Source organism: Rhinoraja longicauda, chromosome 35, assembly GCF_053455715.1.
Source record: "Rhinoraja longicauda isolate Sanriku21f chromosome 35, sRhiLon1.1, whole genome shotgun sequence".
Classification (NCBI taxonomy): Eukaryota; Metazoa; Chordata; class Chondrichthyes; order Rajiformes; family Arhynchobatidae; genus Rhinoraja; species Rhinoraja longicauda.
This window is the reverse complement of record NC_135987.1, coordinates 6,339,807-6,628,164: the sequence shown is the minus strand read 5'-3', so window position 1 is coordinate 6,628,164 and position 288,358 is coordinate 6,339,807. Positions and strand designations below refer to the sequence as shown.

The following is a 288,358-nucleotide window of genomic DNA, read 5'->3' as shown; positions in this document are numbered from 1 at the left end:
CTGGCTCGAAGGGCCGAATGGCCTACTCCTGCACCTATTGTCTATTGTCTACTTCCTTTTTGGATAAGTATATGCTGCAGCAAGGGCACATTTATCAGTAGAAATTGTTTCAGCTTGCTCCATATTAGTACTTGGGTGAGATTCTTTTGTAGTGGTTGCAGCAGGATACACATTGGATGAGCCATAAGCATCTGAATTTCTCTGAGCCAAGTCTAATGAGTAAGCTTGATTGTAAGCTGACTGTAAATCCAAGGTTTTGTTTTCTAATAGTCTCTGTCGTATTAAAGGCGATGCCAGACCATTGATAAACGAGTCTCGAATAAGTTCCTGTCGATATTATTCAGCTGTAACTGCTTTGAAGGCACAGTCTTTACTAAGTCTTTGAAGTTCTTGTAAAAAACTCATCAAGTGACTCACCAGGTTTTTGTTTATGAGTAGCAAGGCGGCGTCGAGCAAATATTAACGTCTTAACGAAGGTGTCTTAACGAAGAGTCTGCTTAGAACATCAATAGCAGCATCATAAGTTGTACATTCCTCTATGTAATCATATACATCATAAGAGACAGAGCTTATTAATGTCCTGAATTTGTCTGATGCATTGTCACCACACTCGTCAAAGAAGTTATTTAGTGTACGAAGCCAGTGCTTCCATACCTTTGCTGCAGCAGGTGAGTTGGGATCCAGATCCAAGCGTTGTGGTTTCAATAGTTTCTCCATCTCGATGTCACACTGCTTAACTTCTGAGATTGAGTTGCTTAAATTGTTGTGAGGCAAATGAAAATTCCAATTTACTTAAACTTTATTTAAGCTTTAAGCAATTCATTTCTGTAATACACATCCTCAAAGCGTCTGGAAATGATCGCTGATTCCGCAGGCCTCGCCCGCCCGAGAGTCCCGCACACGCGCGCACTTCAGCTGGATTAAAATCGAAGGTAGACACAAAATGCTGGAGTAACTCAGCGGGTCAGGCAGCATCTCGGGAGAGAAGGAATGGGTGACGTTTCGGGTCGAGACCCTTCTTCAGACTGAATCCATCACTTATCTACCCGCACAAAACCCATATCCCTCCATTCCATGCACATCAATGTGCCAATGCAAAAGTCTTTTAAATGTCACTAACATATATACTTCAACCACTATCCCGAGTAGTGCCTTATCATATCATATCATATCATATATCTACAGCCGGAAACAGGCCTTTTCGGCCCTCCAAGTCCGTGCCGCCCAGTGATCCCCGTACATTAACACTATCCTACACCCACTAGGGACAATTTTTACATTTACCCATCCAATTAACCTACATACCTGTACATCATTGGAGTGTGGGAGGAAACCGAAGATCTCGGAGAAAACCCACGCAGGTCACGGGGAGAACGTACAAACTCCTTACAGTGCAGCACCCGTAGTCAGGATCGAACCTGAGTCTCCGGCGCTGCATTCGCTGTAAAGCAGCAACTCTACCGCTGCGCTACCGTGCCGCCCTTAGTAGATTTTTAGATTTAGATTTAGAGATACAGCACAGAAACAGGCCCTTCGGCCCACCGAGTCCGCGCCGCCCAGCGATCCCCACACATTAACACTATCCTACACACACTAGGGACAGTTTTTACATTTACCCAGTCAATTAACCTACAAACCTGTACATCTTTGGAGTGTGGGAGAAACCGAAGATCTCGGAGAAAACCCACGCAGGTCACGGGGAGAACGTACAAACTCCGTACAGACGGCACCCATAGTCAGGATCGAACCTGAGTCTCCGGCGCTGCATTCGCAGTAAGGCAGCAACTCTACCGCTGCGCCACCGTGCCACCCAGTACATCCACTTTAAACGTTGGCCCTCTCACCTTAAATCCATGCCCTCTAATATATGATTTTTTCCATCATGGAAAAAAGATTCTGACTGTCTACTCTGTGTATGCCTCTCATCATTTTACATATTTTTATCAGGTCTCCCAGCAACCTCTGGCATTCCAGAGAAAATAATAGAGTCTGCCCAGCCTCTCCCTAGAGCTAATATCTCCTAATCCAAGCAACATTCTGGTAAACCTCCTCTGCGCCCTTTCCAAACCCTCCACATTCTTCCGGTGGATGGGTTGTCACTACCTGGAGGGGAAGACAAGTAGTGCAGGAGTTCTCTGTGATTGAAGATAGACACAAAATGCTGGAGTAACTCAGCGGGACAGGCAGCATCTCTGGAGAGAAGGAATGGGTGACGTTTCGGGTCGAGACTCCTCTTCAGACAGACAGTCAAGGGAGAGGGGAACTATCCTATATTTCCATTTCCTTAAATCTAAATGAAATTAACTTTCACTATCACAATGTTTAAGATACATTTAGACATGGTACATGGATGGGACAGAGTTAGAGGTTTATGGGCCAAATGCAGGCAGGTGGGACTAGTGTAGATGGGACATGTTGGCTGGTGTGGACAAGTTGGGCCGAAGGGCATTTTTTCACTCCATAAAACACTATGACTTTATAACTTAAAATCCAAGCAATACTAAGAAACAACAACAGTAGATATCTTCCCACCTCCGATAAATGATAGAGCACAATCTATTTTACCCAAGGCATGGTGAAGCAATAGGATTATTTAGGTTGCAACTCAGGTATTTGCAAACTGTGATCTTTACCAATTTCCCAATGAACATCGATCTCTCAATTTTTTTTCTTTGAATTCCTTAATCATCTTTAAAACCTCAACTGGATTACCTCTTAAATCTTCTTTACAATAAAAGATTAATAGGAAACCTATTAGAAGTATTTAAGCCAATTAAAAGATTTGAGAGACTGGAGACAAGGAAACATTTTATTCTGCTATGGGAGCCCAGTACCGGATGATGTATAGTTAATATCGTCTGGGGGGAGTTGTTGGGAATATGGGGAGAATGAATGGGATTAATGTAAATGAGTGCGGATTTGCTGGGCTAAAGGGCCTCTTTCTATGCTGTCTGATTCTAAGGTGATATGTGGTTAAAATTGGAGAGGAAGTGCTCAGGGTTGATGTCGGTTAGATTTTTTTTTTCACAGAGTGGACATTTATAGCTTAGGGCAGCTCTTAAGGCAAGAGAGGTGAATGGAAAGGTTAATTAAAATACTAAAACTTATCTTGCTTTTCCAAATTTGCCATCTATCCTGATACTACAGCCAGGATTCTGTTTGTGGACTTCAGCTCTGTATTTAACACCATTGTGCCAGAGCTACTACACTCCAGACTCTCCCAGCTGACTGTGCCTGAACCCCTCTGTCAGTGGATCATCAACTTCCTGACAGACAGGAAGCAGCATGTGAGGCTGGGAAAGCACATCTCAGACCCGCAGACCCTCAGCATAGGAGCACCGCAAGGCTGCGTACTCTCCCCTCTCCTTTACTCTCTCTACACCAACGACTGCACCTCCACAGACTCCTCTGTCAAGCTCTTCAAGTTTGCGGATGACATAACCCTGATTGGACTGATCCAGGATGGGGAGGAATCTGCCTACAGACAGGAAGTGACACAGCTGGCGTCCTGGTGCCATCGCAACAACCTGGAGCTCAATGCTCTTAAGACAATGGAACTGATTGTAGACTTTTGAAGAGATCCCCCTCCCCTCCCCCCACTCACCATCAACAACACCACAGTCACATCTGTGGAGTCATTTAAGTTCCTTGGAACCATCATCTCCAGGGACCTTAACAGAGGATGTACTTCCTGTGGTAACTGAGGAAACACAATCTGCCACAGGCAATGATGGTCCAATTCTATACTGCTATCATTGAGTCCGTCCTCACCTTCTCCATCATGGTCTGGTTTGGCTCAGCCACCAAGCACGACATCCGGAGGCTGCAACGGATCGTTCGCACAGCTGAGAAGGTTGTTGGCTGCAACCTTCCCCACATTGACGAACTGTACATTGCAAGGGCCAGGAAACGAGCGGGCAAGATCATCTCTGGCCCCTCTCACCCTGGCCACAAACTCTTTGAAGCACTTCCCTCTGGAAGGCGACTCCGGACTGTCAAAGCAGCCACAGCCAGACATAAAAACAGCTTTTTTTTCCACGAGTGATAGTTCTACTCAATAACCAAAGTCTGTAGTCTCTTTTTTGCTCTGGTTTATTTTCACCTACATGTTTCGGACATGGTTACCTCCCCCCTCAACTCCATCCAAGGACCCAAACAGTCTTTCCAGGTGAGACAGAGGTTCACCTGCACCTCCTCCAACCTCATCTATTGCATCCGCTGCTCTGGATGTCAACTTATTTACATCGGCGAAACCAAGCGCAGGCTCGGCGATCGCTTCACTGAACACCTGCGCTCGGTCCGCATTAACCAAACTGATCTCCCGGTGGCCGAGCACTTCAACTCCCCCTCCCATTCCCAGTCTGACCTTTCTGTCATGGGCCTCCTCCAGTGCCATAGTGAGGCCCACCGGAAATTGGAGGAACAGCACCTCATATTTCGCCTGGGCAGTTTGCAGCCCAGTGGTATGAACATCGACTTCTCCAACTTTAGATCGTTCCTCTGTCCCTCCCTTCCCCTCCTCCTTCCCAGATCTCCCTCTATCTTCCTGTCTCCACCTATAACCTTCCTATGTCCCGTCCCCCTGACATCAGTCTGAGGAAGGGTCTCAACCCAAAACGTCACCCATTCCTTCTCTCCCGAGATGCTGCCTGACCTGCTGAGTTACTCCAGCATTTTGTGAATAAATCGATTTGTACAAGCATCTGCAGTTATTTTCTTATACTGGTTAGGACATAATGTTGTATCCTTATTGTTTTGATGTGTTTATGCTTTATTCTTAGTTGTTAACTGTATGTTTGTGTTGTCATTTGTGAGCGGAGCACATACTTGCACATACTTGGCCAATAAACTTATTCATTCATTCATTCATTCATTCATTCCTTTTACTTTTTCAACTGAGTTCTTCCAACTACATTGGAAGTTTCTCCCAACTACATTGCCACACTTGCGCATATGATCCAATTTCCAAATGAAATGGGGCAGCACGGTGGCGCCACAGTAGAGTTGTTGCCTTACAGCACCAGAGATCCAGGTTCGATCCTGACCACGGCTGCTCTCTGTACAAAGTTTGTTCGTTCTCCCTGTAATCTGCGTGGATTTTCTCTCGTTGCTCTGGATTCCTCACACAACCCAAAGAAGTGCAGGTCTGTACGTTAATTGGCTTCGGTGAAATTGTAAGTTGCCCCTAGTGTGTGTAGGACAGTGTTAGTGTGCGGGGATCGCTGGTCGGCGCGGACTCAGTGTACCGAAAGGCATGTTTCTGCACTGTATCTCTAAAACGAAAAATTAAATAGGGATCACAATGATCTTGTTTCTACAATAACATCCTGGGAGCAGTTGTCATTGGCCTCCATGGGACCAATGGCACTTTGTTGATGAGCACGGGTGTCAGGGGTTACGGGAAGAAGGCAGGAGAATGGGGTTAGGATGGAGAGATGGATCAGCCATGATTGAATGGCAGAGTAGACTTGATGGGCCGAATGGCCTAATTCTGCTCCTATCACTTATGATCTTATGACAAACAGAGCTTCCTGAATTCGGACCTCGCCAAATCTCATAATTATCTTTTATCCTTCAGTAACTCCAATAGTATTGATCCATATCCAACCCACCTGTATAATCCGCCACCTCTCTCACCATCTGGGATCTAGCCCCTGGCCGATCCACTAACCTCGATCGATTCAAGCCACAAGCCTTACCCCACCAACCACTTATATCTCCTGCTTAAGGTAGCAATCATTCAATCGTACTACCATCCTCTAAGAGCACGCCCCCACTCCTCCAATAAAGTCCCTGTCCTTCACTCCTCCCTGGACAACTTATCGCCAACCTATCCCCAGGACATCAGTCTTTGGGCAATTTTAAAGTTTCCAACAGAAGACTACAGACAAAATAGTCTTGGGCGCACCATGCATTGACCACACTGCACACACACCATAGCACTGCCGTATTTCTAGGTTGGGGACTGTTCCGAGTCTTGAAATGTGAAGTTGCTATATCTGTTTCATCTTTTTCCAGTGGCTGTGACCAAAATGGCTGACAGCTACAAACTCGTGACATCAAACAAACCCTAATGTCAACATAGAAACGTAGAAACATATAATGTTAGTAGAGACACAAGTTCAGTTTAGAGAAACATAGAAACATAGAAAATAGGTGCAGGCATAGGTCATTCGGCCCTTCGATCCAGCACCACCATTCAATATGATCATAGCTAATCATCTATAATCAGTAACCCGTGCCTGCCTTCTCCCCACATTCCTTGATTCCGCTAGCCCCTAGAGCTCTATCTAACTCTCTTTTAAATTCATCCAGTGAATTGGCCTCCACTGCCTTCTGTGGCAGAGAATTCCACAAATTCACAACTCTCTGGGTGAAAAAGTTTTTTCCCATCTCAGTTTTAAATGACCTCCCCTTTATTCTTCGACTGTGGCCCCTGGTTCTGGACTCCCCCAAAATTGGGAACATTTTTCCTGCATCGAGTTTGTCCAATCCTTTTATAATTTTATATGTTTCTATAAGATCTCCTCTCATCCTTCTAATTTCCAGTGAATACAACCCCAGTCTTTCCAATCGTTCCTCATATGACAGTCCCGCCATCCCGGGGATTAACCCAGTGAACCTATGCTGCACTGCCTCAATAGCAAGGATGTCCTTCCTCAAATTAGGAGACCAAAACTGCACACAATACTCCAGATATGGTCTCACCAGGGCCCTATACAACTGCAGAAGAACCTCTTTACTCCAATACTCAAATCCTCTCGTTATGAAGACCAACTTGCCATTAGCTTTCTTCACTGCCTGCTTATCTGCATTTTACTTTCAGTGACTGGTGTACAAGGACACCCAGGTCTTGTTGCACTTCCCTTTTCCCTATTCTGATATCATTGAGATAATAATCTGCCTCCTTGTTCTTGCCGCCAAAGTGGATAACCTCACATTTATCTACATTATACTGCATCTGCCATGCATCTGCCCACTCACTCAATCTGTCCAGGTCACCCTGTAACCTCCTAGCATCCTCTTCACAGTTCACACTGCCACCCAGCTTTGTGTCACCTGCAAATTTGCTAATGTACTTTTAATTCCATCATCTAAATCATTAATATATTGTAATTAGTTGCGGCCCCAACACCGAGCCTTGTGGCACTCCACTCGCCACTGCCTGCCATTCTGGCAGGGACCCATTTATTCCTACTCTTTGTTTCCTGTCTGCCAACCAATTCTTTATCCATGTCAATACCCTACCCCCCAATACCATGTGCTCTAATTTTGCCCACTAATCTCCTATGTGGGACCTTATCAAAGGCTTTCTGAAAGTCCAGATACACTACATCCACTGGTGAATGGAAACCGGGTCAGTGGCCATGTGACTTTGGGGCTTTAGTCAGCTCACTGTTTGGTCAAGGTCAGAAAAGTGGGGTGATATTGAGGAAGAACACCATCTGGTACGTACCAATATTAGTCAAAGAACAATGATCACAGCTTTGCCCAATTTCAAAAGAACCCTAAACACAGTCTCGTCATGAAATAAGTGCTTGAAAAGGATTGATATTTCAGAAATAATCTCAAATTGCTTTGTTTTCTGCAAATCCAATCAATAAATTAGATGCATAATGCATTTTGCGTAACATCTAATGGAACAAATCTCCATTTTTACAAACCACGACACCAATTATTGAATGTAATTAATCAGATAATCCATTCAAGTTTTGTGCTGAAGTTCAAACTTTGTTTAGTTTTATTAGTTATCATAATTCTGGTTCTGAAGATAAATATTAGATTTATTAATGAATTACTTTTTACCCGGCACGGTGGCGCACTGGTAGAGTTGCTGCCTTGCAGCACTTGCAGCGCCAGAGACCCGGGTTCGATCCCGACTACGGGTGCTGTCTGTACGGAGTTTGTACATTCTCCCCGTGACCACATGGGTTTGCTCCGAGATCTTCGGTTTCCTCCCACTCTCCAAAGACGTACAGGTTTGTAGGTAAATTGTAGCTTGATATAAGTGTAAATTGTCCCAAGTGTGCGTAGGGTAGTGTTAATGGGCAGGGCTTGCCTGTCGGTGCGGACTCGGTGGGCCGAAGGGCCTGTTTCCACACTGTATCTCTAAACTAAACTAAACCCCTAGACTGCATCAACATTCAAGGGATAGTAATTACTACTGCAGTCCTCCTTAGCAAGTCATTTGACTGGATGGATGTGGAGAAGATACAATACAATACAATACAATATATCTTTATTGTCATTGTACAGGGGTACAACGAGATTGGGAATGCGGCTCCCATATGATGCAATAAATTAATTAGCTAGTCAGTATTAATTTAAACACCCCAATGATACAAATTGGAACAGTTTTAAAACAGAATAAAGTGCAAGTAGATCTGTGCCGGTTCACTGTGCGATGTGACCATCCGGCTCAGCAGGACCGGTTCATAGCAGCTATGGCCCTGGGGATGAAGCTGTTCCTGAGTCTGGAGGTGCGGGCGTAGTGCATTGTGTGTGATGGTGTGTCTTTAATATTGTCCCACAAAACACAGATGCAAAACAAATGATTCTTTCAAATACTTAATTATTGAGATATTACCTAAAAGTATAATCAGGTTGAGATTAGATTATTTCATACCGAGAAATAACTTTAATGAATTATTAATAAAACCTTTGCTATATTATGCCTTGGGCATTGCAAACAGTTCTGATCCCTTGTTCGAAAGAAGTAGTAATGCAGAAGGCAGAAGATGAAAGATTTATTAGAATAACATGTTAAAACAAAGAGATTATATCTATTAAGAAAATTGAACAGGCTAGGGGTTCCTTTTTCGACATAAAAGAGGTCATCTGATAGTGATAACTAAAATTTAAAAAGTTAAATGAAGATAGGGTTTCAAGTGACCACAGCTATGGAATATAATATAAGAAAATAACTGCAGATGCTGGTACAAATCGAAGTTATTTATTCACAAAATGCTGGAATAACTCAGCAGGTCAGGCAGCATCTCGGGGGAGAAGGAATGGGTGACGTTTTGGGTCGAGACCCTTCTTCAGACTGATGTCAGGGGGGCGGGACAAAGGAAGGATATAGGTGGAGACAGGAAGATAGAAGGAGATCTGGGAAGGAGGAGGGGAAGAGAGGGATAGAGGAACTATCTAAAGTTGGAGAAGTCGATGTTCGTACCATTGGGCTGCAAGCTGCCCAGGCAAAATATGAGGTGCTGTTCCTCCAATTTCCGGTGGGCCTCACTATGGCACTGGAGGAGGCCTATGACAGAAAGGTCAGACTGGGAATGGGAGGGAGAGTTGAAGTACTCGGCCACCGGGAGATCAGTTTGGTCAATGCGGAACGAGCGCAGGTGTTGAGCGAAGCAATCGCCGAGCTTGCGCTTGGTTTCGCCGATGTAAATAAGTTGATATCTAGAGCAGCGGATGCAATAGATGAGGTTGGAGGAGGTGCAGGTGAACCTGGAAAAACTGTTTGGGTCCTTGGATGTAGTTGAGGGGGGAGGTAAAGGGACAAGTGTTGCATCTCGTGCGGTTGCAGGGGAAAGTGCCCGGGGATGGGGTGGTTTGGGTGGGAAGGGACGAGTGGACCAGGGAGTTACGGAGGGAACGGTCTCTGCGGAACGCAGAGAGGGGAGGGGATGGGAAGATGTGGCCAGTGGTGGGGTCCCGTTGTAGGTGACGGAAATGTTGGTGGATGATATGTTGGATCCGCTGGCTGGTGGGGTGGAAGGTGAGAACGAGGGGGATTCTGTCCTTGTTGCGAGTGGGGGGAGGGGGAGCAAGAGCGGAGCTGCGGGATGTAGAAGAGACCCTAGTGAGAGCCTCATCTAAAATGGAGGAGGGGAAGCCCCGTTTCCTGAAGAATGAGGACATCTCTGACGCCCTAGTGTGAAACACCTCATCCCGGCGTAGACGGAGGAATTGGGAGTAGGGGATGGACTTTTTGCAGGGGACCGGGTGGGAAGAAGCGTAGCTATGGAATAAGTCCATTAAACAATGAGTAAATGTTTCCAGAGAATTATTAGAATGTGGACCTTGTTAGTGTAAGGAGTAATGATGTGAACACTGTGGCATAAATCTATTTAAATAGAAGCTGGATAAACACAGAAGAGAGAAATCAACAGAATCGCAAGCTGTCAAAGTTAGATAAAACAAGGGTTGTCAAAGTTAGATAAAACAAGGGATAAAGAATGCATGTAAGCAGCATAAATACTGATCAATCTGTGAGGATGAATGGTCTCTTTCTATGCTTCAAATACCAAGTAATTCTACTTAATGTGATATTGGCAGTGAATGATTTTAGTAGCAAACAACATGGTAGAGGAACAGTCAGCTGGGAGGCTACAGTGTGTGATTTGAATCACAAAAATCTCACATGAGGATCTGTGGAATTCTCTGCCTCAGAAGGCAGTGGAGGCCAATTCTCTGAATGCATTCAAGAGAGAGCTAGATAGAGCTCTTAAGGATAGCGGAGTCAGGGGGTATGGGGAGAAGGCAGGAACGGGGTACTGATTGAGAATGATCACATTGAATGGCGGTGCTGGCTCGAAGGGCCGAAAGGCCTCCTCCTGCACCTATTGTCTATTGCCTATTGTCTATGACACACATGCTAAAGCGTGAAATATGTACAATTTTTCAACCACTTTTGAAAATGATATTCACCTTCAAAATAAATTTGACTGGGTTTGATTAACTTGTGTAACTTGAGACGCTAACCTCTGCTTACTTGTTTAATCATCAATGACTAATTCAAATGAATGGAGCCGCACGAGTTGCAGCAGCCGCGACCTTTGTACAACTGAGGGATCAGATCTAATGGGCAACTGGCCCATTGTCCCAACCAGTTACAAAATGTTGTTTTGAAACTAAATGCAGATGCTGGAAATCTGAAATAAAACCACCAGAAAAATTTGGAAATACCCCAGAGAACAATGAGAACACTATGTAGAAACAAAGAACTTCAGGTGCTGGTTTATACCAAAAATAGACGCAAAGTGCTGGAGTAACTCAGCGGGCCAGGCAGCATCTCTGGAGAAAAGGGATGGCTGATATTTCATTAGGCTGTACTTCATCGACTACAGCTTAGCATTCAACACCATCATCCCCTCCAAACTTAGAATCAAACACTGAATGCTAAGTCTCTGCTCACCAATATGGAACTGGTTCCTAGACTTCCTCATCGGCAGACCACAATTGATATGACTCGACAATGCCACTTCCTTCTCAAAAGCCAGCAGCAAAGATTACATCAAGGCTGTGTGCTCAGTTCCCTACTCTATGCTCTCTCTATTAGGGGTAATAACTATCTCACTCCCAAATACGGGACAAGGTGACGTCACCGCCCCGCGCCCCACGTGACCTCACCCAGCCAGCGGCCACATGCTCCCGCTCCACCAATGGCGGTCGCCCGGGCCGGGAGGCGAGTTGCTATGCAACCTCCGTTAGGCGGCGCCCAGGGCTCCAGGCCTAGACTGTCTGGAGCTAAAATGTCGGAAACTAAGAGTGGCGGAAACCTAGAGTGTCGGGACCTAAATTGTCGGGGTCTACAGCGTCGGGGCCTAAAATGTCGGGGCCTACAGCGTCCAGGCCTACAGCGCCCCCCGGGCCTAATACGGGACAAGGGCAGTCCCGTACGGGACAAACCAATTTAGCCCAAAATATGAGATGTCCCGGGCTAATAGGGGACGGTTGGCAACCCTACTCAGTGTCCATGACTGTGTTTCCAGACACAACCCCAATGCCACCTATAAATATGTTTACGATACCTCTGTTGTTGGACGAATAATGGGTAATGATAACTCAGAACATAGGAGGGAGGTTGATAATCTGATTGCATGGTGCCAGAACTACAATCTTGCTCTCAACATCAGCAAGGCCAAGGAGCTGATTGTTGACTTCAGGAGGGGAAAGCCAAGGTTCCACCTGCCGTCATTGAAGAGACGGTGGCGAAGTCAACAGCTTCAAGTTCCTGCGTGTGCATACGGCTAAAGATCTGTCCTAGGCCCAGTACACTGATGCACTCACAAATCAACACATCGACTTCCTTAGATGATTGAGGAGAATTGATATGTCGATAAATGCTTTATTGAACCTCTACAGGTATACGGTAGAGAACGTCTTGACTGCTTGCATCACGGCCTTGTTTGGCATCTGGAACAGCTAGGAGTGATGGGGATTACAGAGAGTGGTGGACACTGCGCAGTCCATCACAGGTACTGACCTCCCTACCAACCGAAGTGAACAGTAGGAGGCACTGCCTGAAAAAGGCAGCCAATATTATCAGAGACCTACACCGCCCTGGCCATAGCTTCTTCCCAACAATCTTCAGCTCTGAACACTGCCATGCTACCCTTAGCAACCTTGAACTTCCAACGATTGTCTTTGGTTGCACTCAAGTCTTTAATTTTTGCACTTGTATTCGTTTGTGAAATTTAAAAAATATTATTATATACTAACTGCGCGTATTGCATTTACAGGCCTGTTAAGCTGCTGTAAGGAAGAATTTTTGTGTAGGAAGGAACCGCAGATGCTGGACTGAAGAAAGGGTTCGATCCAAAACGTCACCCATTCCCTCCCTCCAGAGATGCTGCCTGTCCCGCTGACTCACTCCATCATTTTGTGTCTAACTTCACAAGGGAGAATCTCATTGTTTCATTGCCGGTGCATTTGACAATGAAACACTCTTGAACTATGGACCTCTATTGAAGCATGTGAACACAGCTGCAGAACCAGTAAAAACCAACCCAATTTTTACTTTGGAACAAAAATGTAAAGGTAATATTTCAGTGGCACCTCCCTGCCTGGGGCATGTTCTGCACTAGCACAGACACACGCTGCTATTTTATGTTCTGTTTGCTCCAATATTGCTTTCCTTTTACTGTTGTCTGATTAAGGCACATTGAGCAATCTCCATAATTGCTTATTTTTGTGAATCCAAATTTTCAAGGACAACTTGTTGGTGACAAAGTAATTGTTAATTGGGCCAATAGCCTCGCTCTTAAAGGACCTTCAACAGCTGTGGTCACCAGGAAGTTGTTCGACTTCACTGTGTTAAAGGTCAGATAAGAATTTATTCATCTTCTATTTGACATCAGTGCAAAAATAACGATCTGAACTGTTACTTTCAAAGCAAGATTTTTTTTCCCATAATTTCCTGCAGAAAGATGTATTCACATTACTCAGTGTCGTAGAGTCATGCAGTATAGAAGTAGGCCCTTCAGCCCATTTTGTCCATGCCGACCAGGAAACCCCATCTACCCTAGTCCCACATGCCTGTGTTTGTCCCATATTCCCTCTAAACCTTTCCTATCGAATACATGTCCAAATGTTGTTAGAGTACCTGCCTCTACCTCCTCTGGCAGCTCGTTCCACCTACCCACCCCCTCTGTGTGAAAAGGTTGCCCTTCAAGTTCTTATTGAATCTTTCCTCTCTCACCTCAAACCTATATTCTTTGGTTCTTGATTCCCCTAGTCTGGGTAAAAGACTCTGTGCATCTACCTTACATATTTCCCTTATGATCTCATACATCTCTGTCAGATCAACACTCCTAAACCTGCACTCAAAGGAATAAGGTCCTAGCCTACCCAACCGCTCCTTATAGCTCAGACCCTCAAGCCCTGGCAAGATTTTCTCTGCACTCTTCCCAGCTCAATAACATCTCTATACTAAAACTCTTGTTTGTTTGTTTGTTTGTTCCTGAACTACAGCCAAAGACGGCACTCGATAGCACAACAATTTTAGGCCCACCTTGCTCACCGTCGTCCCTTTGGTGCTAATGGAAGAAGTTTCATTGAAATCGGTGTTATATTTTAAAGTTTAAATCTGTCTCCTCGGGAGGAAGGGAGGAGGGAGGGAGAGGTGTGGAGGAGGAGAGGGAGGGAGGGGGGGGGGAGGGAGGAAAAGGGGGGGATGGAGTGGGGGGAGGGGAGGGGGAGGGGGAGGGGGAGGGGGAGGAGGGAGGGGAGGAGGGGAGGAGGGAGAGGGGGAGGGGGGGAGGAGAGGGTGCTGCACCAATGCAGGAGAGGCTTGGGCCCAACGGGTCCATTTGGTCAAGTCTTTCATACAAGCACGGTGACCAAAACTGAACACAATACTGTGTCCACCAATGTAATTTTATTTAGAAATTCAGGTGCTTTCTTTCCAGAAAAAAAGTGCTGTTGAAAACATTCCCCTGACCCTACCCCACCCCCAGAGTTAAACTCCATTTCCACGTCATTTTTCATTACTCCAGAGGTTCAGCTGGCTCATAACCCATCACCCAGAGGATTACTGCATCTGGGTCATGAGATGAAGTCATTCCCTAGTCTCTCAGGGGACAGCCAAGTGTCTCTAGTGCAACTTCTGATTGGTACCCTGATCGGGCAAGTCTCCTGAACCTCCACATTACCAGCCTTCAATATCACCGCCAAGGTGATGAACACCCATGCTCCAAAACACCGAAACATAAATCAACTGATACGCTGGAGTAACTCAGCAGGTCAGGCAGCATCTCAGGAGAGAAGAAATGGGCGACGTCTCGGGTCGAGACCCTGGAGGCACAGGCAAGTCCCAAGGAAGCAGATGTGGCTGTGGTAGCGAGTCTGGGTCAAAATGTGGTCGTAGAGCAGGAGGGCAGGAGAAATCACAGAGGGGGAGCAACGAGAGAGCATGTTGCTCAACTCTCATCGAAGAGAGGAGGAGAACTTCTTCAAAGTAGACATACCTTGAGGAGAAATCGCAGTGGAGCGACAGGTAGTGTAAGAAAATAACTGCAGATGCTGGTACAAATCGAAGGTATTTATTCACAAAATGCTGGAGTAACTCAGCAGGTCAGGCAGCATCTCAGGAGATTCTCTCCTGAGATGCTGCCTGACCTGCTGAGTTGCACCAGCATTTTGTGAATAAATACCTTTGATTTGTACCAGCAACTGATACGCAATCCACTTTGGCTCTATAAACCACCACAAATGATGCTGTTCCCTATTCATGGTGAAGCAGGTCTACGCTACTATAGTAGAAACAAGGAACGGCATATGCTGGTTAATACACAAAAGGCACAAAGTCCTGGAGTACCTGAGCAGATCGGCCACCATTTCCGGCGAACATGGATTGGTGACATTTTGGGTAGAGACCCTTCTTCAGACTGCTTGCTGTGCTGTACCTCTAATCTAAACTAACCCATACTTGTGCATATGACAATCAACTCGACTGACTACTTTTCTAGTGAAAACAAAGCATTCAGATATAGAATCATAGAGATAAGGCCAAAGAGAGAAGTCCATCTGCACATTCGAACCAAAAGTCTGTAGCCTCCTTTTGCTCTGGTATTTTATTTCTTTCACATGTTTAAACTATAATGTTCTATTCTTAATGTTTTAATGTTTTATCCTTTATTCGTAATTGTTTACTGTATGTTCGTGTTGTTACTTGCGAGTGGAGCACCAAGGCACATTCCTTGTATGTGTACATACTTGGCCAATAAACTTATTCAATTCAATTCAATTCCATTCACCTGATGACCATTTTAAAGAGGTATTCCAGTAATCCCAATCCCCACCATTTCCCTGTGGCCTTGCAAATGTAATCCTCCTCCCACGTGCATTTACTTCTACTTTCAATCTTGTTATTGTACCTGCTTCCAACACCCTTTCAAGCGACCTGAATCCTTACAACTCAAACAAAATTCTCATCTCATCAAACCTATTAAAAGACCATCCTCCCCATCTTCCATCTTCCTCAAACTTGTACAGTTTAGTTTAGATTGGCTTTCTACATGCTTCCGACCAACGTCGTCACTTTATGATGCTTGGTGTTCAATGACAGCAGCATTGTTGTATCCCATTTCACCATGTAGCTTCTCGCTCCCTGAAGGCTACCACCAAGTACAATGCAGACAACACCTTAGTATTTCCTCGTGTCTTCAAAATGAAAAGCCAGGTGCAGATTCATTGCCACGTTTCAAAGAGAGCTCCTATGAACCATCGGAGACCTCACTGTGTATTTCTTGAAATGTGAAACACTAACTGTACCTCACTGCCCTCTGCTTTTGGCTTCTCACCCAGTTCTGTACCCGGTCTGCTCTTTTGGGGCAATTGAAACTCTCCTCTGTGACATCTTGGGTAAAAAAAATGTCAAATGTCTGTCCTTATCAGCATGTAGATATTCACAGAGTTATAGAGCACAGAAACAGGCCCTTCAGCCCAACTTGCCCATGCCAACCAAGATGGGCCATCTACACAAGACCCTTGTTTGTCCCAAATCCCTCTAAACCTGTCCTGTCCATTGAACTGTCCAAATGTCTTTTAAATGTTGTTATTGTACCTGCTTCAACTATGTCCTCTGGCAGCTCATTCCATACACCCTCCACTTTCTGTGTGAAAAAGTTGTCCCCCATGTTCCCATAAGTATTTCGCTCTCTCACCTTAAACTTATCGAAACGTATAAGATTATTAAGGGGTTGGACACGTTAGAGGCAGGAAACATGTTCCCAATGTTGGGGAGTCCAGAACCAGGGGCCACAGTTTAAGAATAAGGGGTAGGCCATTTAGAACAGAGATGAGGAAAAACTTTTTTAGTCAGAGAGTTGTGAATCTGTGGAATTCTCTGCCTCAGAGGGCAGTGGAGGCCAATTCTCTGAATACATTCAAGAGAGAGCTAGATAGAGCTCTTAAGGATAGCGGAGTCAGGGGGTATGGGGAGAAAGCAGGAACGGGGTACTGATTGAGAATGATCAGCCATGATCACATTGAATGGCGATGCTGGCTCGAAGGGCCAAATGGCCTACTCCTGCACCTATTGTCTATTGTCTATTGTCTATTATGTCCTCTGGTTCTTGATTCCCCTACTCTGGTACCGACTAAGGTAAAAGGCTCTGTACATTTACCCATTGTATTCCCCTCATGATCTTATACACCCTCTATAAGATCACCCCTCATCCTCCTGCGCTCCAAAGAATAAAATCATGGCTTGCTCACTATCTGATACGAGCAACAATGAATCAAAAACATTATCGCCAAGTCACACCGTATCCTGATTTGGGCCGTTTCTTAGACACAACTGGGACAAAACTTTAGACTCCCGTATCACAATATTCTGTGAAACTCAAACTCACTGAAAAGTCTCAAAGAAAAAGCTCATCACTACCTTCTAGTAACGAGTAATGCTGCCTTGTAAGTGCCGGCCACATCTACAAAACTAACAAAATGAACCAGCATTATATATAAATATCTAAAGAGCTGCTTAGATAATTATATAACGAAGAATCATGTAGTTTACAATTTCTGCTGCAGCCTGAAATGCCAATAAGTAAAGGGGAGTGGGCACTCATGACAAGCCAGGAAGGTGGCCATATATTATTTAGTAAGAATAACCTAAAATATATAATTACCTCCATTAAGGAAGATTGATTATTATGTTCCATCCCCATCCATAATTATGTGCGATCACAAAGATAGTACAAGAGCAATTTAAGATAAATATAGATACTGACCTCTTTGGAGATGCATCACTAAGAATAAATATTTAAGAATAATCTACACTGGGACAAGCAACTTCAACAGCTACCTGGAAATGTTGGCAGTCCAAAGCCTCAAAGGTTCTAGCTCTGACCTTCTCCATATTTTTCTAGTCTAGGGGGGAGTCCAGTAACAGGGGTCACAGCTTAAGAATAAGGGGTAGGCCATTTAGGACTGAGATGAGGAAGAACTTCTTCACCCAGAGAGTTGTGAATCTGTGGAATTCTCAACCACAAAAGGAAGTGGAGGCCAATTCACTGGAGGTTTTCAAGAGAGAGTTAGATTTAGCTTTTAGGGCTAAAGGAATCGAGGGATGTGGGGGAAAAAGCAGGAACAGGGTATTGATTTTAGATGATCAGCCATGATCGTATTGAATGGCGGTGCTGGCTCGGTGCTGGCTGTTTTTCTATGTTTCTATGTTTCCAACTGTGCTGGCTCCAGTCATTTCAAGTGCACTTTATTGAGATTTGTACTTTAAATTATTCAAACAACATTTTAAGAAGGTTTTCCACAAAAACTGATCAAACAAACTCCATCTCTTCAAGTTCAAAGGCATACAGAGATACATAGCAACGCAAACTATCATTTGAAAAGCATTTCAGTTGCTACATCTTAGGCAGCACATTCATATAACGACCTGAGAAGATGTGTTTATTTTCTTGGCTACACCTGCATTATTCCCTGTGAGAAACTTTATTCTCACATTGTTTCCCCTGCCAGTGGACCTCTTCTTACGTGGTCAGTCAGGAGACTTTTAGTTTGGAGTGGGAGAGAAGATCGTTCTAATTTGAGGATCTGTAGATGGCCAAGGATCTCATTAGGTGATGAGGAAGGGTTGATGATTGATTCCCCACCAATTGAAATGGCCTTCACATCGATCAGAGGACTCCTATTAACACATTAACCAGTTTTCCTCCTGAGATCGCGTTCTCCAGACACTCATCTCAGTAGTTTAGTTTAATTCAGTTTATTGTCATGTGTACAGTGAAAAGCTTTTTTGTTGCATGCTACCCAGTCAGCAGCAAAGACTACATGTGATTACAATCAAGCTGTCCACAGTATACATTGACCCAAGATTTATCCAAGATGACCACATCTGGACTGCCAGTAATTTTCCAGGGCAAGGTAGCTAACGTCAACTGTTGCTCAGGCCAGGAGACAACCAGTTGGTAACAGATCACATATCAACGAGAATCTGTTTGAAATATCATTGGATTTACAGATATTACTGAAGGTGCCTAATTGCCAATGGCGATGAGACGGCGTCAGTATCAAGGAGCCAGTCAACATGGATTGAAGAAGGGTCCCAACCCCAAATATCACCTATCCATATTCTCCAGAGATGCTGCTTGACCTGCTGAATTACTCCAGCACCTTGTGTCACTAGACAATAGACAATAGACAATAGGTGCAGGAGAAGGCCATTTGGCCCTTCGAGCCAGCAACGCCATTCAATGTGATCATGGCTGATCATTCTCAATCAGTACCCCATTCCTGCCTTCTCCCCATACCCCCTGACTCCGCTATCCTTAAGAGCTCTATCTAGCTCTCTTTTGAATGCATTCAGAGAATTGACCTCCACAGAGAATTCCACAGATTCACAACTCTCTGACTGAAAAAGTTTTTCCTCATCTCAGTTCTAAATGGCCTACCCCTTATTCTAAAACTGTGGCCCCTTGTTCTGGACTCCCCCAACATTGGGAACATGTTTCCTGCCTCTAACGTGTCCAACCCCTTAGGGCGGCACGGTAGCGCAGTGGTAGAGTTGCTGCTTTACAGCGAATGCAGCGCCGGAGACTCAGGTTCGATCCTGACTACGGGTGCTGTACTGTAAGGAGTTTGTACGTTCTCCCCGTGACCTGCGTGGGTTTTCTCCGAGATCTTCGGTTTCCTCCCACACTCCAAAGACGTACAGGTATGTAGGTTAATTGGCTGGGTAAATGTAAAAATTGTCCCTAGTGGGTGTAGGATAGTGTTAATGTACGGGGATCGCTGGGCGGCACGGACTTGGTGGGCCGAAAAGGCCTGTTTCCGGCTGTATATATATGATATGATATGATATGAATCTTATACGTTTCGATAAGATCCCCTCTCATCCTTCTAAATTCCAGTGTATACAAGCCTAGTCGCTCCAGTCTTTCAACATATGACAGTTCCGCCATTCCGGGAATTAACCTAGTAAACCTACACTGCACGCCCTCAATAGCAAGAATATCATTCCTCAAATTTGGAGACCAAAGCTGCACACAGTACTCCAGGTGCGGTCTCACTAGGGCCCTGTACAACTAGTGTCCTTTTCTGTCAACCAACATCTGCAGTTCCTTGTTTTTACAGCCAGTGAGCAAGGCCAGTTTCAGGCCCAGAGAGCAAGCTGAACGTCCAACTGGTGCTCTATGGATTGTCCGCGTTCAATCAGCATTTGAGCTGCTGCACATTGAAGCAAGATTGCTGTGTTTTGCAATGGGTTCTTACTCCTTTTGAAATGACTCAAAGAGTCGTAGAGTCATACAGCAAGGAAACAGGCCCCTCAGCCCCACTGGCCCATCCCAACGAAGATGCCCCATCTACACTAGTCCCACCTGACCTCGTTTGGCCCATATCCCTCTAAACCCTTCCTGTCCAAACTCTTCCAGGAGTCCACACAGAAGAATAGGTTGCCTTATTTCTTGACATACTACCTCATGAAGTGAAAGGCCTGGAAAAAGTTCAATAATTCGCAATTCTATAATTAGCAAAAATATCATTCCAGATAATTCTGAGGAACGCGACAATAGATATTGATAGAATTGATTGAAAGATGCAGCTTGGAAACAGGCCACCCGGCCCAAGCCCATGCTGGCCATTAATCACCTGCTCTCACTCATTCGATTATCCCACTTTTGCCTCCATTGGCCTGCACACAAGAGGCCAATTAAACTGCAAGCCCGCACGTCTTTGGGACGGGGGGGCGGAAACTGGTGCTCTCAGAGGAAACCTTCGTTGTCGCAGGGAGAACGTGCAAACTCCACACAGACAGCAACGGAGGTCAGGATCAAACCCGGGTGTCTGGCGCTGTGAGATAGCAACTCTCCCAGCCGTGCCACACCTTATTACGTGGAATATAATGCCAACCTTATCATTATCAGAAAGCAGTGAATGTAAATAAACAATCCCATGGAAGATCTATCTGTGTGCTGATTCCCAGGTGGTGCCATGCGTTTCCAGCATTGAGTATATCTAATTTATGCTGAAGGGTCTCGACCCGAAACGTCACCCATTCCTGACCCGCTGAGTTACTCCAGCATTTTGTGTCCGTCCCTGATTTAGCCAATGTCTCTTTGCTTGGAGTTGAGTCTGCCAGGCCTTCTGACTTTGCAAAATCTTTTCACAGAAAGTTGAGTGGGCATGGAACCATTTTCTTATCGAGGCATATCAGCTGGTATTGATGCCAGCTCATTGTTGCACTTTGGACATGAACCAAAAACGTTTTGCTTTGGAGCACCGTAGGCAAAACAACTGAGTAGCTCCGATTAGTGTTATCTCACTGATCGAGTTATTTATGATGTTTTTATTTTATTGCACAATATGGATCCAAAGAACGGGAAAATATGTGCACGAGAATAATGAATCATTGGCTAAAATAAATCATCCTCAGCAGTTTTGCTGATAGGCATATGCTGAGTCAGGCATTTAACCTGATATAACTGGTTGAGATTAATACTCTGACACAGATAACACACAATCTCAGTCAATTACAGCACCTGATCACACTCGTGTAAGAAAATAACTGCAGATGCTGGTACAAATTGAAGGTATTTATTCACAACATGCTGGAGTAACTCAGCAGGCCAGGCCAGGCCAGGCCAGGCCAGGCCAGGCCAGGCCAGGCCAGGCCAGGCCAGGCCGCGCCAGGCCGCGCCGCGCCGCGCCGCGCCGCGCCGCGCCGCGCCGCGCCGCGCCGCGCCGCGCCGCATCTCTGGAGAAAAGGAGTAGGTGACGTTTCAGTTCGAGACCCTTCTTCAGACTGAGAATCAGGGGTGAGGGAATTTGACTAAATCAGGGATTGACCTAATGTAGCATACTATAGTAGTTGTAGTTCATTCCGTGACAGTTGGGGTGGTGAATTTGTGGAATTCATTGGCACAGAAGGCTGTGGAGACCGAGTCACTGGATGATTATAAGGCAAAGATTGATAGATTCTTGATTAGTACGGGTGTCAAGTGCTATGGAAAGAAGGCAGGATAATGGGGTGGAGAGCAAACGGTAGATCAGCCATGATTAAATGGCGGAATAGACTTGATGGGCTGAATGGCCCAATTCTGCTCCTATAACTTATGAACTTATGAACACATGGACCATTCATCCTCAAGAACAGAAGTAAACTATTTAGTCTTTCAGGCACACACCACTATAATACTGGGAACACACAGTACCTGGCAGCATAACTCCATCCATCGGCCTTGGTTCCGTGCAGTTCTCTACAGTAGATTTGCTCCTTATGTAGTTCAGTGTCAAAAGTTGCCTGGAAATGCTCCTCTGAAGTGACCTTTCAATATATTTTGCCATATTAAAGGCGCTGTATGATTGTAAAAAGTTATCAACAGCATCCACCTACTTCTATCCATCTATACACTAAAACTCTCGTTTGTTTAGTTGTTTGTTCCTGAACTACAGCCAAAACGGTCCATGATAGCGCAACAATTGTAGGCCCACCTTACTCACCGGTGACCCTTTGGTGCTAATGGAAGTAGTTTTGTTGAAATCAGTTATATTTTAAAAGTTATTCACATTTTAAAGTTTAAATCTATCTCCTAGGGAGGGAGGGGGGAGGGGGGAGGAGGGAGGATAAGGGGGGTTGAGGGGGATGGAATGGGGGGGAGGGGAAGGGGGAGGGGGAGGGGGAGGGGGAGGGGGAGGGGAGGGGAGGGGGAGGGAGGGAGGGAGGAGGGGGAGGAGAGGGTGCTGCACCAATGCAGGAGAGGTTTGAGCCCAACGGGTCCAATTGGTCTAGTTTTCTATTAAAAATCTGTTGCTAGACGTGTCCGGACTCTGAATGTTAATAAACCTGCTTACTTGCGTACGTTTCTGTATAAATATCCACGTATTACAATGATCGTTGGAGTTGGGACCTCAGCCCTTGATTGAGGAGCCCTCCCATTGCGGCAAGTAAAAGGAAGCATGTTGTTGGTGGTTAATGTAGCTCGCCTTTGAGTCTCACTTCGGGTCGAGATTTCGACACATACCCATAGCTGGATGTTCCCAACCGAATGCCAGAACACATCCTTTCACTCAGCTTGACACAACCAGCTGGACTAACTCAGCAGATCAGGCCGCATCATAAGATCATAAGATCATAAGCAATAGGAGCAGAATAAGGCCATTCAATAGACAATAGACAATAGGTGCAGGAGGAGGCCATTCGGCCCTTCGAGCCAGCACTGCCATTCAATGTGATCATGGCTGATCATTCTCAATCAGTACCCCGTTCCTGCCTTCTCCCCATACCCCCTGACTGCTATCCTTAAGAGCTCTATCCAGCTCTCTCTTGAATGCATTCAGAGAATTGGCCTCCACTGCCTTCTGAGGCAGAGAATTCCACAGATGCACAACTCTCTGACTGAAAAAGTTTTTCCTCATCTCAGTTCTAAATGGCCTACTCCTTATTCTTAAACTGTGGCCCCTTATTCTGGACTCCCCCAACATTGGGAACATGTTTCCTGCCTCTAACGTGTCCAACCCCTTAATAATCTTATACGTTTCGATAAGATCTCCTCTCATCCTTCTAAATTCCAGTGTATACAAGCCTAGTCGCTCCAGTCTTTCAACATATGAAAGTCCCGCCATTCCGGGAATTAACCTAGTAAACCTACGCTGCACACCCTCAATAGCAAGAATATCCTTCCTCAAATTTGGAGATAAAAACTGCACACAGTACTCCAGGTGCGGTCTCACTAGGTCCATTCGGTCCATCAGGTGCCACTCTGCAATTCAATCATGGCTGATCTTATCTCTCTCTCGAGAAGATCTGGAGAGGATTTCCCGAGAAGGTCAGCATCTCTGGAGAACATGGGTTGGTGACATTTCGGGTCGAGAACCTTCTTCATGCAGCGTTAGTCCTGAAGTGTTGGATATCCACTGGCATATCTGCAGGTTTCAGCTCCTTAGCTGGAAAAGCCACCAGGTGAGCTGGCACTTGATGCCAGTACAATAGGACCACCAAAATGCATGGGAGAACCTGCCTACAGCAAAAAAAGGCAAGTGAAGCTTTTTCTTTGATTGAATTAAATGAGATTAAAGCTTTTTAATTGCTTTTATTTGTGCATTTAACATTTTGCCGTCTGATATTTTTTATAATTTTATAAGAATATCTCGATTTTTTTTACAGCACTGGGACATGCAATTTAAATGGAGCCAGTGGAGGTGGGGACAGGGCTTTTCCCTCCCCACAGTTGCCCACTAGTGGAGACCCTACATTGCACTGCACTGGGACCTACTTTCCCATGGCAGACTGCCACAGAACCATGCTGGAAGAAACTAGTGCGTCTTAGTTTTGAGAGTTTAGTTCAGAACACAGCATGGAAACTCTGCCCTTCGGCCCACCGAGTCCGCGCAAACCATCAGTCACCCATTCGCACTAGTTCCGTGTTATCCCATCCACTCCGGCGAACTAAGGGCAATTAACAATTGGCCAATTCATCTACAAACCCGCACGTCTTTGGGATGGTGGGGGGAAACAGAAGCACCCAGACAAAACCCACACTGTCACAGGGAGAACGTGCAAACTTCACACAGATAGTACCCAAGGTCAGGATCGTAACCTGGGTCTCTGGCGCTGTGAGGCAGCAGCTCTACCAGCTGCGCCACTGTACCGCCCAGGTCCTGACTAGAAATGTCCTGCAGTAAATGCAATACAATACAATACAATATATCTTTATTGCCATTGTACAGGGGTACAACGAGATTGGGAATGCACCTCCCATACGATGCAATAAATTAATTAGCTAATCAGTATAAATTTATACAACCCAGTGAAACAAAATTAGAAACAGATTTAAAACACTACTAGACCAAGTGGACCCGTTGGGCCCAAACCTCTCCTGCATTGGTGCAACACCCTGTCCTCCCCCCTTCCACTCTCTCCTCAACCCCCCCTCCCTCCCCTCTCTCCCACTCTCCCCTTCCCCCCACCCTCCCTCCTCCCCTCCCCTCCCCCTCCCCTCCTTTTAAACTTTAAAATGTGAATAACTTTAAAAATATAACACCGATTTCAATAAAACTACTTGCATTATCACTGAAGTGACAATGATGGGTAAGGTGGGCCTAAAATTGTCGCGCTATCGTGTACTGTTTTGGTTGAAGTTCAGTCACAAACAAGATAACAAATGAGAGTTTTAGTATATAGATAAAGTTCAAGTAGTATATAGATAAAGTTCAAGACCTACTTGAACTTTATCTATATACTAAAACTCTCATTTTTCACTGTGCGATGTGACCATCCGGCTCAGCAGGACCGGTTCATGGCAGCTATGGCCCTGGGGATGAAGCTGTTCCTGAGTCTGGAGGTGCGGGCGTAGAAGGCCTTGTAGCGTCTGCCCGATGGTAGAATTTCGAGAATTGCAGGGGTGTGAAGAGTCTTTGTGGATGCTGGTGGCATTTCTGAGGCATCGTGTGTTGTAGATGTCCTCCAAGGCTGGTAGCTGTGTTCCGATAGCCTTCTGAGCTCTATGGGCTACCCGCTGAAGAGCTTTCCTCTCTGCCTCCGTGCAGCTGAGGTACCACACAGGGATGCCATGTGTTAGGATGCTCTCTATGGTGCAGCGGTAGAATGTCGTCAGCAGCTGTTGGGGCAGACCAGACTTTTTCAGTGTTCTCAGGTAGAACAGTCGTTGCTGTGCCTTCTTGACCAGCGCAGCAGTGTTAGTGGACCATGTGAGATCCTCCGAAATGTGAGTGCCCAGAAACTTGAAGCTGGACACTCTCTCCACACTGTCCCCGTTGATAAAGATCGGGGGGTATTCCCTGTTGTCTGACCTACAGAAGTTGATGATCAGCTCCTTGGTCTTGGTGGTATTTAGGGACAGGTTGTTAACTGAGCACCAGTCCGCCAGGTTCTGCACCTCCGCTCTGTAGTTTGTTTCATCACCGTTGGTGATCAGCACCATCACCGTTGTGTCGTCTGCAAACTTGACAATGGCGTTGGTGTCGAATGCAGGAACACAGTCGTGTGTGAATAGGAATATTTGCAAAGCAGATGAATAATGTATATGTTTGGGGGGGCAAAATAACATCTTCTGGGTGCGAGCAATCTGCTGGGCAGCACGAGATCATTTGGAGAGATGATCAAGGCATTGGACAAAGAATTATGATTTAAGGGGTATCTTAACAGGTGGGAATAAGGTTTAAAAAAGTAGAGAACGTCTCAAGAAATGAATTCTAAAGCTGAAGCAATTAAAATTGGGAATGATTGATAGACCAGAATTGGTGGAGCACAGAAAACATGAGAAAGTTGGTGGAGTTTACTCAGGGAGACATGGAAGCTAGTTATTAAACTGCCAATGTTGTGTCCAAACTAAAAATGCCAATGGGTTTTTCTATCAGAATAATTGAGAATGCTTAACCTATCTTACGCTTTAAACAAATGCTGGAAGAAACAGTGTGGCTTGGTTCAGAGAGTTCAGTTTAGAATTCAGCATGGATTTAGAATACCGCGTAGAGTGGCACGGTGGCGCAGCGGTAGAGTTGCTACCTTGCAGCCAGAGACACGGGTTCAATCCCGACTACGGATGCTGCCTATAGTTTGTACCTTCTCCCCGTGACCGCGTGGGTTTTTTCTGACATCTTCGGTTTCCTCCCACACCCCAAAGATTTACAGGTTTGTAGGTGAATTGTCTCAGCATAATTGTAAATTGTCCCTAGTGTGTGTAGGCTAGTGCACATGTGCGGGGATCGCTGGTTAGCACAGACTCAGTGGGCCGAAGGGCCTGTTTCCACGCTGTGTCTCTAAACTAAACGCTTTTGAAAACTTTATTTGTCCAAAATTCAAAAACACAAAAGATGGAAAGGTAATGTAGAATCAAGGAACCGCAGATGCTGATTTACCAAGTAAAGACATGAAATACTGGAGTAACTCAGCAGCTCAGGCAGCATCCCAGGAGAACATGGATAGGTGACATTTCGTGATGGGTCCCTTCTTCAGACTTGACGTTTTGGGTTGGGGCCCGAAACATCACCGATCCATATCCTCCAGGGATGCAATGCCTGATTTGTTGAGTTACTCCAGCACTTTGTGTCTTTCCTTTAGAAAGGTAATGTGTTTGTTTCAAGAGAGACACAAAAAGCTGGAGTAACATCGGCAGCATCTCTGGAAGAGAAGGAATGTGTGACGTTTCGGGTCGAGGCCCTTCTTCAGACTGAAGAAGGGTCTCCACCCGAAACTTCACCCATTCCTTCACTCCAGAGATGTTGCCTCGTCCCATCGAGTAAGTCCAGCTTTTTGGCGTTTATCTTCGGCTTAAACCAGCATCTGCAGTTCTTTCCTACAAACGTGTTTGTCTCAACCTGGAGTGCACCAATATCAAATTAACCATCTACTATTTTTGTTTGCAGTAACTCAGGCCTAGAAAATACTTTGAAGCAGTGTCTTGGCATTAATGTTAGTGTTGTTTATAAAACTCCCCAGGGCTGAAGGTAAAGTTGATGGAGTCTCCCCTTGAGTTTGAAGTGTGGGTGAGTCAACAGCAGCTCCTGGAATAATCCTGAGGCTGGGACTCTGAGAGTGGCTGTTATTATGGCCCCAAAGATAAGGTGGGGCAGTGGTAGACTTGCTGCCTTACAGCGCCAGAGACCCAGGTTTGATCCCGACTACGCCGTCCGTCCTGTCTGTACGAACTTGTGCGTTCTCCCTGTGACGGCGTGGGTTTTCTCCGAGAGCTCCGATTTCCTCCTACGTTCCAAAGATGGCAGGTTTGTAGATTAATTGGCTTCTGTAAATAGTTCCTAGTGTGCGGGATAAAACTAGTACACAGGTGGTCGCTGGTCGGCACGGACTCGATGGGCCGAAGGGAGTGTTTCCACGCTGTATCACTAATCTAAACTAAACTAAATAAAAGTGTGTGGATACGTGTGGGGGCGGCACGGTGGCGCAACGGTAGAGTTGCTGCTTTACAGCGAATGCAGCGCCGGAGACTCAGGTTCGATCCTGACTACGGGTGCTGTACTGTAAGGAGTTTGTACGTTCTCCCCGTGACCTGCGTGGGTTTTCTCCGAGATCTTCGGTTTCCTCCCACAGGTTTGTAGGTTAATTGACTGGGTAAATGTAAAAATTGTCCCTAGTGTGTGTAGGATAGTGTTAATGTGCGGGGATCGCTGGGCGGCACGGACTTGGTGGGCCGAAAAGGCCTGTTTCCGCGATGTATCTGAAATATGAAAAAAATAATATGAAAATAAAAAATATGATACATTTGAGGTTGCAAGAGATCGCAGATCTCAGTGAAGGCAAAGACGTCAGTCGAAGAGCTGGAGAAGAACTGTAGTTCACACACCACTATTGATATTATTCGGAGGGGCTACATGCCTGAGAAACGTGCTATAATAAATAAAAATTCCCTTTGAAAAGTCAGGAAAATAATTTCCCGACTGGCACTAAGACATGCAGAAATAAGTGCAATATTGCCGTACTCTGTAATCGTGTCATTTAGTCACACAGCTTGGAAACAAACCCTTCGGCCCCACTGTCCCACTCCAACCAATGTCCGTAGCAGTACCCATCTCCACTAGTCCCACTTGCCTGTGTTTGGCCCATATCCCTCGAAACTTATCCTATCCATGTACCTATAAGAAAATAACTGCAGATGCTGGTACAAATCGATTTATTCACAAAATGCTGGAGTAACTCAGCAGGTCAGGCAGCATCTTGGGAGAGAAGGTACTATCCATGTACCTGTCTAATTGTTTCTTAAACGTTGTGTTAGTACCTGCCTCAACTACCTCCTCCGGCAGTTCATTCCATATACCCACCATCCTGTCTGTAAAAACGTTGCCCCTCAGGTTCCTATTAACTCTTTCCCCCCCCTCCTCTTAAACCTATGTCCTCTGTTTCTTGATTCCCCTACTCAGGACAAGAGACTCTGTGCATTCACGCTATCTACTCTTGACATGATCTTATACACCTCGAGAAGATCAGCCCTCATCCTCCTGCGCTCTAAGGAATAAAATCCTAGCTTGTTTTAACCTCTGGATTAAGACAATATTCCACCCTGCTGCAGCTTGTTTTAACCTCTGGATTAAGACAATATTCCACCCTGCTGCAGCTTGTTTTTAGGCCTCTCCAGTTTATGTTAGCAGGTATCTCATTAAAAATATCCTCGTTATAGAATGGAAAAAGCTTGTTTGGATATGACAGTGGCGGTCACGTGAGCACTTCACCAACTGTATTTTGCCTTTAGGCCTGGGAGTCTGTAATGTAAACAACAAACCTTTGTACTCCGTACGTTGCTGGACTGCAAAGAAGACTGAAACGAGAAAAATTCCCTTCGTGAAATGGCAGGGAGAGAGAGAGAAATCCACTCAGTCACCCGTGCCTGGGCTGCTGTTGGAAATAACGATCCAATGGTCCCATGCCTGACCTTCTCCGAGGGATTGCTCGGTTTATTTCACAATCCTCAGAGCCATCAACAAATCTCTAAGCACTGGCCAGAAGCACCTGTGTGCACGGTGGGAGTACTTGAGAACATGTTGGGGGAGTCCAGAACAAGGGGCCACAGTTTAAGAATAAGGGGTAGGCCATTTAGAACGGAGATGAGGAAGAACTTTTTCAGTCAGAGAGTGGTGAAGGTGTGGAATTCTCTGCCTCAGAAGGCAGTGGAGGCCAGTTCGTTGGATGCTTTCAAGAGAGAGCTGGATAGAGCTCTTAAGGATAGCAGAGTGAGGGGGTATGGGGAGAAGGCAGGAACGGGGTACTGATTGAGAGTGATCAGCCATGATCGCATTGAATGGCGGTGCTGGCTCGAAGGGCTGAATGGCCTACTCCTGCACCTATTGTCTATTGTCTATTGTCTATAACATACAACAGTACAGCTACAAGAAACATAGAAAGATAGAAAATATGTGCAGGAGTAGGCCATTCGGCCCTTCGAGCCTGCACCGCCATTCAATATGATCATGGCTGATCATCCAGCTCAGTAACCTGTACCTGCCTTCTCTCCATACCCCCTGATCCTTTTAGCCACAAGGGCCACATCTAACTCCCTCTTAAATATAGCCAATGAACTGGCCCTTCGGCCCACAATGGCTGTGCCAGACATGATGCCAATCCCATCACTTACCTACCTGCACATAACCCATATCCCTCCATTTCCTGCATATCCATGTGCCTATCCAAAAGTCTTATAAATGCCACTAAGTGCTTGAAGCAAGACTTCCCCAGCTGCATGTCCCAGACACTGACAACCTCTGTGTAAAAAAACACTTGCCCCTCACATCTCCTTTAAACCTTTGCCCCGCTCACCTTGAAGCGATACCTCTAGTACTTGATTTCTCCATCCTGGGGAAAAAAAGATTTTGACTGTCTACCTTATAGACAATAGACAATAGGTGCAGGAGGAGGCCATTCAGTCCTTCGAGCCAGCACCGCCATTCAATGTGATCATGGCTGATCAATCTCAATCAGTACCCCGTTCCTGCCTTCTCCCCATACCCCCTGACTCCGCTATCCTTAAGAGCTCTATCTAGCTCTCTCTTGAATGCATTCAGAGAATTGGCCTCCACTGCCTTCTGAGGCAGAGAAGCCTCATAGATTCTGAGGCATTTATGCCTCTTGTAATTTTTAAATATTTCTATCAGAACTTATCGCAATCTTCGTCGTTCTAGAGAACGCATTCTGAGCGTAGGCCTTGGTTCCTTGTGTGCCAGCTGATCACAGGCCCTGGCGCTCTGAACTACCAGCATGCTCTCTGGCCTCCCTGGCCTGCAGTCCTTTCCCTGCCACCTAGCAATCTCCCAAGTGATTGCCGTCCTTCCAACAAGTGATGAAGCAGGTAAACAGTATTCTGGCCTTTGCTGCAAAGGGATTGGAGATTAAAAATAGGGAGGTGTTGTTGCAATTGTGCAGAGTGTAGCTGAGGCCTCGCCTGGAATATTGCGTACGACTTAGCTCCCCTTACCTAAAAATAGATATACTGTAGTAATATTGGAGACAAAACGAAGGACATTCACCAGGGTAAGTCCAGGGAAGTTATCCCACCAAGAGAGACTTCGTGATTTGAACGTGTGTACTTCTTGTGTTCAGAAGAAAATGAGGGGGGGAGACCTTATTCAAACAGATAACATGCTAAGCAGAAGAAAGACACAAAATGCTGGAGTAATTCAGTGGGACAGGCAGCATCTCTGGAGAAAAGGAATGGGTGACGTTTCAGGTCGACACCCTTCTTCAGACTGGAAGAAGGGTCTCTCGACCCGAAGCGTCACCCATTCCTTCTCTCCAGAGATGCTGCCTGTCCCGCTGAGTTACTCCAGCATTTTGTGTCTTTCTTTGGTTTAAACCAGCATCTGCAGTTCCTTCCTGCACAAGATGCTAAGCAGGCTTTGACAGGGTAGATGATGGGATGTTTCACTTAAGGGTAGAGTCAGGAACAATTGGACGTAGCTACAAGGCCATTTAAAACTGAAGTACGGTGCGTGGAGATTACCTCACAGAGGGTAGTGAATCTCTGCAATACCCTGCCCTGATGGGGGGGGGGGGGGGGGGGAATTGGATCACGAGAACTATTTAAAGTGGAGGTGGACAAGTATTTGATAGTGATAAGTGGAAAAGTGGCACAGAAGAGATTGAAGCCAGATTGGAGATTGGAGCCTAGCAAAGATAAACAATGAAGATATTAAATGGCGGTACAGGGTTGAAGGGCCTGATGGCCTGCTCCTACTACTTTCTTGTATCCTTCCCCTCTCCCCCTCCCCCCCCCCCAACCCCCACCCCCTCCCAAAGACTTGAAGGAAACAAACGTTCTTCAACCCCTTTCCCGAACGCAGAGTTCCAGCTTCCCCACCCGCCCTGTCATCTCTAGTGTATAATGCCGTTCTCCACCGGCACCATGCCGACCCCTCTAACCTCCTCACAGATCCTGTTGTGGGTCGCTCCCTGCTCCCACCTCCTAAGTATGGACTGTAAAGTCCATGCTCTTCCAGCCAGTCTCTGACCAACCTTGTGACCCGAACACTGGGAGGGGAAGATGAGATGACACATTTTTGAATGCAAACAGTTTGCAAAACCTCGACGTTTGCATAGCTAATGTTGACAGAGTGGAATAATGACCAACACTGTTGCTGCCCCATGACAATGACTTAGTTTAGACTCGCAGCGCGGAAACAGCCCCTTCGGCCCACCAAAACTGCAGGGGGTGGGGGGGGGGGTAGGGGGAGAGGGGAAGGATACAAGAAAGTAGTAGGGGCAGGCCATCAGGCCCTTCCACCCTGTACCGCCATTTAATATCTTCATTGTTTATCTTTGCTAGGCTCCAATCTCCGATCTGGCTTCTATGTAAATGACTTTGAACTAAAGTGCTAGGCAAATCTAGAATAACTTCATCTTTCTTCATAAGGAACCCTGAAACCACAACCTGAACTATTTTTGAGTCGCAACTAAAAATATAATAAATAACTGCAGGTCTTGTGCAAAAACCATCTGTGAGCTGAACTTATGGTACATTTAAGTATGTAAACTGCTTTGGATCAAGTCTGACTACTCAGTGAACAGCGATCACCACAGCTCCTATTTAATCTTGAGGCACCACATCTCCAAACACCGTGTCATACACAAAATCACCTCGCGGATTAAAGTTCCTATTTACTTAATAAAAAGGCTGGGGTTGGCAAAATATGGGGTCTGTGCCAAGTAAAGAACGTGCTTTAATTTAAAGTAAAGAAATTAAATTTGTGCATCTAGAAATTATTTTTTTGTTTGCAATAGTATTTTTGTGATTTTGCCAGGTGCAAGATACAAAGAAATTGTTTTCAAAGCTCCAGCACATTTTACTGATAATACTGAAAAGTCCAGAACCACTGACATAAACAAAGCCAGTATTTGATGAGCCTGTGTCTGTGCAGTTATCCTATCTCTTCCACTCATGATCTTATACACCTCTATGAGATTACCCCTCGTCCTCCTGTACTGCAAGGAATAAAGTCCTAGCCTGCTCAACCTCTCCCGTGCAGGCAGGCCCGGGAGTGCTGGCAACATTTTCATTATTCATTTCCGCGCCCTTTCCAGCTTAACATCTTTCCTATGAGGAGTTGAGTATAGGAGCAAAGAGGTCCTTCTACAGTTGTACCGGGCCCTGGTGAGACCGCACCTGGAGTACTGTGTGCAGTTTTGGTCTCCAAATTTGAGGAAGGATATTCTTGCTATGGAGGGCGTGCAGCGTAGGTTCACTAGGTTAATTCCCGGAATGGCGGGACTGTCGTATGTTGAAAGGCTGGAGCGATTGGGCTTGTATACACTGGAATTTAGAAGGATGAGGGGGGATCTTATTGAAACATATAAGATAATTAGGGGATTGGACACATTAGAGGCAGGAAACATGTTCCCAATGTTGGGGGAGTCCAGAACAAGGGGCCACAGTTTAAGAATAAGGGGTAGGCCATTTAGAACGGAGATGAGGAAGAACTTTTTCAGTCAGAGAGTGGTGAAGGTGTGGAATTCTCTGCCTCAGAAGGCAGTGGCGGCCAGTTCGTTGGATGCTTTCAAGAGAGAGCTGGATAGAGCTCTTAAGGAGGTATGGGGAGAAGGCAGGAACGGGATACTGATTGAGAGTGATCAGCCATGATCGCATTGAATGGCGGTGCTGGCTCGAAGGGCTGAATGGCCTACTCCTGCACCTATTGTCTATTGTCTATTGTCTATTGACAGGGTGACCAAAACTGAACACAATATTCTAAATGTGGCCTCACCAATGTCTTGTAACATGACCTCCCAACTTCTACACTCAATATTTAATGTAGGTGGAGCATTGGTAAAGTTGCTGTCTTACAGTGCTTGCAGCATTCGATCCCAACTACGGGTGCTGTCTGTACAGATTTTGTACGTTCTCCCCATGACCGCGTGGGTTTTCTCCGAGATCTTCGGTTTCCTCCCACACTCCAAAGACGCACACGTTTGTAGGTTAATTGCCTCGGTATAAATGTAAAATTGTCCCCGGTGTGTGTAGGATAGTGTTAATGTGCGGGGATCGCTGGTCGGTGCAGTTTTGGTGGGCCAAAGGGGCTGTTTCCGTGCTGCGTCTCTAAACTAAACTAAACTAAACTAAACTAAACTAAACTACTCTGATTGATGAAGGCCAATGTGCCAAAGGCCTTCTTGACCACTCTATCTACTTGTGACACCACCTTGAAGGAACTATGTACCTATACTCCTAGATCCCTCTGCTCCACAACACTCCAGTGACCTGCCATTTACTGTGGAATTCTCTGCCTCAGAGGGCAGTGGAGGCCAATTCTCTGAATGCATTCAAGAGAGAGCTAGATAGAGCTCTTAAGGATAGCGGAGTCAGGGGGTATGGGGAGAAGGCAGGAACGGGGTACTGATTGAGAATGATCAGCCATGATCACATTGAATGGCGGTGCTGGCTCGAAGGACCGACTGGCCTTCTCCTGCACCTATTGTCTATTGTCTATTGTTTACTGTGTAGATCTTGCCCGAATTAGACTTTCCAAAATACAACACTTCGCTGTTCTCTGTGTTAAACTCCATCAACCATTCCTCAGCACAACTGCCCAAGTGATCAAGATCCTGCTGCAGAGTTTTGACAACATCTTCGCTGTCTACAGTGCCACCCACTTTTGTGTCATGTGCAAAGTTACTAATCATGCCCTGCACATTCTTATCCAAATCATTCATACAGCAATGGGCCCAGCCCTGAACCCTGAGGCACACTGTTAGTCACAGGTAACACATAATTGTTCACACCAGCGGACTGACATAAAACATGCACGGATATACAATTTAACGCTCCACACTGCATGGGTGGGAATAGTGTTTACCGTCAAAGCTGCCGGAGGTTTCTTATTCAATTATATTTCCAGGACTGATCGGCCACCTCCAACAAATAGGTTGGATTGTGGAGGTGCCCGCAGCTCCATGGCACATGAAACTGCTGCCCTCGGTCAGAACGCTACAACTCGTGGTCTCGGCACTGCCACCTTTCCTGGCAGCCTCACCGAGTGTAGGAGCAATCCCAAATCGGCCCACCTGACCATCCGCGTTCTCTTTCACGGAAGGCCAGCGACTCTCCATTGTCTCATTTCAGCCACTCTGAAGGCCATTGTGCAAAAGCATCCTGACCAGCAAAAAGGGAACAGATCCAATTGAATTGAATTGGAATGAATTGAAATAAATTGAGAGTTGCAGCTTGGAATCAGGTCCTATGGCCCACCGAGTCCACGTCGACCAGTTCGCACTAGTTCTATGTTACCACACAAAGATAATATGTTGAAATTTAAATGATATTTGGAAACGTCTTTTAGCTTTTACTTTTGCATTTTCCGTGTATTTTTTCAGAAATATACTTTATTCATAATATGCAATTTGGGACGTGACTTTCTCTCTGTTCACTGTACCATCAATTCAGTGTGTTGTCTTAGAATGAGTCAACACCACTAATGGCTCCTCCTTAAGCCATGCATCTGTGAAGGGCTTGAGAGGCGTTTACACAGAGTCCCACTCCCCAGTGCCCAGTGGAACGAGACGGAGGGCTTTCCCCACACTGCCCTGGTAGTGGCTGCATTAAGGGTCAGTGTAGGACGGAACTGCAGATGCCGGTTTTGAACCGAAGATAGACACAAAAAGCTGGAGTAACTCAGCGGGACAGGCAGCATCTCAGGAGAGAAGGAATGGGTGATGTTTCGGGCCGAGACCCTTCTTCAGACTGTGTGAATGGGTGACAAGACAATAGACAATAGACAATAGGTGCAGGTGGAGGCCATTCGGCCCTTCGAGCTAGCACCGCCATTCAATGTGATCATGGCTGATCATTCTCAATCAGTACCCCGTTCCTGCCTTCTCCCCATACCCCCTGACTCCGCTATCCTTAAGAGCTCTATCTAGCTCTCTTGAATGCATTCAGAGAATTGGCCTCCACTGCCTTCTGAGGCAGAGAATTCCACAGATTCACAACTCTCTGACTGAAAAAGTTTTTCCTCATCTCAGTTCTCCAAAGACGTACAGGTATGTAGGTTAATTGGGTAAAAATTGTCCCTAGTGGGTGTAGGATAGTGTTAATGTACGGGGATCACTGGGCGGCACGGACATGGAGGGCCGAAAAGGCCTGTTTCCGGCTGTATATATATGATGATATGATGATAAATGGCCTACCCCTTATTCTTAAACTGTAGCCCCTTGTTCTGGACTCCCCCAACATTGGGAACATGTTTCCTGCCTCTAACGTGTCCAACCCCTTAATAATCTTATATGTTTCGATAAGATCTCCTCTCATCCTTCTAAATTCCAGTGTATACAAGCCTAGTCGCTCCAGTCTTTCAACATATGACAGTCCGGGAATTAACCTAGTAAACCTACGCTGCATGCCCTCAATAGCAAGAATTTGCGACGTTTTGGGTCGAGATGCTTCTTCAGACTGTCTCGAGCTGGAAACGTCACCCGTTCCTTCTCTCCAGAAAAGCTGCCTGTCCCGCCGAGTTACTCCAACTTTTTGTGTCTATCTTAAGGCTCAGTGTGTTCCCTCGCACAATTACGCCTGCCCTTGGAACATGCCAGTCAACCACATTCACTTGTAGGCGTCTCTTGCAGCTGAATGTTTAAAAACCCCACCCACTTTAAGGGAGAGCAGGCTAAAATAAAACCTGAAGAAGGGTCTCCACCCAAAACGTCACCCGTTCCTTCTCTCCAGAAATGCTGCCTGACCCGCTGAGTTACTCCAGCATTTTGTCACTACCTTCAGGCTAAAATAATATTGTGTTCTCTAATCTTACTGAACCGACTTCTTCACTTCCAAATTGTGCAACCTTGTTGCTCCAGGGCGATTTATCCACATTAATTTTCTAAATTCATTTAAATTCAAATTTCTGTTCCAGCCAGGACCTATCTAACTCTTCGCTGTCCTGAGAGGCAGGTTTCTGGCTGTTCAGTTCTGGGCGGAGAAGGAGATTAACAACCCAGTCTCTTGACTCGAGAAACAACAGAAGGTGGCCCCATGATCTAAGCACCCAAAACAAGGCGGTGCAGCGGTAGAGTTACTACCTTACAGAGCCAGAGAACCGGGTTCGATCCTGACTATGGGTGCTTATCCGTATGGAGTTTGTACGTTCTCCCTCTGACCATGTAGGTTTCTCCGGGTGCTCCAGTTTCCTCCCACATTCCAAAGACGTGCAGGTTTGTAAGTTAATTGGTCTCTGTAAATTGTCCCTAGTGTGCATGAGGTGATAGACAATAGACAATAGAAAATAGGTGCAGGAGAAGGCCATTCGGCCCTTCGAGCCAGCACCGCCATTCAATGTGATCATGGCTGATCATTCTCAATCAGTACCCCGTCCTTGCCTTCTCCCCATACCCCCTGACTCCGCTATCCTTAAGAGCTCTATCTAGCTCTCTCTTGAATGTATTCAGAGAATTGGCCTCCACTGCCCTCTGAGGCAGAGAATTCCACAGATTCACAACTCTCTGACTAAAAAAGTTTTTCCTCATCTCTGTTCTAAATGGCCTACCCCTTATTCTTAAACTGTGGTCCCTGGTTCTGGACTCCCCCAACATTGGGAACATGTTTCCTGCCTCTAACGTGTCCAACCCCTTAATAAAACTTACTTCTCCACCCCCCCTTGCTTTATCTCTAAAGACTGAAGTCTAAGGCACCATGCATTGAATCACTATGAACAAGTTACCTGCCACGCTTAGTCCTGCCTCTCCTCTTTTCCCAAACTTTCTTCTCCACCCCCCTGCAATCAGTCTGAAGGAGGTTCTCGATCTGAGATGCCGCCTGACCTGCTGAGTTACTCCAGCATGTTGTGTCCTTTTGTGCATTAACCACCACCTGCAGTTCTTTGGTTCTCCACTATGCAGGACGAATAATTCCGATGCAGGTTGGCTTGCTTGCTTCTGCGCAGAGGCAAACTACATAAGGTAAAATACGCACTGTTCTGGCATAAAGGCAGTCAGGATCTTAGCGTACTTCAAGGTGGCAGCACTGGCAGCTAACATGGTTAGGAAGGTACTAGACCAAGTGGACCCGTTGGGTCCAAACCTCTCCTGCATTGGTGCAGCACCCTCTCCTGCACAGTGTTTCTTTTTGATGTTGTTATTGTACCTATCTGACCTACCTCTTCTGGCAGCACATAACTTCATGATTAATGAAATATTCAGATAAGAACTTGAATTGCTTAGTGTTTAGTTTTTTAGTTTTGGAGATAGAGCGCAGAAACAGGCCCTTCGATCCGCTGAGTCCACACCGACCAGCGATCCCCGCACATTAACACTATCCTACATACACTTGTCCTAGGGACAATTTACACTTATACCAAGCCACTTAACTTTCAAATCTGTACATCTTTGGAGTGTGGGAAGAAACCGAAGATCTCAGAGAAAACATAAGTGGTCACGGGGAGAACGTACAAACTCTGTACAGACAGCACCCATAGCCAGGATCGAACCAATAGGCATTGAAGGTTGTGGGCCAAATACCGGAAGATGTGATTAATGGGGATGGGTACTCACTAGTCGGCATGGACGTGCTGGGATGAATGGCGTGTTTCCATGCTGTATAACACAATGATTCCAATTTTTTTAGTGCGAGAAAACTGGCTCAGCCTATCTGGAAAGAACCAACAACGATTGCGAAGGGCATTAGTGAGACCGCACCTGGAGTACTGTGTGCAGTTTTGGTCTCCAAATTTGAGGAAGGATATTCTTGCTATTGAGGGCGTGCAGCGTAGGTTTACTAGGTTAATTCCCGGAATGGCGGGACTGTCATATGTTGAAAGACTGGAGCGACTAGGCTTGTATACACTGGAATTTAGAAGGATGAGAGGGGATCTTATCGAAACATATAAGATTATTAAGGGGTTGGACACGTTAGAGGCAGGAAACATGTTCCCAATGTTGGGGGAGTCCAGAACCAGGGGCCACAGTTTAAGAATAAGGGGTAGGCCATTTAGAACGGAGATGAGGAAAAACTTTTTCAGTCAGAGAGTTGTGAATCTGTGGAATTCTCTGCCTCAGAAGGCAGTGGAGGCCAATTCTCTGAATGCATTCAAGAGAGAGCTAGATAGAGCTCTTAAGGATAGCGGAGTCAGGCGGTATGGGGAGAAGGCAGGAACGGGGTACTGATTGAGAATGATCAGCCATGATCACATTGAATGGTGGTGCTGGCTCGAAGGGCCGAATGGCCTCCTCATGCACCTATTGTCTATTGTCTATTGTTGTCGAGCTGAGTTTAATCAAAGGAATCTGGATTTTCATCGAACTTATGGTTGCAAATATTTTCAATCAAAGTGCCTTTGACTCCACTCCCTGCAGCCCTGTTCATTTTAATGTTGGGGAGAAAACATAAAGCATTAAGAATTTGCCCACATTAGCAGTGATTGCAATCTGCACGAAGGTATGAACAAGGTGTACCAGCATCTTGGGATCAAGTCTGTGGTGTAGAGGTTCAACTGGTAGGGACAAGAATGAGTACATTTGCAATGGGCATCTTTTAATATCCTTTTGGATTTTGCAGAAAATTGAGTCAAGCAATGTTCATAAGGTCATAAGGAATAGGAGAAGAATTATGCCATTCGGCCTATCAAGTCTATGCCATTCAATCATGGCTGATCTGTCTCTCCCTCCTAACCCCATTCACCTGCCTTCTCCCCATAACCCCTGACACCTGTACTGATCAAGAATCTATCTACCTCTGCCTAAATATATCCACCGACTTGGCCTCCACCGCCTTCTGTGGCAAAGAATTCCACAGATTCACCACCCTCTGACTAAAGAAATTTCTCCGCATCTCCTTCCTAAAAGAACGTCCTTTAATTCTGAGGCTATGACCTCTAGTCCCAGCCTCTCCCACTAGTGGAAACATCCTCTCCGCATCCACTCTATCCAAGCCTTTCATAATTTTGTATGTTTCAATGAGGTCCCAGTGCCGACAAACGCTCATTATCGGTTAACCTACTCATTCCTCGGATGATTCTTACAACCCTCTTCTGGACTCTTTCCAGAGCCAGCAATATTGGACAGCCAACACAAAGCCACCAACTTTTCTTTCCCACTGAATAGAGATGATTACTTTGCTTTTATGTAGACAAGTTTCATGAAATGGGCTTTTTGTATTGTTGTGGAACATGTACTTTCTTTGTAATTAACACCATAACACTGTAACGCTATATTCTGCACTCTAGTCTATATGCCTCTGCTCTTCCTGTTGTAATTGTGCATGGTTGCATAAGTACTTGATTATATGAATTGATTGCACTCGTGCGCAGTATGACTTGACTCATTATTACGTAAACAATGTTTTTCAGTGCAACCTGGTACAGGAGACTATAATAAAGTAAGATCAATATCAATTTTATGGCCCCTATCATGACTTCAGGCCATTCCAAAGCATACAGGTCAATTAAATACTTTTGAAGCCTGTTATCATGCAAGAAATGCAAATGACAATTTCACACACAGCAAGGTACTAAAAATGGTAACACCAACAAAAATACAGCAAACTGGAGTTAATTGTCACTATCTCACCTAACAAGAATGGAGATTTATCCTTTAATATTTTAACTTTTATCCATTGAAATTATGTTGCCCGATATTTTAATTTCTCACTGCATTTCTATGGCTGAAATATCACACACGGCACAAGCTTCCAGAGCAAGCAGTTGAGACAGGTAAAACAACAACATTTAAAAGATATTTGGACAGGTACATGGATAGGAAAGATTTAGAGGGATAGAAACATAGAAACATAGAAAATAGGTGCAGGAGTAGGCCATTCGGCCCTTCGAGCCTGCACCGCCATTCAATATGATCATGGCTGATCATCCAGCTCAGTAGCCTGTACCTGCCTTCTCTCCATACCCCCTGATCCCTTTAGCAAAAAGGGCCACATCAAACTCCCTCTTAAATATAGCCAATGAACTGGCCTCAACTACCTTCTGTGGCAGAGAATTCCACAGACTCACAACTCTCTGTGTGAAGAAATGTTTTCTCATCTCGGTCCTAAAAGACTTCCCCCTTATCCTTAAGCTGTGACCCCATGTTCTGGACTCCCCCAACATTGGGAACAATCTTCCCGCATCTAGCCTCTCCAACCCCTTAAGAATTTTATATGTTTCTATAAGATCCCACCTCAGTCTTCTAAATTCCAGCGAGTACAAGCCCAGTCTATCCAGTCTTTCCTCATATGAAAGTCCCGCCATCCCAGGGATCAATCTGGTGAACCTTCTCTGTACTCCCTCTAAGGCAAGAACGTCTTTCCTCAGGTTAGGAGACCAAAACTGCACACAATACTCCAGGTGCGGTCTCACCAAGGCTCAGCGCAGATAAATGAGACTAGCTTAGATGGAGCATCTTGGTCGGTATGGACACTTTGGGCCAAGGGCCAGTTTGTGTGTTGCATGATTATATGACACTTTAACACAACTGCACTTTAATGGATACTGAATGTATGCTATATGCTAAAACTAAGAGTCAAATTAATTTACATCGTGCAAATGCAGATAAAAAGAAACTAGCAAAACAATATTTCACCATAAACTTGGAGTGCAGGAGGATGAGGGGTGATCTTATAAATATATACAAAATCATGAAAGGAATAGTCGGGTAAATGCAGTCTTTTGCCCAGAGTAGGGGAATTGCAAGCTGGAATAACTCAGCGGGCCAGACATCATTATTAGAGAAAGGGAATAGGTGACTTTTCGGGTCAAGACACTGAAATAGCTTGGTTTCACTTATAATCAATGCATTCCATGCTATTATTCCCATGCTTCCTCAATATAACAAAGTCAATCTTCTCCACCTATCTACTTCTTTATTTCCAGCATCTCGAGATTGGAATTTCATAAATGCCTTTCTACATTTGTTTTTAAAAATATAATAATAATATATTTCTTTATTCGTCCCACACCGGGGAAATTTACAGTGTTACAGCAGCAAAGTGGATAGCAAGAGAGCAAGAGATCATTCATTATAAATAAATAAAAGATACATAAATTGTCATCAGTTTTCTGTGTGTTCTTAGCTGTTGTTGTTGACTCGTCTGTTGGGAGCAGTGCTGGTTGTGCAGTCTCACAGCAGCGGGAAGGAAGGACCTCCTATATCTCTCCTTCACGCACTTGGGGTGAAGAAGTCTGTCACTGAAGGTGCTAATCAGTGCAGTGACAGTTCCTGCATGGGGTGGGAGTCATTGTCCAGCAGCGATGTTAGCTTTGCCATCATCCTCCTCTCTCCAACCTCCTGCACTGAGTCGAGGGAGCAACCCAGGACAGAGCTGGCCTTCCTGACCAGCTTGTCGAGTCTCTTCCCCTCCGCCACTGAGATGCTGCTGCTCCAGCAGACCACTCCATAGAAAATGGCCGACGCAACCACCGTGTTGTAGAAGGTCCTTAGGAGTGCCCCCTGCACTCCAAAGGACTTGAGTCTCCTTAGCAGATAAAGTCTGCTCTTGTCCTTTCTGTATAGCGCATCGGTGTTTTCAGTCCAGTCCAGTTTATTGTTGAGGTAGACACCCAGGTACTTATAAGAATCCACCCTCTCGATGTCCATTCCCTGGATGTTCACCGGTGTCGGGGGGACCTGGCTGCGCCTGCGGAAATCTACCACCATCTCCCTGGTTTTCCCCGCGTTGATCCGGAGGCGGTTCCGCTGGCACCAATCCACAAACTCCTTGATCAGCTCTCTGTACGCCCTGTCCTCGTCGCCTGTGATGAGGCCGACGATGGCAGGGTCGTCAGAGAACTTCTGTAGATAGGAGTCTGCAGAGCTGTGCCTGAAGTCCACAGTGTACAGGGTGAACAAGAATGGAGCTAGCACTGTTCCCTGCGGAACCCCAGTTCTGCAGACCACCCTGTCCGAGACCAGGTCCTTTGTCCTCACATACTATGGTCGGTTGGTGAGGTAGTCCAGAATCCAGGATGTGAGGTGGTGATCCACTCCTGTGCGCTCCAGCTTGCCCCCCAGAGGCCCCGGCTGGATGGTGTTGAATGCACTGGAGAAATCAAAGAACATAATTCTCACAGTGCTATCCGGCCTCTCCAGGTTTTGAGAGAGCTCTGTGTCGTAGGTAGATGATGGCGTCCTCCACCCCGATGCGAGTCTGGTAGGCGAACTGCAGCGGATCCATTGTTGGTCTCACCAGGGGGCGGAGATGGGCGAGGACCAGACGCTCCAGTGTCTTCATCAGGTGTGATGTCAGTGCCACCGGCCTGTAGCTGTTGAGTTCCTTCGGGTGCGGCGTCTTTGGTACCGGTACCACGCAGGATGTTTTCCACAGATGTGGAACTATCCGCAGTTTCAGGCTCAGATTGAAGTCATGCTCCACTATTCTGCACAGCTGGTCTGCGCAGGACTTGAGGAGCCTCGGGCTGATGCCATCCAGACCAGCCGCCTTCCTCGTATTGATCTTCCTGAGCTCATTTCTCACCTGGTCTGTGGAGAAAGACAGATTGGAGCACAGGGGCTGGGTGCTCGAGGGTGTGAGAGGAGGAGGGGGCGTGGGGGGTGGGGGGTGGTGTGGGGGTGGTGGGGTTGGGGCAGGAGAAGCAGAATCAGTGGGTGGTGACAGTGACCCAAGTGCTGTGGGAGGGGGGGTGGGGCAGCGTACTGGACGTGCAGACAAGGGGGGCTGCAGCAGGGGTGACTGGACCGGGGGAGGGGTAGGTGACTGATCGAACCTGTTGAAGAAAAGGTTCAGATGGCAAAATATGGCAATCATCTGATCACTGTATCTTTGTTTTTCAGTGAAATCTTTCGGTTTTGTTATCAGCCAGAATTATTAGTCTGAACCAGAATTACCAATGCCAACCCTTCGCCTAGGTTTGCAGACAAAACTAATCTTACTAATGACGAATTACAAGCTAATCTGACAATTTGTCACTCCTACGTATTCTCCGTATCTTCTCTCCTGCTATTCATCTCTCTGACATTATCTGAGTCACTATCTTTCTCATTATGTCAGCTATTGCAAAACTAGAGTTAAAACCAGGTCAACAATGAACAGCATGAAGTGCCGTGAGGGTTCACAGGGGTTGTTTCTTGTCTTCTGGCTAGAACGATTTGTGTTTTCTCCTTAGCCTGTACTAAGTTTCAAAAGCAACAGATTGTTGGTATGGAAAATCTTGGTCTTTGCTCGTTCACACCCCACAGATGCACAGTTCTCAGGTCACTGATCAAATCATATCCGATTAGTTACTGCCATGTACACCAGAGTGCTTGTAGCTCCCACAGTGTACATACCGTAATAACACATACAACAATAAACTTACTTGATCGACACTAAATGCTGGAGTAATTCAGTGGGACTGGCAGCATCTCTGGAGAGAAGGAATAAGTGATGATTTGATCTGTCCTTTCCACACCTTACATGCTCTTTGTACTAGTCCCCTCTCCCCCGACTCTCAGTCTGGAGAAGGGTCTCGACCCGAAACGCCACCCAGTCCTTCTCTCCAGAGCTGCTGCCTGTCCCGCTGAGTTACTCCAGCATTTTGTATCTATCTTCAGTGTAAACCAACATCTGCAGTTCCTTCCTGCACAACAATAAACCCACTTGGACAGGTACGTACTGTAAATAGGAAGAGATTAGAGGGATATGGGCCAAATGTGGGCAAATGGGATTTTAAGACCACTCAAAGAAGACCACTTATTCACAAAAAGTGCTGGAGTAACTCAGCAGGTCAGGCAGCATCTCGGGAGAGAAGGAATGGGTGACGTTTCGGGTCGAGACCCTTCTTCAGACCACTTCTTGGTCGGCCTGGACGAGTTGGGCCAAAGGGCCTGAGGCCATCCCGTACGACTCTATAATAAATAGAATGATGAGTGCAAAAGAGCAGAAGGTGCAAAATTGTAATACAAATCCAAGTAATGCAAAAAAAAACACTTTCTTTGCACGATTTGGATTTGCATTACAATTTAAAAATATAACAACAGAATAACAGAATGAAGTAGCATTGAGAGTACATGTACTTGGCAGGTGATGTGGGATGCACCTCAGTGGAACTTTGTCAGCTCAAAGCGAGTGTAAAAGGAGTTGAGCTCATCTGGTGGATAGGAAAATAACTACAGATGCTGGTTCAAATCGAAGGTAGGCACAAAATGCTGGAGTAACTCAGCGGGTCAGGCAGCATCTCAGGAGAGAAGGAATGGGTGACGTTTCGGGTCGAGACCCTTCTTCAGCTGGAGATGAGTTGTTACCAGAGATCTGATTTTGGCTTGTAGCCCATGATGGTAGCATCAACTAGGAAGCAGTCCTGAGCTACTATCTACCTCATCAGAGACCCTCGGACTATCTTTGATTGGACTTTACTGACTTTACCTTGCACTAAACGTACACTGTGAATTGCTCGATTGCAATCATCTGTTGTCTTTCGCCTGACTGTTTAACACGCAACAAAAGCTTTCCACCGTAACCCAGTACACGTGATAATAAACTTTTTTTTTTTTTTAATTGCCATAGTTGTTGAGGCTCATTGCTTGATTCCCCTCAGTCTTCACTATGTTATGGAATTGTCTCTTGGTATCCCCGATAACCTTACAGAGATCATATTTAACCACCTGCCATTTAGAACTGAGATGAGGAAAAACGTTTTCAGTCAGAGAGTTGTGAATCTGTGGAATTCTCTGCCTCAGTAGGCAGTGGAGGCCAATTCTCTGAATGCATTCAAGAGAGAGCTAGATAGAGCTCTTAAGGATAGCGGAGTCAGGGGATATGGGGAGAAGGCAGGAACGGGGTACTGATTGAGAATGATCAGCCATGATCACATTGAATGGCGGTGCTGGCTCGAAGGACTGAATGGCCTCCTCCTGCACCTATTGTCTATTGTCTATTGAGATCATATTTAACCACCTGAAGAAGGGCCTCGACCCGAAACGTCACCCATTCCTTCTCCAGAGATGCTACCTGTCCCGCTGAGTTACTCCAGCATTTTGTGTCTATCTTCGGTTAAAAACCAGCATCTGCAGTTCCTTCATACACATATTTAACCACCTTGTACAGCACAAGATCATCCTGCTTGAGAACCTTGGAGCTTGACATTAACAGAGAGTGAATCTCCCTGTTCATCCAAGGCTTCACGTTAGGATAGACTCTGATAGTCTTTGTAGGAATGTAGTCACCAAGGTGTTTTTTAGGCCGGGTGAAAAGGAGTCAATGAGAGATGGGTGGGTTGGGGTTGGGGAGAGAAGGTTCAGCTGCAGACAAACACTCTCAGGTCATGTCTGCATTTGACTAGTGCAGATGTCAAGCAGATGTAGGTGAAAGTTTAGTTGCAATGTTAAAATTGTGAAACTGGCCTGCTGATATTCATCAACAGAGCCCCAGCAACAGGATGTAGGCACAGAATTCACAACAGAGAAACAGGCTATTCCACCCAAGTAATCAATGTCAGAAATAAATACAAAAAGTGCTGGAGTTACTCAGCACAGGTAGAGTAAGAAGATAACTGCTGATGCTGGTACAAAACAAAGGTATTTATTTCACAAAATGCTGGAGTAACTCAGCAGGTCAGGCAGCATCTCAGGAGGGAAGGAAAGAAACACAGTGACCCTTCAGATCTGGAGACTCCGTTGCTCTCTCTCTCTCCACATTTACTGCCTGACCAGATGAACATTTCCAGCAGTTTCTGTTTCTATTCCAGATTTACAGCATCTGCATTTGTTTTGAATCATAGATTCATACAGCGCAGAATGGGGCTCTTTGGCCCACAGTGTCTGTGCTCTTCATCATACCATCTACGCTATTCCCATTCTCCAACCCACAGCCTTCTACGGCATTTTCAAGTGTTCAACTGAATGCTCTGTAAACTTTGTGTGAGGATCTGGCTCCACCACCAACCAGCGACTGTACCCCAGGGTCTCAACCCGAAACGTCACCCATTCCTTCTCTCCCGAGATGCTGCCTGACCTGCTGAGTTACTCCATCATCTTGTGAATAAATACCCCAGATTTCAATCCTTCACTCGGTGAAATAATTCTTCCACAAATCCCTTCCACACCTCCTACCCTTATGTTAAGACGAGACTAGACCCTCCACTTGCATGCATTACTGCAGTGGAGATATATCTCTTACTGTTTACACTTTCCATACCCCTCTTAACTTTGCACATCTCAATCAGGTCTACCCTCAGCCTTCTCATTTCACAGGAACGCCAACAATGCAAAAAACAAATTGCCAGATGAACTCAGCGGGTCAGGCAATATCTGTGGAGGGAAATGGTCAAGCAACTTTTCAGGACGGGACCTTTCTTCAGACACGTGGTTCTTCAGTCTGATTCTGAAGAGGAGTCCCAATCTGAAACATCATCTATCCATTTAATAAAAGTTACACTGCCGTTAGAGAGAGTCCAAAAGAGATTTATTAGGCTCATTCTTAGCAAGTGTAACGTATCCTACCATAAGATAACCAAAGAACCCCAAGGAAATTGAATCCAAATTAGTTTAGTTTAGAGATACAGCACGATCCACAATCTGTGGAATTCTCTGCCGCAGAAGGTGGCAGTGGAGGACAATTCACTGGATGTTTTCAAGAGTTAGATTTAGCTCTTAGGGCTAAAGGAATCAAGGGATATGGGGAAAAAGTAGGAACGGGGTACTGATTTTAGATGATCAGCCATGATCATATTGAATGGTGGTGCAGGCTCGAAGGGCCGAATGGCCTAATCCTGCACTTATTTTTCTATGTTTCTATGCTTCTAACAAGCCCTACGGCCCACCAAATCTGCGCCGACCAGCGATCCCCGTACATTGGCACTATCCTACACACTAAGGACAATTTACCATTTTTAACAAAGCCAATTAACCTTTAAGTCCTTGGAATGTGGGAAGAAACCGGAGCACCTGGGGAAAACCCATGTTGTCATGGGGAGAACGTACAAACTACGTACAGACAGCATCCCGTAGTCAGGATCAAACTCGTTTCTCTGGTGCAAGAAGGCAGCAACTCCACCACTGTGTCACCCTAATTCTTTGAGCTGGAAGCACGAGATCATATTGAAATATACAGGAGCCTTATCAGCATGACAGGGTTGGCATTGCACGAATGGGGGAATCATGAACAAGAGGACATTGTTACAGTGCCTTGGAACATCTTCTCACAGCGGTTCTCTGTGAGAATTCTCTACTTAAAAGCGTCAGGAATTCTCTAGGAATTCTCTACCTAAAAGCGTCAGAGCATTGGAGGGGAAGTAGATATGTTTTGGAAGTTCAGAGAATTGAGCGCTAAGGGAAAATGGCAGAGAGGAGCAGAGGCCCAGGGGCAGATCAGGCTTGATCTCAATGATTGGCTTGAGAGGCCAGGTGGCCTACTGCTGCTCCTATTTTCTGACATAATTTCCGTAGTGAATACAGATGAGAAATACTCACTCTCAACCTCAAGCTCCATGTGTAAATTCCTACACATTTCGATGTGAATTATCATCCTCCTCCTTCCCTTGTTACCCCATTACCCTTAATATAGCATTAAAATGGTTTGAGATTTTCCTTAATCTTCCCGGACAGTGCTTTTCCATGCCCCCTTTTCACCCTCAGTGGTCTGTGTCAGTGTTTATGATCCATTTCCTCCCACTTTATTTCATCCAGTCACATCTGTCCTAGTCAGCATTTAATTAAACCTGGTTTGGTTTAGTTTATTGTCACGTGTACTGAGGTACAGTGAAAAGCTATTGTTGCGTGCTAACCGGTCAGCGAAAAGACAATGCACGATTACAGTCGAGCCATTCACAGTGTACAGATACATATGGTAACAAAGGTAAGTGCAAGATAAAGTCAGTAAAGTCCGATCAAAGACAGTTTAAGGGTCTCCAATGAGGATGTTTGTCGACCAGGACTCATCTCTGGTTGTGGTAAGATGTGTAGGAAAATAACTGCAGATGCTAGTCCAAATCGAAGGTAGACACAAAATGCTGGAGTAACTCAGCGGGTCAGGCAGAATCTCAGGAAAGAAGGAATGGGTGACTTTTCAGGTCGAAACCCTTCTTCAGACTGAAGAAGGGTCTCGACCCGAAACGTCACCCATTCCTTCTCTCCTGAGATGCTGCCTGACCCGCTGAGTTACTCCAGCATTTTGTGTCTATCTCTGGTTGTGGTAAGATGATATCAGATTGCATTCAGTCTCTGGTGTAGCACCTTGGGCAGTTTTTTTTAGTTTGAATCTTTTTTTAAAATCTTTTAAACCTCTTAAAGATAGTGGAGTCAAGGGGTATGGGGAGAAGGCAGGAACGGGGTACTAATTGTGAATTATCAGCCATGATCACATTGAATGTCTATTGTAAGAAAGGAGGGAGAGAGAAAACGGGTAATTATAGACCAGTTAGTCTGACATCAGTGGTAAGGAAGATGCTGGAGTCAATTATAAAAGACGAAATTACTGAGCATTTGGATAGCAGTAACAGGATCATTCCGAGTCAGCATGGATTTACGAAGGGGAAATCATGCTTGACAAATCTACTGGAATTTTTTGAGGATGTAACTAGGAAAATTGACAGGGGAGAGTCAGTGGATGTGGTGTACCTCGACTTTCAGAAAGCCTTCGACAAGGTCCCACATAGGAGATTAGTGGGCAAAATTAGGGCACATGGTATTGGGGGTAGGGTACTGACATGGATAGAAAATTGGTTGACAGACAGAAAGCAAAGAGTGGGGATAAATGGGTCCCCCTTCGGAATGGCAGGCAGTGACCAGTGGGGTACCGCAAGGTTCGGTGCTGGGACCCCAGCTATTTACGATATACATTAATGACTTAGACGAAGGGATTAAAAGTACCATTAGCAAATTTGCAGATGATACTAAACTGGGGGGTAGTGTGAATTGTGAGGAAGATGCAATAAGGCTGCAGGGTGACTTGGACAGGTTGTGTGAGTGGGCGGATACATGGCAGATGCAGTTTAATGTAGATAAGTGTGAGGTTATTCACTTTGGAAGTAAGAATAGAAAGGCAGATTATTATCTGAATGGTGTCAAGTTAGGAGGAGGGGGAGTTCAACGAGATCTGGGTGTCCTAGTGCATCAGTCAATGAAAGGAAGCATGCAGGTACAGCAGGCAGTGAAGAAAGCCAATGGAATGTTGGCCTTCATAACAAGAGGAGTTGAGTATAGGAGCAAAGAGGTCCTTCTACAGTTGTACCGGGCCCTGGTGAGACCGCACCTGGAGTACTGTGTGCAGTTTTGGTCTCCAAATTTGAGGAAGGATATTCTTGCTATGGAGGGCGTGCAGCGTAGGTTCACTAGATTAATTCCCGGAATGGCGGGACTGTCGTATGTTGAAAGGCTGGAGCGATTGGGCTTGTATACACTGGAATTTAGAAGGATGAGGGGGGATCTTATTGAAACATATAAGATAATTAGGGGATTGGACACATTAGAGGCAGGAAACATGTTCCCAATGTTGGGGGAGTCCAGAACAAGGGGCCACAGTTTAAGAGTAAGGGGTAGGCCATTTAGAACGGAGATGAGGAAGAACTTTTTCAGTCAGAGAGTGGTGAAGGTGTGGAATTCTCTGCCTCAGAAGGCAGTGGAGGCCAGTTCGTTGGATGCTTTCAAGAGAGAGCTGGATAGAGCTCTTAAGGATAGCGGAGTGAGGGGGAATGGGGAGAAGGCAGGAACGGGGTACTGATTGAGAGTGATCAGCCATGATCGCATTGAATGGCGGTGCTGGCTCGAAGGGCTGAATGGCCTACTCCTGCACCTATTGTCTATTGTCTATTGTCTATAAACCAATTATTTGTATTCCGAGCACAGCATTTACTGGGAATGATATACATTTAAAAGTATTGGTTTCAAAATGCAACTTGCTACCGATACTCCTATAAGATTAGATTACCAGAAATTTCCAAGTATTGGCGAGAATTATCAATAATGGAGAAAGACTGGGACTGAGGTATGTTGTCATTGATAGGACAGTGCCAGGTTTTATGTTGCAAGTTACTGGGCTTTTTCGCGACAAACCACAAACCTGAGACGTGGGGGTGTATCCAAATTTGGTCTCTCGCTGTTAGTTAGAGGGTCCGCCCAGATGATCACATGATGGACGAGGAGGTTACTATCGGATAAAGTGGAGTCAGGCGGCGAGCCAAATAAGAACATGCAGGAACCAGTGACTACAATATGCCTTTGATTGTAAATATCAAAGCGAACAGCAGCGTTTTCTTCAGCCCCCCACCATTCGCCTCACCACATGATGTTGACACATGTATTTAAATCCGTGCTTCATGCAATGCAATTATAAGGCTTTTGGGAGAAGTGGAAGAAATGTAAAAACATATAGTAACTACCATGTGTATAAAGTCACAACCCCATTTTGTGCTTCTCTTGAAAAACAAATATCTCCGCATTATTTAGTCTTTATCGTCAGCACTGATTGTTGTTGACACTTTGCAACCTCTCTGGATTAAAAGCAACTTAGTTTGTATTCTTCCTCTCCTCGGGTCTCTCTGTGGATACATTTATTTGACACAGAGTCATGTGGCTCCAAGTTAAAAACACCACGAAACACACACACTTAGTTTTCTTTAATTGTTTAGTGAATTATAATAGGCTAGAATTAACAGCATCCCAACAAAAGATTATGACTGTGTTATAATAAAAAATTGGGTTTCGAAATTGCTATTTAATGTCGTCGTACATGCATGCTCACGCGGTTTGTAAAGGGGCAACATTTACAATTGTGAATTTTCTAAACGTTTTGTTTTTTAAAGAATAATTAAAAAGGCACAGAGTTTAAAATGACCACGGATTGAAACGTTGAATTGGTGGACACTAGGACCTGCGGGAAATCCTGGCACAATGACCCACATTTTCCTGGGGGTTACTGTAGGCCATTGACTCGCCCGCTCGGGTGATATTTACTTGCCTCCAACCAGAAAGGCGCGTTGTCTTACAAGAAGCAATGTGGAGAGAATTTTTTTTTTTTTTAAATAACGAGGGGCGACGTGAAATTTCTAAAAAAAACCTTTAATTTAAAATGCATTTGTGGCTGCAAATAGCAACGTGAATTGGAAAGGGGGAAAAGTCACTCCACCCTCGTTGAGTGCAGATTTGAGTATTGCGTTGCGCATATATTAGGTATGTAATTGTGTGCGAGTGTTGCAAGCATAACAGGCCACCAATGCATGGCCAATCAGCTCTGGGGTGTGGTGGTGCCAAAGCGGGCTGAACCAATGGATGCCATGTGATCCCGTCTTCCGAAAAGTATCAGCCGGCTGCTTTATTGATCAGCTTCATCCCCCAAACAACACCCACTTACTTGTCCATCAGCATCTCGGAGGCTGCACAGACGAGCACCAGTAACAAACAGCACATCGCATCGCCTCGCCTCGCCGCGCAGCGCCACAGCCCGGTGTTGCTATCAGGAGCCGCGCCTGCAGCCTGCACAGTGACACACACAGTCAGAGCAGTCGCCATGAGCACCGCGACCGGCCGCATCCGCAGCCACAGCCCGGCCGCCGACCCCGACCCCGGCTCCCAGCTCGCCCCCTGCCCCGACTACGTGGACGACCGCCCGCCGGTCGACGACTCCTTCGACACCACCTATGTGGAGAAGAATGCCAAGCCGCCCATGAGGCTGGTGTGGCGGAACATCATCCTAATGGGCGTCCTGCATCTCACCGCCGTCTACGCCCTAACCCTGGTACCGTCGGCCAAGCCTCTGACCTGGCTGTGGGGTAAAGACTAACTCTTATTTTTATTTTTATTTATATTGATATATATATATCTCGCATGCATCATTTCATTTTTTTTCCCCCGCAACCCACGGCGCATGAATATTTGCAACAGTTTGAGGCTAAATAAACATGCGTCACGTCGATTAAACCGGTGCAGTTCGATGCAGTAATGTTAAAAATGAACGTGTTGTGGGTAATCTCAATGGCGCTCGGTTTCGGTATGAAATGCTCGCTGCGTATTAAAGTATTTTGCACTAGTCTTTGTTCTCTCCCTTTGCCCTCAGTGGTGGAAACAAGGTTGCAGTTGTTTTTGTCGAGGCTTTCACTGGCTGCTTCAACTGCGTATTTTTCTCTCTCTCTCTCTCTCCCCCTGCAGCCACCTTATGTTTCCTGCTGAGTGCTCTAGGGGTGACGGCAGGCGCTCACAGGCTCTGGAGTCACCGCACCTACACGGCCGCCACGCCGCTCAGGGTCTTCCTGGCCATTGCCAATTCCATGGCCTTCCAGGTAACAAAAAAAAAAAAAAAAAAAAAAAAAAGTCTTTCAGCTTGTGGACTGTTTGCTTCAATAACCGCAATTGTGAGTTGCAGAGGAGGCGAATATAAATTACGTGCTCTCTCTCTCTCTCTCTCTCTCTCCACCCCTCCTCCTCTCCCTCTCCACACACGAGAGGGGAAACAGACGACAACAGTACATGTGGAACAGTACAACACAGGAAAAGGCCCTTTGGCCCAAAATATCAACACTGAACGTAGGCACAACATTCTGGAGTAACTCAACGGGTCAAGTTAAACTAAACCAGTCTGAAGAAGGGTCTCGACCCGAAACGTCACCCATTCCTTCTCTCCCGGGATGCTGCCTGACCTGCTGAGTTACTCCAACATTTTGTGAATAAGTTAAACTAAACTCTGCCTGCACGTGATCCATGTGCCCAACTAAAAAAAAAACTAAATCCCACTATCTTATCTACATTCACCACCACCCCTGACAGTGTGTTCCAAACACTGTGTATGTGTGTAAAAACTAATAAAACTCTTGCCCTCTATAGCTCCTTTAAATTTCCACCTTCACTCCTTTTACCCCAGGCCTTTATTTCCGCCCTGGGGGAAAAGGTTCTGACTGTCTACCCTATCTATATAAGCCTCTAAAGCGTTATCAAACTCAAACACTCCAGAGAAATGAAGTCAATAAGTACTGGAAACACTCGGGTCGGGCAGCATCTGCAGAAAGAGAAACGGTTGGCCAACAATACATGCCTTTCCACAGGTACTGCTTAATCTGGGTGTTTACAGCATTTTCTGTTTCATTTCAGACTTCCGTTAGTTGCTGAAATTAAAGTTTCAATAATTGGAATCATGTCTGCCTGTCTCGATCATTTGGTTGGTTAATTACTTATAAATTCAATTAAATCTTACAAATTCCACAACATTTTTTTCAACACCAGAATCATAGTGATGAGGGATTTTATTCTGTGTAGGGATGTTTCAATAACTCTTAATTCCTGTTGTTGAGCAGAATCATTTACCCAAGTGAAGTGGCATTAAGCAGGGGTAAAATTAAATTATGATCATCGAGGGTGGTACAGAGACTGCCTCACAGCTCGACTAACCCTACTCCAATCTGTTGTTTTTAGTGGGGAGTTTGTTAATAGACCCTGTAAATGTGTGGGTTTCCTCCAGGTGCTCCAATGTTCACCCACCTCTCAAGGATGGTCTGGCTGGTAGATTAATTATTTATAGTATAGGTGGTTGTTAAGAAGATGGTGGGGGTGGGGGGTGGAATAAGGTGATGAGAACTCTGGAATTTATTGCCACAGAAGGCTGTAGAGGTCAAGTCAATGGATATTTTTAAGATGGAGATTTCATAGATTCTTGATTAGTCCGGGTGTTATCATCATCGGTGGTCACTCGAAGCGAGTATGACTGTCCTCTTCATTAGAAGATGCCTGTGCGTGACTTTGGTTAACGTGGGGAGACTGGTGCACAGACAGCCACCACACGGTCCTTGACAGATCTGAGTCAGGATCCAGTGGCATGGAGTCCAAGACGACCGGGGACCCTTTTCTGCTGCAGCCTTCATCCGCCTTCCCAGCCGTTGTGACGTTCCACTGTCGGGTATCAGGGGTTATGGGGAGAACACTGGAGAATGGGGTTGAGAGAGGAAAATAGATCAGCAATGGCGAAGTAGACTTGATGGGCCGAATGGCCTAGTTCTGCTCCTACAACTTATGAACTGTATGGGCCAAAGTGTGGGATATTGCTAAGAACTGGAGTAGACATGATGGGCAGAATAGCAGCCTTGTGTGTCATGACGAAGGAAGCAATTAGCAGCTAGAGTTCTGAAGCACTGATCCAGCATTGAGTTCAAACCCCACCATTGGCAGCTGAGGGATTTAAATTCAAGTAATTACATTTGTTTTGTTGAGTTGTCTCAGTTATAGTAATCATAAAACTAATGGATTGTGATTTTAAAGCACTATCTGGTTCGCCAAAGTGCTTCAGGGAAAGAAATCTGATTGCCCGGTTTTGGTCTTTTAAGTTTCCGGACCCATGAATGTGGTTGATTCTTGCGGAGGCTGGGGAATGGAGGATACGTGTCTGTCTTGCTAACGATGTCTATGTTCAGTGAATGAATTTTAAAATCTTAAAGCAGTCATTTTATTTTTGCTGTTGTGCTGTTGGATACCATTTGAGCTACATCGTATTTAGAGAAGAGATGAAGTTAGTTTAGTTTGGAGATTACATGTGGAAATGGGCCCTTTGGCCCACCTAGCCCACACCAACCAGCAACCCCCACATATTAACACTATCCCACACACACACCAAGGACAATTTACATTTATACCAAGCCAATTAACCTGTACGTCTTTGGAGTGTGGGAGGAAACAGAAGATCTTGGCGAAAAGCCCACGTGGGTTGTGGGGAGAAACCGTACAGACAGCACCCATAGTCAGAATCAAAAACAATCTCTGGAGCTGTAAGGCAGCAAGTCCACCACTGTTCTGCCCTATGATCCATTTTGTAGTCAACCACATGGGTCGGGGGAAAAAAAAGATGAAATCTTTTCACCAGAGTATTAAGGAGTTTGGAAAGGGTTTAACTAGTATGACATTCAGAGGTTGCGATTTCTCAATGACTCCAGTACCAGTGGATGTGGAAATCGGTTGGAAGAGCAGATAGATGCAGAGGGGAAAGGGCTTCAATTCCTGTGGACTTGGGACATTATGCACTGTCTAGATGGGTTGTAGCTCAACAGGGTTGTGGCTGGGGTTTGTAATGCCATTTAGGAGGTTTAAACTGGGTTGGCAGGGAGGCGAGTCTTGTGTTTTGGAGTCTTCGGGGAAGAGTGGTGAGGCATATTTTAATCCAAGTTTACAAAGCAGAGGAAGCAAAACTTTGTAAATGAACAAGGAAAAAGAATTCTAGCTGCCTGAATGCAAGGAGCATCGTAAAATATGGCACTTTAATTGAGGGTGGATATAGGGAGAGTTTTTTTTAAGCTATGGTTCAGTAATGGCTAAAATAAGGATAGGAAGCTTTGGTCAGATGAGATGGAGGTGTGGCAATATTGACTAAAGAAATGATCACTGACATTATACGGGCATTGTGAAAATAATTGTGTTGAAGAGCAGAAGAACAGTTGTACTGTTGAAGGTAGACACAAAATGCTGGTGTAACTCAGTGGGTCAGGCAGCGTGTCTGGAGAGAAGGAATGGGTGACGTTTTGGGTCGAGACCCTTCTTCAGACGCACTGTTTGTACTGTTGAAGTGTACAATACAATTGTACTGTTGAAGTGCACTGCACAGCCCCAAACAGTATGAGGGGGGAAATGGTGACCAGTGCAAAAGTGCCAGGGCAGTACTAGTGAGAACATTTCAGTTATCCTAATTAACTGGGATGCAGTCAGTGGGGAGGGCAAAGAGAGCACAAAATACATAGATACCACTTGGAATTAATTTTACATCTAGCATGTTTTAAGCCCAACAAAATGGTGGTCTCACCTGATTTATTTTTGTGGAATGTAGCTGGGCAGAAGGATAGACTATTTGTGCATTGGCTTTTTGTGTAGTAATCAAAATGCCATTAGATTTAGCATGGTTATGGAAAAGGACAAATATAGAACGGGAACAAAGACTGGAGGAAGGGTAGTTTTATTAGACCGAAGTGATGTGGTAAAGTTGAACTAGGAACAGCAACTTGAAAGCAAGAGGGTGGTTTTAAGAAGGGGGTTTGAGAGATTGTGGGGGAAACACAGGGGATGTGGGTACAGTTCTTTGAGTATTTTGTGGCAAAAGAGGACAATGGATATCTTGCCATTAAGGCAAAATGATTTCAAAAGATTGGATGCACAAACATGAAAGATGAAATATTAAAGAGTTGGCATTTTAGAAGGTGGACAAATCACAGGCTTGCTTGAAATGTATTCCAGATTGTTTCTTTAAAAGCACAGAAGAAAATTATGGGGCCTTGTCTTTTTTTTCAATCCTCCTTGGCTGCATGTGAGGTGCCAGAGGAGTGTGGGAATGCTCACACTCCCACAGACAAAATGGATAAATAGACAAAATGGATAAATAAGAATTGCATGGCAGTTTCGATTAACTTCACCAATGTTATAGTAGGGAAAAAGAACTGCAGATGCTGGTTTAAATCGAAGGTAGACACAAAATGCTGGAGTAACTCAGCGGGACAGGCAGCATCTCTGGAGAGAAGGAATGGGTGACGTTTCGGGTCGAGACCCTTCTTCAGACTCAGCATCTCTAGAGAAAAGGAATGGGTGAATTTTTGGATCGAGACCCTTCAGAAGAAGGGTCGAGACCTGAACTGTCACCTATTCCTTTTCTCTAGAGATGCTGCCCTACCCACTGAGTTGCTCCAGCATTTTGTGCCTATCTTCTTTATTTAGGAACGCTCAGCTAAATTGGCAATACTCTCTATGGATTTGGGGGGGGGGGGGGGGGGGGTTTATGTCAGACTGGCTGTCTTTTTGAGCAGATAATGGAAAGGACGTTGTGTTCTCTGATTCGCGAATGTTATATTTTCTAATTTTTGGCAAGGCTCCACAGCAGACTGGTTAAATGTTGTAGAATTCCATGGGATGCTGGAGGAGCAACAAAGCAATGTAGAATAATTGGCTTGGGGGAGTAAAAATGACCTTGGAGGCTACAACCACTCTATAAGTTGACTAAATTCACACACAATAAAAGGACATACCTTTAGAAAGGAGATAAGAAGGAATTTATTTAGTCAGAGGTTGATGAATCCGCGGAATTCATTGCCGCAGATGGCTGTGGAGGTCAATGGATTTTTTTTGTCGGCAGATTCTTGCTTAGAAAGGGTGTTATGGGGCGAAGGCAGGAGAATGGGGTTGAGAGGGTAAGATAGATCAGCCATAATTGAATGGCGTAGTAGACTTGATGGGCCGAATGGCATAATTCTGCTCCTAGAACTTATGAACTAAATTCAATATGTTTATGGGATGGTTTACTTTTGTTAACTGAGACGCAGTGCGATGGCAAGGCTTGGTTTCAAGACTGATTAGATCCCAGCTTGAATATCACATATAACTCTGGTCACCACATTATGGGATAGGTGTGACTTTAGGAAACAGTTCAGGAAGGTAGGAAATGAGAAGGCAGAGGAAATTCACCATGATGTCATGGTTCATTGGTGCCATGGGGACACAGCTGATGGGAACTTGAGGTGCATAAAATGGAGGGGAGTCCTAGATACGTCCCTCCCATTGACAACTCTTTCCTTCAGCAAAAAGGATCAAAATCTAGGCAAAGTACATTTTGAAATAATTGAGAGGTTTAGAGGAGGCATAAGGAAAATGTATTTTCTAGCAAAGTGTGGTGGACACTCCCGGTACTGATCTGCAGGGCTGTGGAACTACTGCTGTAAATGAGATCGGGCTATCAACCAGCAGTGTCACGATGGGCCGAATGGCATCCTCCCGTGTCATACTTCCATTCTAATTATTTTTCTGGTTGCTGTGGGGAATTGCACACCTGTAATGTCAACAAAGAAAGCATGTACATACCACAATTCATTATATACCCCTGCTATTCTGCAAAAATACAATCCTGGCTACTAGTAGACACAAAGTGCTGGAGTAACCCTGACATCAGTCTGAAGAAGGGTCTCGACCCGAAATGTCACCCATTCCTTCGCTCCTGAGATGCTGCCTGACCCGCTGAGTTACTCCAGCATTTTAGAAACATAGAAAATAGGTGCAGGAGGAGGCCATTCGGCCCTTTGAGCCAGCACCGCCATTCATTGTGATCATGGCTGATCGTCCACAATCAATAACCCGTGCCTGCCTTCTCTCCATATCCCTTGATTCCCCTAGCCCCTAGAGCTGTATTTAACTCTCTTAAATCTATCCAGTGATTTGGCTTCCACTGTGCAGAGAATTCCACAAATTCACAACTCCCTGGGTGAAAAAGGGGGGGTTTTCTCACCTTTTGTGTCTACCTTTGATTTAAACCAGCATCTGCAGGTTTTTTTTCCCCCTACTAATCCTGGCTACTCTTTGTTTTAAACTTCATTTGGCCTGAAGATGCAACTCCTTTTTGTATTTTCCCTCCAGATCAGGCTCCATTGTCTATGTCTGGAATTTCTCCCCTCGTCCATTTTCCCTCGCTCCTCTCTGTTTACGATGGTGCATAAAACCTAGCTCTGATTTGCACTTTTAGTCACCCATCCTTCTGGGGCACGGTTTTCTTTTGTATATAACATATAACATATAACAACTACAGCATGGAAACAGGCCTGTCCGGCCCTACCAGTCCACGCCGACCATTCTCCCTGACCTAGTCTCATCTACCTGCACTCAGACCATAACCCTCCAATCCCCTCCTATCCATATACCTATCCAATTTACTCTTAAATAATAAAATCGAGCCAGCCTCCACCACTTCCACCGGAAGCCCATTCCATACAGCCACAACCCTCTGAGTAAAGAAGTTCCCCCTCATGTTACCCCTAAACCTTTGTCCCTCAATTCTGAAGCTATGTCCCCTTGTTGGAATCTTCCCCACTCTCAATGGGAAAAGCCTACCCACGTCAACTCTGTCCGTCCCTCTCAAAATTTTAAAAACCTCTATCAAGTCCCCCCTCAACCTTCTACGCTCCAAAGAATAAAGACCCAACCTATTCAACCTCTCTCTGTAGCCTAAGTGCTGAAACCCAGGCAACATTCTAGTAAATCTCCTCTGTACCCTCTCCATTTTGTCGACATCCTTCCTATAATTTGGCGACCAGAACTGCACACCATACTCCAGATTCGGCCTCACCAATGCCCTGTACAATTTCAACATTACATCCCAACTTCTATACTCGATGCTCTGATTTATAAAGGCAAGCATACCAAACGCCTTCTTCACCACCCTATCCACATGAGATTCCACCTTCAGGGAACAATGCACAGTTATTCCCAGATCCCTCTGTTCCACTGCATTCCTCAATTCCCTACCATTTACCCTGTACGTCCTATTTTGATTTGTCCTACCAAAATGCAGCACCTCACACTTATCAGCATTAAACTCCATCTGCCATCTTTCAGCCCACCCTTCCAAAAGGCCCAAGTCTCTCTGTAGACTTTGAAAATCTACCTCACTATCAACTACTCCACCTATCTTAGTATCATCTGCATATTTACTAATCCAATTTGCCACACCATCATCCAGATCATTAATGTAAATGACAAACAACAGTGGACCCAACACAGATCCTTGGGGCACTCCACTAGACACTGGCCTCCAACCTGACATACAATTGTCAACCATTACCCTCTGGTATCTCCCATTCAGCCATTGTTGAATCCATCTTGCAACCTCACTATTAATACCCAACGATTTAACCTTCTTAATCAACCTTCCATGTGGAACCTTGTCAAATGCCTTACTGAAGTCCATATAGACAACATCCACAGCCTTGCCCTTATCAATTTCCCTGGTAACCTCTTCAAAAAATTCAAGAAGATTAGTCAAACATGACCTTCCAGGCACAAATCCATGTTGCAACTTTTTTTTGTTATGTGCCTTGGGGAATTTGAATAGGTTAAAGATGTTGCATAATTTCCAGTTGCTGCTTTGTTTTGTGTGAACAACCAAGTTGAGGTCATTGTCTTTGCACCACGCCACACTTGTGCACATGACAATGAAAATGTTGTGCCCTGGGAATTGTAGTTTAGTTTAGAGATGCAGCGCAGAAGCAGGCCCTTTGGTTCACCGAGTCCGCGAGGACCAGCAATCCCTGCACATTAACACTCCCCTACCCACACACACACACACACGCCAGGGACAATTGATAATTTTACCAAGCCAATTGCCCCACAAACCTGTTTGTCGTTGGAGTGGAAACCGGAACACCCGGCGAAAACCAAACCAACGCAGGTCACGGAGACAGTGCCCATAGTCAGGATCCAACCCGAATCTCTGGCGCTGTGAGGCAGCAATTCTGCTACTGTGTCTCCCTGTGCTTTGTGGGAACTGCACGATATGTTGAGAAAATCCTAAAAGCAGGAAAAATCCACATTTGTTGGAAACCTGAATTAACAGGCAACACCCATCAGGTCAGGAAGCAACTGTGGAGAGAGAGAGAGAGAGAGAGAGAGAGAAGCAGAGGTCGTCATGGGTCATTCTTTCATCGGAGGTTATTCCTGTGATAAGGTGCAGACCCAGATTCTCCTGCTTTCAGAGCTGCCACATTAATGAGCGAATAAGTTGATGCGTGAATGTAGTGTAGAAATCAGCTGTTCGAGAACTAAAACCGAATACTGGAAATAGATGCAAGGAACTGGATTTTGGAAAAGAAAATGGTGTCTGAGTTGGTTTTGGAAAACCTGACTGGTTTTTAGACAATAGACAATAGGTGCAGGAGGAGGCCATTCGGCCCTTCTAGCCAGCACCGCCATTCAATGTGATCATGGCTGATCACTCTCAATCAGTACCCCGTTCCTGCCTTCTCCCCATACCCCCTGACTCCGCTCTCCTTAAGAGCTCTATCTAGCTCTCTCTTGAATGCATTCAGAGAATTGGCCTCCACTGCCTTCTTTTTGGAAAAGAAAATGGTGCCCGAGTAATTTGGTGCACCAGGCAGCATCTCTGAAAGACATGGACAGGTGACCTTTCAGGTCAGGACTCTTCAGGCTGGGGTAGGGTGGAGGAGAAGAGTCCTAACCTGAAGCATTATCTATTTCACTCCACATTTACTGCCTGACTTGCTGAGTTCCTCCAACACTTTTTTTTTTGCTCAAGATTTCTGCACCTGCGGTCTCATGTCTCCAACCCAGTTTATTTTATTATTGTCGTGTCTACTGGGGTACAGTGAAAAAGGCTTTTATTTGCTTGCAATCCAGTCAAGTAAAATACTATACACAATTACAGTCAAGCCGGCCAAAGTCCACAGATAAAAGATAAGGGGTGCAACATTTAGTGCAAGATAAAGTCTAATTAAAGGTCTCCAGCGAGGTGAATGGGAGGCCGGGACTGCAGTCCAGCTGGTGAGAGACTGTTCAGTTGCCTGGTAACAGCTGGGAATAAACTGTCTGACATTTTGTGACTTTTCCCTCTTTAGAACCATATTTATGAATGGGCAAGGGATCACCGCGTTCATCACAAGTTCTCCGAGACGGATGCCGACCCTCACAACGCCACCCGTGGCTTTTTCTTTTCGCATGTGGGTTGGCTCATGGTTCGCAAGCATCCGGATGTGATTGAGAAGGGGAAGAAGCTGGACCTGGCCGACCTGAGGGCAGACCCTGTTGTCATGTTTCAAAAAAAGTTAGTAGCGCATCCTGTTTCTCCACCTAGCTCTAAACGTTCGGTGCTCAGAAACCCGTGTTCCCCACCGAGTCCTGCCTGTGGAATGGCGGTCCCTTCTGTTTGAGTCTCAACCCAGCTTCAAGTGGTCCTAAGGTCCTGGATCAAAGTTTCCGTGAGTTTTGAAAGATGTGGGAATGGGTTTTGGATGAAGACACGAGGACTAGGAGCTTAGACCATGTTAGAGCCAGATAGACAATAGGTGCAGGAGGAGGCCATTCGGCCCTTCGAGCCAGCACTGCCATTCAATGTGATCATGGCTGATCATTCTCAATCAGTACCCCGTTCTTGCCTTCTCCCCATACCCCCTGACTCCGCTATCCTTAAGAGCTCTATCCAGCTCTCTCTTGAATGCATTCAGAGAATTGTCCTCCACTGCCTTCTGAGGCAGAGAATTCCACAGATTCACAACTCTCTGACTGAAAAGGTTTTTCCTCATCTCAGTTCTAGGGGGTGCTTTCTGCTGCAGCTTGTCATAAGATCACAAGTTATAGGGATAGAATTAGGCCATTCGGCCCATCGAGTCTACTCCGCCGTTTAATCACGGCTGATCTCAGTCTCTTAATCCCACTTTCGTGCATTCTCCACATAAACCTTGACATCTGTCCTAATCAAGTCAATCTCTGCCTTAAAAATATCCACTGACTTGGCCTCCACAGCCCACTATGGCATTGAGTTCCACAGATTAACTGCCCTCCGACTAAAGAGGCTCCTCCTCTCCTTTCTAAAAGAGTGCCCTTTAATTCTAAGGCTGAGAACTCTGGTCCTAGACTCTCCCACCCGTGGAAGCATCCTTTCTACTTCCACCCTATCTATGCCTTTCATTATTCTGCAAGTTTCAATGAGATGCACCCCCCATCCCCCTTAACCATCTAAACTCTGGCGAGTGGAGGCCCAGTGCTGTCCAGCCCTCATTGTTTGTTAACCCACTCTTTCCTGGAGCCATTCTCGTAAACCTCTTCTAGACGCTCTCCAGAGCCAGCACATCCTTCCTCAGATATGGCCCTGGTCTAGGATGCCAGGCCTCTGCCACACAATCCTTCTCTCCCGAGATGCTGCCTGACCCGCTGAGTTACTCCAGCATTTTGTGTCTACCTTCGATTTTAAACCAGCATCTGCAGTTGTTGGGTTTTTTTTTTCCTACACACTCTGCCACAGTATTACTGGAATTCCAGTTGTGTGGCAACATTAATTAAATATACGTCACAGTTGGCTAATGTCTAATAACTTGGTCTGGTGAGATGTGAATTGGATGCAGAATATGCCTGAAGAGATGCTGCCTGTCCCACTGAGTTACTCCAGCAGTTTCTGTCGGCCTGACTCAGTGCTGCATTGTTAACCATTCCCAACCCATGTCGCAGGGGGATGATTCTGTTCGTACCCGCAGAGCAGAGTTATTTTAGACTGCTTTTTTTAAAAATCTGTCTTATTTTCCCACTGTGTGAAAAATGCCATTGCAGAACAAAACCAAATGCTATCTAGAACAAAAAAAAGCACAAAATGCAACAGCCACTTCAGGGTTGAATTCAGGCCATTAATAGACATAAAACACGCATTAAAAAGACCAAGCGCTGGAGTAACTCTGCAGGTCAGGCAGCATCACTGGAGAACATGGATAGGTGTCGTTTTGGGTTAGGACTCTTCTATCTTAAACAAAATAGTTTCAATGTTCCTAGTGAGAGCTGCAGTAGACAGGATAGACAATAGGTGCAGGAGTAGGCCATTCGGCCCTTTGAGCCAGCACCGCCATACAATGTGACCATGGCTGATCATCCACAATCAGTACCCCGTTCCTGGTTAAGTTAGATTTTAAACTACATTGTCGAATTGTGAAAGCGGAATTGACGAAACCATTCCAGACAAGGCAGAAAATCTGGATTTATTGCCCGTTTTGGACTTTAGCACCCGTAATGCACTTTGGATCCTTGGAACGGTGAAAACTGGTGAGCAGGAGGAAGCCAGAAAAAAATGTGTGACCCAGTGTTAACTTTATGGTGACTAGAAGGAGCAAGAGCACTCCTTAGCTCCTCTGTACTGAGCCTCTTACTCGCACTGCACCAACTAGTTTTTCTGTTGTGCTACCTTGGAGTGCAGTGAGCTGGGCACCTCCTTGATCCCGAGACCCAGCCCCAAAAGTAGCATAGGCCTTTGTTAGAATTTTATGTACCTTGGCAAGCCAGTTTTTCTAACTCTGCAGCTGTCTGTTGAGGAATACTGAGACTAATTTGAAGCTGTTTAAATTTTGACAATTACAACCATCTTCGGTATATCCATAATGTTTGGGCCAAAGACCACTCATTTATTTATTTGCCTCTGTACTCCACAATTTGAGATTTGTAATAGAAAAATCACGTGTGGTTAAAATGCACATTGTCAGATTTTATTAAAGGGTATTATACATTTTGGTTTCACCATGTAGAAATTACAGCTGTGTTTATACATAGTCCCCCCCATTTCCGGGCACCATAATGTTTGGGACACATGGCTTCACAGGTGTTTGTAATTTCTCCAGGTGTGTTTAATTGCCTCCTTAATGCAGGTATAAGAGAGATCTCAGCACCTAGTCTGTCCTCCAGTCTTTCCATCACCTTTGGAAACTTTTATTGCTGTTTATCAACATGAGGATCAAAGTTGTGCCTATGAAAGTCAAAGAAGCCATTATGAGACTGAGAAACAAGAATAGAACTGTTAGAGACATCAGCCGAACTGTTAGAGACATCAGCCACACCTTAGGGTTACCAAAATCAACTATTTGGAACATTATTAAGAAGAAAGAGAGCACTGGTCAGCTTACTAATCGCAAAGGGACTGGCAGGCCAAGGAAGGCCTCCATAGCTAATGACAGGAGAATTCTCTCTATAACAAAGAAAAATCCCCAAACACCTGTCCGACAGATCAGAAACACCCTTCAGGAGTCAGGTGTGGATTTGTCAATGACCACTGTTCACAGACGACTTCGTGGACAGAAACACGGAGGCTACACTGCAAGATGCAAACCACTGGTTAGCTGCAAAAATAGGATGGCCAGATTACAATTTGCCAAGAAGTACTTAAACGAGCAACCACAGTTCTGGAAAAGGGTCTTATGGACACTTGAGATGAAGATTAACTTGTATCAGAGTGATGGCAAGAGCAAAGTATGGAGGAGAGAAGGAACTGCCCAAGATCCAAAGCATACCACCTCATCTGTGAAACACGGTGGTGGGGGTATTATGGCCTGGGCATGTATGGCTGCTGAAGGTACTGGCTCACTTATCTTCAATGATGATACAACTGCTGATGGCAATAGCATAATGAATTCTGAAGTGTATAGACACATCCTATCTGCTCAAGTTCAAACAAATGCCTCAAAAATCATTGCCCGGTGGTTCATTCTACAGCAAGACAATAATCCCAAACATACTGCTAAAGCAACAAAGGAGTTTTTCAAAGCTAAAAAAATGGTAAATTCTTGAGTGGCCAAGTCAATCGCCTGATCTGAACCCAATTGAGCATGCCTTTTATATTCTGAAGAGAAAACTGAAGGGGACTAGCCCCCAAAACAAGCATAAGCTAAAGATGGCTGCAATACAGGCCTGGCAGAGCATCACCAGAGAAGACACCCAGCAACTGGTGATGTCCATGAATCGCAGACTTCAAGCAGTCATTGCATGCAAAGGATATGCAACAAATACTAAACATGACTACTTTCATTTACATTGCATTGCTGTGTCCCAAACATTATGGTGCCCTGAAATGGGGGAGACTATCTATAAACACTGCTGTAATTTCTACATGGTGAAACCAAAATGTATAAAAATGGCTTTTGTCAGATTTTAATGATGTGCACTTTAACCACATGTGATTTATTATTTTTTTCTATTCCAAATCTAAAATTGTGGGTTACGGAGGCAAATAAATAATTGATGTGTCTTTGTCCCAAACATTATGGAGGGCACTGTACAGAAGGAGAGGAGGCCCTTCGGCCCACAATGTCTGTGCAGAGCATGATGCCAAGATAAACTAATCTCATCTGCCTGCATGTGATGCATATTCTTCCATTCTCTGAATATCCATGTGCCCATCTAAAAAGCCTCTTAAATATCACTGTTGTATCGTCAATGTACCATAAGCACAATTCAGTTTGTTTTTCTGCGTTATATTCTTAATTTGAGTCCACGAGGGAAGTATTTACTGTCCCACCTTAGTTAATCTTCGAAGATGCTGGCAAATATCTTGTAGCTGCCAATAAAGTTTCATTTGAATGCAATTCAATTCAGTATATCCCAGATCATGCAGCTTATGTTGCGGCCAACTTATGCATTGCAAGAGAGTACATGTAGCAAAGTGGATCCAATTATTGGTATCTATTGGGTTTACTCCCTAACCTATCATCGGAGATGAAACCCCATGTTTTTTTGGATCCTTGCATCTTGTTTAGAGATACAGCGCGATCCTACACACACTTGAAACAATTTACAACTATACCAGGTCAATTAAGCTGCAAACCTATAAGCATTTGAAGTGTGGGTGGAAACTGGAGATCCTGGGGAAAACCCAAGCAGGTCAAGGGAAGAAGGTACAAACTCCATACAGACAGCACCCATAGTCAGGATCAAACTCGGCTGTATGGCACCAACTCTGCCTCGCCACCAAGCCGTGCTGTTGAAAGGGTTTGAGTCATAATATTTTGTCCAAATATCAACCTTCAACAATGCAGTGCTCTGTTTAACTGTTGCCTAGGTTTGGATCTTGGACCATTTTGAGTGGGGTTTGAACAACTTCCTCCCTCTAGCTTCTAAATGAGCCTGGCAACGTTGAGTTAACCGAGAGTCTGACTGGAAGTCATTGTAAACCACGACTAAATGTGTCTTTGAAACAATCCAACAGCTCCACTCTTGCTTGTGCTTAAGCCGAGTCTTTAGTTTGGAGCTTAGTTGAGTGATGCAGCATGGAAATGGGTCCTTTGGCCCACTGAGTCCATGCTGACCAGTGATTACCTGTTAGACAATAGACAATGTTCTAATTGTTCACATTGGTTCTGTTGCCACTCTTTTGCATCCATTCTCTACACAGCAGGGGGACTATAGGTGCCAATTAACCTGTGGGGAAAACCCACAGGGTCACATGGAGGATGTGGAAACTCCACACAGACAGCTCCCGAGGTCGGGATCGAACCTGGGTCCCTAGCGCTGTGAGGCAGAGGTCTATCAGTCTGTGATGACCCTAATGAAATAAAAAAAACTTGGCTTGCTATTATAACTGCTACATTTTATCAGCTTCCAACTCAGTGGGTATAAAGTGGAGCAACTTGTTAGCAGATGTTACAATTGACGAACCAAACAATTACTTAAATATCAGATTTAGATCGGGACATGTGAAATGTCTTCATACATAGGGGTGTGAGATTGATATGCCAGAGACCCAGGATCGAGCCTGACTACGGGTGTACACGTTCTTCCCCGTGACTGCCTGGGTTTTCTCTGGGTGCTCTGGTTTTCTCTCACAGCCAAAGATATGTATGTTTGTAGGTTAATTGGCTTCTGTAAAATTGTGCCCAGTGTGTGGGGTAGAACTAGCATATGGGTCGGTGTGGAATCGGTGGGCCAAACGGCCTCTTTCCGCACTGTGTCTCTAAACTAAAATTCACAAGTGGCCGCGAGTCCAAGGTTTAATGAAAATGGTTCCTGGGACTGTAATTTAAAACACTCGTAATGTGTTTCTCTGCCCTTGTAACAAACGCCTTCCTCTTTTCCAGGTACTATAAACCCTCTGTAGTGCTACTGTGTTTCGTGCTGCCGACATTTGTGCCCTGGTATTTCTGGGGCGAGTTGTTTTGGACTTCCTACTTCCTGGCTGCCATCCTGAGATACACGTTGGTGCTGAATGCCACCTGGCTGGTAAACAGCGCAGCCCACATGTTCGGTAACAAGCCCTACGACATAACAATTAACCCTCGGGAGAACAGATTTGTCGCATTTGGAGCAATAGGTAAGAAGCCCGACTCTGCATTGATCGGGCAACCCTGCCTCCATTTCCAGTTTAATCCAGCTTATCTTTTAGATCTTTGCAATTTCAGTTGCTGCCCAAATCTGCTTGGCTTGGAATTTATTGTCAACGACAAAGTGTTTATTTAGCATCTTTAATACTTGACAATCTAATGGACTGGTGCATTATAATCCGGCATTGTTTTTAACTTTGCAACCCAAGCTTTTGTCTTTTTGCCCAGCTTTCATTAATTTGTTCTATGTACCTTTTCATTATCTCTTGGTTCCCTCTCTCCTGACGCTCAGTCTGAAGAAGGGTCTCGACCCGAAACGTCACCCATTTCTCTTCTCCATAGATGCTGCCTGACATGCTGAGTTACTACAGCTTTTTGTGTCTTATCTTTGGTGTAAATCAGCATTTGCAGTTCCTTCCTTCACATGTGTTGGTAGATGTGACCAGAGGTTGGTTTTGAAGATGAATCATGAAGGATGGTGGGGGAGTGTACAGCAGAAATTGTGCAGGGCTGAACATTGGAAGTTGGAAACAATAAAAGGGGATTGTAGGGCAAATACGAATGCATGAGCTGCCAGAAATGGAGGTCTGGGCATTGGAGGTACCAGGATTGGTATGCATGAGGACGTGGAGGGACAATTTTAAAATGTGACATTACCTGAGAACAGACCCCTGGTCGACTGGTGAGAAGGATTGATGGGTGAACAGGCCGTTCGTTGTGTGTAACTAAGCTGCAGTGTTTTGGATGAGCTCCAGTTTGGAGATGTTTATGTTGGGAGTGTGTTGGAATAATTGCAGTGCAAGGCCGTTGTGCAATGAACCTAGACCTCTGTGGTCAGGTTGCTAACAGGACAATGAGTACTGTCTGCAGTCTCCTTGAGAATCAAGCCTTGTGCTTTCCTTTATCACATTGTAGCTGGATTCAAAACCTTTGCCTTGAGTTATTGGGTGAAAGGTGAACATGCCTGTAGCTGTGGGGGAACAAAAGTAATGAGATGTCACTATATATCCTGTTTGAAGGTTGTTTGACCGATACAATGGAGTACTGAACAGTTATTTTGTTGTTCTCGTTCTTTCCACTATTTGTATTCCCTACTGAGGAAAGATCTGCATAAATATTCCCTCGGCCCCTAACGTAACACAGCAAATCTATGGAAGATTCAGCTCTTTGCATCTGAAATTGTTTGTTTGACTTTGGTCTCTTGATCAATTTAACAGGCACATGTTTCTCCTCCAGGGAACCGTACCCATGGCCAGAAACGATACAAATCTTTTGTTTTGGGTTTATATGGGAGAATATTTCTTTTAAGTCGGCTCAATTGAACTCTGCTAATTGGGGAAACTGTCAATAACAGTTCAACCTTGCCCCACCCCAGCCTAACACTGAAAAACCGCCACGATTTGTTGACTATCTTTCCCTTGGCTTCATGCTTCATAAGGCCCTTCACGCAGGTGCAGTTGGGCCAGATTTAATGCTCACCCACGTTAGAAAGCGTCAAGTTACAGGAAGCTTCAAACTTGGCAGAGCTAGATTTTTGAAGGCTTAAGTTTTGGTGATGCATTCGAAGTTTAGGGATAATTGTCGTGCTACCAATAATGACAACGCAATAATTGTCGTCGTGCCAGATTTATTTGTAATGAGGGAATGAAAGGTAGCATTGGTTGATGGGGCTTGACAACGGAAGAGCACTATCCGCCCATCTTGTGGATCAGTCTCAATATTTGTGCTGAGAAATTATTAACCTTCAGCCATTTAACTGGCTCTGAACTGTATACGTATCCGAGCAGCCTCAAGGCCACTTTGGTTATCACTTAGCTGCACTGTTATTGCAGCTGACAGTTGTTGCTGACAAAATCAACTCCATTTCATACAAATGCAAAGAACTTTACATAATAAAGAGGCACAATGCTGGGGTAACTCGGCATGTCAGGGAGTATCTCTGGAGAACTGGAATGGGTGATGTTTTGAGTCGGAACCCTTCATTTCTTTCATAATGTGTGTTGTAAAGCATGTGGGTAGTGGTTTAGGTTGTGTTTTCAAATATAAAAGATGGTGTGTGTGTGTGTGTCCCCCAAGGAAAACACCTAGTTCGTGAGCTTTAGTCTATGCTGTGAGAAACAAATCTTGTTTGGGATTGCAGGGAATACATTGTGGGTAGGCAGTTGACAAAGCACTGTCATCTGGTTAAGGGTGGGTTAGGTTAGGTCATGGTCATGTGTGTGCTGCTGAACACGGTAGAGTAATGGATACAAGGCTGTTACCAGTGGTTTCACTGGTCTTGACTCCCAATGTTACATGGGGCATGAGAGCGGGCCTGTTATAAGCAATAATACAATTCAAAATGTTGGAAATGGTTCATAAGAGATAGGAGCAGAATTAGGCCATTCGGCCCATCAAGTCTACTCCGCCATTCAATCGTGGCTGATCTATCTTTCCCTCCTAACCCCATTCTCCTGCCTCCTCCCCATAACCTTTGACACCCACACCCTGACTTTGCCCCCACAGCTTTCTGTGGCAAAGAATTCCACAGATTCACCACCCTTACAAATACTTGCATTGGGCAGCATCTGGGAAGTGAAATTGAGCTTAGGTTGTGGCGACATGGCTAGTAGGGCTTGTGCTGGGGAAGCGATGTTCGGATCATAGTTCTGATGTCTGACACATTAGCTGTTTCTCTCTCCACAAATGCAACCTGATATGTCGAGTATTTTCAACTTCCACGATATTTTGTTGTTAAAAGCAACATTTATCAATTGGAAAGTCGCACCGTGCTCGAGCAGCTAACTCAGTGGCTTGCGCAATATCCCTGGAGAACATGGTTACGTGGTCACGTTTCGAGTAGGAACCTTTATTCAGGCTAAAATAACTCCTGACCTGAAATGTCTCTTATCCATGTTCTCCAAGGTAGCTGCCTGACTCGCTGAGTTACTCCAACCTTTTTTCTTTCCTTGACAAACCAGCATCTGCAGTTCCTTGCTTCTACATTCTTAATTGAAATTGAAAATTCTACTTTTGTAGGAGTATCGTAACTATACTGCATGGTAACTGGGGCCCATCAGCCTGCCACATCCATTTTGACCCACCTACAGAGGTACAGTCCCACATTGTCCTTCAGTGGGACTGTACCCTTTCGTGGCTTGCCTATAACAAATGGTTTGTGTCTGATTCAACCACCTCTGTTCTGCCACTGTTGTTCCAGACATCAACAGCTTGGAGTAAATAAAAGTTCTTGCCCCTTCTACCATCTTTTGAAGTCTCCGTTCTCCCCTTCCACCAATGCTCTTGTGTTTTATACCACTACCATGCGAAAAGGCTTTAACTCTGTCCTATCTCAACTCTGTTGTATAATTTTATGCACCGCTATCAGCACCCTTGGCCTCTGTCTCCCGAAGGAAAACAAACCCAGCCTGTCCACTCTCCCACTAAGCTCCACTAAACCAGGCAGCATTCTCGTGATCTTCTGCATAAATCAGCAACTTTTAAAAAATGGGTTAACTGCATCTTATCTGACCACAGAACTGCCTTTTGTTGACCAATGCCCTACTCAAAATAGGTTTTATGGTACATCTTACAGGAAGGAGGAATGGGTGTTTGGGTGATAGTGGAACCAGAAGCTAACTTTGGAGTCAAATTATGGATGAAATAGTGTGTGATATCCCACAAATTCAGTTGAAAGTGGAGTAATTGTGAGGAAGCCGGGTGTTTAAATGGTCCATGAAGGGTGTTTTGAATGAGGTTTAGTCTTGGGGTGGCACCTGCATCAATCTTGTACAGCGTCAATTAACAAAGAGGAAATAGTGCATGCCAGAGTGCACGCTTCAGGGGAGGTTCAACTTCATGCAGAGGTTAATGCGTGAATTGAGGCTGGAACTGCCGCCATGAGAACAAGGAGCAGTGCTTACAGTCGCAATCGGCACTTGTCAATGGATCAATCTACAAACTTCAGTTTAGTTTAGAGATACAGCATGGAAACGGGCCATTTGGCCCAGGGAGTCCATGCCGACCAGCGATCCCTGTGCACTAGCACCATCCTACACACTGGGGACAATTAACAATTATTTTTTACCGAAGCCAAAATAACCGACAAGCCTGTACGTCTTTGGAGTATGGGAGGAAATCATAGCACCCGGGGAAACCCCACGCTGGTCACTGGGAGAACGTACAAACTCTGTACGGACAGCACCCGTAGTCAGGATTGAACCCGGGTCTCTGGCGCTGTAAGGCAGCAACTCTACCACTGCACCACCCTTTACTTTGCATTCAGAAAGTAGCTAGCTAGCGTTCTGCTCAGGGGTTATGTTGGTGGATTTGCTTTTCTGATGGCTCTGGGCCCAGTGCTGGGTGTGGACAATAGACTGCCAGCACTGCAGCTGAAAAGTGGCAATGTCTCCATTTGGTGAAAAATGGAGATATTAAATAGCAGTTTAGTGAGGTTACACAAGATGGGGGGTTTTTTTACGATAGTATTTCAATTAATTTATTTTATTTGTACATTGTTTCAGGTATGTTACACTGTTGTAAGTAAGAATGTAATTGTTCCATTGTTGGTACATGTGACAATTAAACACTTGACTGGAGGTGTAGCAGATATTGATTTATACCAAAGATAGACACAAAATGCTGGAGTAACTCAGTGTCTCTGCATCTCTGGAGAAAAAGGGTGACTTTTCAGGTCTGAAGTAGGGTCGGTCATAAGGAATAGGAGTGGGGAATTAGGCCATTCGGCCCAACAAGTCCACTCTGCCAGTCAATCATGGCTGATCTATCTCTCCCTCTTAACCTCATTATCCTGCCTTCTCCCCATTACCTCTAACACCTGTACTAATCAAGAATCTATCTCTGCCTTAAAAATATCCACTGACTTGGTCTCAACAGCCTTCTGTGGCACAGAATTCGCCAACTTCTCACTGAAGATCTCGATGCAAAACGTCACCCATCCTTTTTTTCCCTCCAGAGATGCTGCCTGACCTGCTGAGTTACTCCAGTACTTTGTGTCCACTCTTGCCTGGAGGGCTGGGTATTCTGTTGATGACGGGGTTGCTGTTATTTTGGTTAAATATCTGGGTTCCCCCTTGTTGCTGGTAAATGGATGCTGAGAATTTCTCCCCTCGTGCTTTTTCAGGTGAAGGATTCCACAACTACCATCACACGTTCCCGTACGACTACTCGACCAGCGAGTACGGCTGGAGAGGAAACATCACCACCTGTTTCATCGACTTGGCGTGTTGGCTCGGGCTGGCCAGTAACTGTAAGGTAGCCTCGCATGAGGTAATCATGGCCCGCAGGAGGAGAACTGGAGACGGCAGCATCAGAAGTGGCTGAGTGCTCCTGAGTGAGCCGACTGTCAACGTACACTGTTGCTCCCCAAAATAGCCAAAGACTCCACCAGTCACGAAGGCAGTTTTGTCAGCAGTTTTGATTTTTAAGGTGGAATCCTTTTTAAGAAGTCTCCTCTGTCCACATTACCAGTAAACTGATGAAAGATTTGAGAATAGCAGGCAGCTTTAAATATAACAATTGTGCTTCATTGTTGATAGTAGACAGCAGGTTCTTGCTGAATTTTGGAATTGACACCTTACTGAATGGTAATCTTTGGGGCATCAGGTACATTGCTTGCCTCTCCAGACCTGTTTAGTAGCAGTGTTAGCTCCCTGCACCCATCCATTCTTACCTCTGCTTCAAAGATTCCCTGCAGGGGTAAAGATTTTGCATTAAAGGATTCCACCTTAACACTCAGCGCAGCCAGGTGCAAGAGATACAAAAATTAAAGAGAAAAAAATACTGGATCAGAGGGAAGTGCTTTTTGTAAATATTTGGCAGAGTAAGCCAACGTCAATGATACGGAAATGATTTTGATTGAGATGACCATGCCTCTCAAATTCTGGCGACTCCCAGTCCTTTCAAAGGTTGATGGCATGCCATTCATTGCCATCTATTATGCATTTCAAGTATGTGATCTCCAGAACCGTGCAGTATATCACTTTTGCCCATTGCCTTTTGTAATAAGTTGGATTTTAAGTTTGTATTTGTTAACTGTGTTCATTAGCTGTAGATCATTAGCCACACTCCTATTTATTTTGTCTGCATTTGAGTTGCGTATTGGCCTTGAGACCACTCAACAGTTCCAACACCTCACACTCTAACCCTGATCCATCCCAAGCTCGCCAGTACTATTTTTTTTCTCGCCCGATGAAAGCAAATGCCGAGTGACTAACTATTGACCATCAAGCATTTGACACTACTGCATTTCCCCCATTCTCCCCTCCACTTCAATTTCTTGTTAACCTACGTAACAGTTCTAACATAAACTGAAATCCAGGGTCTAGCCTCCTTTAAGGGGGAGGGGAAGAATTGAGCTTTGGCACACATTGTGCTCTGTACACTATTGGACATTGAATGATAGACAGTTTGCACCAAATGTTTGTAAGCGTGAGAATCTACCTGCACCAAACACAATCTTTGTTTCTAATACTCAGTGTATCAATGTACAGGTTTGCCTGTGGAATTTTTCTGGAGGTGGAACTTTAGATGGTCAGGAATGTACTGTATATGAATTTTCCTTTGGAAGATGCTTTGTTCTGATATTTTTTTTCCCAGTCTTTGAATTTCCTTTGGTGTAAGGTGTACTTTGTATTTTGTGTGACTGAATGTTGTGCTTCAATAACCATGCTGAAAGTAAATAGTAATATAATTAAACACTATATTAAAACAAAAATCTCTCGCTGTTGAAGTTGTCCCGGGTCGCCAGGGCTGATTAAAGTTCCCCAAAGCAGCTGGGAAGTTCAGGAGTCTGGGAACCCAAAACGTCATGCATCCCATGTCCTCCAGAGATGCTGCCTGACCCGCTGAGTTACTCCAGCACTTTGTGCCCTTTGCTCCTGGAACCAGCTTGTTGCACAGCCTTGCTCCAGAAACAGCAGCTCCTGCATAACTTCCCACAGTACAAATTGATCTCCAGCGAATACAAACCAGGCTGGATATGGCCCGGAAAATGCTTTTTTTCTCCTTCTCTCTCTCCATGGTCTCGGGTGTCTCATAAATTGGCAATTGAGATGTCTGTTTGCCCTCCATGGGGAGCGGCAACAGCATTTGGGTGATTTGATTCTAATCTTGGTCATGAGTTGACCCCAAATGGGTTTAATTGATGGCTCGGAGGATTAAAGCAAATTGAACCGCTGCTGAAAGGGACCTGACTCTTGCAATGGTCAATGCCACAGATATTCCATTACTGTTTTGAAATTTATTGCAAATTGAACTTTTATTTCAAACTGACCTCACCTGCTAGGGGTGAGACCTCTGCCCTTTATCCACCTGCCCCTCAGGCAGCTGCGGACGTGCTTAGTTTTACGCAGATCAGATAACTTGCCCGAGTCGGGACCTGCGTTGTACCGCTGATGTTTGCTGTTATCCCCCCCCTAATGTGAATGCCACCCACCCGATCACATAACAATCAAAACATTCCTTTCACCTACAACCTTAATGATTCAGCTGGGGAGGAATGAGATGAGAAGGTTTGACACCAAGTCACAGATGAGTGGGAGGTGCCAGTCTAATTTATTTGATGAAATCCCTGCATCCCACCAGAATATCGGCCGTGGGTTTGCAGGTGTCCAAGTCTATTAAACCATGGGACAGAACCCCAACTTGCCTTTTGCTTGATGTATGTACTTAACAAGAACTTGAAGAACAGCTAACCATCTCGCTGATCCGCAAGTCTGAGCAGACTAGTCTGCTTTATTAAAGTCAATGTCCCAATAGTGTGGCAATCTCCTGTTCACCAACACTGTAGTCTGGAACCTGCTGTGAATCATGTTATTGTGTAGATCTTTATGCACTTGTACCAGTGCCACTTGTTCCTATTTTAACAGAGGCAATATTTAAAATAAACAATTTAACTTCCTTTCTGTATATTTTATATTTTCATTCGTACTTTTGGGAAGGAGTCCAAGGATTAGTTGTGCTTGTGACAAAGCATGGTGTGGAAACAGTGCAATAACTCACTTCTCAAACAATGGTGTCGTTGGTAGAGCTGCTAGCTCACTGTGCTGGAGACCTGGGTTCAGTTTTGTGTGGAGTTTGCATGTTCTGTGTGGAGTTTGCACGTTCTGTTTGTGACCAGGTGGGTTTCCTCCGGGTGCTCTGGTTTCCTCGCGCGTCTTTGGGGTGTGGGTGTTTGTAGTCTAATTGACCTCCGTAAATTGCCCCGTGTGTGTCAGGAGTGGATTGGAAAGTGGGACTAGTGAGATTGATGGTCAGCATGGATTCGGTGGACCGAAGGGCCAGTGAAGTGTATCAATCAGAATGATGTTTCTATGTGACACATGCTCCAGCATAACAAATTTCCATTGTCTCTTGCAGAAATGCTGTCATTATTCAGCAGCTTTGTAGGCTTTCTCACCTGCACTGAACCTTTGCTGTCATTTTAAGAGTACAACGACCAATCTAACCAAAAACAACGTTAACCGATGACATCGATTCTGCATGGGGCTGATCCCAGTGGCGATCTTGCCCGTACAGTTTCAGAAATAGAAAATATTCTGCTTTGTTTAATTGTGAAACTGTTGAACTAATGGAGGAGCTATCATGTGTAAACATGTTGGACATCCATCAAGAGGTAACCCCAATTTTAATAGATGGCAAGTTGTTTTTCTCATGAGCAACATAGCCAGACACTCTAAGATATAAGATGTACCTGACTTGCTTTAGGAAGGAGTTAACCTTGTTAACCAGAGGTCTAATGTTGCGGCCGTCCCTTCCATTTGAATGGGTGAGAGTTTGTTCTGAACTTTCACCATCTGCTCTGTGTTGTGTCCTGCTCACCTGTGTTCAAGGAGTGGTGTCTTTTCCATTTTTGGTAAACCACTTTGTAGGCAGCAAAGTAGGCTGGTAGGGCCACTGCCGCACAGTGCCAGAGACCCAGGTCCGATGCTGACCTGACCACATTTGCCGTCTGTGCAGAGTTTGCACGTGCTCACTGTGACCATGTGGGTTTCTTCTGGGCGCCCTGGTTTCCTCCCACATTCAACCATGTGTGGGTTTGTAGGTTGATCGGCCCCCTCTGTAAACTGCCCCTAGTGTGTAGAAAGTAGGATAATATAGAACTAGAATGAGCAGGACAGTGGGCCGAATGGCCTGTTTCCATGCCATATCTCTAAACTAAAAACAAAAATAACTCGAGCCTGGTAAAACTGGCAGGAAACCAAGTCAAGTTCTCCATTCTCCATGGTTTTCTGGATTCTTGGGCACTACTTTAGCTTGCATTCCAATGTATTCTTCAATGCATTTCAAGAACTTGGGTGGCATGGTGGCGCAGCGGTAGAGTTGCTGCCTTACAGCAGAGGAGACCTGGGTTTGATCCCTACTACGGGTGCTGTCTGTACAGAGTTTTGCGTTCTCCTCGTGACCGTCTGGGTTTTCTCTGATGTCTTCGCTTTTCTCCCACACTCCAAAGACGTGCAGGTACGTACGTTAATTAGCTTGGTGTATGTGTGAATTGTCTCTTGTATGTGTAGGATAGTGTTAATGTGCTGGTTGGCATGAACTCAGAGGGCCAAAGGGCCTGTTTCTGTGCTGCATTTTTAAACTGAACTTGGTTTTTTCCTATTCCCTTTTTCCTCTGATACTCTCCCAGTGATTATTCCCAACTACTGCTACCTTGGCAGGAGATGGATCCCAGACCTGTTGAGCAACACCATGGCTGGCTACAGGTTCCACCTTCCCTGGGAATGGTCCCAGTGTGTCAAGAATTTAAGGCTCGATCTCTTTGGCTTTGCATGAACAGACGTAATCTCCACGTCCTGAAATAGCTACCTCTTGAGGTCCTGCACTCAAGATTCTGAGATTCTGTTTTCATGTGTCTGAAGAAGGGTCTCGTCCAGAAACGTCACCCATTCTCTCCAGGGATGCTGCCTGACCCGCTGAATTGCTCCAGCGTTTTGTCTATCCTTGGCGCCAATTTGACTTTGGGCCATCCATGCCCCTCAGAACATCCTACACCCTGCTCAATTATATCCCTGATCTTGCAATTGGATCCATTTCAGGCATACAACCCCAGGAAACATCAGGCTTTTAATGTTCCTGATGCTTCCCGATTTCACTGTATGTTAGGCCAACTCTAATTTTAACTTGGTGATAGTCTTTTTTTTGTTTTGAATGCCCCCATTGGGGAAAAATCAATTTGCTGTGTAGGCTGCTCCTTGGTGCAAATATCCGTCTTGCAAGGAGGCCTACATGCAAACAACCTCCCATCATGTTATTAATTTAAAAAGTCTGAAACCTAGGCTGATATCCATAACTACAAAGGGTGCATACCTCAGTCAACCATTCCTTCTCTCCAGAGATGCTGCCTGTCCCGCTGAGTTACTCCAGCATTTTGTGTCCATCTTCGGTGTAAACCAAAGATACTAGAGGAACAAGATGGACCACTCCGTCGCAATCACCTATACTGAAGTGTAGTACGCAAAGGAGCCATTTTAGCAGGCAAAACCTGCCGTCCGTTATGCTTCTCGGAGTGTAATCAGTGTTTTGGGGGAACAGTGTGTGATGATACCATTAAAATGCAGAATATATCTCATCTATCCACAGATTTTTGTTATTTTCCTTTTTAAATGTTTCTGCCTACTAAAATGGCGCCATGATCTACTATGGTTTTTAGGGTCGAGTGGTCTATCTTGCTCTGCTCTGTTATCTTTGGTGTAAACCAGCATCTGCACTTCCTTCCTACGCACACACATCTTAAGCCCGCCATGATGTTGAGTTAAGTCACCCCTCTGAGGTTTTGCAATGTTTCCAGTTCTTCATTGACTTTGTAATACAGGGATCAGATATGTGCACAGTTTCACCATATTGTACCTGGCAGAAGCACCCCCCAAGTTATTTGGTAGACTAATGAGAGATGGAAGCCAATGGAGTGTGCAATTCAATCATTGTCTGTAACTGGATATGAGAGCCATTGTTGTTGATGCTTTGAAAACAGGTTCGTCTTGAGTTTCCACATCTTGTGTTGGTACACCACTCACTTGAAATTCTGCACGTCAGCTCAAGATGTGCAGTGGTCTCTTGAGGTTACCTCATATTTAATAACACAACTGTACACCAGCCCCCAGCTCAAATTAATTGCCGTTATATATCAGAGGGGCTCTGAAAAATATCCCCAAATAACTTTTTGGTTCAACGATCCTAATAAGTAACTCTCAAAGGCTCTAGTTTATTAAAATACAGCCAATGGTCAAAGGTGACCACTGTTTTGCAATTAAATGAGGAAATAAATTGTTCAATTATCCGCGTAGAAAACCCACACAGTCACAGAGAAAACGTGCAAACTCCGCTCAAATAGTCGGGATCGAACCTGCATCACTGGCTTATAAGGCAGTCAATATGCCACTGTGCAGATGGTGGATTTTCCTAGAATAAATCATGGGAGTTCAAGTTGAGTTTATTATCACATGCACAGGTGTGGTGTGGTAAAGGTACAATGAAAATCTTCCTTTGAACAGCATCATACACACTATAGGGTTGCCAACTGTCCCGTATTAGCCGGGACATCCCGTATTTTGGGCTAAATTGGTTTGTCCCGTACGGGACCGCCCTTGCCCCGCTCCCAAATAAGGGACAAAGGGTGACATCACCGCCCCGCGCCCCACGTGACCTCACCCAGCGGCCACGTGCTCCCGCGGCTGCCATTGGTGGAGCGGGAGCACGTGGCCGCTGGCTGGGTGAGGTCATGTGGGGCGCGGGGCAATGACGTCACTTTGTCCCGTATTTGGGAGTGAGGAAGTTGGCAACCCCACAACTCATAGACTCGGATAACATGCAAAATCATAAATTGCACATAAATTCTGCAAGATGATAAAAGAAAAAAAACTTCAGAAATAGAAAACGTTTGTGCAAAATGCAATTGAAAAACAACTCCACAGTGGTGTAGCGGTAGAGTTGCTGCTTTGCAGAGCCGGAGATCTGGGTTCGATCCCGCCTCCGGGTGCTGTTTGCACATTCTCCCCGTGACCTGCGAGGGTTTTCTCCGAGATCTTCAGTTTCCTCCCACACTCCAAAGGCATACAGGTATGTAGGTAAATTGGCATGGTAAAATATGTTTTTTTAATTGTCCCTATTGTGTGTGTGTAGAATGATGTTAATATGTGGGGATCGCTGGTTGGCGCGGACTCGGTGGGCTGAAGGGCCAGTTTCCGCGCTGTATCTCTAAAACCAATGCAAGAAATGGTCTATAAAGTTCCGTTGGGGGGAGTCCAGAACAAGGGGCCACAGTTTAAGAATAAGGGGTAGGCCATTTAGAACTGAGATGAGGAAAAACTTTTTCAGTCAGCGAGTTGTGAATCTGTGGAATTCTCTGCCTCAGAAGACAGTGGAGGCCAATTCTCTGAATGCATTCAAGAGAGAGCTAGATGGAGCTCTTAAGGATAGCGGAGTCAGGGGGTATGGGGAGAAGGCAGGGCCGGGGTACTGATTGAGAATGATCAGCCATGATCACATTGAATGTCGGTGCTGGCTCGAAAGGCCGAATGGCCTCCTCCTACACCTATTGTCTATTGTTGACTTAACCGGTCAGGCGGCATCTCAGGAGAACATGGATAGGTGATGTTTCGGGTTGGGAATGAGCCTGAAGAACGGTCTCGACCCGAAACATCACCTATGCTTGTGGCCGAGAGATGCTGCCTGACCCGCTGAGTTACCCCAGCTTTTTGTGTCTAATGCGAAGCAGAAAGCTACATTAGGGGGGAAATTGCAACACGTGCAACTGTACGGAAAATACAGCACGAGAAATCCACAGTTTAAATAAATACAGAGCAGTGGTACCAACGTTACAACGGATTTACATGTGCAATACATTCTCATTAAGCAGAGTCTCGGTCACACAATGCGTTGCAGGCAGTGGAGGCCAGTTCGTTGGATGCTTTCAAGAGAGAGCTGGATAGAGCTCTTAAGGATAGCGGAGTGAGGGGGTATGGGGAGAAGGCAGGAACGGGGTACTGATTGAGAGTGATCAGCCATGATCGCATTGAATGGCGGTGCTGGCTCGAAGGGCTGAATGGCCTCCTCCTGCACCTATTGTCTATTGTTGCCAAGGTCAGGTTAGGACTGGGCAGGTTGGTTCAACATACTGATGGATTGTAGGAAAGCAGCTGTTTTTAAACCTGTTTCTCTGTGCAACTTCAGGCATTTCCCTCTCCAGGTGTGAAGAAGCTCTCGTGTGTGAACATGATAAACGTAAACATCGTTTGAGCTGTTTGCTGCAGTTCTGCTCACTGGCGGTGATCTGCTGTAGGAGGTGCTCTGGAGTACGCATCTCCCACCAGCTGCCTTGTAGCTGGCATTACTAAAGAGATTTCCGCTCGTCCCCTCCTGGTAAGTACAGACTTGGAGGGTAGGTGAAGGTGAACCTTTGCTGTTGCTACCCTACTCGTTCGATTCTGACCCCGGGTGCTGTCTGTACGGAGCTTGTACGTTCTCCCCGTGACCGCGTGGGTTGTCTCCAGGTTATCCGGTTTCCTCCCACACTCCAAAGAAGTACAGGTTTGTAGATTAATTGGCTTCGGTAAAATTGTAAATTGTCCCTAGTGTTTGGAGGATAGTGTTAGTGTGCGGGGATCACTGGTCGGCGCGGACTCGGTGGGCTGAAAGGCCCCTTTCCACACTATCTCCAAACTAAAGGCACAAAAATTCTCAGATTAAAAATACTTATTTTTGTGTTGAACATGTAGTCTGTTCCAAGTTTCCATCTTAAATACGTTGTTTAAAGGCAATAACATTGAAGAAAAAAAATCTAATATCCTCTATGATTTAATTGCTTCACAGAGACTTTATATTTAATTTTAGCAAGGAGTGCAATTTTTGGACACTGAATTACTGGATTGTTGACTGTGGCCACAGCAAACACTCTAAAATTCCACAGATACACAAATGATGCATTCACATTGAATGTCCAGAGCCTAGGTTCAAAAGCAAGCAAGTTTTGGTCTCCAAATTTGAGGAAGGATATTCTTGCTATTGAGGGCGTGCAGCGTAGGTTTACTAGGTTAATTCCCGGAATGGCGGGACTGTCATATGTTGAAAGACTGGAGCGACTAGGCTTGTATACACTGGAATTTAGAAGGATGAGAGGAGATCTTATCGAAACGTATAAGATTATTAAGGGGTTGGACACGTTAGAGGCAGGAAACATGATCCCAATGTTGGGGGAGTCCAGGACCAGGGGCCACAGTTTAAGAATAAGGGGTAGGCCATTTAGAACTGAGATGAGGAAAAACGTTTTCAGTCAGAGTTGTGAATCTGTGGAATTCTCTGCCTCAGAAGGCAGTGGAGGCCAATTCTCTGAATGCATTCAAGATAGAGTTAGATAGAGCTCTTAAGGATAGCGGAGTCAGGAGGTATGGGGAGAAGGCAGGAACGGGGTACTGATTGAGAATGATCAGCCATGATCGCATTGAATGGCGGTGCTGGCTCGAAGGGCCGAATGGCGACCTCCTGCACCAATTGTCTATTGTCTAATATAGTCACAGCATACGGTCATGAGTGGCCGGCCAACATCTACAGGAGTTGCCCAATTACCGCATTTCCACACTTTCCCCTTCCCGTAGGCCTTCAGGTATCTCTTCTTCAAAAACAAAGAACCAAACCTCTTTCAAACGTTTCTCTTGAATGCTTCGTCTATGCGTTTAGCTCCTGTGATCAGGCCTTGAGCAGAGAACCATGAGGAAGGGATAAGGGTTTTAGTTTAGAGATACAGCATGGAAACAGACCCTTCACCCCACCGAGCCCATGACGGCCATCAATCACCCGTTCACATTAGTTCTATGTTATCCCACTTTCACATCCACTCACTGCACGTTACGGGCGATTTAAAACGCCAATTAAAGAGGAGGAAGGCGGGCGAGAAGGAAGAGGGGCCAACGGGTCTTGACCCAAAACGTCACACATTCCCTCTCTCCAGAGATGCCCGTCTCGCTGAGTTATTCCAGTATTTTATGTTTATCTTCGGGACTGTATTGAATACTTTTGTAACTTTGTCTGTGCCTCACTCACTACTTGGTGACTCTTTGCAAACTTGCTTTGCGTTTTGGAGATACAGCGCAGAAACAGGCTCTTCGGCCCACCGAGTCCGCACCGACCAGCAAGCCCTGCATATTAACACACACACACACACACACACACACACACACTTGGGACAATTTAAGGCTATACCAAGCCAATTAACCTTCAAACCTGTACGTCTTTGGTTTGTGGAAGGAAACCGAAGATCTCTGAGAAAACCCACGTGGTCACAGGGAGAACGTACAAACGTCACCCGTAGTCGGGATCGAACCCGGGACTCCGCCACTGTAAATCAGCAATTCTACCGCTGTGCCACCGTGCCAGGTATTCGGTGTGTATTGTATAGAATTTCACTGTAGCATGTACATGTGACACTAATGAAGCTATCAATATTTGGAATTGGCTGGGAGAGGCAGAATTCCTAATCGATGGGCTGATTTGAGCCGGTTGTCAGAAGCATGGACGTACAACACATCGAGGAGGGTGTGAGGCAGTGTTGACGAGTTTGAAATCCTGCTTCTCTGTGAATAAATCCCTAAGTTAAAGTGCTAAGCAATTAGAGATTGGTTGCTATGCTACTGAGTCCAGAGGTGATGTCAGATTGTCCCCTCGGGCAGGCTTGTTGTGTTATTCCCGCAGCAGCTGAGCTCAGCGAATGTAAAACCTTTCCATCCTAGGTGGCCCAACTCGGTAAAACTCATTGAACAGTACCCTTGCCTGCAGCTATAAAGAAAATGGCCCCGACTACAGATCAGCCCAGTAGTCTTGCATCCCATCCCATCCCAAAACATCACTGATTCCTTTTCTCCCGAGATGCTGCCTGACCCGCTGAGTTATTCCAGCATTCTGTATCTATCTAGCTTGGGATTTTAGTTGGCTTTTGTAAATAGTCCCCTGTATGGAGGTAAACGATTGAAATTGGGGCAGATTGATGAGTATGTAGGGTCCCTGTGGCCATACCTTGGACTGGAGCACTGACTGCCAACTGATCGTGGAGATCCCATCCAGACATCGCCCAACACTGGAAACACTTGCATGCCTCCCAGTGGGGGTCATGTGAGCAGAGCTCGAACTCTCGAGACCTACTATTAATAATGTAGTTGGATATGATAACAGTGTTCTTTCAAAGCATGCGATGGTGCCTTCTTGAACCATCATAGGAGGCTGTCAGCTGCACCAATAAGACTGAAAGAGCGATCTCTGAATTTGGACCAGACTGGATTTGGGTGGCACAGTGGTGGAGCTGGTAGAGTCACTGTCTCACAGCACCAGATACCACGGTTCCATCCTGCCCTCTTTTTGTGTGGAGTTTGGATGTTCTCCCTGTGAGAGCGTTGGTTTTTCCCTTGGTGCTCTGATTTCCTCCCACGTGCCAAAAACATGCAGATTGAGAAGTTGACTACAGACCAGGCCAGTGCCCTTGCATCCCAACCCATCCCAAAACATCACCGATTCCTTTTCTCCCGAGATGCTGCCTGACCCGCTGAGTTACTCCAGCATTCTGTGTCTAACTAGCTTGGGACGTTAGTTGGCTTTTGTAAATAGTCCCCTGAATGTAGGTAAACGATTGAAATTGGGGCGGATTGATGAGTATGTAGGGTGATTAAAAATTGAGGTTAGAGTATGATTAGTATGAAATCCTTTGGTTGCTGGTCAGGGAGGACTTGATGGGCCGTTTGGCCTGTTTTCCTGCTGTATCACTCTCTCTAACCTCCCACAAAGAACAAAACACAAGACAATGTTATCCTTATTTTTGGAATATGGGCAACATTGTTCCTGCCTCCCACAGGCTAGAGTTGCTGCTTACAAAGACAAATAATGGAGATTGATTCATCCACAGAGCTGCCGTTGCAACATAGGACAAAGTGCAAAGTATTAAAGTCACCCACACAATTACACTCCACTCCAATAAATATCTCCTTACACCATCTTACACCTCTCCTTACATATCTCCTTACACCTCTCTGCTTTCTCTTTAAAAAGGCAAAAGGAAACCGATAGACACAAATCAACTCCATCCAAGGACCCAAACAGTCTTTCCAGGTGAGACAGAGGTTCACCTGCACCTCCTCCAACCTCATCTATTGTATCCGCTGCTCTAGATGTCAACTTATTTACATCGGCGAAACCAAACGCAGGCTCGGCGATCGTTTCGCTCAACACCTTCGCTCAGTCCGCCTCAACTAACCTGATCTCCCAGTGGCTGAGCACTTCAACTCCCCCTCCCATTCCCAGTCTGACCTTACTGTTATGGGCCTCCTCCAGTGCCCTAGTGAGGCCCACCGAAAATTGGAGGAACAGCACCTCATATTTCGCTTGGGCAGCTTGCAGCCCAGCGGTATGAACATTGACTTCTCCAACTTTAGATAGTTCCTCTGTCCCTCTCTTGCCCCCCCCCTCCCCCTTTCCAGTTCTCCCTCTATCTTCCTGTCTCCACCTATATCCTTCCTTTGTCCCGCCCCCCTGACATCAGTCTGAAGAAGGTTCTCGACCCGAAACGTCACCCATTCCTTCTCTCCTGAGATGCTGCCTGACCCGCTGAGTTACTCCAGCATTTTGTGAATAGATACAAATTAAACATGTGACTTTTGACAAGTGTGTGCAGCAACAAGTTGAGGGGCGGCGGTAGAGCTGCTGCCTCACAGCGCCAAAGACCGGGGTTCAATCCTGACTACAGGGGCTGTCTGTACGGGGTCTGTACGTTCTGCCCGTGACTGCATGGGTTTTCTTCAGGTGTTCCGGTTTCCTCCCACACTCCAATGACATACAGGTTTGTAGGTTAGTTGGCTTTGGTACAAACTGTAAATTGTCCCTAGTGTGCAGGATAGTGCTAAAGTATGGGTTGAACACTGGTTGGTGCGGGCTGGCTGGGCCGAAAGGCCTGTTCTGCGCTCTATCTCTAAACTAAATAAACTAAACTATAACCTTAATCAATATACTATTTTTAATCTCTCAGATCTCCTCAACTTAACGATGCATTTGTTGTACCTGAGATGTCCACTTCACTTGCCCTCTTTTTCTACGGACCGCATCCTTGTGTGGGCTGTGTCATCCTCTCGGTGAACCCTGACCAATGATGGCTACAAAATATATCGGGTCAGTCAGTCATATCCAGGCTCATCCTACACATCACACTCGAGTCAATGGATATTTTTACGGTGGTGATTGATAGATTCTTGATTAGTACAGGCGTCAGGGGTTGTGGGAAGAAGGCAGGAGAATGGGGTTGAAAGATAGATCAGCCACGGATGAATGATGGAGTAGACCTGAATGGTCTCATTCTGCTTCCACAACGTATGAACCCTCGATTGCCATTTTCATGGGCATCATGTGCATGTACCGATTGAACTACCTGAGCTTTTGACTTCCAACGCCCATCTTCACAGGGTAGCCCCTGACTCCCTGTATGTCAACAATATCCCATGGTGCATTGTCAATAGCCACCATGACCCCATGGTTGGGCAATCTCCAAGCATCTCCCACCTGAGATCATCTCTCCTGAGCTTCGATACTCGCCCTGTCCTGACCCTCCAGCTCCCCGTCCAAGTAAAGCTATGCCCTGTTGCTAAACACTTTCATTCTCCTTCCCATTTCCACACAGACCTTTATGTCCTAGGTCTCCTCCATTGTCAGAGTGTGGCTAAACGCAAGTTGGAAGACCAACATCTCATATTTCGCTTGGGCAGCTTACAGCCCAGTGGTATGAATATTGATTTATCTAACTTAAAGTTACCCTGACATTCCCTCTCTCTCTCTCTATCCTTCCCCACCCAAGTCACACCTGCTTCTCGTTTTCACCCAACAAATGGCCTGTTTCCTTTATCATCGTTACTTTTTTTGCATATCTTTCATTCATTGTTCTACATCTTTCTATATCTCTCTGCATCATCGTCTAAATCTCTCATTTCCCTTATCCATAACTAGTCTGAAGAAGGGTCTTGATCTGAAACGTCACCCGTTCCTTCTCTCCAGAGATGCTGCCCGTCCCGCTGAGTTACTCCAGCTTTTTGTGTCTATCTAAAGTTATACCAAGCTCTGCCCATGAACATTAACCCATCTGCACGCCTCCAGGGACTGCTTCTGGAGTAAGTAGAATAGTGCCTTAAGAACCATTTGGATCCCTTGCCTACTGGCTGCCGTTTCATATGCACTGTTAATGGCTCGATTGTAATCATGTATTGTCGTTCTGTTGACTGGATCGCACGCAGCAAAAGCTTTTCACTGTATCCCAGCGCACATTGTCAATAAACTAAAGTGACTGAACTGACCTCCTATACTTCACCAATCGTTCAGCCTCCCCATTTGACGCTGAATGTTATGTAGATGCTAGATATATAAGTATAAGAAAATAACTGCAGATGCTGGTACAAATCGATTTATTCACAAAATACTGGAGTAACTCAGCAGGTCAGGCAGCATCTCGGGAGAGAAGGAATGGGTGACGTTTCGGGTCGAGACCCGTCTTCAGTCTGAAGAAGGGTCTCGACCAGAAACGTCACCCATGTAGATGTTAGACCTGCTCTTGTCTTAACTGGGTGTAGACATGCAACACTTGTGCATGTAAATAGTCGGGTAACTGACAACCATGCCAAGCGTGGAACAGGTCCACCTTGCGAAACAATTGTCCACTCTACAAAGGTCAGCAGGGCAAACACTGTATCCTGGTCAATATTTACCTCTTTTACTCAATGTATCTGACAGTCTCTGAATGTAAACCAGCATCTGCAGTTCCTACCTACACATTATTTGTACCTCATTGTATTCGGATTGCGCTATCCCGCTGTGCCAAGAATGGCTTCTCCTTTTCCGAGGGTTACTACAGTGACTCGAATTCAGCATCACTGAATTGACTGTAAACAACCGTGCCGTTGTGACGCTCAGCTGCCTACAAGTGCAAGTCGACCCTTCTTTACGCTGGTATTTCTAAACCAAGGAAGCCACAGCCTTGATCTTTCGGAACAGCTCTCTGTTGCCTCGGCTGTTCCATGATGGCATTGAACCCACAAGCCAGGTTTTGACTATGTCAAGCTAGCTTGTACGTCAATCCTCTCCTGGTTTCTCCTTCCCTTGCTCCTGCACAGACACGTCCCAGCCTCCCGCAACCGTTCCTGTGTCAGTGCAATGACTTTCAGTAACCTCTGGAGGAAGCAGTGGCCTTGCGAAGTGTGAATGGATTATACCAACCATTTACCCTATGCAGAGTTATGGCTGCAGAGAGAGAGCTATAACAATAGACGATAGGTGCAGGAGGAGGCCGTTCGGCCCTTCGAGCCAGCACCGCCGTTCAATGTGAGGCTGATCATTCTCAATCAGTACCCCGTTCCTGCCTTCTCCCCATACCCCCTGACTCCGCTATCCTTAAGAGCTCTATCTAGCTCTCTCTTGAATGCATTCAGAGAATTGGCCTCCACTGCCTTCTGAGGCAGAGAATTCCACAGATTCACAACTCTCTGACTGAAAACGTTTTTCCTCATCTCCGTTCTAAATGGCATGCTACCAGACGAAACCCCGGCAATGAACCGCACAAAGACTCATGGATATGTAGGAAATAAAGAGGTATGGATCATTTTAGGTTTATTATTGTCACATGTACCGAGGTACAATGAGAAGATATGTTTTGCATGCGATCCAAACAGATGAGATATACTTTGCATTAGATACAATCGGTTCAAATTTAAGTACAGTAGATAGAGCAATGGGGAAGTGCAGAGTATAGTTCTTAGCATTCTAGTGCATCAGTTCCATAGACAAAGTCCAATGTCCGCAATTGGTGAATCTGATGGTATTCTAGCTTATGGAAGGGCCGTTCAGAAGCCTGATAACAGCTTTCTGAGTCTGGTGGTGTGCGCGTTCAAGCTTCTGTACCTGCTGCCAGACAGAGAAAGGAAGAAGAATGAATGACCAGGGTGGGACGAGTCTTTGATTACATTGGCTACTTTTCCGAGGCTACGTGAAGCGCAGATGGAATCAATGGTGGGGTGTCTGGTGTGTGTGTGATGGACTGGGCGACATCTACAATGGTGGGGTGTGTGGTGGACTGGGCGACATCTACAATGGTGGGGTGTGTGGTGGACTGGACTACATCTACAATAATGGGATGTCTGGTGTGTGTGGTGGACTGGGTGACATCTACAATGGTGGGGTGTGTGGTGGACTGGGCGACATCTACAATGGTGGGGTGTGTGGTGTGTGTGAGATGGACTGGGCGACATCTACAATGGTGGGGTGTCTGGTGTGTGTGGTGGACTGGGTGACATCCACAACTCTCTGCGATTTCTTGCGATCTTGGGCAGAGCCTTCTGTCCAAGATGGCTGCACCGCCATGCGGCTTCTGCTCGCCGGCAGTCTGTTTGTCTTTTTCTTTTTTTGTCTATTTGATGTGTGTAGTAGTCTATTTTTAGCTGTGTACATGTGGGGGGTGGGGAGGGGTGTGAGGGAAACCTTTCTTTTTTTTAAATCTCTTCCTCGACGGAGATGCGACCCTGTTCCGAGTCGTGTCTCCGTGGCGCTGCGGCCTAACACCGTGGAGTGGGCGGCCTCCAGCTGGGATAGATCCTGAGGGCTCCCAGTCGCAGGGCCAGGACTTGCCCTCTCGGAGCTGGCCGACTTTCGGAGGCTGCAGCTTTACCTCCGGAGGCTCGGCCACGGGGCCCTGTGGACTGCAACATCGGGAGCTCGCAGGTCCCTGGCTGGCGACTGGCTTCCACCACCCCGTCGGAGGGCTTGATCGACCCGCTTGCAGGACCGTGGCCCGGCGCGGCTCGGCCGCGGTGCCTTCCATCGCCCGGCGTGGCTCGGCCCCGGGGGCCTTCCATCTCCTTGGAGTCCGCGCGATTCACACTGCGCAAGTCGGGAGCCTCGGTCACCTCGGCAGAAGTCGAACTATCTGTCCGTGGGAGAAGCATGGGGGAAGAGAGAAGAAATTTTCTTGCCTTCCATCACAGTGAGGGGGTTTCTGGAGGAGTCACTGTGATGGATGTTTGTGTTAAAATTGTGTGTCTTGTGTCTTTTACTCTGTACTGTTGTGGGTGCGTGGCAAATAATTTCCATTCAATTCATTTTGAATGACAATAAAGGTAATTCAAATTCAGATTCAGCTGTTCCAAAACCAAGCTGTGCTGCAACCTGACAGTTTGCTTTCCATGGTGCATCTGTAGAGGTTTGTAAGAGTCATTGGAGGCACGCCAAATTTCCTCAGTCTCCTCAGAAAGTAGAGGCATTGATGTGCCTTCCTGCCTGTCAAATCAATGTGGTTGGTCCACCACAGATCATTGGTAATGATCTCTACCATTTGGGTTTCCAGTGAGGCCAAACACAAATTGGAGGAACAGCACCTCATATTTTGCTTGGGCAGCTTACAACCCAGCAGTCAGAATACTGATGTCTCTAACTTCAAGTTACCCTTGCATCCCTTCTCTCTCCGTCCCTCTCCCACCAAAGTTGTTGTCATAGCTTCAAAGTCGTCTTGTTGAGCCTCATTGTCCGTACCTCTTTTTTATTTGCCCCACAGCTAACAATGGCTTGTTTCCTGCACATTCGTTACTTTTTTTGCATATCTTTCATTCATTTGTTCTGTCTCTCTATATCACTGTCTATATCTCTCGTTTCCCTCTCCCCTGACTCAGTCTGAAGAAGGGTCTTGATCCAAAACATCACCTGTTCCTTTTCTCTGGAGATGCTGTCTGAGCCGCTGAGTTACTCCAGCTTTTGGTGTCCACCATTGATGCTGACTGAGGCATGTACTCCACCAGGCTTCCTGAAGTCAATACTAGCTCCTTCGTCTCGCTGACATTGAGGGAGAGGTTATTGTCCTGATACCATGGCACTAAGTTCGCTGTCATCTTCCCGTATGCTGTCTTATCATTGTTCATGATCTGGCCCACTGCAGTGGTGTCATCTGCAAACTTGTAGATTCGAAATAGAGCTGCGTTTGGCCGTACAGTCGTAAGTATATACGGAGTAGAGTAGGGGACTGAGAACGCATTCGTGCAGGACACCGGCATTGAAATTATTGTGGAGGAGGTGTGGCCTCAATATGTGGCTACTGATTGTGGTCAGTTTGGTTGGAAAAGTCAAGGATCCAGTAGCAGAGGGTTGGGGGGGGGCTGATTCCTGAGTTTGGAGATGAGTTTGGAGGGGATTATGGTGTTGAAGGCAGAGCTACAATCAATAAATGGGAGTCTAACATAAGAGTCCTTGTTGTCTAGGTGTTCCAGAAATGAGTTTAGGGCCAAGGAGACGGCATCTGCTGTGGGTGTGTTGCAACAGTACGCCACTGTGGCGCAGCAGTAGAGTTGCTGCCTTGCGGCACCAGTGCCCAGGGTCCCGGGTTCGATCCTGACCACGGGCGCTTGTCTGTACGGAGTTTGTACGTTCTCCCCGTGACCCGCGCGGGTTTTCACTGAGGTCTTCGGTTTCCTCCCACACTCCAAAGACGCGCAGGTTTGTAGGTTAATTGGCTGGGCAAATGTAAATTGTTCCTCGTGTGTGTATAGATGCCGTTAATGTGCGGGGATCGCTGGTCGGTGTGGACTCGGTGGGCCGAAGGGCCTGTTTCCCCACTCTTTCTCGAAACTAAATTAAACTAAACGGAAAGCAAACTGCATTGATTTTTTTTTAGATTTAGAGATACAGCCCAGCGATCCCCGCACACTAACACTATCCTACACACCCTAGGGACAATTTTTATTATTTTTTAATTCACATTTGCCCAGCCAATTAACCTGTACGTCTTTGGAGTGTGGGAGGAAACCGAAGATCTCGGAGAAAACCCACGCAGGTCATGGGGGTGTCTCCATACAGACAGCACCCGTAGTCAGGATCGAACCCGAGTCTCCGGCGCTGCATTCGCTGTAAGGCAGCAACTCTACCGCTGCGCCACCGTGTATCAAATCTGGCTGGGAGGGTGGAGTTAAATGTGTTAACATTCACCAGTCTCTCGAAGCACTTTGTAATGGTGGATGTCAGAACCATTGCATGGTAGTCATGAAGGCATAGCTCCCTTACTTTTCTTCGGCACCGGGATGATAGAGGTCTTTTTGAAGCAAGTGGGGCCGCAGAATAGAGTGCGGAGAGGTCAAAGATGTCTGAATACGTCAGCCAGCTGATCTGCACAGCTCCTGTGGACGCGACCAGGGACTCCATCCAGTGCAGTTGCTGCCCTGGGATTCACTCAGGAAGGCAGATCCCACATCTGCCACAATAACCATTGGTGCAGGCACACCTGAGACTGAGGGGGCAAGTAGGGTTCCTCCCCTGACCTTCTGTTAAAGGCCGGAGTAGAATGCATTGAGTTCATAAGGAGGGACCCATTGTTGATGGCAATCCTACTGCTTTTCGCTCTGTGGTCTGTTACAGTGTGTAAGCCTTGCCACAATCTACCGACAAACGCATAGAGATTAGTTTAACTTGGTTTCCTGTTTGGCATGACATTGGGTTTTTCATCAAAAAATGTACTCAATTATTAAAAATAATATTTATAATACAATAAAATGAAACAGAACTCACCACCGTTCGGTGGCACGGTGGCGCAGCGGTAGAGTTGCTGCCCTACTGCGAATGCAGCGCCGGAGACTCAGGTTCGATCCCGACTACGGGCGCCGTCTGTACGGAGTTTGTATGTTCTCCCCGTGACCTGCGTAGGTTTTCTCCGAGATATCCTAGTGGGTGTAGGATAGTGTTAGTGTGCGGGGATCGCTGGGCGGCGCGGGCCGAAGGGCCTGTTTCTGCGCATAACCTCTAAATCTAAAAAAACAAACATAATACAAGACAAACAAATATACTACATGAACTACATACAACTACGTTAGAATCCTTGTCCAGGATGCATTCAACCCCTCCCCATGTGCCCAGCGGTCCCGGATATCCCCCAGGGTGCCCGTGGACAGCGCGCGGCCCCTCTCCAACACCACCCGGGCGCAGAGCCCTCTTCCGCCTGGCGCCATGACTCGCGGATGGCCAGCTTGGCCAGGCCTAAGTTCAACCCAACCAGGACATCTTTGGCCCTACCTCTCCCCCACGCACAGCGTGACCAAAGATGGGGATGGTGGGTGAGAAGTGCAGCCAGAAGGCAAGGAGCAGCCCCTTTAGATATTGGAACCGGGGCTGCAACCTCACACACTCCATGCACACGTGGTACACAGACTCACACACTCCATGTACACGTGGTACACAGACTCACACACTCCATGTACACGTGGTACAGACTCACACACTCCATGTACACGTACACAGACTCACACACTCCATGTACACATGGTACACAGACTCACACACTCCATGTACACATGGTACACAGACTCACACACTCCATGTACACATGGTACACAGACTCTTCCAGTCCGCAACAGAGACAGGTGGCTGGTGAGTCTGTGAACCGCGAGAGAAACAGGTTGCAGGGGACTCTTCGGTGCAGTGCCCTCCATCCCAGGTCCCCGATGCTTGGTACGACGTTATGGGCTGAAGGACCAGTTCCTGAGCCGTACATATCTATGTTCTTTCGGACACACTGAGACAAATGGCCAAAGGCTTCATGTAAAGGGTTACTTTAGAGTTGAAATAGCAGAACAATCCTGCCAGCTGAGAGGACTACATTGGAGCTGGAGAGACGTGCAGGGATGAAGAAGGATAAAGAATGAGTGGGTGGAGGGAGCTTGGGGATTAGGATGTGATGGAGGTTTCAGGGATAGACTGGGTGAACACACAGAGGCACGTGAAGCAGGGATGAGAGACGGCTGCAGTCTCCACTTGTCTCCGCACAGTTACATTGGGCAGTGAAACTTGAAATTAGAAATAAAGGCCCCTAGAAAAGAGTAAAAATAAGAAACTGCAGATGCTGGTTTACAAAAAAAGATACAAAATGCTGGAGTTACTCAGCGGGTCAGGCAGCATCTGTGGAGAACATAGACAATTTCCACCGGGTGGCGTCACCAGCACTTACTGCCTCACCACAGTCTGTCCGTCCTTTCTACTGTTTTTATTATTTTAAGTATGTGTTAAATGTATGTTTTAGTGTTGTTTGGTTTGTTTTATGTGGGGGGTGGGGGGGGGGGAATTGGGGGAAAGTTTTTTTCAATCTCTTTCTTCGCCGGAGATGCGATTTTTCTCCGTGTTGTATCTCCGTCCGCACTGCGGCCTAACGTCGAGGAGTTGGCGGCCTTTCCTGAAGACTGGCCCGGTGCTTCAAGCCGCGGGCACGCCGCGGACTTTAACATCGCAGAGCTTGCGATCCTTTGCCGAGGATTGACTGTGGAGAGCTCCAACCGCGGGGCCTGTGGACTTTCAGCTCGTGAAGCCCGCAGTCTCTGGTAAGAAGAGGCCCACTCGGGAGCTCCACGCCGCGGAGCGTGTTTCAACCGTACCGACGCCGGAGTTTCGATCATCCCGACGCGAGGGCCTCGGACAGACGGCAGCGGCGACCGCGGACGGTTCAACAGCCCCGACCGCGGGTGAACAAAGAGGAAGATGGTTGAACTTTATTACCTTCCATCACAGTGAGGAATGTGGAATCTGCTGGGGTGGATGTTTATGTTAAATTTTATTTACTTAGTATGGCTGTATGGCTTGTTGCTTTTTACTTAGTATGGCTGTATGGTAACTCAAATTTCACTGTACCTTAATTGGTACACGTGACAATTATCTTGAATCTTGACAGGTGACGTTCTCCAGAGATGCTGCCTGACCAACTGAGTTACTTCAGAGGACAGACACAAAATGCTGGAGTAACTCAGCGGGACAGGCTGCATCTCTGGATAGAAGGAATGGGTGACGTTTTGGGCTGAGACCCTTCTTCAGACTGATAATCAGGGGAGAGGGAGGCACAGAGATAAGCAAGTGCAAGGTGTGGAAACGAGACATCAAAGGGGATGCGGCTCAAGGAAAATGTAGAATAGATCAGGATGAATCACAGAGGGGGAGCAGTGAGAGAGGATGTTGCAGAATTCTCGTCGGAGAGAGGAGGAGAACTTCTTCACAGTAGGTATACCTTGAGGAGATTTTGCAGTGGAGCGGACTGAAAGTGTAGGAAAGTGCAGATGCTGGTTTACACTGAAGATAGACCCAAACAGCTGGAGTAATTCAATGGGACAGGCAGCATCTCTGTATAGAAGGAATGGGTGACGTTTTGGGTCGAGACCCTTCTTCAGACTGAGAGTCAGAGGAGAGTCAACCCTCCCCCCTCCCACTCTGTCTTTTTTTCCACCTAGAAATGAGGATTTTTTTGGCCACAATACAACTTTCCAAAGAAGGGTCTTGACCCAAAACTGTACCTGTTCATGTTCCCCAGAGATGCTGCCTGACCCGCTGAGTTACTCCAACACTGTGTCATTTTGCGTACAACTGCAAAGGTCGTGTGGAAGAAGCCAGCTGCGTTCCAAGAACTGGGTGAGACTAAACTACAAGGGGAGCCATATCGGGCCAAGACCTGGGGAATCGGCTTTTATTTGTCTAATTCCACGTGAGCCTTGTGGCCAGGATTAACGCAGGTCACTCGCTGCCAATTAGTGGTGTGATTTATTCTGTCTTCGTGTTTCACCCTGTACAGTGACAATGGACGGCTTCAGTGGAAGTAACCGGAGCCCGTGGCTGAAGCCTCCCACAGCACAGAGGAGGAACACATTACAGTTGTTTACTGCTGCTGTCTGGCTTCTCCACTCCCAGGGGTTACTGAGAGTCAGAGCCGCCGGCTGGGGCATGTCAGGGCAGGCGTTGGGAGAGGATTAGGTGAGTCAGGGGCACATCACAACAGCAGAGCGGCCCATTACATTTGCAATCAGCGAAGTGCAAATTCCAGGGCAGCCTCTATTGCCACTGCAAGCAGGAATGTTTGGGAGGTGGAGAAAGGTGCACCAGGTGGGTGTGAAGCAACACGACAGCGGGTGGTTCAAGACCCTGGAGGCCAGGAGCCCAAGCGGCAGAATGCAACTGCAAAGCACTCTCCATTCCAACGGCCAGAGGCAAGTTCACCCCTGGAAGCTGTGGGTGGGTCTATCTGTCAAGGACAAGCCTTGTCAAGCACAACATTCCCTTCTGCAAACAGGACAACATCAAAGCCACACCACATCTCCCACGGATGCCAACTATAACTCTCCTGTATCTACAGGCATTGACATCCTCCACAGTATTCACAGCACAGAAACAGGCCATTCAGCCCAGCAGCTCCATGCTTGCCAACCCTCTTCATCTCACCACTAACCATTGTTCGCCATCTCTTGCACATCTAGCTTTATCTCTGTCACGTCAGTCACACTTTGTGCTTTGTTTTTTATCTACTGATTGCATTTATTGCCTTTCTAACTTTATGCTTCCTAGCTCCGACCTCTGGCCGAGAGTTTACATAATCATCTTCAATCAGTGATAGTTACTATAGAGACACAGAAATCCTGGGAAAGTTGAAGATGTGAGCTAGGATGGTCAGATGGTATGGAATCATATTCTCAGTGCATTTAAGCAGCCGGGAAGTTTAGTTTAGAATTTAGTGATACAGCATGAAAACAGGCCCTTCAGCTGGCTAAGCTAACTATCGATCACCCATTCCCACTAGTTTAGAGATACAGCGTGGAAACAGGCCCACCGAGTCCACATCGACCAGCGATCCCCGCACATTAACACTATCCTACACACTAGGGACAATTTAAATGTTTACCGAGCCAATTAATAGACAATAGGTGCAGGAGGAGGCCATTCAGCTCTTCGAGCCAGCACCGCCATTCAATGTGATCATGGCTGATCATTCTCAATCAGTACCCCGGCCCTGCCTTCTCCCCATACCCCCTGACTCCGTTATCCTTAAGAGCTCTATCTAGCTCTCTCTTGAATGCATTCACAGAATTGGCCTCCACTGCCTTCTGAGGCAGAGATTTCCACAGATTCACAACTCTCTGACTGAAAACGTTTTTCCTCATCTCAGTTCTAAATGGCCTACCCCTTATTCTTAAACTGTGGCCCCTGGTTCTGGACTCCCCCAACATTGGGAACATGTTTCCTGCCTCTAACGTGTCCAACCCCTTAATAATCTTATATGTTTCGATAAGATCTCCTCTCATCCTTCTAAATTCCAGTGTATACAAGCCTAATTAATCTACAAACCTGTACATCTTTGGAGTGTGGAAGGTAACGGAAGATCTCTGAGAAAACCCATGCGGTCACGGGAAGAACGTGCAGACAGCACCCATTGTCGGGATGGAACCCGGGTCTCTGGCGCTGAAAGTGCCGTAAGGCAGCAACTCTACTGCTGTGGCATCGTGCTGCCCTAGTTCTATGTTATCCCACTTTCCCATCCGCTCCCGACACACTCGGGACAGTTTTACAGAGGCCAATTAACCTGCAGGTCTTTGGGATGTGGGAGGAAACCGGAGCGCCTGGAGGAGACCCACACAATCACAGGGAGAACGTGCAAACTCTACGCAGACAGTAGCCGAGGTCTGGAACTGAACCCAGGTCTATGGTGCCGGGAGGCAGCAACTCTGCCAGCTCTGGACATCGATACACCATTAGAGCTGCTGCTTCACAACTCCAGCGACCCGGGTTCAGTCCTGACCTTGGGTGCTCCGACATACTCCCACGTTCCAAAGACATGTAGTTGGTAGATTGTAGAAACAAGGAACTGTGGGTGCTGTTTTAATTTTTAAAAAGACCCAAATTGCCAGGGTAACGCAACGAGTCAAGCACCATTCCTGGAAAACATTGGCACTTTGTGTCTATTTTGGTTGGCAGGTTAATTGGCCACTGCAAATTGACTGTAATGAGTGATGAAACTGAGAGAACTGATGGGAGCGTGGGCAGAATAAACTAGGATCAGCGTAGGATTAAGGTAAATTGGTGGTTAATGCTTGGCACAGACTAGATGGGCTGATGTTCCTGTTCTGCATGATCTATGACATAATATAAATGGGCAATGACTGTGTTGAATTTATTGGAAGCCCTATAATGTCTGTGTGGGGCCAGCAATCTCCCGGTTGCTAAACATTTTAACTCCCCTTCCCGTTCCAACACAGGCCTTTCTGTCCTGGGCCTCCTCCATTGCTAGAATGGAGGTACGTACAAACTGGAACAACAGCACCTCCGATTCCACTTAGATAGCTGACAACCCAGTGGTATGAAAACTGAAGTCCCCAGTTTCAGGTAACCCTCTCGACAACTAAAAAAAATAAGTTTAAAAAAAAAGAAAAATGAAAAAAAAATAGAAAGCAAAAGGCAAAAAAAGAGAAAGAGAAAGAAAAAAAATGATTGTGGATGATCAGCCATGATCACAATGAATGGCGGTGCTGGCTCGAAGGGCCAAATGGCCTCCTCCTGCACCTATTTTCTATGTTTCGATGTAACTACATCCTACAACTCCTCCCCCTTCTGTCATGGGGTAGACTGACTGACCCCCCCCACCCCCTCAATCCTTGCACATCCCCAAGTCTTTCCACTAGTCACTTTAATTTCATGTTTCATGTATGTTTTAATGACTGTTGGCAGATTAATTTCCCTCCTGGAATAAATGTTCTATCGTATCGTAACCCCCCACCCACCCTCTGATTTTGCTCATGTACTGGGATTTTTTCACAACGTCAGCAAATGAGACCAGGCAGAGCATTATGCAAACCTAATTAGAGGAAGATTTATGGATTTGTAGATCAGGTTTTACATATAACAGGGATTATCTGACAAACGTAAAGATTCACTCTCCAATATCCCCACTAGGGTTGCCAACTGTCCCATATTAGCCGGGACATCCCATATTTTGGGCTAAATTGGTTTGTCCCGTACGGGACCCCCCGTGTCCCGTATTAGGCCCGGGGGGGGCGCTGTAGGCCCGGACACTGTAGGCCCAGGAGCCGCTGTAGGCCCAGGAGCCGCTGTAGGCCCGGACACTATAGGCCAGGGAGCCGCTGTAGGCCCGGACACTGTAGGCCCAGGAGCCGCTGTAGGCCTGGTCACTGTAGGCCCGGACACTGTAGGCCCAGGAGCCGCTGTAGGCCTGGTCACTGTAGGCCTGGGAGCCGCTGTAGGCCCGGGGTTCGCTGTAGGCCCGGACAGTGTAGGCTAACAGAGTGTGTTCGGAGAGTAGGGCCAAGTGTGTTTGCCGAACGGAGGTTGCATAGCAACCCGCCTCCTGGCCCGGGCGGCCGCCATTGGTGGAGCGGGAGCACATGGCCGCTGGCTGGATGAGGTCAGCTGGGGCGTGGGCGGTGACGTCACCTTTTGTCCCTTATTTGGGAGTTAGAAAGTTGGCAACCCTAATCCCCACCCTCTGATATCCACACACGTGGACAACCAGATAGACACCATGTTGGAGTAACTCAGCGGGTCAGTTCACTTCACTTCGCTTTATTGTCACGTGTCCCGAGGTAGAGTGAAAAGCTTTTGTCGCGTGCTAACCTGTCAGTGGAAAGACAAATACATAATGACAATCGAGCCATCTCCGGTGAATAGATATAGGGAATTCAGATGGTGTCTGAAGAAGGGTCTCGACCCGAAACATCACCTATTTCTTTTCGCCAGTGATGCTGTCTGTCCCGCTGAGTTACTCCAGCATTTTGTGTCTCATCGGTGTAAACGAGCATCTGCAGTTCCTTCCTACACATGTGGACAGGCAGATCGGCCTATAACAAGGGCCCCATATACTCCAAGCACAAACCCATACACGGGGTGTGTTTGAGGCTGAGTCACAGTAACAGACAAAAACCAAACCCCAGCGTTCAAGCTAATTGCAGAACATGGATAGGTGATGTCTCAGGTTGGGACAATTCTTCAGACAGTCTGAAGAAGGGTCCATACAGAAACATCACATCTGAAATGCCGCCTATCCATGTGCTCCAGAGATGCTGCTTGACCCACTGAGTCACTCCAGCACTTTATTTCTCTCTTTTTTTTCTGACCCAAAAACGTCACCTGTCCTTTCTCTCCCCTGATGCTGCCTGAATTGCTGAGTTACCTCCAGTACTTGAGGAAAAACCTCAGGCAGGTCAGGCAGCATTTGTGGAGCCAATGGACAGGTAGAAACACAGGTGGTCGCAGTGGCAAGTGGTGGGAGGGTAGTAACAGAGGGACTGGCTGAGTTACTCCAGCACTTAGTGCTTTACTGATGATCCTAGCATCTGCAGTTCTTTGCGTGTCCTCCTGCACGTTGTATAAGAAAATAGCTGCAGATGCTGGTACAAATCGAAGGTATTTATTCACAAAATGCTGGAGCACAAAATGCTGGAGGACTGAAGTCTGAAGAAGGGTCTCGACCCGAAACGTCACCCATTCCTTCTCTCCTGAGATGCTGCCTGACCTGCTGAGTTACTCCAGCATTTTGTGAATAAATACCTCCTGCACGTTGTGTTTTGTTGAAGCTAATTGCAACTTTTCCTCTCACTGAGATCCGCCCTGAAAGTAGAAAACGGTGGTGCGATTATTAATAGGCAATTATTGAATGAGTGCGGCCAAGATGACACATTGCTCACCCCACCAGCCTCGCCTGCTGATGTTATTTCCCCTACATGATGTGTGTGGGTTGTGTAGAGGTGAGCTGTGAGCTGGGGAGCTGTGACTGTGAGCTGGGGAGCTGGGGAGCTGGGGAGCTGTGAGCTGGGGAGCTGTGAGCTGGGGAGCTGTGAGCTGGGGAGCTGTGACTGTGAGCTGGGGAGCTGTGACTGTGAGCTGGGGAGCTGTGACTGTGAGCTGGGGAGCTGTGACTGTGAGCTGGGGAGCTGTGACTGTGAGCTGGGGAGCTGTGACTGTGAGCTGGGGAGCTGTGACTGTGAGCTGGGGAGCTGTGACTGTGAGCTGGGGAGCTGTGAGCTGGAGTACGTGCACTCTTGCTGTCCGGCCCCTGTCACAGAGTTGCATCAGCTACCCTGGCCGGGGTTACTGCCGGTCACTGCGGTCACTGCTCTCCCCCCTCTCCTTCTCTCTCTCTCTCTCCATTCACACAGAGGCCGGGGGGGAGGGAAGGCGCCATGGCTCCTGGTGGCTGCCCGGCCAATCGCAAGCACACAGCGGCTTGTCTGATGCGGCTCAGCGAATAGGAGCGAGCTTGGCTCAAGCCCAGGGCAAGTCATTCATATCTTCCTGGAACGGGGGCGGTCAGGTGTTGCTGGCGTGATGTGGCCACTGGCTGACTGCTGCTGGGGTGATGTGATTAGTGACTGCTGGGCTAATGTGCCCAGTGAAATGTGCCTAGTGAAATGTGGCTAGTGAAATGACCAGACCAGTGACTGCTGGTGTGAACTAACTAGTGACTGCTGGTATGAACTAACTAGTGACTGCTGGTGTGAACTAACTAGTGACTGCTGGTGTGTACTAACTAGTCACTGCTGGGCTAATGTGCCCAGTGAAATGTGCCTAGTGAAATGTGGCTAGTGAAATGACCAGTGATGGGACCAGTGACTGGTGGTGTGAACTAACTAGTGACTGCTGATGTGAACTAACTAGTGACTGCTGCTGTGAACTAACTAGTGATTGCTGGTGTGTACTAACTAGTGACTGCTGGTGTGAACTAACTAGTGACTGCTGGTGTGTACTGACTAGTGACTGCTGGTGTGTACTAACTAGTGACAGCTGGTGTGTACTAACTAGTGACTGCTGGTGTGTACTAACTAGTGACTGCTGGTGTGAACTAACTAGTGACTGCTAGTGTGAACTAACTAGTGACTGGTGGTGTGAACTAACTAGTGACTGCTGGTGTGTACTAACTAGTGACTGCTGGTGTGAACTAAAGGTGACTGCTGATGTGAACTAACTAGTGACTACTGGTGTGAACTAACTAGTGACTGCTGGTGTGTACTAACTAGTGACTGCTGGTGTGCACTAACTAGTGACTGCTTGTGTGTACTAACTAGTGACTGCTGGTGTGTACTAACTATTGACTGCTGGTGTGAACTAACTAGTGACTGCTGGTGTGAACTAACTAGTGACTGCTGGTGTGAGCTAACTAGTGACTGCTGGTGTGAACTAACTAGTGACTGCTGGGCTAATGTGCCCAGTGAAATGACCAATGACTTTGTGTCTGACCAGTGATGGGACCAGTGACTGTTGGTGTGAACTAACTAGTGACTGCTGGTGTGTACTAACTAGTGACTGGTGGTGTGAACTAACTAGTGACTGGTGGTGTGAACTAACTAGTGACTGGTGGTGTGAACTAACTAGTGACTGGTGGTGTGAACTAACTAGTGACTGCTGGTGTGTACTAACTAGTGACTACTGGTGTGAACTAACTAGTGACTGGTGGTGTGAACTAACTAGTGACTACTGGTGTGAACTAACTAGTGACTGCTGGTGTGAACTAACTAGTGACTGCTGGTGTGAACTAAAGGTGACTGCTGGTGTGAACTAACTAGTGACTGCTGGTGTGAACTAAAGGTGACTGCTGGTGTGAACTAACTGGTGACTACTGGTGTGAACTAACTAGTGACTGCTGGTGTGAAGTAACTAGTGACTGCTGGTGTGAACTAACTAGTGACTGCTGGTGTGTACTAACTAGTGACTGCTGGTGTGAACTAACTAGTGACTGCTGGTGTGAACTAACTAGTGACTGCTGGTGTGAACTAACTAGTGACTGCTGGTGTGAACTAACTAGTGACTGCTGGTGTGAACTAAAGGTGACTGCTGGTGTCAACTAACTTGTGACTGTTGTGTAAAGTGACCACTGATACAACACATACAATACGATACAATATATCTTTATTGTCATTGTACAGGGTAGAACGAGATTGGGAATGCGCCTCCCATACGATGCAATAAATAAATTAGCTAATCAGTATAAATCGATACAACCCAGTGAAACAAAATTAGAAACAGATTTAAAACAGTATAAAGTTCAAGTAGATCTGTGCCGGTTCACTGTGCGATGTGACCATCCGGCTCAGCAGGACCGGTTCATAGCAGCTATGGCCCTGGGGATGAAGCTGTTCCTGAGTCTGGAGGTGCGGGCATAGAAGGCCTTGTATCGTCTGCCCGATGGTGGAAGTTCGAACAGACTGTTGCAGGGGTGTGAAGAGTCTTTGTGGATGCTGGTGGCTTTTCTGAGGCATCGTGTGTTGTAGATGTCCTCCGATAGTCTGAGCTCTATGGACTACCCGCTGAAGAGCTCTCCTCTCTGCCTCCGTGCAGCTGAGGTACCACACAGGGATGCCATGTGTTAGGATGCTCTCTATGGTGCAGCGGTAGAATGTCGTCAGCAGCTGTTGGGGTAGACCAGACTTTTTCAGTGTTCTCAGGTAGAACAGTCGTTGCTGTGCCTTCTTGACCAGCGCAGCAGTGTTAGTGGACCATGTTAGGTCCTCCGAAATGTGAGTGCCCAGAAACTTGAAGCTGGACACACTCTCCACACTGTCCCCGTTGATAAAGATCGAAGCGTATTCCCTAGTGACTGGTGGAGTGAACTAACTTGTGACTGCTGGTGTGAACTGACTAGTGACTGCTGGTGTGAACTAACTTGTGACTGCTGTTGTGAACTGACTAGTGACTGCTGGTGTGAATTGACTAGTGACTGCTGGTGTGGACTAACTTGTGACTGTTGTGTAAAGTGACCACTGATGTGGTTAGTGACTGCTAATGTATTGTGACTAGTGATTGCTGGTGTGAATTGATTAGTTCAGTTGAGTACAGAGTCACAGCGTGGAAACAGGCCCTTCTGCCCACCGAGTCCACGCCAACCCATAATCACCCATACACTAGTTATATTCTATACACCAGAGACACTTTACACAAGCCAATTAACCTACAAACCCGCTGGCCTTTGGAATGTGGGAGGAAACCAGAGCATCCGGAGAAAACCCACATGGTCCCGGGGAGAATGTACAAACTCCGCACAGACAGCACCCATAGTCAGGATCAAACTCAGGTGTGGGGCGCTGTAAGGCAGCAACTTGCTGTGCCGCTCCACTAATGATGTTCACAAGTTCACAAGTTATAGGAGTAGAATTAGGCTGTTCGGCCCATCGAGTCCATTCAATCATGGCTGATCTCTGCCTCCTAATCCCATTTTCCTGCCTTCTCCCCATAACCCTTGACACTTGTCCTAATCAAGAATTTATCTATCTTTGCCTTAAAAATATCCACTGACTTGGCCTCCACAGACCTCTGTGGCAATGAGTTCCTCAGATTAACTACCCTCTGACCAAAGAAGTTCCTCCTCACCTCCTTTCCAAAAGAGCGCCCTTTAATTCTGAGATTAAGACCTCTGGTCCTAGACTCTCCCACCAGTGGAAACATCCTTTCCACATCCAGTCTATTTCCTTTCTATGTTGCTAGTGATGTTGCCAGTGGCTGCTGGTGTGAAGTGGCCAGTGATGTGGTTAGTGACTGCTTGTAGCCAGTGACTGCAAGGGGGTAGTGATTGCTGGTGTGTGATGTGACCACACATCAGGTAGAGGTGCTGCCTCACAGCATCAGAGACCCGGGTCCAATCACAGCCTCGGGTTCTATCTGTCTACAGTTTGCACGTTCTCCCTCTGACCACGGGGATTTCTCCCGGTGCTCCAGTTTCTTTCCACATCTCAAATAAGTGCAGGTTTTTAGGTTAAACTAGACCAAGTTGGGCCCAATCCTCTCCTGCATTGGTGCAGCACCCTCTCGCCCCCTCTGCCCTCCCCCTTCCCTCCCTCTCTCCTCCCCTTCCCTCCACCCCTTCTCCCCCTCCCCCCACTCCATCCCCCTCAACCCCCTTATCCACCCTCTCCCTCCCTCCACCCCCTCCCTCCCAACCCCCCTCCCTAGGAGATAGATTTAAACTTTAAAATGTGAATGACTTAAAAAATATAACACCAATTCTAATGAAACACAAAAAGGGACGACGGTGAGCAAGGTGGGCCTAAAATTGTCACGCTATCGTGTACCGTTTTGGCTGTAGTTCAGGAACAAACAAACAAACAAACGATAGTTTTAGTATATAGATGCCCTCTGTAAATTGGGTAGGGAGTGGATGAGGAAGTGGGTGGGCCGAAGGTCCTGTTACAATGCTGCATCTCTAAAACTAAAACTGCTGGTGTGATTTGGCCAGTAATGTCTGGTTGGTAACAGATCCCTGCATTTGAAATAATTCGATTTCTCGCTTGAGCTAAATGTATTCCTAAGCTTCTGTGGTCAGACTGATTGCAATTTCCCTTAAACTCCTCTATACAATTTAGAAGTCTGAAGGAGCACTTAGGGGGCTGCAGAAGAGTCCCGACCTAAAACACCACCCATCCTTTCCCTCCAGAGATGCTGCCTGACCCGCTGAGTTACACCAGCACTTTGTGTCTAGGGATAAACCAGCACCTGCACTTCCTTTCCACACATTGCAATTTAGAACTTTACATCCACGCTTCACTTGTTGCATTGAGTGAATCATGCACAACGGCTGCCTGTGTTTCAACATATTTTGTCATTTGCTTTCTATTGATGACAGAACTGTTTGTGTATGGGCGACTCCTGTTCCTGCCACCCCATCTCTCGTGTAATCCTTCCCCGAGCACTAAGATATGTCTTTTAGATTTTAGATTTAGAGATACAGCGCGGAAACAGGCCCTTCGGCCCACCGAGTCCGCGCCGCCCAGCGATCCCCGCACATTAACACTATCCTACACACACTAGGGACAATTTTTACATTTACCCAGTCAATTAACCTACATTACCTGTACGTCTTTGGAGTGTGGGAGGAAACCGAAGATCTCGGGGAAAACCCACGCATTGCCTCAGACACTGATGTATATCGACACTTCCCGGAAACACATCTTCCTGCTCCTAATATATAGGACACACTTCCTTAATCCGGGGAGCAGAAAAGAAAATCACAGATAACCAATTGACCCACGCGCAGGAGATGCCAAAACATCCCAGACAAAACACAGCACAAGCACAAAATGGGGCCTGGAGACAAAAGCCCGGGAATAAGGTGCCAGAACAAAAAGGTCCCGACACCAGAGGTCCAGAGATCAAGAGATCCCAGGCAAAGTTCCAGCCAAAGGACTGCTTCAATCTGCCATTGTTTTCATTTGGGGAATAGTTCCAGTTAGTGAAGTGGTTCAGTCAGAGTGCAGAACTGCAGATGCTGGTTAATACACAAAAGGACACAAAGTGTTGGAGTAACTCAGTCTGAAGAAGGGTCTCGTCCTGAAACATCACCGATTCCTTCTCTCCAGAGATGCTGCCTGACCCACTGAGTGGCTCCAGCATTTACTGTCTATCTTTGATTCTTGCAATGAGTTTAAATTATACGAACGCTCCAGGGCAGGCAGATTACAGCCTGTCACATTCCTATTTACAGGCTGCCCCTGGATTAAAAGTGCCCAATTTATGGACACCCATACTTATGAGAGAGCTCCCATGATAATGTTATATTCATAAGACAGACATCTGTATGTACATTGATTCCTGCAAAGGTCAGAGCTATTAGTCTTGATCAGTCCTTGGTCTTTCAGCCGATTTGTATATTTTCACAAACCACGACTTTAAGGGCCTTCTCTGGGGAGTTTCTAGAATTCTCATTTCCCTCCCTGCTGTGTTGTCCAGTCATTCAAATTTGCCTTCTAGACCATGAGTCAACCTGTGAACAGGAAGCCTAACTCTTAGAAACATAGAAACATAGGTGCAGGAGGAGGCCATTTGGCCCTTCAAGCCTGCACCGCCATTCAATGTGATCATGGCTGATCATCCACAATCAGTAACCAGTGCCTGCCTTCTTCCCATATCCCATGATTCTGCTAGCCCCTAGAGCTCTATCTAACTCTCTTTTAAATTCATCCAGTGAATTGGCCTCCACTGCCTTCTGTGGCAGAGAATTCCACAAATTCGCAACTCTCTGGGTGAAAAAGTTCTTTCTCGTCTCAGTTTTAAATGGCCTCCCCTTTATTCTTGTTACATGTCTCTAATTACTTTGTATGTAAATGAAGCACTACTAAAGGCAACAGCAATGTGTCTGCCTTTGACCTCAGTCACATGAGTTTGCTTCAATGTCATCTCTGGAACATCTTCACATTCACTGAGTGTACACAGTACCTCGGTTTTTCAGAGCATCGCTGGTATTAAATTCAATACCATGTATTCAAGGAAGAGCTAGATATAGCTCTTAGGGTTAACGGAATCAAGGGACATGGGGAGAAAGCAGGAATGGGCTACTGATTTTGGATGATCACAATGAATGGCGGCGCTGGCTCGAAGGGGCAAATGGCCTCCTCCTGCACCTATTTTCTATGTTTCAATGTTCACACCATTGGGTTGTAAGCTTCCTAAACCTAATATACGGTGCTGTTATTCTACTTTGCTTCGGGGTCACTGGCTGGAGTGAGTCTTCACTCAAACTAGAGGAACACCACCCCATATTCTGTTTGGGTGGCTCTCAACTCAATGGTATGAACATTGAATTCTCCAATGTTAAGTAATAGTTCCCTTCCCCCTTCTCTCGTTCCTGTGCTCCCAACTGGTGCGCACACATTTTCCCCACTATCTCGTCCCTCTTCCCCCCCCCCCCCCCCCCCATCCTCTTCCACCAATATCCCTCCCTCTGCCTTGCCACTTCACTCCTCTCATGGCTTATCTAATGCTTTTTTTGTCTCCTTTTCACCTCCAGCCATTGTCCACCCTCTGCCGGTCAAAGCCTCCCTCACCTTTATCCACCTGTCACTTGCCAGGCTTTGTCCTGCCCCCTTCTCCAGCTTTCTGCCCCCTGCTACAATCAGAATGAAGGATCCCGACCTGAAACATCGCCTGCCCATTCTTTCCGCAGATGCTGTCTGAGCCACTGAGTTACTCCAGCACTTTGTGTTTTGGTCAAGATTCCAGCATCCAGTGTGTCCACAATTCCTCGTGTCTACAGTTCATCTTTCCATTTTCTTCCACAGGTGCTGTCTGGCCCGCTAAGTTCACCAACAGTGTGGAGGATGGAACTGCAGATGCTGGTTTAAACCAAAGATAGACACAAAAAGCTGGAGGAACTCAGCGGGACAGGCAGCATCTCTGGAGAGAAGGTCCCGAAACGTCACCCATTCCTTCACTCCAGAGATGCTGCATGTCCCGTTGAGTTACTCAGCTTTTTGTGTCTATCTTGAATTTATTAGCATTTCCTTTTATTCCCTTAAATGTTCCATCTCTGGCCACTTGCTGTCACCCATGTGATCCAGCGAGAAGAGCTAAAGACCAATCTCCATCTAGTGGACGTAACAATAAATGCCTTGCCCTCAAAACCAAACAGTTGGCGCGTACAGAGGGAAACAGCACCACCATGTGGAGACATGTGGGATTTATGTGCCCCTGGGCTCATCCATTTCCATTGGTGAAATGTAGCTAGTAAATAGATCCAGAGAGGGTGGAAGGCCGGCAATGGTCCATGAGGTCGGTGACGGGAGATGGGGCCGTGACTGGACTGCAAAAGAGTCTTAACCAGCAAAAAATGCCCGTAGACAGAGGGGGCAGAGGTCATAGAGTCATAGAGTCCTACAGCACAGAAAGAGGCCCTTCGGCCCATCGTGTCCGCGCCGCCCGTTACCAAACACAGTCTAATTTTAATCCCATTTTCCCGCATTTGGACCGTAGCCCTGAATGTTGTAGCATTTCAAGTGCCCATCCAAATGCCTCTTAAACGTTGTGAGTGTTCCCGCCTCCACCACCACCCCAGGCAGTGAGTTCCAGACTCCAACCACCCTCTGGGTGAAAAAGTTCTTTCTCACATCCCCCTGAAACCTCCCTCCCCTTACCCTGTATCTATGTCCCCTCATTGTTGAACCTTCCACCAGTGGAAGAAGTTCCCCGCCATCTACCTTATCTATGCCCCTCATAATAATAATAATAATAATAATATAATATTCATTTATTGTCATTGCAACGAGTACAACGAAATTAAAAAATAGCCAATCCTGACGGTGCGTAAAAACATATATGCAATAAATGCAAAAACAAATAAATACAATTATATTAAGTACAAAATACACCTCGATCATGTCCCCTCTCAGCCTTCTCTGCTCCAGGGAAAACAACCCCAGTCTGCTCAGTCTCTCCTCATAGCCGAGGCCCTTCATCCCTGGCAGCATCCTGGTGAATCTCCTCTGCACCCTCTCCAAAGCTATCACATCCTTTCTATAATGTGGTGACCAGAACTGTACACAATACTCCAGCTGCGGCCTCACCAGTGTTCTGTACAATTCCATCATTACCCCCCTACTTTTATATTCGATGCCCCGGCTAATGAAGGCCAGTAACCCATATGCCTTTTTGACCACCCTGTCCACCTGTCCTGCTGCCTTCAAGGACTTGTGTACCTGTACTCCAAGGTCCCTCTGTACCCCTGTCTTCCCTAGGGTCCTTCCATTAATGGTGTACTCCCTCTCCAAGTTATTTCTGCCAAAGTGCATCACCTCGCACTTTTCAGGATTAAATTCCATCTGCCACTGCTCCGCCCATCTGACCATCTCATCTATATCTTCCTGCAGCTTGCAGATCCCTTCCTCGCTATTCACCACCCCCCTAACTTTGTGTCATCTGCAAACTTGCTGATCATGCCCTGTACGTTGACATCCAGATCATTAATGTAGGTAGATGCTGGTGCAGACAAGCACCTTCCCACACAACCACCATTTATACCAACCTCACATATTTCTAAATTATCACATGTTCTCCTCAAATTCCACCAGTCATCTGCACGCTGCGAACAATTTGCAGGGGCCAAACAACCTACCGATCCATAGGTCTTTGGGAAATTGGAGCATCCAACAGTGCGATCCTCACATCGCACAGTGAACCGGCACAGACCTACTTGAACTTTACACTGTTTTAAACTGTTTCTAATTTGTTTCACTGGGTTGTATAAATTTATATTGATCAGCTAATTAATTTATTGCATCGTATGGGAGGCGCATTCCCAAACTCGTTGTACCCCTGTACAATGACAATAAAGATATATTGTATTATATTGTATTGTATTGTATTGTATACAGATGCAGATAGTACAGAGCAGCTTTCCAAAGTCAACTGATTTTGAAATAGAGATACCCTGCACAGAAACAGGCCCTTCAGCCCACTGAGTCTGCAAAAACCATCAAGCGCCATTCGTCTGAAGTCTGAAGAAGGGTCTCGGCCTAAAACGCCACCCCATTCCTTCTCTCCAGAGATGCTGCCTGTCCCGCTGAGTTACTCCAGCTTTTTGTGTCTATCTTCGGTTTAAACCAGCATCTGCAGTTCCTTCCCACACAAGCACCATTTACACCAACCTCACATATTTCTAAATGATCACATGTTCTCCTCAATTTCCACCAGTCATCTGCACGCTGCGAACAATTTGCAGGGGCCAAACAACCTACTGATCCACGGGTCTTTGGGAAATTGGAGCATCCAACAAAAAGCTCATGCAGTGACACAAAGAATGGACACATTCCTCACAGACATCAGCGGCAGCTCTACCAGCTGTGCCACTGTAGCATGAGATGTTATCTTTGTTTTTATTAATCGATGCTTACTGCCTGCTGAGTACTTCCAACATTTCCAATCTTCATTCGAAGTTTCCAGTGCCCATTGTGCAGAGGGTAGACACAAAATGCTGGAGTAACTCAGCGAGTCAGGCAGCATCTCAGGAGAGAGGAATGGGTGACGTTTCGGGTCAAGACTGATGTCTGGGGAGGGGGCAGGACAAAGATAGGATGTAGTGGGAGACAGGAAGACAGTGGGAGAACTGGGAAGGGTGAGGGGAAAGAGAGGGACAGAGGAACTATCGGAAGTTAAGAGAAGTCAATGTTCATACCGCTGGGCTGTAAGCTGTTTCTCTCTCCGCACCACAACCTCCCACCACTTTCCACCTTTGTTTAAAAGTTGTTGCAACAGGAATATGTTGTAACTCTGATGAACGCTTCTAGCATGAAACAATAACTCTGTTGAGCAATTACAGATTTTAAGACAAAACATCGAACATAGAACAACACAGCACAGGAACATGTCCTTCTGCCCACAACGTGTGTGCTGAACATAGTGCCAAGTTAAACTAATCTCATCTACCTGCACACAATCCACATCCCTCCATTCCATGCATATCCATGTGCCTATTTAAAAGCCTCATAAATGTCTCTATTGGTTCTACCTCCACCACCACTCCTGGCAACATTCCAGGTACCCACCACTCTCTGTGTCGAAGATACTGCTCCACACTTCTTTAAACTTTACCTCTCTCACCTTAACGTTATGCCTTCTAACCCTTCGATGCGATACGATAGAACTTTATTCATCTCCGAGGGGAAATTGATCTGCCCACAGTCCTAACCCACAACAAGGTACACGAAAACCTGAAATTAAAGTTAAATTAAAAGTGAATAAAAAAGAAAAAGACAAGCGTCTGGTGGCTGGCTGCCGTGTGCACAGCGCCTTAACCGGAACAAACAAACAAACAAACAAACACAGGCTTATCCCCGGGGCAGAGGATTCTAAAACTAGAGTCTCCCCCCCCCCCCCCCCCCCCACACTGGGTCCCCCTTTGTTCCCCCTCCGTCCCTCACATCGGTCCCCCCAATACGGGTCCTCCATTGTCTTCACGGTCGTCCCCCCCCATGCCGGGTAAACGTTCTGATGGTCTACGCTATCTTTTCTGATTTTATTTCACACCTCCTGTAGTACGTTCTTTTAGGTGGATTCTGGTGTCCTTTTGCTGGCCAATGCACCTCAACCCATAATAATAAAGCCTGATAATAATAATAAAGTCTGAAGAAGGGTCTCGACCCGAAAAGTCACCCATTCCTTCTCTCCCGAGATGCTGCCTGACCTGCTGAGTTACTCCAGCATTTTGTGAATAAAATAATAAAGCCCTTGTCCCATCCTCCACACATTCCAATTCCTGATCCCAAAATGTTGACAAATAAACATCTAGGAATGCTGTGAATTTGTCCATCTCCCCCGAGGAAAGTTAACGATGATTCAGGTGGACGTTGACTGGAAAAACAGGGAAAAGCAGGAACGGGGTACTGATTTTAGATGATCAGCCATGATCATATTGAATGGCGGTGCTGGCTCGAAGGGCCGAATGGAATTTGGAGAGGAAAGAGATGGTTGAGATTAAATTATATCCTAGAGGGCAGAAGGGGCCAGTTTAGGATGGAAGGGGGGTGGAAGATTCAAGGTCAAGCAGAAGAGGTTTGAAGTGGTAAAAAACTGTGGGGAGCAATACCAAGGCTTAGAGTTTCAACTGCAAGGGAAAGGGTAGTTAAGCTTAGAGCTGGAGCATGGAAACAGGCCCTTCAGCCCCTCGAGTCCATGCCGACCTGTGATCACCCATTCACTAGTTCTATCCTACACAATAGACAATAGACAATAGGTGCAGGAGTAGGCCATTCAGCCCTTCGAGCCAGCACCGCCATTCAATGCGATCATGGCTGATCACTCTCAATCAGTACCCCGTTCCTGCCTTCTCCCCATACCCCCTCACTCCGCTATCCTTAAGAGCTCTATCCAGCTCTCTCTTGAAAGCATCCAACGAACTGGCCTCCACTGCCTTCTGAGGCAGAGAATTCCACACCTTCACCACTCTCTGACTGAAAAAGTTCTTCCTCATCTCCGTTCTAAATGGCCTACCCCTTATTCTTAAACTGTGGCCCCTTGTTCTGGACTCCCCCAGCTGCGGCTTGCCTGCAGTCCGTCTGTCTTTTGTGTTTTTTGTTGTTTTTGTCTGAATTGTAGTTTTAATATGATGTAGTGTTGTATGTTATGTTTTGGGGTGGGAGTGAACGGGAACTGTAACTGTAACATTCTCTCTCCAGAATGGAGACGCGACCTTTGTTCTGTGCCGTGTCTCCGTTCCCTTTGCGGCCTACCACCGGCCATGCACCTGGGACCACCTGGGTCTCTGGTTCGCAGAGCCCGCGGTCCGGACTCACCACCTGCGGCGCTGGCTGCCTGTGAATGCTGCGGGAGCGGCTGCGACTCGTCTCCGGAGGCTCCGGCGCGGGCCGCGTGGACGTCGGAAGCCCGCAGGCCCCTGGATGGGGGCTGACATCGGGAGCTCCGGCAGAGGCAACGTGTTCGCCCGCCCCGAATCGCGGGGCTTGGGTCGGCCCCCCCGCGGACCTTTCACCACCGGCGCGGCCTGAAATAGGCCGTGGGATTTTTTTTCACCGCCCAGCGGGGGCTTCAATATCGGGAGCCCCGACCGCCCCGACGTGGCAACTCCAACAGCCTGACCGCGGGACAAGACGGCAGGGAAGAGAAAAAGACATTCTGGCCTTCCATCACAGTGAGGAGGGACTGGAGGAGACTCACTGTGATGGATGTTTCTTTTTGTTTGGTGTTAGTTGTGATTGTATGTGTTATTGCATTTTTATTGATTAATCTTATTGGTCTTATTGTTCAACTGCGGGTAATGTTTCATTTTACTACACATTTATGTGTATGTGACAAATAAACGACTATTGACTATTGACTATTGACATTGGGAACATGTTTCCTGCCTCTAATGTGTCCAATCCCCTAATTATCTTATATGTTTCAATAAGATCCCCCCTCATCCTTCTAAATTCCAGTGTATACAAGCCTAATGAACGTACAAGCCACTAGGGACAATTTTACAGAAGCCAATGAACGTACAAACCTGGAATGCAGGAGGAAATCGGAGCACCAGAGGAAGCTCATATGATTACAGGAAGACCGTGCAAACTCTGCATAGACAACCCCCGTAGTCGGGATCTAACCTGGGTCTCTGGTGCTGTAAGGAAGCAAGGCAACAGTGCCACCCACTGGATTCTCCTAAAATAAATCGTGGGAGTTCAAGTTGGTGAGTTAATTGTCCGATGCACAGGTCCGGTGAGCTACAGGTACAATGAAAATCTTCGAACAGTTTCACACACACAAATCATAATCACAAAGTGCTGGAGTAACCCAGCGGGTTAGGCAGCATCCCAAGAGAAAAGGAATAGGTGACGTTTCAGGTCGGAACCCTTCTTCGGACTTTTAATTAGTCTATCTCCTGTGATGGAGATGGTGAGATCGAGATAGTGTTGGGAAGTGTCTGAGATAGTCCAGGTGAATTTGAGGGCAGGGTGGAAGTTGGTGGTGACGTTAATAAAGTCCTTGAGTTCTGCATGGGTGCAGGAGGCAGCCCTGGTGGAGAGGATGGAGAGCAAGAGGAGACTGAACGATACAGATACCTCCTGAGGCAAGAAGGCAGTGAGACCGTGGCAATGCGGATTGTGGGTCTGCATGGAACAGGTGCTCATGACGGGCCGAATGGTCACTTCTGTCTGGTAGCCATTATGTGACACCAGTACAATACAATGCACATGAATCACATTTCGCTTGGACAGCTTGCACATAGCATCATAGAAAAATAGGTGCAGGAGTAGGCCATTCAGCCCTTCAAACCAGCACCGCCATTCAATATGATCATGGCTGATCATCTAAAATCAGTACCCCGTTCCTGTTTTTTCTCCATATCCCTTGATTCCTTTAGCCCTGAGAGCTAAGTCTAACTCTCTCTTGAAAACATACACTGAATTGCCCTCCACTGCCTTCGGTAGCAGAGAATTCCACAGTTTCACAACTCTCTGGGTGAATACATTTTTCCTCATCACAGTCTTAAATGGCCTACTCCTTATTCTTAAACTGTGACCCCTGGTTCTGGACTCCCCCAACATTGGGAACATGTTTCCTGCATCTAGTCTGTCCAATCCTTTAAGAATGTTATATGTTTCGAAAAGATCCCCTCTCATCCTTCTAAATTCCAGTGAATACAAGCCCAGTCGACCCATTCTTTCATCATATGTCAGTCCCGCCATCCCGGGAATTAACCTGGTGAACCTACGCTGCACTCCCTCAATAGCAATAATGTCATTCCTCAAATTAGGAGACCAAAATTACACATGGTACTCCAGGTACGGTCTCACCAAGGCCCTGAACAACTGCAGAAGGACCTCATTGTTCCTAAACTCAAATCCTCTTGCAATGAAGGTCAACATGCCATTAGCTGCCTTCACTGCCTGCTGTACCTGCATGCTTACTTTCAGTGACTGATGTACAAGCACACCCAGGTCTTGTTGCACCTCCCCTTTTCCTAATCTGACACCATTCAGATAATAATCTGCCTTCCTGTTCTTGCCACCAAAGTGGATAACCTCACATTTATCCACATTATACTGCATCTGCCATGTATCTGCCCACTCACCCAACCTATCCAAGTCACCCTGCAGCCTCATAGCATCCTCCTCACAGCTCACACTGCCACCCAGCTTTGTGCCATCCGCAAACTTGGTGATGTTACATTTAACTCCCTCGTCTAAATCGTTAATATATAATGTAAATAACTGGGTTCCCAGCACCGAGCTTTGTGGCACCCCACTAGTCACTGCCAGCCATTCTGAAAAGGACCCGTTAATTCCTACTCTTTGCTTCCTGTCTGCCAACCAGTTCTCTACCCATGTCAATACCCTACCCCCAATACCGTGCTCTAATTTTGCGCACTAATCTCTTGTGTGGGACCTTGTCAAAGGCTTTTTCAAAGTCTAGATACACCACATCCACTGGCTCTCCCTTATCTATTCTACTTGTTATATCCTCAAACAAATTCCAGAAGATTAGTCAAGCATTGTGATGTATACATGCAACAATATGGTAAAGCTGCTATGTGATGTATACATGCAACAATATGGTAAAGCTGCCCTGCGCATTGCGAAAATACACACAGAGAGTTAAAATGGCGATCTTGTGTCCAGACGTGTCCTGTTTTGGTCTCCAACGTAATGCGTGCTTTTGAGAATGATACTGAGTAGAACGTATCATTAATTGGTGACGAGGATAAACTTGTTTTGACGTTTCGCCTGGTAACTTGCTGTTGTGGCTACCATGGCTACTTTTGGCTCAATATGGGAATTTGATGTTGCACATGGCGACTGGGTGCAGTACGCCGAGCGCATTGAACATTACTTCCTAGCCAACGACATTACAGATGCGGGAAATAAGTGGGCCATCTTGCTTTCCGTGTGTGGAGGACCAACGTACAGACTCATCTCGAGTTTACTTGCTCCACAGAAAGTCAAATATTCGGAGATTGTGTCAACAGTCACGAATCACAAAGTCCCGAAACCGCCGGTCATCGTCCAGCGTTACAAATTCAACTCTCGTCATCGTCAACCGGGTGAGTCAGTCGCTGATTATGTGGGCGAGTTACGTCACCTCGCTGAACATTGTGCTTATGGTTCGAATCTCAATGAAATGTTACGTGATCGTTTGGTGTGTGGGATTGATGATGACCGCATTCAGCGTCGATTATTGTCGGAAGCCACGCTGGATTTCGACAAGGCACTCGGTATCGCCACCGCTATGGAGACGGCAGACCGCAACACGGCTGATCTCCGTGACGGGAAACAAAAGCTCAGCGAAGCATTAAATAAAATCGCAAAATCAAGGGGGCCTCACAGTGGTCATCCCAAGCGGGGAACCATAAGAGGATCTTCGTGTTATCGCTGTGATGGCTCTCCCCACGCTGACCTGAACGACTGTCCAACGAAACAGGTGGATTGTTTCAACTGCGGTAAAAAAAAAGGCATTTCTCACGGGTGTGCAAGTTGAGTGGGAAAAATGCTCAGAGTGGAAGGAAAAAAGAGCAGAAAAAGCAGTCAGCCGGAAAAACGGCAAAAAGCCACCAACTGACCGAGGAAGGTGAAGTGTATGGTCTTTATCATACTAAAAGTGAGAAGAAGAAAGTTACTCCTTTCACTGTGGACATGTGTGTGGGGGGAAAGACTATCCCCATGCAAATCGACACCGGAGCTGGAGTTACGCTTATTAGTGAAGGGACTTGGAAGGACCAGTGGCAAAAAGGTGAAAGGTTACGCCTTCGTGATAGCACCGTGGTTCTCCGTACTTACACTGGAGAGAAAGTGGAATTGTTGGGAGAATGTTCGGTGCCCGTCTCTCACAACCAGCAAACAGCGACGCTCAAGCTGCTGGTAATGAAGGGGGGTCGGGACCAAGCCTACTTGGCCGTGAGTGGATGGAAGTTCTGCGACTCAACTGGCAGGAGGTGAACCAGGTCAACGTGAACGACCGCCTGCAGAGCCTCCTCTCCAAATACGGTGACCTCTTCAAAGCGCAACTCGGGACGCTCAAGGGCGTCGAAGCCCGTCGCGATTGTTGTACTTCGTGGTCCGGTACTTGTTGTACCTTTGTTGTGACTCTGGAAGGACCACGAGTTATCATGGTGGAGCTTAACTCCAGGCTGTTTATTCCAAGGCCGCCTGGATCCTGAGTGACCGCCTAATCACACCAATCACTTATATACACAGGCATACAAAGTAGTCCTTGGATACACAAAGTAGTCCCAGCAATATCACAACATCCCCCTTGTCTTATATATTACAACATCCCCCTTGTCTTATATAAAATTGTTTTCTTTACCATTCGAGGGCTAAAATATATTTAACAAACAAAACCAAAACACCATTGCTTTTTGCAAAAAAAAACAATAACACAACTAAACACAATTAAACACAATTGCTTTTTTTTCGCCATCATGGTGGTCACTCCTCTGCGGAATTTCACTCATTGCCGGGTGGTCACTCATCTCCGGGTGGTCACTCACTCCGGGTGGTCACTCCACAGATATATACATTTATACAAAAGCATCAAATATAATACATTAAGCTTTCATTACACAGATCACTACACAGGTCATTAAACACAAAATATTCATTTTGTTCCATATCTTCCCCTCAAGAAGACGTGCTGTGTAGATCAAAAGTAGTGTAGGCTCTAGATGCTCCACCACCATGATTTGCCTCCCACTGCTGGGCTCCCACTGCTGGGTTGGCACTGCTGGGCTCCCACTGCTGGGCTCCCACTGCTGGGTTGGCACTGCTGGGTTGGCACTGCTGGGCTCCCACTGCTGGGCTGGCACTGCTGGGTTGGCACTGCTGGGCTGGCACTGCTGGGTTGGCACTGCTGGGCTGGCACTGCTGGGTTGGCACTGCTGGGCTGGCACTGCTGGGCTGGCACTGCTGTAATCGCGGTGCGATCGCGCCTCCGCTGCAGTGCGCTCTGGCCCCGCCCACAGGTGCTCCCCGGCCCCGCCCACAGGTACTCCCCGGCCCCGCCCACAGGTGCTCCTGGCAGCTGCCGCGCAATTCGAACGCGCTGCCGCTGCCTCGGGCCCAGGGCCGTCCCGACTCTACGGTCGACGCGCCTGGGTGAGTATTTAGTGCCTCGGCCTTACCGGCCGCCACACCTCCGCGGGTGGTCGGTCCCTCCGGTCGCCGACCCCCTCCGGTCGCCGCACACCTCCGTGGGTGTCGGGTCTCCCGGTCTTTCCGGTCACCGCACATCTCCGTGTGTGTCGGTCTCTCCCCCGCGAAGCAGTCGCAGGCTCCCAATCTCGGGCCTACACAGGTGCTAGGGCGCGACGTGGGCCTACACGCACCTCCCCCAGCAGCTTGCAGCGTCACGTCGGCAACTCGGCGCCGACTACTGAGCAGGTAAGTATACCAACTCACACTGGCCCTGTCGGGATGCACTCCAAACGTCCCGTACCGAGCTGGAAACTTTTCTTTTGTTTTGTTTCCCTTCAGGGCTTTTTTTTCTTCTTTTTTTTTCTTCTTTTTAACCTTTTCTGCTCGGGCATGCTTCATTCCCTCCCTAGGCGAAACACCAAGCCGCTGCCACCATGTTGTACTTCGTGGTCTGGTACTTGTTGTAAGGACCACGAGTACACATGTTTAAGATGTTATCATGGTGGAGCTTAACTCCAGGCTGTTTATTCCAAGGCCGCCTGGATCCAGAGTGACCGCCTAATCACACCAATCACTTATATACACAGGCATACAAAGTAGTCCTTGGATACACAAAGTAGTCCCAGCAATATCACAACAGCGATCACGTTCATCGCGAATTAGATCGCCTACAGGAAGAGAAAATCATAGAACCCGTTCAACACTAGAAATGGGCGGCGCCGATTGTCTCCATTGACAAGGCAGACGGTAGCATGAGAATCTGCGGAGACTACAGGTTAACGGTGAATAAAGCAGCTCGATCTGATACGTATCCGATACCTTGGATTGATGAGCTGTTTACGAAACTGGTGAAGGGAAAGCAGTTCATCAAACTTGACCTGTCGCACACTTACCAGCAGTTGGTTTTGTCGTCCAGATGCCGTGAACTGGTGACGATAAATACCCATCGCGGTTTATTCCAATACACCAGAATGCCGTTTGGCATTTCAACAGCACCGGCTGTATTTCAGTGTACGATGGACAATCTTCTGGCGGGGATTTCTGGAGTTGCTGTGTATCTGGGCGATCTGCTCGTCACAGGTAGTTCCGAGGAAAAACACCTCGACAACCTCGAACAAGTCCTCCGCAGGCTCCAAGATGCAGGCCTACGAATGAAATGGGAAAAATGCACCTTTCTCATTAATGAAGTCCAATACCTGGGCCATAAGGTGAGCACTGAAGGGCTGCAGCCAGTGGATGAACAAGTCAAAGCCATCGATGAGCTGGCTCAACCGAAGAACGTCAGGGAACTGAAGGTGTTCCTTGGGATGCTGAACCATTACGGCAAATTTCTGCCTAATCTCTCAACTATGCTCGAACCACTTCATCAACTGCTGCACAAAACGGTTCGATGGCACTGGGGACCAGCTCAGCGGAAGGCGTTCGCACAAGCTTAGCAGAGCCTGAAATCGTCAAAAGTTCTGACGCGCTACGACAGCAACAAGCCGCTCGTTCTCTCCTGCGACACCAGCCCTTAGGGAGTAGGGGCAGTGCTGTCACACGTCATGGAAGATGGCACAGAAATACCAATAGGCTACGCTTCACGCAGTCTGAATAACGCCGAACGCAACTACTCGTAGCTGGATAAGGAGGGTCTAGCCATAGTCTTCGGCATCAAGAAGTTCCACACATACTTCTACGGACGACGATTCGAAATCAACACCGACCACAAGCCACTTCTTTTTTTTTTTAAGCAAAAATATTTATTCAAATATTAAAATAATATATACAATACAATAAAACCAAAACAGAACCCACCACCAGAATACTATACAAACAAATATACCAATTGAAACTATTACACAATTATATTACAATCCCCATCCAGGATACATCCAATCCCCGCGGTGCCCAGCGGTCCCGGAAACCCCCCAGGGTGCCCATGGACAGCGCGTAGTCCCTCGCCAACACCACCCGGGCACGGATGTAACCCCGGAAAAGGGGCAGGCAGCCGGCTCGGGCAGAGCCCTCTTCCGCCTGGCGCCGTGAGTCGTGGATGGCCAGCTTGGCCAGGCCCAGGAGCAACCCACCCAGGGCATCTTCGGCCCCGCCCTCTCCCCGACGCACAGGGTGTCCAAAGATGAGGATGGTGGGTGAAAAGTGCAGCCAAAAAGCAAGGAGCAGCCCCTTTAGATATTGGAACAGGGGCTGCAACCTCACACACTCCATGTACACGTGGAACACAGACTCTTCCAACCCGCAGCAGTGGCAGGCGGTTGGCGAGTCTGTGAACCGCGCGAGGAACAGGTTGCAGCGGACTCCTCGGTGTAATACCCTCCACCCCAGGTCCCCGATGGAGAGGGGCAGAATCCCTGCGTAGAGGGACCCCCACCGCGGGGCCCCCTCGTGACCGGAAGGCAACATCGACCGCCACTTAGTGTCTGGACGGTGGACCAGGGCGAGGAAGTGCAAGGTGTGGAGGAGGAGCCCAGGCCACTTCTTGGGTTGTTCAGTAACGACAAGGCCATTCCGCTGATGGCTTCGCCGCGAGAGATTCGCTGGTCACTAACACTGGCAGCGTACGATTACGACATCGCGTACGAACCGGGCTCAGCCAATGCCAATGCAGACATGCTTAGCCGACTCCCACGACGAGCGACGGTATCGCAAGCGCCAATACCAGGAGAAATCGTCCTTCTGATGAGCGAGTTGGAGAAATCGCCCATCATTCCGTCGCGGCTTCGCACCATGACACAGAGGGATCCGATTCTGTCTCCTGTTCGCGAATACATCATGAGCGGGTGGCGAGCCAAACCACCAAATGATGATTTCAAGCATTACTTCAGTCACAAAGTGGAGCTGAGCGTCCACGAGGGTTGTCTTCTCTGGGGTAGTCGTGTTGTACTACCACCCCAATGTCGCTCACAAATGATCGAGGAAGTGTATGATGCCCATCCGGGTATTGTGAAGATGAAAGCGATCGCTAGAGGTTGTGTGTGTTGGCCTGGAATCGATAAGGACTTAGAGCACAAAGTCCGAGCGTGTTCAGAATGCCAAATGTGTCAGCGGGATTCGCCCAAAGCACCATTGGATTCATGGGAGCATCCTAGTCAACCATGGTCGCGAGTTCATGTTGATTATGCCAGCCCGGTACAGGGAAAGATGTTGCTTGTTCTCATCGACGCATATTGAAAGTGGATTGAAGTGCATATCACAAGTGAATCAACCAGTGACGTCACTATGGACAAGCTTCGCTTCGTGTTCGCGACACATGACCTTCCGCATACACTGGTTTCTGATAACAGCCCATGTTTCGCTAGCGAAAAGTTCGCAAAGTTCATGAAAGCGAATGGCATTTGTCATGCCAAAAGTGCGCCATACCATCCAGCAACCAATGGTCTCGCAGAGCGCGCCGTGCAGACGGTGAAGGCAGCGCTCCGCAAGATGTCGGGACCGCTGCAAACGCGTGTGGCTCGATTCCTCATCTCGTATCGTTCAACACCGCAAACTTCTACAATGCAAACGCCGGCTGAAATGTTGATGAAAAGGAAAATTCACACGCGTTTCAACATCGCGGTGCCAGATGAAAGAGCGACCATTGGTGACAAACAATTCTCGCAACCGTTGCACCACGATTCGCGCCCAGCTCGAGAATTTGAGGAGGGAGAGAGCGTGCTAGTGCGCAACTACGCGAGAGGGGAGAAATGGGTACCAGGACACATCGCAAAGAAGCTAGGTCCTGTCTCGTACCAGGTCGAGGTTCACGTCAATGGGGTAGAAATCTGGAAACGTCACGCAGACCGGATTCTGAAACGCGAAATCGACTCTCCCACAACCAACGAAACGGGAGATTCGATAGATTTCGACATGGGTACGCCCACAGTGCGCGATGAAGACGTCAACGAAAGAAGCGTTGCACATGAAAACTTCAACGAAAGCAAACACGATGAGACCGTCGAGGACGCGACATCAGAGCGCAACGAAGAAAGCAATTCAGGGCGTAAGCAGTACCCAAAGCGAAATAGAAAGTGACCGGATTACTACGGATTCTGAAAACGGACGATTTTGACAACGGACTTGACTGTACGGACTCGGTTATATGGACAATGTAAACGCAATGAAAATTTGGTTATCATTAATGGAAAAGATTGTAGCATGAATACTCCTATTCGGCATTTTGGGGTGATTAGGTTATTTGGTTGATAGAATTACATTGAAGACGATACTCACATTCAAAATAAGAATTGGATATGTAAACTTTGATTTGGATTTAATTGGATACAAAATAATGCATATTTTTGGACTTACTTAAATTGGGTTTTGTTATTGAAAAATACTTTGGAAACATAATGGATATAAAGATCATTATGATATTGGATTGTTTTATACGTATTAGTATGCTTTAGATGGAAGAAAAGAATCACAATTCTAAGGGGGGAGATATGTGATGTATACATATGTGATGCCTCATAGCTTCCTCCTCACAGCTCACACTGCCACCCAGCTTTGTGTCATCCGCAAACTTGGTGATGTTACATTTAACTCCCTCGTCTAAATCGTTAATATATATTGTAAATAACTGGGTTCCCAGCACCGAGCTTTGTGGCACCCCACTAGTCACTGCCAGCCATTCTGAAAAGGACCCGTTAATTCCTACTCTTTGCTTCCTGTCTGCCAACCAGTTCTCTACCCATGTCAATACCCTACCCCCAATACCGTGCTCTAATTTTGCACACTAATCTCTTGTGTGGGACCTTGTCAAAGCCTTTTTCAAAGTCTAGATACACCACATCCTCTGGCTCTCCCTTATCTATTCTACTTGTTACATCCTCAAAAAAATTCCAGAAGATTAGTCAAGCATTGTGATGTATACATGCAACAATATGGTAAAGCTGCTATGTGATGTATACATGCAACAATATGGTAAAGCTGCCCTGCGCATTGCGAAAATACACAGAGAGAGTTAAAATGGCGATCTTGTGTCCAGACGTGTCCTGTTTTGGTCTCCAACTTATTGCGTGCTTTTGAGAATGATACTGAGTAGAACGTATCAAACATGATTTCCCCTTCATAAATCCATGCTGACTTTGACCGATCCTGTCACTGCTTTCCAAATGAGCTGCTATAACATCTTTTTTACAATCGACTCAAGCATCTTCCCCACTACTGATGCAAGGCTAACTGGTCTACAATTCCCCATTTTCTCTCTCCCTCTTTTCTTAAAAAGTGGGGTTACATTGGCTACCCTCCAGGCCACAGGAACAGATCCAGTCGAGAGAACATTGGAAAATGATCACCAATGCATCCATGATTTCTAGGGCCACCTCCTTGAGTACTCTGGGATGCAGACCATCAGGCTTGGGGATTTATCTGCCTTCAGTCCCAACAGATTACCTAACACCATTTCCTGACTAATGTGGATTCCCTTCAGTTCCTCCCTCCCACTAGACCCTCAGTCCCCTAGTATTTCTCGGAGAAGTCCTTAGTGAAGTCAGAACCAAAGTACTCGTTTAACTTTTCTGCCATTTCTTTGTTTCCCATTATAAATTCACCTGTCTCTGATTGTAAGGGACCTATATTTGTCTTCACTACTCTTTTCCTCTTTACATATATAAAGAAGCTTTTAGAGTCAGTTTTTATATTTCCCAGCTTTCTTTCATGCTCTTTTTTCCCCCTCTTAAGTTCTAAATTTCTAAATTCTAAATTCTAAGTTCTAAATTTCTCCCAGTCCTCCGGTTTGCTGCTTCCTCTGGTCAATTTATTTGCCTTTTCCTTGGATTTAACACTATCCTTGATTTCCCTCGTTAGCCACAGTTGAGCCACCTTCCATGTTGTTTTTTTTTTGCCAGACAGGGATGAACAATTTTTGGAGTTAAATCTTTCCCATTGCATCCCTGCCATCAACCCTTTAAGTAGAATTTGCCAGGCTATCCTAGCCAATTCCCATCTCGTACCTTCAAATTTCCTTTCTTTAGGTTCGGGATCCAAGCCTCTGAATTAACCGTATCACTCCATCCTAATGCAGAATTCCACCATCTTATGGTCAATAGACAATAGACAATAGGTGCAGGAGGAGGCCATTCAGCCCTTCGAGCCAGCACCACCATTCAATGCGATTATGGCTGATCACTCTCAATCAGTACCCCGTTCCTGCCTTCTCCCCATACCCCCTCACTCCGCTATCCTTAAGAGCTCTATCTAGCTCTCTCTTGAAAGCATCCAACGAACTGGCCTCCACTGCCTTCTGAGGCAGAGAATTCCACACCTTCACCACTCTCTGACTGAAAAAGTTCTTCCTCATCTCCGTTCTAAATGGCCTACCCCTTATTCTTAAACTGTGGCCCCTTGTTCTGGACTCCCCCAACATTGGGAACATGTTTCCTGCCTCTAATGTGTCCAATCCCCTAATTATCTTATATGTTTCAATAAGATCCCCCCTCATCCTTCTAAATTCCAGTGTATACAAGCCCAATCGCTCCAGCCTTTCAACATACGACAGTCCCGCCATTCCGGGAATTAACCTAGTGAACCTACGCTGCACGCCCTCCATAGCAAGAATATCTTTCCTCAAATTTGGAGACCAAAACTGCACACAGTACTCCAGGTGCGGTCTCACCAGGGCCCGGTACAACTGTAGAAGGACCTCTTTGCTCCTATACTCAACTCCTCTTGTTACGAAGGCCAACATTCCATTGGCTTTCTTCACTGCCTGCTGTACCTGCATGCTTCCTTTCATTGACTGATGCACTAGGACACCCAGATCTTGTTGAACTCCCCCCCCCTCCTAACTTGACACCATTCAGATAATAATCTGCCTTTCTATTCTTACTTCCAAAGTGAATAACCTCACACTTATCTACATTAAACTGCATCTGCCATGTATCCGCCCACTCACACAACCTGTCCAAGTCACCCTGCAGCCTTATTGCATCTTCCTCACAATTCACACTACCCCCCAGCTTAGTACCATCTGCAAATTTGCTAATGGTACTTTTAATCCCTTCGTCTAAGTCACTAGTGCCCAAGGGGCTTTGAACAACAAGATCGCTAACTAATCATTGCACAATACCCAGTCTAGGATGTCCTGTCCTCTAGTCGGTTCCTCTACATATTGGTTTTAAAAAACCATCCCGTATACATTCCAGGAAATCATCTTCCTCAGTGCTGTTACCAGTTTGGTTGGCCCAATCCATATGTAGATTAAAGTCACCCATGATATCTGCTGTACCTTTAATTGAATCCCTAATTTCCTGCTTGATGCTATCCCCAACCGCCCTACTGCTGTTGGTGGTCGGTATGCAACTCCAACAAGCGTTTTCTGCCCTTGGTATTTCGCAGTTCTACCCATACCGATTCTACATCATCCGAGCTAATGTCTCTCCTTGCTATTGCATTCATCTCCTCTTTAGCCAGCAATGCCACCCCACCTCCTCTTCCTTTCTGTCTATCCTTCCTGAATATCGAATACCCCTGCATGTTTACCTCATAGCCCTGATCACCATGGAGCCATGTCTCCGTAATTCCAACTATCGTCGGTTTACACCAGCATCTGCTGTTCCTCCCTGCACATGTTTACAAACACATAATATGTGTACATCCGTACCACCCATTTACTCGTTTTACCCGGTATATTTTTCATTTATTTTCCGGTGTATTTACGAAGTGCGAGTTTAGTTGTTCTCATGGAGGCCAGGAGATTGCCAGGAAATATATCCCCTTAAATATATTTTAACATTCAACCAGTCGAAAATAAGACGTTGTTTATATATAAACTAAATCAATAAAATGCATTAACGTACACAAAGTGCTGGAGTAACTCAGCAGGTTAGACTGCAATAAAATGCAGGATTTGATCCAAGAAACTCTATAGAAATTAAAGCATTCATTTAAATACAAGTAAACGCACATTATTTTGTCTGAAGAAGGGTCTCGACCCGAAACGTCGCCCATTCCTTCTCTCCAGAGATGCTGCCTAACCTGCTGAGTTACTCCAGCATTTTGAGTCTATCTTCGGTTTAAACCAGCATTTGTAGTTTCTTTCTACACTCTATTTTTGATTGAATCTGTTTAAGACCTGTTTGGAAGTCGTTGAAATGTTATTGCAACATTTCCACCCACTACTGTCTTCCAACGCATCCAATCCGCAGTACAAAGAACTGTAGATGCTGAATTACAGAAAGGAAAAAGAGGCAAAGTGCTGGAGTAACTCAGCGGGTCAAGCAGTCTGAAGATTGGCCCCGACCCCAGCGTTATCTCTCCATGTTCTCCGGAGATGCTGCCTGATCCGCGGTGGTACTCCAGCACTTTTGTCTTATTTTCTTGCAAGAACGGAGCATTCTGTTTAGCGATCGGTTCTGAAGCTCGACATTTCCAATCCAATCCAATCCAATCCAATAGAACTTTATTGTCATTCGGTACAAGTACCGAACGAAATTTCAGCAGTCACAAAACACAAAACACAACAAAAAAAAGAAAAAAAGTACACAGGACACACGACCCCAAGACAAACATCCATCACAGTGAGTCCAAACACCCCCTCACTGTGATGGAAGGCAACAAAACTTCCACTCTCTTCCCCCCACGCCCACGGACAGGCAGCTGTGACCAGGGTCACAGTTTAAGAATAAGGGGGAGGCCATTTAGGACTGAGATGAGGAAAAACTTTGTCACACAGAGAGTTGTGAATCTGTGGAATTCTCTGCCACAGAAGGCTATGGAGGCCAATTCATTGGATGTTTTCAAGAAAGAGTTAGTTTTAGCTCTTAGAGCTAAAGGAATCAAGGGATATGGGGAAAAACCAGGAACGGGATACTGATTTTAGATGATCAGCCATGATCACCTTGAATGGCAGTGCTGGCTCAAAGGGCCAAATGGTCTACTCCTGCACCTATTTTTCTATGTTTCTGTGTTTCTATAGACACAAAATGCTGGAGTAACTCAGCGGGGCAGCAGCATCTCTGGATAGAAGGAATGTGTGACATTTCGGGTCAAGATCCTTCTTCAGATTGGTTGGTCAGGTGTCTAAAGAAGGGTCTCGACCCGAAACATCACCCATTCCTTCTATCCAGAGATGCTGCCTGTCCCGCTGAGTTACTCCAGCACTTTGTGTCTATCATGTGATTGTTACCATGTAGGTAGCTGATTATTGCATATGGATTTGTTATTGTCCGCATAAGTTTGTATAACCAGTTTAGATACTGCTTTGGCTTTGAACTTGGTTTTGTTGGTTGAGCGCTTATCCTGGAGTTATAGCGCGAGTACTTTGTGTTTTCATTGTAATTCACACGAGTGGAATATGTAGCGTGGAAATCTGTGCAGAATACATGTGCTCACAATTAATACATTAAAGAACCTGTGGAATAAATGTGCAGCTGCGAATGAATAAAAGCTCAGTGGATAAACCAAATGTACAGTGTGCATACTTTAAATACAAAGTAAACGTGTGCTCGCTGAATAAACATATAAACACTGGATAAATAAAATATAGACATTTAATGCAGGAAACTCTTTCAAGCACTTCCCTCTGGAAGGCGACTCTGGACTGTCAAAGCAGCCACAGCCAGACAGAAAAACAGCGTTTTTGCGAGTAGTAGCTCTACTCTGTGGTCTCTTTTGCTCCGGTTTATTTCACTCGCATGTTTAAACTGTAATGTCGTATTCTTAATGTTTTAATGTTTTATGCTTTATTCTTAATCGTTTACTGTATGTTCGTGTTGTTACTCGCGAGTGGAGCACCAAAGCACATTCCTTGTATGTGTACATACTTGGCCAATAAACTTATTCAATTCAATTCAATTCAATTCGAAAGAACTGCAGATGTTGGTATCTTTGGAGAGAAGGAATGAGCGACGTTTCGGGTCGAGACCCTTCTTCAGACTGAGTCAGGGGAGAGGGAAACTAGAGTTATGCATGGGTACAGAACAAATCAGATGACCGAAGAAAGGTGGAGCTCACAATGTTTCATTGAGGAAGGATATTCTTGCTATTGAGGCCGTGCAGCGTAGGTTTACTATGTTAATTCCCGGAGTGGCGGGACTGTCGTATGTTGAAAGACTGGAGCGACTAGGCTTGTATACACTGGAATTTAGAAGGATGAGAGGAGATCTTATCGAAACGTATAAGATTATTAAGGGGTTGGACATGTTAGAGGCAGGAAACATGTTCCCAATGTTGGGGGAGTCCAGAACAAGGGGCCATAGTTTAAGAATAAGGGGTAGGCCATTTAACTGAGATGAGGAAAAACTTTTTCAGTCAGAGAGTTGTGAATCTGTGGAATTCTCTGCCTCAGAAGGCAGTGGAGGCCAATTCTCTGAATGCATTCAAGAGAGAGCTAGATAGAGCTCTTAAGGATAGCGGAGTCAGGGGGTATGGGGAGAAGGCAGGAACTGGGTACTGATTGAGAATGATCAGCCATGATCACATTGAATGGCGGTGCTGGCTCGAAGGGCCGAATGGCCTCCTCCTACACCTATTGTCTATTGTTGACTTAACCGGTCAGGCGGCATCTCAGGAGAACATGGATAGGTGATGTTTTGGGTTGGGAATGAGCCTGAAGAACGGTCTCGACCCGAAACATCACCTATGCTTGTGGCCGAGAGATGCTGCCTGACCCGCTGAGTTACCCCAGCTTTTTGTGTCTAATGCGAAGCAGAAAGCTGCATTAGGGGGGAAATTGCAACACGTGCAACTGCACGGAAAATACAGCACGAGAAATCCACAGTTTAAATAAATACAGAGCAGTGGTACCAAAGTTACAACGGATTTACATGTGCAATACATTCTCATTAAGCAGAGTCTCGGTCACACGATGCGTTGCATGCACGTTTTCCCCCGCTCCTACAGGAATAGGTACCTGCATGTTTCACTGTCCGTAGAAGACCACCGAGTGGGTGTGACTTCCCACCAAAGACCTCTCTACATAGACCTGGCCGGCCGTGCAGCGTGGGCGTGTGTCGGGCAACCTGTCAATTGTTGAGTGGCACTTTATTGATCGCAGGTATCGAGCGACAGTGAAATTCAGTAAGGAGGGCGGAGCGGCAGATGCTGGTTTGAAGACGGACACAATACGCTGGGGTAACTCAGCGGGTCGGGCAGCATCACCGGAGACAAGGAATAGGTGAAGTTTGCGGGTCGTGAAAGAGGGATCTCGACCCGAAAAGTCACCTATTCCTTTTCTCCAGCGATGCTGCCCGACCCGCTGAGTGACTTCAGCTTTTCGTCTCTGTCTGCAGTGACATTGATTTTTATATACAATTCAGTACAGGTCTGAAGAAGGGTCTCGACCCGAAACGTCACCCATTCCTTCTCTCCCGAGATGCTGCCTGACCTGCTGAGTTACTCCAGCATTTTGTGAATAAATACCTTCGATTTGTACCAGCATCTGCAGTTATCTTCTTATACTATCAGTATATTACTGTTCATAGTCAGTTAGATACACCTTGGATAAGCATCCCAGAGACAGTATGTGTAGTAGTATACACTTATTCGCGTTCTCACACTGTTGCGTCCGATCACAAACTGAGCAGATTGCACCTGTTATGTTTATGTCCTTTAGTTCTCCTTGACTCTAATTTAATATTTAAAAAAAGGAATCTAGCCATAACTTTAGAGCTGGAGTAACTCAGCCGGCCAGGCAGCATCTCAGGAGAACATGGACAGGTGCCATTTGGAGTCGAGAATGAGTCTGAAGGGTCCCTACCTGAAACGCCGCCTGTCAATGTTATCCAGCATTTGCTGCCTGGCCCGTTGAGTTACTCCAGCGGTCTGTCTTCTTTTGTAAAGCAGCATCTGCAGTGCCTTGTGTCGACGGACCTGACGGGCGTGCAGCGTAGGTTCACCAGGTTAATTCCCGCAATGGCGGGACTGTCATATGTTGAAAGACTGGAGCGACTAGGCTGGAATTTAGAAGGATGAGAGGGGATCTTATCGAAACGTATAAGATTATTAAGGGGTTGGACACGTTAGAGGCAGGAAACATGTTCCCGATGTTGGGGGTGTCCAGAACAAGGGGCCACAGTTTAAGAATAAGGGGTAGGCCATTTAGAACGGAGATGAGGAAAAACTTTTTCAGTCAGAGAGTTGTGAATCTGTAGAATTCTCTGCCTCAGAAGGCAGTGGAGGCCAATTCTCTGAATGCATTCAAGAGAGAGCTCTTAAGGATAGCGGAGTCAGGGGGTATGGGGAGAAGGCAGGAACGGGGTACTGATTGAGAATGATCAGCCATGATCACATTGAATGGTGGTGCTGGCTCGAAGGGCCGAATGGCCTCCTCCTGCACCCATTGTCTATTGAAACACCATGACTTATTTCACGTACACCCCTGAATTCCGACCTCTCGCCGATTCCCGCACTTCTTGTCATTCCTGACATTCTCCGTGATTTAAATAATTTCTGAGAAGTTCCTTTTCCCCTCCCTCTAAATCCCACAGCTTCCACTAAAGGCTGCCTCGCCCCACCTGCCACCTGCCTTGAAGCCAACCCCTGCTGCGCACCGCATTACAGTCACAAGGAACTCCCTTCCTGAATGAATGAATGGATTAATTACTCCCTTCCTATCTTCCCTTCCCCTTCCCTCCCTTCCCGAATTAATTAATTAATTAATTAATACTTTATTGTCACAGTCAAGTGGCAAGTCACAGTGAAATTATTTACTTGCATACCCAAGGTATGTAAATAGGCGCCACAAAAGGACGCTGACTAACTTACAAAGTGAACGTTGTATCTGCGCCAGATCCTCTTTGTTCTCCCCCCCCATCCCCCCCACCCCTACCACCCATACCACCACCCCCCCACCCCTACCACCCGACCCCCACTCCCCACCCCCAACCCCCCACCCTACCACCCCACCCCTAACCCCCCCAACCCTAACCCCCCCAACCACCCTACCCCCACCCCCTACCCCTACCACCCCACCCCAACCCCTACCACCCATACCACCACCCCCCCCCACCCCTACCACCCGACCCCCACTCCCCACCCCCAACCCCCCACCCTACCACCCCACCCCTAACCCCCCCCAACCCTACCACCCCACCCCTGCCACCCCACCCCCAAATGGTCTCCTAATCCGAGGAAAGACATTCTTGCCATAGAGGGAGTACAGAGAAGGTTCACCAGATTGATTCCTGGGATGGCAGGACTTTCATATGAAGAAAGACTGAATAGACTCGGCTTGTACTCGCTGGAATTTAGAAGATTGAGGGGGATCTTATAGAAACTTACAAAATTCTTAAGGGGTTGGACAGGCTAGATGCAGGAAGATTGTTCCCGATGTTGGGGAAGTCCAGAACAAGGGGTCACAGTTTAAGGATAAGGGGGAAAGTCTTTTAGGACCGAGATGAGAACGTTTTTTTTCACACAGAGAGTGGTGAATCTGTGGAATTCTCTGCCACAGAAGGTAGTTGAGGCCAGTTCATTGTCTATATTTAAGAGGGAGTTAGACGTGGCCCTTGTGGCTAAAGGGATCAGGGGGTATGGAGAGAAGGCAGGTACGGGATACTGAGTTGGATGATCAGCCATGATCATATTGAATGGCGGTGCAGGCTCGAAGGGCCGAATGGCCTACTCCTGCACCTATTTTCTATGTTTCTATGTTTCCAAACTCTGCCGCTCAGGTCAGGTTCACACTTGGCATTTCGCCAATTACAACCACGTTGTATTGCAGGCCGTGAGCCGAACATGCATCAACTTAAAGCGCGTTGCAAGGATTGTTGTGAAGTTAGAAGGAAGTTGGGCTCAGGCGTTCCCTCGACTAAAACGTGGGTGCGAAGGTAACGCTGTCCAGTACTGGAACAAGAGATAAACACGTGGGAAAGAACTGCAGGTGCTGGTTTAAATCGAAGGTAGATGGAATGAAAATGGTGGAGTGACTCAGCGGGTCGGGCAGCATCTCTGGTGAGAAGGAATGGGTGATGTTCCGGGTCGAGACCCGAGTCTGAAGAAGGATCCCAGAAATGGTGCCTGACGCGCTGAGTTATTCCAGCGTTGTGTCTACCTTCGTGATCAGCTTCACTGGCCGAGTCTCTTCTACGCGTGTGTTCTCCATTTGCTGCACTCTTCATTTGGAAAACAAAAATCCAGATTAAATTCCGCCCTTAAAGAAAATAGTTTCTTCACACTTACCAATAGCTTTTAGTTTAAACCTCCTGTGAACCTGCTATAACATCAAAGCTAGGACTCTCGTCGGAGAGAGGAGGAGAGCTTTTTCACGGTAGACATTCCTCGAGAAGGTTTCTCAGTAGAGCGGACGACATGTGTTGGAAGGAACTGCAGATGTGGTTTAAAGCGAAGATGGACACAAAATGCTTGAGTATACTGCCTGTCCCGCTGAGTTACTCCAGCATTTTGTGTTTATCTTCGGTTTAAAGCAGCATCTGCAGTTCATTCCTACCCATAATATCAAAGCCATGTGCATTGAACTGGCCGTGGCTGTTTACTGATAGGGAACTCGCCTGAATCCATGGAACAATTGGACCTTCTGATCCTGTGTTTGTCTTTAAGGAGATTCATTCCCATTCCACCCCCCCCCCCCCCCCCCCCCCCCGTCTGTCTGTCTCCCCTCTCCCTCCCCCGTCTCCCCACTCCTCGATTTCATTCTCCAGCACGTATCCTTGCCTTTTCTAATCTCTTTATCCCTCGCTTTCAAAACCCAGGTTCTGCCCCTCTCCCTTTCTCTCCCACTCCTCTCTCTCAGCCTTTCTGAGGCGACCAGCCTGCAGTTGGCGTTTGATCCGATTGAACAATCCCTTCCCACTTGTGGCCTGATTGGCCGGCTCGCAGAGAGAAGGGCAATCCGTAATTAAGTAGCTAATCTGACGCCGAGATGAGAGGAGCTCCATTTCACATCAGCCGTCCACACATGGTCACCCCACTTACACAACAGAACCCGTCTTCAGACCTCCCCGCCATTCTCAGCAACCCGCCATCGCATTCTCCCTCCCTTCATTCCCCGAGATCCACCTCATTGCTATTCCCCTGGACCATGGTTCCCCGAGACACGGCCCACTCATTGATACTCCTCACCGTCTACCTAAAGCTGTGCCAGGCCTGGTAAGTGAAACCTCTTGGGGAGATAAGACGGCGTCGCTTTTCCATCTCTATTCAGGCGCTTGGTCCTTCTCGCTCGGCGCTGCTGCGACGTGGGAACTTTAGTGCCCTTTCTTTAATTCTTACTCCCCGTCACATGATGGGTCGATATCAAAGGTTATCAGCTTAAGTTTCCAGTCAAAACGCTTACGAGTGGGGAGGGGGATGGCGGTCTCTCATCAGAAGATCTTTGAAGGGTTTAAGACAGCCCCAAAAAATCCCAAATATTTTCGAAGGGCAAAGTTGGGAGCTTTCTGCAACTTAATCATTTGGCTCTTGTTCTTCCAGGTCAGTGAATAACTTTCTTATGACTGGTCCGAAGGTAAGAAAGATTCTTTTTGATCTTTCTTAATTAATACATTACAATAATTGAAGGAGGATAATACTGTTTTTTTGTTTAATGATTAAAATTAAGTGATATGTTCAAACACGGATTTAAGAGAGGGAATCTTTCCGCTGTGTGTTTTACAGATCAGGGGCTTTAATGTGGAGATTTTAGAAACATTTGGCACTGTGGAGATAATGCGAATGCCGCGCTCTTCATTGGAACTAGATTTAATTTCATTTGAGGGGGAAAAACCACGGTTAAATAGGTTAATTTATACAGTGTAAGAAAATAAGTGCAGATGCTGGTACAAATCGAAGGTATTTAAGGTCTGAAGAAGGGTCTCGACCCGAAACGTCACCCATTCCTTCTCTCCTGAGATGCTGCCTGACCTGCTGAGTTACTCCAGCATTTTGTGAATAAATACCTTAGGTTAATTTATACTATCGGGCGATTAAACGAAAAATAAATTTCGTTCGGATGAAACCGATGAGAACCTGAAAGTTTGAGGGAATAAATATTGTAATAAACAATTAAAATTATCAACCAGTGTAAATATTTCACCGTGTTAAAATATATCTCGTGGGATCACAGGTAGTTTTATTATAAGTTGAACCAGTCTCTGACGCTTTCCACTTTAGTTCACGGTTGATTTACTGGACAGATGCACAGATCCGATAAGAGTGAGTTTTGCTTTCTGTGACCAGAGGGTTTATCGAGGTGATAATCGTCAGTTTCCGATTGGTATATTTTGTGCAGCTTTCCAGATTGGCCGTGAGACGTGATGCCCGTTAGAAATAACGAAAGGAGATCAAATCTACGCTTCGATTTGCGAAATTCGTTCTATTAACATTGTTAATGATTCTGCACCGTTTCCCTCTTATTTGCCTGCTTGAGGAGAAGAGAAGAGAAGAGAGATATGTCGACTTGGATCGGAGTTGTAGGAAATCCCACCATTTCCCTTCGGCCAGAGAAATTGCTGCGACCATTCCTTCCCATCACCGCATTAACTGTCCACGACTATGGAAAAGGAACTCGACACAGAAGCGAATACTCGGCGCAGTTTCATGATTATCCCCAAACACGGCAAAGCACTGGAGGTCGATACAGGATACTGGAATAACTCAGCGGGCCAGGCAGCATCTCTGGAGAAAGGGAATGAACGGGTAACGTCTCGAGTCGAGATCTCTTCTGAAGAAGGGTTCCAACCCGAAACGTCACTATTCCTTTTTCTCCAGAGACGCTGTCTGATCTGCTGAGTTACTCCAGCATTTTTGTGTCTATCTTCGGTGCAAAGCAGCATCTGCAGTTCCTTTCTACATGAAATACTGGGGGTTCTGGAGAGTGTAACCGAGGGCTGGCGGGGAGAATGGTTGTGATTGACACGACGCGCGTCCTAAGTTGCCTCTCCGGTCCGCATCTCCCGACTCCCTCGTTTGATATAGATCATGTTTGTTTGGACTCAGGTTCTGACCCAATGTGTTTGTTTGCTGCAGGCGTATCTGATTTACTCCAGCAGCGTAGCAGCGGGAGCGCAGAGTGGCATCGAGGAATGCAAACACCAATTCGCTTGGGATCGTTGGAACTGCCCGGAGCGAGCGCTACAACTTTCCACACACAGCGGACTGCGGAGCGGTATGGGGCTTTGATTCCCTTGTTACCCGGAATCCCCCCCCCCACCCCCACTCCCCCTCCACCCCACCCCCCGTATCCCCTGCCCCTCTCCAATGACCCTCTCCACGCCTAAAGTGAAAGCGCCCTTTCCAAATACAGCAAAACACAAGCAAATCAGTGCGTTGGAGGAACTCAGCGGGTCAGGCAGCATCTCCGGAGAGCAACTTTTCAGGTGAAAACCTTCTTCAGACACAATCCTTGTTCGGATGGTCCGAAGAAGGGCCCCGACCTGAAACGCCGTGTGTCAGTTGCTTTCCACAGATGTTACCCGACCCGTTCCTCCAGCACTTTGTGTTTACCTCAAGATTACCATCTTCTGCAGTTCCTTCTGTTTCCCACTTGCCGAATACAGTACCGCCTAAACAGCCAATTAATCTCAAATCCCCGCGGTCTCTGCGACTGGAGAGAGAGAGAGACCATCTCTGATACAATTCACCCGATAACCGATCATTGTTCAGTTTACGTGTTCATCCACAGATACAAAGGGAAAACCCTGGAAACGCTCAGGAGGTCGAGCAGCATCTGTGATCACCTTCTCGGTGGTTTCACGTTTTATTTCAGATTTCCAGCATCTGCTATATTGTTTTATTGTAAACGCGTGTACAAGGTTACACTGTGAGCCTGCTCCTAACCTCTCCTCAACACCAAATTCCTGCAAATGCTGGTAAATCAGAAATAAATTGAACTTGGTTGAAATTCTCAGGCGGTCGGTCAGCGCCCCGAGAGAGAACAACGACAATCTGTCCATCCCGCGTCCCCAGAAAGCATTGGTTGTTGCCGGCGAAGTAATTACAATAATCTCTGTTCTTATCTCGACGCTTTCCCTCGCTTTTCCCCCCTCCCTCTCCGAGTTCGCCTCTCGCATTTCCCCACGTTTACCGGCCCAAATACAGCTGGTGGGACTCAGCGGGTCAGGCAACAACACCTTTCGTGAATCCATATTTCACTGACGCTCTCGCTGTTAGTTTAGTTTAGAGATACAGCGCGGAAACAGGCCCTTCGGCCCACCGAGTCCGCACCGACCAGCGTTCCCCGCACATTAACACTATCCTACACACACACTAGGGGCAATTTACACATACGCCAAGCCAATTAACCTACAAACCTGTACGTTCTTGGAGTGCGGGAGAGATCTCCGAGCAAACCCACGGGGAAAACGTACAAACTCCGTACAGACAGCACCCGTAGTCGGGGTCTCCCGACTAAGGCAGTAACTCTTACCGCTGCGCCACCGTGGCCGCCTCGTCTCTTTCGTTCTACATTTCTTTTCGCCTAGTTATCCCTGCCGAGAACGGGAACAATCCATACCCCCGTTTCCCCGAGATAATCTGTGCAGATTTGCTGCTTTGAATGAAAGATACAGCATGGAAACAGGCCCTTCGGCCCACCGAGTCCACGCAGACCATCAATTACGCGTTCACACGAATTCCATGTTATCGCACTTTCCATCCACCCACTACATATTAGGGGGCGATTTGCAGAGGTCGGTTAACCTGCAAACCCTTTGGAGTGTGGGAGGAAACCGGAGCACCTGAAGGAAACCCATGTGGTCACGGGGAGAACGTACAAACTCCACGTAGACAGCACCCGATTGAACCCGGATCTCTGGCACTCTACCAGCTGCGCTACCGATCTGTGGTCTGTGCGCCTGAACATCCATGTACTCTGCACCGGTTGTGGACATCCATGTACTCTTCAGCGTTTGTTCCTCTGCGTATGGGGGCCTCGCCACGACCCTCTCTAAAGCCAGCCAGTCTCATTTAGCCCAGATCCGCAAAGTCCTCGCGGTTCTCTCTGTTCTTTACCCCGCACCGTCGCCTATTCTGAACTGGAGTCCCGACCCGAAACATCATCTGTCCATTTCCCTCCACAGATGCTGCCTGACCCGCTGAGTTCCTTCAGCACTTTGCGTTTGGCCCGTCTCTTGTTTCCGCCTTCGCTGCCGTTAGCTCTGCTCGCTTTCCAATTCCATCTCTGCTGCCACCCAGTGACACCGCACTGTTTATCCGAAGTCAGCTTCATTGAAAAGATACACACACACACACACACACAAGTGCACACACACACACACGCGCGCACAAACACACACACGCACACACACACACACGCGCACACACACGCACACACGCACAAACACACACACACACAAACACACAAGCGCACACACACACAAACACACACACGCACACAGACACAAACACACACACACACAAACACACACACACACACACACACAAACAAACAAACACACACACACACACACAAACAGACACACACACACAAACACACAAGCGCACACACACACAAACACACACACACACGCACACAGACACGAACACACACACACGCACACACGCACAGGCACAAACACACACACACACACGCGCGCACAAACACACACACACACAAGCGCACACACAAGCACACGCACACGCACACACACACACACACACACACTTGGTGATAATAATTGATTGTTCCCGACAGCTAACCGAGAGGCGGCCTTCGTGCACGCCATCAGCTCGGCGGGGGTGATGTACACATTGACCAGAAACTGTAGCCTGGGGGATTTCGACAACTGCGGCTGTGATGATTCTCGCAACGGGCAGCTGGGTGAGTGTTGGTCGCCGATCACTGGCATCTGTCAGCCGTGGTGGCGTGGACCACATTAACCCTGCGCTTGGTCCTTGCAGGGGGACACGGCTGGCTGTGGGGTGGATGCAGCGACAACGTTGGCTTCGGAGAAACCATTTCCAAACAGTTCGTGGACGCGCTGGAGACCGGACAGGACGCGAGGGCAGCAATGAATCTGCACAATAACGAGGCGGGCAGAAAGGTAAAGGCAGTCTTTGGCGACTGGAAGCGTAAGACGCGATTAATCAGGCCGTCTGAAGAAGGGTCTCGACCCGAAACGTCACCCATTCCTTCCATCCAGAGATGCCACCTGTCCCGCCGAGTTACTCCAGCATTTTGAGTCTCTCTCGTATGACAAGGGTTATTGGGAGAAGGCAGGAGAGAGAAGGTTGAGAGCGAAAGATAGATCAGCCATGATTGAACGGCAGAGTTGATTTGATGGTCTAATTCTGCTCCTATAATGTATGAATTTATGCTCGTCTGTGCTGGAGTAACCGGGGGTCAGGCAGCATCTCTGGAGAACATGGATAGTACAGAATAGGAACGGGCCCTTCGGCCCACAATGCCTGTGCCGAACATGTTGCCAAGATAAATTAATCTCCTCTGCCTGCACATGATCCATAACTTTCCTTTATCTGCTGAGTTCCCTGGAACTAAACACATTTCCTTTCTGAACCCAGTAACGATTTTGAGACTTTAGAGATACGGCGTGGAAACAGGCCCTTCGGCCCGCCGAGTCCGCGCAGACCAGCTATCACTCCGTGTACTAGCTCTATCCTACACACCAGGGACAATTTTAGAGAAGCTAACGCGTTAATTGCACGTCTTTAGGACCGGAGCACCCGGAGAAAATCCACGCGGTCACAAGGAAAAAGTACAAAAAACGTACAGACAACACCCGCAGTCAGGTTCGAACCCAGGTCTCTGGGGCTGTACGGCAGCAACACTATCGCTGCGCCACTACGCCGCCCTGAGAACGATTCCAAGAAGCAATTCTTTCCATTTTCTTCCAAATACATGTTTGTAACACTTCTCCTGAGTGTCACGTGATTACTAAGACTAATGTACAACAACAACAACAACAATAGAAAGAAGATACAGAATAGTGTTACCTAAATAAAGACACGGCACACATCATCGTCACTTTAGATCTAAATCAACTGGTGGTTATTCAACAAGTGGCTCCCCACATATTTACGCATCACGCCAGCGTCCTCACATTGATGGGCTCGATTGTCTTACCTTGTCTTATATCTACAAAATCCCATCAGTCCGAAGAAAGGTCCTGTCCCAAAACGTCCTCTGTCCATTTCCACCGCAGAAGCTGGCTGACCAGCTCAGTTACTCCAGCACTTCGTGTTTTGCTCAAGATTCCAGCATCTGCAGTCTCTCAAAATATGCCTACTATATTTGACTTAATTTCCTTTTCCAATCCGTTTCCAGCCCGTTCATAATCTTTTGTTCAACAGCATTTCACGTAACACATTATCAATGACCATTTGAATATCTACATATACATCCGTCCTTTCTTGTTATCCACCTTCCTAGCTGAATCCTCAGAATTATTAAAAGTATTATATACAATATGTTAAAACAATGTGTACTGGTCCACGGGTCCCTACCTGAAACATGGGTCGTTCATTCCCTACACAGATGCTGCCAGAGCCACTGAGATACACCAGCGGTTTGTATTTTGCTTAATATTATGTCATAAGGGAGCAGAATTAGGCCATTCGACCCATCTAGTCTCCTCCGCCATTCAATCATGGCTGATCTATCTCTCCCTCCTAACCCCATTCTCCTGCCTTCTCTCCATTACTCCTGACACCCGTACGAATCAAGAAAGATTCCAGCATCTTTTGAATCTCCAATTATAAACCGTTGTTTATCAAAGTTCAAATTATGGATTAGTTACTAACATGTACAGTACAATATTTTTTAATATTTGGTATGTCATAATTATTTGCACTTTCGTATCTCAAGCAAACGTTGGACAACTCAAAACTCACCGCAGAGAATGCCGTATAATAAAGTAGATGGGCTCTTCAGTGAAGTACTGATGGAGTGTTGCACCGTCTAAGCGGTTTCTTTAAAATGTGATAATAAACCAAAGTCCTTCTCTCATCTAAAGGAGCGAGAATAGATCTTTAGGCACTGTGGGCAGATCAGGTGAGTTTTTTTTCCCCAATACCTAGGTTCAATTTTATCCTCCCATCCAATGAATAGAACCGATTTGTGGGAATGTGTTATGTGGAGAATGACTATCATGGTACAACAATGCTTGCATTTGAAATGCACTTCAAAGGTTATAGAAACATAGAAAATAGGTGCAGGAGTAGGCCATTCGGCCCTTCGAGCCTGCACCGCCATTCAATATGATCATGGCTGATCATCCAACTCAGTATCCCGTACCTGCCTTCTCTCCATACCCCCTGATCCCTTTAGCCACAAGGGCCACATCTAACTCCCTCTTAAATATAGCCAATGAACTGGCCTCAACTATCTTCTGTGGCAGAGAATTCCACAGATTCACCACTCTCTGTGTGAGAAAAAAACGTTCTCATCTCGGTCCTAAAAGACTTCCCCTTATCCTTAAACTGTGACCCGTTGTTCTGGACTTCCCCAACATCGGGAACAATCTTCCTGCATCTAGCCTGTCCAACCCCTTAAGAATTTTGTACGTTTCTATAAGATCCCCCCTCAATCTTCTAAATTCCAGCGAGTACAAACCGAGTCTATCCAGTCTTTCTTCATATGAAAGTCCTGCCATCCCAGGTTAGTTAGAAAGCACTTGGAGAATCCTGAAGTCGTGATGGGTGTTTTAATGTCATGATAAAGTCCTGATAAATGCAAGTTGTTCCGTTATTCCTGTGGTGCCCGGGCTGTGACTAAACTGGTATTTTTTAAATCTTTGTTCTTCAGGCAGTTAAAGGCACGATGAAGCAGACGTGTAAGTGCCACGGCGTGTCTGGAAGTTGCACAACACAGACCTGCTGGCTTCAGCTTCCTGAATTCCGAGAGGTGGGGAACTACCTGAAGGAAAAGTATCACAAAGCCCTGAAAGTTGACCTCCTCAAAGGGGCAGGCAACAGCGCGGCCAACAGAGGCGCGATCGCTGAAACCTTCAGTGCCATTTCCAAGAAGGAGCTGGTTCACCTGGAGGATTCCCCGGACTACTGCCTGGAAAACAAGACCCTCGGCCTGCAGGGGACGGAAGGGAGGGAATGCATGAAGAAGGGCAAGCACCTGAGCAAGTGGGAGAAGCGGAGCTGCAAGAGGCTGTGTGGGGATTGCGGGCTGGCAGTGGGGGAGAGACGAGCGCAGATGATGAGCAGTTGCAACTGCAAATTCCATTGGTGCTGCGCGGTGAAGTGCGAACAGTGTCGCAAAACCATCACCAAATATTTCTGTGTGAAGAAGGACAAGAAATCCAGGAATGAGAGTGCCTCAAAGAGAAAGGCGCGGCCAGCCCGGCGACAGTAAGGCCATGTGTCCTTCTGACTGACAATAACACAGGCCATTAAAAAATGGCAATTAAATAAAGTGACAGCAGTCTCTGTCCTCAAATTGGCCAGCGTTAGCAAAGCAGTAAGTAGTTGTAAAAAGAAGCACTGCGCTCCTTTAAGAAGATGGACCAGTTTCTTTCAGTCATAGAGCATTGTTCCATTTTTTGATGTTTTTGCAAAATATTAAGCAATTAAGAGAACAACAAGCTGTAAGTACAACCGTGCAATTACTAGTGATGTGGTGTGTCATTAGGCTGCTGTAAAACATGTGCCAGTAATGGCTTTAGGACCAATTATCCTTCAAATGCTGCCACTTAGATCTATCACGTATCTTTTTTACAATATTAATATGTTTGTTGTCCTCATTTTTTAACCTTTTCTTTCTCTCTCCAGAGTTTTATCCCTTCTCTTACCTTATTTCTGACTTTTAAAAAAATGAAACCCATTTGTGAAACCCATCTTCCACAATCTCACGATGGCCCATATGTTTGACAACCAGTCTTGCATTTTAGAAGTGCAACAACTCTTGCGATGTGGCAACACAATGTTATCCAATGGTCAGAATAATGGTCATGGGGGGTCGGGCCAGATCTTCTGCCATCCAAGGAGTTGTGGGAGAGAGTGCCAGTGGGAGTGGGTAAGGGTGGTGAATATGGGCAACATGTCTGTTCAATCATATATCATCAATTTCTTCCCATCTGGCACATGTGAAGGCTCACAAACTCGCTGCAGAAAACACCCGAGTATGTTTTATGAGCCTTGATGGAACATAAAACGTTCCTCCCCTTCTCAGTTCTCCCACCAGTCTTCCTGTCTTTGTCCCGCCCCCTCCCCTGACATTAGTCTGATGAAGGGTCTCGACCCGAAACGTCACCCGTTCCTTCTCTCCAGAGATGCTGCCTGACCCGCTGAGTTACTCCACCATTTAGTGTCTACCTTCGATTTAAACCCGCATCTGCAGTTTTCTTTCCTATATAAAAATTTCCATCCCACTCTTTGAAAAGATCATGAGAAAAAATAAGTCAAATATATTAACGAGGAAGTGAGTTTTAGTTCCCAACCTGTAACCCTACAGTGGAACATCTCTGGTGAGTCATAGTTCTACCAATGTTCTGATTAATGGATGCATTGAAACGAAGATTTTTGAGTTGTATTTTCAGGATCAAAACTACAATATATACAGTCAGAAATTCTGAAAATTGGAAGTCATTTTTATTTTTGTTTTTTTTATTGTCTGAAGCTAAATAAACTAGGTCAAAAGTATTGGTGATAGACACAAAAAGCTGGAGTAACTCAACGGGACAGGCAGCATCTCTGGAGAGAAGGAATGGGTGACGTTTCAGGTCGAGATCCTTCTTCAGACTGGTTAGGGATAAGGGAAACGAACGATATAGACAGTGATGTGGAGAGATAAAGAACAATGGGTGAAAGACGTGCAAAAAAGTAACGATGATAAAGGAAACAGGTCACTGTTAGCTGTTTGTAGGGTGAAAGAATTGGGGAGTGTGTAGAAATGATGGCACTAAGTGAAAAATTGAGAAATAAAACAAGATACAGTCAGAATGATTCAGCCTGGAAACAGGCCCTTCGGCCCACCTTGCCCAACGTGACCCAACTACACTAGTCCCACCTGCCCGCGTTTGGTCCATATCCCTCCAAACCTGTCCTATCCACGTTCCAGTCCAACTGTTTCTTAAATGAGATCTGAAACACGATTTGAATTCTGTTTTCTAAAATACCAATTCAAATGGATTAGGTGAACAGGAAAGGGCCATTCTGCCCCTCCAGCCTGTTCAGTTGTTCAATTAAAATAACTGTTGACCACCCTGTTAACCAGTCTTGCCCAGTAGTTCTTTAATCATATTTCTTACCTAACAAATGTTTACCTCACGTTGGAAGCTGGGTGTAGGGAGAAAGCATTGCAGCTCCGCTTACACCTGCTGTATAAATGATATTCACCCTGGTTTTTCTGGGCTAGGGGAAGGGATTTCTGGTTGAAATGAACTTCCAGCTTTTATTCCGTTGAACCAGCCGAGTTAGTCACCGAACTCTCATCTTCTCCCTTTGCCACAGTGAAACATGCCGCATCTTCCTGAGCGGCTCATCTGAAAGTTGTACAAGCATCAAAGGCTTGTAGCACACGCACATGACTGGAGTTCCGCGTTACTTTCAAGATAATAGAACATTCCGAAATCCTAATCATTCGATATTAACTTTGGAGTTTTTACAACTAAAACATGATAGTTTTTTTTTTGTTAAGGGCTCCCAGATTACGCTTTGTTTTTGCTCCGAAGAGATGGGAATGAATAACGCAGTATTATTGATACGCTGACTCTGTCCAAATGGCACAAGGCCTACAATGCAAGTTTAACCTCTTTTGCTAATATTAATAATCCGAGGATCTTCCAGCTTGACGGAAAAAGGACTATTTAATTGTGTTATACACAGGAACACGAAGCACTTTGTACACCGTTAATTTATTGCACCGGTTTAATGCTCTGAAATTTAGTTAATTCTCAGCTTTGGATTGGATTAAATGTAGAAAATGTGCAGTTTGTAATTAAAGAAAATTTAGATCTTTTGTCTTTTTGTGTGATACATGATGCCCCGCCGCGGTTATTACTAGTTGTTCACTATTCTGTGGTACAAGGCGGCGAGAGAAATCGCGCCGATGTTTCCGACGTTGCTCGTCGTTATTGGCGCTTCTCTTTACGCCCGAAGTAGAAATATTTTATTTTTTATTGTTTGCTTAAATCTGTGTGTATTTCCTTCAAAACCACACGAATCGAATTCAGGGCATAGAAACATGGACTACTCATGTCAATCCTGTCCATTTGGTTATCCGTAAAGGCTTAAATTAACCATTAACAAATGTAATTTGATGCCAATAAAATAAAACTATAGTCTTGTTGAAGGACCTAAGATAACCCGATAATAAATATACTGGTAATTCGTGTTCTGAAGTTCTGGCTATCTGATCCATCGTCTAGCAAAATACATACTTATGTAGACATTTTATATAGACATTCAATCCATACTCACACACAAGATTTATAGTGTTAAAATATAATCTATAAAGGCAACCACTGGAAATGCAGATTTCTGTGCACAGTTATATATGTACAGCAATTACATAACACTGTAAACATATAAAATCTCACGGTATACCGTAAAAGCGTATAAATTGAGATTTCTTTAAAATTTACATGTCCCAATAATAAAACAGGTTCGTTTTCTTAGCGTTAGATTAAAACATCTCGTCAGATTGCAGTGTTAGTATGACGGGATTGGTGTAACTACAATTGCAAAATTTGAGGAGTTAATCCTCGTTAGTTTCGAATAGATCGCTTTTTTCCCCGTTTGTATGGTTGTGACATTTTAATATACAGGGCGTCGCCAGCGAAATGCCCCAAAAAAGCATCAATTGGAAGAAACGGCCGCACTGACCAACTCCGTTTCGCCCCAATACTGTTGTGATTTGTAAAACGGCGTGCTTCGGTTTTTGGGGGGATTTTCCATATCAGTCATAGCGTTCCCCGCAGTTTCTTTTGTCCTCATTACTTTTCATCAGTTGGTCCAGTAGGTGGGTTTAGAGCCTTATTACCCCAAGGTCTTACTGGAGTGAACAGAGGGCTAAACGGGTGAAGCATAAACTCGCATCAGCACCAACTCGCACCGAGTAGCACAATGGCGCAGCGGGAGAGTTGCTGCCTCACAGCGCCAGAGACCCGGGTTCGATCCTGACTACGGGTGCTGATTATGCGGAGTTTGCACGTTTCACATTTGCACTGTGATCGCGGAGGTTTCCTCCGGGTGCTCCGGTTTTCTGAAAAGCGTGCTCGTCTGTAGGCTAATGTTTTCAATTCTGCACCAACCACAAACCTCAGGCTCTCTTTAAAACGCCAGGGTTTTTCAAAATTAACATGTAAAATTGTCCAAATCCTGTTTTGTATGTTTGTCCCCGGCCTCACTAAACACTTTTCCGAAAGCTATGAGTCACACATTAATGTGGATCTTACAGTAAATATTTCTGTTCGGAGTTAAAACAGCTACGGACAACGACCCACACATCAGATCGCTCTGTGTAAATACTGTAAGTCGAGTCTATTGTCATTTGCATAAGCACGGCGAGGTACAGGTATAATGAAAATCTGATTTGCACCAGCATCTTATGCACACAGTTCAAACAACACACATAACATACATCATACATTTATCATGCACACATTATATATACAAGGCAATTGAAAGAAAATGCAAAAAAAAACAAGATATTAGTGCCACGTTTACACTACCTTGTTAACGTATGTGTGTGTGTGTGTGTGTGTGTGTGCGTGTGTGTGTGTACGGTGCAGAATCTCCTGCTCAATGAAGGGGCGAGACTCCATTTCAGTTGCTTGGTGAAGCCCCCGGTCAACAGAAATTGTACCCAGAAAGAATAGATTGTACAAAGCATAGATTTAATTGTATGTATGTATGTATGTATGTGTGTGTGTGTGTGTGTGTGTGTGTGTGTGTGTGTGTGTGTGTGTGTGTGTGTGTGTGTGTGTGTGTGTGTGTGTGTGTGTGTGTATGTATGTATGTATGTATGTATGTATGTATGTATGTATGTATGTATGTATGTATGTATGTATGTATGTATGTATGTATGTATGTATGTATGTATGTATGTATGTATGTATGTATGTATGTATAAGAAGGAACAGCAGATGCTGGTTTAAACCGAAGATAGACACAAAAAGCTGGAGGAACTCAGCGGGACAGGCAGCATCTCTGGAGAGAAGGAATGGGTGACCTGGGTCTCGACCCGAAATCTCACCCATTCCTTCTCTCCAAAGATGCTGCCTTTCCCGCTGAGTTATTCCAGCTTTTTGTGTCTGTGTATGTATGTATGTGTGCTTGTACTCCTCAATAGACAATAGACAATAGACAATAGGTGCAGGAGGAGGCCATTCGGCCCTTCGAGCCAGCACCACCATTCAAAGTGATCATGGCTGATCATTCTCAATCAGTACCCCGTTCCTGCCTTCTCCCCATACCCCCTGACTCTGCTATCCTTATGAACTCTATCGAGCTCATAAATCTAGCTCTAAATCATAGAATCAGGCAGCTAATTGAAGGTTTCCCAGTCCGTTATCCTGTGCCAGTTGTGAAAGATCATATTCTTCCTCGTTTCCCACGGCCATGTCTTTAATCTTCAAGTACCGATCCAATTCTCTTTTAAAAAGTTTCATTTGAATCTGCTTTCACTGTCATTCCCGTCGGAAACATTTGGGACGAAGTGCTGGAGTTATTCAGCGGGTCAGGCCAGCATCTCTGGAGCGCATGGATTGGCGAAGCCTCGGTCCTTTCGAATTGCCGTTTCTGCCCAAATCTGTTTCTGCGAGGTTGCTGCTTCCTCTCATTGATCTCCATTGTGCGGTTTGGTTCGTGTGTTGCGTTGGCAGTTACTGCAGGAATGGAAGGGGCCGAAGAGATTGGGTTGACGGAAAACCTTCTGGTGCATTGTAAACTTCGCCAAGGGGAAGGACAGAGCAGAGCCAAGAAAAGAAGCAAAGAAAACAAGTGGTTCGAGTGAGGAAGAGCTGTTTTCTCAAGGCACTTTCTTTATCTCGGGGTGACATCGTGTCTGTTTCGCACTAAAACCCAGGCCGACATAAGATTTGTTAAATAAGGCGATAATAGTTTAAAATAGAGAGTTCCCCTCAACGATAGGTTATATATTTATCTTGTTGAGGGGATTTCACGGAAACATGGATGTTTTGCTTAATTTGCACAAGAAATTTTCTCAAGCCTTTACTCCAGTAATGCAAAGCAATTGAAATTCGTTTTATTAACGGTCCACAAGACCGATCCTTCCGCGAACCAAATATTCAATTGGAAACCAACGAAAGTGCACAATCTCCTGCTCAATGAAGGGGCGAGACTCCGTCTCGGTTGCTTGGTAAAGTCTCCGGTCACAGAAATTGTACCCAGAAAGCATAGATTTAATTGTACAAATAAACGTCGGAGGATCGGAGATAGACACAAAATGCTGGACTAACTCAGCGGGACTGGCAGCATCTCTGGAGAGAAGAAATAGGCGACGTTTGGAGTCGAGACCTTTCTTCAGACTGAGAGTCAGGGGAGTGAGAACCGATTGATATGAACAGGTACATAGAACAAATTAACGAAAGATATGTAAAAAGACAGAGGTTAGGAAACTGGACCGCGCAAAGACGCCGGGTGTCAGAGACGGTGAAACATCAAGTCTCGATGCGTCTCATCAGAGAGAAGGAACCCAAGTTTTAAGACGTTGGACCTCCAATCAAAAATGTCAGGGTCCATTAGAAGCGAGCAGAGAGAATAGTGAACAACTTAGATTCCCTAAAGATAGACACAAAGTGTTGAAATGACCCAGCGGGTCAGGCAGCATCTCTGGAGAACATGAATGGGTGACGCTTGGGCTCGGGAACCTTCTCCAAACTTCGCTTCTCTGTTGGAATTCCAATATTTTATCCACTTGTCAAAAGGAAATCTAAGATAGACGCAATATGCTGGCGTACCTCATCGGGACAGGCAGCATCTCTGGAGAAAGTGAATGGCCTTTCCGTCTTGGGCCTCCTCCACTATCAGCGTGAGGCCAGGCGCAAATTGGAGGAACAGCACCTCATATTTCGCTTGGGCAGTTTCCAATCCAGCGGTATGAAGAAGGGTCTTGACCCGAAACGTCACCCATTCCTTCTCGCCAGAGATGCTGCCTGCCTGTCCCGCTGAGTTACTCCAGCATTTTGTGTCTATATTCGAATATCGACTTTTAAGTAACTTCAAGTAATCCTTGCGTTCTCTCTCTCTCCATCCCTCCCCATCCTAGTTCTCCGACCAGTCTGACTGTCCCCAGGATTAAATCTTATCTTCGTTGTCACCTTTCCTTAGCTAACAATGATCTATTCCACATTTTCCTTGAACTACGTCCCCTTTGATGTCTCGTTTTCACACCTTACCCGTCCATATCTCTGCGTCACCCTCTTCCCTGACTCTCAGACTGAAGAAGGGTCTTGACCTGAAACGTCACCCATTCCTTCTATCCAGAGACGTTGCCTGCCCCGCTGAGTTACTCCGGCATTTTGTGTCCATCTTCAGTGTAAACCAATATCTACAGTACCTTCCCACACAAAAGAAAATCTAATGTCCATTTAGACAATAGAGATTTTTAAAAATCCCTTTTAGTTCTCCGGGCAATCCTCGTTAAATGGAACATTTGAGTGTCTAACGTGTGGAATATTACAGATACATTATGGTTCAGCTGGTCCAACGAAAACGACCCGCACATTTTATAATACTTCTCTGGAAAGGATTGCATCCAACAGTTTGAGAATGAGAGTAATGTTGACATTTGTAATACAAAATAAAGTAAACACATACGTGTTTTAAAAGTTTAGAGTTTAGCTCGAATCGCTCCCCCGGGCCACATCTAGGCTCCAAGCCCACATTGTAATTGGTCATATTAGCATTTACCGTGTAAATTATATTCCTATTGTATGACACTTAATCTCCATGGAATACCTCAACATTAGCGCGATTTCAAGTTGCTTTACTGTATAATGCAGGTTTAATTAACTTCTGCGAGGATTTAAACACCAAGCAGGCAGGCAGGACGTATCCCTGCGTTGCTTCATTTGACATGCAAATCCCATTTTCACGCTACCTCAGATCTCCGCTTAAAGTTTGGGAAAATGTGTACGGCGCAAGAGTACCGTGCAGATTTCTTGCCCTGCACATTGGTCTTTCACTCATCAAGGCTCCCTTTATTGACGTGACAATGACTCACGACTTAAATCAGCGTCCAAATCCGCAGCTGCTGGACAATGTAATCTCCTCTTTCTTTCAATGAACTGCCCGCTTGAAAGGACTTGGGAAAAGTATTTGCATAGTCTCACACTGTTCGCTGAATAGAAGTTAGTGCAAGTATTATACGAGAACAAGTGGCTTTACCAACAAATGCTTGCAAACAACCTCAAAACACACACGATCACTAAACCCAACTGAGGGGACGTGATGTTATCTCAATCAGGGATTAAAGTTCCATTCTCCTCAGGATACATTTTGTCCACAGTTCCAAAAATGGAGAAGAATTTTTAAGTGGGTTATTTTATTCTTGGACCGTTCGGACTATTGACGCCAAAAACAACAGTTTTTAGACATATAATGTCGTTAATATTATTTGAAGGGATTCTTCGTAGAACCAGGGGCTAGGCTTCATAGAATCAAAGGGGAAAAAAACAAATACATTGTTGGGGCGGTCGAGCAGCATCGCGGAGGCAAAGGGATGGATACAAAGTTCACGAGTAACTCAGCAGGCCAGGCATCATCTCTGGAGAACACGAACAGGTGATATTTCGGGTCGAGTCCCTTCCGACTGATTGTGGTGGGGAGGGAGATGAGAATGCTGGAAAGGGGGAGAGGCAGGACAAAGCGTGGCAGGTTCTTGGTCGCCATAGATGAGAGAGGGGTAGTGGTTGATAGGCAGATGGTTAGGCCGAAGGCCAGAGATAAGAACAGAACGTGGGCGACAGTGGAATGTGAAGCTAGAGGGGGGTCAGTTAGAGCTTACCTAAAATGAGTGAATCCAATGTTAATATCATTGGGTTGTAAACTACCCAAGCAGAATATGAGGTGCTGTTCCTCCAGTTTTAGAAGGATGAGAGGAGATCTTATCGAAACGTATAAGATTATTAAGGGGTTGGACACGTTAGAGGCAGGAAACATGTTCCCAATGTTGGGGGAGTCCAGAACAAGGGGCCACAGTTTAAGAATAAGGGGTAGGCCATTTGGAACGGAGATGAGGAAAAACGTTTTCAGTCAAAGAGTTGTGAATCTGTGGATTTCTCTGCCTCAGAAGGCAGTGGAGGCCAATTCTCCGAATGCATTCAAGAGAGAGCTAGATAGAGCTCTTAAGGATATCTGAGTCAGGGGGTATGGGGAGAAGGCAGGAACGGGGTACTGTTTGAGAATGATCAGCCATGATCACATTGAATGGCGGTGCTGGCTCGAAGGGCCTAATGGCCTACTCCTGCACTTATTGTCTATTGTCCAGTATGTGTGCGACCTCACCCTGGTAATGGAGGAGGCCCAGGACAGAAAGGTCAGGGTGGGAATGGGGTGGAGGGGGTTAACATCTTTCCCTTTCACCTTAAATCTGTGTTCTAGTTTTAGGCTTCCCTTCCCTAGGGGAAAGACCGTAGCTACTCATCTTATCTATACACCTCAATTTTATATACCTCGTGAAGTACACCCCTCAGCTTCCCGTTCCTAAGTCATAGCCAATCCAGCCTCTATAGCTCAACCCCTGTCTGGAGAAGGGTCGCAACCCGAAACGTTGCCCATTCCTTCTCTCCAGAGATGCTGCCTGTCCCGCCGAGTTACTCCAGCATCTCGTGTCGATCTCCAGTTCCAGTAATGTCTTGTAAATCTTGTTTGCACCCTTTAATTCAATTACATCCTTCTTCGAGCAGGGTGACCAAAACTGTACACACTACCTCAAATAGCATTTAAGGCAGCAATGCACAAGATCATGAACGACAGTAGGAGGAATCGAAAGGCAGATTGATCTAAATGACAAGAGACTGCAAAGGAGTGAAGTTTGGAGGGATCTCCTTGGTCTTGTGCATGAATCACCCAAAGATAGAGATAGAGCAGGTAGTTAAATAACTTTTTGGCTTTTATGCAAAAGAATTGGAGTTTAGCACGAGGGAAGTTTTGTTGCAAAAGTACAGGGTGTTGGTGAGGCCACACCTGGAGTACAGTTTTTGTTCCCTCATCTAAGAAAGGATATAGTAGCATTGGAGGCAAACCAGAGGAGACTCAGAAGTCTAATTCTTGGGATGAGAGAACAGTCCCATCAAGGCAGCCGGGTCTGTATTCTGTTTGGAGTTTAAAGAGTGACCTATTGAAATACAGAGTCATAACAGTGTAGATGCTGAGAATGTGGAATGAGTAGACATAATTATAAGGTAGACACAAAATGCTGGAGTAACTCAGCGGGTCAGGCAGCATCTCGGGAGAGAAGGAATGGGTGACGTATCGAGTCGAGAGCCTTCTTCAGAATGATGTAAGGGGAGGGGGCTGGACAAAGATAGGATGAATAGGAGATAGGAAGACTTAGAAACATGGAAAATAGGTGCAGGAGTAGGCCATTCGGCCCTTCGAGCCTGCACCGCCATTCAATATGATCATGGCTGATCATTCAGCTCAGTAGCCTGTACCTGCCTTCTCTCCATACCCCCTGATCCCTTTAGCAAAAAGGGCCACATCTAACTCCCTCTTAAATATAGCCAATGAACTGGCCTCAACTACCTTCTGTGGCAGAGAATTCCACAGACTCACCACTCTGTGTGAAGAAATGTTTTCTCATCTCGGTCCTAAAAGACTTCCCCCTTATCCTTAAGCTGTGACCCCTGGTTCTGGACTCCCCCAACATCGGGAACAATCTTCCCGCATCTAGCCTCTCCAACCCCTTAAGAATTTTATATGTTTCTATAAGATCCCCCCTCAGTCTTCTAAATTCCAGCGAGTACAAGCCCAGTCTATCTAGTCTTTCCTCATATGTAAGTCCCGCCATCCCAGGGATCAATCTGGTGAACCTTCTCTGTACTCCCTCTAAGGCAAGAACGTCTTTCCTCAGGTTAGGAGACCAAAACTGCACACAATACTCCAGGTGCGGTCTCACCAAGGCCCTGTACAACTGCAGCAGAACTGTGGGAGAACTGGGAAGGGGGAGGGGAAAGAGAGGGGCAGAGGAACTATCTGAAGTTCGAGAAGTCAATGTTCATACCGCTGGGGTGTAAACTGCCCTAGTGAAACATGAGATGCTATTCCTCCAATTTGTGCTAGGCCTCACTATGACAATGGAGGAGGCCCAGGACAGAAAGGTCAGATTGGGAATGGGAGGGGGAGTTGAAGTGCTGAGCCACCGGGAGATCAGTGGTGACATCACCGGTGGCTCAGCACTTCAACTCCAATACAAATAGATGGCTGCGGGTGGGGTTGAAACGATAGGTGTGCGTGAGAGGACGTGGGTAGGTCAGGAGAGAGAAAGGGATGGAGAAGCAGAAGGTTACCTGCAATTGGAGAATTCAACGTTCATGCCGTCGGGTTGAAGACCACCCTTTTGGAGTGTGAGGTGCTGTTCCTCTAGCTTGCATGTAGTCGTGGAGTCATAGAGCACGACAACAGACCCCTTGGCCCACCATGTCCTTGCAGATCATTGTATTCTTCTTTACTAATCTCATTCACTAATGTCACTGAAAGGAAGCATGCAGGTACAGCAGGCAGTGAAGAAAGCCAATGGAATGTTGGCCTTCATAACAAGAGGAGTTGAGTATAGGAGCAAAGAGGTCCTTCTGCAGTTGTACAGGGCCCTAGTGAGACCGCACCAGGAGTACTGTGCAGTTTTGGTCTCCAAATTTGAGGAAGGATACTCTTGCTATTGAGGGCGTGCAGTGTAGGTTTACTAGGTTAATTCCCGGAATGGCGGGACTGTCATATGTTGAAAGACTGGTGCGACTAGGCTTGTATACACTGGAATTTAGAAGGATGAGAGGGGATCTTATCGAAACGTATAAGATTATTAAGGGGTTGGACACGTTAGAGGCAGGAAACATGTTCCCAATGTTGGGGGAGTCCAGAACTAGGGGCCACAGTTTAAGAATAAGGGGTAGGCCATTTAGAACAGAGATGAGGAAAAACTTTTTCAGTCAGAGTGGTGAAGGTGTGGAATTCTCTGCCTCAGAGGGCAGTGGAGGCCAATTCTCTGAATACATGCAAGAGAGAGCTAGATAGAGCTCTTAAGCATAGCGGAGTCAGGGGGTATGGGGAGAAAGCAGGAACGGGGTACTGATTGAGAATGATCAGCCATGATCACATTGAATGGCGGTGCTGGCTCGAAGGGCCGAATGGCCTACTCCTGCACCTATTGTCTATTTAACCACATTTGATCCATAGCCATAGCAATTCATGTACTTGGCTAAATGCTTAGATTTAGTGAAATTATCTGCCTCATCACCACTTCAGGTAGTGCATTCAAGATTCCAACTATGCTCTGCATGTTAAGATTTTTCCTATCGACCCCCCTCACGATTCTATATATCTCTATCAGGTCACCACTCAATCTCCTCCACGCCATGGAAAGTCAAGCTAACCTACCCAATCTTTCTTTTTTAGATTTAGAGATACAGCGCGGAAACAGGCCCTTCGGCCCACCGGGTCCGCGCCGCCCAGCGATCCCCGCACATTAACATTATCCTACACCCACTAGGGGCAATCTTTTTTCTTTTTTTTAACATTTGCCCAGCCAATTAACCTACAAACGTCTTTGGAGTGTGGGAGGAAACTGAAGATCTCGGAGAAAACCCACGCAGGTCACGGGGAGAATGTACAAACTCCTTACAGTACAGCACCCGTAGTCAGGATGGAACCCGAGTCTCCGGCGCTGCATTCACTGTAAGGCAGCAACTCTACTGCTGCACCACCGTATCTCTCCTCATAATTGAAATTTTCCATCCCAGGCCACACCTTGATGAATCTCCACTGCACCCTAAGCTGTGAAATCCCATCCTTCCCATAGTGTGGCGACCAGAACTGCACACAGTACCACACTAAGATACAAGATGCGTACATGAGTGAATAGTAGGTGCTGCTCTAAACTGTAAACACTACGACAAATTTCAATTCAGGTTTTCAATTGGAAAAAAAACCCTTTATTTTTTCCATATTCACAATGTTGAATTAAAAAATATGCTATTGTGGCAATGTCATAAATATTTGTGAGGAAAGGCAGCATTTACGCATTTGAGACACAGTAACTGGATTTTGTGCAATCTAAAAAAAAGCTGCTTACACTGTTGTCACAGAAATAACCAGAATGTTTTCACATGCCTAAAATGGTGGCTATTTTGTCTATTGTTGAATTCCTTGAGGTCAAATGAGGATGACAAGAGGCAACAGAGTACAAACTCTCAATGCATGTTGCCAATCGGGAGTGCAAAGAATTTAACCTCGGAGTGTCCTGGCATTTGTAAAATATTCTTCAGAGTATGCATTTTCTTAAAAAGACTCTGCTTATCACCGCCGTGTCATTTTTTTTAGGGTTCCATAATTAAAGCTGACAGCCAAATATCTGCATTAACAATAGCACAATGATCCCTGAAATCAGACATTCCTAAATCACCATCATGACAACAGTGAGGCTGAGGTGTGCCAGCACGATGTGGCAATAGCTCAACCTATCAGCTGAGGTAAACCCACAATTTAGTATAAATTTTACCGAATACAAAAAGATAATGCTTTTTGTTTTAAAAAAAAAGCGTCATTGTATTTTACCCATAGCTTTTCCAGATTAAATATAAAGCTTATAAATTTGTCTTCTATGTTAACCTATCTCCAAAGTGAACTGCCCCGTTTTGACCTTGAGTCGTGTCCTCCATTGAGAGTTTGGGAGGGAGTTTATCCTATTTCCCATTACCGATATAGCCGATGGAATAATTGTAGGATTTGTGGACGGAGCCAATTTATTTGACAGTGCTATTTTCAAGTTAGTCGTTCCTATTTAGGGAACAAGAGCAATATTTAACCAATACAGCGTAGCTATGAGACATATTCTAGCTATTTGTGGGATATCAGTGGCTGCAAAGGATAACAAAGGTGAACCTGAACACAAAGGCTATACAAATACATTGCGACTGCCTAATTGACCATCAGGAAAGAAGCAGCTTATACCTTTCACAAGGCGAGTACAAATCAGAAGCTTGTAGTCTGGACCCTGCCAATGGTGTTGATTAGGTTTTCTTCAGAGTTTTTAATGATAGGAATGAACCAGATTCAACCCAGTTCGGTGCATTTAAGTAATGCACTACTTGTGTGATGCATTTCACGGAAAAGCTGAACTTTCAAAGATAGGCTTCGCTAAATATCGCAAACGTTAACACTCTTCATATTCAACGAATCAAAACACTGAAGAAAAAGCAAACAATTAAAAAATCCAAGTATCCTTATCCTCAAATGTGAAATCCTGCGATTGGCAGCTTTCTCAGATGTTGAGCTTGTTGGCGATTGTCACAACAACTTTTAGAACGGGCATGAATGCAGAGATCTCGCTGAAGTTGCTGCTGCTCACAACGTGAGTGTGAACAGCTAACGCTTGCTGGTAATTGCACACCTCGACATTCCGCACAATTTCATGTAGTCCACTTAGAATGTGTGGAGAGAGCTGCATAGCAAGGAACAAAAAATATTAGCAACGCCCTTGAGAATAGTATTATAGCACAAACACTTTTGCGGTATATTTCACACACATACATATCCTGAACATAAACTGAAGCATTGACAGGCCTCAACTAAACTGGACAAAGACAATCATTTAATGAGCTTCAAATTCCAGATATAGAACACTTAGTGGAAATACAATGGGACCTCAAATATAAACCCTCTGAGAATATGGGCTGTTTGTAAATCTACCTGGTTCTTCACCTCATAGTTTATTAATCTTCAATTTAACATCTATCTAACTGGTCACCGATCTTGATTTTTTTAAACCAGTTATACCAGCTCTTAAGCATAAAATGACCATTGTTATGACTAAGTTTGTTATGAACACTTTTATGTGCTTACACATATACATGAGAACACTAAAGAATAAATTTTAAAATAGCGTGGAACACCAAAACCATTCAGACTGTTATGATTTAATTAGTTCCTTCAGTATGTTCCGTTTTCGGTTTGTTCTGCATTAGCAAAATGGTGATGATACCTTCTGCTGTGGCACGGGAGTTTGGAGGAAGGGGGATAGAAGTTTCCGGAGGATAGTGTTCCTGTCAGGTAGCTGGTGTCCTCTCCACCTACTCATCCATTCACTGCAAGTAAATGTATGTTGGGTATGACAGGGATTCTCCTATGACTGAACTGCCACTGACATTTATTGTCCATATTGTCATTTGCTTGAGATGCACCAGACAATTTCTAAATAGCCACAACCTCAGGACCAATAGATTTGAGAGGTGCGAATGGGGGCAAAATAGCCAAAGAAAATCACAGTTCAAAAATAAACTGCTACCACTAATGAGAGGAAACCGGTTGAGTTATCTGCATTTACTTTCTAGTCTAGATTTTCCATTTACGACTCTTGTGAGGCATACACAGCCCTTTCTTTCCTCTACAAAAAGATAAATGTCATGATTAGAAGAAAAATAAAATCATGGTTGGCAATAGAGTATTTTTCAGACTATAGAGTATTCAGTGAATAAAGATTAAGCAGATTCTGACCAGGGTTTTCTACACCATTGCCTAAGTCTTGATCCTACATGAGCCAATTTAACATAAGATTTCCAATATCAGATATCCCTTCTGGTTGGTTATTCAGTTTAATTACAGGCAGTTGTATGTTGAGGATCAATAATTTCTCAGAAACACGATGACATTCTCCTAACTTGCTTGCAAGTATGAAAGGATAGCAAGATAACATTTGTAAAGAATAAAATCCCGCAGGTGCTGGATATCTAAAATAGAAATGCCTGGAAAACACTCAGAAGACTGGGCAGTAACTGTGAAGAAGTTTAATTTCAGCAAACGTTGTTTGCCTGCTGAACTAATTGCAATCATTATACCACCTCCTGTCATTTGTAGTCAGCTATCTAATATCAAAATTTCAAATCCGTTGCGCTCTATAAAGCACATTATGCAATGTAAATAATCTCTGGAGTTACAACTTTCAAAAACTTTTCTCCTTCATATCATTTCTCCCTCTCCAAGTTCCTACCCACCACCAAGAATTAATCTCAAAACTACTTCTGAATAACTTCATAACAATAGAATCTCTTGTCGAGGAGCAACTAGAAGAGGATAAACATTTATTCCCAGCCTCTTTTATTTCAATCTTTCTCATACATATGGATAACCAATCTAAACAAAGAGTCCAGCAATATTTGTGAAAAAGCCTTTCTTCGCTGCTCATTTGCTTTAAAATATGACATTCCATGTATCATTGTGAATCCACTTGTCCTATCGTACTGTGGAATCTCTGCAGAAAGAAATACATTTTATGTTACTTTATGTTAAAACTATTCTCACTTACAGTTTGTTCTCTCAGCTTATCGTAGAGGTAATCCAGTCGCTTTGCAGCATCATCCAGCTTCCTCTTCGTCTGCTGTGGAATAATTCAGAATTCACTGAATTAATGTGGTTTGAAATGTAAATAAGTTCATCAGTCCTGTCTATTCAAACCTTTGCCGAGATTGTGCATAATGCATTTTTACACTTTGCCTCTTCCATGCAAACAAGTGCACAACAATGCCTTCTTTCATGCACGTTTTCCTTTGGTATATATTGATTCTTTTGATTAAAGGACAGCCTCTGTGGTATTACTTGCACTGCCTTGTGACACGACTACATTGGGTTAAGCATTTTATTGTGTGAAACGAAGATGCCATGTATGGTGCAAGAAGTCCATTACCAAGTCTGAAAAGAACAGGGGAGACAAAAGGCAAAGGAGGAAATGATTGAGTGAAGGCAGGCTTCAGGTTTCAACATTGATCCAAAAGCAAATTAATGAAGATGTTGGAAATCTGAAATTAAAACAGAAATTGCCTGGAAAAGTCAGGTCAAACAGAATGTGCAGGGGAGAAACAGTTGACATTTCAGATCAATGATCTCTCTCCTGAAAATTTAATTCTGTGTCTCCACAAAATCTGTTAAGTTTGTCAAGTATTTTCCCATTTTCTGTTGCATTTTTATCAGTTTTAGGATTGTGGGAGCAAGGAAAGACAGGTTTTCAAAGAAATTCAAAACAACTATCGCCTGCAAATAAATTGCTGAGAAGATGATGCAATTGATCTTAATTTGCAATTAGCCGGAAAAATGAAGACCCTGTATGAAAACATGCATGGGAATTAAAAATATATATATTCAGAAAATGGCTGACCATATTTGATTGGAGATCTAGGTATTAGACGATGGTGTGTGGAGAAACTAATATAGAAGAATTACCTGCATGAGGAAGTAGCAATACTGAATGAAAAAAAAAAATGAAGCTTTGGGAGAGTTCTTGCAATTGAGATGTGAGATTTTCATGCCAATGGAGATAAGAAGAAACAATGTCATTGGATGAAGAATATTGTTGGTGGTTAAAGAATTAGATTGGCATGCTGAAGTAACTGCCTTTGAGCAAGGCATCAAGGAGATCAATTTGTTGAAACAGCAATTTCACTGTAAGAGGAAGAAAGGATGTCGTAGAAAATGTGAATGATGTAACGAGTGAGTGAGAAAGCAGTTCAGACATACAAGAGGTGATGAAAAGAGTGAAGACAACGATCCAAGTACAGTGAAGACAATGTCGTTAGAGAAAAATAGGCAACCACAAGCAAAGCAAATCAGTTGCCGGCAACTTGGCCTCGGGGTGAAATGCCTTGAGCATTTGTTATGATAGAAAGGGCAATGACATTTTTGAGGCATGTTAGATGTCTCAAAAATACATTTTTTCCTCTTATTACTGCAATCAAGTAAACTACGATTTATGCATTGTAAGATGGGAGCTTTGCTGTTTGGTGGTCAGAGCAGCGGACTAAAGCATCACACTAGACAAGGTTTGGTGACTGTCACAGTTCAATCTAAACTCAAAGTCAGTATGGGGTAGCTAGGCAACCTACGCTGATGCTAAGTTTCTAGTAGGAATTTCTGATTATATTGGTTCAGTTACAATGGCTTATCTTCAAGCCATCGCATGACTTCAAAATAATGCAGTAATTTACTTTAGTACAGTTAATAAACAGTGTTCCAACAGTAGATTCAATATTAAATTAATGGAGCTGACTGCTGAAAGTAAGTGAAAGCATGTGCATTATCAATGTTATGTCCAAGAATATATCCTCTAATAATGACTTGGTTGCCCCATCAAAAGTTTTAAAATAACTAGAATGTCAAGGGGGTAAACACTTCAATATGAAAGGAACACTTGGTCTACAGCTGGCCACTACTGGTCACATACTCAGTATATAAACGTCAATAGGTCAACAACAATCAAGTTCAGCCTCTTATGTTACTCCCCTTTGTTCCGACCCCTCTCCATTAAAAGAAATGTAATGACAAACATCTGATTTGATGCGGCTGAGCACAATTAAATCCTAATCAGAATTTATGTCTGATAAAATCATCATCCAGATGCACAAAATCACCAGTGAAACACTAATGTTCAGTGCGGTTGCTCAAAATAATCCGTATTAAGCATAAAGCTCCAGTCTTGAGTCAGACTGTTCAGCACTTAATCCGTATGTGTCATGGGGCATCTATACCACCCAGAGAGGGAATGCCTCAATTCACACCAACAGGGAGCTACATTGAAATGTGTGCATACATTTTCTTTATTTACATATCAGCAAACTAAATTGTTGGAACCAACCAGTTCCTTTTACGTAAACATTTGAAATTAGTGATGTGTGGAAGATTCACACCTGAGAACTTCTGAGATTCAGGGCTTACAATTTACAGAGTTGCAGGAATTTGCAGTGAGCATTAGCGGACTACAGATGGCCACCCTTCAATAGGACATATCATTCGGACAAACCTACACTAAGTGGGCTGAGTATTAGTATTTAGTATTTCTAGATTTAGTATTTCTCAATTTTTCTTGGCTGGAAACTGATGCCTTGAAATATGATGTTTCTGGTTACAATTTCTTTCTGCTTGAAACACTTCCCAACTGGCAAAGGACCGTGAATACAACACCCTTGTATCCTCCCTCTCTCCACCACCCTGGTTGTCTTACTAGCTTCACTATCGTCCTGTTGAGTTTCACTGTCTGTATAACTTGCTGTCATCCTACCCCACAGCCAACAGTGGGCTCCACCTTTCCTTGATCATCGCTGTTTTTTGCATATCTTTCATTCATTTGTTCTATGTACCTTCTATCTCTCATTTCCCTTTCCCCTTACTCTCAGTCAGATGGGTCTCGACCTGAAACATCACCTATTCCTTTTCTGCAGAGATGCTGCCTGACCCGTTGAGTTACTTCAGCTTTTTGTGTCTACCTGTAATTGCAATGGTTTCAGGGCAGGTCTCTTAATGTTCACGTTAAAATTCATAATTGTATTCACTTCTAGAGCTTCCTCTGGTAGTTCCTTTTAGATACAGACTATCCTCTGTGTGAAAACGTTGCTTCCGAGGTCTCTCTTAAATCTCTCCCCGCTCACTTTAAGCCTATGCATTCTAGTTTTAGAATCTCTGGCTTGTGAAATGGACTCTGAGCGTTAACTTTGTCTATGCCCCTCTTGATCTTGGTCATACCTCAGCCTCCTACGCTCCAAAGAAAAAAGTCCAAGCTTGTTCAACCTCTCCCTATCACTCCAGCCTGCAAGTCTAGGTAACATTCTGGATGAATCTCTTTATCATTTGCAACTTAATAACATCCTTCCCGTAGCTGGGTAATAGGAATTCAGTGGTTTTCAACTCTGGATAATTGAAGCTAATACAATAAATTTTAGCAACAGAAGTACCGAATAACCTAAACCCCTCATCTCACATACCCATTTTTACATGGTAATTTAACCAATTTCAGCAGTTGAACCAGCAGTTTGCAGTTCCCACATACAATCAAAACCCCACACTCTTCATTATGTACAAAAACATGAATACCATTTTCATAATAAAGATATGGATCATAAGCTACTTATTTCAGTAATAGGATTATTGTTCAGTGACATACAGGGTCAGCAGCAGCTAAAAGGCATCGCTGTACCAGCCCATCAAACGTGGTCTTCAATATCATGTGCTCTTCTGGAATTTGCTTCTTCACAATCTTCTCTGTGGGCAGTTGTTGTAGGGGCTGGAAGTGAAACAGCAAACATATCACTGCTTAGATTACTAAGCCAAAAGGGGAAAGAGGAACACGGCATATGTAGCAGGATATGCATTTCACACCAAACCACAAAGGAAGAACGCATCAGTACTCGGCTCAACAGAAAGGCAGACAGAAATTCATGCAACAAAGTGGCTGCAGATGTACTCTGTGGCAGATTTTACTCCTGCGTTATTATATTTGGATAAAAGATAGCACTCTTGCAAGCTGAAATTATATATAAACAAAATCTGAACTATACAACATTTTCACTCGATCTTTTCTCCAGTTTTCACAATCAGACCACCCAACATTTGATTTTACAAATTCAGAATTTTGATGTCCAAAATTCAGAATTTTACATCAAAATTCATAATATGGCGCGTAATGCAACTTTTCAGCAAAAAAAAAGTATGCACGTCAAATGCGCGTATGCGTTGCGCTACATTCACGTGTGAAAAACGATTATTATTTCTAACAGTCTGTAGTTCTTGGACTACATGTACAATGTCAGGCCTATCATGAGTATATTCTACTATTATAGAAAGGTTATTGAACAGAAATACTTCTTACAACACAAAGAAAAAATTGTTTTGTTTTGTTTTTTCTATTTTGATTTTTCCTTACACATCCCAATTCTCAGTGTTGACAGGCAGCACGGTGGCGCAGCGGTAGAGTTGCTGCCTTACAGCGAATGCAGCGCCGGAGACTCAGGTTCGACCCTGACTATGGACGCCGTTTGTACGGAGTTTGTACGTTCTCCCCGTGACCTGCGTGGGTTTTCTCCGAGATCTTCAGTTTCTTCCCACACTCCAAAGACGTACAGGTATGTAGGTTAATTGGCTGGGCTAATGTAAAAATTGTCACCAGTGGGTGTAGGATAGCGTTAGTGTGCGGGGATCGCTGGGCGGCACGGACCCGGTGGGCCGAAGGGCCTGTTTCTGCGCTGTATCTCTAAATCTAAATCTAAAATAATGGTCATAAAATGTATGACTAAGTTATGAAGAAAGAGTTTCATTTAAAAAACTGCACATACCTAATTTAATTGAAGACATACTTGCTCCAGTGGACTTCAACTGCAAATCACAACAGTCCATGTGTCCCCCCACCCCTACTCCCCCCCCACTACCCCTCCCCCCACTCCCCCTCTCCCTAACCCCCCCCCCCCCCCCAATCCACTCCCCCTCCCCCACCCCTCCTCCTCTCCCACCAGCGAGACGAGACTGGGCCAGAGGCGAAGCGAGACCAGCGGCGAGGCAAGGCCAGGCTAGTGGCGAGTACAGCGGCGAGGCCGGGCCAACGGCAAGGCGAGGTGAGACCAGAGGCGAAGTGAGCAGCGGGGCGAGGCAAGTGGCGGGGCGGGGCGAGCGGCAAGGCATGTTTTGCGGAAAAATGAGGCGAAATCAAAATGGCGGAAATGAAATAAGAAAGCGGAAACTTTCCACCAAATTCGGAAGGGTTGGGAGGTCTGCACAATAGACAGTTTTGCACTGTTTTTATATTATACAGCCATGTAAATGTAGTAGTTTCCAGGTTACACCACTCAAGAGGGCAAGCTACAAGTTTACCACACATTAGGTAAATTGCAAATGATGTGTTCTGAAATGGTCATTAAATTAAATCTGAATATTCTGGTTCAAACTGATGTGAAGGAGCTGAAATCAACCTGTAGAGACTAATGGAGACACATGAATCGGCGGATGCTGGAATCATGAGCAAAAAACAAAGTACTGGAGGAACTCATCGGGTCTGGCGGCATCTGTGGCCTGAATGGACTGACGATGCTTTGGGAAGGATCCCAGCCAAAAACGTTGCTTGTTCATTCCCTCTGCAGATGCTGCCTCACCCGCTGAGTTCCACAGAACTTGTGTTTTTCTGAAGAGGCAAAAGTACTTTTGAAATAATAGTAGGATTCTTTCTTCTTTGTGCCTTTGCCCAAAAGCTGATTATCTCACCATCTCCACGGCCGAATGAGCAAATATGAAGAACTCATTTTTTCTCAAAAATAGTATCACCATAAAGGCGATGAGCCACGAGAAAGAATAGCCTCCATCTTTTACAATATCTGATCAGCAATGCTTTACTACCATGGGGTACCCCTTCATGAAATAAATAATTAAGCACACACACTTAGACATGTGCATACTTGTGTCTGATCCAAGTTCAAATCTTTGCTGATCCATCAATCCTCTGTCAATTCTTTACATATTGATGCGATCATTTGTTTGTGCCGAACTTCACCCTTTTCCTTTCATTTCTCCACATTGTATCATACAGGATCTTAAATTTAAATTGTATGGCACAACGGTGCCAATGGAAGAAACCCGGCTTCAGTTTGCACATTCTCCGAGACCGCATGGGTTTTTGAAAATGTGACACAGGATGGAGATACATTTTTGGTCTGTATAATTTCACCACAGGACCAAATACAAGAATGCACTTAGCCCTCTCAGCATTAGTAATCGCAATATATCGTACCATAATCAAATCTCGGCACCATTCAACAGCAAGAACACACCTGAAAGTTGCCCTCTTTTGGTGCCCCCGGAGGTCCTTGGCTGGTTTCCTGAGAAGCGAGGCCCTGGGGTCGGGCTTTTTGCGTATCCATAGAGAAATTCACAACAGGAGCCGTAATAGGAGCTGGGGGAGTGTAGTTGTCTTGAAGCTGAAAGATTATAAACAGCATGTTCTAAAACAGCAGCTACCACAAAAGGCTAACAACTCTATCAAGTGAATAGTTCAGAAAGTCACATAGAAAGATTTGGATTGTGATTATTTCTGCGTATAGATAATGAGTCTTAAACTAATGGTACAAGATCAATACAGCTCATCCTTTAGGATTTGATTAACAGCATGTTAATTGGGTTATGTAACATTCCATTACTCTCCCCTTTCATCTTTAAGATGCTTAATTAAAATAAACTTTGACCAAACCTTGATCAATTGTATTGTGTGGCTCATTACGTATTTTTGTTTGACAACATTGTTATGAATTAGCTTGGGATATTTTGTAAGATTACAACACCATATAAATAAGGTAGCTGCGGTTCTTCTCTTGAAAAGTACAGAGGACTTGAAATCTTGGTTCAGTTCATGTTTGTTTTGAAAGGGATGTTGCCAGTTTTAGAGGACTTCTGATACTTTCAGTTATTCAACAATTCAAAAGATGCACAAATCTCTGTCCCTATAAAGTGCAATCAAATCAAAATTAGTATTAACAATTACAGATTAGTTCAGTCATTAACTAAAACCTTCTGCAACCTTTTATTTAATATAACCAGAATCATAGATTGTAGACTAAATTACCATTAAACATTAGTACAGGGCACAAACAGGCGAAGGGCCTATAATGTCTGTGCTGAACATGATGTCAAGTTAAACTAATCTCCTCTGCCTACAGTAATCTACGAAGTGATTTGTATCCCTCCATTCATAGCATATCCATGAGCCTATCTAAAAACCTCTTAAATGCCACTATTATATCTCTGCCTCCCCCTGGCAGCACGTGCCACAACTCTGTAAAAAACAGAATACTCAGTCTTCATGAGGGAGATGGCGGGAAAAAAATACTAAAGCAATGGAGAAAGGATTGGTGATTGGAATCAGAAAATTGCTGTGGTTAGGGAGCTGGCATGGACATGGCATGGCTCGGCCGGGACTTTTCATCGCCCGGCGCGGCTCGGCCGCGGGACTTTTCATCGCCCAGCGCGGCTCGGCCGCAGCACCTTCCATCTCCTTGCGGGGGCTGCGCGAGTCGGGAGCCTCGGTCGCCTCGGCAGAGGTCGAACTATCTGTCCGTGGGAGAAGCATGGGGGAAGAGAGAAAAAAAATTCTTCCCTTCCATCACAGTGTCTGGAGGAGTCACTGTGATGGATGTTTGTGTTAAAATTGTGTGTCTTGTGTCTTTTACTCTGTACTGTTGTGGCTGCGTGGCACATGATTTTCGTTCAATTCATTTTGAATGACAATAAAGGTAATTCAGATTCAGATTCAGAATAGGCTGAACAGTCCTGTTCTGCGCTGTAACAATTCTATAATGTAGGAATTTAACAGTAAGGATGGAAATGTTACAATTGAGACACTATCAGAGCAGGAACCAATGCCTGTTGGTGTGAACAGGGCAGATGGATAAATATAAAGTTCTGAATTAAGACAACAGAGAGCAGAGATTTTGGCAAGATCACTTTACAGAGATTTACAAAAAGCGGGATGCCAGTTCGAAACCAGCGGGATAGCGTAAACAGTTTAATAAATTATTCTTTCCTACAAAAGCAGTACACATACATCTGAAACAAATGACTCCTGTGTGACAGGAGTGAGGGTCTTGCTCTTTTTTTCTATAAATCTGATAATCACTAAAGCTCAGATAATTTGATTAAAAGCTCTTGAGCTTTGAACTATATTGAAGTAATCTACAAAGTTTCATTAAATATCTTGCCAGTATTACCATACAAAATCCATGCTCAGCCTCAATACAATATGTCCTTTTCGAAGATACAAGGAACTGCAGATGCTGGTTTACATTTACAGGGCTGGAGTAACTCAGTGTAACAGGCCGGTCGGTCTCTGGAGGACATGGATAGATGATGGTTTGGGTCGGGACCTTTCTTCCAACTGTTTCTGGTGGGGGAGAGAAAGTTGAAAGAGGGAAGGTGTAGGACAAAGCCTGGCGATTGATAGATCCTTTTCTAAACGGTCCACGGCAGCATCATTTGTAGATTAAAAAAAACAAACAAGTTGTAGCTCGGGGATACCATCTAGTTCAGAAGAAAAGGAATGTTACTCATCCCTACCCCCCCCCCCTTACAAGGTTATTTTCAATTAATTTTTTTTTAAATATGGAAAATGTTGACACATTTTACTCAATGGGTAAATAACTCGTAAACTGCTACCAGAGTAGGCACCCATGTAGATAGTTTTAATGCTGCTTGAAAACAATGCATGTTGCTGCAGTGTGCGGTGATTGAGGGCTTTAGAAAAAAGGAAAGTAGGCACAATATAATTATCAATAATCTAATTATGATTTTTGTCAGTTCACTATTATTGACAGTTTCTTTGACATAGGCCATTCAGCCCATCAAATCTCTGCCAGTTCACAGAGCAGTGCAATCACCCCAGTTATTTCAATGCAATCTGTTCTCTCACATGCCCCTACTGATTGTCCTGTCAGCCACTGACATTAGAGGTGATTTACAGCGGCTTATTAAATTAACAATCAGCACATCTTTGGGACATGGGAGTAAACCAGAGCGTCCCATGGAAATCCTTGACGGCACAGTAGAAAATACAAACTCCATACAAACTATATTACAGACAAATCAATGTGATGTGATTTGAACTGGATTCTACAGGTGACCAAGGCAACCTCTGCAGTGACAAGACTTTTCTACAAAGTGCAATAGGAAAGCAGTTAAGAAGGTGCTTGCTGGAACAGCCCAAAGATTCATTGCCTTGATCAAAGGACATGAATTTAAATCGCAATGTTGACTTTGGTAGGCTTTTTAAAAAATAAACTTAAGATTAGCAAACATTTGTAAACAAATGAGAGAAACAATGGCTCTCTAGGGAATTAGAGCAGATGTAGTCTAAGGAGATACCCAACAGAATAGCGGAGCTTCAACGATTTAAAACTAGATTCTTTAGATTATTTAGATTCAGAGATACAGCGTGAAAACAGGCCCTTCGGCCCAACGGGTTGCGCCGCCCAGCGATCCCCGCACATTAACACTATCCTACACACACTAGGGACAATTTATTTTTACATTTGCCCGGCCAATTAATCTACATACCTGTACGTCTTTGGAGTGTGGGAGGAAACCGAAGATCTCGGAGAAAACCCACGCACGTCACGGGGAGAACGTACAAACTCCATACAGACGGCGCCCGTAGTCAGGATCGAACCTGAGTCTCCGGCGCTGCATTCGCTGCAAGGCAGCAACTCTACCGCTGCGCCACCGTGCCATTAAAGGGAACGCTTTAAACCTTTTTGCACTAAAATCAGGAAGAATACTGCAACCTGCGTTCAACACCATTTCTGCACGCAAAGTAAGAGAATATACCCTAGAATCTGATGCAAGCTATTCAAAATACTGTTAAACTATTAGAATATAAAGAACAGAGGTGCAGCTAGTAAAATCGCTGCCACACAGCTCCAGTGACCTGGGTTCAATCCTGACCTCAAGTGCTGGTTACGTTGGCATAATCTCTCTGCGACTGCATGGATTTTCTCAGGGTGCTCTGGATTTCTCCAAGTCAAAAATTGAGGGGTTAATTGGCCATTGTAGATGACTATGTGGAGTAGTAGAATTATTTTGGTGGCGCTGGTGGGGGAACTAAGGAGCTGATGGGAATGTGGGAACAATAAAATAAGTTGGGGTAGGATTAGTGTAAAAATCACTATGGACTCATTGAGCACAACAACCTATTTCTGTGGTGTATCTTTCTATATATCTGGCACACGTGGTATTGCTCAGATTACGTGCGAGGCTTACTGAAGTGGGAGTAGCCGAGGATGAATAATGGCAGTTCTAACTGAACCAGACATGTAATTAGGTAGAATAAATGAGAAACAATTCATATCCAGGACGGTCATCTGTCACTTTATTATGCACGTAATCTGAGCAATACCACGTGTGCCATGTTGTTAATTGCTCCACCATTAACAACTATTTCTTCAGTCATCCAACTATTTCTTCAGTCATCCAGCCACAGGGCTCTGGAATGCTTCCCAAAACATTTACACTACAGTTCCCACTTGAAGAATCTCTTCAAAATCCACATTTCACCAATGTACCGGGACATCTCTATATGACTTGTTAAATTTACCTACATTAATGACATCATGTAAATTATATTGAATTGAGTAGAAACTCAATGAAATTGCAATAACTTAAATCACAATTCATCTTTGGTTTGAATTTGTCTGCTGTAGAAAATACCACTGTTATTTTTCAACTCTACTAGACAAAGTGGATCCGTTGGGCCCAAACCTCTCCTGCATTGGTGCAGCACCCTCTCCTCCCCTCTCTCCTCAACCCCCCCCTCCCCTCTCCCTTCTCCCCCACTGCCCCCTTCCCCTCTCCCTCCTCCCCTCCCCCTCCCCTCCTTTTAAACTTTAAAATGTGAATAACATAAAAAATATAACACCAATTTCAATAAAATTACTTGCATTATCACTAAAGTGACAATGGTGAGTAAGTTGGGCCTAAAATTGTCGCGCTATCTTGTACCGTTTTGGCTGAAGTTCAGTCACAAACAAGATAACAAACGAGAGTTTTAGTATATAGATAGAAGATAGATAGATATAGATATAGATTATACTGATGTCAGAAATCAATACTGCACAAAAATCAATTTGAAAAAACATTTTTTTTGTGGAAAGTTGGCACAACTATAATCTAAGGGGGAATTGTGCATGTGTGAGTTCCTAGAAAATGAAAACTGCTTGAGTACAAGACAGTGGTGTGAATTTGATGCACCATTCCCTTTGCTTATCAAAATTTCATTGTTGTGGATATGTGGTCTTCACCTCCCTTGAACACATATGAGTTTAGCCATACCAAAATCTGCTGGTTGAACAGGGTGAACGTCATTGGAAAATGTTAACACAAATAATAACTATAAATGACGGACAGACCAACTGAACTACAGGCACATCACCACAAACTGAAATTGCAGTTAATGGTTCCATGAATCCACAGCTAAAAGGATTTTCAGATTAACCCTCTAAGCTCGTCATGTCCAGAAGAGGTCACTCTGCTGAACTGTAAAATCCACTGGAAGAAAGCAATTACAATCACAGCAAAATAGATGACATCTTTCTCCTTCAAAACTAAATAACTTCAAGTAGGGCTAACAAACACTTGGTTATTCATTCGTGCTTCTCCATAAACAGTTTAATATCGAATGAATTCAATCAGCACTTAAAAGTAATCCTGATCAATTCAGGTTTGCAAATTTGTTTTAATTGAGTAAAATGGCTTCATTTTCTCTTATTATCTACTGGGAGGAAGGGGGAGGGATTAAGGTAGGGGATTACTGCTGACATTAAAAAAAGATACCTCCTACTTTGACTCGCATTATATTGCAGTACAAACGAACAGCCCCAGTTTCACATGACTAGTCCTTTTCCTACACCACCTATAATCCCTTCCTTGGATCATTCTCTTGATTCTCTCACCCAATGAAGTAGATATACTTGACAATAAAATCCAATCAAAACAGACTGGAAGCTTTAAAGGCTTTCAAAAAAACATCTGTAGTATAGTCAGATCCCCAAGGAAGCATCAGTTGCTTAAATCCTTTTCCCCACAAAAGCATTTGGAATTCTGAGCTCACCTTCAACCCCAATCAAAGTTACTAAAAACTCCATTAGCATCCGTTTTGAGACGTGTATAAATTAATAGGCAAGAACAAGGTTTTAAACTTCATGACCTCGATTTTGAGGTATCACGAGATAGATCTATGATTAATGGAGTTTCTAGTATTCAGAAGCAGAATGGCCACATTGCTGAACTAGCGATCCGGAATTTCACGTTGATAATCCAGTGAATACAATCGCAAATCTGTCACAGTGAGACACGATGTGATTAAATATAGTTTAATAAGGAATGTAGAAATCAAAAAACTGGTATCAGTAAAAAAAGCAATCTTGAAGCCATCTATATAATAAAACTCTCATTTGTTTGTTTGTTTGTTCCTGAACTACAGCCAAAACGCTACACGATAGCGCGACAATTTAAGGCCCACCTTACTCACCATCGTCCCTTTGGTGCTAATGGAAGAAGTTTAATTGAAATTGGTGTTATATTTTTTAAGCTATTTAACATTTTAAAGTTTAAATCTATCTCGGGGCGGGGGAGGGAATAAAGAAGGGAGGGGGATGGGGGGGGGAGGGAGTAAAGGAGGAAGGGGGGGTGGAGGGAGGATAAGGGGGGGTTGAGGGGGATGGAGTGGGGGGGAGGAGAAGGGGGGAGGAAAAGGGAGAGGGAGAGGGAGGGGAAGGAGGGAGGGTGAGTGGGGAAGGAGGGAGGGTGGGGGGGAAGGAGGGAGGGTGTGGGGAAGGAGGGAGGGTGGGAAGGAGGGAGGGTGGGGGGAAGGAGGGAGGGTGGGGGGAAGGGGAGGAGCGGGTGCTGCACCAATGCAGGAGAGGTATGGGCCCAACGGGTCCACTTGGTCTAGTTTGACTATAAAAGCTCAATCTGCACAATGTCTTTAGTTTAGTTTATGGATACAGCGCGGAAACAGGCCCTTCCGCCCATCAATCACGCAAGACACTTGTTCTATCCTACACACAAGGGACAATTTACCAAAGCCAATTAACCTACAGACATTCACGTCTTTGTAATGTGGAAGAAAACCAGACCACCCGGAGAAAACCCACATGGTCACAGGGATAATGTACAAACTCCATTCAGATGGCACTCATAGTTAGTATCGAACCCGGGTCTCTGATGCTGTAAGGACGCAACTCTACTGCTGAGTCACTGTGCCACCATTGTGTCTTTGAGCAAAATAAATTTACCAGCCGTACCGTATCTGTCTTACATTAACATGGCTGATGTTCAATTGTTCTCTGTTGAGTGCCAGCAGAGACTTCGCGACCAAGATGCAAGTAGAATTCTTCCCTCGATTCAAAAGATTGTGGACGGATTTAAGATCCACTCCAGAGACCAGTGCACAAAATCCCAGGCTCCACTCAGTGCAGTGCGAAAGGCGTGCTAGACTAATGGTGTTTTTTAAGATGAACCTTTTCATGCCTCTCAGATCGCTTAAAAGATTTCATGGAGATATTCGGAAGAGCAGCAAAGTCGAGAGCTTCAAGTTCATAAGTGTGAATATCACCAGCAACTTGCCCTCCAACCACATGGAAGTTACAGCCAAGAAAGCACCCCAATGCCTCTACATCCTCAGAAGACTAAGGAAATTTGGCACGACTCCAAGGACACTCATCATTTTCTAAATGCACCAGAGAAGGTATCCTATTGGGATGCATCACAGCTTGATACAGCAACTGCTCTGCCCAAAACCACAAGAAATTGCTGAGAGTGGTGGATGCAGTCACCCCCCATTGATTATCTACACTTTTCATGGTCTTCGGAAAGCAATCAACATTATTAATTACCCCTCACACCCCAGTCATCCCCTCTTCCCCTCCTCCCCCATCTCCCGTCAGGCAAAAGGTACAAAAGTTTGAAAGCATGTAGCACCACATTTGGAAACAACTGATTCCCACTCTTATCAGCCTCATGAGCAAACCGCTCACATGCTGAGGATATATTCCAGATCTACCCTGCTGCCACCCGTACATATTTGTCACCTGCTCTTTCTCTGTAGCTGCAACGTTATATTTTGCATTCTGCGGACCTTTCACCGTCCGGCGCGGCCTGGAACGTGGCAAGCACAACAGCCTGACCACGGGAGAAGACGGCAGGGGAAGAGAAATTACATTCTGGCCTTCCATCACAGTGAGGAGGGGACTGGAGGAGACTCACTGTAATGGATGTTTCTTTTTTGTTGTTGTGTGTTTTGTGTTGGTTGGGGTTGTGTAATTTGCTTATTTTATTGCTCTTATTGTTGGACTGTGGGTGACGAAATCTCGTCTTATTGTTGGACTGTGGGTGACAAATAAAGATATCCTGAATCCTGAATCCTGCTCCTTTCTTCGTTTGCACACTTTTGTACATGTATGTTATGAATTATCTGGATTGCATGTAATACCATTTTTTATTGTATCTCCGTGCCAATACCAAGAGCATTGCTCCCGATCATTTATCTTGCAACAAAAAATAACAAATTGTCTATATGGATAATACTTTGTGGGAGACTGTTGTCTGTAGCCTGGCTGCCACATTTTACACGTTATAATACTTCATTGCAACATTGCCTTTGGCCTCTAACTGCTCGGCGTGGTGGAGGCCAATGATAACTCAGAGTCAATATGCCGGGCCAATGTGGGCATGAAAAGTGGTGTATCACCACAAACTACCAGCCCACCCACCCTTCCTCACAGGTCTACCTACACTACCTGTGGCAGAATCCGTAGTGCCACTTTTGCCTCACAACTACAGAGGAAGCATCTTCAATCATGTGGGACTATTTAAGAAGAAGGTATTAAACAGAATGCAAATAAATTTAATTCCATTTCTAAAAATGATGGAACTGTTTTTAACCGCCATTTGGGAATCATATTCTGTTGTTCCATCCATTAAGAACTGATAAGCAAAATTCTCTTTTTTCTATGTGTCTATCTTCGGTGTAAACCAGCATCTGCAGTTCCTTCCAAATCATTCTCTTTTTTTCAAGTAGCTGGAATCGAAGAATGTCACTGTTGTGAAATTATTTCACAAAACATGAAATGCTGTTAATCACAGATATGAGGAAGCTGTGTTGGGGGTTGGTGTTGTACTTGGAGTACTCAAAGGTCATGAGTATAAGCACCACATGAGACTTGACAACTTAATCTAGCAAACACATTGATGCAGTACTACATAGGCAGCTTTGAAGATGAAGCATTTACACTTCAACACCATTTACTCCATTAGCTTGATGTAAAAGATCTTACAGCGCTACTTATAAAGTGTACAAGTTCTTTGTTCCAGCTATGAATTTTGGAACTGTCTGAAGCTCATATCTGGCTGGTGACTGCCAGAGGTTTGTTATGCGAGACCCCACTTAGAGCCTCACTGCTTGAGTCTAGACGGATAGATGCTCCTGTTTCAGGTAAGGCAAGTTCTGGGGAATGGCAATCATGGGTGGTCAGTTTGCAGTGAAATGAGGGAATAAAATGTGCACATTCTTTCTTCTGTTGCCCAAGGGATTTGGAATCAGCACAGTCTCTCTTTTACTTATTTGTTTCTTAGAATCCTGCTTGAACTATGGACGTAGCTTCGCAAAAAGTATCCACCCAAGATTTACATCCTGAACGAAGCTGTGTATATGTTAGTCCATAATTACGATTAAAGTGACGGTTACGCATAAAATTACACTCTTGGAGAAGGGTTATGTAAAATGCTGCTCGTCAAAGTACATTGGAAGACTTGAAAAACATTAATGGATGGCATGTCAGCTTGGACAACAAAGGGCAATTTTTCAAGTAATATTACAGACCCATGGCATAAAATTTAAAATAGGGAAGATGAGTCTCAAAACATCACAGCATAGAATATTTATGCTCATTCAACTCTTGAATCCATATTGTTTCGTTGTAGAGAAATGTCATCATCTCCACTCCCCCAACTTCCCACACAGAGCACAGAAATAGAGCTATCTGCCCACAGCATCCACGCCAAACATCAATTACCTAACCACACTAACCCTAATACCACTCCACATAGAAGGCCGATCCAAAAGGCTTGTACTCCATGGGATCCAAGGTGAGGTAGAATATTGGATGCAAAATCAATGGGGCGGCACGGTGGCGCAGCGGTAGAGTTGCTGCCAGCGCCAGAGACTCAGGTTCGATCCTGACTACCGGCGCCTCTGTACGGAGTTTGTAGGTTCTCCCCGTAACCTGCGTGGGTTTTCTCCGAGATCTTCGGTTTCCTCCCACACTCCAAAGACGTACAGGTATGTAGGTTAATTGACTGGGTAAATGTAAATATTGTCCCTAGTGTGTGTAGGATAGTGTTGGTGTGCGGGGATCGCTGGGCGGCGCAGACTCGGTGGGCCGAAGGGCCAGTTTCCGCGCTGTATCTCTAAAAATCTAAAATCTAAAAAAAAATGTTCTTGCTAAAAGGAAGCAGCAGGTGGCAGTGATTTGATTGTATGTTTGGAAGCCTGTGACCAGCTGTGTATCACTGGGATAAATACTGTTTATAACAACTGCTTATTACATATGTAAGTGATCTAAAGAAGGGCCCCAGCCGAGCCATGTCCTGCAGAAATGCTATCTGACCCTCTGAGTTACTCCAGCACTTTGTTTACTGCTAGATTCCTACATCTTCAGTTCTTTTCGTCTCCGTTAAAGATTTGTTTGTCTTTTCCCTATGACAGAAGTAATAAAACCAAAATATTTAGTGTAAGGGGAAGAGATTAGAGATCAGAGGCCATCACCCAGAAAAATTGCTTGGGATCGGAATAGTGGTTATTTGAGTTAGTACCATCATGTATGATTCACTCCACCAGCACTGCCAGCAACTGAAATAGTTATTCAGTTAGTTGATTCCAAATTAAACAACAAATTACCTAATGCAATTTCATCCCAACTGTGATAAACAATATTTAATAAATAAATACATTTTCACGTGCAACTTACCATTTTCTTTCTCTGCCCTGCCCGCACTGCTGGAGGGTCATTCCATCCATCGTGGAACCCTATTGAAATAAATAATGTGAGACTATGTTTCTACAAAAAGAGATATTGTGACAAAATGGTGTTTTCACTGCAAGGCTGCAATCACTCCAGCGTAGTACAACTAACTTAAGAGCAACATTGTTATTTTACGCAAAGAAAGTTAACACAGCAAGGGTTCAATCACAGCCACAGTTTCCTTGTTATTGGCACCAGGAGATCTTTGATGTAATCTACCCCAAAACACCCTGAAAGATTCCTCGCTTGTCACTTAGTTGTTTGGAACAATATACTGAAGGGTTCCTAACGCTGCTTCAGGACTTCCAATACTCTGCCTTCTTTATCTTGAGATGAACCTCAAAAGCCACTTTATCACAAATGCTTTGTCCTTACCAGATAGCTCTTCAAGGTGGCAGCTATTATGGTTTGGACTAGTTATAAACAAAAAACAAATAAAAAAGTAAAATGTAACTGTTGATAGTAATGATTCCCCTACGCCCACCAATAAAGGAAATTTGTCATAAGTGTTAGTCTAGCCCTACATCTGATTCCAGAGTCTCAAATGTATTTGTCTAGCAAGTTTTTTTAGTTAAATAAATTAGGATCTTGCCAGTAATGTGCATATCTCATGAATGAACAGAAAGTCAATGGACCATTGAAGCCGACCCTGCACCAGCCATCTGTAAAAGGCTTTAAGAGTTTTCTTCATCAGGTCATAAGGTCAGAAGTGTTTGGAGCAGAATTAGGCCATTCAGCCCATTAGGTCTACTCCACCATTCAATCATGGCTGATTCTCTCTCTCTCTCCCCCCCTCCTATCCCCATTCTCCTGCCTGCTCCCCATAACCGCTGACACGTGCACTTATCAAGAATCTATCAATCTCTGCCTTAAAAATATCCATTGACTTGGCCTCCACAGCCTTCTGTGGCAATGAATTCCACACATTCACCACCCTCTGAGTAAAGAAATTCCTCCTAATCTTCTTAAAGGAACATCCTTTAAGTCTGCGACTAGGCATTGGCATTCAGGCATTGGCGAGACCACACCTGGAGTATTGCGTACAGTTTTGGTCTCCTAATCTGAGAAAGACATTCTTGCCATAGAGGCAGTACAGAGAAGGTTCACCAGATTGATTCCTGGGATGGCAGGACTTTCATATGAAGAAAGACTGGATAGACTCGGCTTGTACTCTCTGGAATTTAGAAGATTGAGGGAGGATCTTATAGAAACTTACAAAATTCTTAAGGGGTTGGACAGGCTAGATGCAGGAAGATTGTTCCCGATGTTGGGGAAGTCCAGAACAAGGGGTCACAGTTTAAGGATAAGGGGGAAGTCTTTTAGGACCGAGATGAGAAAGGTTTTTTTCACACAGAGAGTGGTAAATCTGTGGAATTCTCTGCCGCAGAAGGTAGTTGAGGCCAGTTCATTGGCTATATTTAAGAGGGAGTTAGATGTGGCCCTTGTGGCTAAAGGGATCAGGGGGTATGGAGAGAAGGCAGGTACGGGATACTGAGTTGGATGATCAGCCATGATCATATTGAATGGCGGTGCAGGCTCGAAGGGCCGAATGGCCTACTCCTGCACCTATTTTCTATGTTTCCATGACTATGACTAGTCCTAGACTCCCACTAGTGGGAACATCCTCTCCACATCCACTCTATCCAAGCTTTCACTATTTGCTAAATCAGTTTGCTTCTATTTGTTGTAAAAGTGTTCATTTTTCTCAGAGTGATAATTTACTGAAATCACGGAACAAATTTCATTTGTTTATGCTATTTACTGTGGCAGGAATGAACAAGGAATAAGGTTCTGCACTGACTATTTCCTTTGTGCCTACTGTCTGAATGAATTTACAATTATTAACATGGCCACCTTATGCACGAGTTGTTTCGCAAAATGTATTGGTTCCTTACAACACTCTTCAAGGGAAAGAGATGGAAATTAAAATATTCATCAACAGATGAAAAGAAAAAGTGAGCAGCTTGAGAGAGAAGCACAAGATTCCCTCCAAGAAGCTCCTTGACATATCTTATTAATTGGCCATGAATAGAACACCCGGGTTAGCACAAGACCACCGGCCTCTGAGAAATTAGAACAGTCTACAGGGATCAATAGGAAATCAAAAGAAGGGGAAAGTATCCTTTAATACGATTACCACTCAATCTATCTAACATTAAGTGGACTGGTGCAAAAAAATGCATGAAACACTGCTCAAATTTTGTTAGCTGCAGAAGCAATTTTCAAATATGCCTCTAAAATATTTTGATGGTGTTTACAAAGCATGCAAACTTCAAAAGGATCATCAATGTCCTTCACATTCTGTGCAAGATATACTATAGATTAATCTTTAAATTGTACAGAAGGATTCTTTCTGCCTAAATTAGACCAAAAACCTGCGCAATTTGGCAAATTAGGATGTAGAAAAGAGACAAGCCATGAAGAACACTCGCATTCAACAGATAAGCCTTTAAACAAGCCAAAGCACTTGTTACTTCCTTTCACCTGATGCATAATGTCGGTTTTGTGGCCATGGAAGGAATCCTGAAAAAATCAAAGAATATGGGAAAGTTCCATGGAAAAACTACTCAGTACTTTTCATGCTGCAGGACAGGCAAAGATTTTCCCAATTTTATATATTTAAACAAGCAACAATGAACCATTCTACAGATGTTTATTATTCCCAACAATGTGATAGTTTGAATTAAGACATACAATCCTTACAATACACTGGTACAAGCACCCCACAAATTATCACTCCTTATTATCATGCAAGTACTTTTTTTTTACTAAGAACATGTGCCACAGCTATTTCATGTAGAACTGACAATCACATTGCAAAATTAGGCAAACCAAGGGAAGTAAACAGAAGCTTTATGCAAGAACCAGAAGACCAAACTCGGCATAAATAAAAGGAACTCAACTGAAGAATGTTTTAGCAATTGACAATATTATGGAAAATTAAGTCATTGCAATCAGACATCAAAATGTTTGAACTTCCAATTCAGGTCAAATTTGATTGTGTTCAATTAGTTTAAAACTATGTTAATGTATTTCCACTCGACGTCATTTAACAGTCTTTAAATGGTTGAATCCATTTTGCACCTTCCACATTTAACCAGTAGCAGCACTCACAAGCTTCTTTTCTGATTCAAATTCTGCTTTCAATAATGTTTTTCAAACTCATACATTATGGTTTGATATATCTTAAGTATGTAATCTATATACTAAAACTCTCGTTTGTTATCTTGTTTGTGACTGAACTTCAGCCAAAACGGTACACGATAGCGTGACAATTTTAGGCCCACCTTACTCACCATTGTCACTTAAGTGATAATGCAAGTAGTTTTATTGAAATCAGTGTTATATTTTTTAAGTTATTCACATTTTAAAGTTTAAAAGGAGGGGAGGGGGAGGGGAGGAGGGAGGGGGAAGGGGGGAGTGGGGAAAAGGGGGAGAAGGGAGAGGGGGTTGAGGAGAGAGGGGAGGGGGGAGGACAGGGTGCTTCACCAATGCAGGAGATGTTTGGGCCCAACGGGTCCACTTTGTCTAGTGTTGATTCTAAATGTTTGAATTGTATATTGCATGAAAACCTGGGATGGAAATATCAATGAATGACTGCGATATACAGAGACATCTGTGCATTTTTTAAGTCTGGGTTACTGGGAGACCGTCGTGCCCTGATATCACGAGAACCTGGTTGAAATAAAAACTTCACGCTAGGCAGCGAAACAAAGACCAAGACCACCTTGCAAATCTCTGGAGTCCCTTCCGAAGGAGTATGCATGGGAGCTGACTGCAGGAGAATGGAGAAGCAGAGCAGATTAGGTTTGTGCGGGCAGCAACCAAAATGGGAAGGGGAGGCTTTCCATTTTGTTTGCTGCCCACACAAACGTTCTTAGGGCATGCTCCTTGGCTTGCTGTTATTTGACCAGGGTAAACTGCATACGCACAGGAATGTCCCAGAAATGACAAGGAAGTATTAAAACGATGTTGGGTCCATTTATTTGCTTTTGTGCCCAAGGAACAGTAAGTTATTGGGAGGAACAAACAATAAAAGTAACCTCACAAAACTTTCCCATATAAGAGAGGAAACAGTGCTGTAATTGGAAAAATTGATTAAACGGATCACAAAATGCAACTTGTCAATGTAGAAGTTGACAGAGTTGGTAACAAGTTGAATTATAATGAACTGATCTGCAACCAATTGCAATTACAATACCGATTGAGTTAAAGCAAATTAGTTATTCAAATATAATTTGCCACCAGAATATTCAGTTTCAATCTTAATTGAAAATGCATTGAGGTGTAATGAAAAAAAAATCAAATTAGTAACATTACTGATTTATTCATCAATATTTCCTTCCAACATAGGAGGTAGTTTTTGGCCCACTCAGTCCATGCTGACTTCCAGAACAGTCCCATTCCCCACTCACTTTTCCTGTGTCCTATTCTACCCACTTGCCTATCAACTCTCCCTAGATTCCACCACAGACCTGTCCACTAGGGAAAATTTAGTTGCCATCTTTGGGATGTTCGAGGGAATTGGAGTATTCAAAGGGAATCCACATAGTAACTTAATAACTTCCAACTAAAAGCATCGGAGGTTAGGATTGAACTTCGGTCACTGGGGTTGAAGCAATAGCCCAACCAGTCGTAACATTATGCCATAGGTAGTATAAGAAAATAACTGCAAATGCTGGTACAAATCAAAGGTATTTATTCACAAAATGCTGGAACAACTCAGCAGGTCAGGCAGCATCTCAGGAGAGAAGGAATGTGCGACGTTTCGGGTCGAGACCCTTCTTCAGACTGATAATTCTCAGCATTATAATGAAACAGTTCCAAACACACTGTCCAGTGTCTGCAATGCGGTAGAGGAGAATCAGATTGAGGAAAATTTAGATGTAACCAGAACTAGTATTCTTAGCACTGTTTTAAACCAGCTACTTAGACTTGTGCCAAGTGAGATGCTGCCTGACCTGCTGAGTTACTCCAGCATTTTGTGAATAAGTAACATTATGCCAGGAGTGTAGGAAGGAACTGCAGATGCTTGTTTAAACCGAAGATAGGCAAAAAATGCTGGCGTAACTCAGTGGGACAATCAGCATCTCTGGAGAGAAGGAATGGATGACGTTTCGGGTCGAGACCCTTCTTCAGACTCCATGGGTGACCTTTTGGGTCGAGACCCTTCTTCTTTGTCTGAAGAAGGGTCTCGGCCCGAAACGTCATCCATTCCTTCTGTGACATAGTGCCGTCTGAATATAATTATAGGAACTAAACATATCAATATGTTTACATGATATAACTTTATGCGTTTAGATAATATAACTTTATGCAATAAAGTCATATTACTGCACCTGTAATTTTTAAATGTCAATTTTCCAAACGTTACCAACGGGTTCTCCTGACAAGCAGCATCCAAACAGAGATGTAATGCACAGTCACGTGGCACAAGTCTAAGTAGCTGGTTGGAAACAGTGCTAAGAATACTAGTTCTGGTTACATCTACATTTTCCTCAATCTGATTCTCCTCTACCGCATTGCAGACACTGGACAGTGTGTCTGGAACTGTTTCATTATAATGCTGAGAATTATATTCTCAAGCTACCAGCCTTGGAGGGCATCTACAACACACGATGCCTCAGAAAAAGCCACCAGCATCCACAAAGACTCTTCACACCCCTGCAACAGTCTGTTCGAACTTCTACCATTGGGCAGACGATACAAGGCCTTCTACGCCCACACCTCCAAACTCAGGAACAGCTTCATCCCCAGGGCCATAGCTGTTATGAACCGGTCCTGCTGAGCCGGATGGTCACAGTGCACAGTGAACCGGCACATGCCTACTTGCACTTTATTCTGTTTTAAAACTGTTCTAACTTGTTTCATTGGGTTGTTTAAATTAATACTGACTAGCTAATTAATCATTTCCTCCACTCTCTCTATTGTATTTGAATTTGGCATGTTTATATTTATGTGTAGTATTATCTGATTAGATTGAACAGCATGCAAAACAAAGCTTTTCACTGTACTTTGGTACACGTGACAATAATAAACCGAAACAGCCTATCTTAAGGGTCTAGTCTGAAAGCAAAAAACGAAGCCACATAAATTTTATGAAGGACTCTTCAAGAAAATGCCAACAGACCAAGACAACAGATTAAAAGGAAGGTTCTTAAAATAAAATTAATGCAAGTGTATTTGAACGTGGCATAAAGCTTTAAGATTCTCCTACTGAGAGCTTAACCCAACAACCAATAGGCTTAATGGGTCTCCTTTTTCCAGGACCATGCACCACTATGCCCAACCATAAAACGAGATGGGACATAATGAAGTCTCCCTTTCTCAGCAGAATGGGACTGAAGCATGACGACCAGCTTCAATTAAAAGTTTTCTTCAACAAGCCAAAACATAGTTCTGAAACTCAGTGGAATAACAGGGCTCGAGAAAAAGAGAAATTTCCAGTTCTCATCAGATCTTTAAAAAAAAAATAACTTCAGATTAAATATCCATAATGTTATTCAATGAGTTCTTCGATAATCATTTTAGAATAGCACGTAAGAGTTGCTGACAAAACCCCTAACATATAATTCAAATTTTGATGAAATGACAAATTACTGATCCTAAACAGTACACGTACTGATCCTAAACAGTTTTGAAACATAAATCAGGTGGTCATATCCACATATATTTTGTTTAAATCAAGCTTGCAGGAATTCTCCCACAGCCCTAATTCTTTCTCCCCAGCCCATCTGCCAGGTAAAACTTCCAGTTTTCATCTGCCTTCACGGCCAAGCAATTATTGACGATAGACACAAGAAACTGCTGTTTTACAAAGAAAAAATACAATGAAAGCTGGAGTGACTCAGTGGGTCAGGCAGAATCTGCGGAGAAAAGGAACAGCTGACATTTCTGGTTAGTATCCGCTTCAGACTGATTGTGGTGGGAGGTGGGGGAGAAAGGCAGAAACTTCAGCCAGACACCATGAATACTGGAGAAGCCGCACAAATTGACTGGAAAAGGAACTAAAACTGAAAACTAGAAATTTCGCAAATATTAATCCCATGTTTCTCAGAAGTACAATATCCAAAACTAGTGAAACCAGTTAATTGTGAAATATGCATATTTTCACATCCTTTCAAGATTCCACTTGACACTTCCTTTCTTTATTTAAACCAGATACTAAAGGATTAGTTAAATACATAAATACTATTGTAGCTGGCAATCTGAAAGCAAACAGTAAAATTATGAAGGTAGACATAAAATGCTGGAGTAAATCAGCGGGTCAGGAAGCATCTCAGGATAGAAGGAATGGGTGATGTTTCGGGTCAAGACCCTTCTTCAGTCTGAAGAAGGGTCTCGACCCGAAACGTCACCCATTCCTTCTCTCCTGAGATGCTACCTGACCCGCTGATTTACTCCAGCATTTTAGACTGAAGAAGGGTCTCGACCCGAAACGTCACCCATTCCTTCTCTCCTGAGATGCTGCCTGACCCGCTGAGTTACTCCAGCATTTTGTGTCTACCTTCAATTTGAACCAGCATCTGCAGTTATTTTCGTACACAGTAAAATTATGAAAATGCTCAGGCTATCTGCGTGGAGAGAATCAGAATTAACAGGTAAATTCCCTATTACGAGAACCAGAGCTCTCCATCTGAACTTTTAAAAATGTTGCTCTCTCCATAGTTAGTATATTAACTGCTGGGTGTTGCCAACATTTGATGTCCTTACTTTTGTACTGAATTATGTAATATGTTCACTGATTTAAATGTAAATCTCGCATTAACGTCTTTGGTCTAAAAAATGGATTAGCAAAGATTTCCATGTATGCTTTTTATATGTGTGGATGGGCATGCACACACAAATAAATGAACGAGAGACACACGAGACTGCAGATGTTGCAATCATGAGCTAAAACCAAACTGCTGGAGGATCTCAGCATTTGAGTTCCTTGAGCAGGTTTTTTTTTGCCTTGAGCAAACTGCTACAGATAAATAGTTAGTCTAAGCATGCTATTAAACCACACAGTCACATTGGGGTAACAATTATTGACTGAATACCTGTTGGAGGAGGAGGAGGAATTGTCGCACCCATGAATGGTTTGGAAGAAGGAGCTCCTGGGCCTCCAGTTCCAGTGGGATGCGGAAAAGTTGGGTGAATTCCTGGTAGAGATGTGGGAGGGTGAACCTGATGCTGGTGGTGTCCTGGATAAGCTGACAATGGTCCAGGCTGCGTACATGGCGGAAGAATGCTGGAGGGTTGATAAGAAGGCACTGAAGCAGGAGCCATTAACATTGGTCCTGGCAGGGACACACTGGGCATTGTGGGACCGCTCAATGAGGCTGTAGGTTGGGTTGGTCCGGTCAACCCCGAACCTGGCAAAGGTTGCTGATGAGGATAGGTTGGCAGTCCACTTGAAGGAATTTTTGGCTGTCCATAATTCTGGTATTGTGAAAAGGCTACGGAAAAAAATATTTTAAATCCAAATTATATAATACATCACATTTTGAAAGAATCACGTTTCACGTTTTGTTTTCTTTCATGCTATTCATCCCTTAGGAACAATATACCTCTTTTAAAATGTAATCAAATATATAGCCAATATATAGCTAAGGTGCAAATCTCAAACCGAGCATTTCTCTTTATTTACATATCACCCGAAAATAGGAATGGACAGGCTGAACTTTTGCAGATAACAAGAGTTCATTTGACCAAAAATGCTGAAAAATTCAAATAATGGAATTCTCACTGAACCACGGAATCTACTAGGATTTAGTCTAGTTCAGAGATACAGAGGGGAAAGAGGCCCTTTGGCGCGCCGACCAGCAATCACCCTGTACACGAGCACGATCCTACACACTAGGGACAATTTACAATTTTACAGAGGCCAATTAACCTATAGACCTGTACTTCTTTGGCGTGTGGGAGGAAACAGGAGCACCCGGAGAAAACCCATGCAGGTCACGGGGAGAGCGTACAAACTCCGCACAGACGGCACCCGTAGTCAGGATCGAACCTGGGTCTCTGGTGCTGTGAGGCAGAAACCCAACCGTGCACCGACCAATTTGCGGTTGAGAAAAACACTTGAACACCATATGATGCTTTAAATTTTAAAAACACAAAAAAACCCTCGACGAAATGGTGGGTTAGACACCAGACCTTCATACACTGGAATTTAGAAGGATGAGAGATCTTATCGAAACGTATAAGATTATTAAGGGGTTGGACACGTTAGAGGCAGGAAACATGTTCTCAATGTTGGGGGAGTCCAGAACAAGGGGCCACAGTTTAAGAATAAGGGGTAGGCCATTTAGAACTGAGATGAGGAAAAACTTTTTCAGTCAGAGAGTTGTGAATCTGTGGAATTCTCTGCCTCAGAAGGCAGTGGAGGCCAATTCTCTGAATGCATTCAAGAGAGAGCTAGATAGATCTCTTAAGGATAGCGGAGTCAGGGGGTATGGGGAGAAGGTAGGAACGGGGTACTGATTGAGAATGATCAGCCATGATCACATTGAATGGCGGTGCTGGCTCGAAGGGCCGAATGGCCTCCTCCTGCACCTATTGTCTATTTGGTTCAAATCTAATCCATACTGATGATTGAAAATATTATCATATGGGACCAATATGAAATTGGTGGACAGTCAGTCTCTGTGGATATGCTTGAAAATGAGCATCTATGCAGGCAACAATTGGTGGATGAAATGGAATTATCCATCGCTTCGTTTAGAATTTATATCATTGCTGGTGTCAGATTGAATAGGGGCTTGCAAGGCATCTGTGACTCATAAATACTAATAACTTAAAACCAAAAATAAATCCAACTTCCCAATAAACACTTTGAACATCACAAAATTATAAAATATATGATCTTACATGCATGATAGTTTACTTATTAATTAATTTCTTAATGTTTAAGTGAACTTCACCCTCAACAACCCGACTCCTTGCTCTTATGGCTGAGAACATGAAGAATTAAGTCTGAGGCCAATAAATTAAAAATATATGCATAGGAATTTAAAATATCTATCTATCCATGTATAAAATGAATTACCTGGTGCAGATGTTGTGGTAGGATGTTGCGGGTAGGCGGGGTGTGTTGTTCCTGCTTTGGAGTAGATGTTGGTGGGGTTACCACCAATGCCCTGGCCAGAGGCAGCAAATTGGGCAGCTACTGCGGCAGACTGTGGAGTGAATACTGCTGGAGCTGATGGACGGACTTGGGCCTGGGGACAAAAGGGGGTCTGATATGGAGGCTGAAGACAAAAAATTGTATTACAAGGAGAATAAATATACATGAATTGACTCAACAAGTCTGCCAATTAACTTCATTAATTCAAATTTTAATCAAACTACAGGTCCTCCCCAGCTTGCAAATGCCTCACTTATTTACAGACAAGCACTTGGGAGGAATTTGCCAGTTGCAGCTGAGTTGTAGGCATATTCTGCTGTGTGGTAGCTTGGCTCACCAGCATATATCCAATTTGCAAACCGTCTGGGTTATAAAAAGGTCACAGGAGCGAAACGCTGCTGTTATCTGGGGAGGATCTTAATTGCATATTTCAATTTCAAATTATTTTGAATTTTAAAATACAAAACATTGAGACGTGCAAATAAAATGACCAAGTGCACATATACTAAACATAACGCACGCAGAACACAACAAATACAAAGGCATGGATTACAAAGTTGGACAAGAGAATAAATTATGCAGAGTGAATAACGTGCCAGGGAACAAATATAGAGAAAGTTGAGACAATCTACAGATAAGTTACATAGCAAGTTCCAGACATCCAATGATAAATTATAGAAAATTGAAGGGTATCTAGGAATACATCAAGTATAAGAAAATAACTGCAGATGCTGGTACAAATCGAAGGTATTTATTCACAAAATGCTGGAGTAACGCAGCAGGTCAGGCAGCATCTCGGGAGAGAAGGAATGGGCGAAGTTTTGGGTCGAGACCCTTCAGACCCAGTCTGAAGAAGGGTCTCGACCCGAAACGTCGCCCATTCCTTCTCTCCCGAGATGCTGCCTGACCTGCTGAGTTACTCCAGCATTTTGTGAATAAATACATTTGGTAGGAATACATCAAGGTCATTATGAAACTAATTTGCTATAAATAGACTAAATAGTTTGGATGTTTGGCAATCCAAAGTTAGCACAGTGATACCTGGCCCAAACAAGTTGCCTAACTACTCGCACTACGCAAAAGCAGAATGCAAATGTAGCAAAGCGAGTTCATAAAGATGCAGAGCCTAACAACATGTTAACAGGATAAAGCTCCAAAGAATGGATAGAAAACACTACAAAATAAATTCAGCTGGGATGGCACACTGCTACTCACCTGCTGGGATGGTTGCTGGGCTGTTCGCTGAGGTGGTGTTTGACGAGCTGCAGTGGCAGCAGGTGAAGCAGCTGGATGTGGTCTCCTTGTCAAAACCCGGTTGAATGGGAATGGAGGTGGCTGCTGACCCGTCATTGCCTCGCCTTGAGCATGGAAAAGCCTGTCACCCAGCTGCAGTATCGCAAACTGACAAGAGGTACAGATTTTCTTCAGATAAAATATATTACAGCATGACTATAGGAATGAATGATGAGATACTTGAAAAACAGAAGGATAACATAACTGAATAAAGTTTTGATTTGAGGTATTCTGCTGATAAGCCTCACTTTAGCATAATAAACCGTGCTATAAAATGCTGTAGGGAATGCAATTCTGAGTTAAATTACAAAAGTACTTGATGTATAACAATACAAAAGCACTTGATGTATAACAATATAGTAAAAGGCTATTTAGCCCATTGAATCTATGCTGGTTCTCACACCAAAGCTGCAGTTCAAATAATTGAAAAATGCATGGTAAAACTTACCTCAACGAACAAGTACTTGCATTTCTCAAATCATGAAAATAATAATTTAGTTTAGTTTATTGTCAGGTATACCTAGGTGCAGCAATAATTAAAGTGTTTTGACATAAAATTTTCATTCAAAAGAACTAGATTGGTTCAATTCATTTCATGATAATTTTTCACTCTTAACACTTTTTAAAACTGAAATAGGTTCACTTTCAGTGTCATGAAGCCCCAATGTTATGTTTCTTAAAGCTTCTATGCATGATTGAATGCACACAGGCTGTAACCTCACACTTTGTACAATGTCACAGAAGCAACATTGTTAAAAACATGTTTGGTTGGGTGTAACTGATGGGATACCAGATTAAAGCCACATCAACTTTCACAGAAACTCATCAAACAGTCAAGGTCTGTTTGATCCCTCGCTGCCAACAGGAATATAAATTTTCCCTCTTTCCCGTCTGGACATTATGCAGCACTTTAAATAAAACACAGAAAGGAAAATCCTCCAGAAAAACCTTTTCCTATTTTCAGGCCAGTCTGAAACTCCAGGATCCAGGGAAGTAAAGGTATGGAGGCATGCCTGGATGACACCCAAACGGGCAGAACATTAGAACATCTCCACAGAGAAATGTGATTAAGAGTGATTGCCTTGATCCACTTTAGTTCTTCAACTTTCACTATCCTTGTCTAACAAACATTTAACAATCTCTAACTGCTCTCTATCGTCTCGGCAGTTTTGTTTTGGGGAAATGTTTCAGATTTTGCTGACGCCAGTGATAAATATTTGCTGACATCCCTTTACAATCCCGATGCCTTCTTTTCAACAACCAAACCCCATATCTCACCCCCCTCCTCCCTCTCTCACCGCCCACCTCTGGCCCACACTAGGGTGACCAGGCATGTGAGTGAGGTAAAAAAAAAGAGGAAAAGTGCTGAGCGCTTGCTCAGGAGTCAAAAAAATTACACACAAAATTACCAGTTTCAAGCCTCTTTTAGTGCATTTCAAAATGAAAACTGACATTACAAAATAATGTGAATATCAATGCATACTAATGACATTTAAGTAAATTTGCACATTAATTGATAATCAGCCCAAAAAGATTATTTGGTTTTTCTGCTGTGTTTTATATTTTAACCCCGTCTTAATTAATTTAGTTATATGATCTTGCACTTAAATTTAATATTTACCCATTACAGTTCCATCACTGATTTTCTGGCACACTGGGTTCCAGTGCTTTGCTGGTTAATCCAGCTCGCCAAGGAAGCCGGCCGGCTATGGGGATAGATTTGCTGACTCCAGCTGGGCTAGTGTTCCAGAGCCCCGGCCGCAGGTTGCAAATTCAACCCACCAACCAGCTGTGGAAGTCCCGATGAGGTTGAGATTGGCTGCCTTGCCCAGCCTAGGTGCCACATTTCCGAGGAGACTTCCAGGGTGGGGGGATTTCTTGCGGAACCCCTAGCGGCTGAATTGACAAATTGGCCATGGAAGTCCCGATGAGGTCGAAGATTGGCTGCCTTGCCCAGCATAGGTGCACATTTTCGGGGAGACATCCAGGGCACGGGGGATTTCTCGCGGAACCCCTAGCGACCTCTAGTGGAACCCTATTGTTCATTACAAGTCTATACATCATTTATTTTCTTTTTTTCCGATCCAATTTCTCCGTTAGTAAATGCGATTTTGGCAAAGTGAAAAACGCGGAAATCATGCAAAAAGCGCGGAAAATGGATTTTAAAAACGCGGAAATCTGCGGAAAATTCACATGCCTGGGTGACTGTTTCTTATTATGCACCCACTCGAAAATTTGTGTTAAATACTTGCAGGGAAAAAATAATTATTTGAGCCATAAAGCTAATGATGCAGTCGGAACTTAAAAAGGTAGATCCAAATCAAAATGCAAAGTCAACAGATGCTTTATTTAATAGTTTGTTATTAGTAAAGCAGGCGTTGGATAATTTTGTTCTCCACAGCTCAATGAGTAAATTACAAGCAAGGATGGGCAATAATAACACTGTATCTTTAAGGGACTTCAACCCTGTCTGTCTCTCTGCTAAATGTCGGAGGTCTTGACAAAGTACGAATGATCAGAGCAATCAACTTGTCAGAGGAGACACCCAGTGGTATTGGCACCAGACATAGGGCCCAACCTGTCCTGTTGCAATTGTACTTGCCTGGATAAGGTATCTACAACATTTAGCACATTTGTCATGCAAATGTTGTATGAATAAAATGATTCTTTCTTTAAACAGGTTTAAATTATGAATCATTTTAAAACCTAACATCTCAATCAGATCACGCCTAAACTTCAATGCAAACTTACAGGAAATATGATAGCATTTACTTATTGATTTGCATGCTCAACATTCTTCTTCACAACAATGATGGGAGGTAGTTTGTGCTGCAAGATCCTGCCAGATTCTGCATTTCTTAAGTGAATGTTCAACTGATTAGGTATTGATATGAATAGCTACATGATCCTTTTTACAAATATAAAGATAATACAAAGCCAAACCTGATCTGATGCAGAAGGGAGGTAGCTCATGGCTGCTTCCAAATTTCCTTGAGCAGCCAGTAAACTGGCATATTGCGTGAGTTTCTTTGCAAAGACTGGGCCCTCTCCAGCTCTGTCTGTACCCTGGAGTAACTCAATTGCCTTCTGCAAGACCATAATCTTTTCCACAAGGTCCTGATATGGAGAGGAAACATGACTGACGATGTAAAGTGATGCACAGATACTATGCTTACTTTAATATTGCTTTTCTCTGACCTGTTCTCACTTACTAATACAACAAATAAGCAATCAAATGCACTCGCACAACAGGATTATTTACCATTCGCTAGGAAAACACATGAAAAGGTTTCACTACATTCGCTTAAGAGATTTGCACTCCCAACTGAGGAATGCCTCCATTTTTATAGCTGGTATCAATAGTAAGTATATTTATATGCAGTGTTACATTTTCAATATGGAAAAACTTTGTGTTAAATCATATTTCCAAATCTAACCACCCTCAAGACCATCAACAAGATGCCAAGTGAAGATGAAAGCATGTGAGGAAGATAGCAGTAAAAACAACTGAGGATGAGAACAAATGAGAAAACATGAGAGAGTTGGAGTGAGGGGAACAATGGGCGGGTGGGGAGCAACAGGATGTAGTACAACAACATGGAGTACAAGGTGACTTCAGTAAAGAGGAAAGAACACATGCTCAATTCACCATTTTCTGATTTTAAATCGTTTTTTAACAAAAATATTCACAGCAGCTAAATCTGTTATCTACATTTTATGGAATTTAATTATGGAAATTGCAAGTAACACATTCAAATATTAACACGGTAATGGAGAGATCTGAACTACAAGCACCTACCTCTAGTGCAAGTGGAGTTGAGCTTTCATGAGTCTTCACCCAACATTCTACCAGTTTCTCAATATTTCCAGAGCAGATGTAACAAAGGCAGGCCTGCATACACAGCCTGCCATCATTCTCCGTCTCCAGTCGGGATCCGAGAGCATCTGCAGAAGAGAAGCTACAGGTTCATGAAAAGTGCCCTCGGAAGTATTACTTCACTACACAGACCAAAACCATGACCTTGCAGATTAAAAACATTTCTTTTAGGTTGAAGAAGAGATCAGAATCTACTGTGTATAAAAACACAACCAGAATATTATGGGAGTACTCAGCAGGCTAGACAACATCAATGGAAAGAGAAATGGTTAACGTTTCAGGTCGTGGTCTTTTCCTCACAGCGGAGTGGTCAAGGAAGGAGCGGATTGGATAAGGTAAATATTTTAAGGCCAGGGTTGCTGTGCTACATTATTGATGGAGTTGTGTGGCAATGAGGTAGTTAGAAAAAGGTTTATATAAAATGGGACGGATAGATTTTTGTATGTACAGTGTAGAATTTCCAGCTGTTCAACACATATCAATGATTTGGATGCAGAAAGCAAGTGCAATATAACCAAGTTTGCTGACAATACAATGCCAAGTGGTGGTGTAGACTCTGGCAGGAATATACAAGGCTTTCAAGAGATATAGACAGGTAAGTGAAAGGACAAGGACATGGCAGACAATATATAATAGGAAAAATGTGAGGTTTAAAAATCAGAGGTTTTTTTTGGCAAGAGATTGAAAGATGTCTGTGGTCAGAGGGACCTAAGTGTTGCTATACATAGAACACTAAAGGTCATCTTGTTCATGTATCTTGTTGTTTTATGACTGTTGGCAGACCAATTTCCCTCCTGGGATAAATAAAGTTCATTGTATCTTATTGTATCGTTAAGATGGAGGTAGAACAAACAGTACAATAGTCTTTATTGCAAGAGGGTTAGAGTAAAACAGTGGGGCCTGGAGAGACTGCACCTGGAATACAGTGTCGCTGTGGTCTCCCTAGGGTATAATTTATTTGCACAAGTGGGAAAGCAATGATAGTTCTGATGATTCACTGCTGAGATCAGGTGTGTGTCCTTCCATGAGAGATTGTGCTGAGTGGGCCTTCAGAATAGTATTTAGGAGAAATACTATTTCACTGAAATGTACAAAATTCTAAAGTAGATGCAAGGATGTTCTCCCTAAACAGGATTTCTAGAACAAGATCACGGCACTGTAAGGGGAAGGTCACTTCGGAAAGAGTTGAGAAAAATGTCTTCACCAAGAGGACAGTTCTTTTCCCTATCTGGGAAGGTTGTAGTGGTTTAACTGCTGAGTCTATTCAAGGCAGAGAACTATTGATTTCTGGATTCTGGGAGAATTAAATAACAAAGGTTTAATGGAAGAAAATGGTGCCGGCTTAAAAGATCGCTCATGATCTTGCTAGATGAAGCAAGGGGAACAAAATAACCTAACTCTGCTACTGTTAACAAGAACTGGACTTCACAAGAACTTAACAAGAACATCTGATTTTACCAATGCTCTTCTAGAACTATCTCAGAAATAGGCCAGAAAGAACCAGGATTAAATAAGACATTGTCACCTTCACTCTGAACTGGAATGTCAGCCTAGATTTTTGTATACAAGTCTCTACAGTGGAACAAACTAAAAAAATGACACTCACAACTGAACCATGCCTGACACCTAGTGGAATGTATTGGATATTGGGTGAACTGGAAATAGCTGAAGTCAAACACAAAAAGCTGGAGCAACTCAGCGGATCAGGCAGCATTTCTGGAGAAAAGGAATAGGTGATGTTTCGGGTCGAGGCCCTTCTTCAGACTGAGAGTCAATAGAAAGGGAATTGAGAGATATAGATGGTGATATAGAGAAATATAGAACAACTGAATGAAAGATATGCAAAAAGCGATGATGATCAAGGAAAGGTGGAGCCCACACGTATTGCGTGTTAAGGATATTATTCTGTCAAAAGTATTTTCTCCATGGCAACAATAAAACACTTATTGGACAACACCAAGCACATTCTACAGCAAATAGCATCACATAGATAAAAGCTGTGCTAACTCTTGTTACAAAATAATACAGATGCCATATCAATTGCCTTCATTTTGCATATCGTATCAATTTCAGGTCCCTGGTTCAAACCCCGTTATATATTGTTAGTTGACCTCCAAAGAATATGAGATTGGATAAGAAAGAAAGGCAAGCAAAAAAAATGTGGAAGTAACAAACCTACCACACAGTGAAGAGAATACTTCTGGTTTTGCATAAGTCAAAAGAGCAGCTAAAGCTTCTTTCCAATTGTCCAAGTCACACGATTCTACAATATCCCTCCAATTGTGGGTGACTACAGAAGACACAAGCTGTAAGAAGACAATTACTCATTTTTGTATTCTCTGTAACTCGGCTATATTCCAACAAGGCAAAGCTTAGCATTATACTCAAGAGTTGCATTGTATTCCTGAGCAAAACACGAAGCACTAAAGAAACTCAACAGGTCATGCACAATCTGTGGAGAGAATGGACAAATGACATTTCGGATCAGGACTCCCAAAATGGTGGCTGTCTCTACCGTCCACAGTTGGTGCCTGACCTGCTGAGATCTTCCAGCACTGTGCTTTGCTCAAGATTCGGCAGTTTCTTGTGTCAATCTAATGTTCCTTATTGGTTTGATTGTTGCAAAATCTGCGATCGACATACTCCACCACTGAAGAACAAAACTCAATCAATCTGTGGAAGAGTAATTGATGTGGTATACTAATTTAAGTGACATCAGTATTAAAATAAAATGAGTATCTTCTTATTCATTGCCTTGGAACACTTGTTACATACTTCGCTGCTTTTCAATCATTGTGGATAGTAGATACAATGTGAGCAACCGATAAAATGTTTCCACACTAGTTGGCGAGAAGAGGCCGTATCCCTCCCTATTATGCACTATCATTGTTAAACAATTCCCAATCAGGCTCTGCATTGCCTGCATTAAGAATAATCTGAGGTCAGATCTATTTGTGCCCTGTTCCAAAGTGCTTCGCCCCAAACACAGAAAGCGTTAAGGGTGGCACGGTGGCGCAGCAGTAGAGTTGCTTCCATCGCCCGGTGCGGCGCGGCCGCGGGACACCATTCTGCTTTAGTTAAACATTTTGTTCAAGATGGCCGCGCCGTTGTGTTTGGCTGCCTGCCACTGTATGTTTCTTTTTTTTTTTCCTAATCAGATGTGCAGCACTTTGGTCAACGTGGGTTGTTTTTAAATGTGCTATACAAATAAAATTGACTTGACTTGACTTACAGCGAATGCAGCGCCGGAGACCCAGGTTCGATCCTGACTACGGGTGCTGTCTGTACGGAGTTTGTACGTTCTCCCCGTGACCTGCGTGGGTTTCCTCCGAAATCTTCGGTTTCCTCCCACACTCCAAAGACGTACAGGTTTGTAGGTTAATTGGCTTGGTAAAGGTAAAAAATGTCCCTAGTGTGTATTGGATAGTGTTAATGTGCAGGGAACGCTGGTTGGCGCGGACTAGGTGGGCCGAAAGGGCCTGTTTCCGCGCTGTATCTCTAAACTAAACTAAAATTGCCTACTGCCTAGACCAGGCCACTGTGGGGCCAGTGGGATACTCACATCGATACAAATAGTAGTGCTGAGATTGCTTCAACTTAGTTTAGTGAGAGGACTAGCAGCTGAAAGAGATTTATGAATTAGTTGCTTCAGAAAATGTTAAATTCAATTCATAAAGATGGAAATTTGCATTGCATTCTGTAGATTGCTTCTTCCTGAATATATTATTTTAGAATGAATAAGTGATTGAATGAAGTGTAGTAAGGAACTGCAGATGCTGGTTTATACTGAACATAGACACAAAGTGCTGGAGTAACTCAGCGGGTCAGGCAGCATCAATGACAAAATGCCACCTATTTCTTTTCTCCCGAGATGCTGCCTGACCCGCTGGGCTACTCCAGCATTTTGTCATTGAAGTGTTATTTACCCGTGAAATTTTGGTCTTCCTTTTGGCAAAGTATCTCTTCTGTGTTTGTGCAAGAAGCTCTTCGCCCCCAGCAATGGCAAGTATGATGGCATCAGCGAAATGATCATCTTTGAGACACAGCTCGACGGCACCTTCAAAGTTTCCTATTAGCAAGGCCTGGCTGATTAACCCATCAGTATCTGAAAAATAAATGAGGCAATCTTTCAACAAGTAGACCCCGTGTGGATTCACCATAAGAATAAAGAACCATTTTGACAGTCCTCTTTGGGATATACATGGCACATACTCAGGTTCCACAGACTACGTTGATTCATTCATCCTATGAAATGACAACATTGTAATAACACTATAGCATCACATTTGCTGGAAATCAAAATTAACCTGTTGGAATTGTTCAAAGGATTTGGCAGCATTGTGGAAAGCCAATGGGTAGGTATAAAGTGTTTTTAATATTTACTTTGTTTTAATGCTATTACATAGCATCTTCATAACACTCAGAGATATGAAGAAACAGATATTGAGCAAATGCTGGAAGTATTAAAACAAATCGAGAAGAAAAATCATGTTTTTAAAGATCTTACAGAGAGATGGTGTGCGTGACTGGGTGTAGAGGCAAATGGAAGGGATTGTGTGGCTGGGAGGGTGAAGGCAAGGCCAACAACATTGAAACTGTCCTGAGATGGAGATACTGCCATATGAGAGAGTAAGAAAATAACTGCAGATGCTGGTACAAATCGAAGGTATTTATTCACAAAATGCTGGAGTAACTCAGCAGGTCAGGCAGCATCTCAGGAGAGAAGGAATGGGCGACGTTTCGGGTCGAGACCCTTCTTCAGACTGATGTCAGGGGGGCGGGACAAAGGAAGGATATAGGTGGAGACAGGAAGACAGTGGGAGATCTGGGAAGGGGGAGGGAAAGAGAAGGACAGAGGAACTATCTAAAGTTGGAGAAGTCAATGTTCATACCACTGGGCTGCAAGCTGCCCAGGCGAAATATGAGGTGCTGTTCCTCCAATTTCCAGCGGGCCTCACTATGGCACTGGAGGAGACCCATGACAGAAAGGTCAGACTGGGAATGGGTGGGGGAGTTGAAGTGCTCAGCCACCGGGAGATCAGATTGGTTAATGCGGACTGAGCGCAGGTGTTGAGCGAAGCGATCGGCGAGCCTGCGTTTGGTTTCGCCGATGTAAATAAGTTGACATCTGGAGCAGCGGATGCAATAGACGAGGTTTATATGGGAGAGATTCAGTTTGAATATGAGAAAGAAGGATGAAAGGGGATCTAACTGAAACATAAAATTCTGCCAGAGCTATAAAAACTAGAGAAGATGTTGCATGTGGCTACAGTGTCTAGAATGAGGGGATCACTGCCTCAGGCTACAGAGCAAAAGATTTACGACTGATGTGAAGAGAAATATATTTCAAAAAGTGCCGAGCCTCTGGAATTCATTATCACAGTGGGCTGTAAAGGCCAGGTTGCTGAATATATTTAAAATGGAGCTAGGTCTCTCAAAATAAAACTGTGTGGGGAGCTCACTCTATCAGTCAATATGACCAAGACCTATCATCTATTTCAATACCATATAGTCTTAATCCTATTCATTTAAATCAAATTGAATGACAGAGTGGGCTTGAAGGGACGAAACATTTACTCCTGCTGCTTTTCTATGCTTCTGTAGTAAAAAAGGGAAGCACTGTGTGGTCAAGTCCCAAAGGGTTTGGAGGAAATTAGTAGGGAAGCCTGAGGATGTCAAAGTGTTTAAAGTACAGGATATGAATTCAAACAGAACATTACATGATCATAAGCAGTTGGAAATCACTGAGGACGGGAGTGATTGCCAAAGAGAACACAGGCAACACAGTAATGGCAGCTAAAGTAGACCCTTCATGTGATGGGAGATAAAATGGGTGAAAGGCGCAGAGCAAGCAAACAAGATATCGAGCAGACGTGTACTACCAAGGCAGTCATAGACAGAGGAGGTTTAATTGAATGTTGAATAAACATTGAATCACACAACAGCCAAATCTCAACTGTTTGGATTTCCAAGAGTTCAACAGCATTATAAAGTGCCACAACTTACTGCAGAGTGAGCTTTGTGTTTCAGGTCTAATTTTAACCATCTTATCCAACCGAAACCAGTCACAGGAGGTTCCTTTTTATGGGGCCAATACAAGTAACCACTCAATAACAAATGTTGTAAAGTTCCAGAAGATCGACACAAAAAAGCTGGAGTAACTCAACAGGTCAGACAGCATCTCAGGAGAAAAGGAATAGGTGACATTTCGGGTCGAGACCTTTCTTCAGACTGAGAGTCAGGGGAAAGGGAAACGAATCAGGACAAATATTATCTGATCTCACTTAACCAGCACAGTAGATTGGATGGGATGTAAAACTTCAGGTTTACAAAACAACACACAAAGTGCTGGAGTAACACAGCGGGTCAGACTATATATCTGGGGAGCATGGATAGATGACATTTTGGGCTGGGACCCTATAAGGGTTATTACCACAGACCTCAGCTCCCTTGGATTAAAGACAGGAAGATGCTGCAAGAAAACATTTCTCCCTTAGTTCAGTTTGGCCCCATGCCATTGGACAGCACAATGAAAAATCCATTTGTTGTTCAGACCTGGGCAATCTGCTGACCCAATGGCAAGATTCAAACAATATCCTCAGTAGTTGCTAGCCTATAAGCCCAGCCGAGACCAAAGTCTTCAGGAGAGAGATGCGCAAGTTTGGAAAGGAAGCAAATATATTTTCTTCCATGGGCAATTTCAAAAGCAGATTGAGGAAAACTTAGCCAGGTTGCCGTTATTTGTTTGGACTAAAGGAGGTTGAGGGGGAAATTTAACTATGTACAGATGTCCCCTGGAGTTGCCTGGATCGGTCAATAGAAAAGACCTAATTCCCTTAGCAGTGGGGCTAACAACCAGGGAATATAGATTTAAACGAAGGATGAGAGGTAGTGATGGACTTTTTTTTATTCTTGCAGAAGAGTTCTGGAATCATTCAATGAAAGACTCATGGAAAAAGATACCCTCATCAACAAACAACGTGTTACAAGGTTAGAGACTGAGAGTTGGAAATTAGGATGTGTCTCAATAGTGTTCTGGGTCAGCATGAATACAGTTGCCCAGTAAGTCTCCTTCAGTGCCTTACATTTATGCAATTCCAGAATTTGGGCAGTCTACTTCATAAAATTACTTTGTTAAATTGTTATCCATCACTTACCTCCAGTCACAGGAATTTCAAAGATGGGCTTTTCCTCTGGAATATTATCAAAGAAATCAGTTGTTGAGGCGTCTCCTGCTGCAATCGACTCCTCGGAACTCGAACTCTGGAAAGTGAACAATCCAGGTCTGTAAATGTGCGTGCATAAAAAATGTACAAAATACACATGCACAAGGTTTCTTAGTCATATATGACTGCTCACAAAGCAGCATAATCTCTTGTTATAAGTTGTTAAAAATTATAACTGTGATCCATAAATTGTAATGCATCATTGCATCATGATTTTACATTTCAGCACTGCCACAATATTAAAACATTTGGCTGGCAAAACATACTGAATGGCCTCCAGTGCTAATATTTTGTTCAAAGAAAATATGTTCCTTGCAAATGATGGCATGCAAGCAATAAGTATCAAAGCCAGCAAAGTTTTGAGGCAATTGCAACTAGCTGTTGTACCTGACTAGAGACTCCTGGCATCTTCTGTGCTCGTTCATGGTTCTCCACTTCTAGATTCTTCAGTTGTGCGCTGTTGCCTAGAGATGATCCGATCTGGAAATGGCAATTTGAAATGTGATTAATTAGCAACATTGAAGAATTGGGATAAAGCATTAAATACAGTGTTATACTATTCAAAGGCAGATCACATGAGACGGAAAGATAAAGGAGAAAGACCAAACAGAGATTAAAGCATGTGAAACATATTCTATTCTATATTCTAAACACTTCAGATAGCCCTTGCTTTCCCTCTCTATCCCCTCCCCCTTGCCAGTTCTCCCACTAGTCTTAGTCTCCGACTACATTTATATATTTGTCCCGCCCCCTCCCCTGACATCAGTCTGAAGAAGGGTCTCGACCCGAAACTGTTGTACCTGTTGTACCTTTGTTGAGACTCTGGACGGACCACAAGTACACGTGTGTAAAAGGTTACAATGCTGGAGCTCAACTCCAGGCTGTTTATTCCGTGGCCACCTGGAACCAGAGTGACCACCTAATCACACCAATCTCTTATATACACATTACTACATAGGCAAACAAAGTAGTCCTTATGATACAACAAAGTAGTCCCAGCAATATCACAACATCCCCCTTGTCTTATAAAAGAAATATATTGAACAACAAACTCTAAACACAAACGTTTTTTATAAGCACCATAAAACATTAACAAATATCAACGGTAACGTGCAAGTTTCTTACTAGCACGTCCCGAACGTGTCACATAATCCCCATCATCATTACGTGCCGGTCGTTCCTCCGCTTCACATTGGGTCTCAGTCCTGTTACTGTCTGGAGGGACGCAGTGGGGACCGACACCTGGCTTCTCCAGTGGAGGAAGATCTCTCAACTGCACTCGATTCCTCCTGAACCGATGTCCATTCGGCGTCTCAATGATGTAAGATCTTGACTGGGGTTCGTCGCAGACCGATCTCACTTCTGCTGGAATCCAGACATGATTTGCTTGATCCAGAACCCGGACCTTGTGTCCAGCGTGCAATGGCAACAAGTCATGTCTCTTGACCGAACTGTCAAACTGTGCCTTCATACTCTGCTTACGCTCCTCAAGTCGCTCAAAGGTCCTCTGCCCTTCGTGTGCCTTGTTCGTGTCAAGGTTCGTGGGGAGAGGCGTCCGAATCTGTCTTCCAAACATCATCTCTGCCGGTGACGGTAACTTGGAATCAATCGGTGTAGTACGCAAGTTGAGTACAGCTGCAGCTACACTCTGTCCCGTTGCCAAGGACCTCTTGATAACAGATTTCACCGTTCGTACCATTCTCTCAACCAGCCCATTCGACTGAGGGTATCTAGGCGAGGACGTCGTATGGGTGATTCCCCATTGCTTGCACATGGACTGGAAAGCTTCACCAACAAATTGTGGACCATTGTCGGAGATGATCTCCGTCGGTGCTCCTAGGAGACCAAACATTGCAGTCACCATATTAGCAACCACGGCACTCGTGGTGCTAGTCAGTCTATGCACCACCGGAAACTTGGAATGGTAATCGAACATGACAAGATATTGTATGTTGTCAAGTTCAAACATATCCATTGCTATTTTGGTCCAAGGTATGACTGGTATCTCATGTGGCATGAGTGTTTCCCTCATTTGCTCCGGCATGTGCATCTGGCACGGACTACACCTTCGGACAAGGTCATCAATGTGTTGGTTCATGTTGGGCCAATAGACCATTTGTCTCGCTAGAAGTCTCGTCTTCTCAATGCCTTGGTGGCCAACATGAAGTTGCTGCATGACATCCTGTCTCATCGACTCAGGAATGACTACTTGCCATCCTTTGAATATGGCCCCATTTGACATGCCCAACTCATCTCGAAAAGGCCAGTAGGGCCGCAGGCCAGCAGGTATCTCCTGTAGGGTCGCCGGCCATCCGGGATGAATATACTGCATAACCGTATGCAGTATAGGGTCACGACAAGTTTCTGTCTGCAGCTCCACCCTTTTGAGTTTGCCAAAGTGTATCAAGTCGACATCGAGTGTGTCTTCGATGTTGTCGAAGAAGATGCTTTCTACATGCACATCTAGATCTATGCTCTCTGTCTTCTCCAGATTGGGCAGTCTGCTGAGAGTGTCAGCAAAGATCATCTCTGCCCCAGGTCTGTGCTCTATGGTGAAGTTGTATCCTTGCACCTTGATGAGCAACCGCTGCAGTCGGGGTGGGGCACTAGTGAGTGGTTTGCTGCAGATAGTGACAAGAGGCTTGTGATCAGTCACCACCTTAAAATCCCGCCCAAATAGGTATGTATGAAACCTTGTGATTCCAAAAACCAAGGCAAGGGTCTCGCGTTCAATATTGGAATAACTGGACTGGCATGAAGACAGAGCCTTCGAAGCGTACGCAACAGGCCGTCCCTCCTGCGAAAGGCATGCTCCCACTCCTTTCATTGACACATCCACCTCAAGGGTGACAGGAGCATCAGGGCGATAGTACTGGAGGACAGATTCCTCCTGTATGCTGCTCTTCCGGTTACAGAACGCCATCTGGTGGTCTTCTTGCCACAAGAATGGGACATCTTTCTTCAGTAAATCCCTCAAGATGGCGACCAGGTCAGCATATTTTGGGATGTAGGGCGATAAAGAATTCATCATCCCCACGAACCGTTGTAAATCTTCTTTATGTGGTGTTGGCATCATATGAATGTCTTTCACCTTACCAAGATCTGGTCTGATGCCTGTGTCTGAATACATTGTCCCGAAGAAGTTGATGGACTTAGCCTTCACTACGCACTTAGCACTGTTGAAAGCTAGTCCTTCCCGGGACGCTGTCTCCAACAGCTTCTTCAGATTACAATGAATGTTCTTGTTCCGTGGATCCCACTATGACAATATCATCTGCAATGCAGATGCATCCAGGAACCTGTTGTATGATCGTGTCCATACGCTGCTGGAAAATATCCTGACTCACCGACAGACCGAAAGGCAACCTCCTGTAGCAATACCTGCCAAAAGGTTTGCGTAATGTGGTAAGTTCCTGGCTTGCCTCATCAAGTCGGACAGACCAATAGCCCGCTTTAGCATCAAGTTTGGAGAACAATTTCCCATTAGCAAAAGCTGGATTGATCTCAAGTGTTTGGATCTTGTGTGGGCAGCGTTTGAGACTTGCATTCAAGCGTTTTGGGTCTAGGCATACCCTGATTGATCCATCTTTCTTAACGGAGGTGGTTATTGAACTGCACCAGTCCGTATGGTGAGTCACTTTTCGGATGACTCCATCATCCTCCATCTTGTCCAACTCAGCCCGCAATTTGTCTTTGAGATGGATACTACATTTCCTTGGCGCATCAATGTGTGGTGTGACCTTCTCCTTGAGATGAAGGGTGGCTGGCCCCTTGAAGTTGCCAATCCGATCAAACTGATTAGGCCATCTCTTCATTAGGTCTCCCACTGAGTTGAAACTTTCTTGCTCCTTCCGAGCGTCTGATGGGTGCTCTTCTGTTCCCATTGCATGTATCGTGACGACCTGAAGTTGCTTAATACATGGAAGGCCTATGACAGCGGATCCTGCCACGTCTACCACGAAAAATTCCTGAGGACACATCGATCCCTGGTATCGGCATGAAATGGATATAGTTCCAACACACATGATTTCCGTCCCGTTATATGCTGTCAAACGGACTTTGCTTGGTCGTAGGTGCTGCTTATATTTGTCATGTGGATACATGTCTCGTATGACCCGAAGGGGAAGGGTATTTCCTCCAGCCCCGGTGTCTATCTTCACCTTCAGTCGATGTTGCCCCTTCATTGACGGGCATATGATGTTCAACACCGCAAATGCCTCATCACCTATTGGAGGCATCCTGTCCATACCCGAAATGGTGATGAGGTATGGAAATACATATCCGATCCTTCCTCTTGACTGTCACAGCACGATGCAACACCGTCATGGGACTGCTGCTGTACATCGTCAACTCGTTTGTATTTGCCCCTGGACCATTTAGATGGGCGTATAGGATCCACTTTATATCTACAGCAACTTGCCCAATGCCCTTTCTTGCCACACTTCCTGCATGTGTCGCGATACGCCGGGCATTGCCTAGGCTGATGAAACAAAGAACATTGGCCCGAAGGGTGTTATCTCTCATCCTGCGGCTTCTGTTTCGTCGACCCTCTTGTCTTGACAGCATCAATATGGCTAGACCCGGGTTCTAAATTTGCAATGCACTGTCTGCCTGCTGCAATGGCCTCATACTGCCTGCCTAACATAAGCACCTCTGGAATGGTGTGACCTGCAGGCTTCTGTAGAAGCTCTCGCTGTAGACCTTCATAGGGTGTGGACGTGATTACCAACTCCATGACTCTGTCAGTGAGCCCATGCTCAGTGAAGTCACACTGGAGACTTTTTTCACGACACCGGGTCACAAACTGATCGAGCAACTCCCCCGGTTTCTGGCGATACCGCATCAACTCCAACCTGTGGACTCTGAAATTTACCTTCGTCCTCAGCTGGTCCTCAAAAAATGTCCATATGCCCTCTGGTTTGTTCCGATCCTCCTCACTCAGACCTGATGCATTCAAACAACGAAGTCCTTCCACTCCTAAAGCGATTTTTATCTTTGTAGCCTGCTTAGACTCCGATGTGATTTCTAAGTCTTGCAGGCACAGTTGCAACCTCTGCTTGAACAGGGAGAACTCATTGGGAATGTCCAGCACTTGCCAGGTCATTTCAGGTAACCGAGGCATGTTACTTACACTATATGGCGTAAACACGGTAACTTGAACAATTACAAATGACACCAAAACAACCGTATCACAGGACTCCACTCCTTGCTATCAGTAGTACTATATAACGATATGCAATCCACAGATATATACATACATATACCAGAGTATCAAATGCAAAACATTAATCTTTCAGTATTACACACAGGTAAATACACAAATCAGTCATGTTTAGTCCATATCTTCCCTCCAAGAAGCAGACTGGCCGTGTAGATCAGCGTAGCGTATAATCTAGATGGGTGAAGGTTGCTGCTCCACCGCGATGATCTTCCTCGCAACGCTGGGCTCGCACTGCTGGGCTCGCAACGCTGGGCTCGCACTATGCAGCTCCCAGCTGCTGTAACCGCGGTGCGATCGGGCCTCGGCTGCGGTGCGCACTGGCCCCGCCCACAGGTGCTCCCGGCCGCTGCCACTCACAGTCAACACGCGCTGCCGCTGCCTCGGGCCCAGGGCCGTCCCGACTCTCCGGTCTACGCGCCTGGGTGAGTACGCAGTGCCTCGGCCTTATCGGTCGTCGCGCCGCCGTGGGTGGTCGGTCCCTCCAGTCGCCAAACTCCCCCGCGGTGCTGTGTCTCGCCGGTCGCTGCACTCCCCCGCGGTGTCGGTCCCTGTCGGTGTCGGTGCGATGTGGGCCTTCACACACACACCTCCCTCAGCAGCTTGCAACGTCCCGTCGGCAGCTCGGCGCTGACTTCTCATCCGGTAAGTGCACATACAACTATTGGCCCTGTCGAGAAGCAATCCTAGCGTCCCTTACCGAGCTGGAAACTTCTTTTTTTTGTTGTTTCTTTAGGGCTCTAGTTTATTCATTTATTTATTTAATTTTTTTTTTAAAATTTGACTTGTTAACCTTTTCTGCTTGGGTTTTTTCTTTACCTTTCTAGGCTAATCACCAAACCGCTGCTACCATGTTGTACTTCGTGGTCCGGTATCTGTTGTACCTTTGTTGAGACTCTGGACGGACCACAAGTACATGTGTGTAAAAGGTTACAATGCTGGAGCTTAACTCCAGGCTGTTTATTCCATGGCCACCTGGAACCAGAGTCACCACCTAAACACACCAATCTCTTATATACACATTACTACACAGGCAAACAAAGTAGTCCTTGTGATACAACAAAGTAGTCCCAGCAATATCACAACAGAAACGTCACCCATTCCTTCTCTCCAGAGATGCTGCTTGTCCCGCTGAGTTACTCCAGTATTTTGTGTCTACCTTTGAAACATATTCTAGATAGTCAGTGTTATAAGAGAACACAAGTGAGACAGAGATTGCAAACACCAGGTAACAAAAAGAGAGAAAAATAACTAAATGAATGAACAAGTGTAGGAAAGACAAAGTGGAGCAAGCAAAACAAAGAATTTAAGGTTTCATGTACGTGCAGGACACAATAAATAGCTTGAAAGAAACTTTCAGTGGGATTAACCAATTCATTTCAAACAAAAATATTTAGCTTCTTTCTTCTACAAGAAAAGTTGGTCTTCCCCAATGAGTCAACATCTTTCCTTCCATGGGTGGGGCAAGAAGGAATCTTGATAATTAGCCTTGAACTCCCTTACATCAATCTTCACAAGTAATATAATTTGCAAATCTACGAGCTGAACCTCACCACATAACTTTATTCAATTGTTTTTTTTAATTTCAAATGTTACCTGTTTTTCCAGTCCTTCCTTGCTGTAGCCAAGCAGGTTCAAGTATTTTGTGCGAGGATCTTGTTCAAAATTTACCTTGAGGATGAGAAAAAAAATTTTTAATCACATATTTTTTTTAAAGAACACATTTAATGAGAGTGCTTTGCTCGGGAGAATGTGTACATCACCGAATGGGACTGTGTGAGCATCTGGAATGCACTGCCAGGGGTGGCATTGGTGGTAGATACTATAATGGCATTTAAGAGACTTTGAGGTTAGAACATGGATATGCTGGGAATGGAGGGATATGAATCATGTGCAGGGGAGAGAAGAGTTGACCTTGTCATCATGTTCAGCACAGACATAGAGGGCCGAAGGACCTATTCCTGTGCTCCATTGTTTTATGTGCATGTACGTCAAATTTTCACATCACAGCACCATCCCAGCTCTCTGCACCCCAATTACCCAACCCTTCATCTCTTTTATGTGGTGACTTTTCATTAAATTTACTTCGGACAAAATTTCCGTTCATTCATTAGAATCGCCATTCTGGTCAATTGTTGTGACTTTGGTTAAATGGAGATGTAATTCCCTCTGGTATGGTGCTGTGCGAATGTAATTCTTTTGTGGAGCAATCAGATCATTTATTTGACTCACACCAAGGCTGTTTAAAATTGATTACAAATGTATATATGTGAGAAGACTGATTGTTCACTCAGTGATTGCTTTAACTATATAGCTGGGTTAGTCAAAATTCAAATATGCCTGTCTGGTCAAACAACACAATGCTTCCACACACACTATTTGCTTAAATGGCCATAGAGTTAACGAGTCCTACAACACAGAAACAAACCCTTCACCCACTGAGTCTGTGCCAACCATCGTAAACGTTAAAATAATTGGTATTGTGATGTGTACTCAAAGAAACTGTACTTTTGAAAATTTTGTTTAAGCGAAGTTAAGAAAGAAGGGCAATCGGCGACAATGTATATACTGGTTTGGGTACCTCATTAGTGGAATGGGATTTCGACTCATGTGTTTGCATTATTGCATTTAAGAATTGTTGAAATGTTCTTAAAGGACTTAATTATATTTTGTTTAAAGACAATTTTGATTATGCGAATTTTATTGTTCTTATTCAGCAAATTTGAATATTTATAAAGCCACCAAGACCGAAAGCACCTTTAAAAAGTTCCAGATGTTCCTTTCGAATTCTGTTCCAGCGATGCTAATCTTGGACTGACAGTAGTGGACAAATGCTTCTGACCGGAGTGCTGTCTGTAACTCGTTCGAACGGCACAAAAATTCCGTTTCCGTAGTAACCACGCTCACAAAGACTTGGCGTGAAAGAGGTTGTTGGATCTGTGGAGCGGCAGCTTTGGGATTGTCAAAAGTAATCAACTTCCCCCCAAACTGCAAATGAAGGTATAGTGGAAAAAGACAGTGAGAAATACACTTCCTCTCAACTTGTTTATGCATAATAATAAAACCGGTAGGATATTTTGCTCAAAAGGTTTATATTTTCAAAACATTGACAGTATCTTTATGTATAGAAACCTAAAGTCAGATCTATATATTTTCGACTTTGAGACAAGAATTAGCTTATGTCTATTTCTTCAGGAGCATTCTCACTTCACTTCACAAAAAGAGGCTCTTTGACCCAGTGCGTGCCAAATATCCATTAACAATAATTTTTCAATTACCTCATATTATTCTCCACACATTCCTATTGTCCCTCCAGATTCTACCATTCATTGCACATTATGGGCTAATCAACCTATCAACTTGCACATCTTTGGAATTGGGGGAAGAAGGAAATCCAGTCACAAAGGGAACATACAAACTCCACACAACAAGAAAGTATGTTCTAGGTGCCAGAGGTATCTGACTTTTATCAAATGTTCAGATTTGTCCCAGAATGAAGCTAACCCATTGACAGTTATGTGTGCATTACAGACAAAACCCAGTCTTTGTGCCTGCAGTGACAGGGGGCTGAATGCCTCATGTCCCTAAAGCTGTAACTTTAAAAAAAAAATAGATTTCAGAATTAGCAAGCAATATGTGTGAAAACTGTAAACAAAAATTCCAATACAGTAAATTAAGAAAAGAAAACTGACCAGCCCATCAATAAGCTAAAGCCGAGGGTCAGACTCACAGCAAATGATGCACCAACAGGTCTCCGGATCCACTTAGGAGGCTTTTTCAAGGGAAGGACCATGGTGGGCTGAACTGCTCTCTGAGGAATATCTAGAGGAGGAAATGTCTGCCCTGTGCCAAATGGGTCCAAATTGTTGAATGAGGACGAAATCTAAAATCAAGAAATACAACTTTAGAACATTTAGTGGGTTAAAACATTCAATGCTAATTCAGCAGGTCAGGAAGTGTCTCTGGAGAAAAGGAATAGCTGATGTTTTGGGTCGAGACCCTTTTTCGACCTGAAACATCACCTGCTGCCTGAATTACCCCCGCTGAGTAACCCCAGCATTTTGTGTCTATCTTCGGTGTAAACCAGCATCTGCAGTTTCTTCCTACACGTTAAATGAGAAGGGAGTTAATCAAACCATAAAATATCCTAAAGTACTTTAATAATGTGGATGTGGAGAGAAAGATTTCTCTTGTGGGATAATCTGGAACTGGCTGTCATTGTATAAAAATGTGGAATATTTTGGGTAATAATGAGATGAGACAATTCTGTTTTCCTCAGAGGGTCACAAATCTTTAAAATGCTCTTCATTAAAAGGTTGTGGAAGGCAGAGGTAAACAGCGTCTTCATAAGCAAGGAGATGAACGGTTACCTGGGATTAGCAAGAACGTGAAGTTGAAACTAAAATTGTATCAGCCAGGAGCTTGTTGAACAGTGGAACAGAATCAAGGGACTGAGTAGCCTACTGTTGATTTATATGTTCCTATGTATTTTGAAATCTAAATGAATTTTAACTCCAATGCTCAAGTCTGTAAATAGTTAAGAGCTCCTATCGTACTCATTATGACTATCTTAGGTTTAAACCAGCATCTGCAGTTCCTTCTTACAAATTGTATCTGCTCCACTGAAAAATCTCACGGTATGTCTACTTTGAAGAAGTTCTCCTCCTCTCTCCGCCGAGAGTTCTGCAACATCTTCATCATCATCCACATCTCTCGTTTCCCATCCCTTACCAGTCTGAAGAAGGGTCTCGACCCAAAACGTCACCCATTCCTTATCTCCAGAGATGCTGCCTGTCCCACCGAGTTACTCCGGCTTTTTGTGTCTATCTTCGGTTTAAACCAGCATCTGTAGAGGTTCACTTGCACTTCCTCCAACCTCATCTACTGTATCTGCTGCTCAAGATGTGGATTCTTATACATCGGCGAGACCAAATGCAGACTGGGCAATCGTTTCACAGAACACCTTCGCTCAACCCGCCTGAACCTATCTGATCTCCCGGTTGCTGGACACTTTAATTCTCCGTCCCATTACCACACAGACCTTTCTATCCTAGGTCTCCTCCATTGTCAGAGTGAGGCTAAACGCAAATTGGAGGAACAGCATCTCATATTTCACTTGGGCCGCTAACAGCCCAGTGATATGAATATTAATTTCTCTCACTTCAGGTAGCCCCAGCATTCCCTCTCTCTCCCTCCCCCACCCAAGTCACCTAGCTTCTCATTTTCACCTTACCTACATTTCCTTTAGCATTGTTACTTTTTTGCATATCTTTCATTAATTGTTCTTTATCTTTCCACATCACATCTTTCCATATCTCTCATTTCCCTTATCCCTAACCAGTCTGAAGAAGGGTCTCGACCCGAAACGTCACCCATTTCTTCTCTCCAGAGATGCTGCCTGTCCCGCTGAGTTACTCCAGCTTTTTGTGTCTAAGTGCAGTTCCGTCTTACACACCATTCTTCAAATATTTTCCATCAGTCAAAAGAGTGGATGTCAGATGAGATATCTTGCATGGATATTATGTGGGACTTGAGAATTTTGCTGAGTTGAGTAACTGCATTAACGTATACTGTAAACCATAAGGCTTGCAAATAGATCCGTGTGAGCAGCGTGGAAGACATGTTCCTGCTTCATAACTGGAGATTGTTCTAACTTAACAAGATCAATGCTGGAAGCGAAAAATGGGGAGGGGAGGGGCAGGAAAAGCAGTATTGTGATGCAAAGGGAAGGGATTGGAAGGAAAGCAATTTGGCAAAATTCCAGAAAATGCATCAGCAAGCAATTGGGAAAATTGCATACTTAATCCTCTAAGATATAAAAATGTAATAAAAAGGAAAATTGAAGTGATAGTTTTTTGATGGCAGTTATTGCAAATGCAATTCCTAGATACACAGTTTCCAACACGGCTTCTTAAGTTCTCCAACTCCATTCCTTAATAATGTGCACTATCTGAAAGTGACCTGATAACAGAGAAATTCACGTACTTTATCAACATGGTTTTGTTTCTGCGCTTCAAGACTCCCTCCCATTACAGAGTAAACACTGATGTGCCCATCAAAGGAAGCTGCTGACAGAACTGCAGGATTACGAGGACACCACTGGACATCAAAGCACCACTGACTGCTTGTTGGCAACTCGTAGACGACCTGAAATCAATCAACAACAACATCAAATCATGTCACAAGTGTTAGCAAAAACATTCATTGGACTATGAATAACTTAAGCAAAAAGCAGTTTGTTCTCATTAACAACTTAACTGCCACAACTGTTTACATCAGCTAGAACAATCAGCACATAATGATTGCTGAACCAACTATAAATGGTCACTCACCTCTCCATTGTTAGGGTTCCAGCACAAGATCCTATTATCTTTCGCACTACTAAGGAGCAACTCTGCATCAGCTTGACACCACGATATGGATAGAATACCTCTATGAGAAAGTGAAAGCTCTCAGAAAATCATGCAAAAGCAGTGCTTAAAAATAAAAATAACGTAACATTAGAATCACGGGGTTCAGTTTAATTTTCTGAGATTTTTTAAAAAGATTCGGATTTAGTTTCAAACATCAAGTTGCAGAGATTGGGGTGTGGTTATAAAAAGACAGTGTGGAAATTGTGGGAACTGAACTATTTCTCCATCTTGTCATGATCATGGGCAGAACTACATGCAGTGGGAATTGAACTTTAATTCCGTAAATTTTCCCTTATATGTCTGGGCTAAATATGTCTGGTTATACTAATCCACTGTCAACAACCTGCATGTCCTGTTTTTTTCGAGATAAGGCTGCACTGCTACGGGTAGAAGGCAGAATACTGGATCGCAATACCCAACCGTGTGAACCACACGCAACCCACTGCACATATGTCCCTGTCAAATACGATATAAAAAGGCTGCATACTTGGAGTCTGTAGAACAGTCTCTTGCTTTACTGTCCTCGTTGCCTGCCAAATTATTGCGAATAAATATGTGTAACTGTTATTCAGGTCTCGTGTAAATGATTCCAACAGCAGCTTGAACAAAGGTTTGGAGCCGAGCTTTTAAACCCAGGCATCAGCAGAGACATGAAAAAATACACAGGAAATTAAAAAATGATTCCATCAAAGATGCGAGCCATTTTCAGGCAGAATATTTATGACCAAATTTGAAAATAACTAGAATAGCCACAGAATTCTCCAGACCTTTTCTTTAACACTTCCATCATGATCATCCTAAATTGTAGCAACACATTCTCTAGCTCACAAACAGGTCTTATTATCAAGCACAAATCCCAATCAAAACAGTCTAAGAAAAGGTACTTCTCTGATGTGTAAGAAGGAACTACAGATGCTGGTTTAAACTAAAGATAGACACAAAAAGCTGGAGTAACTCAGCGGGTCAGACAGCATCTCTGGAGAAGAGGAATAGGTGACATTTCAGGTAGAGACCCTTCTTCAGTCCGAGTGGACATGCTATATTCCAGCTATTCAAATAAGGATATGTAGAACAAAATATGCTTTTAAATGTCCTCTCAAAAAATTTATCATATACACTCTCATTTTAGAATTTACCCCTCTCGTGGCCTAATCCTCAAGTCCAAATTACAGATATTAAATGTTTTTCTTTTATGCAGCATATGCAAACTCAATTAGTTGTGTCACTACTTCTTGAAACACTGCAACCCTGTTTATGTTTGTTCCAGGTCCCTCTTTGCAGGGACCCTCAGTGTTCCATTTTCCTTGTTTTCATTTGTCTGACTGATTTTTCCCATTCCCTCTCAGCCTGGCATCTCTTTTCACTATAAGCTCTTCTTCTTGTCAATTTATTGTTTGAATAATTGTGGTTTCTCACTTGCTTTCAGGTCAATTTGAATCAAGTTAAGACACAAAGTACTAGAGAAACTCGGTGGGCCAGTCAGCACCTTTGGAGTAAATGGATAGGTGACATTTCAGGTCAGAACCCTTCTTCATAGAAAAATAGGTGCAGGAGAAGGCCATTCGGCCCTTTGAGCCATTCAATATGATCATGGCTGATCATCTAAAATCAGTACCCCGTTCAAGCCTTTTCCCCATATCCCTTTAGCCCTAAGAGCTAAATCTAACCTTCTCTTGAAAACATCCAGTGAATTGGCCACCACTGACTTCTGAGGCAGAGCATTCCACAAATTCACAACTCTCTGGGGGTGAAGAAAATTTTCCTCATCTCAGTCCCAAATGGTCTACCCCTTATTCTTAAACTGTTACCCCTGGTTTTGCACTCCCCCAACATCGGGGACATTTTTCCTGCATCCAGCCTGTCCAATCCTTTAAGAATTTTATATGTTTCTATAAGATCCCCTTTCATCCTTCTAAATTCCAGTGAATACAAACCCAGTCGACCCATTCATTCATCATATGTCAGTCTCGCCATCCCAGGAATTAGCCTGGTGAACCTGCGCTCCACTCCCTCAATAGCAATAATATCCTTCCTCAAATTAGCGGACCACAATTGCACACAATGCTCCAGGTGCGGTCTCACCGAGTGAGGTGGAGGACATTTGTCAATGGCCGATGCTCCCTAGAGGAGCAAAGGGCTTAAGAAGAAGAAAAGTGCACACAATACTCCAGCTGCGGTCTCACTAGGGCCCTGTGCAACTGCAGTAGGACCTCCTTGCTCCTAAACTCAAATCCTCTCACAATGAAGGCCAACGTGCCATTAGCTTTCTTCACTGCCTGCTGCACCTGCATGCTTACTTTCAGTGACTGATGTACAAGCACACCCAGGTCTCGTTCAGACTGATTGTGGTGGGTGGGTGGGGGAGGCAAGTTGAACCAAATCATGCCTCTAGGATTCTCTTTTGGTAAATTCTTGCAGTCTCTTTCAGTTCAAAGTTATATAATACACACATGTTAGACTCTATAGCACCAAAACCTTGCTCACTTCCTGGCTTGCTGAAACCAGAGATCTTCAGTCAATTTCCGATGAGTAACAGAATGTATTCGATGACGCTTTCTTCATGAGCCTAACTTCATTTTCACTGCATAATGAAGGCAGGATCCCAGGATAATTATATAAGGCACGCAAGGAGGGAGAACTCTTCAAGCAGAATAAGAGGGTCCGATAGTTCCACATACAAGGTTACGGAGTCAGTGAGCGATATTCAAAAGTTGAGAAAACGTAAACAATAATAAGCAAAATAAGGAACTACATTGAACAAGAAATGACAGCTACAAAAAAAATAGAAAGAAAAACCTAGTTACTAGTATGAATGGAAGTGGCCAGAGATGAAAAATCACATTTATAGATTGGGACGTATATACCAATGAAAATATGGGATGACACAACTTTGCAATTTCCACGCGTACACTTTTGATTTTTCTGCAATCATACGGATAATTTGTTGCTCTCACATTTCTAAAGAATGCACAACACAATCCCCAAAGACACAGACCTCTGCTTATGCACCACACCATTTTGTTCAGTAAAGGCAGCAGATTTGAAGCAACGGCGCCATGCCCAGGTGATGCTTCAGTACCTGGTGTGATTCTCTAGCACTTTGAGAGGAGAAGTGGCAAAGCGCAAGTCCCATATTTGCAGCACGGGCATGCGATCGTCTTCAGATGCAAGAACAAGTTGAGTCGCAACTTCAGGGTTCCACGCCATTCCAGAGCATCGCATCTACAAAAGACATAATGAAACTACCCAAGTCATTTTAGACGCTTTGCTTGAGCAAATTTTCGTGCACATTTGATGAAGGATCCAAATATTGAGATGTACAATTTCAGGCATGTAATGTTAGGATTAGATGTTTGGATTTTGTATAACACAAATTTTAGTAAATAAAGCTCTTAGAAACATAGAAAATAGGTGCAGGAGTAGGCCATTCGGCCCTTCGAACCAGCATCGCCATTCAATATGATCATGGCTGATCATCAAAATTCATTACCCCGTTCTTGCTTTTTCCCCATATCCCTTGATTCCGTTAGCCCTAAGAGCTAACCTAACTCTCTCTTGAAAACATCCAGTGAGTTAGCCACCACTGCCTTCTGTGACAGAGAATTCCACAGGTTCACAACTCTCTGGGTGAAAAAGTTTTTCCTCATCTCAGTCCTGAATGGCCTAGCCCTTATTCTTAAACTGTGACCCCTGGTTCTGGACTCCCCCAACATCGGGAACATTTATCCTCTTCCCTGCCCCAGTCAGCTCACAGGAAAGACAAATAACTCCAATACCAACAATAGACATTTTCCTGGCACTGGTATGTTCCACTGGTGTGCCCTCAAACTGAACGTAACATTGGCCAGAGCTCGCACCAGCAAGGAGCTGGAATGAGACTAGCAATATTTATATTCACGTTAGGGGGGAAAACAGCTCATTAGAAACAAGATCAACTGAGTGAACCATGCACTAACATTTTGTTTTTGAAAGAGATGCAATATTCACCACAAATTATCTTTTAAATATGAGGCTGGATCATGGCTGATCTGACCCACTGCCACAATAACCTTTATACAGTGGCACAGCTCCCAAACTGTGGCCTTGGTTCCAAGTCTACCCACTACTGTAGTGAGCCATGCTTGGCAAGATGGGTCATGGATGATATATTCTGAGACAACATCCCCAGCATCACCCTGATCACCCTACACAGCTTGTCCTACCAATTCACTATGTTTAAATGACTGACATTCAAAAGCATTTAAAACTGAAAGTTAAAATTAAAATATTAGTTTATTTAAAATATCGTACATTGAAATAAAGAGAAATAAAAATCTGTCACAAATTTACCTTTTTAAACAAAGCTCGGCAATGCCATTGGAACATAGTGTGATAAAATTAATCTAGTTTTAACCCACGAGGGACAAAGGCATTGAGCAGTGAAAGGCACCTTTGGGATTCGAGGTAATGCACTCACCCTGTTGCTGTGGTCACAGACTTTGATGATAGGTTCATTCTTCCTCAGATCCCACACCACACCTCGACCACTCGGATGAGCAGAAGCCAGGATGTGCTGCACTTGGCGATTCCAGGCCACACAGCTGATATCTTCAGAAGGCTGCATGAATTTAAAGGATAGACACAAAATGCTCGAGTAACTCAGCGGGACAGGCAGCATCTCGGGATAGGAGGAATGGGTGACGTTTTGGGTCGAGACCCTTCTAACTCGTCCTCATGCCCCCCTCAAACTGCTCCCCACCCCTGCACTCGTCCTCATGCCCCCCCCCCCCCCTCAAAATCCTACAGGGAACTTCAGTGGTGATTCCACTGGGTCTTTCCCTTCCCCCTCTTTTAATCAGGTGACCCCAGCCACTTCCCCCCCTGCACTGCTCCTCATGCCCCCTCCAAATTCCTCCCTACATGAATTCAAAGGATCCCGTTAAAAGGGAAACATTCTTCGGTGCAAATGATCTGTAACTCCAGTACTTGACACAAGATTTCATCAACTGTTCCCTGGACTTCAAACCTGCAAACTACTTTGTGAAACAGCTTGGAAGAAAGGTTCAGCAAGAGCCAGCAACACCAAGGGAGCAGGTGTGAGAAGTTACAAACTTCCATTTAAATGTCACGTTCAACAATAATTCCCCACAACAATCATAAATAGTTGGCAGACACTGAGGGAATAATTACAGGGATGTCTAAAACCTGGGGTACAAAAAGGTAGAGGTTTCAATGGAGAAATGAGGAGGAACTTCCAGGGAGTAGAACACAAGCTGTGATGGTGAGGTGGAATAATACACGAAAAGTCAGTCTGAAGACTAGATCTGGAAGGGGATTACAAAGGTGGGAAATGCAAGTAATGCAGTAAAGGTATCTGAATTAATAACACCATGAACCACTCATTTATGAATGAGCTCAGATAGCTACGGCAAAATTCAAATGGATCTTTGCACTTTCAGGCATAATTTAATTAAAGGTAAATAAAAGTCCAAGTGCAACAAAAGGCTCAAACATAGGGACAATATGAACAAACAGTTCTTTGATGAGGAACTGACACACATCTAGTTTGGACAGAAAAATACAGCGAGAGCAAGTTTATCAGTCTCATCCATGGGAGAGAAACATAACTGGGATCAAAGGATGGGCAAAGAATGAAAGGGAGGAATTTAGCTTTACATATATCTTCAAAACACATTTTGGTCCATTTCTACCATTGAGTAATTAAAACAGCTAGTATCTCAGTCACAATACAGAGTTGTATTCTCTGGCACAGTAGAGACCAGGTTCAGCCTATTACATAAGGACAAAAGGAATAGGAGCAGAATTCGGCTCATCAAGTCTACTCCACCATTCAATCATGGCTGATCTATTGCTTCCTCCTAACCCAATTCCCCTACCTTCTCCCCATAACCTCTGACACCTGTACTAACCAAGAATCTATCTATCTCTACTTTAAAAATATCCACTGACGGCCTCCACAGCCTTCGGTGGCAAAGAATTTCACAGATTCACCATCCTCTGACCAAAGAAATGTCTCCTCCTCTCCTTCCAAGAACTGCTGATTTATTGAATAAAACCTGTCGTCACTCTCAGTTATGCACTCTCAGTTAAAGAGGTAACTTCCCAGTTTCTTGGCAGCATCTGTCAGAAATGAAATATGATGGCAGAAATTTTGGTTTCTCTCACATTGCACAGCTACTATTTTTGAATTATTGGTAGTCAAATGGCTAAATTATTGGATCCAGTGATCTGGTTATTGGTCCAAAGATGGGAGTTTGAATCCAACTCATCCGACTGGTGAATGCAAATACAAGTACAGAGGCGTAATGGCGCAGCAGTAAAGTTGCTGCCTTACAACACCAGAGACCCGGATTCAATCCTGACTGCGTGTGCTGTCCATATGCAGTTTGTATATTCTTCCTGTATCAGCGTGGGTTTTCTCCGGGTGCTTCAGTTTCCTCCCACGCTCTAAAGACTTACGGGTTTGTAGGTTAATTGGCTTCTGTGAATTGTAAATTTTCCCTAGTGCGTAGGATAGTGCTAGTGTATCGGGCGATTACAGGTTGATGTGGGCTCAGTGGGCCGAAGGGCCTGATTCCATGTTGCATCTCTAAAGTCTAAAACTTTAAAGTAATTAAATATTCAGCATTCAGAAAGTATTCAGACCCCTTCACTTTTCCACAGTTTGTTACGTTACAGCCTTACTTTAACACGGATTAAATTCATTTTTTTATCATCAATCTACACACAATACCCCATTTAAAAAAAGCGAAAACAGGTGTTCAGAAATTTTTGCAAAGTAATTAAAAAGAAATAACTGAAATATCACATTTACATAAGTATTCAGACCCTTTACTCAGTACTTTGTTAAGGCAGCGATTACAGCCTCAAGACTTCTTGGGGATGACGCTTCAAGCTCGGCACACCTGTATTTGGGTAATTTCTCCCATTCTTGTCTGCAGATCCTCTTAAGCTCTGTCCGGTTGGGGGGGAGCGTCGATGCACAGCTATTTTCAGGTCCCTCCAGAGATGTTCGATCAGGCTCTGGCTGGGCCACTCAAAGACATTCACAGATTTGTCATGAAGCCACTCCTGCATTGTCTTGGCTGTGTGCTTAGGGTCGTTGTCCTGTTGGAAGATGAACCTCCGCCCCAGTCTGAGGTCCAGAACGCTCTGGAGTAGGTTTTCATCAAGGATTTCTCTGTACTTTGCTCCGTTCATCTTTCCCTCGATCCTGACTAGTCTCCCAGTTCCTGCCACTGAAAAACATCCCCACAGCATGATGCTGCCACCACCATGCTTTACCGTAGGTATGGTATTGGCCAGGTGATGAGCGGTGCCTGGTTTCCTCCAGATGTGACGCTTGGCATTCAGGCCAAAGAGTTCAATCTTGCTTTCATCAGACCAGAGAATCTTGTTTCTTATGGTCTGAGAGTCCTTTAGGTGTCTTTTGGCAAATTCCAAGCGGGCTGTCACGCGCCTTTTATTGAGGAGTGGCTTCCGTCTGGCCACTCTACCATAAAGGCCTGATTGGTGGAGTGCTGCAGATATAGTTGTCCTACTGGAAGGTTCTCCCATCTTCATACGGGAACTCTGGAGCTCTGTCAGAGTGACCATCGGGTTCTTGGGACACTTCCCTGACCAAGGCCCTTCTCCCCCGATTGCTCAGTTTGGCCGGGCGGCCAGCTCTATGAAGAGTCAAGGTGGTTTCAAAGTTCTTCCATTTAAGAATGACGGAGGCCACTGTGCTTTTCAGGATCTGCAATGCTGCAGAAATTGTTTTATACCCTTCCCCAGATCTGTGTCTCGACACAATCCTGTCTCAGAGGTCTACAGACAATTCCTTCGTCTTCATGGCTTGGTTTTTACTGTGAAATGCACTGTCAATTGTGGGACCTTATATAGACAGGCGTGTGCCTTTCTAAATTTCTAAACACCTGTTTTCGCTGGGGTATTGTGTGTAGATTGATGATTTAAAAAAAAAAATTAATCCTTTTAAAATAAGGCTGTAACGTAACAAAATGTGGAAAAAGTAAGGGGGTCTGAATACTTTCTGAATGCACTGTATGCCTGGAATTTTAAAAAGACTAGCATCATTATGGTAAACATGAATCTACTGGCTTGTTATAAAACAATGGTTCATGTTTATTCTTCAAGGAAGTAAATCTTACCATTCTGGCTTATGAGTTCAGATCTCGAGCAATAAGGTTGATACTTAACTGCTCTCTAAAATGGATTAGAGCCACCCAATTCAAGGGGTAATTTGATATGGACTAAAAAAAATGGATGGAATGAGAGAAACCCAAGAAAAGTCAGTAGAGGTTTGCAAACTGAATGAAGACTCACATGCAGATTGGAAAGGGAACCCAATATGGATTGAAGAGTAGAGAGATGTACAAAAACTTGAGCAAGCAGCGATAGGAAGGAATAAACAATGCTAAGGGCAGAGTGGAAATGGAGAGACTGGTTACAGTGGAGATACATTGCATTTTGTGTAGTCAAAGTTTTCATATACTTCCCTTTAAGTGTAATGTGAAGTTTAGATTTTTTTTTTAGATTTAGAGATAGTGCGGAAACAGGCCCTTCAGCCCACCGAGTCCGCGCCGCCCAGCGATCCCCGCACATTAACACTATCCTACACACACGAGGGACAATTTTTACATTTACCCAGTCAATTAACCTACATACCTGTACGTCTTTGGAGTGTGGGAGGAAACCGAAGATCTCGGAGAAAACCCACGCAGGTCACGGGGAGAACGTTGTTAAAGGATTTGTTGAGTAATTAACGCAAGTGTTCCTTTCATGGCTATAACGCCCAAAACACGAGAGGATGGATTCAAGGGCCCAACCAAGCCATGATATTAATTAATGGTATGGAGGAAGGGTGCAAAGAAGCTATGTGTAAAATTGCTCATGCTCCTGTCTACTCTCGCTTGGACTGTCAGGAGCAGTGTAAACTCTGCATCCTGCAATTCATTTTCTGCCACTAATGCAAACTACCCAGCCACCAACTTTCAGGATCACAATCGTACCTCACATTTATTGAATGTTAAGAACAAAGCAGACTCACAAGCGCATTGAGGACAAAAGGAATAGCAGAGAGAACCACACACTCATTTTGATTAAGAGGAAATATAGATGATGCTGTACATAAAGTCACACATAAAAATCTGACTGAAGAAAGTTGCAGGTTAAAGGGCAGAAAGGGGAAGAAACATACAAATTAACACGCAAAAAGGGGAATATTGCAGTTAATTCTGCAGATCCTTACATTACCAAACTGCAGAATTCTCAATTTAAACCTTACCTCTCTTTGCTGTGGTTGGATAGAAAGAAAAGAGAAGCAAAAGAATGATGTTATTTACACTGCAATGAAAGATGAAGTCAATAATTTATATATGGTGTTGAAGTACATAGATTTTAGAAAAATACTGCAGTTTCTACTTATTGAAAGCCAAGTACTGAACCGAGGACAATTTAGGCCCATTTCAATACATTAAACAATAGACAATAGACAATAGACAATAGGTGCAGGAGTAGGCCATTCAGCCCTTCGAGGCAGCACCGCCATTCAATGCGATCATGGCTGATCACTCTCCATCAGTACCCCGTTCCTGCCTTCTCCCCATACCCCCTCACTCCGCTATCCTTAAGAGCTCTTTCCAGCTCTCTCTTGAAAGCATCCAACGAACTGGCCTCCACTGCCTTGAGGCAGAGAATTCCACACCTTCACCACTCTCTGACTGAAAAAGTTCTTCCTCATCTCCGTTCTAAATGGCTTACCCCTTATTCTTAAACTGTGGCCCCTTGTTCTGGACTCCCCCAACATTGGGAACATGTTTCCTGCCTCTAATGTGTCCAATCCCCTAATTATCTTATATGTTTCAATAAGATCCCCCCTCATCCTTCTAAATTCCAGTGTATACAAGCCCAATCGCTCCAGCCTTTCAGCATACGACAGTCCCGCCATTCCGGGAATTAACCTAGTGAACCTACGCTGCACGCCCTCCATAGCAAGAATATCCTTCCTCAAATTTGGAGACCAAAACTGCACACAGTACTCCAGGTGTGGTCTCACTACGACACTTAGTCGAGAACCAACAAGATTATGATTCTACTTGTGCTGTTTCCACAATCAATTAAAAATATATATATTGTCACCCATCAACAGGAATTGGCACTTAAATAAGTCAATACCCCATATCCTCCCTCCCTTGAACTAGGGCCCTTCTGTCTAGTAGTTATTTTGAAAATGAGCAGATACATAGAAAGGATGTGCAGTATACACCATTGTTAATGAGTGCAGCATACCTGTGATTTTGCTCCTGGTGTCATTGGTGTACTGAAGTTATTTAAATCCCAAATATATATCTCAGAATCATTAGCTCCAGAAGCCATTAGGTTGTCCTACAAACAAAAGGGCAACAGCATCAGTAATATTTCAATAATCAAACTCAACATTTAATAATACCAGTGAGGATTAAGCCATTCGGTCTCCTGAGTCCACACATGCCTTAATGCCCTTACCCAAGAATTATCCATTAATGCAAGTGTTTAATTTTTTTTAGTTATCCTCATCACTGCAGTAATTTCCCCCCCGAAGCATTAGTTCCAGCTTTCCGCCTAGTACAAAATACTTGTAATCATCACACTTTACAGTCATTTCTCGGTTACACCCTCTTGTTTACACTCAGCCGACAAAGTAGCTTCTCTCTACTTAACCTATTAAATCCTGTAATCATCTTACAGTTCAACGGGATATAACCTAATCTTTGCAACCTGCTCTCTCAAATTAAGCCCTTCAAAGGCCAATATATATTTTTTCCCCTCACACGTGCCGCAGCCAGAATGATCTTATCACGTCAGAAATATCAAGGTCTAATTGGTGTGAGAGGGGAACACTTCCAGACAATGTTGTTGGCCAGATCTTTGTAATGCTTATTTTTCAACCAATTTGTTTTCTAAATTCATCAATCTGTATCAGCCACATCAGTGTTAAAGTCATGTCATTTTGCAGAAACACCAACCAACCTGACAAACCTGATCATCCCACACTTGGCATGGATAATCACAGCACAGACTTTCCCGTCTCTCAAAACCATTATGTTCTTGATCCAACCTGCACAACGCTAATCCTACCTTGGCAACAAAACTACGAACTACCTCTTGCACTACCATGTACTTGTTTTGTAAGTATGCAATTTTGCACTCATGTCTTTGTTATTTTTTGTCGTTTTTTAAATTTTCTTTGTGTAGAATTGTGTAAATCATGTACAATTTCTTTATAAAATGGTTCTGTGTTGTTTGGGTCTATCAGATGTGATGCTGCTGCACGCAAGATTTTCATTGTACTTGCACCTCATCGTACTTGTGCAGATAATAATAAACTTGACTTGACTCAACCTGAAAATCCCACTTCTGTTTATTAAAATAACAAATTTCCTTTCAGCAACTGAACCTCTTGAAAGCCACGTCTCAGCTTTGCTGCACGCCAAGACAAACTTGCTACTCAGCATTCTATTATGTTGTTATAGCAGAGTGAACAAATAATGCCAAATCTCAATCTAGAGTTGACTGGAGGATTTACGAGGTCATGTAAAAAGATATAATGCAAGAACATTCTGTACGGGTTAGAACTACTTGAGCAGATTTGTATATAGATACCATCAGCACAAATTAAGTTATGTCACATTTCCCACAAACTATTTGGCTGTTTAAAAATAAAGCATCAAGATATTGTACACCTTCGTTGTTACTGACCAGCACGAGGGGAATGGTGCCCGTTATTGCCTAATGTCCACTATAGCCATGTAAGGGTTCCCCCCATTGCCAACACTGCCCGGGCATAGGGTCAGAATGCTGGAGCCCTGTCATTGAGAGCCAATGAGACCTCCCTCACCACACAGAGCGCAGTGGCCCAAGGCCGCCCAGCACCACCTTGTCCAGCACAGCTGGGGACTGACGATAAACATTGCCCCTGGTCCTGACTCCTGCATTCAGTGATTGGGAGGAAAATGAGAAGTCTGGGGGCATTGGGATAGTGTGGTGTGGAAACCTTGTCCCGCTCTAAGTGAGATTCCCATGACCAATTGCCCACCCGAAGTTCAGGGTGAAAAGATATTAATCTTTAACGTTAACTCCGTTTTTCCTTCGAAAGTCACCTTTCTGCGAAGGTACAAGGTTCTTTTTAACAGCCCAACATGTATTGTTACTGGTAAAAATACTAAAGGCTGTTTGTTATTGTTTAAAAGAGTGAAGTGCCAATCCAAGCAATGCCTTGTCAATTTGCATGCCTTGCCAATTTGCATGCCTTGCCAATTTCCATGCCACATCAATTTCAATGCCACGTCAATTTCAATGCCTTGTCAATTTCAATGCCTTGTCAATTTCCATGCCGTGTCAATTATAAAAGCCCCCGCAATGTAATTAGCAGCCTGGGTTATTAAAGGGACAGTCCGCTATAACCCAAAAAAAGGAGGTCCATAATAACGAGGGTCTACTGTAGTTATTATTAATAACAATATCAATTACAATCCATTCTTAAATGAAGGGGGAGGAAATATGGAGAAATCTACCAATTTTTGAATGGACGTATTTTGTACTTTTTACAATTAGCTATTACTCTCCTAATAAAAGAGACATTCAGCCCATTTCTAAAGCAATGACTTACAAGCCTTTGGATCTTAAAGGTGCACCTTTCTTTACAGCTTACTTTTGTGATTATCATAATATTTTATATAATATAATAATAAATAAAATTTGCACAAACCTGCTATAGAGTAGCAGCCAACAAACAAGTAAATATATCTTTTGCATATGACATGATCAAACTCCATTTTTTAAATGTATAACGAAGGTAATACTATGCATAGTTCACTGATACTTTTAACTGTAAGCAAGACAATAGATTCAGTACCTGAAAGGGGTTGAAATCCAACCCTCGGACTGGGCCCTCATGCTTTTCACTCTGGCCGATGATGGGATCATTTCCAGCAGCGAGGATCTGTTCTGCGCTATAAAGGGTAATGGTCCCGGTATCCCCTCCAGCCGCAATGACTCCATTCGAACTTGCGCCATGGTTGCTCCAGATAAGCTTGTGAAATCTGTAACATTTAACACACAAGATTTCTTTCTCCTCCCCCCAAAACATCCACTCTTAAACCGTGTTGATCCTCATATTATTCAACCTGACACGTCCCCGACTGAGGTAATGCGTGAAATAATGCTGGTGGTTCTCCCTTGTTATTTTGTCCCAACTACATAACACAATGAGAGTTCCTCCAATCTGCTATACCACCCTCCCAACCTACCCATTTTTATTACGAAAACATCTAGCTTTTTTGAGAAGAAACTTCAGTGTAAGGATGTAACAATGTTGTACATTTTGGAAAATAGCCAAGTTACACTGTAAACAAACTTCACTTACACTTGCCCACAAATTCTCTTTTGTAATATGTGGATTTTGTTATTGACAGGTTAGGATATGTTTGTCTGAAGAAGGGTCTCGACCCGAAACGTCACCCATTCCTTCTCTCCAGAGATGCTGCCTGTCCCGATGAGTTACCCCAGCATTTTGTGTCTGTCTTTGGTGTAAACCAGCATCCGCAGTTCTCTCCTACATATGTATGCGACACACTTACCGGGTGGTGGCAGGTAGAGAGCCCCGCAACTTTACATCCAATGATGGATCTGAAAAGTCTAACTCATAGATCTCTAATGCTGCATTTGTGCTGAAGGTGGCGTCCAACTGTTGTGCTGAGGTACCTAGAGTGCAAAGGATGATAATGGAACTTAATTCCAATTATAATCGATAGATGTAAGCAATTTATGTGCAACGACATGATAAGCTTTGAAATTATTTGTTCCAATTTTCAAATAAAGTTACCATGACCATTGCTTGACCAATAAGGATTTGGAAGTATAACATCTACAGGCAGGAAAAACAGTAAAGAACTTTGGCTATAAAGTGTAAAATACAAAGCGCTGGAGGAACTCCGCTGGTCAAGCAACTGTAGAGGGAAATGGACAGATGATGTTTCCGATCCTAACGTATCCGGTTATTGAACCAACACTGGCTTCTCAAGTTGAAGAGTCCCGATTTCATACCCATTTCCCTCCGCAAGTGTTGCCTGATCTGCTGAGTTCCTTCAGCACTTTATTTTCGTTCAGGATTCCAGCATCTGCAGTCTCTTATGTCTCCAGTTACATTGTGCTTTTCACAGTTTTAGAATGTGCCAAAACATTTTTTGTAAATTCAGTGTACTAAGAACATCTACAAGAACATCAACCAACCAACCACATTTTTGAAAGCCCTGTTAACGTGTAGGATATATTAAGCTGTGCTGCTAGGTGCTGAATTGAGTGCACAAAGCAATATTCACCAATCTTGAATTGTATGCCCTATAGCTCTATGTTACAAAACAGAGAAACAAAGAACTGCAGATGCTGGTTTACAAAAAAAGATACAAAGTGCTGAAGTAACTCAGCAGGACAGGTAGCAACACTGGAGAAAATGGACTGCCTTCCTGCAGTCTGAAGGTCAGTAAACTCAGCTGCCTGTCCCACTAAGTTACTCCAGCATTTTGTGTATTTCTATGTTACAGAAGCTGGGCCAATTATGATTTGTTATGTTGGACTGGAAGCATAAAAGTGTGCTGCTGGATGACAATAGGTTATGTAATACTGCCACCATTATAAATATTTGTTACCACGTTGGTCAGGATAAGCAATATGGAATCCATGCCAGAGACAAGAGAACATTATCAAGCTATTCAGTATATATCAAACGGAGTGTTGTGCTATCAAAGCTGCTGTTTTTCAGGTGAGATTATATCACATTTTATTTAAAGCTCAATTTGATTAGGATCAACTCTCCCTTAAGGTATGTCAGGTTATTTTACTGTGTTGAAGGTAATATGCAAATATAACTTGCATAGCAGTGCAGCGGTAGACTTGCTGCCTTGCAGCACCAGACACATGGGTTCAACCCTGACCAAAGGTGTTGTGTGTACAGAGATTGCACTTTCTCCCTGTGACCACGTGGGTTTTCTCTGCGTGCTCTAGTTTCCTCCCACATTCCAAAGACTGCAGGTTTGTAGGTTAATTGGCTTCTGTAAATTGTCACTTGGGTGTTGGATGGAATTAGTGTACGAGTGATTGTTGGTAGGTGTGAACTCAGTGTGCCGAAGGGCCTGTTCCTCTGTCCCTCTCTTCCCCTCCCCTTCCCAGTTCTCCCTCTAACTTCCTGTCTCCACCTATATCCTTACTTTGTCCCGCCCCCCTGGCATCAGTCTGAAGAAGGGTCTCGACCCGAAACGTTACCCATTCCTTCTCTCCTGAGATGCTGCCTGACCTGCTGAGTTACTCCAGCATTTTGTGAATAAATACCTTCGATTTGTACCAGCATCTGCAGTTATTTTCTTACACTTCTTAAACTATACTAAAAGTTCGCTTTGAATTATTGAATCAATCCCCAAACTGGCTTCTCAGGCGTACAATATAATTGCACAACTCGAAGAGCAGACAACTTCTTCAGATTCACTGCTCATATTTATCCTTGTACCATCAACATAAACCAGTTTTTCTAGCCATGTTACTTAATTGTTATGGGCAAGACCTCCTTGTGAAGAAACTAGCTGCAGAGTTCACAACACTACAATGACAGCAATTGACAAAGCACTAAATTGGCAATCAAGTAGTCAAGAATATTAAATGTAAAGTGCTCTGAGAAAGCCCCATTTAAATCCACATTTGCTCTTTTTTATCTTTTAATAAAACATAATTGAAATTCCAAACTGTCAAATATGCCGATATTGCTTACTTCAACAAGGAGAGATTCTGCTATAGGCCTAAAAAATCAGTGAACTCTTAGATAACACTTTAGAAAATAGACACTCACCAAAACCTTTATTTGGTTAAGTGATCCATTGGACTATGGACAGACAGTAGTTCAATGAATGCTATGGTTTGCCAGTGCTCTCACAGAATTATGTACATGGATTTCTGCACTAATGGTTAACCAAGTTATCCAAGATTGTTCAATGCACAAATTACTGTTATATCCTAAAAACACACTTCAAGAATTAATAATGCAGTAGTAATGTTTACCCAATATTGAGGTTCAGTCACTTTTGGAGAAAGCAGAAAAGATTGTATCTTGATTTTTTAAAAATATTAACTAATGCTGAATAATTAAAATGAAAAACTGCTCCAGAACCAACACATTCCTATTACTGAAATGCACATTTGCAAATACACATACCTACAACTTCTAAAAAAAAAGGATTTAGCCAAAATCTATACTAAAGACAAGTAATGATTTTGCCTCAATATTAGCAAAATTGTTTATACGAATAGCACCAATTCTAAAGTGGAAACAATTGATCAGAATATTACATTGTAGGAGACTTTGCTGATTTGAAAGATCTTTTGCAGTTACCTGTCGCCAAATAAAGGGGATGATGTGAAGCTGGACTCCAAGATTGAACTGCTGTCCTCTCAATCTCTTTTAGTTTCATCTTAACTAATTAACCTGAAAACAAAATCATTGATCATGACAAACTGATATGGATCAAGATTCTCTTTAAGATTAACCGCCATTAGGAGCTGATGTTCGAGACCTATTGATCTTTGTAATGATTCCATGATACTATATCCAGATGTTAAATTTTGAAGAATGAGTTTGTTAAGATGTAAACACTGGTCAGCTTTGTTAACAGCTTTTGCATCACTGTGTTACAAAGGACAAGGTCCAGAGAATCATTTATACAAAGATACTGGGCGCAGTGGTAGAGTTGCAGACTTACAGGGCCAGAGACCCCAGTTCGATCCTGACTACGGATGCTGTCTGCATGGAGTTTGTACTTTCTCCCCGTGACCTGCATGGGTTTTCTCCGGGTACTAAAGTTTCCTCCCACACTCTAAAGACATACAGGTTTGTAGGCTAATTGGCTTGGTAAAATTGTAAATTGTTTCTAGTTTGTTTCTAGTGTGTATAAGATAGTGTTAGTGTGCGGGGCTCGCTGGACGGTGCGCCAAAGGGCCTGTTTCTGTGCTGTATCTCCAAACTAAACTAAACATAGATTCTCAAATAAGTGGACACCGAGACCCATAAATAAATGTCTCTAATAAAACTTTGAAATCAGCAGGCCACAAACTGCTAGAAATCTGAAATAAGAAGTGAAAAGACTCAGATCAGTTTGCACTTGTTGAAAGTTAATGTTTCAGATTAATAACCTTCCATAAGAAAAGGGAACAAGAGAACAAGTCTTTGGTTGTAGGGGGGGTAGGGAAGTAGGGTAAACACAGTGGGAATATCTCTCCTTCAGGGAGTCAAGAGAGACTTAAGTAGTGGTGCCAGCTGAGAGAAGGTGGTGAAGGTTTAATAAATCAGCTGATCAATCTGGAGAAAATGAAAGGGACTGAACAAGGGTTGCCGAAGGAGATTAAAAAACAATACTGGTAGTGATATATAAACAGTAGAACAACGACACAGGGCAGGAAGGGATGAGGTGCCAGGATGGGATGGGACGGGACAAAGGGTTGCTGGGACGGGACCGGGGAGGGGAGGGTTGTTGGGATGGAGGGCTTTGGACTGGGTGGTACTGGGAATGGATGGGAGCGGGGTGGTGGTGCCGGGACAGCAAAGGCCGGGGCGGGAGAGGACCGAATGGGAGGGAGCGTATGGGGCAGGATCCGCTGGGGTGAGAGGGACATGACAGTGTGGAGGGCTGGGACAGAATCGGGAAGGGTGACAGTATGGGATGGGGAAGGGGTAGGACGGGATTGGGGGGGGGGGGGGGCAGGATGCATGGGGGGGGGGGGGCAGGATGCATGGGGGGGGGAGGCAGGGACAGGAGGTACAGGGATCATGGAGGGGATGTGAGGTTTTGAAATCAGGGAGTGGGGAGGATAGGAGTGGGGTATGAGTGCGGGGATTGGGTGGAAGTGAGGATGTGTGAGGTGGGGTGAGGGAGAGTGGGGGAATGAGGTGTGGAACTGGGGCGGGGTGGATGGGAGGAGCAGGCGGAGAGGGTTGAGGAAGAGTTGGGTGAGAGTAGCTGTCGGGATGCTGGGGTGAAGTGGGGGTGGGTGGGTGGGGGTGCACACGAATCACGGCTGTGACAAGCCCTCCCTCAAGCTTCCCGTGCTGTCACACAGCAGCCGCGGGGCCTGCGGAGTGTTCCAGGCCTACCGCCCCCTGCCCCAGCTGCGCGCACCCCCGGTTCGCAGCGACCACGCAGCGCGGCGGGCGGGCGGGCGGGCGGGCAGATCGGGGCTCGGACTCCCCTCCCCTGCCCTGCCCGCCCCCCCCCCCCCCCGGCGCCATCTCGACGGCTGCCGCTTACCGTGGGGACGCTGACGGAGATCCACGACCCACCGCCCGCCCGCTGCCGCCGCGACGTGGCAACTGCGCCGGCGCGCAGCCTCCGCCCCGGTGCGCGCACGCGACCAGTGGGCCGGCCTCTGCCGCCGACATCTTGGTGAAGGGTCCCCGAGGTTGCATCCTGGGGAAGGATCCCTAAGGCGGCCATCTTGGTGAAGGATCGTGGTGAAGGTTGCATCCTTGGGAAGGATCCCTAGGATGGCCATCTTGGTGAGGGATCCCCAAGGTTGCATCCTTGGGAAAGATCCCTAGGATGGCCATCTTGGTGAAGGATCCTGGGGTTGCATCTTGAGGAAGGATCCCTAGGATGGCCATCTTGGGGAAGGAGTTCTGGGGTTGTCATCGTGGGAAGGGAACACTAGGGTTGCCATATTGAGGTAGGAGTCCTGCAGTCACCATCTTGGTGAAGGATCCTTAGGGTTGCCATCTTGGTGAGGATGTCCTGGGGTTGCCACCTCGGTGAAGGTTCCCCACAGAGGTGGTCAAAATACCTGTGGCATTGCCTCACCAAACAAATAATTTATTTATCTTCCCACCCATCCAATCTGAAAGCAAGCAGTCTATTTTCAGGAAGGAAAATGTACACAAAACACTGCTTCAACAGGCAGCATCTGTCATCAAGGATCTTCAGTATTCCTATCGTTGCTACCATCAGGCAGGACATTCAGAAGACTAAAGTCCCAAGCAAACAGGTTCAAGAACAGCAACTTTCTTTTACCATCGGGTTCGTGAATCGATTTGCTCAGCCCTAATCCTACCTCAGCAAAGGACCCCCTCTTGCACAACCATGGACTTGTTTACTAATTGTGGTTTGCACTGCTGTCTTGTTTTTTTTTGCACATTCTTTTTCTCTTTACTGCCTCACAGACTTTGTATGTAATTCACGTTTATGTGTGTGACTGTGATGCTTTTACGAGCAAGATTTTCTTTGCACCTGTACCTCTCCATTCTTATGTATGTGACAATAAACTCAACTCGACTTAAGGGAAAGGTAAAATGTTGTCAATACTCACTAGATCATGCAGCATCTGTAGAGAAACAACATTTCAGTTTGAAGATCTTTTGTCAGAAAGAGTGCCAAGTACAAGAGTGTAGGAATAGTAGATTACACTGAGACAGCACGTAAGAGTCACCATCTTGTGCCATTCAAGTTGAAAGTTGTTAAAAATATGGAGTCTTAGATTGGCCATAAAGGTCCGTTGTCCAGGCAGCAGCACCGGGTCAGAGTTGCACGGCTGACCAGGCAATGTGTCGATGTCCTCCACCACTGCTCCGCCTCTCCATGCCACTGCAGGCTGCATTTGGTCAGCGTATTCAGTCACTTGGAGCAGTGCCCAATCTAATTGTGCCCAAGACTTCTGCAGAGCTTCCAGCAGACCACTCCACTAACACTGCAATCCAGACACATCAACCTGCAAACCTCATGCGTGGTGGATTTGTTACCAGATGAACAGAGTTGAAATAATTAATATGGTAAACAATCACGGCTCACAGGGCCACCGCTCAGCCTCTGCGCCCTGGAGCACCTCCCAGAGCCAAACTCGGAACACCCAAAGTGTTTCCGAAGGCACGGGAGGCAAAATCATAGCCTGCTCACCGGCACCATTGATTTCCTCTGTCCACCACTGCCGCCATCTGCTTCAGTAATACAATTCCTCCTTAAGGAGATAGTTATAGATGTAACAAAAAAAATAGTTTGGGTGTGGGGAGAGAAGGCTCGCGGGAATCCCCCGTACCCAACCAGCAGAAGATGTGTGCAGCTCTGTAGCATCCAGTAAATCCTTCCCCATCAACCCCGTGCTTTCCCAAACTCTCAAGGTCATAAATGATAGGAGCAGAATTAGGCCATGCGGCCCATCAAGTCTACTCCGTCATTCAATCATGGCTGATCCATCTCTCCCTCCTAACCCCATTCTCCCCATAACCCCCGACACCTGCACAAATCAAAAATCTACCTATCTCTGCCTTACAAAATATCAATTGACTTGGCCTCCACAACCTTTTGTGGCAAACTCCACAGATTCACCACCCTCTGATGAAAGAATGGTATATATTGGGTACCATCAGTCGGGTGCTCGTAACCTGTGGAGGACCATTAAATCTTCAAAGAACTCAAACAAATTTGTCAAACACAAAAAAAACATGTGATTGTGATTTTACTAAATTTTGAACTCTATTTAAGCTTGTAAACTGTTATTACTTCCAAATAGATTCCAGCATTTTATAATGACAGTGTCAGGCAAATTCACTGTCGTTTCCTGCTTTCTGTCGCCCTCTTTACTTGAATTGTGGCATTACATGTGCTACTTTTCTATCCTCTGGGATCTCTCCAGAATCTAGAAAACGTTAATCATTACAATCAAAGCACCCCAATCCGTCTATGCTTTCACCACTTTTTCATTTCAAAATCAGAAAATGCAGCATTTGTTCTTTTCCACTTATCACAAAACACTCCTTGCAGGTGAAGCAGTGATTCACTTGTACTTCTTTTGATTTAGTGCACTGCACTTAGTGTTCACACTAGAATATACTTGACAAGCAAAAGTGACTGCTTTGCAAAATGCGTTCAGAATGCAAGGGTGGTGCTAATCTTTCATTTTTCTGTCATTAATCTTTGACCTTTTACACTGTTGCAACAAAACTCAACATAAAGTTGAAGAACAGCATTTCATGTTCCAACTGCCACGGTGTAGTTCTCAGCGACAGCTTTTGAGTTCAACATTTTCAGACAATGATCCTTTCCAGTTTGTATTAGAGGTGGCTTGTTCAGATAAAAGGTAATTATACTGTAATACTATTTATTTTATTCCAGATATTGCCCGACCTGCAGAGGTATTTACAACATTCTTCTTTCAGATTCACTTAAAATCTGGACAACGACTGTGCCCCTGGGAAAACAGGACAAAAAAAAAATTTGGTAGTAACTCAAGGTACAAATTTGAAATGGGGAATCCTTGGATACATTGTAGTTATACTACAGTTTGCAAAATAACTTGGTAACCTGTAACCAATGGCCTGCCACAAAAATCAGTGTTGGGATTGCAACTGCTAACAAAATATAATCATGATTTAGATGGAAGCCAGATGTACAAAACCCAAATTTCTGAACAATACAAAAATAGGTCGGTGGGAAAGTAAGTTGAGAGGAGGATACTATCAACCTCCAGAGATATTAATAAGTTAAATTAAGTTGCACAAAAAAGTTGGCAATTGGTAAATAATGTGGGAAAACATTAAGTGGTTTATTTTAGAAGCAAATAAATACAGCATTAAAAATGTAGAAAGCTACAGCACAAAGGGAATTGGGGGTCCTTTTGCATAAAATACTGAAAATGAGCAAACATGCGTAGTAATAGGAAAGGCTAATGGAACGTTGCCCCTTATTTCAAGGGAGTTGGAACATAAATGTGGGGAAGTCTTGGATGTAAATGGCATGATTTTTTCCACATTTAGAGTAACAATTTTAGTTCCCTATTTAAAGAAAGATTTTATTTCATTAGAGGCATTTCAGAGAAGGTGCACTCAGATGATCATGAGTGTGGAATAATTGTCCTATGAGATAAGGCTAAACAAATTTAGAGAAGTAGAGATTCTACTTTGTGGAGGGCAAATAACGAGAGGCAATCTCAATGAAACATAAGATTTTTTTAATGGTCTGGACAGAGTAAAAGCTGAGAGGATGTTTGGTCTTACAAGACAGTCCAAAACTAGAGGACGCGTTCTCAAAATGGGAGGATCCCATTTATGACTGAGATGAGAGAGAATTTATTTTCTCAGAGGGGTGAGAGTTTTCAGAATTCTGTGTCACACAACACTGTAGGGGCTGGATCTTTGGATATATTTAAGGCTGAGATGGATGGATATAGACAATAGACAATAGGTGCAGGAGGAGGCCATTCGGCCCTTCGAGCCAGCACCGCCATTCAATGTGATCATGGCTGATCATTCTCAATCAGTACCCCATTCCTGCCTTCTCCCCATACCCCCTGACTCCGCTATCCTTGAGAGCTCTATCCAGCTTTCTCTTGAATGCATTCAGAGAATTGGCCTCCACTGCCTTCTGAGGCAGAGAATTGGCCCAACTGAACAGAAAGACAATACCTCAAAAACAGAATGCATCCACAACAAAATCAGCTCTGACAGTTCCAATATATTGCAAATAATAGTTTGTGTGAATAGCAACTGAACAACCCATGTTATGGATTATTTCCTTCTGTACATGCTAAATCTGTTCTACAATGGCCACTCTAGTCATCCTCCAAAGTAATTGGAATATCATTTTCATAAATATGATGGTAATTTTATTCATGTTCTTTATTCCATTATTCATTGTACACAAAAGACACATACTCTATAATCTGCCACAGAAATATAATTATATCACATAGTTGTTCACTTCGGGTGGTTCTTCATCAGGCAAACCTCCATTCTCCAGGTAAAGATTGTTGTAAGGATATTGTTTCGGAGCCTGGAAGGAAATTTTAAGTCATCCATTACAATTTGTAATTATTATACTGGAAAAGGTTCTTGCATTGCACCCCTTCAGTCCAAAGGACTGCTCCTGGGTGTCAGACTGCCCACACTTCAATCACTCCCAAAGTCATCTTCCCTTCTCAAGCAACAAGAGAATACAATCACTTTTTTCATCCTTGCGCTTCAGGACCACAAAAAAAACCCTCTCTGGTGAAGTTCTGTACTATTTTCCAATGGGATACATATTCTCTGCTCACAACATAGGCCCATGATTATTTTAATTTTCCAACACATACCCACTGTAACCTCTTTGTCCACAGCTTTGTTTTTTTCTTATAAAGCTAAACAGAACATCTCAATTTTTGATTATGCACTTTGTCAGCATGCAGCTTATAACAATGTCCAAACATTTAGATCATAAATATTGGTTTCATTTTTCACCTGGACTGTTGAAGGTATTGATTCAGTATTTTTTTTCTTTCCTTTACCACTTACTTTGCCTTGAATTAACATTTCTTTTGACTATTAATCTCACCTCCCACCATTGTACAGACTTTTATGCCTTTCTGTTGTCCTCCCAACTTTCCAAAGAAATGAAAAAAAAACGGATGACATACAATGCTGCCAATCAGCTCATTATATCTGTGCAGATCAACAAAGAGCTGCCCAACCTAAATGCACCTTGCAGAGTTTTGTGGCCATGCAGCTAACAGCTTTCTGAATACATCTCCAAACATTCTTTAAACTTGATAGGATTTCCTTCCTCTAAAACTATTTCAGGTAGTGAATTCCAGATACTGGAGAAAAAATGTCTCAAATTTTCCACCCAGTAAACCAGATAATTTATTCCTCTGGTGTTTGACCCACTTCCCTGCCCCAGAAAATTAGAGACATGTCTGTTTTCTCCACCTCAGCCTTTCACATCCTGCCATTACATTTGAGCAGTGTTCATAAGATGACAAAATTTGACGAGAAATGAGAGATTAAATAGGCATTAACGTAACAAAAACTTACCACTGGCTGGTATGAGGGAAATATTTCACCAAGATAGAACATGAATAGCATAAATCCTAGAAAGCCACAAAAATGCTTAACCATAGTATTCCAGTCCACAGGGCTTGGAGAGGTATCAACTCGATTACGAATGTACATATCAAAATCCCAATGCATCTGGAAAAAGCAAACAGGAGAATTATTTTAAACAGAACACCAAATCAAATCATCCACCAGCAAAATATTTCTTAAAAGCATGATCCAATGGGTATATATTACAGTTGAAGCCATAAGTGCAGTTTAGTTTGAATAGAAAGAAGAAAATGGAAGGTTCTATCTAAACTGAGCAGGCTTTCGGCTTAATATTGATATCAGTCAGTGCACTGGGCAAACAAAGTTTCTTAATGAGTTCTTTAGCATGTGTATTAGATATTCATATACTTCCAAAAGGACAGATAATGAGCAAGTGGATATCTTAAAGGCAATAAAGCGCTTACTAAATGTAAACACTGTTTTTCTTCTTCCAAACAACATGGACAATATGTTTAATTGATTAAATTAAAAGGTTAGAAGCTTTTTTGGCTTCTCCACTGACTCAATAGATAAATGTATCTTGGTGGATGTTCATCTCGCCACATGACGAGGAAGAAGGATCTTTCCTTGGATTTCAGTGTCAGATATGAGATGAAACTTAGCAAACATCTTCACACTCAGATTTGGCATTCAACTCTAAACTGCAACCTGCCAACAATGAGCCAAAGTAAGATTCACTATGAACTGTATAGAGTGGAAAGAGGAAAATCACTTGAACATATTTTGTAGGAAAGTGGGGCAAAGCTGGATAGTTTCCAGAAATTCAAGATTTTATTCGAATCTGGACTGCTGCTTCACATTTCTTTCTACTTGCCGGTTCACCCCAATTTCTTCGCAGGTCAGGTTCATCCCACGTATACCATGGATCTCGCTCCTGCTGTGACCTGTTCGGTAGCTTTGGGTAGTCACCAAATCTATTCAGAGGAAAATAATTTTTCCGTTTTACTATTAGGATTGTTGCCTGGATCTTCATTGGCCACCTCAGGTGGTTACACACCCATTGTAAGTTATAACATTGAAGGGGAAAAATTAATAGCAGTCCATTAAGAAAACATGATTAGTTCACAAAATCATAATCACAGATATAAATGACATTACTACTTTAAATTGGAATCTGGAAAGTCTATTTTTTTAAAAACTCAGTTCCTACACTGTGCCAATTTTGGATTCAACATTGTTTTCCTTATGGGATTTTACTTGGCTCACCACTCTATCATGTGGCACTTTGCCAAACAACTTGTTAAAATCCATGTTTATACATTAAAATGCTCTTCCCTCAGAATGACATTTCATAAACACATTCTAAGTACAGAAGGTCGGTGAATTGATCTCGCCCGCCCCAACAACCTTGGATGCTCCTATCCGCACAGCCACCAATGCAGACGCCAGTTCATCCTTCCAGAGAGTTAACCGGCAGAAAACAACAGGCCCAGAAGGAAACCCCGGCTGTTTCCTCAGAACCTGCGTGGACCAGCTAGCAGTATTGGCAAAAATCTGCAACCTCTTCCGACGCCAATGCAAGGGTCCCTACTTGATTTAATAAGAACACTTGTCCTGGTGCCAAAGAAGAAAAGGGCCACTATAATCCTGATGCCAAAGAAAATAAAAACATGCCTTATTGAAAATAAAAGCGTGCTGGAACCAGTGGCTCTAACATCCATCATAATGATGTGTTTTGAAAGGCTAGACATATCACACATTAATAGACAATAGGTGCAGGAGGAGGCCATTCGGCCCTTCGAGCCAGCACCGCCATTCAATGTGATCATGGCTGATCATTCTCAATCAGTACCCCGTTCCTGCCTTCTCCCCATACCCCTTGACTCCGCTATTAATTCCAGCCTCCCTGGCAGCCTAGATCGTCCATAAATCATCTATCACCACAACTGGTCCACAGCAGATGCTATCTCCATGGCAATAAACCCATCCATTCAACATCTGAACAACAAGGACGCCTACCCATCAAACTCCCGTTTATTGACTATAGCTCAGCCTTCAACAACAAAATTCCAACCAAACTCATCTCCAAACTATAGAAACAAGGAACTTCAAATGCAGGTTCTCACAAAATAACACAAAGTGCTGAAATAACTCAGGTGTTCAGGCCGCATCTCTAGAGAACATGGATAGGTGACGTTGCAGGTCAGGACCCTTGTTCAGACTCTGATGAAGGATCCTGACCCGAAACGTCATCTGTCCATGTTCTCCAGAGATGTTGCCTGACCACTGAGTTACTCCAAGGTATCACAAAATGCTGGAGTAACTCAGCAGGTCAGGCAGCATCTCAGGGGAGAAGGAATGGGTGACGTTTCGCGTCGAGACCCTTCTTCAGACTGATGTCAGGGGGGCGGGACAAAGGAAGGATATAGGTGGAGACAGGAAGATAGAGGGAGAACTGGGAAGGGGAGGGGAAGAGAGGGACAGAGGAACTATCTAAAGTTGGAGAAGTCAATGTTCATACCGCTGGGCTGCAAGCTGCCCAAGCGAAATATGAGGTGCTGTTCCTCCAATTTCCAAAGAAATGAAAGGTGGGCCTCACTATGGCACTGGAGGAGGCCCATGACAGAAAGGTCAGACTGGGAATGGGAGGGGGAGTTGAAGTGCTCAGGCACAGGGAGATCAGTTTGGTTAAGGCGGACTGTGTTGAGCAAAATGATCGCCGAGCCTGCGTTTGGTTTCGCGAAACCTGGAAACTGCGAAACCAAACGCTGGCTCAGCGATCATTTCGCTCAACACCTTCGCTCAGTCCGCTTTAACCAACCTGATCTCCCGGTGGCTGAGCACTTCAACTCCCCCTCCCACTCCCAGTCTGACCTTTCTGTCATGGGTCTCCTCCAGTGCCATAGCGAGGCCCACCGGAAATTGGAGGAACAGCACCTCATATTTCACTTGGGCAGCTTGCAGCCCAGCGGTATGAACATTGACCTCTCCAACTTTAGATAGTTCCTCTGTCCCTCTCTTCCCCTCCCCCTTCCCAGTTCTCCCTCTATCTTCCTGTCTCCACCTATATCCTTCCTTTGTCCCGCCCCCCTGACAGCAGTCTGAAGAAGGGTCTTGACCCGAAACGTCACCCATTCCTTCTCTCCTGAGATGCTGCCTGATCTGCTGAGTTACTCCAGCATTTTGTGATACCTTCGATTTGCACCAGCATCTGCAGTTATATTCCTACACTGAGTTACTCCAGATCTGTATGTCCTTTTTCATTTCCAAACCCCTGGATCTAAGCCTCCCCCACCTCCGCAACTGAATTCTTGACCTCTTGCCCACCGACCACAATTAGTAAGGAGATGTGACAAAACATCCACCACAATAATTCTCAACTCCGGCACCCTGCAAGGCTACGTCTTCATCCTCTTACACTCCTCTCTTTACATTCGCGGCCGAATTCTGTGTGCCTAACTCCAACTACAAATTTGCAGGTGACACAACCATAAGTGGGCTAAATTTCAAACAATGATAACATTGTTCGGTATGGACATGGCGCGCTGAAGGGCCTGTTTCTGTGCTGTATGACTATGAGATTGATTCTTGGGACAGTGCATTTGTCCTACGAATAGAGTTCAAGTACAGTGATGTTTACTCGAGTTTAGAAGAATGAGAGGTGATCTCATTGAAAACGACAAAATTGCTAAGGTGTTTGGCAAAGCATATACAGAGATGATATTTCCAGTTGTTTAGTTCCAAGATGCAGCTAAAAATAAAATGTCAGCCATTCTGGACAGAGAAGAGAAAAAATATTTCTCCCAGAGCAGAGTGAATCTTTGGAATTTTCTAACCAAGATGGACAGGAGGCTCAGTTCTGAATGGATTTAATACAGAGATCAAGATATATTTGGGTATTAACAAATTAAGAGATGTCGGATTAGTACAGGAAAGTGGCGCAGAAGTAAAAGATCAGCCATACACATTGAATGGTAGAGTAGGCACAATGAGCCTAATAGCCAACATAACTGTATTTCTCACTCTCTTGCATTCTAAATGCTTAAAAATGAATTTGACCTGCTGAAGCCATCATATATTCAATGACATCAGACCCTCTCCTCTAAATGATACCAGGATAATTTGTAAATGTCCTATTTTCCAGCACACAATATTAACTCCATTATTCAGAAAGAATCTTACCCCATTCCGTCATCTGGATACGGCTCATAATCTTCCACTCTCATGTTGTATTTCTTTGCTGCTAATGCTCTTTCCTCCGGTGTCTTGGGAAATGGACCTGGCAGCATGTCCTTGGAAAGGCCAGAGGCTGTGAAACAAAACCAAAATGAAAATGAAAAAGATTTGGTTAGCATTTCACTTGATTCTTTTTAATGGTTTTTCCCATGTCAATTTGGAAGTACATGATAAGGAGAGCAGAAAGCCTCGGGCTCAGGGAACCATTGATAGGAGGAAGCTAATATGGAGGAATCAAAGAAGAAAGGAGAATCTTGAATAACCAAGAACTCTGAAGAAGGGTCTCGACCAGAAATGTCACCCATTCCTTCTCTCCTGAGATGCTGCCTGACCTGCTGAGTTACTCCAGCATTTTGTGAATAAATACCTTCAATTTTTACCAGCATCTGCAGTTATTTTCTTACACCTACACCCCTGTCATCCTTGTGGAATGAGCTTTTGAGACAGTGTGTTCCAATCGGCTATCATTGTCCACATCACAACTCTGTAGACTTAATTTTATGGTCTTACACGAGAATAAGTGACAAATCACAAAATGTTCATTTTAATCAGACATTCCCAGCAGGTCTGCATTCCAGTATAAACGAAAACAGGAACTTTCTCACATTTATAACCCCTTTCGAAAGGAGATGAGGAGGAATTTCTTTAGTCAAGAGAGTGGTGAATCTGTGGAATTCAGTGCCACAGATGGCTGTGGAGGTCAAGTCATGGATATTTTTAAGGCGGAGATTGACAGATTCTTGATTAATATGGGTATCAGGGGTTATAGGGAGATGGCAGGAGAATGGGGTTGAGAGGGAAATATAGATCAGCCATGATTGAATGGCAGAGTAGACCGATGGGCCAAATGGCCCAATTCTGCTCCGATAACTTATGAAATCATTTACCATAATGTAGCAAATGAAAATTAAACACGTTTGTTCCAAATTACTGCAATTGGTGGCTCTTTATTACCACTGCCTTTGCTTCTATTTCCATTTTTTGAGGCAAAATGTTTTCATCCTAGATTATAGATCCTTTATTATCCCATCTGTGGAATTCTTGGTCCACGTGAAACTCTCCCTATCCTTTAGACCCTCTCTAAATCTATTCATCATTAATTGGCAATGTGACATTGACTGTCCCAATTTTTCTTCAGCATTTATTCACTTTGGCTTATCACCTGCTGAACCTATAGCTCACATCGGATCAAACCAACATGATCAGTAGACCTGTTGACAAAGGCAGTGCTATTGTTGTTGAATTAGCTACAGAGAAATATAGAAAAAGGTACAGGACTAGGCTATTCGGCCCTTCGGGTCTCGACCCGAAACGTTGCCCTTTCCTTCTCTCCTTCTCGCCTGACCTGCTGAGTTACTCCAGCATTTTGTGAATAAATACCTTCGATTTGTACCAGCATCTGCAGTTATTTTCTTATAATATGATCATGGTTGATCATCCCAAATCATGGAAATCATGGAATCTTCAGGTCAGGACCCCTCTTTAGACCAGAGAAAGGCCCCGACCCAAAATGTGACCTGTTCGTATATGTTCCAGAGATGCTGTCTGTCTGGCCTGCTGAGTTACTCCAGCATTTTGTGTCTTTTTTTCTGTAAACCAGTATCTGAATTTCCTAGTGTCTACAATCCTTCTCCAGAGTATCCAGGAAGAAACTGTTCTCAATATTGGAGTTGCCACGATATATGAGAACTTACAAACATTTTAGAGACATAAGCACTGCAATGCTGCAATCTTGAGCAAAATACAAAGTGCTCAGCGGGTCAGGTAGCATCAGGGGAGGGGACGTTTTGGGTTGGGGGGAGTCCAGAACAAGGGGCCACAGTTTAAGAATAAGGGGTAGGCCATTTAGAACTGAGATGAGGGAAAACTTTTTCAGTCAGAGAGTTGTGAATCTGTGGAATTCTCTGCCTCAGAAGGCAGTGGAGGCCAATTCTCTGAATGCATTCAAGAGAGAGCTAGATGGAGCTCTTAAAGATAGCGGAGTCAAGGGGGTATGGGGAGAAGGCAGGAACGGGGTACTGATTGAGAATGATTAGCCATGATCACATTGAATGGCGGTGCTGGCTCGAAGGGCCGAATGGCCTCTTCCTGCACATATTGTCTATTGGGACCTTTCGTCAGGCCCTCACTTTAGCTAAGCTTTCAGTCTTTCACTCATAATTATAATAAATTAAGTCCCTTTCCATTTGCACGAAAATAGTATCTGAAATAAACTTATGCTCGGCAAGGCAGGAAAATCTGTGATGACCTTCCATCTGAACAGAGGGAGAGCCTGACTGAAGCTGAACCCCAGCCAGGCCTTACACCGGACATCTCCAAGGTCGATGTCATTAAGCCACCCACTGTCGCTTACACCAGTTAAAGCTCAGCTCTCACCAGCCCGGACGGAAGTGCAGCTCCCAGCCGGTTGCAGGTTCTTTGTGATTCCCCGGGCGAGAGCCCGAATCCAGCGGCCGGTTGAAGCCATCTCCTCCCGGACGAGCGCCGAGGCAATGCCAAGCGACCAGGCCTGCGCAAGCGCAGAGTCGGGGTCGAGCAAAGATACTAGAGGAACAAGACGGACCACTCCGTTGAAATCACCTACACTGAAGTGTAGTGCGCAAAGGAGCCATTTTAGTAGGCAAAACCCGCCTCTCACAGTGTAATCAGTGTTTTGGGGGAACATTTTAGTAGGCAAAACCCGCCTCTCGCAGTGTAATCAGTGTTTTGGGGGAACAACATCACAGTGTTTTGTGATGATGCCATAAAAATGCAGAATATATCTCATCTATCAATTCACAGGTTTTTGTTATTTTTCTTTTTAAATGTTTCTGCAGGTTTCTGCCTACTAAAATGGCGCCGTGATGTGTATTACGGTTTTTAGGGTCGAGTAGTCTATCTTGTAAGAAAATAACTGCAGATGCTGGTACAAATCGAAGGTATTTATTTCACAAAATACTGGAGTAACTCAGGAGGTCAGGCAGCATCTCAGGAGAGAAGGAATGGGTGACGTTTCGGGTCCAGACCCTTCTTCGGACTGCCGGTGCTGCGGTCCTCCGGCACTACGGGGGCACTGCCGTGTTCCGGCCCGGAGGGGGCACTGCCGTCCTCCGGCCCGGCGGGGGCACTGCCGTCCTCCGGCCCGGCGGGGGCACTGCCGTCCTCCGGCCCGGCGGGGGCACTGCCGTCCTCCGGCCCGGTGGGGGCGCTGCGGGAGGACGGCGCCAATGCCCGGCGAGAGATCTCCCTCCCTCCCTTCCCCTCCCCTCCCCTTCCATCGGGCGCTGCTCTGTCTGTTGTTCGCCTTCTCGCTCGGGATCTCCGTCCGTTCTTTGCTGGTGCCGCGGGACTCAGCAGCGAGGACGAGGCGGTGGTGATGGCAGAGCAGAGCGGAGAAGGCCGGGGATGGAGCGAGGCTCAGCTGAGGAACTACACCTTCGCCACCAAGGCCATCCCCAGGATGTCCCACAGCGATCCACGGGTCGATGCCTTGATAGACAACGAGGTAACAAAAGCAAAGCAGGAACCGGGGCAAGGCTGCGGACCCTGCCCCGCACCACACGGCCACTGTCTGGGGGATGGAGGGTGGTGAGAGAGAGGGAAGGGGGATGGAGGGTGGAGAGAGAGAGAGAGAGAGGTGCGCAGGGAAGATGAGAGGGAGAAGGGAAAGGCTGGCGATCCTCAATGGAAAGTGTGTAGGAAAGAACTGCAGATGCTGGTTCACACTGAAGATAGACACAAAATGTTGGAGAAACTCAGCAGGTCAGGCATCATCTCTGAAGAGAAGGAATGGGTCACGTTTCTGGGCGAGACCCTTCTTGAGGGAAGTTTCCCTCTCCCCTGACTCGCAGTCTGAAGGGTCTCGACCCAAAACGCCACCCATACCTTCTCTCCTCCAGAGATGCTGCCTGTCCAGCTAAGTTACTCCAGCATTTTGTGTCTATCTTCAGTCCTGATGGAAAGGTTTAGTTTAGTTTATTTATTGTCCCATGTACCGAGGTACAGTGAAAAGCTTTCTTATTGTGTGCTAACCAGTCAGCGGAAAGACAATACGTGATTACTATGGAGCCACCCACGGTGTATAGATACATGATAGCGTGAATAACGTTTAGCGCAAGATAAAGTCCAGTAAAATTCGATCAAAAATAGTCCGAGAGTCTTCAATGAGGTAGATAACAGTTCAGGGGCTCTCTCTAGTCGTTGGTAGATGGTTCAGTTACCTGATAACATCCAGGAAGAAACTGTTTTTGAATCTGGAGGTGTGCGTTTTTCACACTTCTGCACCTTTTGCCCAATGGGAGAGAAGAGAAGAGGGAGTGGCCAGGGTGCCACTCGTCCTTGATCATGCTGGTGGCCTTGCCGAGGCAACTTGAGGTGTAAATCGAGTCAATGGAAGGGAGTAGGAAGTCAAGTCAATTTTATTTGTATAGCACATTTAAAAACAACCCATGTTGACCAAAGTGCTGTACATCAGTTCAGGTACTAAGAAACGAACATACAATGTCACACAAACATAACAGCACATACATAAACAGTTCACAACTGAAGTTGATGGCTTGGAACTGCAGATGCTGGATGACAATGAAAATAGAAGGAATTGGTGACGTTTTGGGTCGAGACTTGGGTGGAGTCAGTCTGAAGAAGCGTCTCGACCCGAAACATCACCCATTCCTTCTATCCGGAGATCAGGCCTGTTCCGCTGAGTTACTCCAACATTATATGTCTATCTTCAATGGAAGGAAGGTTGGTTTGTGTGCTGCTCTGGTCTGCGTCCCCGATTCTCTGCAATTGTTTGCGGTCTTGGATGGAGCTGTTCCCAAACCTTGCTGTGATTTCTTCGGAGCACTCTTCCTGATCTGGCATGTACTTAAAAACAACTGCCTCACGACTCGGAAAACATTTATCCATCAACTAACATTGCCAGTGCACGTCATCCATGTTGTTCAAGTGACGTCAGCTGGTTATTGTTTCTACATTACCACGGGGAATACTGCAAACTACTGGAAAACCACCCCACCCACCCCCCAAAAAAAATCAGATGCCGGAAATCAAATGAAATAGAAAATGATGGAAATGGTTAGGTAGTATCTGTGGAAAGAGGAACAGTTAACATTTTGGGTTAGTAAATGTAATGCAGAATGCAGTGTTCCAGCATTTACTGATTATATTGCCAAAGCACTTCATTCAATGTAAATGATATGGGCTTTCCTCAGGTCACGAAAGATGCATTTATATACTTTTAATCTGAAACAATATCAAATTTTAAACAGTGAATTTTGGATACATATGTTAACTTCGCAAGTGTTGCTGTTTTACATGCAATAGGATCACACAAACACCACAAATCAAATTACCAATCACATTCAGAACACAAAGTTCTGGACGAACTCAGCAGATCAGGCAACATCGGTGGGGGGAATTGAACAGACGACATTTTGGGTTGGGACACTTCTTCAGACTGATTGAAGTTGGGATTGGACACAGTGATAGGAAGGAACTGCAGGTGCTGGTTTAAACCGAGGATAGACACAGAATGCTGGGGTAACTCAGTGGGACAGGCAGCATCTCTGGAGAGAAGGAATGGGTGATATTTTGGCTCAAGACCCTTCTTCGGACAAAGTAGCCTGGCAAGAGATAGGTGGATGCAGGTGGAGGGGGTCAGAGGTCAGGGTTGGAAGATGATAGGAGAAGTGTATGCATACTCTTTGGGAGGGTAAGGGAAAGAGCGGGAGTATTACTTGAATACCTCTCTTCCACCATGCACTCACATTCCTCCCTCAAGCTTTACGTCCCTTTGTCTCCTTTTCACCTCTGGCCTTTGTCACTTACTTCACCCATCTGGCATTCAAACCCCCCTGATCCGTATCCACCTATCACTTGCCGGGCTTTGTCTTGCCCCCAACTCTCTATTCCAGCTTTTCCTCACTATGTCAATCAGACTGAAAATGGGTCCTGACCCGAGCGTCATCTGTCCATTCCCTCCACACCTACTGAATTCCTCCGGCACTTCTGTTTTGCTCCAGATTTCATCATCTACTTTCCTGTGTCACCAAATGCATTGTTTTTGCTGATAAATGGGAGGAATGTTAACTAGAACACAAACTCCTTCACCTCACGTGGTTATTGTCAATTGACACTCTTGCGTCATTACTATTCATATCAACCACTGGAATAAACAGCCATGGCCTTGTTTTATTCAAAGAATGAAGAGATGAGAAACAAAACTCACCCAAAAAAGTGATTGCCGGTGATTTCCTTGCCACCACTACAACCCCCATCCCCAGCTTACTTACCTAATATGGAAATCTTTGATCGAACTTTGCTGGCTTTACCTTGCACTAAATGTTATTCCCATATCACATATCTGTACACTGTGAATGGCCCCATTGTAATCATGTATTGTCTTTCCACTGGCTGGTTAGCACGCAACAAAAGCTTTTCACTGTACCTCAGTATACGTGACAATAAACTAAACTAAAAAGTGGTCTAGGTTTGGCCTGTAGCCTGTGTTGTTAGCCTGTTTCTGCCACATTAGAGCAATTATCACATTATCATATCATATCATATCATATATATACAGCCGGAAACAGGCCTTTTCGGCCCACCAAGTCCGTGCTGCCCAGCAATCCCCGTACATTAACACTATCCTACACCCACTAGGGACAATTTTTACATTTACCCAGCCAATTAACCTACATACCTGTACGTCTATTATCCTTGCAGCTTAGTTTTCATTGTGATTTATGATCCACCACTGTCAAAATCCCAGTGAAATTGATTTTTGTTGTACAAGGGCAAGGTTGAATTCTGATTTGAAACCCTCTTATTGTGAATAGTCTTGAAATCTTCAATGAAGAATAATCAGATCTGAGACTTTGGCATTTTAAATGCTCAGGGGTTGTTTTTCTCTTGCAAGGAAAATGGGAGAATATAAAAGAGAAGACATTAGTAGAGAGTAAAGTTACTCTTAAAAGGGAAACATGGAAAATAAACTCACTGGGGAAATTAGATCCATCAGTGTAAAGAGAGCAGGTAGAAAGTTCACAAGACTGTGAGAAACAACATTGGAACAAAAACACCGAAATGTATTTAACCGCAAAGAATTTGAGAGATGAAGATACGGACACATTTTTGTTGTTTGCTGTACAAATGTAAATGCATTTAACAACAGAAATGCACAGAATTGGTTAGTGCTTACTATAGCATTGATAAATTGTTTACAATCCGGAGAATCGGCTTTGTGTAAAAACAAAAGATAGACACAAAATGCTGGAGTAACTCAGCAGGACAGGTAGCATCTCTGGAGAAAAGGAATGGGTGGCGTTTCGGGTCGAAACCCTTCAGAATAAAACAAGCTGTCAGCCAAAGGAAGGTATTCAGTGGGGTCTGGTTCTTGAATTTTGCTGTTAATGTATAAAAGTTACGGGGTGTGGGATGCAGAATAAACATATGGTTACGTTCCTTCCGAACCGAAAGGTTACTGATTGACTAATTTATTGCCGAGTATTGAAGTTGATCAAGTTAATGACATGCGTCACCATTGGAAAAGTCGTCCTCTGTTCCCAACTATTTTGGCAGCAATGCAGGAATGTTCCAGTCATCTGAAAGAGAGCAATACGCTCTTCGTTTCTCTTAACTGACAGCAAGAAAAACCACAAGACAACTTCTGTATGCTTGATCTATGTCTTGTTCACCTAATTGTTCTTGCTTCATTGTCTCTGGCATTTAGGCTTTATTCGCTTCTTAATTTTAATTAAGAATTAAGGGTCTGAAGAAGGGTCTCGACCGGAAATGTCACCCATTCCTTCACTCCTGAGATGCTGCCTGACCTGCTGAGTTACTCCAGCATTTTGTGAAATAAATACTCGTAATTTTAATTTATATTTTGGCTTCGCAGTGAAAGTTCTGTAAGTCACGGTTAAAGGAAATATCAAAAACATGATAATAATAATAATAATAAGCATTTATTTTATATAGCGCCTTATCGGGTGCTCAAAGCGCTTTACAAAAACAATCAACATAAAAACAAACAGACAAACTATCCTAACGGAAAAGCGGCGAATAAACAACGCCAGCGTCCTCTCACGTCAGGGTCCGGCAGTAGACAACAAAAAAGCACAGGACACACAGATACAATTTTTACACAAACAGCCATCACAGCGATTGCTCTAGGCATACCCTCACTGTGATGGAAGGCAAAGAAAAGTCTTATCTCCTCCTCATTCTTCTCCCGTGGTGCCACGAGGTGATCGAGGCTCCCAACTTTTTGAAGCCCCCACCGGGCGATGGAAAGTCCCAGGGCCGAGCCGAGCAGGCCGATGAAAGTCCTGAGCCCCCACTGGGCGATGGAAAGTCCCAGGGTCGAGCCGAGCAGGCCGATGAAAGTCCTGAGCCCCCACCGGGCGATGGAAAGTGCTGCGGCCGGGCCACGCAGGGCGATGAAGGGCCTGCGAGCGGGTCGATCGTACCTCGCGCTTCGGGGCGGTCGAAGCTGCTACGGCTGGAGCTTCCAAAAACCGGTCGCCAGCCAGGGACCTGCGAACTCCCGATGTTGCGGTCTGCAGGGCCCACGGCCGAAGCCTCCGAGATGGTAAGTCCAGGCCCTGCGACCGGAGTCTTCAAGGTCGATCCCAGCTGGAGGCCGCCGACTCCACGATGTTAGGCCGTAGCGCGAATGGAGATACGACACGGTAAAGGTCGCATCTCCGTTGAGGAAGAGATTAGAAAAAAGGTTTCCCCCAACCCCCCCACCACCCCCCCACATACACAGAGTTAAAAATAGAACAAAACGTACATTAAACGATGACAATAGACAAAAAACAAAAAAAAGACAGAGAGACTGCAGCGAAGATAGACACAAAAAGGTGGAGTAACTCAGCGGGTCAGGCAGCATCTCTGGAGAAAAAGAATCGGTGACTTTTCAGGTCAAGACCCTTCTTCAGACTGAGAGACAGGAGAGAGGGAAACTAGAGGTATGAAAAGGTTCAGAACAAATCAGAACCTGCACCGATGACCATGGAAGGGGGGGACCTCTATGGTCTATTGTTGGCTGTGGAAGAAGTGGTAACAAGGGATATATGGAGGCGAACAGGGGAACTGCAAGACAACTGGGGGAGGGGCAGAGACTGAAGAAAAGGAATAGATAACGTTTTGGGTCGAAGCGCTTCTGCAGACTGAGAGTCGGGAGATCACACCCTAGTCGTCCTGCCAGTTCCTCTCGTTTCCCCTTGACTCTCAGTCTGAAGAAGGGTGTCGACCCGAAACGTCACCTATTCCTTTCCTCCAGAGATGCTGCCTGAATGACTTCAGCACCATGTGTCTGCCTTCGGTAAAAAACCTATAATGCCTTACATTCGTCTCCTGGGTGGCTCTTGAACCCACTCCCTGTGTTTCAGAGGCATGATCGTGACAACAGCGCTACAGTGACAATATGTCCTGCCAAATAATTTGCTGTGTCACCGTATCTCTCTTAGCAGGCATCATGCCTTGGAAACAAAGAGAAAAGATTCAAGAGCTACCCAAGAGACTACCAAGTTGGAGTCTCATTCTACTTGAACTCCACTGTTCCTCAGCCTTAATACTTTGATATTGTGCTTGCCATTGAATCTGTAGGTTGTGGATTCAAACCCCGTACTTATATTGAGGGATAACACATACAATATTGTGAGTGCTGCACTGCCAGAGACGCTGTCGTTTGGCTAATATGTTTCAATGAAGATGTTAAACTGAGGCCACACAAAAAAAAGGGTCTCTAATTTCTGGAAAACCAATAGAGTTAATTCTTTTCATTGAGGGCATGAAGTCCGTAATGTTACCTCACTTTTTATTTGAGTTGTCTGCAGTTCCATCCATTTGCAATTTTAGTTCTCGATTTGCTTGTGTAATGTGGGCTTATAGAGGCTTCAATAACCTTTTGAGGGAATTTTATTTCGCAGAAAGAGTACCAGTGGCCTTGACTGTAATTGTTTGCAATTTTGTCAGCCGTGGCTCAATGTTAACGTAATTGGCTCCAAGTCAGAATACATAGAAGAGTACAGCACGGGAACAGCCCGCTTTGGCCCACAATGTTGGCGCCAAACATGATGCCATGTTAAACTGATCTCGTCTGTACGTGATCCTTATCCCTCTATTCCCTGTACTTCCAAGTGCCTATCTGCAAGCCTCTTAAACACCACAATCACATCTGCCTCCACTGCTACCCCTGGCAATGCGTTCCAGGCCCCCATTATTCTCTGTTTAAAAAAAAACGACCCGCACAACTCCATTAAGCTTTCTCCCTCTCACCTGATAACTATCGGTAGAGTTGCTGCCTTACAGCGAATGCAGCGCCGGAGACTCAGGTTCGATCCTGACCACGGGTGCTGTCTGTACGGAGTTTGTACATTCTCCCCGTGACCTGCGTGGGTTTTCTCCGAGATCTTCGGTTTCCTCCCACACTCCAAAGACGTACAGGTATGTAGGTTAATTGGCTGGGTAAAATGTACAAATTGTCCCTAGTGTGTGTAGGATAGTGTTAATGTGCGGGGATCGCTGGGCGGTGCGGACACGGTGGGCCGAAGGGCCTGTTTCCGCGCTGTATCTCTAAATCTAAAAAAAAATCTAAAATCTATGCACTCTAGCATTGGATATTTCCACCCTGGGGAAAAAGATTCTGACTGTTTACTCCATCTATACCTCTTATAATGACATATGCCTCTATCAAGGCTTCCCTCAACCTCCGACATTCCAGAAAATGTTACTTGTTTAAGCCTCACTCTGGAGACGTTGCTCCACGACTTGGATGAACACTTCATTTACACTGAAGAAGTGGTGCTCTGGAAGTCAGTTTTTAAGAGAAGATATTACACTGCATATTTTCTTTAAGGTTAATACAAATGATCACACGGCTGTATTCTGAGAAGTGAAGGGAAGTTCTTTTAGTATCCTACGCTACATTTATCTTTCCATTAATATAAATCTGGTCTTTATCTCTTGGCTGTTTGAAGGAGCCTGCTTTGTGACATGACTCTTGTTTCCTATATTACAATAATGGGGGCATTTCAGGTGCACTAAATAGATGTGTGTCCTCTTAAGCTTAGGGGGAATGCTTTAAGTCTATGAATCTATCTTTCATACTCTGAACTATCCCCTGATAAACAGCTGAGTGTGTGTTCTTGCCACCTACTCCAATGCTTCGGGAGATTATCAGAACAAAACTCGGCATCGAAGTTTGCCGATGTTCTGGAAATACCTTTGAGCTTCTAGCTTCTGAAAATTAATCAATCTCCAATACCGTACGCAATGGAGATGGAAAATTACAAGCCTGTTTCTCAGAACAGTATTTCTTTTTCTTTAATCTGGAACATTATTGAAGTTGATAAAGTGGGCTGCTCATCAGAATTACGGGTATTCGGTCCAAATATAGTTGGCAGCCATTAACATGAAACATTGCCGGTTACGCTATTGAACTAGGAACTGCAACCGCAAAAATTATTAATTTGGCAATTTCTGAAATTAAATTTTGTAAATTTAGGGCCACAGGGCCCTATCTGTTTATCTTTTTAGTAGTATTAGTGCATTATGCCAGAGGCATTTGTGTCAAAATATACGCTGCAAGACTTTGCCAAGCACTTGTTAGTTTTTGTGTTAAATGTAAATTATAATTCTGTTTTATCCAAAGTTCATGAGAAATGGGTGTCTCAGCAGTGATTTGCTATCACAATGCTGCAGCTTTAATAAAGCATGTTTATGCTTCTACACTTGTACATTATTAATGTGATCCTAAATTAAAACCTGATGCCAAATAGCACAATTGATCTAATTCATGACTCCGATAGAGTTGGAGTCGAAGACACAAATCTGATCTCGGCCTCACTTTATTATCATTAAACTCTGCAGCCTGAGATCCTCCTTATTCAGTGTGTACTCATTTTACAGAGATTCTGAAACATGTACTGTTTCCTGTTTATCCTATGAATGTTTAGCACCTGTCTTCAATGTTTTCAGTCCAGAGGGTGTGAGTCACCAATTTCTCTCTGTTTTAGTTAGTGAACCTTGAGCTAAGTAAATTTTCTTTGTGATTCCACTGTTCTGGAACTTTAATGATTGCATCACCTCTTGGCAGATAGTGCCCCTTGGATTTGGACATTAGATTGATTATTTTGTGTAGGAAGGAACTGCAGATGCTGGTTTAAACCGAAGATAGACACAAAATGCTGGAGTAACTCAGCGGGACAGGCAGCATCTCTGAAGAGAAGGAATGGGTGACGTTTCGTGTCGAGACCCTTCTTCAGACTATTATTTTGGTGGGCATTGCAACATACTTCATTCATTTGTACAAAATCCTTCCTTTTATTTGTGCTTTAATATCGAAAGCCATGGAGTTGTTTCAGATTGCCACGTGAACAATGGCCCTTGTTATTGTCATAGGAGGCACGGTCACCACAGTCATTGTTGTGGTGCAGCTTTGCTCCGCTCGCTTGTAGCACACTTCTGAGTTGGAGATGTGTGATCCACACACCCCGCTGCAGTTTCCACAACCTGAGCTGGTGCAGGTTTCAGTACTAAGTGAGTACTGTCATTCGGACCAGATGGTAATCTGAAACATTATCTCTCAATCTAATGTCCAAAAGCAAAGAGCACGCTCTGCCAAGAGGTAATGCAGTCATTAAAGTTCCAGCACAGTGGACATTTTGTAAATTTAGGGCCACAGGGCCCTATCTGTTTATCTTTTTAGTAGTATTAGTACATTATGCCAGAGGCATTTGTGTCAAAATATATGCTGCAAGACTTTGCCAAGCACTTGTTAGTCTTTGTGCTAAATGTAAATTATAATTCTGTTTTATCCAAAGTTCATGCGAAATGGGTGTCTCAGCAGTGATTTGCTATCACAATGCTGCAGCTTTAATAAAGCATGTTTATGCTTCTACACTTGTACATTATTAATGTGATCCTAAATTAAAACCTGATGCCAAATAGCACAATTGATCTAATTCATGACTCCGATAGAGATGGAGTCGAAGATACAAATCTGATCCCGGCCTCATTTTATTATCATTAAAGTGGAATCATGAAGAATATGTATTTAGCTCAAGGTTCACAAACTAAAGCAGAGAGAAGTTGGTGACCTAAACCCTCTGGACTAAAAATATTGAAGACAGGTGCTAACCTGAGACATTATCTACAATATATGACACTTTCTGGAAGAAAACAATGATTCCCCTACTCCCAGCCAATGTTTGTCCTTCAGCTTACACCAGTAAAGCTGTTCAGCTGGTTATTTTTCTCAGTATCTAACCATTAGCTAATTGACTGCAACTTTTCCAAAGAAAACGCTGGCTTTCACAGACATGCCCTTTGTTTTTATTCACAAAATGCTGGAGTAACTCAGCAGGTCAGGCAGCATCTCAGCAGAGAAGGAATGGGCGACGTTTTGGGTCGAGACCTTTCTTCAGACTGATGGCGACGTTTCGGGTCGAGACCCTTCTTCAGATTGCCCTTTGTCTTAACTATTCTCCTCACCGCACCCCTCCCCCTCCCCTGCTTCTCTGCAACTTAAAACTAACTTTTTTTTCTTACCCAAATTTGACAATTGGTGTTCAACCCAAATCATTCATTCTGTTTCTTTTCACAGATACTGCCTGACCTGCTGAAAACATTTCTAGTTTTCGCATTTAGTTCCAGATTTGCAGGACTGCAGTTTATTACATTTCAATTTTTGATCACTTATTCCATGGTTATTGGTGGACCTTCTGGATACAGGCCTGCTGCATTTGCCACCCTTTCTTCAATGCGTACATTATAACTGGGAATCTTGTAATCTCGAAGATGGACACAAAATGTTGGAATAACTCAGCGGGTCGGGCAGCATCTCTGGAGAAAGGGAATAAGTGACGTTTTGGGTTGGAACCCTTCTTCAGACTTCAGGCACAAAACGTCACCAATTCCTTTTCTCCAGAGATGCTGCCTGACCTGCTGAATTACTCCCAGCATTTTGTGTCTATCTTCAGTATAAACCAGCATCTGCATCCTACAAATCTTGCTGGTTGGATCACTTCTTACCCTGGGCAGAGTTCCCAAGTGATGTCCCACCTATGAAAAGGCCAAGCCTGTGAGATTAACTGGCTACCCACCCGGAACATCACAAGGATGTCAAACCATTGCCCCCATTTTGTCTTCCTAACACTTCCTATCATCATCAATCAGTGTGAAGTGCTATGAGAGTATGAAAAGCATTATGTTAAATTGAGGTGTTTCTTGTATTTGAAGTCCTGGTCTTGCACCAAAATGATGTGAACTTGTTCTCCTTGGAGGATTAATCCCTGCTATGCTTGCCCTGGAGGTTGAACTCTACATTAGAGTTCAATTTATACTAAGTGTATATCGCATTGATGTAAAATATAAATTGTCACGGGTGTAAGTGTAAAAGCCACAGCTCTTAATGGAGATACAAGAAATTTCAGATGCTGGAATCTTGTGCAAAAAAACAAACTGCTGTAGAGGGTCTGAAGAAGGGTCTCGACCCGAAACATCACCCATTCCTTCTCTCCTGAGATGCTGCCTGACCTGTTGAGTTACTCCAGCATTTTGTGAATAAATACCTTCGATTTGTACCAGCATCTGCAGTTATTTTCTTAAACTGCTGTAGAAACTCAGCGAGTCAGGCGGCATCTGTGAAGGGAATAGGCAGTCGACATTACGGGTCAGGACTCTTTTGTCTCCTTTTCACCTCCATTCTTTGTCACTTGCTCCCATCTGCCTATCACCCCCACCCCTCCCTCGCATGAATCCGCCTGTCTCTTACCAGGCTTTGCCCCAATCCCATCTCTTTTCCAGCTTTCTCCTCGCCACTCCAAAAGGGGTCCCAGTCGGAAACATCGTCTGTCCATTCCCTCCACAGATGCTGCCTGGCCTGCACAGCTCCTTCAGAACTTTGTTTAGTGCTACTGCCCTTCATGTTGAGTTTTCTTTCATCATCTAACATCAGCTTTGAGGAGGCAATCAGCAAATACTGCTGTGGCGCAGCTAGTCGCACATTATTGCAGAGAAGCAAAAAGCAAACTGCTGGAGGAATAGTGGGTCAAGCAGATGCTGGCTCAGTGGTTCTGGCAGCATCTGATTCACCCATTGAGTTCCTCCAACAGTTTGTTTTTCACTCAAGATTCTAGCTTCTGTAGTCTCTTGTGTCTCCATTATCACAGAGGAGTCTGTTATTCCAATTTGTATTACTTTAACTATGACCTTTATTGCAAATGAGTCTCCTCCATTGTCACAAAAACAGGTCCAGGATTATATTGACAACCTAAAGGAGTAGTTGAGATAGATAGTAATTGCAGGACTTCAATTGCTACCACGTAGATGTCCTTACATCCTGTAATATCTTTGCCAAGTTTTTATATTTCCCTCAATCTCTTATCTGACCATTGAAGATAGACACAAAATGCTGGAGTAACTCAGCGGGACAGGCAGCATCTCTGGGGAGAAGGAATGGTGACGTTTTAGGGTCGAGACCCATCCGAAGAAACGTCACCCATTCCTTCTCTCCAGAGATGCTGCCTGTCCCGCTGAGTTACTCCAGTATTTTGTGTCTATCTTCGGTGTAAACCAGCACTCCAGTTCCTTCCCAAACATCTTTTCTGATCATTAACTGATTCAGCCTTGCAGACAAGGAATCTGGGCCATATTATCAAATCCATTCTGAGTTGACTGTGACAGCGACAGCATTGTGTGGTTGGCTACTGCCCTGTTCTTCGGCATGGTAAAAATTGCCAGGGTGCCCCATCATGGCTCCCACTTTCATGGCACCAGTGTGGATGTCAGGATAGAAATCAAGTGCGTTTGGATGTTATGATATGGTCCCAATTAGATTGCAGACACTTTTTACCTCTTTATTCCAGGCCTCATTCATGGAAGTCAAAGAACAAATATGTTAGCACAGCCTGTTACCCTACCCCCTGACCCAAATGGCTGTTACACACTGTGTTTCATCATGGTATTGCTTTATTTGACCAGATCGGAGATTGGATAGAGACTGACACTGTTACAAACAACTTCATCCATTGTTATAACATCTTGTTCCTGCAGTACAAGGCACAAGTGGATTTTTAAAACAAATATTGGTGTCTTATATTCATATTTCTCTCGTGATCAAGTCGAGAAAGCAGAGTTGCAGTCTAAATCCATTCTCACTCGCAATCTATCTATGTATTTATCTGTGTATTACTAAAACTCTCTTTGTTTGTGCATTATATGATTTGGGGCTTGACACAGCAAAAACGGTACACGATAGCGCGACAATTTTAGGGTCAATTTAATCAGAAGTTCAAATGAATATGCCGCATGAATCCAATAAAGCAGGTCAGAGGCTGGGTGTTTTATGGTAAGTGACTCACCTCCTCATAGCCAAAGTGATTCCACCATCAGGAGGGATTTTTTTAAATTCAATTTCCTCTTGCATAGCCAACCCTAGTTTGTAATCTTTGCTGCCTACAGACTACCGTACAAAGTAGAGGAGTTTAGTTTAGAAATAGGGCTTTTGGCCCACTGAGCCCGATCAGCGATCCTCATACACGAACACTATCCTACACACTGGGGACAATTTACAATTTTTACCAAAGCCAATTAACTTGCAAACCTGTACGTCTTTGGAATGTGGGAGGAAACCGGAGCACCTGGGGAAAACCCACGCAGGTAGATCATGCAAACTACGCACAGACAGCACCTGTAGTCAGCATCGAACCCAGGCCTCTGTCACTGTAAGGCAGCAACTCTACCACTGTGCCACCGTGCCGCCAAGGAGTGTTCAGGATGTGCTAAGAACTTAAGTATAAGATTATTAAGGGGTTGGACATGTTAGAGGCAGGAAACATGTTCCCAATGTTGGGGGAGTCCAGAACCAGAGGCCACAGTTTAAGAATAAGGGGTAGGCCATTTAGAACTGAGATGAGGAAAAACTTTTTCAGTCAGAGAGTTGTGAACCTGTGGAATTCTCTGTCACAGAAGGCAGTGGAGGCCAATTCTCTGAATGCATTCAAGAGAGAGCTGGATAGAGCTCTTAAGGATAGCGGAGTCAGGGGGTATGGGGAGAAGGCTGGAATGGGGTACTGATTGAGAATGATCAGCCATGATCACATTGAATGGTGGTACTGGCTCGAAGGGCCGAATGGCCTACTCCTGCACCTATTGTCTATTGTATCTTTAGGAGCACTTGGAATCCCAGTGAAAGTGGTGGAAGGAGTGAAGCATTGTTACCCGCACACCCACCTCAGTAAGCTCCGACTGTGACTGTGCAGATCCCACATTGACCTCATCAGCCTTGTCGTTCAATATGCAGTATTGGAGTGGATGCAGATCAGCCCTCATCTTGGGGGACCGCCTAAGAAGTACATTTAGTACCTGAGATGTGTTAATTATTAACATGGGTGCAGTTTGTTTTGGGTATGTCAGTGCTTTCTGGTGACTTAGGCTGGGATTGAAATGGAAGTGGGACAGTTCTAGAGGGCTTAGCTCTATAAGGAGGAAAGAAGAGAAGATTTGGAGAATTTTTAGGAAGAGAGCAGAGAACTTGCATTGACCAAGGCACAGCAGTAATGGCGCAAAGGGAATGATGATTATTTTTTGAAGTTTGTCGCACTAGGTCAGATTCTCAGCTCAGTCTTTTCACGAGTCCTATGAATTCAAACTTCTTGGATAAGCCCAAGATAGCTTGACCAAGTGATAGAAATAGACCCAAGAACATTGGTATGATTTTGATGATGAGTGAAAATGGTAGGTTTGCTCTTCCTAATGATCAACCGAACAAATAAATGGCAGAGAAAAGCCAAGCAGTTCATTTATTGTGGAAGCCGAGTTCACTATCCTATGCTGCAGCAGCGAAACGGGAGAGGGGGGGGGGGTTCCTGTTGTAATAGCGGCAAGTTACTCCTCAATAATAATGAACGGGGTGCACTGAATTGCAAGTGGGGACATGAGAGACTGCAGATGCTGCAAATCTCCAGTAAGATTAACAAACTTCTGGAGGAACGCGGCGGACCAGATGGCATCTGTGGAGGGAAATGACAGCATCCAGGTGTCCAGCAGTTTTGTGTTTTTCCACTGATGTGCTTAACACCCCCCCCCCCCGCCCCCCCGTAAGGAACTGAACCGAGATGGGAATGTTACTGATACATTTTGCATTTACATTTTCACGGATGTTAAACTCGTGAGTCTGACCTTGGTGCAAATTGAAATAAAACTGGGTGAGTTTCATTCCACCACGGGTTGCCTCTCGGATATAATTATGGTTTGGTGCAAAAGATGACACCAGTTCGCTGCAATGTAAGTACCGTGCACACAATCTCTTATCTCATTGACAACGCTGCACTGAGGAAATCTCTGCACCAAGGGTATGTTGATGAATTGTTGGGGGTGAGGAGTGGCGTTCAAGTAGCGGTGCACTGGGCTGTCTCTTTCTGCTCTCCCTGCCCCCCCCCTCTCCTGGTTCGCGGTGTTTTTTTTTAGCCACATCTTTCCTCCTCCCCCGTGTCCCTGTGTACGTTACCCGAGTCACGTAGGCTCTGCCTGGTCCCATGTACCGTGCTCCACCTAGCGGCCCTCGCAGCGCTCAGTGCCGACCGCCAGTGAAACCTAACGCCACTCACTGCGCGCAATTGAATGAATGCCTGCAATTGCATTTTCTTCGATCGCAGTGTTTGATGAGTATTCCATAATCATAATCACTGCACGACAGTCAGTTTTCCATGGATTTGGTCTGAAATCTGACTTGCACAATTGTTATCTTTTTGCTACTGTATTTTTTTATATTTTGTGTTTCAATTGTGCTAATTGCAATTAAAACTAATTGGGGAATTTAGAATGCTGGACATCTTAATTGTTGTACTAGACTCGCTGACTATTAACTCAGGGGCACTTTAAGGCAAAATGCCTAGTTAGGTCTGAAGAAGGGTCTCGACCCAAACGTCACCCATTCCTTCTCTCTAGAGATGCCGCCTGTCCCGCTGAGTTACTCCAACATTTTGAGTCTATCTTAGGTCTAAACCAGCATCTGCAGTTCTTTCCTACACATGCCTAGCCTCCTGCTCTTCTACTTTTATGCCCATTACTGTGTGGCGAAGCACAGTTCTAATGCCATCTGTAAATTTGCCGACAACACTGTTGTTGGCCAAACCACGGGCGGTGAGGTGATGAGTCAGCATTCAGGAGAGGGAAAGAACACATGGTTTTCATTGGTAGGTTTCGGTGGTGGAGAGGATTAGCAGCTTCAAATTCCTGGGTGTTAATATCTCGGATGACCTGTTCTGGGCTCAGCACGTAGATGCAATCATGAGGAAGGCATGCCAGCGCCTCTACATTTTTTTTAGAAGTTTAAAGAGATTTGGCATGTCAGCAACTGCTCTAACCAACCTCTGCAGACGCACTGTAGAAAGTTTCCTGACTGCTTGCATCATGGCCTGGTACGGCAATTCCAACACACAAGTATGAAAGAAGCTGCAGAGAATGGTGGACTCAGCCCAGTCCATCATGGGCACAGGACCTCCCACCATTGAAAGTATCTACATGAGGCACTATCTTAGGAAGACGGCATCTATCATCAAAGATCCACACCATATTGGACCATGCCCTCATCTCGCTGCTACCATCAGGCAGAAGGTACAGAAGCTAGAAGACCATCACAACCAGCTTCAGGAACAGCTACTTCTCCACAAAGATCAGTGTTCTTGAACCAACCTGCACAAATTAATCCAATGGAACACCACGGACACCTCTTGCACTACCATGACTTATTTTCAAATTGTTTTTTGCAGAATCTGTTTCTACTGTTTTGTAAGAGTTTCATGTAATTTATGTACAATTTGTTTTGGTGTGTTGCCTGAGTCTACGTGCCTGTGATGTAACTGCAGGTAAGATTTCCATTGTTACCTGTGGCTCACCCAAGATCCTGCTGAAATGCCTTCTTGAATTTGGGCAGTCCTTTCAAAGGTACTTCAAGGATGCTGATGGGGATGGAATCCAGGATTTAGACCCTTAATAATGACACAGTGATGTCAAAGGTAATTTCAGTCTGCTGATGGTGAAAGACATGGCAATAGAAATGCCACTGAATGTCAAGTTGAAGATGGTCATTGCCTGGCACTTTTCAGCACAAATATTATTTGCCACTTGTAAGTCCATGATAAAATATTGTCTAGTTCTTGTTGCATGCATGTATGAACTGCTTCATTTTCCAGTGAATTGCAAATGAAATTGAACTTTGTCATCAGCAAGAATGCCCACTTTGCTGTAAGGTTACAGATGAAGCTGCTGAAGATGTTTGAGCGTAGGAAACTATCCTGAAAAATTGATGGACTCCAACAACCACCATTACTGTTTGTGTGAATCAGTGCTTTGTCCTTACTCGGGCAATAGATTGGATGAGGTTTCCTGGCGACACCTAAACTGAGAATCAGTGCACAGATTGTCAGTGAATTTACTTGCTAGCACTACCAACAATACCTACAATTACTTTGAGTGTAGAAAATGATTGGCTTCTGTGAATGGGAAATAAATAAACAACTTTTTACATTGCCTGGTTGATGCCTGTTTGAAACTACGCAAACCAAGTTGGCTAAAAGTACAATTAGTTCCAGATTGCAAAATGGAATGTTACCTGGTGACATAACTTTTACTGTATTGAGTTCCTTACTATTACTTGGAGTATGCCAAGTCGGCTGAAGACTAGCTTCTGTGAAGATGGGGACCTCATGAGGTAGCAGACTGGATAATCATTGTCTCTGCACTTCTGGTTGAAGATGGTTCCAAATATTTCAGGTCTGCCTTCAATATTTAAGCGATGTGGATGTTCTTGCTTTCGTTCCATTAGCTGACCAGCTGTCCACCACAAAATGTTTCTGCGGTTGTTTATGGTCCACAGTGACTCATGGAGACTTGGGTTTGAGTTGCAAGGTCTATTCTATTTAGCATGATGTTTGTGCCACATAACACAATTACATCCTTGGTGTGAACATGGGACTTCTGGATTTACTAGGATCATATGGTGGTCACTCTTCCCCTTGCTGTAGTGGACAGATGCATCTGCAACCATTGGATTGGACAAGGTCTGGTAACTTTATCGCTTGCATTGGTTTGCTAACTTCCTGCCAACATGGCAATTACATTCTTCAAGACAGGTTCAATTAGTGGTGGTGCTGGAGAAGCACACTTGGTGATGGACATTGAAGTCTCCCACACAGAAAGACTTTCCGTGTCCCAGCTATTTTCGGTGCTTCTACCAAGTTATATTCAACATGGAGGAGTGCTGACTTAGCAATTAGGACAGGGTGGTGAGTGACCATCAGGAGATTTACTGGTATCTGAGCTGGTGTCATGAGGCTTAATGGGGTCTGGTGTCAACTTGGAGAAATTCCCTTACTTTCTCCTGCTTATAAAATACTGCACCACCACCTCCGCTGGGTCTTTGCTGCTGATGGGACAAGTCACCCCAGTAATTGTGACTGCTAAATCTGACACCTCGTCGGTAAGATATGATTGAGTGAATGGAGCTAAATTACGGATTTGCTCGGCTCATCTGCAAAACAACTCTCACAAATCAGCAAGGTGACCGCGGTTGGTGAAACGTTGCCGTTTCTAAACTTAATGCCGAATTTCATTCCCAATACTTTGACTGGTTTTATCCTTTTGACAAAGCTGCTATTGATACCATTGAGGGACTTGCGTGGATATTCTGAGCGATATTTAATAATTATCTGCATTGCCGTTGATCCAGAGTGACTTATAGGCCAGAGGGTAAGGGCATTGGCAAATGACATTAGTTTGTAGAATAATCCAGTAACTTTGTGGTCTGCAGTATTGAGTAACGTGTTTTAAATGCCAGATTATTAACTGAATTCAAATTACGCAGCTGCTGGCCTGGGTTTTGATATGAATCTCTGGGTTGTAAGTCCATGCCTCTGGATTACCAATCCAATACATTAATGTATAAGAAAATAACCGCAGATGCTGGTACAAATCGAAGGTATTTATTGACAAAATGCTGGAGTAACTCAGCAGGTCAGGCAGCATCTCGGGAGAGAAGGAATGGGTGACGTTTTGGGTCGAGACCCTTCTTCAGAGAGGCCTTTTTCGCCTGGGCAGCTTGCAGCCCAGTGGTATGAACATCGACTATTCTAACTTTAGATAGTTCCTCTGTCCCTCCCTTCCCCTCCTCCTTCCCAGATCTCCCTCTATCTTCCTGTCTCCACCTATATCCTTCCTTTGTCCCGCCCCCCTGACATCAGTCTGAAGAAGGGTCGACCCGAAACGTCACCCATTCCTTCTCTCCTGACCTGCTGAGTTACTCCAGCATTTTGTCAATAAATTAATGTCGTCACTATTTAAAATAAATTCTATGTACCTATCTTCACATTCGATATTGGTGGCATGTGGGGTCCAAGACAGGAGGAATGTAAAACGATCGGTATCAATGGAGAAGTATTGTTGGATGAATAAAGAGGTTTAAAGACTGACAAGTTTTCTGGACCTGATCAACTGTATCCTTGGATTCCCAAAGTGGTGGCTGCGTTGATTTATGGTCTTCTAAAATGTCATGGATTGTGGAAAGGGTCCAGGTGATTGGAAAGCAAAAGTATAAAGTATAAGCTTTGAATGAGAGAGAGAGAAAGCGGGGAACAGTTAGCCATGCAATGATTAAGCACTAATTTTGCGGAATTTGGAAGAGGGTTAATATTACCCGATTCCATTCATTTATTGGTGAGATCTATGTTAATACTGCTTCTTCATTTAATTTTAGGAGCCAGTGGTGCTGACTGATACCAATTTGGTGTACCCTGCACTGAAATGGGACATGGAATACTTGCAGGAGAATATTGGAGATGGGGTCTTCTCTGTTTATGTTGCCAAAACACACAAGTTTTTGTACTATGATGAGAAGAAAATGGCTAACTTCAAGAATTTCAAACCAAAGTCAAGGCGGGAAGAAATGAAATTCAGTGAGTTTGTGGAAACACTTGGTAAAATCGATCAACTCGATGAAAGGTAAAATCAAGCAACAAACTATTTTTTACAGTTAACACATTTTAATGCAGTGCCTCCAGAGCAAAGAATAATTTTAGGCAAAAATGATAGAAAGAAAGAACGGATTAAAATTACATTTTTTTTACCTCAGTACCTCGAATATTTTGCATCAATGTTACAGTTTAAGAAATACAGCACTCAATTTGTACACGGAAAGGAATATTGTTATCCCATTGCCTTCATTTAATTTAGATTGAATTTCTGTGATAAGAACATCACTGTGACCTTGCTGACCAGCCTGGTGGAAACATTGTGATGGGATAATGGTGATGCATGTAGATGATACTGAATATTCGGTGCTGGGAAGGTTAACCTGGAGTAAAGAGAAGGCAAACGCAAAGCTATCATTTATTTCAAGAGGGCTAGAATACAAAAACAGGGATGTAATGCTGAGGTTCTATAAGGCGCTGGTCAGGCTACATTTGGAGTAACGTGAGCAATTTTGGGCACCATATCTGAGGAAGGATGTGCTGCCTCTGGAGAGGGACCAGGGGAGGTTTACAAGAATAATCCCAGGAATGAGTGGATTAACATATGATGAGCGTTTGACAGCACAGGGCCTGTACTCGCTGGAAGAATGAGCGGGGACCTCATTGAAACGTACCAAATAGTGAAAGGCTTGGATAGAGTGGATATAGAGAGGATGTTTCGACTCGCGGCAGAGTCTAGGACTAGAGGAAATAGCCTCCGGATTAAAGGACATTCCTTTAGGAAGGAGATCAGGAGGAATTTATTTAATCGGAGGGTGGTGAATCTGTGGAATTCTTTGCCAAAGAAGACTGTGGAGGCCATGTCAATGGATATTTTTAAGACGGAGATAGATAGATTCTCGATTAGTACGTGCGTCAGGGGTTATAGGGAGAAGGCAGGAGAATGGGGTTACGAGGAGGAGATAGATCAGCCATGATTGAATGACAGAGTAGACTTGATGGGCCAAATGGCCTAATTCTGCTCCTATCACTTATGACCTTATGAGAATGATGCAGAGTGAAATAATTAACTGCTTTAAATAAAATCTCACAATCCTACAAAAAAATCCTACAATGCATTTACTGACAATGAAATAATAACCTTGCAGTTAAAATTTAATTTAGTCAGTCACATTAGAAACATATTAATGGTGAAGAGTTAACATGGCTTTCTAGTTATTGTGTGTGTATCAATGAGACTAGCCTTGACTATGATACCACATTAAGACTCCCAATGCATTAGTGTTAGAGCAATCTCTCCATTCACTCTTGAATACTAGTCCCAAGAATGGGTTTGAAGGTACAAGAACCCAAGACCGTAATAAAGGGTAGTATTATGATGGAATAAGGTGGGAATGTGGTGTTTTGCAAGGATCAGTGCCTTATTAATAAGAATCCTAATTTATTTAATGATTTTGACTTAAGAATAAGTAGTTAAGTGTCAATAACAGGCACAAAATGCTGGAGTAACCCAACGGGTCAGGCAGTATCTCGGGTGAGCATGGATAGGTGATATTTCAGTCTGAAGAAGGGTCCTGACCCGAAACATCACCTATCCATGTTCTCCAGAGATACTGCCTGACCAGCTGAGTTACCTCGTCTCTTTGCGTTGCTTTTTGTAAACCAGCACTGCAGTTCCTTGTTTTAGCCAAATGTCAAAATTGACAGATGAAACCAAACTGAAAGGTGTAGTTAAAACTGAGGAAAACTGTATCAGAGGGAGTAAATCTGATGATTGATACCTATAATCTAAGACATGCAGACCTGAATGTATGTGGCAGACAACTGCTTAGCACTCATGGCAAGGAGTTCCTCAATCACATTAAATACAACCAGCCCTACCAAAACTGTTTACGGTGCAACTTCTATCAACTGTGAAGAATGGACTTTGATGAATAAAGGAATGCAGGAGGTTTGTGATTCAATTCTAAATTCTAATTAAGTTTTGTTACTTGCATTTCTTAACTTTGCATGTTATTTAAAGTGTTAGTTAGTGGTGGCTATTTACAGTTCATTATACACACAGCTATAACTGATTTCCTGAAATAATTGTTTGCTGACTGAGAACTTGGGTTCATGTCATCTCAATGAATGTGGTTTCTTAATACATGCAAGTTTTACCAAGTGTGAGGAACAAGGAACATGGGGATCAAGGGAATTTGATGAAACGGAGAGAGTTCAGAATGACAAGTGGTGGCCATGGGAAAGGGCAGAAATCTTCAAGCCGTGTTCCATTGTAAAACTGGAACTCTGCATCAGAGACTGACAGAGGTGACAACTCCTTAAAGAAGTGTGCTGCAGAAAATGGCACCGTGTCACGCAGGCATGAAAGGACAGCAGTGGGGATAAAAGCAGATTTGTAGCTCCGCAGGTTACGACAGAATACTATTACTGAGAGCTGTTTGTAACCCAATCAGGGCGGTGCAGCAGTAGAGCTGGGTGCAATCTTGACAAAGGGGAGCTTGTCTGCATGGATATCTGCCTTTGATATGCTTGTCTGTACGTTCTCCCCGTGACTTCCATGGGTTTTCTCCGGGAGCTCCGGTTCCCTCCCACGCTCCAAAGATGAACAGGTTTGTGGGTCAATAGGCTCGGTATAATTGTAAATAATCCCTAATGTGTGTAGGATAGAGTTAGTATGCGGGGATCGCTGGTCGCCTTGGACTCAGTGGGCCGAAGAGCCTGTTTCCGGCTGTATCTCTAAACTAAATTTTTTTTAGGTTTGCCTTTTGGAAAGGCAGCTGCCCGGCAATATATTTCAATAAAACAGGCCAACCAAGGGCAAGTTAAATGTGTAACTAAACAAGGGCTTTCAGATATTGTTGTCAACAGAGTTCCCAAACAGCCAAAGATGCAGCCGCCCATAGCTGCAGACAAGTCCACCTGCCGATCTACAAACGGGCTGTATGTAAGTCAGGCATCTGTAATTTGGGGAGGGACCTAAATAACAGAACTATATTAAAAAACACAAAACTGCTGAAGCTTCAAGTCCTTCCCTGTGATCATCTCTATTTCAGACTTCAGAAACTCTTGTGTTCTATTTATCTCAGGTCATGCATGTTTTCTTTGTTTCTCCTTTCAATTTATACCGCATCCAAATATGCCTTTCTCAAGCTGATTTCGCCTTTTCTTCATCAACATCAATCTGCACTATTTATTTTCTCTTGATCTCCACCCTATCGTAGATATTCTCATATTCATCCTCCTCTCTGCAACTTTAAAACATGACTGCTTCATATTTAATCTTGTGCTGCATAATCAACATTATCAATCTACATCCCGTTCTCTCACTCGTGTGAGAAGCTTACGGATACATTTCACATTAAGGATGAGCCCACCTTCTGGGCTGCCTTTGTCACTTTGTTACCTTCTGCTCATCTTTCCCCATCCCGTTCCTTAACCCACAAAACGTATATGCTTCTCCAACCTTGGCTCAAAGCTCACATTTCCCCCTCCCGTCTTCCCTGTGCCTTCTCCGAGCTAAACGTAGAAGATGAGATCCAGGTCTCGCTCTTTTTCTCACTTTATTAACTCTTCCCTATCCTCATCTTTGTTTTCAAACTTTCCACAGCCTTGGTAGTTCTCCTAGTCCTTTAATATGAGATGGCCACACTCATTCCTATCCTGTAGGAAGGAACTGCAATGCTGGTTTAAACAGAAGATAGACACAGAATGCTGGAGTAACTTAGCATCTCTGGAGAGAAGGAATGGGTGGCGTCTGAGTGTCACAAGAAGGATCTTGACCCGGAACATCTCCAGAGATGCTGCCTGTCCCATAGACATGTTGTGTCTATCTCATTCCTATCCTGTTCTGATGTTCCAAGTGTCAATATTTCATCGGCAGCTGGAGCGAAGCACTGACATTCCCTCCCTAAGTCTTCATAACAAATTTATCCATTAAAGTGGTCTTTAAACCCACTGATGGAAATATCTGTAAATCTGCCCACAGCATGGCACCACAGAAGCCATGAGATAATGACCAGAAATAAAGTTAAGTAATAAATACTGACAGGAAAAATGTTCAAAGAAATTGGAGACATTAAGCAAACTTAACAGAACAGGATGTCTTTGGTGTTGCTGACGTCAAGATCCCAGGATAAGTACTTGGATATTTGAAATGGTGATTAAATTTCACAACTAATCCCCTGGTAAATTGTGCATAACAACGCAGGGAAATGTAATACGTTCGTGCTCGGCATTGAAGCCAACAGTTATCCCGTCCACAGTTGTCAATTTGGCTGCCTTTTCCAGGCCTTCCATAAACTTTACAGCTCTTCACAGTTCTATATATTTATATTTCTTTCGTAGGGTCTGTTCCAGATTAACTTTGGTAAAAATTGAATTTCCTTTTTCTTTCTTGGTGAATTATTTTCTGTTCTGCTTTTCCATGTCTTTTCTTCTGCAAGAGCTTGATCAGATCACACGTTAGCAGCTTGTATTGAATGCTTTTAATATAGCTGTCATTATATTGAATAGCAGGGCAGGCTTGAGAGACCTGGTGTTCTTGCGTAAAAATCCCCGATGCACTTCATACGAGTAGAATCAAGTAACGTTTAATATCTTTCTATAAAAGTAGGTTTCAAAGAGTGTATAAACGAGTAAAGATTGAAGACAGCCAAATCTTTAAATTTGTGAGGAGCCTAACTAAGATGGGTGCAGAAATGTTTCCATGTGGGATCAAAAACTGGAGAACATAAATATGTTTGATTTACAGATTTTTTTTCCATCAGTGGTGGGTTTAAAGACCATTTTAATGGATAAAGTTGTTGGGGAAGACTTAGGGAGGGAATGTCAATGCTTCACTCCATAAATATGTGATTGTTAACAAATTTATTGATTTCATAAATATATTGAGGAAGTAATCTTGTTTGTTTAATCTCTTGTAAAGCGCTGAGTCAGTTAAATATGTAAAAAATGTTACATGTAAATAAGTTCTCTATAAACATAAAGACGAGAGGCGCTGGAAGTCGAGAACCATTTAACTAGTCAGGGTGCATCTGTGGGGGGAGAAAGAGTTAATGGAATAAATGTCTTCATGGGAAAATGGTAGATGACTATCTCCTGATAGAGAGATTGGTCATGACCAGATATACACCATTTAATGTAATTGCCTCCTTGTGTTATTTTTCTTTGATCGTCCATTAGGTCCCAGTTTAAAATGTATCATCCTTTTTTCTTTGCAGGTATTATTTACAACAAACATTGAATGACACAGTAGGGAAGAAGATTGTCTTGGATTTCCTGGGTTTTAACTGGAACTGGATTAACAAGCAACAGACAAAATGGAACTGGGGGCAGCTCACATCCAATTTACTTCTTGTAGGAATGGAAGGTAAGAGGTCAAATGTACTTGGGCTTTTGTTGGCATAGGTGGGGGAGAGTTCTTACTGTTTTCATAACAGATTCTTAAAGCCTACAATAACATTTGAATTTTCTAAGAAAAATTCTGTAAAGTAATCACATCCAGTTACAAACAACCATTATTTATGTGATTCATCGGGTTGTTTGAAATTCCTAACTAATCTTGGTGAAAATGTAAGGTCTTTGAAACTCAGAGAGGTTTTGATTGTGTAACTAAAGAAAATCTGTTCAATGAGTGAGTGAGGATGTTGAACGCCATTGCAAACCAAGAATGGTTGGAGAGATTGGTAGAATAGGTGGAGGAATGTTAAAAGATGGAATCTCCTTTTTGAAAAGTGACCGATTCCACGAATAAAAGTAGCAGACGAATCAAGTTTTTGGAGTTACTGCAATTTGAGTAGTAATCGGCAGCAAAATGGTGAGCTCTGCTTGTAAAGTGGCCATAGGAGGAGACCACAAGCAGAGACACTTGTATGGAACCTGTCACAGATCTGGTCCAACCACACCTTTGTGCTGTCACACTTAGAGAGACACGAAGACATTTAAGCAGTGTTCAGAGAGGTCCGATAAGCTTGTCAGCAGAATATCAAAAGAAACACTAGAGAAATGTCGGCTTTCCACCCTGCAGACGAGCTAGCAGCACTTGCCTTTTAGACATGCTTGTAAATAAATAGAATGAAAAGGAAGTCGAGGGAAACGGACTCAAATGAAGCTTGAGATTTGGGATGAGTAGACCACAAGCTCATATGGCTAAAAGACAAATGTGCATATGATGTCAGGAAATTTGAATCCTCGAAAATCAACAGTGCAGGAAGCCAGCCAATTGTGTCAGCCAATGGATGAAGAGCTGCCCATCCTGATCCCAGCCAACAGGTCAACAATCCTCAAGATCGTGGCTGCAAGGGCCAATTAAATGTGAAGAGTGTTTCTGCTTTGTCGGCAGCTTCTTTCACTGACCCTACTACCCTCTGGATAACAAAACAGCCTAATCTTCTCTGCTCCTTTAACTAATTACTTAAACTCTACGCTCTTGTGTTTCTGACCCTGTTACTCAGGAAAATAGGTCCTTCCTACAGTCCTTCCTATTTTTGTTTAATCCTTCACATGCATTTATGCAAGCAGAGTCGTGGAGGTGAAAGTTCCAAATGGTGTTGATGCGTTTCAGAGAAGCCAAGTTAATATATGGTGGAGAAAAGCAAAGATGGGGTAGACTACTTCAGTGGGAATACAAATTAGGGAGGTCATTCATCAGTTGCCAGGGGCGTTGGTGAGACTGCTTGGTATTATTGGCCACCTCTTTTGTTTAAGGAAGGATATACACTGGAAGCAGCTCAGAGAAGCATTACTAGAATAATGCTTGTCTTACAAGAAGCAGTTGGATATGCTCGCCTTGTTTTCCACTGGAGTTTAGCAGAATGAAAATGGACTTAATTGAAACATATACCGTTCCAATGGGTCATCACAGGGTGGATGTGGAGAGGACATCTGCTCTTTAGAAGAACCTAGAACTAGAGGTCGTTGAATACAAAGTAAGGGGTTAACTATTTACGGCAGAGGCGAGGCAAACATTTTCTCGGAGAAATCAGCGAGTCATTGGAATTCTGTTCCTCAAAGGGCAGTAAAAGAAGAGCCTTTGAACATTTTTAAGGAGAGATAGAGAGATTCTTGATAAGCAAAGAGCTAAAATGTTACTGAGGATCGCCCGATGTGATTACATGATATTAAATGGCAGAGCAGACTTGCGAAACCAAGTGCTGAGAGTTGCGCCCAATTTACATGGAATGGTAGAGGCTCCTAAATAGCATCAAAAGAATCATGGATCTGTTTCTGTGCTGTAAATTTGACGTCAATCTGGCTACTGTGTCGAAGAAGAGAATGCAGGGTGAATATATTTTCATATTAATGTAGCAGGAAGAATGGTGGCTCAACTATTTGTTATAATGGAGCGATTGGATTATTTGAACAGTAACTGAAACATCTGTGTGGATTGAGAAATTTCAATTTCCTTCATTGTTAGACTAGACTTGTGTTCAATCTCACGATCTTTGAAAAGGGAAGGGAAATCATTAGTGATTAACGTCACCCGAGGAAGCTAAGACAGTCCAAAAGACGTTCTTTGAATTGCGATAGGAATTGCTATTTCTGGTGATTACTTGTTTTCTTTCAGTAATTCAAACCCTTAATGAAATCAATTAAAATAAATAACTTGCAATTGAAAGGAATGAGCGTTAATTTTTCTGGTGATTTTGTTGCAATTTTTCATACTTGTTTGAATTGCCGTTGCATTGCTTTGTTTTTTTCTCTTCTTGTTCCAGGAAATGTTACACCAGCACACTATGATGAGCAACAGAATTTTTTTGCACAAATTAAGGGTTATAAACGTTGTATTCTCTTCCCACCTGATCAGTTTGATTGCCTCTATCCATACCCAGTCCATCACCCTTGTGACAGACAGAGCCAGGTATGCAGTCCTTTTTAATCACACTGCATTTGCATTATCTACCAGGAGGTAGTAAATTTTCCAAAGTGACTTTTCCAGTTAAGAAAAAAGTACCCATCTTAACATTTTGTCCTTAGTGGCCTGTGGTGTCCTGAAGTATTTGATACTTTTCTCTCAAATGGGTGTTGTTTTTGGTTGTCCTGGGCTTCCCACTGGATGCTTTTGATAAGGAAAGTGCCTTACTCTCAGGCGGTTGTCAACACTAATCATCTCCAGTTTGGCTTATCACTGCTTCTGAATGGCCAGGGAGATCTACCATTTTTTCTCTCTCCTGGACCTACATCCTGTTTTCCTGCTGCAGCATTGAAATAGAAAGCTCAGCTTGGACCCATCACACTTCTTCATGGGCTTTACATCAGAGATTAGTAAATTTAATCAGCAGATGCAGTGCTAAATTGGTGAGTTTATCTTAATGGATATCAGGAGCAGTCAGAATATAAAATGCACGCAATGTTCTCCTGCATGAAAGATTGCATTTATTACATTGTCAAACTCGTATCAGAATTCTAAGATTGGAGAAGGTATTAAAAATTGAGGCAGGGCTGTCAATCTACCTGCTTCCTAATATTATCACTCCTGCATTTATGTGTGCATGTACACAGACTTCCTACTCGGAGAGCAGGGGGAAATATAAGCATAAACAAAAAAGATGAGTGTGAAATTAGAAGAGGAAAAAAAAAGAAGACGTGCACAGAAACAGACTTGGAAGCAATGTTTTTCTTGTAAAACAATCGTCAAGTTGTTTCGTGGCTTAAATGAATAGATACAGCACAAATGTGTAAGAAAATGATTTTGCTTGGAGGAGACCATCCAAAGTAATCAAACCTCAGTTATGTTATTTTCCTCTCAGAATGACAGGTACCAGTATCTGTATAGATAGAGGCATTTTAAGTGACTGTTATTTATTTTTTTAAACATTGATGGTTAAAATGATTTTCTTTTGTCCAGGTGGATTTTGAAAATCCAGATTATGAAAGATTTCCTAATTTTAGGAATATAGTAGGATATGAAACAGTTGTTGGACCTGGAGATGTTTTGTACATTCCCATGTATTGGTAAGTGAAAGCATGAGTCAAAACCAATATCAGTTGCAAACCATTACAGGAACTTTTGGCCCATAACTGCATTTCCATTTTCGTTCCTATTTTTAATCAAGATTTTCAGCAATAAATGCCATGTGAAATGTTATGTGTTTATACACTGTATACACTGGAATTTAGAAGGATGAGAGGAGATCTTATCGAAACGTATAAGATTATTAAGGGGTTGGACACGTTAGAGGCAGGAAACATGTTCCCAATGTTGGGGGAGTCCAGAACAAGGGGCCACAGTTTAAGAATAAGGGGTAGGCCATTTAGAACTGAGATGAGGGAAAATCTTTTCAGTCAGAGAGTTGTGAATCTGTGGAATTCTCTGCCTCAGAAGGCAGTGGAGGCCAATTCTCTGAATGCATTCAAGAGAGAGCTAGATAGAGCTCTTAAGGATAGCGGAGTCAGGGGGTATGGGGAGAAGGCAGGAACGGGGTACTGATTGAGAATGATCAGCCATGATCACATTGAATGGCGGCGCTGGCTCGAAGGGCCGAATGGCCTCCTCCTGCACCTATTGTCTATTGTTTATCTTTCCAAATTACATATCTATCAATTTAAGATCAAATTATCAATGCTGGTTCATCAAATTATCAATGCAAAATGCTGGTTCCCATGTAGAATGCTGCAGCTGCTGATTGGAATAATTTGAGCCAAAATACATTGCGAATGAATTGTGCATTCAAACCTATTTACTTAAATATGCTGAACAAAACTAAATCTCTGGTATCATTCTTCAATTTCTTTAGCTTCTTGAGGTGTGTCCAAATATTCTCATCTACAAGTGTTTTGATCATTTTACTGTACACTAGGAGATATTTAGAAGTGAGAGGAATCATATGCATTTGCATCCAGATTCCTCCTCTTGTTATTTGTGGTGTCCTTTTTCTAAATCTTCAGCAAACTTGTTTTGTACAAGGGGGAGGGGAGGGGAGGGAGTGGGAGGAGGGGTGTACTCTAATTTAAGTATCTATTCCTCCATCCAGTGGAAAAATGTTTCGTAAAGAGGAACAAGCAATGCAAGATGTGTCAGCATTGGGCTATGACTCTCCCATCACACACTCTCCAAAAGCAATGTTTTTCTGTAATGCTGGATAAAGAGGAGTAGATGCCAATGGTGATAAATGTTTAATTTCATCAACGTGTTGCTGCTGTTAATCGCGTGTACTGTATCAGTCCTCAGTGGTTATCATTTGAATTTAATTTCAGGTGGCATCATATTGAGTCATTACTGAACGGAGGAATCACTATTACTGTCAACTTCTGGTACAAGGTAAGAAGAGTAGTAGGAGACCAACCAGCTTTATTTTATATTTAGCAATAAAAAGGAACTGCAGATGCTGGTTTATACCAAAGATAGACACAAAATGTTGGAGTAACTCAGCAGGTCAGGCAGCCTCTCTGGAGAACATGGATAGGTGACGTTTCAGGTCGTTGAAGAAGACTCCTGACTCGAAACGCCACCTATCCTTTTTCTCCAGAGATGCTACCTGACCCGCTTAGTTACTCCAGCGTTTTTTTGTCTATCTTTACTACATTTAGCTATTAATCAAAAAATACCATGGAACATTATCAATTTGTCATTATAAAGTTAGTACATGATTGAAGATTCTAAATTAAACCTCCTTTGCCCTACAGTTAAAATCACCAATTTTCAGAAGTAGGTGTGATCCATTTTAAGATTATATCTGCACAAAAATGTTTTTCATCGCTTAATAAAGTACTGAGAAATATTTTTTTCTCAGACAGGAAATGATAAGTGTTATATTTTTCAAATGTGTTCTGCCTGTGTATTGATGTGAGGACTGACAATATGTAATGCTTGAATTTTAAGGGGCTTGAGATGTTTAGCAGATACATTAGATAGATTTTCAAACATGAAAGTATTGCTTAATGTATCTGTTTATCTTAAGGGTGCACCAACTCCAAAGAGAATTGAATACCCACTGAAATCCCATCAGAAGGTTGCCATTATGAGAAATATAGAAAAAATGCTGGGGGAAGCTCTAGGAGAACCACAGGAGGTAAAACATTGTAAATCTTAATTTGTCTATGTGTAACTTTAAAAACTCAATACAAGTTGCAACGTGTTAAACAGTTAATATAAGTGCATTTCAAAACCCGGCAAACCCATTTCACAGAGTTACACCGCACAGAAACAGGCCCTCCTGTCACCATGTTTGTACTGCCCATCAAGTATCCCTCTATACTAATCCCCTGACCCTTGATCGAAGGTATCACAAAATGCAGGAGTAACTCAGCAGGTCAGGCAGCATCTCTGGAGAGATGCTGCCTGACCTGCTGAGTTACTCCATCATTTTGTGATACCTTCGATTTGTACCAGCATCTGCAGTTATTTTCCTACACCCCTGACCTTTGATCAAACTTGACATCCAGGGTTCCTTGGATGTGCTCTCTGCACCTTTCACCCTTGTGAAAGCACGTCAGACTTGAACTCTCATAGTTTCACTGTTGAATAACTCCCCCTTAGTCATGGTCATAGAGTGATACAGTGTGGAAACAGGCCCTTCGGCCCAACTCGCCCACACTGGCCAACTACACCAGCTACACTAGTCCCACTTGTATGCACTTGGTCCTTATTCCTCCAAACCTGTCCTATCCATATACCTGTCTAACTGTTTCTTAAACGATGGGATAGTTCCAGTCTCAACTACCTCCTGTGGCAGCTTGTTCCATACACCCACCACCCTTTGTGTGAAAAAGTTACCCCTCAGATTCCTATTAAATCTTTTTCCCTTCACCTTGAACCTATGTCCTCTGGTCCTAGATTCCCCTACTCTGGGCAAGAGATTCTGTGCATCTACCCAATCTATTCCTCTCGTGATTTTGTATATCTCTATAAGATCACCCCTCGTCTTCCTGAGCTTCAAGGAATAGAGACCCAGCCTACTCAACCTCTCCCTCTAGCTCACACCCTCTAGTCCTGGCAACATTCTCATAAATCTTTTCTGAACCCTTTTAAGCTTGACAATATCTTTCCTATAACATGGTGCCCATGTTTAGACAATATTCTAAATGTGGTCTCACCAACGTCTTATACAACTGCAACATGACCTCCCAACTTCTATACTCAATACTCTGACTGATGATGGCCAAAGTGCTAAAAGCCTTTTTGACCACCTTATCTGCCTGCGACTCGACCTTCAAGGAACCATGCACCTGTACTCCTAGGTATCACAAAATGCTGGAGTAACTCAGCAGGTCAGGCAGCATCTAGGAGAGAGGGAATGGGTGACGTTTCGGATCGAGATACTTCTTCAGACTGATGTCAGGGAGGCGGGACAAAGAAAGGATATAGGTGGAGACAGGAAAACAGTGGGAGAACTGGGAAGGGGGGGGGGAGGGGGGAAAAAAGAGAGACAGAGGAACTATCTAAAGTTGGAGAAGTCAATGTTCATACCGCTGGGCTGCAAGCTGCCCAAGCGAAATATGAGGTGCTGTTCCACCAATTTCCGGTGGGCCTCACTATTGGCATTGGAGGAGGCCCATGACAGAAAGGTCAGACTGGGAGTGGGAGGGGGAGTTGAAGTGCTCAGCCACCGGGAGATCCGGTTGGTTAAGGCGGACTGAGCGAAGGTGTTGAGCGAAACGATCGCCAAGCCTGCGTTTGGTCTAGCCGATGTAGAGAAATTGACATCTAGAGCAGCGGATACAATAGATGAGGTTGGAGGAGGTGCAGGTGAACCTCCATCTCACCTGGAAAGACTGTTTGGGTCCTTGGATGGAATTGAGGGGGGAGGTAAAGAAACAGGTGTTGCATCTCTTGCGGTTGCAGGGAAAACCTGCAGCCCAACGGTATGAACATTGACTTCTCCAACTTTAGATAGTTCCTCTGTCTCTCTCTTTTCCCCGCCTCCCCCTTCCCAGTTCTCCCACTGTCTTCCTGCCTCCACCTATATCCTTTCTTTGTCCCGCCCCCCTGACATCAGTCTGAAGAAGGGTCTCGACCCGAAACATCACCCATTCCCTCTCTCCTAGATGCTGCCTTCACCTGCTGAGTTACTCCAGCATTTTGTGATATCTTCGATTTGTACCAGCATCTGCAGTTATTTTCCTACACTACCTGTACTCCTAGATCCCTCTGCTCTGCAACACTACCCAGAGGCCTACCGCTTACTGTTTAGGTCCTGCCCTTGTTCGACGTCCCAAAATGCAACACCTCACACTTCTCTGCATTAAATTCCATCAACCATTCCTCCGCCCACCTGGCCAATCGATCCAGATTCTGATGCAATCGTTCACAACTATCTTCACTTTCTGTAGAACCACGAACTTTTGTATCATCAGCAAACTTGCTAATCTTGCCCTGTCATGTTTCTGTGTAATTGTTCCTTTCTAGTTTGCCCACTCATATCCTTGATTTTCAACTCTTGTCACATCATGCACCATTTACTGAGGTTTCTCAGCACAGAAACAGCTGTAGTAACTATACCTCGCATCAGACCAACAAAGTAAATCCTTGTGTTTACCTCAAATAAATACACGGAGTGACAGTCTCTGGAGAATATTACAAACATTTATCTGAACAGATAAACTGTGCCTTGGTTTAATATCTCAGTCAAACGATACCACCTGTGACAGTGTAACCTTAGTAGTCTACAAGGCTCGACTTATTTTATGTTGTCGGGACCTGAAGTGGGGCTTGAACCCAGAATCTCATAGCTCTGGTGAAAGTGAGTCAAAGTGACAAGTGAACAGCAGTAGCAGAGAAATAAAATGCCGAGCAAAACAATTCCTTCCCAGCAGTGACCTCTAATAAGATTGAAAAGCAGATGTCCATGGCAATCACCATGGAATGCAGAAAATATAGAGATTGCATGGGTGTGCTTGCACTTTCATGTTGCATTATCAGTTTTGGATAATCCATCGGTTCCTAATTGCCTGGGCAATATACAGAAGCTCATTATTTATTTCCTTCCTGACTAGGTCGGGCCATTATTAAGAATGATGATTAAAGGCCGATATGATCAACCTCACAGTTAATCGTCTTTCTGCGGGCTGTTCACCGATGCTTTCCGAAAGTAAATGGCGCCAGAGAGAGACTGAGCATACAGAACCATGAGCTTTGCGTGCCTGCACTTAAAGAAACACAGGAACTTTTCTTATTCAAAATCGGCTGCCATCGATCATTGAGGTGAATGTTTGAATCCACCATCCATGTGCCTGTTGGACAGAAGGTTCTGAAAATGGAAGTCTGTTATCAGTTAATTGGCACATCTCCCCAGAAATGTTTAACACTGAATGTGTGCGTTGACCACTTTCAACCCATTTAAAAAGGATTTATGTTTATTTTTTTAAACAATGAAAGTCTTTGTGCTCTTGCCGTTGGAGTGGTAACATTGGACTGAGTGCTGAAGGTTTCCATGCACCGGACTTGCATAAGGAGGCTTATCACTTTGACCCTCGATATTTGGACTTTTAAAAAGGCTGGCCTGGGATTGTGAAAGCCTGTGATTTGTGAAGAATTCAGTGACATGGTCAGGCCTGAAAATGCTTGGTTTCAAATAATAACAAGTGAGAATAGCAAGCACAACATCAAATGAAATATTGTTGTCACTTGGGGAAACAACGAAAAATGCTTTTAACTTTTATCACGGGACAAGGTCAAACATTTTATGTACAGCACCGCATCCCCTAAAAAGTGCTAAAGTATCAGACCAAGCTATGGTGAATTAATGTCACAATCTTGAATATTATCCGTTGTGTCTTTCAAGCTCTATTGCTATTAGTTTGAGAGATGGTATCATGGATGAGATCATTTAGGGTAATTCTGGATGCACTTATATAATGTAACTTTTGCAGCACTCCAGTCCTGCGCGTCTGGCTATCTATTTCTTAGCCACTGTGTTAGTTTATAGTTATTTCTCCTTGCCCATCTGTTGTATTTTCTTGTGCTTCCTCCCTCTTGGTCCTGCACTTCCTCCACCTCCCCTACATTGTCTACTCCACCCCAGATGTAGCTTGTATAAAATGTCTTCCATTTCAAACATCGACATTCTGCAATGTATTAAACCAATAATAATCTAAATCATACAATGCCTTTGGGGTGACTCCTATAGTTTTAATATCCCTCTGGTTTAACCTCGCTTGCTTTGAGCAATATCAAAAGACTTTGCACTCTTTCCTTTTCACCCTTCCCATGCCTCTGTGTCTGCTTGAAATATATCATTGTGACCCTTTTCCTCTTCTGATGAACGTTTAGCAGCCTGAAATACTAATTCCTGCCTTCACTTTCATTTTACACCACTCTGCCTGCTTCAAATTGAGAAGCGATCTGAGTGTAAACTGATTAAAACCTTACTCTGTTTTACTTTCCATTTGAGCTAATGTACTGAACTGAAAGGAAAATTCCATAAGTGCTGTGAATCTGAATCGAAAACTGGAAAAGAAAATGGAAATAGAAGGTCAGTGAGCAAATGAAGAGAGATTGACCAGGCCTTTCAGACACCCCCAAATATATATATATATTTTGTCTGGTTCTGATGTAACCCACTTCACTCCCTGTCCAGAATCACCATTCCACCTCATCACTTAAGGTTATCCACCTCACTTTCTACCTAAACTCTTCAAGAGGGGATTTTGCCTCACTGCCTGTTCATTCTATCCTGAGACATTATCTAGTATGTTGGAAAAGATCTTCACGGTTCACAATGAGTTTTCTGAAGCCTTCATATCCTTTGCTGTTTGTGAGGAAGAACAGTGAGTTGCATGATAGCTAGTCGCATTTACAGCCGGCTCTTTTCACCCCACATCTTTGACAGAACTGATCATTGCCAATATTGCAATGAGATAAAAGTTGGAAGTATAAAGTAAAAGCATTGGATAAGTGGTTAGTACAGTTCCTGAATAATCCAGACTGAGAATCTTGGCCCTTTGATTAACAATTTCTGTGAAGACATATCGTGGGACTTCAGTCGGGGAAATCACCACTTTATGGATCGAGTGGGCTGTTCGTGCTGTAATTCAAATTGATCCTTACAAGGTGTGAAAAGGAGTAACGAAATATATGCTGCTTAAAATAATTTATTTGACAGGACATCGCTAACCTGTCTTCTCATTGTGGTGATGCAGTGAATCTGCCTTTATGGGGAAGATTAATAGTGTGATGTTTACCGTTGGATTTTTATTTTCTCTGGTCTTCGCACAAAACAAGATCTGTGATTTGGCAGACACATCCCCAGTTTCCTACAAAGCAGGAATGGAGCCTGTGACTGCCCCATGGCGGTCAGGGTCTTTGATACTGTGCTTCATTCCTGCCCAAATATTTCAACACTGTTGTCAAATTCCGTGGTAAGCTAGATGCTCCCTTGGAGTTAAACAAGACAGTCTCAATGCCACTACTTCCTCCTACGTGCTGGGTTCAGAGAATCAGTCACTTGTCCTTGCACAATACTTAATCATTCAGAAACTAAATGAGCACCTTTGTATAGTTTGTGTGGCTATTCTAAATTTCTGCAATTTTAAAAATCCTAATCGCTGGCTGAAAGCTAAGTGAAACAATGCATGGTTTTAATGATCAGCGTATAGGGAAGAAGTGCATAAGACGGGGGCTATTGATTCTATGATTTTAGTTAAAGGATTGGTGGCCTGCTCAGTGTCATTCACGGCACCCCGACACTAAACAAACCCTGCTGAGTGTCATCTAATGGAGTTGGCTGATTAGTCTGAGATCTCCCCTCCAGTAATTGAGCCACAAGAATAATGCCAAAGAACCCAGAGCTTAAATGTCAGGAAAATGTAAGCATGTCAGGTGTCTTTGTGAGGAACCAAGTGTGATCCTGCCGAACTCTATAAATGATGAACACGGTTTAAGGTGGGAAACACAATGGTGTTTCTCTGTTTGTGGGGGGATTCTGAAATGATGATTCATAACTAGAAGGTAAGCTAATAATGATTTAGGAGAAATGCACAGTTCCCTCTAGCCCCTTGTGCTTACTGACAATGAGCAGAAGGATGGGGTTAGGAATTAGCACTCAACTGCCTTCTCCAATAGTATGATATATTAGCAGCTGATTGTTGGTCTGAAGAAGGGTCTCGACCCAAAACATCACCCATTCCTCTCCAGAGATGCTGCCTGTCCCACTGAATTACTCCAGCTTTTTGTGTCTTATTTTTAGCAGATTGTTGGAGTCTGCTTCTGATATTTGGTCCCAATGAGGCTATCCAAACCAAGCTTTGGAAACCAAATATAATATTGCTCTTCATTGTCATTTGTCATAAGTCTCCATGGCAGGTTTCTTGACAAAAGCTGAGCTGACTAAAGCTTCTGATAACGTTATTCTGTTGACTGAACAATTCTGACAATTGATTTCCTTTCAAAGAATGAAATTAAAGTCTCCCCCCCACCCCAGCCCCCTGTAATATAATAATCCAAAACACTTTTCTAACTCACAAATAAGGCTCATTGAAAATTTCCCTTTTATCTCATCACATGCTTATGGTGCCCAGTTGATGTTGGTGCCCAGTAACAGTGGTGCTGCCTTGAGAAAGGGAAGAATACCATCAGTCACAAGCATGTGCGAGAAAAGATCACAACCAGTCTTGCACAATCATCTTGATGGTGACGTGGTGGTGGAGAGTGCACTTTTTTAAGGGACATTTTCTAAGGGTACATGGGATTAGACGGTTCCTAGTTTCATGCAGGGCTGATGGTTTTACTGTTCTTTAACTCCACTGGTGATGGATGAGGAGCTTCAGGAGTTTGACCTTGATGTTTTCCAAATGTAATGTTATGGTTCGCTGTTGTGAACAATTATTTTAACAATATAGCCTTTGGATTTGGTGTCAAAGTAAGAACATAGAAGGAGTGTTTTGCAAAAAACAGATTATTCTCTGAAGTGTGATTGCTTGTAAGATAGCTCTGACTTCAAATACTTTCTGATATCAATCATTAAAGTATGTGAGGAAACTCCCTTTGCTTCTCTTTTGACAGAAGATTCAGAAACCCTTGCATCCCTCACTGTTTCACACACCCACCATTCTCACAGGAATTCACCATCCAGTGTTCGCAGCTGCTTCCAATGCAACTTTAACTTTGATTATGGAAAGGATAGCATTAGATTTCTGAGTTAGAATACAATTATAAAGTCAAAGTATACACCTTGCTCATTACAGTATTTCTCTGGAACTTTTGAAGCATTCTCCATGAAAATTGTTAGATGTATGTGCACTGGTATGTTTTGGCATTGAAGATTGACTGTTCAGTAACACATCGATTTAAATGACTGTTGGATGATTTTTTTTAAACAGATTTGTTATTTCCATTTTTCCTCCTACAGTGTATTTTATAGCCCTAGAAATTATAATTGGTCCTTGGATTCATGTACATGATATGTTTAAATTAAATCCCTGTATAAAATGTTCCAGTTCAGATTTGGAAAAACCTGCTATTTTGCTGTAATTTTGTTGATATGAGTAAATTGCCCAAAAAGTGAAATTAAAATCAATATCAATGGTTGCCGTGTTATTGAAATCCACTGCTGAGCTGCAGAGAAGGGTTGGAATCCCAGTCTTAGGTGATCAGGGATCATGTGCTGTATTTTGATCAAATCAACCAGGTTAAGTATACAGAATAGAATTCCTTAATTGAGTCTGAAGAAGGCACTCGACCTGAAAGGTCACTTATCCATGTTCTCCAGAGATGCAGACTGACCTGCAGAGTTTTTCTAGCAATTTGTTTTTTTGCTCAAGATTCCAGCATCTGTTGTTTCTTGTGTCTCCAGAATTCCCCAAGTGTTCAGTTTGCCTTCTATTTAAAAAAAAACCAAAATGCCCTTTGTGATAATCGCAAAGTGAAGCTGAATGGGTTATCAGACCAGAGTCTCAAATCTTATTTTGTAATTAAGAGCATAGATGGATTGGCTGTGATGATAAAGAAAGGTCAAAAGCAGTTCATATCACCAAATTCAACCTTTATAGCACTGACAATGTATTTTTTTTAATGTGTTGAGCATGGAGACTGCAAATACTTCAAATGCTTTCTTCGCTATCAAGTTTAGTGTCAGCTACAAGAGATTAGTGACTGAGCGCCAACATCGGGTGGTTATTGCAGCAATTTTGCATCAAGAAGGATATAACTAAGATTGGTATTTATTCACAAAATGCTGGAGTAACTCAGCAGATCAGGCAGCATCTCAGGAGAGAAGGAATGGGCGATGTTTCGGGTCAAGACCCTTCTTCAGTCTGAAGAAGGGTCTCGACCCGAAACGTCGCCCATTCCGTCTCCTGGGATGCTGCCTGACCTGCTGAGTTACTCCAGCATTTTGTGAATAAACACCTTCGATTTGTACCAGCATCTGCAGTTATTTTCTTAACTAAGATTGGAAACAGGCTCTACAAAAGCTATTTCTCCACTCTACGTATTTGTGACACTTTGCCCTGACCCCAGTGATCATTGGGTTCCCATATTTTCTCATAATTTTCAGCCTACTGGGGTGAGTGCCAACTCCCAGCGGCTTGGAGGAGGGAATCAAAGGCTAGTTGTAGAGGTTTTACTGATTGGAGGTCTGTGAGCAGAGGACAGCGCTGGGTTCCCTGTTGTTTGTCATCTCTGTTGTTAATGTAGATTCCAATGTCCTTAACATTGTTAGTGAATTTGCAGATGACACCAAAATTGGTGGTAAAGTGGACAGTGAGGAAGGGGACATTTAAGTTTATAATAGGATCTTGACCAATTGGGAAGATAGGATAAGGAATGGCAATTGGACTTTAACACTGCGAAGTGTGAGGTGGGTGCTGCACTTTGGTTTGTCAAACCAGAGTAAGACTTGCCCAGTAAATGGTGGAGCCCTGCAGTGTTTTGTGGGGCAGAGAGCTCCGCGAGTACAGGTGCATTGTTTCCTGAAAGTGGTGAATTGGGTGGACAGGATAGCGAAGAAGGCATTTGACGCGTTTGCCTTCATTGGGAAGGGTGCTGAGTATAAAAATGGAGTCATCGTGATATCGCTGTACAAGTCATTGGTGAGACCATGCCTGGAGTACCTTGTGATTAAGCTGCAGGAAGGATATCATTACGTTTTAAAGGGTGCAGGAATGATTCACGAGGATGTTATACCAGGACTTGCAGAAGTGAGTTACGGGGAGAGGCTGGGACTTTTAATATCTACTCCTGCAACTCCTTTACAAACACTCCAGGCTTTACATTTCAATTGTGACCCCCAAACTCATCTGAACTCTAGCAAATATATACTGCTCTATACAACCTTCTCTCAAAGCCAATCCACCTGTTTTAGCTATTTAGTCTAATAAATCCTTGAACAGCTTCCAAAGCATTTATGTCCTTCCCTAAATTAGACCAATACTTAACACTATGTCCCAGATCTGTTCTTACCAGTGACTTGCAGAACTTTCACAGCAAGCAGGTTAAGGCTATTTAAGCCGATGGGGTGTTCAATACCTAGAGTTCCTTTCCATTCTAATCACTGTCCATGATGTTGGAGGGAAAATATGTGTGCTGACGTTTTGCCTTGTTCTTAATGACCTGTCGGATAATCTATTCATACAGCTATTCACAATATCAATGACCATTCATTTGAGATACCCATGGGATGTGACACGGTTGGAGCAGACTCAATAACATTCTCGGCAAATGAGAGGAGGTGATGAAGACTTGACGATGGATATAATGCTGTCTGTTGTTCAGGAGTTACTATTGCAACATTACACTGCTTATAATTAGGTCTTCACCAACTGGGTCTGAAGAAGGGTCTCGACCTGAAACTTCACCCATTCCTTCTATCCAGAGATGCTGCCTGTCCTGCTGAGTTTCTCCTGCATTTTGTGTTCGTCTTCTGTTTCAAAGATGGGTTCACCTCATGATAAGACAAATGTTGGAATCATTTTCTTTTATTTCCTTCCTTTCATTCATTCCAACTTTTTTCCTTTCTCCCGTGGTGTTACATTTGCTACATTCCAATATGTAGGAAATTCTCTCGAATAATTTGGGACCATGACAGCCAGCGTGTGAAGATTTATACGAGGGAATTAAATGTAACATCTCTAAGTTTGCGGATGACACAAAGCTGGGTGGCAGTGTGAGCTGTCAGGAGGATGCTATGAAGCTGCAGGGTGACTTGGAATGGTTGGGTGAGTGGGCAGATGCATGGCAGATGCAGTATAATGTGGATAAATGTGAGGTTATCCACTTTGGTATAAAAGAACAGGAAGGCAGATTATTATCTGAATGGTGACAGATTAGGAGAAGGGGAGGTGCAACGAGACTTGGGTCTGCTTGTACATCAGTCACTGAAAGTAAGCATGCAGGTACAGCAGGCAGGGAAGAAAGCTAATGGCATGTTGGCCTTCATTGCGAGAGGATTTGAGTTTAGGAGCAAGGAGGTCCTACTGCAGTTGTACAGGGCCCTGGTGAGACCGCACCTGGAGTATTGTGTGCAGTTTTGGTCTCCTAATTTGAGGAAGGACATTATTACTATTGAGGGAGTGCCACATGGGTTTACCAGGTTAATTCCCGGGATGGCGGGACTGACATATGATGAAAGAATGGGTCGACTGGGCTTGTATTCACTGGAATTTAGAAGGATGAGAGGGGATCTTTTAGAAACATATAAAATTCTTGAAGGATTGGACAGGCTAGATGCAAGAAAAATGTTCCCGATGGGGAAGTCCAGAAACCGGGGTCACAGTTTAAGAATAAGGAGTAGGCCAATTTGGACTGAGATGAGGAAAAACTTCTTCACCCAGAGAATTGTGAATCTGTGGAATTCTCTGCCACAGAAGGCAGTGGAGGCCAATTCACTGGATGTTTTCAAGAGAGAGTTAAATTTAGCTCTTAGAGCTAAAGGAATCAAGGGATATGGGGAAAAAGCAGGAACGGGGTACTGATTTTAGATGATCAGCCATGATCATATTGAACGGCGGTGCTGGCTCAAAGGGCCGAATGGCCTACTCCTGCACCTATTTTCTATGTGTCCATTATGTACATGTCTGGTCCCCTACTTGCGGAAGTACATGCCTGCAAGAGAGGGAGTGTAGAGAAGGTTCTACCGATTTTTTTCATGGGATGGTGGGTTTATTGCATATGGAATAGTTAGCAGATTGGGCCTGTATTCTCCTCACTTCAGAGGTTTCAAGTGGAATTTCATTGAAATATACAAAATTCTTACAGAGCCTGACATAGTTTGATGGGAATTATGTTTTCATTGGTCGTGATGTCTGGAATCAATGGTAACTCTCAAAATACTTCTATTTGGGGAATAAGATGAGAGGAATTCTTTGTTCAAGTGAATTATGAAAGTACAGTCACTGCTTATATTCAGGGAAGAGATCGATAGATTTTGAGATATTAAGGGAACTGAGGTTAAGGAAGTGGTGAGGAGATAAAAGATCTGTGAAGATCTTAAATGGTAGAACGTGCACAGGACACCGTACGGTCTATTCCTGCTTTGACTTTTAACTTTTTAACTTTCTTACCTACTATGATACTAACGAGCAGTTTCAAACAAAACTAAAGTTGTTTTATATTTTTAATCCAACTAGTCAGTGGTGCTTACGCAAGTGGGAGACAGGAACTACAGTGGAGTCTCGTGACACTGAGGTTTGGTTGAAATTGGTGACAAATTCAGGGGTTTGCTTAGATGGAATGAACTCTACTGAAGACTGTCTGAAGAAGGGTCTTGACCTGAAACGCCACCCATTCCTTCTCTCCAGAGATGCTGCCTGTCCCCCTGAGTTACTCCAGCATTTCGTGTCTATCTTTCACCGAAGACTGTCTACAAGTCTGACTGGTGAATCTCTCAGTTATGAAGTTACCCCGTCTTGGATCCAGTTAAGGTTTCAGAGACCCAAATCCAAGCAAGATGGACAGAGAAACAGACTTTTGAGTTCAAATCCGAGGCAGTCGATTCAACGCCAAAGCAGTTTTTTTTCTCTCTGATTTTCTCACAGGTTTCAAGGTTGGATTTGTAGTTGTTTATTAAAAGTGCACAATGATAAATTTATAACTTTTGTATTTTTTTGAAAGGCAGGAGCCGAGTTTAACACGTCTTTAAGAATTGGATGTGCTGTTTCACCTTGCCCATGTAGTTCATGTTGTTATCCAATTGATCTCGAGACTTGCATGATGTCCCTGCTTTGCAACAATGTAATAATCTTATAGACATTCAGTTTGTTGCAACATTTGTGAGCTCCCATGAGTAAACTTCTACCCCTGGAGGTAAATATGTTGTATCTCAATGCATCCTGAAGACATTAAGTTGATAAAATTGGCATATACCCCTTTAGGTAGCTCAGCATCAGATTTTACTCATTATTGTCATCTGACACACCAATGGGACATTAATTTAGAAAACAACAATAACTTCTCAAACTGTAACCATCCATTTTGGGCAGCATGTGGAAAGGATGCATTTTTGTGGATGGTTACATCCAACTGAAACAATTTCATAGCTTTAAAGATACCTACTAAAATACTTTCAGCTCACTGCACATCTTGTATACGTATGTTACAAATAAACTTGACTTGACTTCCCAGTCCTCTTCTAAAATAAAGCTTACAATATGTTCAATAGTTTGCTTTAAAGAGCTGCTTAAAATTAATTGATCAAGCTGTTGATCATTTACCCTTTTTATAACGGCCTATTTTTTGTCTGACACAAGGAAGGTCTGATAATCTGCTCCCAGCAAGTTACGAATACGATGATGGGACATGTTGCCACACACTGGGTTTCTTCTCGTGTGCTGGTTTTCAATTCACTGAGTCCTGGTTTCCACTGTCTCTCTAGACCTGCTGAGTCCCGGTTGCCATGTTCCCTCACATGCATCGAGACCACCGCCCTAATTCCCTCACACGCACTGAGCCGTCCCTTGAATGTTCCTTCACATGAACCAGGATCCAATTCGCACTCCTGTGCTCCCTCACACTCACATGGTCCCGGGTTCCGTATGTCCTCACACACACCGGGCATTGTTACCTGTGCTGTCTCACATGCACCAGGCCCCAACATTCCTGGTTCCCTCACACTCACAACCTGGTTCCGGTGCTTTCTCACACGCACCAGGCCCTGGTTCCCCTGTTCCAACACAGGCACCAGGCCCCAGTATCTGTGCTCTCTCACACGCACCAGGCCTTGGTTTCCGTGCTCCATCACATGCATCAGGCCGAAGACAGACACAAAAAGCTGGTGTAACTCAGTGGGACAGGCAGCATCTCTGAAGATGAGGAATGGGTGACGTTTCGGGTCGAGACCCTTTCATCACCCATTTCTTTTCTCCAGAGATACTGGCTGTCTCGCTGAGTTACTCCAGGTTTTTGTGTCTGCCTTCGGTTTAAACCAACATCGGCAGCTCCTTCCTACACACACATCAGGCCTCACATACACCGGGCCCCCGTTCCACGGTCTCTTTCCCACTCTTCCACTTACTCACCACTGTCACATTTCCAGAGATTTGACATTTACCTTGTTCACCCCCCTAATGATTTTAATATTGTGCAGCTCTAATCTCTTTGAAAGAGAGTTAGATAGAGCTCTAGAGGCTATTGGGAGCAAGGGATATGGGGAGAAGGCAGGCACAGGTTATTGATTGTGGATGATCAGCCATGATCATAATGAATGGCGGTGCTGACTCCAAGGGCTAAATTTCCCTGTTTCTGCACCTATTTTCCATGTTTCTATGTTTTATCAAAGAAAGGTGAATTAAAAATGTGTAAGAATATATATATAGTATAAGAAAATAACTGCAGATGCTGGTACAAATCGAAGGTATTTATTCACAAAATGCTGGAGTAACTCAGCAGGTCAGGCAGCATCTCAGGAGAGAAGGAATGGGTGACGTTTCGGGTCGAGACCCTTCTTCAGACTGAAGACATTTCAAAATGTGTAGCGGGTATATTACCAACATCCAATAATCTTGAAAATCGGCTAATCTGACACCACCGTTGTCTGAAACGTGCTGGATCGTGGGAAAATATTATCAAGTTACAAGATGTCACATTAAGAGACCCAAAGCTAAGATAAAAATATTCATGAAACGGAACTAGAAGTAAATTTCCATGCATGTGGTTTTCCTGTGTGATACACGTACGTGCGCTGTCTGTCCGATATTGAGCCTGATTTGGAAGGTTTGTCAAAACCACTGCTCCTGGGATCTCGTGTTGAAGTCTCTCGCTTGTTTCTTAAGGTCCGAGCAGTGTATCACTGGAAAATATGTCCACATCCTGAATTCTCCGTGACCCTCCCCACCCAGTTCCGCAAACCTGGCCATTACACACCTCAGCTCTGCAGATGTCCAATGTTGACTTGAGTTTATCCTTTCACTCACCGCACCCCCCATCAACAGCAGGCCTGCACGTAGCAGCTCACATGATTCAACGCCAAGCACGGGTGGAGTGTGCAAAATAGTGGAGTATTTTGGACGGCATAATGGCTCAGCTGTCAAGTTGCTGCCTTACAGCGCCAGAGATTCAAGTTCGATCCTGACTACGGATGCTGTCTCGACCCGAAACGTCACCCATTCCTTCTCTCCCGAGATGCTGCCTGACCTGCTGAGTTACTCCAGCATTTTGTGAATAAATCGATTTGTACCAGCATCTGCAGTTATTTTCTTATACTGTCTGTGTACAGTGTTTGTAGAATTGTACAAACTGTACACATTCTCACTGTGACCATGTGGGCTTTCTCCGGGAGCTCTGGTTTCCTCACACATTCCAAAGATGTTTATAGGTTAATTGGCTTTGATAGAATTTGACAGGGCGGTCAGGGTAGAGTTACTGCCTCACCTTGTCTGTATGGAGTTTGTACGTTCTCCCCGTGACCTGCGTGGGTTTTCTCCAGGTCTTCGGTTTCCTCCCACACTCCAAAGACGTACAGGTTTGTAGGTTAATTGGCTTGGTAAATGTTTTTTTTAAAATTGTCCCTAGTGGGATAGTGTTAATGTGCGGGGATCGCTGGTCGGCGCGGACCCGGTGGTCAGAAAGGCTTGATCCCGCGTGGTATCTCTGAACTAAACTAAATTGGTTTTGATGGAGAATTGTAAAATTGTGTATAAGATAGTGCTAGTGTACTGGTCTCACTGGCACGTTGGAGGCTGAGGATGACCATATGAGGAGTTATAAAATTCTAAAGGTATTTATAGGATACATAATCAGTTTCCTGGGCAAAGGAGCCGAGAACTATAAGGCACAGGTGTGATTGAAATTAAACAAATTTAAGGGAGATCAGAAGGATAAGCTTTTCACACAGAGGATGGTGAATATCTCAAACGAGCTGCCAGTGGAGGTATTTATTCACAAAATGCTGGAGTAACTCAGCAGGTCAGGCAGCATCTCAGGTGAGAAGGAATGGGTGACGTTTCGGGTCGAGACCCTTCTTCAGTCTGAAGAAGGGTCTCGACCCGAAACGTCACCCATTCCTTCTCACCTGAGATGCTGCCTGACCTGCTGAGTTACCCCAGCATTTTGTGAATAAATACCTTCGATTTGTACCAGCATCTGCATTATTTTCTTACACTGCCAGTGGAGGCAGATACAATTACAACTTTTAAAAGATATTTGGACAGGTATGGAGAGGAGAGGCCTCGAGGACTACGGGCATCATGTGAATCAGTGAGGTTAGCGTGGGTGGGTATCACGGTGATATGGTTGAGTTGATCCAAAAGGACCCGTTTCTGTGCTGTACGATTCTTTAACTCTATAAAAGGTGGTTCCTGTCTACATTTCGAAAATCCACCATTTCTGGATCCAGCATCGTGAAACTTTGCTGCACTCCTGTATGAAAAGTACATGTTTTATTGGTATCCGACTTCTTCAGCGAAGTCATTTTGCACCGTTGTGACTGAGATCGAGAAAGCTTCCAGACGGGACTTATTCTGCCACTTAATATTGCAAACCTGGTCAGAGGCAATATTTGCTCTGTTTATCAGTAATTGGGATATTTATCTACCCAAAGAGTCAGTACTCACAACATACATTTTGGATCTTTAGATTTTAATTTCGTTTAGTGTAGTGATACAATGAGGAAACAGGCCCTTCGGCCCCCTGAGTCTGCGCCGACCAGCAATCCCAGTACATTAGCATTATCCTATACACTAGGGATAATTTACAATTTTTACCAAAACCAATGGGGTCAATGAAAGAGCGTTCACGTCGGGGCCCTGTTTCCACCACTACGCACAAGAAGCACAAGACGCCATTGTTTGCAGATGCTGAGAAGTGTGTTCAGCTCTGGCTGAACAATTTCGAATCTTGTGACGTGGACTCGATAAAAAGAACCAAAGCCAACAAACCTAACCTGTACATCTTTGGAGTGTAGGAGGAAACCTGAGCACCCAGAGAAAACTCACGCAGTCACAGGGAGAACGTACAAACTCCATGTAGACAGCATCCGTAGTCAAGATCGAACCTGGATCTCTGGCGCTGTAAGACAGTAACTCTACCGCTGTGCCACCGTACCATCCTGGTTCTCTGGCCTCAGAACCTATTGGGCCATCCATGTGAATTATTTCATCTCAGCAAAGGTTTTGACCATTCCGATGCTTTGTCTGTTACAGTGTGCTCCCATTGTAAATATTTGATTCTACGGAACCATTTGCCAGACTCAAAATATTGAAGTAAACAACGTTAATGAAATTTTATTGAATCGCCTACTGTTATCCTTTGTTCTTAAGAGCATAAAAACATGATATACTTCAGTCTGAAGAAGGGTCCCAACCCAAAACATCACCCATTCCTTCTCTCCAGAGATACTGACTGTCCCGCTGAGTTACTCCAGCATTTTGTGTCTATCTATGATATACTTGGTGCTTGGGGGACTACCGCTGTAAGCGTGTGTATATGTATATATTGATGTGTGTGTATGGGTGGGTATGTGTATATATACACACATTTGAACTTTTTTTCTCTTTTATTATATTGTTTAAAGTGTACTATGTTTACATATTCTGTTGTGTTGCTGTAAGTAAGAATGTCATAGTTCTATCTGGGACATTTGACAGTAAAACAGTCTTGACTCTTGAATAAAGACATTTTGCATTTACTAACTTCCGTGGCTTAATCACAGTCACAGCAGGGCAATTAAAAAAAATCAAATATAAAAACTTTATTCGTAAAAATATATACAGGAAATGCAATACAATAATTCAGTCTTTCTTTTCATTCACGATGTTGTCAATACATTTAGTACACACAGGGTTATCAAGTCAATACATTCTACTTACAAAGCTCCAAAACCACTCATCAGGCCTCTTTCAATAAGTCATCAAGTGATGGAGCGCCTGTTACCCAAAAATGCAAAGATTCACAATCCTTCGAGAGAAGAAATTCATGTTCTCGCTGCCCCAGCTCTTTTCTCTCATTACTCTTAAGTAACTGTGAGTTGCTGAAATAGGAAACTGTCAAAACCTCATTCTACCACTTTGCCCGTGGATATTGAGGCCATAAATAAAACTATGGATGGGTTTTCAAATCAATTAATCTCACAAACAAGCTTGTTTCAACCCCTTCCCTTGCCTTTTAAGGCAGTGTCACTGTTCGG

At 44.4% G+C, this 288,358-nt stretch overlaps 5 protein-coding genes across 7 annotated transcripts; 3 read left to right on the top strand and 2 right to left on the bottom strand.

The window, feature by feature from the left end:
* The first annotated feature begins 51,831 nt into the window (after positions 1–51,831).
* On the top strand, positions 51,832–76,018 carry LOC144610095 (acyl-CoA desaturase-like). Its single transcript, XM_078428637.1, has 5 exons — positions 51,832–52,320; positions 52,697–52,827; positions 61,900–62,105; positions 67,882–68,114; positions 73,247–76,018. The coding sequence occupies exons 1-5, from the start codon at positions 52,059–52,061 to the stop codon at positions 73,444–73,446; spliced, it is 1,032 nt and encodes a 343-aa protein (XP_078284763.1). The 5' UTR covers positions 51,832–52,058; the 3' UTR covers positions 73,447–76,018.
* Positions 76,019–120,818: 44,800 nt separating this feature from the next.
* Positions 120,819–141,711, top strand: wnt8b (wingless-type MMTV integration site family, member 8b). Its single transcript, XM_078428347.1, has 8 exons — positions 120,819–120,944; positions 121,041–121,173; positions 131,947–132,052; positions 133,656–133,689; positions 135,189–135,327; positions 137,854–137,979; positions 138,060–138,202; positions 140,923–141,711. The coding sequence occupies exons 1-8, from the start codon at positions 120,819–120,821 to the stop codon at positions 141,481–141,483; spliced, it is 1,368 nt and encodes a 455-aa protein (XP_078284473.1). The 3' UTR covers positions 141,484–141,711.
* Positions 141,712–154,234: 12,523 nt separating this feature from the next.
* sec31b (SEC31 homolog B, COPII coat complex component) lies at positions 154,235–227,259 on the bottom strand. Its single transcript, XM_078428661.1, has 26 exons — positions 227,138–227,259; positions 225,229–225,321; positions 222,431–222,554; positions 221,707–221,893; positions 219,102–219,197; positions 213,268–213,408; positions 211,891–212,033; positions 208,731–208,830; positions 208,384–208,545; positions 206,129–206,281; positions 205,156–205,386; positions 203,995–204,069; positions 197,568–197,660; positions 197,112–197,217; positions 193,881–194,059; positions 192,134–192,260; positions 189,877–190,022; positions 189,021–189,194; positions 186,000–186,185; positions 184,707–184,908; positions 182,716–183,114; positions 174,620–174,678; positions 163,883–164,029; positions 161,233–161,352; positions 157,612–157,683; positions 154,235–155,751 (listed from the first exon to the last, which is right to left on the bottom strand). The coding sequence occupies exons 2-26, from the start codon at positions 225,305–225,307 to the stop codon at positions 155,572–155,574; spliced, it is 3,681 nt and encodes a 1,226-aa protein (XP_078284787.1). The 5' UTR covers positions 225,308–225,321; positions 227,138–227,259; the 3' UTR covers positions 154,235–155,571.
* Positions 227,260–231,453: 4,194 nt separating this feature from the next.
* ndufb8 (NADH:ubiquinone oxidoreductase subunit B8) lies at positions 231,454–239,447 on the bottom strand. The gene is made up of 5 exons (XM_078428295.1): positions 239,287–239,447; positions 236,857–236,983; positions 233,549–233,648; positions 232,663–232,818; positions 231,454–231,643 (listed from the first exon to the last, which is right to left on the bottom strand). Exons 1-5 carry the CDS (start codon positions 239,375–239,377, stop codon positions 231,551–231,553), a joined length of 567 nt encoding a protein of 188 aa, XP_078284421.1. The 5' UTR covers positions 239,378–239,447; the 3' UTR covers positions 231,454–231,550.
* A 671-nt stretch (positions 239,448–240,118) lies between these two features.
* hif1an (hypoxia inducible factor 1 subunit alpha inhibitor) lies at positions 240,119–278,316 on the top strand. 3 transcript variants are annotated; one of them, XM_078428362.1, is made up of 8 exons: positions 240,119–240,394; positions 259,652–259,896; positions 265,088–265,236; positions 267,581–267,726; positions 268,714–268,820; positions 270,063–270,126; positions 270,767–270,877; positions 273,801–278,316. In XM_078428362.1, the coding sequence occupies exons 1-8, from the start codon at positions 240,266–240,268 to the stop codon at positions 273,855–273,857; spliced, it is 1,008 nt and encodes a 335-aa protein (XP_078284488.1). In that variant the 5' UTR covers positions 240,119–240,265; the 3' UTR covers positions 273,858–278,316. The 3 variants fall into 3 exon arrangements, with proteins under 3 accessions (XP_078284488.1, XP_078284490.1, XP_078284489.1); XM_078428364.1 differs by lacking the exon at positions 240,119–240,394 and adding an exon at positions 254,987–255,104; XM_078428363.1 differs by lacking the exon at positions 240,119–240,394 and adding an exon at positions 256,870–256,916.
* Positions 278,317–288,358: the final 10,042 nt, after the last annotated feature.

Bases quoted from the DNA above. Each gene is read 5' to 3' on its own strand.
- LOC144610095 (XM_078428637.1), top strand. From the start codon at position 52,059: ATGAGCACCGCGACCGGCCGCATCCGCAGCCACAGCCCGGCCGCCGAC. The intron at 52,828-61,899 runs GTAACAAAAAAA...TTCCCTCTTTAG, and splicing joins CCAATTCCATGGCCTTCCAG to AACCATATTTATGAATGGGC. The intron at 68,115-73,246 runs GTAAGAAGCCCG...GTGCTTTTTCAG, and splicing joins TGTCGCATTTGGAGCAATAG to GTGAAGGATTCCACAACTAC.
- wnt8b (XM_078428347.1), top strand. From the start codon at position 120,819: ATGGCTTCGCCGCGAGAGATTCGCTGGTCACTAACACTGGCAGCGTAC. The intron at 120,945-121,040 runs GTATCGCAAGCG...ACCATGACACAG, and splicing joins GACTCCCACGACGAGCGACG to AGGGATCCGATTCTGTCTCC. The intron at 133,690-135,188 runs GTAAGAAAGATT...TGTTTGCTGCAG, and splicing joins TTCTTATGACTGGTCCGAAG to GCGTATCTGATTTACTCCAG.
- sec31b (XM_078428661.1), bottom strand. From the start codon at position 225,307: ATGAAACTAAAAGAGATTGAGAGGACAGCAGTTCAATCTTGGAGTCCA. The intron at 212,034-213,267 runs GTGAGTGCATTA...TGTCTTTTGTAG, and splicing joins TCTGTGACCACAGCAACAGG to ATGCGATGCTCTGGAATGGC. The intron at 197,218-197,567 runs GTACAACAGCTA...TTCACTTTCCAG, and splicing joins TGCCAGGAGTCTCTAGTCAG to AGTTCGAGTTCCGAGGAGTC.
- ndufb8 (XM_078428295.1), bottom strand. From the start codon at position 239,377: ATGGCTTCAACCGGCCGCTGGATTCGGGCTCTCGCCCGGGGAATCACA. The intron at 232,819-233,548 runs GCAAGTAGAAAG...TGCTTTTTCCAG, and splicing joins GAAGAAATTGGGGTGAACCG to ATGCATTGGGATTTTGATAT. The intron at 231,644-232,662 runs GTAAGTTTTTGT...ATTTCCTTCCAG, and splicing joins TTCCCTCATACCAGCCAGTG to GCTCCGAAACAATATCCTTA.
- hif1an (XM_078428362.1), top strand. From the start codon at position 240,266: ATGGCAGAGCAGAGCGGAGAAGGCCGGGGATGGAGCGAGGCTCAGCTG. The intron at 240,395-259,651 runs GTAACAAAAGCA...ATTTAATTTTAG, and splicing joins ATGCCTTGATAGACAACGAG to GAGCCAGTGGTGCTGACTGA. The intron at 270,127-270,766 runs GTAAGAAGAGTA...GTTTATCTTAAG, and splicing joins CTGTCAACTTCTGGTACAAG to GGTGCACCAACTCCAAAGAG.